The sequence below is a fragment of the Neoarthrinium moseri genome (assembly GCF_022829205.1).
Source record: "Neoarthrinium moseri strain CBS 164.80 chromosome Unknown scaffold1_Wmoseri_CBS_16480, whole genome shotgun sequence".
Classification (NCBI taxonomy): Eukaryota; Fungi; Ascomycota; class Sordariomycetes; order Amphisphaeriales; family Apiosporaceae; genus Neoarthrinium; species Neoarthrinium moseri.
This window is the reverse complement of record NW_026055115.1, coordinates 1,205,891-1,431,189: the sequence shown is the minus strand read 5'-3', so window position 1 is coordinate 1,431,189 and position 225,299 is coordinate 1,205,891. Positions and strand designations below refer to the sequence as shown.

Here is a 225,299-nt window from a genome sequence, read left to right as displayed (position 1 = left end):
CCTCCAGTGCTCTTCCCATTTTGCCGCCCGCGTAAGCCATGCGCGTTTGGCGTATTGGCACAAAAGGCACAGATGTACACGCTCGGCACTGCCTTGCGGCTGATATTCGTACACTTGCCGTGCAGCCAATGTTCACACGATTCGCTGTCGCATAGTTAGCATACGGCCAAAAGCTGCCTTGATCCCGGGAAGGGTTTAGTTTCTTACCACTGGACCATGAAGCCATCGCTGTTGCGTGGGCTCTCAGTACGTTGGCATACGCAGCGGATTGACTCCTCTCTGCTGGTGGACGGGGTTGGAACAGTGGCTTCCGTGAAAGAGCCCGGGGAAATTGTGGATGCAGAGCTGCGCGCGGATGGCGGCGCAAAGCGCTGGCTGGTATTCAAGGCGCGTTTTTGGCGGTCCTGTACCACCTTGCGCAGTTCGCTGGATGCATCACCGCGGCTGCCAGCAGGCTCGTTTACCTCGGTCTCTGCCTCGCTCTCATTGTCCATGACAGCCGAACTTGGCTCATTGTAGTAAATGCCTAGGCTGCTGGTGCTCTGTTCGCTTATACTCCTTCGTGAGAACTGTAAAGGATTTGAGGTCGTCGGTTTATTCGGGTCCGGGAGTGCGAAAGATGTGTTCCTGCTGGGAATAATTATGGGCTCGTCGTCTGAAGACGAATCGTCGTCTTCTTCAGACGACCAGTTCTTGCTTCTGCTCAAGTTTTCCTTTCTGCTCCGCACCGCTTTTGGCGTCTTGTCCTCATCACTGTCAAGGGCCACACTCGTCGTCTCGGCACGAGCTCGGCCTCGCGAATCAATAGTGAACTTCACTGACGTTCGGATTCTGGGTGTAACACTCTCGGGTATCGATGTTAAGCTTGAGAGCCGGTGGTGATTTTTCAACGGCGAAATTCTCCCGCTGGACCGCGAGGCCTGAGAAGGTGGCCGGCTTGAACCTCCTTGCTGCGAGACAGGTCTGGCCGCCGGTGCAAGCGCGGGAAGTGATGCCCTGTGCACTGGTTTCCGGCCGCGATTGTCGCTGAGGCTCCGTGACAGACCGGGTCTCCCAGTAGACTTGATGGGCGAGCTTATCGCTGCCCTTTCTGGCCTCTTCGACAAGCTGATCTCTTTGGTGCTGGCTACGCGCCTTATATCAGATCGCTGGGGCGGGGCCGCAGGTAGCTGCGGCGGTTCTGGCTGGGACATTGGCTGCAACAAAGGAGCTTGTGCCATGGGATCATAAGTAGCCGGCTCCATATTGGACGATGGCGGCCGCGTGAACAACAGCCCAGGATCAACACCCCCCACATGGTTCATCATGCCGAAAGGGTCCCCTATAGGGGCAACAAACGAGGTTCCATACATTGAGATGTCTTGATTGTCGGCTTCTGGGTTCGGCACCATAGGTTTCGGCGCCAAGGGTCTCTCCCTCCTCGGGGGATTGTTCCCTTCCTGGTTCGGTTGTGGGATGATGCCGGTCTCCTGGAACATTTCATTCGATCTGCGCCAGTCCAACGAGTTCATTGCCCGATGTCCAGGGTTCTGAAACATATTCGCAGCGACATTGTGAAAGTCGATGTCCATTCCAGCCATGCTAGCATCATCCCAGAAAACCGGCGCAGTGGGCGGCGCCGACATGGGATAACCAAACATGTCGGTCGGCGTGGTCACAAAGTTCGGCATCATGTTCGGGTTCTGCTGCGGCGTGCCCACCACAAACTCCGGCGGGTACCCATGTTCATTGTGCATGGTGGTCATCTGCAGCTTGGGCGCTAGCTTTCTCGTCCCTTTGCGGGCGGATGGAGGAGGTGTTGCTGTCTGGCCCTGGCTTTCTTCCGAGCCTTCCTGTCTACACTTTTTGTATGGCCGGTCTTGAGCGTCAAATGAAGCGGGTCTGTCCTCCTGGCTGCGGCTTGTCGCCAGAGGCCCCGGCGAGGACTGCAGCCTCTGGGATGGGCAGACAGGCGGTAAGGGAAGGTTCGGACTCGGCGAGAAGTGATTAACATGAGCCGCTATCTCGAAGGCGATGTTCTCGGCAGACGAGCGTCTCTTGTGGCCCGCCGACTGTGGATATGGGCTCGGAACCGAAAAGTCTACGAAGGGGCCCTGCGAACCGCGAAGGTTGCCCGGGGTCGAGTTGAAGACCGAGTATTCCTCTGCAAACCTGGGTGTGCCGCTCGAGAATCCTTCGAAGGATCCCTGCTTGTTCCTCGGCGTCTGGAAGACTGGACTCGGAAAAATGGCAGACGTCGGCGTCTGGATTGGGGTCGGAGGTTGAGCGTTTGGATCACCAAAGCTGTTATGGCGCCGTGAATGTTAGCAACAGGCAACGCTATATTGGTGGAGCTAGAGGGGGCCTCTTGCCTGGAAATCGGTGGATCTCCACTCATAGCAAAGTTCCTAATATACCTCGTCTCCCGGGCAAGATCATGGCACTTTGCGAAATAAGTCGGCTGCTACGACGGGATCTGACCTTTGGGAATGTACCGACCCCAAAGTAGGAGCGCCGTTTGGCAAACAGCGAGGCAAGTCAAACAGGAGTCGGGACAGGCAGCGGGCGGCAAAGGAAGGAAGGGCAACGCTGGCTCTCGGGACGGCTTCTAGGTGTATCGTACGGGCAGCTGATTGGTCGGTCTGGTATCTAGCTGGTGGCTGGTGGTCGGGCTCTCCAACGAAGTTATAGCATTACAGGAGGTAGTCATCCGAGGTCGTCAATCGTCAAAGTTGAAAAGAGCGGAGGTTGTGAGGGACACTGTATCGGCGGCTCGACGTTAGCTCGGCTCGTGCTTTCAGTTCTCGAGGCACGGATGGCATTGAGCAAAATACCCTGGAGTAGTTTATGTAGCAGTGGGCTGGGTAGTGGGTAGATTTAAGGTTCTCCCGGTGCGCTGCACAACACGCGCCACCCACTCAGGAACACACTTGACAATGGACACAATGCACGGGGCGCAGAGGCCGAGGAGCTGAGGTCGTCTCGTATCGTCTCGTTAGCGGTCAAGCTGCTGGAGCCGGCCCTCTAGCCCTCTTGACACACTACGTAGCACTCGATATATGCCGACTTGGCGAGTGGCCGAGGGACGGACGGACGTTAAGACGTTGGACGGCTGTAGGTGCTAGGGCTAGCCGGTAAATCCAGGAAGGTCTGTGCTGCTTGGGCAGACAGCCAGTCGCCTGGAGATGCTCGGTTGGCTCCCACACAGCGTAAGTTAGTGAGGTGCCGGCCTTGACCTGCCACGGGGAGGCAGTGCTCCGGAGAGGGGACAAGCGGAGGAAGAGCGGTTCGCGTCCTCTGGGGCAGCCTTCGGACTGGAAGCTGGTCCCGGATGTGTGATGGTGATGATGATGATGATTCGGTACCTCTCTGGGGGCGGAGAGGGGAAGTTGTCCTGGCGGAGACGACCAGGCTGCCAGGCTGACTGACAAGGTAAAGGTCGACTACGGCGCCTAGAAATCCATGCGTTCTGGGAAGGACAGGACGGGACAGTTCAGAATTGGACAGGCATCCAGACTGGCACAGACTGGCAATGCTCACCAGAGCAAGGATAACCTGCAATGCCGGTCCAGGTTCCCGATTACAGACAATCGGGGGCCCATGAGGCACGTGAGATCCTTGGAGAATTATCCCAAACGAGACGTAGGTACTGTAATTAGATACAAGGCTTCAAGCGGCAGCCCACAGCGCGCAGTGAAATAGCTCGAGCTACTGTTCCTGAATGTATGATAGTGAGCAATTATTCCCCGACCGACCAGGCGACTGCGAGACGGGTTTAGCGCAACCAGTTGCTAAGAGAGACACCCGTGGACATCAATCGTCTCGTAGCTGGGCGCGAGTGCGAACGGCCGCTTGGCGCTATCATCTCGATCTGGCACCCGCACCACTGTACCATGGTACTGTACCTTTGTGTGCCTGAAAATTAACCCAGACACGCAGGCCGTGGTCCACGGACCTGCATGGGGGAGGAACACTCAAGCGAGCGAGCTACTGTGCTGACCCCAAGCCTCCGAGGTGCCCGCCGCGGACGTCGAGAGAAGCCATTGGGCACACGGGCTTGCGGACAGGAGTGGACTGGGAACCCCAATGCAGGAGCAAATTGCACGGCGGAAACGACAGGCAGTGAATTGTCGACTTTCTTTTGCCGTGACATCAAAGCTTGGGGGATCGATGCAACCGGTCGGACTGGAGTTAGCTTCGCTGATCCGGCCTTTGCCAACAAAGATCCAGATACAGCCGACCGTAGCCCAAGTGTGTCCAAGGCCAAGACCCAAGGTGAAGGGGTGAAGCTTGCTGGTGTTTGACCCAACTATGAGTCAAAGGTCGATGGCTCCACAGCGAACGACTGGATGAACCTGGCAGCCGTGCCTGGATAGGCTGTAACCAACCAAGTTGCCAACTACGGAGTGCGTCCATCCAAGTTAGCCTGCAGCAACAGCCGCATAGTGGCACCAGCTGGGAACTACCAACATGATTATCAGAGGGCCATGTCACAGAGTTGTACGGCATTTCCGGTAAAACCTCACGATCACGAGGGGCCTTTGCTTGTGATTATCTACGGATTATCGCAAGGATTCATTGTGTTTAAAAATCAAGTCCGGACTAGCAGTCCAGTGGTGGACTGGTGGATGTCTTGTGAAGAGTCGGCAGAATCGGCTTCCCATCCTTTGACTAATTAGTCGACGCTCTTAACTTCTGGTCTGGATTTACGGAGCCAGGCTGCAGACATCCCAATCGTCCACCCCCACATCACGTATGGGAATCTGGGATGCTAATCCTGATTCCATAGGAGCCCGCCAACCCGCGAGCTGAACCTTGTGGCGGCCGCACCCCGTTCAGCCACTCATCGGCCGCACGCTGGCCAGAGGTACGTATTAATTCCTAGTTGGCTCAGCTTGGTTGCAGTCGTCAGCATCGCTCGTCATAGGCCGGGCTCGTCGTAAGTCTATGCCATGGTGTGCAACAAGCGCCGGTGTAGTATGGGATTATGCGCAGGTCGATTATGGGCCAAGGACTCGACCCCCCTGCATGAACGCCAACTGCAGCCGAGGGGCTTGTGGTGCATATTCCATTAAACTACAAAAGATGATATGGGGGTGTTACCAGAATCCAGTCAGTGCCCAGGTGGTGTCTATTGTGTCAAAGAAGGGATAATGCCAGCCCAGATCCATCTAGACGGATGCCTCTACGGAACTCGGCTTTCCAGGGGTTGAGGCTGACACCACGAGTCTTGTTCAGGCTACTGGGGCTTGCAGTCGCAGTGCTCACTAGAGGCGTGGGTTTGCTGCACCTCATCAGACGACTGGCTGCTCCCGCATGAGGATCTGAGCAACCCATAGATCTGTCTCATATTCCAGCATTGCAGATTTCTATACATCACACTTGGGCGTTGATCCGAATGTAATAGCCCCGGCAGAGATCGCAAAAGCAAGAACCGATCGCTGCAAGGGCATTAGGAGCAGCATATGACGGGGTGGTCTCTGCAGCTGACTATATATGCACAACTAGGTAATAGTGTTCCACGGCCGCAGGTCAACAGGTATTTGATTGTTGGTGTGACGAGATGAGTCTGCGCATCGGACAAGCCCGCAGGCAAGCTACATATGATGCTGCCGCTGTAGATTTCCTAGTCTTCTCGAAGGTCCATTCGTTCTCGTCAGCACTGGAGAGCCGCCGGGCCTTGGGCTGTGCATCATGAACTTGCTGATCACATATGCAAGTGCTTGAGTGAAGCCCTGAGTGGAATCTTGTTGGTGCCGCTGGTGCTGGCGCCAGCGCTGACGCTGATACCTGTACGATGGGACACTCTCGTCGGCTCCTCAAACACCACCAAGCACAACCTGAATCAGACTACAAACGTAACCATTGGTAATGATGCACAATTGAGACGACTCTACTGGGAGGGCTGGATGTCGAGACGGTGTCTGATGTGGTGGATCGACTGGCAACCAGCGCTCGACACCAACAGGCTCCCCTCGCTCGACTTCTGTCTGATTGGCCAGGCGGTGCTGAGAGACGCCTGTACCTAGTTGGAACTTAGAGCTTAGAGGGGAGTTTGACCAGTTTACTGGGTGGCCCGAATCCCCCACTACCCAGACTTCCTCCACAGTTTTTTTGCGGCTCGTCGAAATTCCGCTGTCTGCCAGTGCTGGAGAGCCGCAAAACGTGGGCGGTACCTGTCTAAAGCCTAGCCAAAGTCAATTGTGTGACCATTGAATCTTCTGGGCCCTTTCAGCTTTCTTCTTCTCGGCTTGCATGCCTTGGTTTGTGGCCACTTGTCAAGCGCTGTCAGCCCGCAGGGCCACTTTTCGCCGCTTTTCTCTTACGTCTGCATCTAGACTTAGGGAGCTTTGTACACTACATCATCTACGGCTCAAGAACGGCCCCCAAAGCAGCCACAACCAGGTCCCCTGATGCGAGACTTAGCCATTGAACCCTTGGGTGCCGTTCGAATCGCCCTTCGGCAAGGAAGTATTTGGGTAGAAGAAAGCCGTTGTGTCAATCATGTCGGTTTGTCAATGCATAAACGTGGAAATTGAATGTTTCCTCACTGGGAAATGTCCAGATTAATTGTACCTTTATCCCGGGGACCCTGTCTGCCCGCCCGCTTGGGGATCTGGGGATCATGGGCACATAACCTGGAAGGTGATGCCCTGTCGCTTTGCCGTCTGTACCCCGAGAGCTGACGGGGAGCTGCCAGCACTCCCATTGGTCTAGCTAGGCCGCCGGTATCCGGATTTGGCAGTGCCTTCCGGGCCACTGACAACCAGTAGTTGCTCCCGATCAATGAGACCGGCATCTAAGACCTAGAAGTGTCACTTATGCCTCTCTCTTGCTATATAGAACTGCCAGGCTCAATCTCCATTCTGCGGCCCCTTTCCGGCTCGACTATGTAGCCCGGACTGAAGTCTAAAGTGCGGTCGGTAGTGTTGAAGGGGCTGCCGAGACTTACTAAATAGTGCAACAGGTCTAAGACGTGGAATGCTCCGTTACCTTATCAATAGCATCAAATCATATTCATGTCTCTGTTGCGTTTCACTCTAGCAATTCAACCCCTGAGCCGGGAGCCAACTTCACCCCTATTCGTAGTCATCTGTTTGAATTGACGATCTGGCAAAGCTGGCCGGGAACGGTGGGCATTATCCTGCTGCGAGGCAAGAATGAAAAGCCCGTCGACTTGGATTTTTCGGCAGCCCAGGTTCAACATGCGTTGAAGGGCAAAACACCCAAGACCACCTACGTGGCCAACACGGTCCTCAGCTATGCTACCGGTGTCACAATCTTAGGCCCTATAGTCATAGCTTTGTAGCAAAATTAACCAGTAACTTGACATCTCAAGCCTTTCGCAAACATGATTTCGAGGGCCGTTCTACATACAGTCTACATCAGTGGTGCCTTTCCCCTTCCAGGCTGTGCGGTGGGCAAGTGGCAAGGTCTTAGGTCGAGCCACCGCCCTTTAGTTACGATTCATGTGGCTATGGAAAGATCATTTTTGTGGCAATGAGCAGATCAAATCAAGTCATATCACCATGGGAGAAGCCCTCGCAAGGTGCGAAATAGGTCCTGATCGCTTGCTGGAACTGGCCATCCCGATGACATGATCCATTCTCGTCTGAGCCTATAGGAGCAGTAAGGTGTTGTGGATGAAACTTGCACAATCCTGTAGAATTACGATGTTGCAAAGTCGGATGAATTCACTTTTTCCAGTCGTGTCCGAAGCAGTTAACACTCATGCACTTGAAAGGGGTAGCATGGGGGCACACCTCTTACCCTAACTACTCATTCTTGGTTTTCACATCACGGCCCGCTCACTTACAACGTGTCCATTCATGTTGCCATTCTGTTGAATTTCTGGGCAAGCAATATGCCACCCTGTCGCCATCATGGCAGCGATGCTGTGAGTCATCAATAATGCAGATCTGCAATGCCACTTCGGGGTGTGTCTCGACGTGTGATTGCTGAAGCAGGTTTCGCCATGCAACTTGAGCCTTGCGGCGGTATTTGGCTTCGACGTTATATGTGATTTATTAGATGTGATTCATCAGGTGATATTCCAAAGCGACTATGCGAGCAGACTTTAACATAAATATGTGAGACCTGCCCTCCGGGCGATGCCCCCTATCCAGGTGTATCAATTGCGGTGCTAATGCAATTGGTCAGTATGGCTACCATGCCGGGTTCGGATTAATTATTACTGCCAACTAGTGCACTTGTAATATTCGCAATCACATATCTAGCATCGTCAGATATACAGTAGACTGGTCGGCCTAAGCCCCCAGACGCCTTGAGCGACGGTTGCAGGTTGCCACGAACGCCATACAAATATTTGTGGGACAGACAGGCACAGCTCTATGACGTTTTTAGTAATGATGAAGAGAGATCTATCTTATAGTTGAATCGATTCTAATACACCAATGCGACGGTGCTCGGGCAAGTGTTTCGAACTCTGTGGACAGTAGTCTTGACGGCGAAGAGGGGGCTAACCGCTACAGTCAAGCTCAATGTGAAATAACCGATCGGAAACCAAGCATTCGCTCATATGGTACTGAATGATATCATGCTCGATGCATAGTTCCTTTGTGCCCTGGTCTGAGGAAGCCAACTTATCGATTTGCGGCCTGCCACTGCACATCAGGGATGCAGACTCCTCGGATGGGTTGCGGGGTAACCTCTGTTACCGGGAAGATGCATTCTTAGTCATGATTCTATGACATCTCATTCGAAAACCTAAGATACCGTCATGAACGATGGTATATACCCCGCAAACCATCACGCATGAAGATGCGGGGGGGTTGGTTGTGAAGGGCGGAGGGATTGTCCACCTGCATCAGTATATATATGGCGATGAACGCTGCACGGCCAGCCTTGAAGACTTGTCGTGTACTGGTTGTTGAAGCTCCATGAGTGCCTCATGATTTTAGCTCAGTTTCGCAAAGGCACAATTTCAGGCTGCTAGAAAAACCCTGAGCTCACTGACGCCGGAATCAATATGGCCGCCTCAACGGTCAAGCTTGCGTTGTTACTGCTAGCACACAATGTCATTGGTCAAGTGCATGACTATTCTCAATATGTAAACCCATTGATGGGAGGCTCAGGGCCATTCGATGGTTTGGCATGCAAGTGTTCCCCTAGCCACGGTACAATTGATCACTGTACTTACCTGCGTAACCTAGTTGGAGGAGGCGACATCTTCGTCGGCGGCGCTTTACCGTTTGGAGTCGCAAAGGTTGGCATAGATACATATGAGCAGAATGTTTCTTATTCCACCCTTAATGGCGGATGGACGCCTAAAGGCGCAGTAACTGCGATTAGCATGATGCATGGTATGCGGGTTCTAGATTATCATTTCTCCTCCTTGACTTATTCCTTAGGTTGGCTCAAGCCGAAAATGCCTTGAATAGTAGATGCTGACACTCAGGTTGTTGCGAAGAAAGCGGGACAGGAGGTTTCCCTAAATATGGCATCATTGCGCAAATGCCCCTGACCACGATTGACCCGCCGGTCAATATCCTCGATAACAGGACTTACTGGCAAAACCGTACCGGAGACGATACAGCAAAAGTTGGTTATTTCAAGACAGAGTTGGAGAATGGGATCACAGTCGAGATCTCAGGCGCTCGGCACTCGGGCATCATTCAATACTCATTCCCGGATGGAGCGAAGCATATTCTCGTGGATGTGTCACACTACCTACCCAGTGAAACAGGTGGCTACAGTAATCAAGTGTTTCTTGGAGGAGAAATCAGCATCAACGGTTCCACGTATACCGGATTTGGGACTTACGGTGGTGGGTGGAACGAGGGAGCACCTTACACAGTTTACTTTTGTGGCGAGTTTGACACGGAGCCAAATCAAGCCAGGACTTTCCGTGGAAGAAACACAGATCCAATGACGAGGTACCACACTTTCAGCAATGAGCCTATTGGACAAGCTACTTTCGGATCTGATGGCTCAAATCAAGAAACCTCGGGGCCGCTTAATGATCGCATTGGTGCGGTCTTCACGTGGGATTCGGCGGCTACTTCGCAAGTGAGATCAAGGGTCGGCGTCTCTTTCATCTCTGCAGAAAAAGCTTGCAAATTCAAGGACGACGAGGTCAAATCTTGGAAGCTTGAAGATACGGTAGATGCCGCTGTTGAGGAATGGAACAAGGATGTCCTCAGCCGTATCCAAGTGCCCACGGACGACACGGTAAACAGCACCAATCTAGTTTTGTTATACTCATCCCTCTACTTTATGCACCTGATGCCTTCAGACAGGACTGGTGAGAACCCTCTGTGGGACTCCGGAGAGCCCTCATGGGATGATTTCTACACTTTATGGGACACCTTCAGGTGCACAGTGAGCCTTCATCACTTGATTCAGCCCGAGGCGTATGAAAGCCAGATACGGTCTCTCATCGACATATGGAGATACGAGGGATATATGCCCGATGGCCGTTCGGGCAACTGGAACGGGTTGGTCCAAGGCGGCAGTAACGCTGACAATGTCCTTGCCGACGCTTATATCAAAGGCCTGCGTGGAGCTATCAACTGGACTGATGGTTATCTAGCCATGAAGAAGAATGCCGAAGTGACGCCATACAATACTTACAGTCTCGACGATGAGACGGCAAGCGTCAAGGAAGGCCGAGGTGCATTGGATGACTGGATCAACCTAGGCTACGTATCTCTAGACAATTCGCGCTGCATATCGAGGACCGTCGAGTATTCGCTGAACGACTACGCACTGAGCGTTGTCGCTGCTGGAGAAGCACCAGAGGACGTCCAAAAGTATTTGAACAGATCAGCAGGATGGCAGAGGAGCTGGAATCACGATGTGACCAGTCGTAACTTCAGCGGCTTCTTGACTCCCAGGTTCTCAGACGGATCGTGGAATGCGACAGATTACAATCCTGGCCTCTGCGGTGGGTGTGAATGGACTTCCATTTCTTACGAAGGGACACCGTGGGAGTATTCGTTCACTGTCCCACACGACATGCAAACTCTGATTCAGTTTATGGGAGGGGAAGCGGAGTTTGAGAGGAGATTAGACTACATTGTGAGTCGTCCTAGATCCGAGCGAGGATGACTGATGGCTGATTCTCCCAAAGTTCCAACCCAATACGAGTGAACAAGATCTATCTGCCAATGGCGCTGGGATCACTACTATCATGAATATTGGGTAAGTTTATAAGCGCTTAACACTTGACCACCAGAGACTAACTCTGCCAGCAATGAGCCAGACTTTGCGACTCCTTACTTATACAACTACCTCAATAAGCAGTACAAGTCCGTCAACCAGTCCCGCGCTTTAGCTAACCAGAACTTCCATGATGCATTGTATGGCGTCCCTGGAAACAGCGATGCAGGAGCTCTGAACTCGTGGCTTATCTGGCAAATGCTCGGCTTATACCCTATTGTGACCCAGCCCGTCTATCTCCTGGAGTCGCCGTGGTTTAGTGACATCAACATCACCATCAACGGCAATCAGACACTAAGGGTTACGAGTAGTGGTGACCATGCTACATTGGGTCAACAAGGGTATTACGTGCAGTCGGTCAAAATTAATGGGCAAGTTTGGGACAAAAATTGGTTCAATCATGAGGATGTCATGGTGAACGGAGGTACTATAGAGTTTACCGTTGGCGAAGAGCCAACAACTTGGGAGTCAGGCGATGTCCCTCCAAGCCCAGGGCACTTCGAACTGTGACGCTCTGCCCACACTCCCACTTGATAGTCAACTGAGTCCCGATCTATGGATTATCAAGACCAGTTGCCCAACATTGCTCAAATGAAATGATGTCGTAGCTGTGACGCAAGTAAGAACGTTGTAGGACGCATGCGTCCCTCAAGGCGACAGGCGTCGAAGAGGGCTCGACTGCAGTCCAGATATGCTGCAACTCAAATGAGCCACTCATGTCACCATAGTAACATCCTATCTTGCCTGCGGCTTTCAAGGCATTCACACGTTTACCAGTAACTGCTGTCAGTAGCGTCGTCACAACCTGCTGGAGCAGGACCATGACAGGGAGCAATCAGGCCATTCTCCATCGTGTAGATATATGGCTACTTTGAGTAAATTCCATACATCAGGTTCATGACCTTCCTTCATTGGCAAAGATTGAGTAACGGCAAATGGCTCGCGTATTATTTCGGCTCGACCTTTCATGAAGATACAAGCGGGTTTCAACTGATCAGGCGAAACTTCGCTTCTTGCGATGTGATTCGTTTACCATCTGAAACGCGATCGATCCTTTCGCTGACTTGCAGATGGCCAATCGCTCCCCTCAAATCCATGACCTAGGTAATCAATGTCACGTCTGAGCAAGGAAAAGAGGTTCCGACGCAGCCACGAATCGAAGTCTTGGTGCATGCAGGTCACCTACTGACAGTCTACCCAAGTTCCAGTGGGCTTTGCTGTCCACACACCCTTGGGATATAACCACAGGCAGCGCACGTATAGGTTATGCCCGGTCTTCCAATCTACCCTGGCCAAGATCTCCCAATGCGACCAGTACTGACCGTTACCCAGCAGCTTGTTCAGCGGCATTTATCATGATGCGCGCGGTTGTTGCCCGAAAGCTTATTACTATGATCTGAATGCCGTGGGCCGGGTCGTTATTTTTGGCTCCTGCGACAGACCACCCTGGCGATTGATCGCCGACCGGCAGACAAAGTCTAGACCCATTGGGGCTCCATGGCAGTAGGAGGCGTCATCATCTCAACACTGCGTCCGCTCTGACGTCTTCCTATAACCCCATCACGTATGCAGATAACACAAGGATCTCGAGGCAGAAAGTTTGCCCGTGGAGTTGGAAAGTGGTTCGTTTTGAAAGTGGACAGGTACCCTCCCCTAACACCTAACAAAGTTTCCCTATAGAGTGATCAGACTTATGTCTATCTTTAAACACCACCCAGAGATCCCACTCAGACGCAGTGGTGCCGAGGGAGGGCCTCGACTGACCACCCCCCACCCGACAGCCGCGGCCATGCAAGCACTTCCGGCCGATGCCCCTGGCGGCGAACAGGGGGGGCAGCCCCGGATTGACTGCTAACGGCCCTTCTGAATGCCTGCCTACCCCAATCAGTATGCAACGTCCGTCCACGCAAGGCACACACGCCAGCTACGGCACCCAGATGTGCACCTAGGTCCTCTCCCCTTCAATGCGCGCCTTGGAAGCAGTGGGCTGCGCGACTCGAGCGTTGCAACTATAATCTCCACAGACGCTCAGCTGGCGGTGCGAAGATTCATGCATGCGAGAGCAGGCCCAAGTGTGGCTTATACCCATGCCCGAGTACGGCTCGCTTCTCGGCTGCTCATGATCTACGGTAACTGTACCTGGGCTGATCTTATCGCATACCCCTGAGGCGCAGTCCGCCGCCGGGGGATGCTGACCGGGTACCTGACTTGCTGCTGGGTTATGGTCCCCCGTCTGCATATCTGTCAAATCGCGAGTGACGATTCATGCGCGGTAGAGATCTCAGTAAGCGGCTCTAGATTTTGTTTCGATCGGCATGAGGCTCACACGATGCTATCTATATCTCGGAAAATTCGGTGTTAGTTCCCAGGGTCTTTGTGGCCATAGTCTGATTTGGGGACCTTGGGTTGTAAGCTAGCTAGCTGTGGTGTTTTGAGCGTGGATGTTCGCGATAGGGTATCAAATCGCCAAGTCGAGTGATCACTGATATCAACTGAAAATTCATTCGTCGTCATCTAGCTAATGCTGAGCTACGGATATATACTGTGTCTCGAACACATCGTCGCAAACTTCATAACACCATCCCAGTCCTCAACAGGACCTTCGCCTGGAGTTTGTGATATCCCAAAATTCCAAAGAGCCATTGAAATGGCTGTCGTGCAATGTTCCTCCTCTTCGTACCCCAGCGTAACCCCAGCTCCATCAAGGGGTATCAGGTATTTAGCTATCTACGATTAGGAACGTGCCACGTTGATTCATGACAACGGCAAACAAAAGACGTAAGGAAATAATGCTGAATAAGAGCAGTCTCCACCGAATAGTATCAGTGGGAGTGTTTGACTTTTTTTTCTTTTTCTTTTTGTGTGTTTGTGGCGGCGAAGCCATCCTGCAACCAGGACGTCCTCACCACCAGGCTTTGCGCGTTCGAGAAACCTTCTCCGAATCGCCTGCTGGGCTGGTGGCATATTTTCACCTCTCCTATCCACTTCCAGAGGGTCTCGAACGAGAGTATGTGCGGGCGAGCCAGTGTGTGGTGAGTGGAGAAATTCGCCAGAATGCTTGTTGTCCAACAACCTGACTCCGATACCAGTCTATAGTCCAGCCCCGGCCATGTGCAGAGTATCCAAAGGAAATGATTTCGTAACGTATCCAAATTTTGAACGTAGCAACGAGGTTGCTTGGTATCGTAACAGAGTGAAGCCAGAAAGATGTCTAGATCATGTTGGTAAGACCATCCAGAGGGGTGCCGACCTTCATTGGGGATGACTGCTGTGTTTGCAGCGGTTGCGGCGTTGCCAAGGAGGGCACAGGCATTGGGGTTGGCGTTGTTGCCATTTGTACCGTCTCCGTTGGTGTTATCTCTGGAGTTACGGGTTGTTGCACCTCAACCTTGGGCCTTGCCATCTGGGACGCTGCTAGAGCCCTCGAGTGGCTGCTCTCGCGACGTCTTTTGGGCGCATCCTTGATCTTGGGATGTGTGTGGCACTGCCATGGGGTTAGTCTCCGAATTCCCTACGGCAGCTAAGAGAATTCTTACCTTGTACGCGTGTCTGAACCAAGTGGTCCCCTTTTTCTTGCTGCTTACTAGCGCGATCCAGTCATTGCAGCTCCCGCAGAGGCCTTCCCAAACATCTGGGTTTCCATCCATGCGTCTCGTTTCTTGAGGTTCTTGGAAGGGGTTGCCGGTGGCCGCACTGATGCCATGGGTGAAACTCTTGTCGTACCAGAAGGCCGAATTTTTCAAAACAAGCCACCGGCCCGGTTTGCAGATTCCACACCACCCTTCTCTCTTGTTGCCATGGCCGCGAACCCACCTGGGTGTGTATAGGTCTCCATCGAAACGCAATTCTTGTTCATGGGGCACCATATCCGGGTCTTCGGGGTTCATGTCCTCCGGAGGGGGTGGTATTTGCTCCTCATGAAGAGCCGCATACAGATCCGGTGGGTCGGAAAGATCCGTGTAATGACCATGTAAGGAGTGCGGGTCGGCATTGCTCTGAAGCATTCTGAATAGCCCGTGTGACATCAACGGGGGCGGGTTCTCAAAATGGTGCATCTCCGGATGGAATCCTTGTGATGGCAATTGCGAAGGCAATTGCGACGGCAATAGCATACTGTTTCGGAATGCTGGAGGGTGTGAGACTAAGAATGGATGCTGCTGTACTGCCTGAAGGTTACCGAAATTGAGAGGCAACGGGTTATTGGGCATAGTCGGCGATGAGTGCCTAGATGTCATTCGGGCGCCAAAGGGGTCATGAGTGTGGTGGTAGACGAAGGGTGATGGTCTGCGGTTGGGTGTCGTGCCGTATGAACCTGTAGACCATCTCTTGTTCCTTGCGCTGCTGTCAACATTGTATGGCGCTGATCGCATTCCAGGGCGAGGAGAAGGCGATGCCCCACGGCCTCGACTTTGGGTGCGAACCAACTCAGAGCGGCTCTGAGGCGTCATCCGCGGAGACGCAACTGGCGATAGCTGGGTGGAGGACATCATTGAGTTCCTGTTAGACGTAGGCGGGTAATCCGAGGTGAAAGAGGGTGCTTCAGACATTGCGGCAGAGAACTCCTCATAGGAAGGCATATCAGAAAGGTTGCCAGAAGTCGACATGGTGAAGGATGATCCAGACATGCGACGGTGAGTGAGGCCACCCTCGAAGTTTAGTCCACCTTCGTTCTCCATCCCGTGCGTTGCGTATCGTAGATCCAGGATGGGGATGGCTTCATCTGTCGTCAAAGCCTGGCCGATGTGCATCTCTGTATCCAGTCCATGTGCCTCCAGGTTATCCTCGCATGGCTTCATTCCCCACGGGTCTGCCTCGGAGGTCAGCACTGTGCCAGCCATGCTCCAGAACGACTCACTGCTTTCCATAGTGGTGACAGGATAGAAGTCTTGATGCATCGAGACAGGCCGAGACATGGTGTCGCTTGGAGTGTTTTGCATCGTCAGCGCGCCGGAGTCCCAAGTAGGCAATGTGCCATATTCCTCTCCGACGCAGTACGAGAAGCCTTCATGAATAGTGGCCGGCCGCGGTCGCATTCCTTGAGATGTCGGCGTTGTCCATAAGCCCGTCGGCGCACTCATGCCCTCCGTCTTTGCTGGCATCTCACTTCCATTCATTGTGATGAGGGGAGTAGGACGTGGCGGCGGTACGTCTCTCCTGAATTTGTTGTTGGGGTTGAAGGTGAAGGCAGGTGTTTGTATCTGGTGCCGCCTAGGAGGATGTGAGCCTTGTGTGAAGAAGATATAGCATCTAGATTAAGCATACAGATGTGCCTGATTTGAGTCCATGGCTATGGACTTTGACAAGGGAGTGAACGTGGTTTAATCTATTATGTACCGAAGGCTGAGGGAGGGAGTGGCAGTTAGCATTGACTGGGGACAGGACCGAGGGACTGGCGTCGTTCATAGTAGAGGGAACCACTGTGGGATCCACACGGGCCACGAATCCAACACCAGTCAGGGAATAACCCCATCGAGAGAGTGGACTTACAAGGTAATAATAGCATGGGATATGACTGTTTCAGAGCACAGTCGTTAATATCCCCGTCGAGCTCGACAGGCGTTGTGCCGGTAAGGAATGCGTAGATTTTCTCTAGTTCTGTATATCAATAATGACTGCGGGGGTGCCTCGGATCAAGGATTGGAAAGAGCGTCTGGTCCAGTGGATTACAGGAAAAAAGGACAGGTCTGCTCTGGAGCTGTGCGAGTGAGGTTGGAAAAGGAGTGTGGTGAGTGTTGACCGGAGGAGAACAACTCTTTACGGTAGGTCTGGCAAAGCACAGATAGACCGGCGCGTCCGTGTGGGAAGAGAACCAGCTCCGAGTATTATAGACCAGAGGGGGGGATAACAAAGTAGGTTCAAGAACAGGGAAAAAAGGAGCGACTAGTAATCGAACAGTGGACAATGGCGTACAGGGTGGGCAAGGCGGAAGAGGAGCGAAAGGCAAGATAGAGGAGGGGCAGTGCAGAACCCCGGAGGTATAAAAGAAGTACTCAGTGGAAATCAGCATCATCCATGGCCAGGGCAATCAATTCAGCACGGCCAGGCTGGTTCAGGTTCGGAACGTCGGTAGGAGCTAAGCCGGATTCCCTGATACAAACCTGGCCATGTCTGCGAAGTGGGAGGAGAGAATGGGTGTGCGAGAATTTGCTTGGCGTGCTGAAAAGAGACGGGCACTACGACAGGGACCAGGAGTTCTGCAAGGATTTCCAGTACAGGGTTCATCAAAAGGTTACATCTAGCTGTCGATGATGTGGTGCCAGAGGGCGAATGGTACGGGGCAGCGACGGGACGGGCAAAAGAATGGAGTCCTTTGGAGGTTTCCTCACCCATATAGAATTACCAGGGACTGCCCCAGTTAGAACGACAGGGTAAGGGGCTGCACCGGATTGGGAAGACGGGTACAAGGGGAGCAGCCCCAATTCGAGGTTACCATGTGGGCATCCTCTAGCGAAAGAATAGGAAAAGTTGCGTTTGTCCTTCACACGGCACTTGCAAGAGGATGAGGAGCCGCGTCTGTCTATCTGAAAGTGACAAGAGGGCAGTGCCCGAGCCTCGAAACCGTCGAACTTCCAGAGTAGCTGGTAGCGTGGAAGTGGCTTGTCTCACGTCGTTACCGACCATGTGGGAGGGACCCAGACCTAGGCCAACTGCAGTAGCTGGCGGAGAAGATGGCGAGAAGACAGCGCACCAAGCTCGCCGACCAATTTGAAAAGACCCCCTCCAAGGGCCAGTCCCGTATCTGTTCTGTTGTCCTGAACCGCCTAGCGAACTCACGGACCAGACGAGTGTTTCCTGCGATCGTATGACACAACCACGACACGACGCCGGCCGGATACGTCGATCTGGAGAACGTCAGGTTTCCAGCGCGACATTGATCCTGGTGCTCGTCTACGGGGCTGACTAGGAGCGACCGCCTTATTACCTTAGGGGATCCAGGACCCCGGCGGGCCAGCCTAGAGAGCACGCTAGTCCCGACTGAAGCCGGATTCAACGGCGCAACCATCAACGCACTCGCGTCTTTATCGCGATTGGGGACCGACATTGCCTTCCGTACGTTGTTCGCAAACCAGAGCACTTTACAGTTCGCTGCAGACAGCAGCCTGGAGAGAGTCGCCATGGATTCTGGGGTGCCCCTCTGTCTTGTCACCGCCAGACCGGCGCAGCAGAAAACCAACGGAGGGTGATCATGGATCGCTGTGTTTGGTTACAAACGTCTCGAACATCGTGCTGTAACTCTATTTGGAGCTCCATACCCTCAGCTGCAGCAGTGGTGCAGGGTCGCTACCCAGAAAGGTCTGCACAGAGAGCCCCACCGGCAGATGGACGTATGTACCATAGTAGTTCAAACCCCAAGATCTTGGTTGGGAGCAGATCACCAATGAGCTACGGGGGACGGGATGTTGCAAGCAAGATCTTAGGAAAGTGAAGGACGTACGCATTCGGTCACTCACAGCCTCGCCCTCGTCCTTTACTGGAGACGAGAGATAGAAACCCTGTGAACGTAGTCATCAGTGCAAGAGGCTGAGCATCCGTTGGCTGTTGCAGGTCGGCGATGAGATGGCACCTGCTTGCCTGGGTCCCTGGGGGAAAAGTGTGTTCCAGGGGACCGATGTCACTTAGCCGTAACAGAATTCTCTGGATGGAGTTCACAACCAGCCCTTAGAGATTATGAGGGCCAATGGCGGGGCAGAGTCTGGGTGAGGTGAGGAGGAGTACAGTGGTAGACTACCAGAAGCAAAAAGCTGCATCCATCCCTATGGGTTGCGCTCCGAGTTCGAATCGCCAGCGGGCGCTGATAGGAATGTCGACAAGGTGGTGGAGGGTATATGCGATCGCCTGCGGCCGGCAGCGACAGCAGCTACAGTAGGCTACTGCAATAGCACACGACAGCGAAGCGTGCCCCTCGTCGTATAGGAAGATGAGGATGCCCAGAAGCCCGTCGTGGTCGTTGACGGACGCGTTTGAGGTTGGCGTTGAAGGTTGGGCGGGGTCAGGGCTGATTGGCTGGTGCGGGGCCAGCATGCAGGGGCTCGCTGTCTCAACCTCCAACTTCTGAAACGCGCTGATCCCTGTCCCCCTCACCTCAGCCCTCAGGGCCCAGACGTCCGTTGAATCGCTGGCAGCCTGCTGAGCCGTGATCCAATGTGATGTGAGCACTGAGCAGCGTTCGCAACCTATTGTTGTCAACCTTGCCCATCTTACTTACCCTGCCGGCTGCCTCTCGGGCGACGTGGTGTTGTTATCCACACTGCACAGCAACCTCGATCCATCGCAAAGTAAGCCTTCTCTTCTCCATTGCTGCTGACTGCTGCTGGGCCTGCCCCGTAGGGTGTTTGGGCGTGTCACAGACATGCTACGACGGACTTCCGGCTGGCGATCAGGTCAAACGTCGGATCGTATGGCTCTGATTTCCTGGCGAGGATACAGATGGAGAGAGCCTCTTGTGTCCAAGCCTCCACCCCGATGACACCGTATCATCGCCATAATCGGATTTGGAAGCTGTCTCCCATACTCCGTCTCGGGACCTCAAGCGAGAAAACGCCATTGTTTCTTTGGGCTTTCCATGCAGCGGACGCCATCACTAGTGTGTTTGCACAATGTGACCGTGTTACGCCATCCCCCTCGCGTCCACGGACCAGGGCCTATGAATAATCGATCGTGATAGTATCGTCTAGAACGTGTTGTAGGTGGGGATGCGCGAGACAACTGGCAGTTTTGCCGCTTCTTGGAAAGGAAGCCCTGGCCCGCTCGCGGCACTGCACCCGCTCGACCGTAATAGAAGTCTCTGATATAGGGTGAGGATCATGGCCTCACTCACACTTCGGGCCCATCGGGCTGGGCTGGACTGGGGCGATATCGATAACGTTTAGTGCGGGACGTGCATCCTCCAGCTTGTCTTGCTTCTAGTTATAGATTCCGCGGTCTGGTATAGGTGTTGGTATAGGCCAGCTGGGTGTAGACAAAACGCGGAATAAGGTGGCTCTTGTGCATATGGTATCTATCGCTCAGCTGAGCCACACGTTAGACTTGCAAATATAGACACACTCTCCGATGACACCGTGTCGAAGTAGTGCGGTGTTCACACTGCTTTTACTAAGTATTCAGCCCGCATAGTCGGTTGCAATGTACCTGCAGCCGACGAACGGCTTACACTGGGTAGCCATTAAGTCAGATGTTAATGTGTGACATGGCGCATATCTCACGCTCCTACTTCCACATCGAGCCGTGGTATCGGTCCACGATGCGCGTAGCGAGGTACACGCATTGGCAAGTCGGAATTCACGAGGAAAACGGACTCGTATAGTGCTATGACGTCCAGAAGATCCGGCCGCCTTGGATTCTAGCGACCTTCGAGGCCGCCACTACCGGATCATGCTTGGTAGCGTCGGAGATTAAGCTGGGCTTAGTCTTCTCTCCCACTTCGGCTCTTGGTGTTAGACTGCAAAATCTGGCAGCGCTCAGACCCTTATCCTCGCACGATCAACAAGAGGGTCGCACTGGACTATGGCGTGTAACCTAGATCTTTTTCTAGCGGGCTTCGATGACTTGTTCTGTGGAGTCCGCTGGCCCTCGCCTTCCCCGGAGCCAGCCGGGATGTGCCCAGGAGAACGCATAACAACGCCGACTCCTTTGGGAAATTAATCAATGCCCTCGCCTTTTTACCCGCAGACCGCAGACCTTATTTCGGCTCTTATGAAGATCTTGGGCCAATGATGACGCGATGCCGTCCCCCAGGAACAGGACACATCGGGCAGAGTTGCGCTGCCTCAGCCAACCGCAACGCCGTGGCTCGGCTGCAGAGCGAGCTGGGCCTGCACGAAGCACACGGCCGACAAGACAAGCCAAGTCGGACTTACGCACTCACACGCACTTGTGCAGGTAACAAAGTTGAATCGAATCACTCCAGAGGCTGCGTGTAAGGCACCATCTTTTTGTTTTATCTGATGTCGGCATGTTTGATGTTTAACACACCTATGGGAAACTCATCTGTGATAGGCCGAGGCTTCCTGCGGCATGCAGCATGGCCCATCTGCCTTCAGAAATAGCACCGCTTGCCGTGAAAAGGAACAATTACTTCTGGGGCTGTCCTATCGCATCTTTCTTTCCAGCAACTGACGGCCGAGTTGGAGGGGATCCATCCTGCCGGCGCGACAAGGGCAGCTCAGAAGACCTAAGCTGACCACGGAAGGCCACGAAATCCCAAACTCTCGCAAGTCACCTGGAAGTACCATCTATTCCTTGTTGATCTTCTTCCATATCTCTGTCTCTGCTGCGGCGAGCTTCTCACCTGTGGCTTGGGCCCACTTCTTTGCAGAATTCCAGACCCCTTCATCCGCGTCGCTGAGCTGGTCGGAGTCGTTCCGCAGTACGGCGGACCTCTGGTATTTGTCGAGCTCCGAGGCATTCACATTTTGTTGATATCCGGGGGGATGCTGCAAGCTTTCGGCTTGACCAAGGCCGTGACCTGTGCCTAGCCCAGTGAATGCCGATGAGGGAGCCGCGGCCGTAGACGTGCCAGTCTGTTGGGCCGGGTAAGCCATGGTTGGTGGCGGTATCGACATCTGCTGGGGGTAGGGCATTGTTGCAGCCTGGGGAGCAGACGTCGTTGGCGGAGGCACGAACCTCTCGCCAGCCTTTGGGGGTGGAGGAAGGTGAGTCCCTGTCGCTTTGGGCACAGCTCCCGGCTGGGGTGGTGGGGGACCTTCGTCTCTCCTCAGATCCTGCGTGGGAGTTGGCTGTAAAGGCGCGACGTGTGCGTGAGCTGTTGTTGTGGCCGCGGGGAGCGCGGGCGCAGCTCCAGGCTGAGCCTGAGGGTATGCTACTTGTGGCCTCGTCGGCGTTGCCGTGACGGCAGCCGGAGCTACTGCACGTTTACCAGAGTCCAGCGCATCTTCAGAAGCTGTTTGGGGGGTGACTCCTGAAGGCTTAGAAGCGATTGGACTGTCAGCGTATACAGGAATCGGCGCCATCTTCAGTGATAACAGCGAAGCTCGGTTTGTAAAGAATCTCAGGCAGTCAGTGCTTGTCCCAAAGCCAAGCCAACAAATACAACTATTTGGTTCGTTCGGTTACAGAGCTTCAAAGTGAATTTATGGCCTGAGACTGGTCGAGGAATGTTGAACGAGCTCCGTGGCCACAACTAATTGACCAGGTAGACACGACGTCATTGGCTGTCAGGTGACTTGGTTTTTCGGCTAAGAGGTGGAAAAGCAACCGTACCCCAGCTACGACGAGGTTCCTACGATACAAGCGACAAAGGTTCAATAGAAGAAGTTACTAAGGCAGTTTATTTCATAATGTTCCAGCATGTGAAACCTTTGCTACTCGCATTTCATGGTGATGGTCATCGCACTCCTGTAGCGTGAACAGCTCTGATGAATACAAAACAAAGTGGCCACACTACAAGCTTATGATAACCCTTCAATAAAGCTCGCAGCTGTCATCAATCCCGCGAATGAGTAGCAGCCCATGAGTCCATCTGTGTTCATTTCAGTCGGAAGTGACCGAAAAGTCGCTCTCATGGGCTTCATCTGGGTCTCGGAACACAGCGATCTCGATCTTTCCTTCCAATGTAGAACTAAAGTAACTCGATAATCGGGCCTCGTCCTCTGGACTAAATTTCCAGTTGCCTATTTGATTGAGGATATCAACGCTGATACCTTTATGTAGATTTGGGTCCAGACGACGAGCGAAAGCCTGGAGACCATCGTACGTAAAGACCGAGAAGGCGTTGATAAGCAGGACTTTGAGGTGCCGCAGAGCACTGAGCGAATCCAGGATCTGATCGTCTATCCAGTCGCCACCAAAACTCAGCTCCGTCAACTCAGGTAATGCCGTAACAATCAAGCGAAGATCGATGGTCCGCACAATGGCTTTGGTCAAGTTGAGGGTTTTGAGGTTCCGCAGTTTGCAGATTGACTGGGTCAAGGGGGGACTTTCGTGGATGATCGGTCCAAGTCCATCGGGTGTATCATGCAGCCCACCTATAGTAAGATTCTCCAAGGTCTCTTGACGAGCTAGGGCTTCCCAGGCAGCGGAGTCTAGTTCCCCATGAGAGCTGAATCCCTGAAGGCTCAAGGTGGACAGCCTTGTAGATGGCATGCTGAGCACCTCCTTGGTGATGGGTAGGGCATCTTTAATATTGCTGAGGTTCAGCTCTCTGAGATTTGTGCAATTCTGGATCCACGTTGTGATCTCTTTCAAGAGTTCTTCACTCAACACCTTCAAGTCAGCTGGGTCGTCTCTTCTGTTCTCGATCTGCAGGATTTCAAGCGTTGTGCAGCCCGCCAGCACGTTGAGGCATCTCATTGCTTCTGATGACAGGCTACCAAGTTTCAACGTTTTCAAAGAGTCAGAATGGGCGTTTAGAGCCGTCAAGGTTAGCTCCCCTATATGATTCATGCTAATAATTTCGAATTGCTCCAGAGTATTTGGTCGCAGGGCTCGAAGGAAGCTAGCCATGTCCTGGTCTGCATGGCCACCAGCGCAGGAGAGGCAGTTTATCTCGGAAAAGTTGGGACAGTGCTCGTATATGGCACTGGCAGCCTGCGCTGTCAAGACCGAGCCGTCTTGCAATTGGAGCGAGACAAGCGAGGGCAGGCGGGTAAGCCAGGTCGACAAGATCTGTTCTGGAATCGTGATGCCTTCAAGGTGAACCAACGCTACCGAGGTCTTGGACTGATCAGCCATTTGTTTGATGCGTTGTGTGAAAAAGTCGCCGCATTTGATCATCGTTTTCGAGAAGTCAATGAATGGCATGGCTTGATTCCTCGTCGGCCTTTTGGGTTTCTGATTGTCACGGAGTACGAGGAACTGCTCCATGTTTTCCTGAGGGTCAAACAGCCAAGGCCGAATTGTGGTGTCGCGCGAAATGTCCTCTAGTAAAGATCCATAGCTGCCCAATGACAGAGATTGGATGTAGGTGCAGTAGGGGAATGCCGTCTGGCCAAGGCTCGATAGAAGAATAGACTTCCAGAGTCTGGCCAGTTTGACCTTGTCGTAGGACTCTGACACGACCACTGGGGATGATTCATGAATGCTACCTGGCATCAGTCAAAGAGCACGGCTGTAGTGATGCGCAGGTGTTCCTGACCTGTATAGTTGTTCGAGGGCAATGCTTGCCACTCGCCTGCTTACAAGAGAACATCGGAAGAGTGTCGAAAAATCGAGGCGCAAAGCAAGCTCCTTACACAAGAGAAGGAGGATCTCTTGAGGGAGCGGACTGTGAGCCATGGTCATTTGTGCGGGAAAGACTCGGATCTGTGATTCGATTCTCCGATGAGGATGACGGACGTTCACTTCCTCAGTGCACTGAAAGGTCGCTCTAGAAGCCGGATGGCATAGGGAGTTGGCGGTCTTGACGTGAGCAGATGCGTAGTTTATTGATGCAACGGAATTGATGTCATCTAGAAATGCCTCTGCCCGCGCACTGTACAGTGGCGCTGCAGCCTGCTTGAGTCGTACAGTAAGTCTAGCGTAATTAGCACTACGAAGCTACCCCGCGACGCGCTTCGCCAAAGACGCGACTGATACTTTGTACACTGCCAGGCTACAGTACCTACCGCCATTTGCTCCGCCCTGGAGAAAGCCTGGGACAGGCTATCGTATCAGACACAAGCTAAACCAAAGTCATCACTTCGGAAAGCTGTCAAGTGTGCCCCTTTGGATCGCCTGAAGTCACTCAAGAGGGTTTTCACCGTTGGTTCAGAGTCATGATGCAATATCAACCAACAAGCCCACCATGCCCCTACTCAAATTCACCTTGAGCGAGGAGGGTGTCAGCGCTCTGCGCGAAGCTCTGGCCTGCCTCAATAAGTTCAGCGAGGAAGTGTCTCTCGAAGCTACGAAGGATAAAGTATGTCCTATCTTCTGCGCAACACTCCGCTGTCTCTGCGCCTTGTTGCTGACTTTGCTGCCTCTAGCTGGTTTTTACCGCGTTGAACTCATCCAAGTCTGCTTATGCGTGCTTCTCCTTCACCACCAATCGTTTCTTTTCTCGATATCAATTCGAAGGCGCAGCACAAAACAGAAGCAAGTTCTTCTGTAAGTTGTACAACAGGGTATGGCCCTTAGATACGGAGCAGTCGTCGCACCTCCTAATGTGACGCAGGCCCTTCTATCCCTCTTCCGTGCTCGTAGCGGAGATCCTTTCCACGAGCATGAGAAGGACACTACCATTGAGCGTTGTGATGTCGCCGTTGAAGATGAAGCTGGGAAGAACAGCAGATTCATTGTCAAGATTATCTGCAGAAATGGTAATGACGACTACTGGCAGCAACATGCATCGGCGGCTAAACAGACACAGGAATGACCACGAAATATCGACTGCCTTTCGAGGTCAGTCCGCCGACTCATGCAAAGTTCAACAAAGTCGAGGCCACGAACAAGTGGACCATGGCATCTCGTACTTTGCGCCAGCTGATGGACCATTTTGGGCCGGGGATCGAATTCCTTGATATCCACTCTGAAGACGACCAAACCGTTAATTTTACATGCTTCACCGAGAAGGTAGCCCAAGGCGATGGTGAGCTCTTATGTTCCCGATTCCCTGCAGCAAGCTTACGTATCTTTCTACAAGAGGTGCTCAAGAAGCCCCTTCATACTTCGATCGCTATAGAGCGCGATGAATTCGAGGCTTTCGAAGTCGCGGAAGAGAATTTGCACATCGTCATCAGTGTTAAAGACTTCCGAGCTATTACACAACATGCAGCTCCCCTCTCAAGCGGGATCACTGCAGTGTACTCCACAGCCTCTCGGCCGATGCAACTGAGTTATGAAGGTGATGGCCTCAAATGCGAATTTCTCCTCATGACTGTCGGTGGCGAGCGCGGAGACTCTGGCCAGAAAGCAAAAAAGGCAAGAGCGAATGCCAAGGGTCCGCGGCCAAACCAACTCGAGGCTGCTACTAGTAGAGCGACCTCACGGGCTCTTACCCCGGCTCAAGATGCTGCTCCGGCAGGACGGAGTTCCACACGACCAGATCCTGTCCCATCATTACGCCCACCGGTAACTAGGCTGTCTCAAAGGCCCCCTCCGCCTACCTTTGAAGACGATTCACTGTTTGTCCCGCAAGACAATGATAACCAGTGGGATCCAGTCAATCTCAACGAAGATGAAGAAGAGGAGAATGCTAGGCTGGAATGGAACGCAAGTGCTCCGCAGGTAATAACTCGTACACACATAGCCTCCGAAAGCGGCCCCATGGACTAACTTCCCCTTAGACCTCCACTGCACCAAATATGAGATCAGTCATGGCTCAGCAAGCCGCCTCTCATGGCGGCTTTGCGGGTGATGAACCAGACCAGACCCCAGCTCCATCAGATTTCGAGCCCACTCAGCGTATCTCGCAGGTCCGGAAATATGGTCTGTTTGGAGATTGAAGACCCACACAAAGCGCGATAGCCGGTTGACAGTCGCCATATACCGGTCCCCGTACTTCCAACCATCGATTCAGGTCATCAAGGAAATGGGGAGAGGTCAGGGCAAAAATTCGGCGCTATAGATGTATGCCCTCTGCTTGCACGTATATCCAGCTAGTCGCACAACCCGCTCCGATGGCGGTGACTTGGGAACCATCAGGCAGATTCGTAGACGAAGCAATGGTATTCCAACGCCCTTTGACATCGCCAGCTTTCCCATCCGTTTGCGGCCCGCAATTGCCATGTTCGCCCCATCCCCAGGTGATTACTTCATCAGATTCGGTAATAGCAAGAACGTGCTCGCTGCCTGCTTGAACGCTCTTGAGTTTCGGCAGGCCCGGCGGTGGCAGCTGACCGTGGTCGTCGCGGCCCCATGCAATGAGTATGCCATCAGATTTGAGAGCGTATACACTTCCCCAACTCCCTGTGATTGAGACCCACCCAGGCACAGCTTTGAGCGCATTGGATTTCAAACCCCATTTGTCTGGACCGAGTACTGCGACCTTGCCCTCCTTTTCTTCGCCGATAAGAACTGTTGAATGCTGGCCACAAACAGTACTGATAACCCTGAAATCGACCTCACTGCCGAGTCCGATCTTTTGCGGCGCAAGATGTATGACTGGAGCTGATGGCCCGCCATCATCGAGATTGACAAGCTGGCCAAGCTGCCCTTTTCTGCCATTTCCCCATCCGTAAATCTCGCCAGTATCTAGAACGGCTACCATGTGCGCCAGCCCCGCTTCAAGATGAACGACTTCAGTGCCTGGAGGTGGAAAATTGGGGATAAGCCTCGGTTCCACGATCCCCTTCGCCTCGAAACCGAGCTGTCCTTGCTCTCCGGTGCCACAGCTGTACAGCAACGTGGCTTTCCCGTCTTCGTCTTTCAGTGCAAATGTAGAGCTCTCCCAGGTGCAAGCCACGGCCGCGATGGGGCCAAGGGACTCAGTTTCCGACAAGATGAGCTCTTCGAATTGCGCATTGTCGGCGGTGCTGATGGTCGTGATACCGCAGGCTCCTTTAGACGAATCTCCGCTCCAGTAGGCTTTGCCTGAGTCTGTGAGAACGATAGTATGATTCCCTCCCGCCGCAACCTTCACGATCGGGTCCGAGGGGGGCTCGCAGTGGAAGACCACGGGCTTAGGCACTGATACGTCTTCTTTGTGCCCTAGCCCTAACTGCCCCGATCCATTGGATCCAAGAGCAAAGAGGCCGGACATGACTGGCACGTTGCTGGGCGGTCTTGATCTTGAATTTCGACCGTCAGTTTGGCTTTGCAGTGACAGCTTGGCTTATGCGTGACGACGGCACATTACTATATCCGGTGATGTAAGTCAAGCAAGGCCAGGGTACCTCCGCCTATGTACCCTGAGGTCCGGAATGATCCCGAGGCTCCACATTTCTTCCGGTGCCCCACCCTCCTGAGAGCTCAAAACTCTGCGCGCCTGTCATGGTCCAGATATTTTGTTTCTTTCACCTCGCACAATCAAGTCGCAGTCGCACTTCAACGCTCGACTTCTCCCGCTGACCTGCTCTGGTTTCCCTGGATCGGTCGCTGAAGAATGAGGTGGCTTCTCGTATCTTGAGCAGTCAAGTGACGAGCGGGACTCAGCCGCACACGAACTAACTCCAGGCGTTCATATTCAGTACTCGTTCCGAACCATGGCCGCGCCCTCCAGCAAAGTCCCTCCTGAGATGGAGGGCTTCGTGGTAGGCATCATTGGCATGGGTGAGATGGGGAAGATGTATGCTCAGAGGCTCAGCGACGCTGGCTGGAGGTAATAATTGCCAATGCCGCCCTGGAATGGGTGCTTGTTTCCGCGCTCGAGCCTCTGGGAAGTTCTTTTGGTAAGTCGTCAATCTTCACTTCACACGTCCACTCCCTACACCTGCAAATGATGACTTGAGTGCATTTGGCTCGAGCATGGCTTGTGATTAGCTGGATCGGCCATTCTGGTCCCCAGCCGGTCGCTTGCTTTCCATGATGTTAATTCTCAGCTACCTTAATTTTTTTCTGTCTGAATGCAAACCCTCACACACACGTTTGATGACTCGACATTCTTGGCATGTCGCTAACCATCTCTCGATAGACTGATCCCGATTGCGAACAGAATCAACGGCTGCGATAGAGAGGAGAATTTTGAGAGTTTGAAGCAAGAGTTTGCCAGCAGGGTATATATCTGTAGTTACCATCCAGCATCTCAGAAGCAGATACTGAGAGTCTGTCCAGAATAATGTCCAAATTTTCCGTAATGGCCACTTCGTGTCCCGCGCAAGCGACTACATCATCTACAGCGTCGAGGCTGCCAATATTGATCGTATTGTGTCCTTGTATGGCCCTTGTAAGCCTGGACCTCGCCCGGCCGGCTTTCTGTGTGTGGCTGACCCATTTAATGTCAGCTACCAAGATGGGCGCAATTGTAGGCGGTCAAACGTCGTGCAAGAAGCCCGAGATCGACGCTTTCGAGAGATACCTGCCGGCCGATGTCGACATTGTGTCGTGCCATTCTTTGCACGGTCCCGGTGTGGATCCCAGGGACCAGCCTCTGGTACGAGATCTACTCAGCCAGACTCCTCGCGCAGCCACTAACTAGAGACCGAAAAGGTATTGATCAAGCATCGAGCATCTGATGCTTCCTTTCGTAAAGTGGAGACGGCCCTGAGTTGCCTCAATAGTCGTTATGTTTACCTCACCGCACACGAACACGACCACATCACGGCCGATACCCAGGCCGTGACCCATGCTGCCTTTCTCTCAATGGGTAAAGCCTGGAACAGCATGCAGGAGTATCCGTGGGAGACAGCACGCTACATCGGCGGCATCGAAAATGTCAAGATCAACCTGATGTTGCGCATATACAACCAGAAATGGCATGTCTATGCGGGTCTTGCAATCCTCAACCCAGAGGCTAGAGTGCAAATCGAACAGTATGCCAAGAGCACCACCGAGCTGTACAAGCTGATGCTCGGAGGCCATGCTGAGGAGCTCAGAGCACGCGTCTATGCTGCCAAAGAGCGAGTCTTCGGCGGCGGCGCAGGTGGCAAATATCGGTGGAAGGACGAGCCGCTCCTTGATGATGAGGTCCTGGACCAATTCAGCCTCGGTAAGAAGCCTGAGCTGCTACTCCCCAACAACCATCTCTCTCTCCTCGCCATGGTTGACTGTTGGTCTGCGCTTGGCATCGTGCCCTACGATCACATGATATGCTCGACGCCCCTCTTCCGGCTGTGGCTGGGTGTCACCGAGTCCATCTTCCGCAACTCAGAGAGGCTTGATGAGGCTTTGCGAGTAGCCATCGAGGATAATACCTTCCGCAGCGATGATCTCGAGTTTACGTTCGCAGCCAGGGGCTGGGCTGAGTGTGTGAGCTTAGGGCACTTTGAGACGTGGAAAGAGAGGTTCTTGGTCACCCAGCGATTCTTTGAGCCAAGGTTTGCGGGTGCTATCGAGGTGGGTAACGAGATGTTGAAGGTACTGGCGAGGAGGCGCAAGGGAAGCGTCACCTCTTCGCCTCAGGCAAAATGAACAGGGGCTTGGAGTTATATATGCCTATGTTCAATCATTGGCTGAAAGAACATCGAATTTAACGGATGTAACTCGTGATATTCTTCTCATGCAAGCTCAAAGGTGTTGAAGTTGAATATTATGCAACTTTTTCCCTGTCAACCAAATGACTTTGACTTACGGAAACATGCTCACAAATTTGATCAAGATATGGCATCCGTAGCAAAGCCGAGGGATTCGCGGCAACCCCAGCGCATTGAGCGAATATTGAAGTTGAGTACAAGAAGAAACTCCCTCCTTGTCGTACACCATGATTGCTTTCTCGAAGTCAATGTGTGACGGCGGACATAGGGGAAAACTGCACAAGTGAGGTCTACTGGTATGTGTATCCTCACAGCATTCGAAATATCGACCTAAATCTATGCCTCTAGGTTGAATGAAGTGTTTCTTCAATGCCTAGTAGGCCGATTTACTCTGCTTCTTTGGCCCTTTCCATCCCATGTGTCGTGCTGCACTTCCAATGTAGGCATCTCGATCCTTTCACCCTCACCAAGCTCCAGAGGTGCTGTTGATGCTGATGCTTCCGCGACATGGCCTTGTCCATCCATCTCGTGAAGAGAGTAAGGGTGATGCCAGTTTCTGTAATGTGCCATATTTCCGCCAGCCAGCGCTGGGTGTTGCTGAATAGGGGGTGTCTTGGCACTTTTCAGTATTCCAAAGAAGCTATTCTTGCTGGTTTGATCCGCACGCAGTCCAGTAGTTACATTTCGATTCTTCCTACGCATATGTTTCCAGACGATGCAGGCAGCTCCAAGGGCAACAACGAATGCGATACCTGCTCCAACGCTGATACCAATGACGGCACCGGTAGCCAGGTCGGATGTACTCGAGGGGTTTTCCGATGCCGACACTGTGGCTGTCGCTGTTCCACAAGTTGCAGATGCTGTATTAGCTGATATGTGACACACGGATTAGCGCTACAGCCTCCTGTAATTGCCACTCTTTGCTTACAAGGAGCAAGTCGATGAGCACAGTCATACACCATGTTGCATGTCGTGTTACCGTAGGTATAGTATTGTGGAGAAAATTGTTGCCAGCATCGAAACCCGCCGTTGTTTGAGTCGAAACCATTGCTACCAGTTCCAGCGAATGCTCCGTCGGCCACTTTGGGTCCGATCTTCGCAACGAACTGAGTGTTCGTGTCTGTGAAGAGGGCCGTCGTCGTGGAACACACCCAGAGCGCGGTCTGACCAGATGTCGTCACGACGGTTGCCACATCCTGTGGTGTATTTCCGCCTGTGGTTGGAAAGTAAGCGATCTGCGATGACAACACGTTATTGCCGTCTCTGCAATCAGCCAAGACAACATGCTCCGACATGTTCACCACCTCAAGCTGAAAGTTTCAGCCTTGGGTAGTATGGACTACCCAGACCACAATGGACGTGTACGCGTTAACAAGCCTGATTGCGTCTAAGCAGATGGGACATCCCAATATCTGAGAAGTACGTCGCAAAAAGAGAGAAAGACTATGAAACTTTGTCAGCAAACTGGTAAAAGCGCAAATTTTTCCAATCATGAGACCCGACACATGGACCGATAGCCAGCCAAGCTGAAAAGATGTGTTAGAGATAACAACCTGGCGCAAAATTTGGGGGCTTTGTGAAGCCAATCAAACAACAGAGGAAAGGGAACATGCATGTCCTGGCGACGAGGCTGTGCGGATATTGCCGTTGATCTTCTTGGGGGTTGCGAGGAGAAACCCCAAAAATAGATTTGATTTGTTGCTTCCAGCCACCTTGTGCTTATTGACACATACCCATTAAAATGTATGCTTACAACAGCAATGCTCTCATTTTCTGGGACCTTTTTCTTGGGGAAGTGCGTGTGGAAGGGGATGCAATGCGATTACCATTCAATGCCCAGAACTTATGGGTACATATTGCTTGTATCGGTAGCAGATTTAGGGTATCGCCAAATCAGGGCGAGGATACTATCCAGTTTGTCTAACACGTGTGTATCTAGCAGCTTTGGCCTCTGGCAGCTAGCTGTAACGGCGGAGAGGCAGAGGCTTTGTTCTACCCATGAACACGCCTTTGCTTGCCATGAAAGGGAATAATCTGTATGGGTGATGTCGTGAACAACAACCGTATTATGATGTAGATCTCTGGCGAGGGCCTGCTCGCCAGATTTGTTTGTGCATTGTGCAGTGGGAGCCTGTACATCAGACTCTAAGGCTCACTGATTGCCAGTAAGAAAGGCTAGGGTTCTATGCGTCTGGTTTCTTGAGTAACAACTTTTTCAAAGGGTTTTATACGCGTTAATCCATAAATTATCCACCGTCTACACCTTTGCACGGCGAGTTGGTGGAAAAGAGTTGTACGTTGCACTTTAGAACCACTTTGAACCCAATATATCCACATGATGCCTTTGATCGATGTTCCCCGAGTGGACCTGTATGTCTACCGAATAGAACTTTGTCTCGCTGTCTCTAATCACCAACTCATCTTGCAGTGCATGAATGTGCAACCAACCTCTCGGTCGATGTTTCAATACACATTCGACTGTGCCTCCACATGCAAGGGGAAGACAAGAGCGCAAGTTCTGTTGGACTTGGAAATCGCCATTCGTCATTGCTCTGAACAGACCTCTTGAAAACAGCTCATGCTCGTCCGCGTAATTCTCGTTTGAAGTTGGTAGCAAATCACACCATTTCCCATAGAAGCCGAGACCTATAATAAGTCGGAAGTGTGCAGGCCCTATTCGAAGGTGAACCAGCAGATTGCCTTGATTCGTGATGACCTGGTTGTAGGAACGGGTTGCTCCGATGGATCCAGTCAAGAAAACGGTAGCAAATGTTTGAGATCCTGGATGTAACCAACGCAAAGGTTCATCTCTTGGCTTCATGCGGAGATACACCGTGCGAAATTGGAGTGTAATGGATCGTGGTGCAACGAAATGTACACCCGTGCCGCCGAGGGGACGGTAGAACTGGCCTTTTGCGCCGCTTGAGTTGATATCGTCGTTCTCGTGCAGCACTAAACACACCATCTCACCCTTGGGCTGCTTGATACAGTACAAGAAGGCTAGGTGTGCCTCTCGCTGTAAATCATCGACCGGAGACATACTAATTATGAAAGGAAGGGTTATCCGTAGCCCCCTCGCTGTTATACGTGGAGGTTCAAAGTCACCTGGTAGTGAAGTGAACTGCAGGGATGGGCGGCCACGCCATTGAAAGTCCTCTGCTCTGGGGTTTGACGGATTCCAGTCAATCGGTTCGAGTTGATTGTAGTTCCAAACTCCCGCCTGTAGGCTTCTCTTGTCATTCCGGTAGTCCCAGGCCGACTTGGCAAGAATACCTGTAGGATCTCTTCCCATATCTCCTTGCATCCTTGGTCGGCTTCTCCAGGCCAACAATGTGTAGTCTTCCGAAGTTTTGAATATCTCATCTTGTAGTCGCTGAAAGGACTTTCTGCCTTCGCCATACAACAACGGCATGTTGACCTCGAAAATCCCCAAGAGGCTGTAGGCTAAATCCTCTTCTCTGGTAGTGGTTCTGTTGGCTGCCCAGGACATTCGAAGTGCCACTGTGTAGTAGCTTGGCTTGAGGCTGTTTCGAAGCGCATCACTATCGATTCCAGTGATGGCGGAAATTGTGTCCCGAAGGTCACTTTTCGTTCCAAGTTCATTCCAATGCTGATCATAGAACTCAACAGAGTCAGGAGCCAGTAGCTCCTGCAAAGTCCAGCCTCTGGTAAACCATCGAGAATTCTCTATTTTGCTGCCCTCGTCGACGTCCTCTAGGTAGGCATAGCAAACATCGGCCGATTTATACCACTGAAACATCGAATTGATGGCTTCCGATAGCTCAGCACTGCTGGTCTTGTCAATACAGCAAGTATCAACCCACGCCCAATCGTACCCATTCTGGCGGGCAACTTCACAGAAACTAATTATCTTCTGGTACCCGCTCCTCCCAAGCAGGTTGTGATTGTTTTGCCGAAGCTCTAGGAACGAAATCTCGTCCTCATCTGAGCCCCACGTGTGCGACAAGATCGCGTACTCAGGCAGCTCTGAGCCAAACACCTTGAGGGTTAGAGATTGGGTGTTCAGAAGTCGCATTCTGTCGCATTCTGTTCGCTTGAAACCGAAAGATCTAGACAAGGGCAGGCGAAGGTTATAGTCAAATGCCTGACTCAGGTTGGGTTGATCAATTTGTTTGTGAGGAGGTACTAGTGTCAGCTGAACTACTGAGAGGGGCTAAAAGGATAACTCGTCCTGCAAAGGTATGCACTAAACCCAGTCCATCGAAACGCCCAAATGCATGGCAAAGTCTGCCAACTACCTCCTTTCGTTCACCTGGGACAAGACTACGGCGCTCATTTGAATCCTTCTGGGCAGAGATATATTCACAAATTTTCTTCCTCGAAAGTTTTGTTGCTATTTTTTCATTTCTGGATAACAGCTACCTTAAAGTCTTGCATAAGCCCATATAGATGCTGAGGTGTTGCCATAGAGGGAATTCAAAGTCGAGCTTTTCAGAACCAAGGACAGAAAGCATCATGCCATATATGACGTTTAAACATTATTTCACCTAACAAGGTTTGAAAACTGTGCATGATGAACCTTATTTCAGAATTGCGAGATATTCATGTGGCGGTCTCTTTGAAGAGCTCATCCAGCATCCAGTATAGCATCTCAAGTAAGGAGGGTTTGTAGTCATCACCACCGGCGAAGTTGCCACCAGCGGAGCCCGTATCAAAATCTGTCCTCCCGCTTCCTGAGACCTCATCGAAGACCTTGAAATCAATTCCTTGCCTCTGCCCGAAGAACTGCTCTACTACCTGATCTCTGCGTTTGGCAAAGTCTGTAGGTAACGTCTCCTCTCCCGACTCGTAAACCAGAAAAAGCATCTCCACTAGCGCCTCAAAGTCCGCCCTCCTCAATTCGTACCTCTGCAATGGCACACGACATAACCCTTCCTCCTGTATCATACCCTTCGCTAGTCCCAGGAGATTTTCCCTTCTTACAGTATTTTCCTCCCAATCAGGCAGTAGTTGACACATGAAATCCACCACATCGTGGAAAAGCTCGTCTCCGATCTCATCCCGATTTGTCAGCGCATTGTCCGGGCAGGACACCTCGTCTGAAATACCGCTGTAAAATCTCCTTGCGCGCAGGGCAGCGTCCGCCTGCCACACTTTCTCCTCATACCCTTGCGGATCCGACTTTAGCTGGACTGCTAGGCCCTGGAACAGTAACCGCCTGTGGTCTCCTGCTGTGCGTGTGCGTGTGTGACCCCCACCATAGCCGCCAACGGTTCGTCTTGCTCGATCTTTGTGCGCAATGAGAACGGCCCGAACAAGACCGTTGCGGCTAAGGTGTGCATTTTCACCTTTTTGTTCTGTTGCCAGCTCTGGCATAAAGGGGTATCGCGACAGGTAAACGAGCATGCGGAAGAGTACGGGAGCAGCCTTTTTGAGGATAGGCGGGCCACTGGGTGCAGGGTAGAAAGAGGTGAGGAGGCTTTCAAATGAGGCTTCGGATATGACAGGGTCGCCGTTCTGGACAACGCAGTATTTGTCGATGCGCGCGAGTTTGGCGGGCGTAATTTGCAAGTCATTTCTTGCGACCTCGTCGAGACGTGCGACAAAGCGCGCGGCCGAGAGCTCATTTTCTGCCGCCCACTTGTCGAGATACGTCTCCGGTGGGTACCACATTTTCCCCATGGCGTGGTGAAGGAAAGCGTTGGAGCGTAGTTGAAAGATTCACAATTTGGACTTGCGAGGAAGTGGTCTGTTCAGTGATGGCTCTGTTTTCCTCCAGGACAAGGCGGCAGAATGGCCATGTTATAACCATGAGCTTTCTGTCGGTGTCGTGGCGGGAATAGCCTTGTTACGTAACACTGCCCGGCCTACAGCCACGGTAGGAGTTCGCCGGACAGAAATAGAAATCAATGATGTCTTCACCAAACCTGATCAAAATCCAGAACAAATCATCAAATTGAAATTACGCTTTCATACTTCTGGTGATCAACCAAGCAATTTCCAACACTAAAATAAAAAGAAATACCGTGGCATTTGTGCACCAACTGGGTGAGACTCGCTGGTGTCAATGATCGACGAGTCCCTTCCGAGCTAAGCCACTCAGCCGTCAGCCTGTATTTCATCGCACTCGCGCAGCAAATACTATCAGGATGCTTACATAACGCAATTGAAGTTTGGAAAGGTACACCGATCGATGATCTACTCCAGCTGCGCGCAGCGGATTCTGTTTCACTGCACCGTTCCTGGAATAGAATATGAGTAAGCACGAGGCGTAGATGCTCTGTTGATCTCTCCTCTACGACAAAATCGGGCGACTCTATCGTATACGGCACAGACAAGAACTGATCGACGACTTGTTCTCAGAATGGTTTCTCCATGCAGTATGAGGCTTATACTCATGGGTTCTCAACTTTGTTCAACACCATGTTACGAGGCCGCTCATGCTATCCCGTATTACAGGCGACGATCTGGCTTCCTTCTTGAGGCTGTCCTGATCCTTTGGTGTTCATCATCAGTCGTTGATGGGCATGATGAGACTAAGATCTATTGTTGAAGTCGATTGAAACAGACATGATTGCGCAATGATTGAAATCCCATACTTCTCGTAGCTTTTCTATATATACCAAGGACGTCGTCACGCAATATGGCACTCTGTCCTCACCCACTTCAACTAGCAATTAACTGTTTTCTATCACTATTTACGGTTCCATCACATTTATATCAGTCCTGATTATCAATCCGCAAAGGTTTTATTACTTTCTAAGATGCAGATCATTAAGCCCCTTTTCGCGCTCTTCTGTGCGCACCTCGCCATCGCATCCCCCATTACTACCAATGGGCATCCCTCTGTTGAGCTCACTGAGCGCGCCCCTCCTCCACCAAGCGATGCTCTCAAGAAGTGGAACGATGAGAAAGGCGTTCCTGGAAACGCGCTGACGGAGGGCTTGCATATTTTCAAAGCCAAGTACCCACGTGATGAGGTCAAAGACCAAGGTCTGTCAGATCTTATCAAAGAGGCACGTAACTTCTTGGATGCAAACCACTATGTCCTGGTGTCCGTCGAGGTCAAGCAAAAGGAGCGAGGCCCGCCCAAGAAGAAGGAGAAGTATCTCGATGTCGGCGACGTCAAGTTCTTCGACATCGCCGTCGATAAGGACGGCAAGGTCAAGTCGAACAAGGAGGGCGCAACCTATAATTTTGCCAAGGCCGAAGAAGATAAGGTTGAGCACCAGTACCTGAAGAAACTGGGTGGCAAGGTTAAAAGCTTCACTGGGATCACCCCCGTTGGTATGTTTGTGCATAAAAGCACCACCATACTGGAAGGACAGAATTGCTAACACTTATGCGCTACAGGCAAGGAGTATGTTTCACAGCACGAAACATATGACCCTAAGACGAACAACTGCATGACATTTGTGGATGAGGTCGCCAAGGATCTCAACTGAGCGCCTAACACGAGACGGCAAGGGGGTAACTTAGCCTTGCTGACCTATACATGATTTCTTGGCCTTAAAATCATTTAGAAGTGATAGACGTCAGCTTGGAGATGACAGCACTCTAGGAGCTTACGCAGAGACTTAAGGTAGCCACTGGTCTCGACCAGTATTCCAATATATCATGGTCTTCGCATCTACAATATCCTGAATATCCTTTTACTTTATAGGCTCTGTATCGCTGAAAATTTCCCATTTTAGGCAAGTTCCTTAGTATTAAGTATCCTACAACCGTAAGATGTGTTGCCGCCATGAGCTAAATTAGTGCAGTAAACGTTTGCTTGCAATGATACTCTTGTCGTCTCTCTGACCATAGCTTCACTGAACCTCGCAGCTCTCACTGTTTTGAAATTGCCTCTTCTGCTACTCACTCCACTGTTATGATCACAATGAGCTGTTTCACTCATAGCTCGAGAGGGAAGATGGTATTCAGAAGGTTTCTGGTGTTCCCGTCCACTTATCACCCCAATTGGACCTATTCTAGTAACGGTCTAATACATCCTCCGTATCACCCCTGCCGCCACAGATCCAATATCCATTGTGCGCATCGTCATTTGTTTCCCCCATTGATATGCGAACTGTCTGTAGGCTGGCCGAGGGACTTCCAGAACCTACCACGTATACCACCGGACCACTCAGCCCTCAAATCCTTACCCAGTAAGGTGTTGTATTTGACGCTTAGAACATACCATGAACCGTGTTGGATTGCCGCATTGAACTGCATATCTACCCCGGGGCGTAGCGCGTATAGCATATTCTCTACGGGCCCCAGGAAAAGGGTTTCAACCTCGGAGATGTCATCGTGCCTTACCCACTTCTGCCCAGACGGACTCGGCCACCACTGGAACGAGATGTAAAGCTTACTCAAGTGCGGGAATGTGTTTGGAAGGGTTGCACAGAGTACATGCAGCGGAGAGTCTTGCATTTCGGGGTCATTCCATAGTGGTGTGACGTCCTCGACATGCCCCCGTTTCGGGGTCATGGTGTGAGTCTAGACAGCTAAAGTACCCATGCACGGGCCATCTTTACCCATTTTATCCATGGGTGAATATGGATAGAAATTTTATCGTGGATATTTTTATAATATAAAAGAAAAGGTCACGGGAGTAGTAAAAATTGTCACGATATAGGAGATATATAGAGGAGCGGAACAACATTAATCCGGGGGATCACCCCCTATATAGCAGGCTCATCAGCCCATTTCTTTTGTAGCTCCTCAAGGATCAACTCAAGTCAATTCCCATGCTCTCGCGCGCGTTTAAGTGTGACAAAAATTGCCTTTGAAAAGTATGGCCTCTTGTGCACTTAAAAAGGTCTATCAATGTTTGTGGGGCACTCACAGGTGGTTACTCCTACCCTTGGGCCTTATGGAAACGCGGCTTGTTACCATGACCTAGCAAGGACTCTGCCAGCGTTTGCATCCGATTACTAGTTCAGACTACTGGTACATCTATCCACTTGAGCTAAGGATATCTTTCTACTTCAAGGGCCAACTCCAGGGGAGCCTTAGTTGTCATTGTCTTGTGCCTTGGAAACTGTGGAATAACCGCCCCTACGCGCCCCTAGGGCTAACTCAAGCTTGTTTGAGCAGTCGCTCCTGATCCGATAATCCAGCGTTCTCGAGTTTAGCATGGGCGTGCTCCGTTTCGTCAAGATAAACATCCTCGTCCTTGCCATCGTAGACAATGTCTCTTCTGATAAACGCCCGGATGTGACTGCCGAACACACATAACCAAGTGCAGACGAGCAGTATTGTCATAATAGTTCCAACCCACTTGATTCCTGGGCTTTCCAGCGCTTTACCGATGTTTAGGACGGCAATTGTGAACCCAACATTAGGGAACACAAAAGCCCACCAGTTGAGTCGGAAGGTCATATGTTTTCTGGCTGCAAGGCAGGCAACGACGGCGATAGCAAAAAACCAAAGACTGAGCGACCATATGAATACGCTGACCATTGTTGCTATGGCGCGAAAGATCTGCATAGTGAGCTCAGCGTTGCCGAAGTAGTCGTATGTTGTCGGGAAGTTGTTTGCCATGCCGATGATTGCCAGGCTTGTAAATGAGGGAGGCCCGACTGCAATGAACATTCCAGCCCTCGAGTTAGGAGATGGGAATCCCCATTGGATCATGCGCCGGACATAGCTGGCGTACATAATCATGGATACGAGCATCCCCAGTCCCTGAGCAGTCAACCCAGCAACGATCATGGGTACGGCTTGCGATGGTGGCTGGAGAGATGCACCTGTGGCAGCAAGGGTCCCGGACAACATGTAAGGGAAGATTGGCAAGTCCCAAGCCGGAGTCATATCCCTGATCTTCAACGCCGGCAGCGTGAACAGAAGAGCATACTGGCCAACGGCAATCAAGAAAGTGATGGCGAAGTATATCCAGAATAAGACTCGATAGACAGTGACCAGCCAGGGTCCGCAGGCCGGGATTCCATACCGAGCGATGCCAGCGATTATGGAAGCCAGGCTCAAGGTTGATGTTCCCAGGAAAAGACCTTCGGTAGGGTGGGTAATCGACGCCTTCAGGGTTCCAGGAAACATGCAAAAGCGACAGACGATGGCTGCCGTAACCATGGTGAAAATGAAGAGGTCAAAGATGTAAACCACCTTTCCGATCGTTTGCAGTCCATCAAATTTGTACGCCTGTGTCTGCTCTGACAGCAGAAGCGCCACGCCGCCGGTCGCCATGGGAAACGTGTAGTTTGCCCATGTCCAATGCTTGAGTCTGTTCAGGATTCTGCCGGGATCACTGTGTTGCTGAGAATGTCCATTACGGTCAACGGCCCTCTGGCCTGCACCGCCGTTCTGTGCCGCGCTGTCCATGACTCTGGCGCGTGCTGTCACTCCGGCCCAACAGCATAAGCTGCACAAATTGACCCCTCTTGCTCAAACAGTCTTTCAGAGGCCCCTTCGGCACGGAATCTAGAGTGAAACGTCAACCACGAAGACAGAGTGGGAATCCAGTGTGAAACTCTCGGAAACGCATGAAATGTCGTCGGGTATACTCGCAACTCGCTTTTTAAAGTTGATTGCTGCATGCACTGCAGCTTACTCATCCACTCTGCGGGGCCATTCGTGATACGATGAGGCTCGAAAATCTACCCATGACGTGAAGATCACAAACTCTGTTTTGGAACCAAGACTAAAGACCCGATAACTCCCTGTGGCCATCCGACATGTTCCACGTTTGAGACTCACCATGGCCATGGCCATACCGTGTTCGGAGTGATGAGTCTAGTCTCGGGCCGACTGCTGGGATTGCTTGTTTGCCTCTTGGACCCAGGCATAGTGCTGATGCTTCCGGTGAACACCAGGCGAGGAGCTACCGGGGACGAAGAATCTGACGAGGTTTTTCAATGTGGAAGCTTTACATATACCACACAATCCGTATGGTTTGTTGGGTTTCCTCGCCGAGCGCGCAAAGGCTTGGCGCACAATTGGGCGGTCAGGGATGACGTCACACCTCATGGTAACCTGGATGTGCGAGTAATTCCAAGGAATGCCACTGAAGAGTGCAAGCTCTTCAACTCTCGGGTCATCGTTGAAATAAAAGATAATTCGCAGGATGTCAATTGCTACCTTACGAATGGAATGCATTCAGTTTCAATATCAGCCCTGTGTTATATAGTTCGGACCGCCTGAAGTAAAGAGCCTCGACGCAGGAACACCAGCAGCTATGCGAGCCTCGGTTTCCACTTTGATCTGTGCATATGCACTCTGTTTCGCGCCGACCCGTGCCACGCTACCCTCGAAGCGCGGACTGGCATACACCGGCAGCGATGACCAAGCAGACACGAGACTACTGCTCTCAGCCCAGTCTCCTATATCTTGGTACTACACATGGTCGCTCTACCAAGCACAATCAGCCAATGACTCCGTCGCCTTCTTGCCGTTGATACATAACACTGACGACGCATCAAACTCGGATCTTACTACCATCCTTGACCGACTACCAAGCTCATCAACCCACCTGCTCACCTTCAACGAACCCGATGGCACCACCGATTCGGGCGGCAGCTCAATCGAGCCCGAGGACGCCGCGAAGTCTTACTTGAACCACATCGCACCCCTGAGATCATCTGATTCCCGGCAGTGGAACATCAGCCACCCGAGTGTGACCGGGTCGGGCCAGGGTCTGAACTGGTTGCAGCGATTCAACTCGTCGTGCTACGAACTCGATGACGCCGGATGCCCAATGGATTTCGTGGCCGTGCATTGGTATGGAGACTTCGCCGGGCTTGCGTCCTGGCTAGGGACGTTGCATGAGTTCTACACTGAAAACTCGACCACGAACGCCGACCTCAAATTCTGGATCACGGAGATGGCGCTACCGCAGCAGGACGAAGATGCCACCGTCGCCATGATGAATCAGAGTCTCGCGTATCTGGACGACCTAGACTACGTGGAGGGCTACGCTTGGTTTGGTGCCTTCAGATCAGACAGCGCCAACGAGTGGACAGGCGACGCTGTGTCTTTGTTTGATGATCACGGTGGCCTGACCGAGCTCGGATCCTTGTATCTTGGCGGTGAGCAGAACGGCTTTGCAGAGGGGACTAAGGGAGAGGGAAATTCTGCCGCGGTTCCGAGCACGTCTATGTCTACTTGCTCTTTGATATTGACTGGCCTGGCTATGACCTTATTGCTCTGGTGAAGTTAAGGATCTGAAGTATGGAGTCAGCTGGTCTGATTATGATGAAAGATTGAACGAATCATGATGGGATCAACATTGCTCATAGAACATTACAGTATCGATGTATATAGTCTTCACATAACTGAACATAAAGTCAACGGTTCTCCGAAATTATAGCAGACATGGAAGCCCCCAAACCACACGGTACTAGGCAATGTAGTGGGGAAGCAAGGGGTGTTTACACCTGATTGGCTCTGACGCCAAAAGGACAATACATGAGTAATACAGGGGTATATATTGGTGAAGATTGAGGAGACTTGAACATGTCAGCTCTTAGCGTGCATCGGAGTCGTATATAGCCCAGTCTGGCTCAGGTGAACATTCCGAGAATCTTCCCTCGTGCTAATTGTCTCCTTGACGAATACTCCCATCATGGCGTTCACTTATCTCACTTTCGCCACGGCGGCCTTTGCAATTCTTTCCGTCCTGCTAATCGCAGCACGCATCCAGGACTATGTCTCACTGAAGCATATACCCGGCCCATCAGCGGCGCGTTGGACTGACTTGTGGAGTAAGTAGTACATCAACCACTAAGGTACCCTGGTCATGCCTACTCCTCTACCCGATAACGACAGCAGGCTGGCATCAAGGCAACTCAAATCCAAATCAGGCAGGGCGGAAACCCGAAATTAAACAGCTAGTGATTGATTCTGCAGTGATCCGAGCGCAGCTCAGCGGACGGATGCAGCTGATACTCAGAGAACAAGACCTGCGATACGGCGGTAAGATGCTGCTACCTCAACAAGTTGGAATGGTCACTCATAATGACGCAGGAAAACTATTAAGAATCGCTCCGAAATGGGTTGTATGTAATGACCCCGCAGAGATTCGTAAGATATGGGGTGTCCGCACGCAATGGCAGCGACCCGACTGGTACCGTGGCCTGAGAGTCGACCCGTACCGGGACAACTCTTTCAGCACCATTGACGATCAGAGACACGAGACGCTGAGGTCCAAGATTGCACCGGGATACGCAGGCAAGGATGTTGATAAACTGCAGGAGCTTGTTGACGAGCAGGTAGCGGAGCTGATCAATCTTCTCGAGTCGAGGTACTTGTCTTCGAAGGAAGAGTTCAAGCCAGTCGACTTTGCCAGCAAGGTCCCTTTCTTCACCCTCGACGTCATCTCTTCGCTCGCATTTGGGAAGCCGTTTGGCCATCTTAAAGCGGATGCGGACATATTCCGCTGGTTGGAGATGGTGGAGAAGACGGTACCTTTCATGCTGACCGTGGCCCTGATGCCCTGGGTGCTTGACATATTGCAGTCAAAGCGGATGCGGTCATTTTTGCCTGACGCGAGGAACATCCAAGGTATCGGGACCGTCATGCACATAGGTCACAGCGTGGTTGCAGAAAGATACCAGGCCCATGCGCCAGTCCAAAGAGATATGATCGGATCTTTCATCGCTCATGGACTCAGTCAGGAAGACTGTGAAGGCGAATCTCTCGTCCAGATCCTCGCCGGATCTGATACCTCAGCCACCGCTATCCGCAGCACAATATTATTCCTCATGACCAACCCGTTGGCTTATCACCGCTTCCAAGAGGAGATCGACGAAGCAGTTGCCAATGGTAAGATTTCGTCGCCCATCACCAATGCTGAAGCCCAAAACTTCGCCTATCTTCAAGCGGTGATCCGTGAGGGACTCCGTCTATGGCCACCGGCAAGCGGACTACTACCCAAGATGTCTAAGAAGGATGAAGTGGTGTGCGGCGTGTCCATCCCGGCTGGGACACACGTGGCGTGGAATCCGTGGTCAGTCATGCGAGACCGCGAGGTTTTCGGTCAAGACGCAGAACTGTTCCGCCCAGAGAGATGGTTGGATGCCCCCGAAGAGCAGGGGCGGCTGATGGACTTGACCATCATGATGGCGTTCAAAGGCGGAAGTAAATGGGAATGCCTGGGGAAGAACATAGCTTTCCTGGAATTGAACAAGATCTACGTCGAAGTAAGTTCATAACACCGAAGTCCGCGCATGTTTTTATGTTGGTCTTCTGACCCGTTTACGAAGCTGTTGCGGCGATTCGATTTCACTCTGATTGACCCGACAAACCCGTGGAAGGTGTGGAATGCGGCTGTTAGCATCCAGACGGATATGTTCGTCAAGATTACCCGGCGTGCAGCTCGGTCCTAGTACTGCTTGAGAGAGTGGTAAGGATAAAGTTAGAAATTGTGGTGTTTGTTCAAGTCTAGGGTGTGTTGGCAATCCAATCGTATCCTGCTGCCCTGTAATTCGATGTTTGCAATTGGTAAAGGAAGAGGGACAGCAATGGCCAGTGGCTGGACAATGACCATGACATTGTCGTCTCACTCAAGACAACTACATGAATTCTTATTTGGAAAGCCTCCCGAGACAATCGCCCTGTCAAACACTGAGCACGAGGGCTTGTCGCCCATGTGGACGTTCATAATGTAAGGTTTGTGGGTTGTCGGCCAACCTCACTGGACCCATAACATGCACTACAATCACGCAAGGGGCGATGCAATGGAGTGCTGAGGATTCGGTAGCCATTGAAGCTCTTCTGAGTCAGGATTTCCTGAGCATTGACGTGGGGGACAGACATTCCTTGACCCAACTGAATTCGCAAAACCTGGCAGTGCTCAGCTGAGCTTCAGTGACTCTTTTAATTGCCCAATTGAATCGCTACTGCGCGGAGACGCACTGCTGCTTGTAGGCTGCTTGGTTCTGCCTCGGGGGCGCTGCGCCACTGGGCTCGGGTCTCGTGAGTCACTCCACTAGGCGAGCCAATTAGGGTGAGTATTGAGAACCCGGGTAAGAGCTTACCTCGATGACTCCTACGGATGGGACACGGATCCAATCAACAGTATAAGGAGATCTAGGCATCAAAGGTCTTATAAAGCATCTCTTCATCGAAATTCTAGTACCTGCACTTGGCCTCCACACACCGGTACACTCACACAATCGAGCGTCCTGCGCATTGGAGCCTATACATCCTACTTGCCTTCGCCCTTGTTTTCATAAATCTGTCTTCATCCTCAACCGCATATAACAGCATAGAAACGCCCATCATGGATGTCAATCTAGAGAATCCAGAAACGCAACTAGGCGTTAATGGCCGGCAACTAAGAAGGCTCAGTCGACGCTTGAGGCCTGCCACAGCTCGAGGTCTCAGGAACGGCTTGAACTCCTCTTTGTATTCTCAGTACACTGGGTGCTGGAAATATTCCCAGCACGCCCAGGCAAAGATAAACGCACGTGTCAACCGTAGCAACCGACAGAGAAAGGCGGCAAACGATTCTTGCAGATGGGCCATCGACAATGAAGATGGCGCCTCGCTGGCGCGCAGCAACTTGTGGCTGCCCAGCGACGGTAGCCGGCAGAAGCCCCAGTTAAAACGCCAAGAAGCCTTCCGAGTGCCTGAGATGGTCTTCGTTTCAGATGTCATTGAGAATGACTCTGACTTATATCGTCTAGGTCTCCTGTACGACGATGAACATGCACGAGGTTCTGGCTTCGACCTCAACGCCATCGTCCACTCTGACCCTGTTTACGCTATCCGACCGGCCAAACGCACACGTAAGAGCCGATGCAATCAATGTACCAGTGGCGGCAACTTTGACAAGTCACTTTGGCTCGATCTTCCCTTCGACGAAGACCTTTCGCTCGCGGAGCTTCTATCAGCCGAATTTGGCGGAACTTCAGCGGCGATCAATGAGCCAACTCCAATTCAAGACCGTCAGGTTGACCTTGCCCTACCCACGCCTTTACATATCATCTACGAGCTCACTGAGAGCTCGACACACTCGTTAGCTGCGCGTCCAGCGCGACGTCATGTTCTTGATACTGATTCTTGTTCCGACGAGGAGGACTGCGATGGTTGGAATGTTGTTCCGCTTTTACATCGAGAGGATTCCGGTCTAACTGCTCTGACCGATGACAGTGAGGACAATCCCGACGCTGCCACCACCGAAGCCTGGATAATGTTGGGTGAGACTTGAAGCAAGTCCGAATATGAGGTCCCCGAATGCCCTTGGATCTCGACAGCGATGGACAGCCAACAAAGCTGCCCGGACTGGTCCTCTATATCCCTGCCCAGGCTCAGGCGTGCGGGCAATCATGATATCTTGAGACCATTCGGAGTCGAGAAGGAAGGGGATGAAGGTGACGAGATAGCTGTGTGCTCGCGACACTGGTTGCTTGAGCTCGCCATCCCGTCGCGAATGGGGAAATGCCCGCAGATCTGCATCATCTGGCGCCTGAAGCCTTTAAGATACCTGGGCATCTGCTTCTGAATGATACCCAAGGCTTGATATCCTTCCTATGGTTTTTGAATTCGCCCTATTTCCTTTATTTTGGTAGAAACACGTTATTTCTAGCGTTAGTACAAAATTTCTTGGTGAATCCAGTTTGCCTTTTGTGTCCAGGTGTGAGAACAGGTGTGGGAACAGGTGTGGTTGGTTCTATTGTGCCGGTGGGGCCATTTTCAGACCCCGGCGATTTGCCCACAAGGCGGGCTTTGCGCACCGAGCTCGGTGGTTCAGAACGCTCATAATCCAGCCATTATAACTTTGCAATCAGGACTGCTCGCGTGGAGCTGGTTGGTAGGCGTCCAAACCGCGTTCGATCTCGGGCGGCCTCCGCTGGGCGTGACAGGGCGGTCCGCGCTCTTGTCAAGCATCATCTCAGTTGACAGAGTAATCGGCGCAGTTCTGACCGTCTGCTCCACGGCCGGCTTCTTCCTGGCGGCATCGCCCTTATCGGGCGAGCGGCACCGCTTGTTCTTGGGCGCATCAACTTCCATGGGCGTTGAACTGTCCATTCTGAATGCTGCTTCTGCCTGAGGGGAAGTGATGTTGAGATCACAGAAGGGCGGGATGAGTGTTGAAAGAAGGGAAGAGAGGGATGAGGCGTCGCGCTGGGGTTGATTCTTCGACTGACTCGAATCGGGTCATCCGAGGCGGGGAAGCTTAACAGCCCTTCTGTAACAATCTGGAAACTGGCCAAACCGCGCCGTTTCCGGCCGGGGTGGATCACGAGCTCGTGTGGGGCCCCGCAGCCACTGTTGTGCCAATTGAGAGTGGTCTATGTGCTTTGTCTCAGGTTGATACATGCGCCGTGTTCTGCAGCATCTCATTGGTATGCACAGTCCAATCGTACATCACGTGAACGAGGCGACGAGGATACACATAGATGCGGTCCTATACTTGTCACGAATCCCGCGCCGTAAAGACATCGAAAGTTCAAGTTTCATATGGTAGTCCAGTCAAGCAATGGCTAGCTGGGAGGAGACCTCCAAGCCTGACCCCTGGAGCTAATAGATGCCAAATGCTACGTACAGCATACCTCAGCCTCTGCTACCCTACCGGAATTTGATCCAGAGTTTGATCAAGTGGTTCTCCTTAATCGGAATTATGGATGCATACAGTATATATAGCGCATCAGAAAAGGAGCTCGCCCAACGGATTTCTTGTCGCAACAGAGGTATCACTCTACTTGGTTCCCTTTTGTTTGCGGAAGGACAATGGATAGCTGTCTATTAGCAGTCATTGGCGGTTCTTACAAAGAAACCAATCGGTGAGGATGCATAACAAAGGTCAGAGGGAGCAGTCGTCAAGGAGCTATGTAATTAATCTGAGGTCTTGGAAAATCCAAGGGTGAAGCGTGTGCTCTTTGGCTGCACTTGGAAACTCTGACCATGTCACAGACACGTATCCTGCCGATGTATCCGCCGACGGATCGTATAGGAGACGATCAGAAACGTGAAAGATGGTCGTCGCAAGTGAAACAGGTAGTGTGGTCCCAGAATTATCCACAAAGGCGCAAACCTATCCTTACTAACTATTGGATTGAGGATGAGCTGAAGAACCGTGGTCTCGTTGGCGATAGCACACCACCAGCTGTAGCTAGTCAAATCCTCGAAGAAAGGCGAAGCCTGACGGACGGGGAACGATTGATCATGAGAAGGCTGACTGAAGTCGAAAACGATAACTCCCGGCTGAAAACGATGTACAACCAGGTCAGCAACGGTCTGATGACTTTGCGAGGATGGTTTGATGGATCGACCAAGGAACGACCTCGAAATGCGGCATCACAGAGGCTGGATCGCATACGAAGGGAACTCGATGCCCTGACAAGTGAATATCGAGCCCGCCATCCGGATTATACAGGTCTTGAAAGGGTTTCATCGCCAGAGAGTCCTTATAGTCGAGCACTTCATCACTTACGACGGCCGGATTCTCAGGTGCATCGAGGCGTGAGAGGAATGAACAAGGAAGTTGACGCGCTGATCGCGACCTGTAAATCATGCGAGCATCAAGACATACTCGTGGATTGGACCTATGTACAGAGACTATTCTTCTTGGCTGTATATACTCTCGTGGTGTTGGTCATTTTGCTCAACCTCGGGTTCGAGCTAGACTTGATTGATTAGTCATGTTATTACATTTGCCTGGTTGTATTAATCCAGCCTCTCACTCGCAAAGTCCATCAAGTATGAAGTAAACTGCTCCATTCCAAATGTTTCAGAACATTATGCATATTCTTAAACACGGTGGTTGAAAAGTCGTCGGTATCTTTGCTATGGAAGTCTCAAGGGTTATTGAAGCTCCGACGGTGAACCTCCAAGGACTTCCTAGGATGTTGTTTGGAATTTCTTCAAAGAGAGCAGATCACAGTTTATAGAACCAGCACCATCAATGTGTACTCTATGCTTGTAGCTCACTTCACTCTGCGCTAGTATTCTGCTCGATTCTTAATGTGACAGATAATTTAGAATGTGATGCAGAGAATATTGGCAATATATGCGTGTCATTGTTGAGATACATCGCTAGACCTTTGGACTTGAAATCGGATTCAACGTAGGAACCCAGTGATTGGATTCACTCACACGGCTAGCAGCATATAGTCAGCAGACTTTCTTTGCCTCTCATATAGCGTTCATACTACTATATTCACACATAGAGTGGAACATCACTGCTTCAAGTGCTTGAAACTGGTGCTATCAGTGTCATGAGAGTTCTGGAAGTAGAAAACGGGACGATCACTTGAGGTCGGTAGCGGCCTGAGGCACGTCATGCCCTGTAGGATGCTGTTCTGAAAGCAGGAGTAGTCGATGTGAGGCCAGCAGCTCCGAATCCATCTTGAGAGTATCTATGGGTTAATTTCGCGTGAAATTATCTTTGTGCCCTGTCGAAAAATCCAAGGGAGCGAAAAGCTTGGTGAATCACACGGCCGGGGCGCGGAGGTCAAGTCAACAAATGCCGGTGTTGAGACACAGAATCCTATACTGCCAAGACGGACTTGTTACCATATAAACGAGCAGTATAGTGTTATAAGATTGGTCAGTGTCAGAAGCTTCTCCTTTGAGTATTCGATTCTTCAAGGTTGCAACACCTGGCAGACCTTGTATATATGTAACTGCCGCGCGGCATGGAGAACTTGGTCCTTGCATGTGGCAATACCAGCGGAGTTTTGACCCCCACAGTTCAATGATGTGTGCTCGGTGCAACGAAAGATAGATGCCGTCCTTATGGAACCGAGATACAGTTGCTTTCGGCTGTGAGAGAAGCCTCATAATGACCAACACGGGCATGTGGGGCCGGTTTGACAGCGGCAGTCGGTCGGTCTGGTCCACAGCATAACTCGGATTCACACCTGAATAAGCTCAAGAGTCGGTAGATACTGAATAGAGGAGACTCCGGGCGTGCTTGGTTGGCAGTTGCATTCAATGTTATAGTAGCGTTCGTGCTGACTATGTCTACATCATCAAAAAACATTGACGAGCGTCGTAAGCCTATAGATCATGGCGAGCTAGAGCTATCAACACGGCAGAGCTCCTTCGTTACACTCAATGTGTTGCTGTACGGAGCTTCGTACTGGCTTCAGTGAATGCCAAGAGGCGTAGATATCTTCGGTAGATTAGAGTGGAACGGTAGCATACCCAGGAGGACCAGATATCAACATGGTCCAGCGCTATAGCGAGTAGTCTTCGTATCAATATGACCCCCCCATCTTCACCGGGTTTTGCATTAGTGTGCGAAGTTGCAGCAATGTCATCCTGGAGATCTTTACGGGCTTTGCTTGATTATGCGAAGTAAGATCAAGCCGCAAGCAACACCGCGTTCGCGCCACCGAGCGACATGGTTATCGACGTTTGTCTGCCTCATCGACGGAAATTCTACCCAAACAATAGTCTTGGCTGCATTTTCTGAGGTGGCACGGCAGCTCTCTGGGATGCGACAGCATTGCAGAGTCCATCTAGCCTGATGCGAGTTTCCGTTCTGCACTGCCGATGGCAACTCTATTTCCACGGGGGAGACCTGCGGTGAAGGCATGGGCGGGTCTGATGTCAGCTCCTGCGAGCTATTCCAATACTGTTACCGACGGTGATAGAGCCCGTCATGCTGCTCTATCACTTTTCGAACCCTGGCGGAACCACGAGCAACAAGTGAAACCGTGAGACTTGAGTGGGCGGCGGTGGTCCTTCAATTGAGATCTTCGCAATTGACTTGCCCAAAACGGCACCTCCCGTTACCTGGACTCTAATCAGAGCGAAATCCGGTGTTACGGGTCCCTGTCGATCTTTGGACTTCAGACTCCGATCTAGCAGCAATCTACCCGTGGCCGACCCTGGCCTTCCTCTTTCACATGAAACTCGGGACGATGAGGAAACGAAGCGGCTGCTGCTCTGCCACATTCGGGGAGCATCCCGTGTCTGGTGCATACAAGTTATCAGTTGGTCGCATCTACTGCAACCTAATCGTCTCTATATGCCGGGATCCTGATGACGATCAGCTCCACCGTGTAAGTTAGCGACTCCAGGCTAGGACTCAGAGCGACGACCGGCGCCTAACTTAGCTCCACGGGTATCTACCAGGACGATAAGCACCATTGAGTGGGCCTTGCCTCTGATGTTGCGGCTGAAAGGCAAAAACGGCAAACCTTGGTGCATCTTCGCATGGGACGCCAGGACGGCCAATGAAACGTCGGGCTGTTTCCTGCGATATCTTGAGCTTAATTGCAACCTTACCCGCATACTCTGTTTTGACGCAAGGCTCGAAACTGGCGACACGGGCTGGCAGGCGAAGTCAGTCCTCGGGGTAATGACAGAGGCCAAGCCCTCAATCGTCGCATCGAGGCGCACTTGGGCGCAAAGACATCTTGAACATTGGTGGAATCACGGGCACATAAGCAGCCAGCAGCGATGCGGGCAACATTATTTGCATCAGCAGCGAAGGAAACACGGTAAAGGATGCCGGCGGACGGGGTGGTCGGCCCTCGTGTTAGCAGTAATATCAAGTGCAGGAAAACCAGTGCACGGTACAGCCGTGCAGTAGAGTGTAGTGCAGCGCAGTGCATATGCCCAGGAATTGATGCACCGCGACGTTGAGCTTATTATTGAATCAGCCACTAATCCCAGCCACTTGCGCACCCGAAATCGTTTACGGTCGCCGAGCCTCTTGGCACGACATCGGACATGTTCAGGGCAGATACTCGCGACCCCGTCCACAAAACCACGACCCACGACCCACGACCCACGGTATCCGTTGGCGCCCCGGTTCTCGTCAAATGCCGGCGCCAGTTGAGTGTGACTGCTGATTACGACGGAGATTGACCAGCTATGGATACCCACGTAGGTACCCAAGACCCCGGGACGAACCGCGCCTGCCAGTCCAGCGGACCTGAGAAGCCCTCCGAGCCCTCCCAGATGCACAGCATCACTTGTGGTCTTGGCGGAGGAGGGATGCAACGTCTCTCATGTGACGGGCGAACAGCCGCTGGCCTGCAGACACAGGCCTAATTATAACTGCGATTGCCTGCATCCCTACGTCACTGGCTGCTAGGTGGCGCGTGGCTTGATGCTGTGAAACCGAATGCGCAAGAACAACATTCTTCTCTCTCTCCCGTCCTTGTCCTCGCCAAACTGACAGCTGGGCGCGCTGGGTTGGCACGTACATACTTGCTGTGCAACCACCCGGTGACAAGAGATCAATCCCACGTGGGTGGGCCAATCTGTCTGTCTCCATCTAACCTGGTAATTCTATACCCATATTTTGTATGCCAAGTCCTGCCCAAACAAGTCGACGCAGCGCTTGCGACATCGAACCTGAACCAATCATCCTCGATCCTGAGGAGCAGCTATCAAGATGAACAGATTTGGTTTGCTGCTGGCTCACTCAGACCGATATTTGCGTGCATCACGTATGTCAAGGACTGATGTACGTGAGAATTGCGCTGCCGGAACTGGAAGGTGGAGTGATTCAGGTTCCTGGATCGTCGGCGATAATGCACCTACCCCTGGCCATGCTCTTGCCCAGATTCTTGCCAACAGCATCTACAGTGCTTAAGTGAGCTCGCAAATCGATCTGCAGGAAAACGAGCCCCAGAGACACAGATGCCACCGAGGAGGCCGAACCATTCAGCTGCAGTGGATGGCATGTGTCCCGCGTATCAAGGTCGACGCTGCCCACCTCGACACGGTGCGACTCCACGTTCAAAGTCGTCAGGAATGTAAGCGGCCATGAATACCAGGTAACAACGGGGCAGCACGAGGTGGAAAACGTGCAGTTCTGAGGTTGCATCGCGCAGCCACCAATCGAATGCCTTGCCTGGTGTCGGATCAGTAAGTTTGTCTATTGGGTTCGACCTTCTCGACGAGGCCAAGACCCGATAGTCGGTCGTTGCGGTATCAAACCGGCCATGATGCCCCCTATTACCCCCAAAAGAATACATTCTAGTTAGATCATGAATCTAACGCTCCCGATGCGACTGACGATCAGAGCAATGTTTGACCGTAACGGAAGGAGAAGCAACCATGCAGTGTAGTAGTCGTCCGATAAGTATTCGGAGAATATTCTCGACGGACTGGGCTCCGTTCGGGACGACCTGGTCAAGTCTTTACGAGAGAACCCGGCAGCTTTGGAAGTACAAGCCGAGATACAGCCTAGTCGCCATGAAGCATATGCAGCGGGATATAATCCCACCCATGCAGATCGTTATTAATGAGTCTGGCAGATGGTGTCGTGGTATAGACTACATATATGAGGCAAGCCGTGAGACCTTACCTCGCTTGTGTACCAGCCTGATCTTCCATCGCCAAGTGACCAAGACAATATCCGCCGGATATCCCTGCTACTGAAGAGACAGTTGCGGTGACTCAACCCTGGCGTTGAACATGTCTTCTTCTACTTTGGATGACGGCATGTCCATCGTGGGACATCTGCCCAACCTACAGACACCAGCAATCTACTCAAGCTCGGTGAAAGACTTCATTACACATTCTCAGCTTAGACAATACGTCGAGAGTTTCCGTCTTCCATCGACTCATCCTTCGAAAAAGGAGATCGTAGCTGTTGCGCTACCCAATGGGCCCCTTCTCGCGGCCACCATCATTGCCGTATCGACTTACTATGTCGCGGCCCCGGTCAACCCTAGCGTTGGCGTTGAGCAGTTTAAGGCAGATGTCATCCAGGCCGGCGCCACGATTGTCTTAACCACCCATGAGGACTCAAATAAGTTGGGACTGGGGGACTCGTGGGTAGTAGATGCAGGAATCACGGTCTGCCTGGCTCGGCTGGAGCCAGACATGACAATCACAGTTACTGATCACACCGGGGGCAGTTTGGTGGGACTAGCTACCGTCAAACCAAGCACTCCCCGGGACACAGCTATCCAATTGTTCACAAGTGGCACATCTGGAAACAAGAAGCTAGTGCCAATATCAATAGGAGCTGTCTTAAGTGGAGCCCAGATGGTTATCAAGTCTTGGGGCTTGACTGCAGATGAGACGTGCCTAAATATGATGCCTCTTCACCATGTGTGAGTTTACCTACCCTCCCAAACAAGACCATCCTCTTTAACACCACACAGTGGGGGCTTACTACGTAACGTCTTCGCTCCCATCTTTGCAGGTGGCTCAACGATATGTTGCCCAGCATTTGATCCAGGGTTGTTCTGGGACCTCGTCGACCAAGAGCTTCCAACATGGTACTACGCATCGCCCACGATGCACTCCTTAATCCTTAGTGAAGGCCTGCACCGACAGTTCGATATGAAGAAGAGTCGAATCCGGTTGATTTGCAATGCTGCTGGCGGCTTATTACCTGCTCTTGCCTGTCAACTGCGAGACACTTTCAACTGTACCGTACTGCCAAGTTATGGAATGACAGAGTGGGTGATAGAACCACCTTCAGACCGATTCTAGCTATTCAAGCTAATTGCGATACAGATGTATGCCAATCTCGACGCCACCTCTAAACTACAAGTTGGATCGCGAAGGCACGTCTGGGATTTCTGTCGGCCCAGAACTCTGCATCCTTGACGGCGCTGGAAAGGCCGCGTTTCCTAATATCATTGGCCACATTAGCGTACGTGGGTCTCCTGTCTTCGAAGGCTATCTGAGACCGGATGGTACCTTAGACAAGTCTTCTTTCACCGAGGAGGGATGGTTTGACACAGGAGACTTGGGCTATATGGACACAGATGGGTACCTTTACATTACAGGTCGGTCCAAGGAAGTCATCAACCGTGGCGGTGAGATCATTTCACCCTTCGAGGTCGAGAATGCGATTATATCTGCCGCTGGCGACCCCGACAGCCCCATCTACGGGAGAGTCACCCAGGCGTTAGCCTTTGGGCTCTCTCATGATGTGCTTCAAGAAGTAGTCGGCATTGTGTTAGTCACGCCAAATGACGAGCCGCGAGTTGATGTTCGCCTTCTGCACCAGAGTCTCAGATCGCTGCTCCAGCAAGCCAAGTGGCCAGCGCTCATTGTTTACATGGAAGATGTCCCAAAGAGAAACAACAAGGTATTGCGTACAAATCTAGCGAAGCGCCTAGGTTTACCAGAGCAGACAGGATCTACACCATTCCTTGAGAAGCACTGGGAAGCTGTGTGTCCGCCGGTGGACACAGCCTTGGCAACCCCCATCGACGCTACCGTGTGCGCTCTAGACATCTCTCAATTACAAGAAGCCGCCAGCCAGATCACGCCGACTACTATCGAGACTTATGTCGACATATCTCCTGTCGACGGGCGACCTGAGATGTTCCTTGCACCAAGGCCTACTACTGAGGTTTCGAGGGAGTCTGGCACTGGCGCCGGCGCAGAACTCAAACAACTTCTCCCAGCTCGGACTCACAACTACAACATTCCCGAGAGGATACAGTACCTAGATCAGCCGATCCCATTGTGCGGATGCGGTACTGTTGATAAGGAGAAGCTACGCGCAATGAGCGTCGAACAGCTCAACAGCGCAGAGAACGCCCTAGCTGCGAGTCTCGAAGAGGCTGTTCTCCATATTATTGCCAAGGTACTATCAAGGAGTCCTACTGAAATCGAAGTCACTGCAGACTTCTTCGCCATTGGTGGAGACTCAATTCTAGCCGGCCGATTGTTGTCCATGCTGAGGAGCGAGTACAAAGTCTCGCTGCCCATTGAGTTCATCTTCAACCATGGGTCAGCTCGCGACATAGCCAAGGAGCTGGAGGCAGAAGGTGCTTCGCTGGACGATTCCGATGGAAGCACTACGTTTGACGAGAAAGATTTTAACCTGACAGGCAAACAGTACAGCTCGACCAACTTGTTCCTGATGTTCCTTCAGCTTGTACCGATGATGATTCTATACCCCATGCGTCGCGCGCTTCAATGGACAGTGTTTCTGGTTGCTCTGAGTTCTACTTTAACCTGGCAAACGAACGAGTCAGTATGGGGCCGTCTACTCGTTCTTATTCTCAGCATCGCCTTCTCGAAAATTGTCATCGGTCTGGTTTCCCCTTGGTTCGGCATTGCAGCAAAATGGGTGATCATTGGGAAATACAGGACAGGCTACTATCCCATGTGGGGACCTTACCACACCCGGTGGTGGCTGGTTCAAAAGATTATTGATATTACTGGCATGGGATTCTTTGGCTCTACCAACTGGTCCAAGTGCTTGTACTACCGGATGATGGGAGCCAAGATTGGGAAGAATGTTACTATCAACGGCGCCCGCACTGGCGAGTGGGACCTCCTCGAAATTGGAGATGGCGCCGTCCTCGAACACTGTACTCTTCGACCATTCGCTGGTGAGAGAAACACGACGATGTATCTTGGTCCGATCACCATTGGTCGTAATGCTGTCGTCAACAAGTCCTCCATCGTTGCGCCCGGGTGTATCGTCCCCAACAATGCTTGCATTGGACCCAACTCGTCCGCATGGGAACTGGAGGACGCCGACGAGAGCTTTCGCGACCTCCCATCATCAAACATCCCTGGCTCTCACTGGGTACTGACTCTGTTCGCTACTGTCCCCCTATCCTTCTTTAGCCACGTCATTTCCCTGATCCCATGGGCACTCGGTCTGTTGGGTCTAGTCATGGCTCAACCGATCGAGACTCTGAATCCCGTCCGCAGCGTCATCCACTGGTTTGCATCTGGAGGAAGAGTTGGGTATCATTACCTAGCTCTGGTTCTTAGGTCCACGCTCAGTCCGTTCTTCATCTTCGCCTTTGCGGTTTCTATGAGACTATTCTTGGATGTCTGGTTCGGGAGGCTGTCCCCAGGACCAGCTGTCACCCGCAGCAACATCGATCGATGGCGAATGGCTCTCATGAAAACTTTGATGCCAGTCTCAAAGCTTCACGGCATGACTGAAATACTCGGTCAGCACTACGAAGGAACCTCTATCGCCGTCCGTTTACTAGGAGGAAAAGTCGGCAAGCGTGTTTACTGGCCCGGCACAGGCCCATCAATTGGAGACTATCATTTAATTGACATTGGCGACGACGTTGTCTTTGGTTCTCGATCGCATCTTGTCACTTCCGATGGTATCAGCTCGGAGAAGGTCAAGATCGGCGATAATGCCATGATTGCCGACCGTGTCTGCCTTCTTCCTGCCGTCACGATTGGCAATGGTACGGTAATGGGTTCCGGTGCCTTGACCAGACGTGGAAAGTCCTACGAAGATAACAGCACCTGGGTAGGCTCCAGAGGAGGGGATTCCATCCACCTCTCCCGCCCAAGGCCAAAGCACGTGGATTCCGAAAAGTCGGATACATACCAGGGTAAAGAACAGAAGGTTGCCCAGGTGGATGTTCAGGAACTTTCCAGTGGCGTAAGCTCAAGTTCGTCGTCTACACTTGGGCCAACGTCACCGACAGTTTTATCTCCGAAGGCAAGCAGTCAACAGTTGGCAATGGGCACAGTAAAATCATTTCCATTATCAGAGAAATCAAGCCGACAGGTGTTGTTTACCCAAGAAGCACTACAGCCCCAGGAGGAACTGACGCTGAGTCCCTTTGGTCGAGCTTTCTACCTCAAAAAAGCCCCTTACAAGGTCTTTGGACAAGGCGTCATCTTCTTGTATTCTGCTCTGATCACAGCATTTACAGCAGCGTACTGGAACGTTGCTTTCATCCTCTCTATTCAAATTGTCTACTGGATCAGATTTGACCACCTACTCGGCAGAGGCTTCTGGAGTGACGCACTCCACGTCTGGGGCTTCATGACGGCAGCTATTGCCATTATAACTTCAACTCTAGCCGTTGTGGCACTTGGCTTGGTCATCACGGCGAAGTGGGTTCTACTTGGACACCGGAAGCCAGGTAACTATGACTGGGACAAGAGTAGCTATTGCCAGAGGTGGCAGCTGTTTCTCAGCATTGAGAGGCTTCGACGTCACTGCTACCGTGGGCATGGTATTCTCGGGATGCTAACAGGCACGCACTGGATCGTCATGTACTTCCGAGCACTGGGCGCACGCATCGGCAAGGACTGTGCGCTGTTTGTGAATGGCGCGCCGAGTTTGATGTTCACTGAACCTGATCTTCTGACCATGGGGGACAGAGTAGTGGTAGACGACGCTAGTCTCGTTGGGCACATTAACAGTAGGGGCACTTTCGACTTGAACGAACTTCACGTTGGTGACAGGTGTGTGTTGAGGACTGGGAGCAGACTCCTCTCGGGAGCTAGCATGCAGAATGACAGTTGTCTTCTGGAACACACCCTAGTGATGGGTGGCGATGTCGTGGATGAGCGAACGACACTGCAGGGTTGGCCAGCGCGGGTGTTCAAGGGCGACACTGCTGGTCACACCCGGGCGTAATTTGGATTGTATGTCCTGAAGTCTTGGAATATAATAGAGTAATCAGAGTCTGCACTGTATGTACGTATGAAACCACTAGACTCGTAAGCGACTATTCGCACTTTGACATTCACTGGGCCATGACTGCTTAATGGTATGTGTAACTGCTCATGGTCCGCCTTCGACAGAGCCGGATAAGAGCCGGAGGACAACATCTACTAGATGTTTAGCACTATCTCATAAAATACACTGTTACTTTGGGTTGTTTACTGCAAGCTTTTCAACTCCATATCCTTGCAGCTTGGGATCTGCCACTGCTAGCTCGTGTCGTGTCCCATCATAGAACATTCCGGATGGTTCAGAGAGCTCGCTAGTCCAGAGAAAGGAGGGCGCGGGCTCCTGAGCATTAGAAGGAGGGATCGTGACGTCGGCAAGAAATGCCGCCAGTGAGGGCTCTCGCCGCGGACGGAGAGCATCGGCTTTAGCACCGTAAGCGGTGTACCAATTGTTGTTCTCGTACAGTCTGGTTAGGTCGCGGCCCTCAGCGAGCCAGGCGTATTGCGCAAGGTATTTTTGCAAAGCCGCGCACCGTGCGTGATCCAACCCCTCCAAGTTGGTGTGCGCTGGGTTGTCCGTCGTGACCAGAAGGTCGTCAACGTTGGGGAGCCGGGAGGCATCTATATTCTGATTCAAATAGTGCTTTGATAGGGATGGCTTGCAGAATGAGTTTAGTCGTTATGGAGGAGGTTAGCCGTTCAATAGCGGCAGTCAAAAAAAGCATGTAGGCGCATGCTTGCGCTCAAGTAGGTTATGGTCTATAACTAATTATTGTCGACTATGGGTTCTGCATGCACAGAACGACTCGATTGGGAGGTTTGGACTGTGTACTGTAGCTGTACCCCACCCGAGCTCCCCCCACCCCCCAGATTCAGGAACCTTAGTTAAAGTGGGCCCGCCAAGCCTCTGGAAACTTCCAGCTGCGACGACCAGCATCGCGAACCTCGATGTTGCTTCGAGGGACGACAAGTGACGCAAAGTCGCATCAACGTGCAATGAGGAATATTGTAGAAACGCCTGATTATGATAATTGCGCATCACTGCTTTGCAGCCACGATGTGTATATAATGAGCGTCGGTCATCTCAGTCATGATACAATTTCCATACCACAAGATCAACAGAACACGCAAGCAAAGTTACGAACATAGTCTCCTTCATATACGCAACTCCAAAAACACATCCAAAACACGCAACAACACAAACAACATGTCTGTCTTTGCACCAAGATTCTACAATGAGCCCAGCTTCAACGGGCTATTCCGGCTGCTTGACGACTTCGACAAGTACTCCTCTCAATCGTCCACAGACGACAGAGTAGGCCGTCGTCAGCATCTACCAACATTCACTCCCAAATTCGACCTGAAGGAAACCGAGACGACTTACGAGCTTCACGGCGATCTTCCAGGCATCAACAAGGACGACGTGCACCTTGAGTTCACCAACGACCACACACTGCGCATCTCCGGCAAGGTGGAGCGGTCTTACACCAGTGGGGACGAAGAGACTTCCAATCCCAAAGAGGGAGTAGTCGCTACGGAGGAGAAGGAGAAACCCACTGAGGTCGCCAAGACATCCGACGCAGACAAGCAAGTGTCTGCAACTCCCAAGACCAAGTACTGGGTGTCCGAGCGTAGCATTGGCGAATTCTCACGCTCGTTCAGCTTCCCCACTCATGTCAACCCTGAGGCCATCTCGGCCAAGTTGGAGCATGGTGTTCTGAACGTGGTCGTCCCGAAGGCCAACAAGCCTGAAGGCCGACGCATTGCAATCCAGTAAACTAAGGGGGTGTGGGCTCTAGTCAGTTAATGGCGCAAATCCATGACGGGAATGAATTCGCTCATTGATATCCAGTCCGGGTTTATAAGGGAAATCTTGTTAGGGGTCGGCTGATACAGCTGATTACTGTGGTGGGAGTTCTTCTTTCCTTTGTGTCACGGCAGTGCATTAGGTTTACAGAAGGTTCGGTGAGACACCGAACAGTGTCCGCTATATAATCCCTATCTTGTCCCTTCTCTCAGAAAGGGGACAAGATTCAGTCTCTTCATGAATTGAACCATACATTTGGACTTCTGATTATACCTGACCTCACAATCCCTTTAACACTTTCCTCTATAGGTTTAGGTTTACAATAATAGGATTTACAACAGAGCCTTAACTCATTCATCGTGCCGTGATAAGTCTTGTAATCAAATACTTTAACGTTGTCTTGTCTATTATATTTATAAGATTACATTCCAAATTCAATGATGAAATCTGTGAGCGGCGTAAGACTATGTTAAAGATTATCGTAAGTACGTAGTAATTTTTTGTTAGACTTCCGGTTCCACCGCTTCTATTACTTTCGGCCTTAGCTACGGAAATTGACTCAGCTATCAGACTATACACATGTCGTTCGTGTCACTTACGTCCAACCACGGCGACTAGTGTATTGCCTACTTGATGGTCTGGAACTTCGACCAAGACAGTGCCGCCTCGGATATCATATGTCTGAGACATGACTCCAATGAATATATAGATGTGGCTCGGCTTTGGCGGCCCAGTGGATGAGTCCCTCGGATATTTTGAGTATACCGCTCATTATTGGTGGCGGCGTTGTACAGCAAGCGCGTGTGGTAAAGAAACACACAAGTGGCAGATTGGACAGCACCTCAGCAGATGCGATCAGGAACAGGGTCATGGAGATCATGATAAATCACATGTCAAGAAAGCAGCGTAAGGCATGGACTGAAAGCCTATTGAGATGTTTAGCTACAGACGATCGCAGGATGAGATTCATCGAGGCGCGAAGGACAACATCGGGCAGGAACGCCTTGTTTCCTGGCACAGCATCAACAGACGAGTTGGCGCCGGATGGCACCATTTGGTTAACAATCAAAGCATTCCTCCCCATTTCCGCATATATTAACACCCCATGAGATATGTCAGTGAAGGACATTAAACTCCCACCACCAGCGCAAGGAGTACGCTATTGGTTGCCAGAACGGATTGTAATGCGGTGTGGGTCGTCGGCGTTGAAGCGGGTATCCAATTGTGGAGATGGAACAGCTGCGTTGCTTCCGCCTAGTGTTACCTACATGATTACCCAAGCACCCATAACTCGCAGTCTCCAGCATAATACATATCTGACGATGGATGTCTCAGGCATCTTGTCTCAAGAGGGTGTGCTAGATGCCGTCTTCCTCTTCGTAGCCGATCATCTGCTCCCTTGACAGTTTGCACACCAGCCGTGCCTCGGGGTCAAACCTTTCATCTTCTGACACAAAGGTGAACTGTTCCTTCCATAACTCCCATCTTTCTCGACTCCACATATCTCGTGGCCCGGACACCTTTTCGACCTTCTTACACTGCTGATACACAAAGAGACCCTCACCAGGCCACATGACCCACTGCGCAGCTGCCACCGCACAACCCGCAAGTCTGTTGGGTCCGCCAACCTTGCGCTGTTCCAGGTCGACATAATTCCGACTCGATGGTACGATGTCACCGAGCGCAGAGAGAAAGCTGCAGTCGATAAGGCCTAGAGCAGTGATGCGCGCGATGGCGGATTGGAAGTTCCGCCAGCGGTATCGAGTTTCGCTACCAAGCGTCTCGATATCAGAGTATGGGTAAGAATAGGCTAGGCGCATTGATCAGCGAGAGGAAGCAAGTCGACGAATGTGGAAAGCATACTGTCTGCTTCTCTGCGGAAATGTTCGGCCAAGGCCATCCAATTTCCCCCAAACGGCCAAAGCGTCATCAGATAATCCCTGCTACTGGGGTCCTCGGATGGGATGCCGTCAGGCACCTGGTGTTCGGGCAGCGCTCTGAGTGCCTCGAGGAACTGGACGATTGCATCCTGTCCAGGGTGAAACGGCGGAAATGCGGTGGACAGCCTGGCGATAGTCGGAAAGACCATCTCGATTTTCCCGCTGGCGTTGGGAGCTATCACTCGCATGGTCATACCGCTCTCTTCTTCTTCAGCAGTCAAGCTTCTGGGGTCGACCCGCTGCTCTAGCCATTTTAGACGATTGTTGGCACCTTCAACAATCCAGTGGTCGAAGCCGGTGGCTGCTTGGCTTGGGGTCACTGTTCCATTAACCAAGCTCTGCAGTTTCTGTTTGTAGGCAATATCTTCCTCGTCCTCATCGTCTATGAACAATTGCAGGTCGAAGACCTTGACATTCATGTCATTGCTGCTCATTCTAGATGTGATCTTCAATGTATTTCGGCGTATTTTAAAGGCTAGAGTGTATTTGTAAAAAGACTGAATTCACCGACAAGGTATGGACGTCAAGCGATGACCAAGGGTTCGGTCGAGACATTTAACAGCGAAAAGGGGGATTTGATGCCCAAAATCTCTTCTCTGGCCGCAGACAGGCCGGCCGCTCCCACACAAGGCGTTGCTGATGATCAAATTTGACGCAGCGTGAGGAATTCATGATCGACCGTTACTGAGGAGCTGCATCTTCGAAATAGAAACTGAGCTGTACCTTTCATGACGTCATATTTAACCGGTGGCTGACACAGTTGAAGTTGACGTATGGGATGATAGTTTGCAACACCGCTAGACTCTCGTCATATCCTCCCCCTTATATGACTATGACGGTCTCCGGCCCAAAGCGTATTTTGCCACTGCGCCTGAGTAGCCCCATCGAAGAGAGCCGTACCATGAGTAAGATGGGCGGCTAGGAGGATTTCGTATACGTTGTGGACGCACATGATATGTAACTAAGGACTATGACGCATTCTTACTTGTATTAAAGGTTCTCTCTTTCCTTTTCATTTTTCTCCCTTTTGTATAAAAGGATTTGGATTTCCAGGATGAGCTGCAAATAAGTTGGTTTCTCAAATTGCGGTTACTGTTGCCGAGTCTCCTAGCAGGACCGAGCGTGAATGCCACGCCTCTGTTGCATTCCAGCATCCTGGCGTATCAAGTCATATGACATGTTCATTGTGTCGGCCCACGACATTCCGTCTTCATGTTGTCTCGCAATGTAATCGCAGCATCTTGAAAGATTATCAAGCGATGTCGAATAGCCCTCGTCTACCTGTGCCTTATCCCCTAGGGTGAGGAGGAGCCTATGCCGCTGCTCAGCTGAGGAGCACTCACAGAAGGCGGCTGTCTTGACCACTACCTCCTCGTACGACCAGCCGTACTCCACTCGATAACCTCTGGCTTCTGGTGAATCGCTGGCCATTGGAAGCAGCGAGTAAATTCGGTCGTGTTTAACGCTACATTCGCTGGCTCCGTAGGCCTCTAACAAGTCCAATAAGCTCTTGTTGGCTTTCCAGCTGAAGTAGTTCATTGCAGAACTAATATGCCGTTTGAGATCAGATATGTCCGGCTCTTGATCAATTCCCGAAGGAAGAGACTCTAGCACATGAGAAAGTTGTCCTGCAGGTATCATGGTTTGACCACAGATCAAGTTGACTCGCTTTGCAAAGTGCAGTTCCTGTCGGATCCATCCCCGTTTCCAGTAAGGCCTGGATGCTATGTCTTCGACCGCGCGAACACACTCCATTGGCAGTTTGTCGCTCTGCCCAATCCAAAGAGATGTATATAAGCCGTCAAGGTCAAAGATTGCTGGGCTGAAGGACTTGAATAAAGGCTCCAACTTGTGGTTTGCGGGACCTAACCAAGCGAAAACAGCGTCTGCGCCAGCGTATATGCGGCCCATGACAGATATTTGGTTATTTCTCTCTTGGATGTTTCCTTGATCTATGCATAACGCATCAACCCACAACAACATATATCCAAGTTCGTTTTGCTGCATGTTTACAATGGCCCGCAAGGCTTCCTGTAGATTCTCAGATATCTGAACAGAGTACCCATTGATACGGATACGTGATCTGGTTGACGGGCGTTCGCTTCCCCACGTATAGGATAGAGCGTAGTACTGGATAGGTGCTAGTTTTAGCCGTTCGAACGTATATGATTCCATAGTGCATTCTAGACATCTTCTTGTGTTCTCCCTGTGCACAGATTCACGGGGCTTGCGAGTTTGAAATTTCAAAAGGCGGATGTTGGTCCTGACGGGATATAATGGTTTATAGAGTTGTTGCGGTGAAGGGTGCTGATTCGAGGTCTTCGACTGTACGGCTGACTTCCAAGATGCTCGAAGCTCGCGGAGATGATTGCGTAGCCCTTCTAGCTTTGCCCTGAACTCCGAAACTGATGAGAAGATTGTTTGCGGTGGCATCTGTTACAAGCATCATTAGTGCTGGTGAAAACCAAGCCAGAGAATTGTTTAGCCGCATAGCTAATATACTTGCGCTGAGTGGCTCTAAAATCCAAGAATACTAGGCACACCTAGTGTAGTCCCGTTGGGTGGCAGAAACACACTTGAGCCTCCTCTTATTAGTGGGCATTTGCTACTTTACACAAGAGTAACTGCTGGTCGATTCTGCGAAACGTTAAACGGCTTCTCTCTCGTCAGATTTGCTTGGTTGGGCTAATTGTGAATCGCATGGGGGTCGCCGCCAAGATAAAGACCATCTTAGACTTTGCGAAGAGGCAGCTGAAGAGGCGCAGTGTCAGAGCCGTGGAGGCTGTGCCCCTCAACCAACCCGCTAACCGTTGTCGGATTAATGAAACAAAAAGCAAATTTGGTCATGGCGCACCAGTATCCAATGCAAATGCCACAAGCCTGCGAACCCTCACAGAACACACCGAGACGTCTAGCTAGCCGCTGTAGTCTTCGAAGTCTTTCCAAATAAAATTAACCGGTTCTCTTCATTACTCCGCATTATATGGGTAATTAGATGACGTACTCATTTACTCGCAGTAACGTCCTTGGTATCATATGCATTGCTGCTTCGAGTGAACAACTCCTCCCAAAAATCAATGGACCAGCTTGTGTGATCCGTCTAAACAGAGATGCCTGTACCACCCTGACAAAATGAAATATTATCCTTCAATGAGTGATATCCCTTTACAAAATAGAATCTTTGCGTTGATGCATTTCCTGTCTGCTGTTGAACAGCTTCTGTCTTGAGGCGAAAGTCGTATCCTGAAAACCCGCCGCCATCTCCATCCGTCTTCTCTTTGAGTTTGTTGGTGTTGTAATTGGATAACCAGCATTACTACTCGTGAACGAATATGAGCGACCGCTGGATGAAGGAGTTGGGGGTAAAGAGCCGTCGTATGACAATGTCGGCGAGTGGCCGTAGCTGGGCCTGACGTATATGGGCCCGGTTGGTTCGATCTCCTGGCTCTCGATGTGTGACCAAGTGAGTCTTGGTTCCGGTTCCGGTTCCGGTTCCGCGCGAGCCTCTTCTATCGCAAGTTGGTACTGGTTGATGCGGCTCTCTAATTCCTTGAACCTCTCCTCCAAGGCACCCGTCAACTCCCTCAACTTCTCGTTTCCTGGCAGATTCTTCACCTGCTTCTGCAACCTCTCAATGGCGTCGACTCCACGGCTCGCATCATGCGATAACAGTGTAACTTGACCGTCAGTCGCGCTGAGGTTATCCTCCACCGCCTCCATGCGCTGGCTAAGTGCTTTGGTCCTGCTGTCGATGACGCGCGCGCTGTCATCCACGGCCTCGATCCTCTGACTTGACGCCCTTGTCTTGGCGTCTAGTGCTTGGAGCGATCCCTCAACTGTCTCGAGTCTCTGGCCCAATGACCTGCTGGTGATATGTGTGGCTTCCTGGTCTAGCTGCTTGCCGTCAAGGATGCGCACCCCGTCTTCAAGGATCTCCATTCGCTGATTGATGGCGTTGTGTAAGCTATCAATAGCCTCCTGGTCCATCTTGATTTTGGACTCAAGCGCCTCGAGTCTCTGGTTGACACGCCGCCTGATGGCGTCCTCGATCTCTGCGATGCGGTGATCTAGAGTCTGCTGGAAGGCTTCTTCGATAGCCGCGATCCGACTATCTAGCATCTGCTGAGAGGTCTCTTCGATTGCCGAGATCCGGCCATCTAGAGTCTGTTGGGACGTCTCTTGGATATCTTTGATTCGGCGATCCAGAGTCTGCTGGAACTTCTCCTCGGTGGCTTTGATCTGCTCACCGAGAGTCTTCTGCACCGCAGCGATAATCGCCTCATCCTGTCGCTGCTTGGTCGCAGCGAGTCGCGTGGCTGTCGACTTGGCGCGCGCATTGCTGCGCACGAGGTAGAGTATGAGCAGCGTGCTCAAGATGACGGCACCGATGGTGGCCGCGGTGGCCCAAGGGACCGAAGCACTCGGCAGCTCGGGCGGCACCGGCACAGCCGTGTTGCCTCGCGGCGGCGGCGCCGGGGCCTTCACCTTCTCCTTTGGGGAAGCCGGTGAAAGAAGGCTTTCCCAGTTCACAAACGCCGACATAACCAAACTTACCTGGGAATAACAACCTGCTTGGGGATATAACAGAGCGCATGAACGAGGAATTGCCAACAAGGCGCGTGGCTGGTCACGAAATTTGTGAGTTCACGGTGGGGCTGCGTTACATTTGGACCCGTCTGTCACCGCCAGATTGCCAGCACACCAGATGAACGGTGGGTCTGTGCAGGGTGCCGCGCGACCATTTCGCGTCATGACCGCCAGTTGGGGTATTCGAGTCTCGCGAGGGCGGTGTGATGCTGGCCTTCGAAACGTACAGAAAAGGGTAGCTTTGGCTTCTCACAGAGTTGCAAATCACTCATGAAGTTCCAGCGCCGAGTATAGCATGGTAATTATATGGTTGAGTCTGAGCGACTTAATGCGCCATCAAAGCTTATTGGACTATTGACTCAGGCGACGCAGGTCTGGCTGCACAGGATCACCCCTGAAAGCCCGGCCGTTACCAGTCAATGGTGGCGTCGATCACCGTTGAAACGTGCGCCTTCGTTCTTGAGGTATTGAACTCTGCATATAGTGACAGTAAATTGCTTGCATTACTCAGGGAATCATGTCCGCCTATTTCATCCAGCCGAGAAAGCTCCAGCCTTACAGAGATCCCGCGAAGTGTGTAGAGTCGCTAGGCTACGCATACTGGTCAAGATAGGTACAAAGACAGGGAGCACAGCAACCGATAATGAATTTCTATAAAGCGCCTAGCCATTGGCAGAGCCTCGATCTGCGACGATGCATTCTTTCTTTTACCGAGCCCATGCGGTACACGCTGTTTGAAACACCCAGAGCTGTATAGTAACATGAGATGAGTTTCGCGCACGCTTTGCAAATGTAAATCGCGCGAACCCGCGCCCGTAGGGGCAAAAAGAAGACGGAGGCAGACAAGTTCGGCAAGATAACAGTTCAGAGTCACACGGCAAAAATGTAATTGCACTAGCCGCGAATCGAACGCGGGGCCCATCGATGGCAACGATGGATTTTACCACTAAACCACTAGTGCTTAGATGAAAAGTTCGCGCTTAACTTGCACTAAGTTGTTTAGTCAATAGTTACTCCAAATCCCGACTGACGCCAAGATTTACTTTTGGTGACTTCGTTCTAGTAAACTCCTGCCGCATTTTCTGTCCCCTTTATCCTTGGAACATCTGAAACATACATGAAAAATTGGGTCACGCATTCAAAATGTCGTTGCCAGATGTTTCAGCAATTCGGATTACCTCTCGGTTCGCAGAATGGCTGGAGATGTTGAACAGAAGTGGCCAAACAACTCTAAGTAATAGAAATACTAGGGATGTAACTACTCATGGGAGTCCCATTTGGTGTCAAGATACGCATCATCTCAATGTATTACCATTTAAACTATGTCTATGTATAGGTGCACTATTTGGCATACACACTGTTGAACTTGTTGTTTTCCAGATCTGACTGTGAGATCTCGGCTGTAGCCTCCGGCTATTATCTTCATCGACGAATTTTATCATATAATTCTATGTTCTCCATGATGCGCTCTTTAACTATGTGTTAGAAAGACAAAGTTGTGCCCATACTCTAGTAGCTGATGCCCACCATCAGTCAAAGTCTTCTGACTGTGACACCCCTTTCGTGCATACGTTCCAGTATGTACCTCGAGGCTGCTGGAGCTTCGATGCACGTACCGCGAGGCAAGCACTTGGATAAATGCCTACGTAAACGATTGCGATTGAAGCGCACGTCTAGCTCGGTTATGGGTACTGTGCAGGCCATTAGGCACTTACAATTCTCCTTAAGTACTAGTTGCATCAAATTCAGGTAATATTAAGAGATTGGTCGGATGGAGAGAAAGCACGATTCAGAGTAGGAAACACAAGAGCTAATGATGGCTATCAGAATATGATCTACAAAGTTGTCAACAACTCGATAGAGCTGTGAAGGTTACTCAGTCGGTTGGTTGGCAGTGAAGCCCCTTACAAGGTTTGACTTACCATTGGATACTGAAATTAACAACCTTGGGTAAACAGAATGTTACACTTCATTTGCAAAGTCTCTCTGCACTACACTTCTCATGTCCTGCTACGGGCATCACGAGGAAATGCAGGACTTGAGTAACCATTTGTACAAATTGATCCAACACCGCCTTGAAAGGCAATTGGCGTCAAACGAACTCGATTTCCTTGTGCATCCTTTCACGACTATCGCTGGCAATATTTTTTTTCTTGCGAATGCCCATCGTATTACAGGCAAGAAATTCCTGGGCCCAAAAAACTGTACACAAGCTGTCCTGAGACTCGGAACAATCCGAGATAAAGAGACTCCAATAGCGCGCCACAGAAGGCTGTCTAAAACACAACGGTATTAGCTCAACACGACCGGCCAGCATTTTCTTTGGGCCAGTGATCAAATCATAAAGCCTGAGTCTTGTCTAATAGTTGTATCAAACTTCGATACTAGTCCGCCCATGCGCGACACGGCGTCGACCAGGCCAACAATGCAGGCAGACGTATTAGAAAATCGGACACAGCGAAACCGGCTAACAGCTTGTGGTGTGGGGAACGGCCGATTTCGCTGTGTCCTGTTTTCTAATACGTCTTCCTGCAATGGTCCACGATTTGGACGTGGCCATTGTGTAAGATGGTCAATCCACGATTATTCCTGGCTATTTGGCTACGGCTGAAACGCATCTCCAAACCATGATGTAGGCAAGGTGTTGGTGCTCCATGGCGTGCGCCTTGGCTGCCAAGGGATATTGAGGAATGGTTACCAGAGTACGGCACAACTATATAAAACCAGAAGAGCCTACCGAGGCTGCCCATTCCGGAGCAATCGCTCTTTCACAGTTCTTGGTGTGCTCTCATGGGCTTCCGTCCACAAAAACTATCGAGATGAAATGCGACAGGGCTCTGCAATGCATATTGGGCGGTTGGGGATACCTTAATGCCACGTTAACGTGAGTTCACCCTCTACATCCAAATTTCACTAGTCTCATGGCCAACACCAGTAATACCACTTCCGGCGCAATCATCCCCGAGTGGCACAGCATCTATCCCTCAGGCGGCTCGGTCTACGCTCCCTCCGGTCATATATCCTTCGTCATCACCGCCAATGACACGACTCAGCCCGAGTTTCGCCCCAAAACCGTCTCCCTGCCCGCGCAGCCCTCAGACTCTCAGGCGGACTGGGCCACCGTTGCGCAGCATAGTCTTGGCGTCTTTGGAACTTTCCAATTCTCGAACGTTTCCTGCAGTGGTAGTGGCAAGGGCAAAGAAAAGGATTGCAAGGGAAACAAAGGAGATCATGGCAATGAGAGCGGTCCTTCAGGAACTCTGACTGTCAACATTACGTCCGCTACGCTTCCCAGCGATATTGGGTATCAATATGTCAACACCTTCAAGTTCACAGATGATTGCAATAAGCATGTTCTTGTAGCTGATTTCGGTGGGGGCTTGGTGCAGACGGTTTGGTTTTACCGTCTCCCCCAGTTCGATGTCTTTGCTTAAGCTAAATAATTTAGCACAAGAAATTTTCAAAGACTATGATTGATCTGTGGTGTCCTTGTTGTCATTACTAAGGTTTTGAGACCTCTCAAATATATAAGACGTGGCCACCTATATTTTCCTTTACCACGATGGCGCCATCGAGTTACTTGAATATTCGAGAGAGATCGGAAATTTGAGTTCAATTACAATCAAGTTCGCGAAACCACACAAATAAGTCCATGCCAACCCGTCTATACTAAGGAAGTAAAAAGAAACGCAAGTTCGAAATTTACTAGTCTTGCAATATCCCTTTACTTGGTAGTATGGTGAGCCACGTATTCGACCTCCATCATACTCTCGTAACCCTGCTTAGTTTGATCGTTGGGGTTGCCAGGCTGCGAGTAAGAAGGTCAGCACCAGGTTGTAGAGATAGATGATTTGAGCTGTTTTCAGTTCAGGGGAGGTAAACTAACCCAACCTCCGCCAACGGCCACGTTGAGGATGAAGTAAAGAGGCGAGTGACACAAGACGCCCCAAGCCTGCTCATCGTTGATGCGGGAACCACTGATCTGGTGGAACTGCTTCCCGTCCATAAACCATGTGATGGTCTCGTCTCGCCACGAACCGTGGCTGCGGTCCCAGACCATTCGCCAAACATGCCAGCCTTGGTTAGGGATTTCGATGTGGCCTTGGATACCGTTCGGCTCATTGAAAATGCCACCTGGATACGTACCTCCACTACACATACATTAGAACAGAATTATTAATTCCCTTTCCGAGCAGTATGAACGGATTCGATGCAGTTGTTATTCGATAGAAAAAGGAATTGAAAGACTTTATAGAGCAGTATTCTTTCGGAATGGTTCAGGTAGGGGGGAGACAGCTTCAGATATACATACTGTACAGTACCGTAGCCGGTCAGCTTTCCGTTGACCGTCTCTAGGATGTCTAGCTCGCCACATGCGGGCCAACTGCCTCCGTGGCGCAACTTGTCGCCTAAAATCCAGAAGGCGGGCCAAATGCCCTGTTTATTGGCGATGGCGGCGGAGCCAAATCGGATCTTGGCCTCGGCCAACGTCTTGCCGCCCGCAACAGGCGTAAACGTGTAGTGCGACTCGATCCGTCCCGAGCTCCAGCCGTGAGGAGCGCTCCCATCTTTCCATGGCACGAGCTGTAGAGTACCCCCACCGCTGCGCTGGATGTTCTTCGAGTTTTTCTTGTACGTCTCTTGTTCGTTGTTCACATTGAGGTAACGATCGATGATTTCCCACTTGCTCTCGTCTGGGAGCATACCCGAGTTTCCAGCGAAGGCGTCAGACCACTTGATGTGGTAGCCTGGAATGCTAGGTGGGTTGACCATGTTCGCGTTGGAAAGATTGAAAGATAAAATTGGAGGAATTCTATGAAGTGAAGCGATCTATGTCTACAGAGCAGAAGACAAGGAGGACAATGACGGACCCAATATAGCCTTATATATAGATAGCCTGGTGAAATACATCTCCCATCACGCTCTGATAGTAGCAAACTGAACACCTGACCTGGTCTTGAGGAGGCTGAAGCACTCCTGCATAAGCTGCCGTAAGATGGTGGAACTATTCCGTCCTGATTTATTGCGAAAAGGCTATGTATGTTTACCAAATCGACCTGCTAGGCCGGTTTGGGCATACAGGGTGGGACTACATTGTTGGATCTAGTCTATAACAGCTTGGCGCACTAGGAAGCTTATGCAAGGGGCCATCACACCGGCTATCCAATGCTTAAATTGATGACGGGAGCTTCCGCGCTATTTGAGCTCACTGCCCGGCTCTGAGACTGCAGTGTATCTCGTGACGCTATGGCGTAAGCTGACTGAGGGCGGTTCGCGTCAGCTGTCAATAGTTTTAAGAGCTGCAGAGCCTTCTCACGAGCACGTGCAAGAAAAGCTTAGCCATGAGTAAGCAGGCTAACTTAGTTAAAATCAACAGCAATACAGTAGCTTTGAACACGTCCGGATGGCCGGTCTAGCTTCGCGCGATATTCCGCAATTGTTTGAACGGCTTCGGAGCGGCCTTTTTCAGAGCAACAGGGAGATCCGCCTTGCAGTCGTGTCATGTTCCTCTGACCAAGTGTGGTTCGTATCGGGTGACTTCAGAGATGAAGGTAGGTTCTCATACATCCATATGTCACTTATGACTTGGAATAGGACTGTTTTGCTCTGAACACTATAAGGTGTTCCCTCCAATCCATGTGTCTCAGCCAAATCAAACCCATGACCAGCTGTGTATACCACTAGAGAGGCCAGTTTTACTGAAGCCTATAAATGTTGGATTTTGCCTACTACTTAGTCAAGTTCCACACTGGCACAGAAGAACGCCTTGATTCTGCCAAGAGGTTTTGATACATATTTGTGAAAGTGGAGCAAAATGGTTCGACATTCATGGCCTCCGCGCTCGAAAGGGAGGCACTCGTCACCCTTGTTGTGGTCTAAGTCTATCTCATAAAGTAAAGTAAAGCCCGAACACTCAAGTACTATGCTCTACTGCGACCTTCCATGTGCGTCTGCCCTTCTCATCACGGTTCCCCTCCAGAGTTGCTGTCTGGTTTTCGCCTGCAACCTTGACTGATCTTTCATCGCCAACAGGTAATATGATAGTGAGACCATCGTTGGCCCAAAGCGGTTCAAAGTCGCCCTCCTTTTTGCAAATCACCTTCACTTCAATATCATTATCCGACACACGGTATGAGACGTTGACCATAAAAAGGTCTGCCTTGTGCGCAGGGCTCACGCCGTCATCTTCTAGCCAGTCACTGGTGAACCAGTTTCCGGGACCTGAAGAACCTTTTGCGCTATCAATGTTGCTGGGCAGCCCAGGGTGATGGGGAGCCGGAGGAGGGAATATCTCAACCCCACGCCAGTCATCCTTGGCCATATTTGGGAACTCTGGGTCGTTCTCCGCCCGACAAGTCGTTGGTATGCATTTGCCTACGGGAATGGCAGACCCTATACGAGCTAACACCGGGATCGAAGTATGCCAAGTAGATGAGATCTCATGCCACTTGCCGGATTGAAGATACTGATGTGGAGCTGACAAATTCAGGAACCCAGGGTCCGTGGCGTGCCCAGGCAAGTAGACCTTTGCAGAGCTCACTCCTGGCTCATAAACGCCGGCTATAAGTAGCGCATCACCAAACCAATACTGCGTGTCGCCTTTGAGTATTTCTTTTGACCAGACGTTGGAGTCAGATTCATAACCCCAGCCGGTCCAGCGCTGAGGTGGAATAGCCTCACGATGAGACTTGAGCATTTGTGAGTATGTGTAGGGGACGAGCTCGTAGCGTCGTTTTATGGCAGTTCGAATAATAGGGTTTACCGATGGGTATTGCCAGGGCTCAATCACGTCGCCAATCAGGTTGTCGTCCGGATTCGTCTTGTAGCAATTGATGACAAAGCGAGGCGAATGAATTCCAAGTTGAATCCATCGAACGAGATGCTCAGGGGTTGGCTGAGGGCCTTCAAACCCGCCAATATCATGACCATAACACTACAAACTTTAGATTCTATAAGGTTGGATTCGGAGCCATGTATTCAGACGTACCTGAAGAAGAGAGAACCCGGCGTTGAGGGCTAAGGCATTGGCCCCTTTCATGCCCTCCCAGCTTGTGACATTGTCACCGCTCCATGAACTGGCACAGTACTTCATTGTGCCGGCAGTAGCACTCCGAGTAAGTACAAAAGGACGAGCATCCGGTTCAGCTTCGACTGTCGCATCATGAGAACTCTTCCCGTTGAGTTCTGTGTTCATAGCTCGACCCCAAAGGCCAATATCTCGACGGCTCAACCCTTCAGGGACCACAACTTTCTCTAGTGCGCATTGCCAATCATCGCTCGGCATATTATACTCATTGTTGTCGTTCCACATGGCATCGATCCCTACGTTTTTGAGATCTTGGACTCCTTTGTACCACCAGTCATATCCAGCAGCCGATGTAAAGTCTATATGACTGCCTTCCCCACTCTCACCACCACCGGCACTCCACAGTCTGGCGACTGCGGTCGCTTTGGTGGCCGGATCCGTGAAAAATGCCCCATTTTCCTGCAATTCCCGGTAGTTGGGATGATTCGCCAAAACGTAAGGCTTGACATTGGCTAGAAGACGTACTCCGTGCTGATGGCACTCTCTGGTGAAAGCTCGTGGATCAGGAAATCTGTGCCGGTTCCATGTCATCACGTTTCTGGTCTTGGGCTCAGTCTCGGCTACAGTGTAGCCCGAGCTCATTTGGAAAGCCGAACACGGCATGTCGTGTTTTTCGCAGTTCTTGATAAAGTTCAAAATGCTGTCGCAAGCCCGTGGCGAGTCTTCCATACTGTATTTCATACCGCCACCGACATAGCCCATCATATACCGTGGTACCAAGAGTGGAAACCCGACGAGTTCCGCATACGATCGGACGACCTCAGCAACGGTACTCCCTACAATGAGATACTCCTCGAGACCTCCATGAGCTTGTCGGTACACCTTGTAGTGTCCCCACATGCCATCAATCTCGGATCCTACTGCCCAACTTCCTCGAGCATGGGAGGTCGAGAAAATCCCGATGCAGCCTTCAGAAGTAACGTTGATCAGAAGGGGGATGTGTTTGTAAAGTGGATCAGTACGATATGCGTCATAACCAAAAGTGTCCGAGGCAGTTATGAGGAACCCACGTCCGCCCAAGTCCATGGGAGCAGCTTTCTCACCAAGGCCGACATGAAGGGTGTCCTTCTTGTAGGCTGTGTAGTGAGCAACTCCTGTAGAATCGGTAGCATAAGAGCGGAAAGGCAAGTCTTTATGGATAGCCGTCGGCGAACCATCGAGGAAAACAGAAACTAAAGGTGCTCCCGACCATTCAACCACAACCTTGACCTTTCCGAGGGTAATACTACGTGAACACCCATCATTCCCCCCAGTGACGGAAGGCGTTATGCCGTCGAATTTGGGACATGGCCGCACCGCACTTGGGAATGGCGGCAATGGGTGCTCGGGCGTCGAGAAGGTTGTGCGAAAAACGTTACTTCGAAGAGCTTCAAAGCTCCAAGAGGAGGGGAGTCTTGTGAGTTCTTTCGCCGCAAACGATTGCAGGAAGATGGAGGTTTCCACACGCTCGTTAACAGTTTCCGGCGTTTCCTTCAGCTTGTATTGCTGAGGCACATATTCAGTCTGGTGTAACATTTTTGCAGGTATTGCACAGAATCACAGAGATTTGCGAAATAAAACGGATAGCTCTCCACAAGCGTGCGGGCAGTTGTAGGATGAACTGATATTTCAGTACGGTCCATATGCCCGTGGTTGACAGTTCCCATACACGTATCGTGAGGGGCATCGGGGTCCTCGATCGGCTGACCAGACCAAACCTCGTCTCCATGTGGAGACATATCGGAGCGGGGACGGACTTCATCCCGCGGGATGAAGCTTCACGAGCAGAGTCATCACATCGATTTTCCATACAGGGGCTGTTGAAGCACCCCCAAGCGCAGCTTTCTCCACAGTGTCGGGGTCTAGTCCGGTGGAGTCTGGGGAACCATTACTGTACCCCAACTTGTCTAGGCCGTAGCCGGACTCTGAGCAAGCAAGCTGCTCGCTACGGAGGCATAAGTGGGTCATCATCTTTCGGAAATATCGATAGCATTTTATTATGAATCAGGTGCAACGATAATTCAGACTCTCCGAAGAAATGCGCTACCGGATATTGGTCTGCGAGAGCCTAGCAGGCAACCACTGTGTTCTGGCAAACCGGCTGTGGGTAGTGCATGCTAGCATCTGGTTGGGGTACCCCCCTCATTGAGGCTCCAGCAACAGCCAATCATTCCGGCATGACCTTACTGCAATGTACCTGACTCGACGGGAGTCCATGCATTGCAGGGTCCTAGTATCCATCAGTGAATACACAGCCGATGGCAGGTACCCTAGAGATTGTGTGCAGAGTAATTGCCAAGTCGATGAGTTGTACCTGCAAGGGGGCTGGCTGCAGTTCACGCGCTTTTGACACATAACACCAGATAATCCCGTTCCTGAGGGGCTTCTTTCATAATACTCTTACATGAATGCAAGCGAGCCCCTAAGTGATTACACAAGGGCAGGGCTTTGTGCAAACTGCACAACAAATAGTAATGTTCGATCAAATCACAATGCCTAAAGAAACAATGCAGCCTGATACTGTTTAGACCTTTCGGTCTGAGATGCTTGCCAAGGCTCTGTGCGGCTGATGCAGGTTGTGGTTATACGCAGCATCTAGCCCATTAGATCGATCTTGTAAGTCGATCACGCAAAGCTAAACAATCCAACATCGACCAACTGGCATAGCGTACCATACCCAGTATTAAGGCATTTGAACAGCCCTGAGATAGCGAATGTTAGTCGAGACTTACGAGTACTATAGTGGACCTATATACTACGGTCACCTTCCATGATAGAACCTGTTTTATCTCAGGGAATGTGATGATCTAGATCTGGCATATATTACACCTTGAGGCCTTCACTAAATCCACAAAGGCTATTTGCTTCGCATGTTGCACTCTAGAAGAGGGCGGGCAGGCTACTGCCGTCATACCTCATTTTTGGGTTCAGGACTACTTGAAGGGCGTACAGATAGTGAACAATTCCATTAGCCCGAAACTGCATTAACGATCTCCTGGGAATGTGGCAAGGTAGCATCGTAAAACATGACTGAAGGTAAGCCCTACCAATAACCTTGGTTAAGGCTTATGTCATGTCTAAAAAGGAGGGGATTCGAGCGGAGACAGTCTCAACCTAGTTGATGCTGCATTGGGCGAAGTATTAAGCAAGACAAAGTTCCGGGCCAGTGGAATAATGGCGACCGACGAGGTGCACCGTAAGCGGTGCAGTGAGACAGGCAATAGCAAGCGGTCGAGCGCTTGAGAGAGAAGCGACAAAAGCCCGAGGTTTCCTAGAGCGATTCGCTGATAATGAAAGAGCTTCTGCTGTCCAAAATAGAACCTAGTCTCCTTCATATCTCTTTTCGGTGACGAAATAGCCGTTAGGAGAGATGACGAGCCCATGAAGATGATCTGACATTCTTCGATTCAAAACTCATTGACCCACTTGCGCTCAGTTTGCTTCCAATAGGCGTCACGACAAGGCGTGGTAAGACTCCCTTGCATGGCATTGGATATAACTGCTCCCTCGCTGTGCGCGCATCAGCCAGGAGGCACTGGAGCGGGGATCGGTCTTACAACCGAAGCCTGGTTTTCTACTCTTCGCCACCGTCGAAAACCACCGCAAAGAGTATTCTCATCATGCTGTCGCCATCTGATCTACAGAACAGTGAAAACGCTGTCAAAACCTCACGCATGGCCATGTCGTCCATGACTCTTCCCCCAGAGCCAGTCAATGTTACCGGGCGGCAGCGCGATCTGCTCCCTACCATGGTTGATCAACTGGCTTGCGACAGTCCGGACGTCGTTTATGGGCTATGGCCAATAATGCCTACATCGTATGAGGCCGGCTTCCGTGCCGTGACCTACCGGCAACTAGCCAACGTTGTGAACGGCTTGGCATGGTGGCTTGTGGAGAATCTCGGGCCCGGACAAGCCGGCGAGGCGTTGGCTTATGTCGGCCCCAATGATGTTCGGCTCTCTGCGCTGTTATTAGCGGCCGTCAAGGCTGGGTATACGGTAGTGCACGCCACATTGCAGTGGAATTGCCCACGCTAACGGAATCGACGACAGCTTTTCCTGGCCTCACCACGCAACAGTCCCGCTGCCCATCAGGCATTGTTTGATTCGCTCAAATGTAAAACTCTGGTAACACCAGAGCCAATACCGTCGCCGGCACTCGCAATCATTGAGGCCGTTAGGCCACGCCATCTGAAAGCTCCTGGTATTGAAGAACTGCTTGGATCATCGTATCTTCCATTTCAATATGCAAAGACGTTGGATGAGGGCCTACACGACCCTGTCATGATCATGTGAGGATCTGCAGCTACTAGAAAACTTTTTTCGCGTTTATATCTAATGCAAAAACCATAGACATACATCTGGATCGACAGGCTTACCAAAACCGTTGATCTGGACCCACGAGACAGTACTGAGACATCAGAATGCCTCTGGAAGCCGAGCCGTGGAGGGGATTCCCTCACTAGAGAAGCTTTACCTTGGCAAGCGGGTGATGGTAACAGTGCCACCGTTTCATGTAAGGCCGTCCAACGTGACAGAGGAAAACTTACAGCGAACCAACTAACCTTGATGATCAGGGCGCCGGTCTTGGCCAATTCCTTCTGTATGCCATCCCATTCGGTAACACGGTCATCGCTCCAGCGGCTACAGCGATCGTCACCGCACAGGGCCTTGTGGATGCTCTCCAACGAATACCGGCCGATTTGGCTTTATTGGTGCCGTCAGTGGTGGTTGAGTTGGCTCAGAACCCTCACCTTCTTGATTATTGCGCTAAGCATCTTGAACTCATCGTCTATATTGGAGGCGACCTGCCGCAAGCTATAGGAGACGTTGTCGCAGCCAAGATGCCGCTGCGGTGCCAGTGGGGGGCGTCGGAGGTTGGAATGCCTCAGCAATTGATACCTACAGAGCTGGATCCTCGAACTGACTGGCGCTACATTCGCTTCCATCCTTGTACAGGTGCTACATTTGAGGAGGTTGCAGATGGCACTTATGAGCTGGTAATCCGGCGTGATCGGGCGCTTACTGGTACGCAAACAACGTTTACTATTCGAGGCAAAGAACACCTAGATTCTTATCGCACTCAGGATCTGTTTGCTCCACATCCGACCGTGCCGGATACGTGGTCATGGAAGGCCCGGGCCGATGATATCATTGTCTTCCTGAACGGAGAGAAGACGAATCCTGTCTCCATGGAGCAGCACATTGTGTCCAACAACCCCGAACTCGGAGGTGTCATTGTCATTGGAGCCCAGCGGTTCCAAGCTGCACTTCTCATTGAACCTGTTGATAGCAACTTGACCACGGCCGAACAGGCCTCTTTGATCGAGCGCGTATGGCCCAGCGTAGAGGAGGCTAACCGAGTTGCTCCCGCGCATGCGCGAGTTGAGAAGTCGTTGATCTTCGTCACAAGCCCGGAACGACCTCTGATTCGTGCTGGCAAAGGGACACTGCAAAGAGCTGCCAGTCTTGCCTTATATAAAGCCGAGATTGACAAGGTATATCTGGAGACGGAAGATGTTCAGGTAGAGCTGGGAGATAGTATAACATTTGAAGCACTTGACAATGCTGAGGTTGTCGCGCAGCATATTAGGGAGTGTGTCACTGTCGTTACGCACTGGCCTTCCCCTGACGATTCCGCCAACTTCTTTGAGCGGGGGATGGATTCGCTACAGGCACTACAAATAACTCGAACCTTACGGCGAGGATTCGGTCGACCCGACCTTGGGTTATCCACAGTCTACCAGAACCCTACAGTATCTCAACTAGCGACAGCCATCCTTTCGACTCATTCTGACGTTCAGACCGACCGGGACATTATGGAGCCACTACTGGCTACGTATACTAACCTAATTCATCAACTCCCAGTGCTAAAGAACGATGTACCCAAGAGACAGTCCGCGGATGTCCTCCTAACAGGCTCCACTGGTGCCCTTGGTACTTTTATTCTAAAGGCGTTGCTCGAACGCAAGGGCATTGGGCATATCTACTGCTTAAATCGTGGTTCAGATGGGGGAATTTCGGCTCAAGTCGACAGGTTCACTGCCCATAAGCTTGCGACAAGTGATTTTCAGGATCGTGTCACTTTTCTTCAAACAGACCTGGCGCACCCTAAACTTGCGCTCGACGAGAACATGTATGACAGGCTGCGCACTCGAGTTGGGTTCATAATCCATAACGCCTGGCCCGTCAACTTCAATCTCAACCTTGCAGCATTCCGACCGCAACTGGCCGGTGTGGTAAACATTTTCTCCCTCGCGGCGGCCGCGACCCATTCAACAAGAGTCCTATTCATATCCACGGTTGGTACTATGGCTGGACGGCCAGGTGATGTCGGGCCTGCGCCAGAAACCATCTTAACGTCTTTCGATACGCCGCATGCCAGTGGCTATACCCGAAGCAAATACCTGTCAGAGCTCCTCTGCGATGCCGCGAGCAATCAATTGAGAATCCCTACCAGCATTGTTCGCGTAGGCCAGGTGGCTGGCTCAGTGAAGTATCCTGGTATTTGGAACCCCAAAGAGTGGTTCCCGAGCCTTGTCATTAGCTCTGTGCACCTCGGCTGCTTACCGGAGAATTTGGGGACTTTCTCTAACATCGACTGGGTGCCATCGGACATGCTGTCTGATGTACTGGTGGACCTAGCAGTGCGACCTGCAGAGAACCTGGCGGAGATTGTTGGCACTAAAGTGTTCAACCTGCGCAATCCGTATGTCTTAGCCTGGGATAAGCTTATCCCAACCGTACAGGATGTCATCCAGACACATCTAGAAAGCAAGCTCGACGTTGTGGCACCCTCGTTATGGCTGGACCGACTGCAGAAGGCTTCTGAGAAAGACAGTCAAGATCCTGCCGTCTCTGTAACTGTCAATCCAGCTATCAGACTCTTAAGCTTCTACAGAGACGGTTTGTGGGCTGACAGAGTGGAGATGAAGCCAATGTCTGTGGAACATACCTTGGCTGCGAGCTCAACGCTTCGTAGTCTGACAGCCGTGCAGCCTGACTGGATTCGCAAATGGATTCAAGAGTGGCTTTTGGGTCTATAGCTACCGTCTTTAATCAAGCCACAGTGTGTAAACTTGATATCAAGAAGACTGGTATGGTCAGTGGTAATAAGAACTCGGAGAAAGCACTCTGTTTGCTTTTCGTGATTTCGTAAACTTCTCAAGACAATCTGATATGGAGGACCCAAAGACCACTGTAAATAACGAATGAGGCTGGAGGAAGGCGCGCAGGAGAACAGGTCCTTATGTACCCTGTGTGACATTCAAAGATTTGTAGCTCCCTCACAAAATTATTCTGGGCAGGTGTATACCAAGCAAAAGCTCCCTCCTCCCGGTGGGCCTTGTCCCTCAGCTCCACCGCTTACATACAATTGAGTATCACCCGTGAGTCCAGCGACAAGGCCACCAACTGCAGCTCTAGCATGTCGAGTGCTCAGGATATCGCTGTCCGTGTTCATGGTGTGACGTTTACCCCTGATCTCCCCTGTCGGATCCGCCTCGGCTTTCACAAACACTTGCAAGACCTGGCCTTGGTCACGGTTCACCTCCCCCAGGGCCTCCACAACCGCTCTGCCGTCAATGGCGTCTTCCATGAATGTGGATGTCGCCCTCAACCGGCCTGGCTCAGGCGACGATGCCAACACTAGGATGTGGCAATCTTCCAGCTCTGCCCCTGAGCTGCAACTGGCAGCCGCGCTCCACGTGGTGCCCGACTCAATGGCAGCGTCGACTTCGCCCTCTGCCACTTCTCCCAATGCAACAGCCACGCCAACGGCACTCGCATATCGTGACTTGGCCATGGACTGGTACGTGTCTGATGTTGGAGGTGTCTTCCCTGCGGCACGTATCTCCTGGAGCTTGTTCGTTGTGAGGAGTGGACACTTGACCAAAACTAAATGTATCGCGTTTTTAGACGATTCTAGTTCTTCCACAAGCCGAGATACCGTACCGGCAACTTCACGGGCGTGGTCGGCAGTCCCGATCTCATGAGGATCCAGCTTTCGGGTCCGGCCAACGGTAGCGAGCAGACCCGTATTGGCGCCCCCGTGCTCCTTCACGAGAAAGGTGACATGCGGGCTGATAACGCCCTCTGTGCCTCCGGAGAACACCGTGACGGAGTCCTTGGGCAACATCGGCTCCCAGACCATCGCGCTCAGCGTACGGGAGAAGTCGTTGACACACCCATTGCCTATGCGCCGCGTTAGTGCTGGACCACACTGTCATGGCCAGGGAATGAACCTTCCGATTTGCCAATCAGTGCGAGAACCTGGGACGGGTCGTAGCCAGCCCTCAAAAGCCCTTGGATGGGCGTTACATCGGCGGGCGACGATACCCCAAACTTGAGAATGTTGACGGACGGCATGATGTCATCAGCTGGACATCCCAAAACTATAGTACAGACCTGAGCCAAGCAGCTTCTTGACAATTAACAGAACCCAGGCTGCTGCATAAGAAAAGAATTTTCTGTCGAACGTAGCCTGTAGGCTAATTTGAGTTTGCTCATCATGGAGTGCACTCAAGTAGGCATCCAAGCGAGGAAACGGTAAGCCGGTGTCAGTCACGCCCCGCTTATCCGTTGTCGCTGCCCGGTTTTTGACTTGGAGTCCTAGGGTGGAGTATAGATACGCAAAGATGATGATCCTCTAAGTGTGTATCACTGATAAGCTTTATTTCGAGACAAATGGACCAAATGCAATTTCTAGAATAGACCCCCTATACATTAAAGTTGATTGAGTATTTGGCATCATCTCTGCTTCCTAAATTGTTGGACTGGGAAAAGAAGAATGCATCCAGATGTTTCCAGAATGATCAGTCAACGGAATTATAGTTTCAATACAACATCAAGAGGGTATGACCATCATAATCTTTCTTGACACTAATGCAGCCACATCGTCTACAACCTTTTTACGGTAGCAGGTTTCGGATATAACGTGACTGGATACTATGCCTTGAGCATGCGCGGACAGTGCACTGGCATTATTGGATCACGGAAGGAAGACGAAGCAGTTGAACAGATTTTGACCAACCAGTATGCAAGCAGAGCTTGTTCTACATTTACCCAGAGGTTCTCCTCAACACTGATATCGCATACTGAGAACACGGCCAAGTATCATGCCTCCGTCTCCCGACTAGAGGCCAGTTGTCCCGAATACTGTTCCTATCTACGATTCGGGTTTGCTCTCCCGTTTGTATCTGCCTCATGCCTACTGACGAGAGATATGACCTAATACACATGTCCATGCATGTAGAGGTGAAGGTCGTCAACATGAGACGCAAGGACAGAAAGAAAAGGGAGGGGGGAGGAAATGAAAAAGGAATGATTACCATGAAGAAGCGTGCTTATACTAGCCATACGATCTCTGGTGCCTTCTCTGTACGGAACTTGGAGCCCCCCGTTACTACATATATCATGCGTATGATTACTAATAGTTATACGCAGGTTGTCTCAATTATATATCATTCTGAATGCACCTTCGGAATATGATAACTTAGATAAAACACCAATGGCTTCGTACATCAGCTCTTCAGACTGGAGTGACGACAAAGTTATCTACGCCCACCGTGAGGGAAACTACAAAACCAGGCGTACAAGAGAGGGCCAGGGTGAACACATCGGCAAACCCGGCCACAAAGTGGTGTACGTTACATAGTCCTGTGGTGCCGCCGTTATCTTCGAATCCAGGATTTTGGACAACATTGGTAGCTGTAGGGCTGTGTTGAATTTTAGCTACCTGAAGCGCTAATCACCGCCAGAGAATTAGGCCAGACTGTACCTTGTGGATGTGGTAGTGCTTGAGGTCATCGTACTGCTGACAACGGTGGTCGAAGTCGTGGAGGTGGAGGTTGAGTTGGTTTCAGATGAACTGGACGCAGTAGAGCTGGTCGAGGTAGTTTCGGTTGGACCGGAGGTGGCGGAGCTGGTAGAGCTGGTAGATGTGGAGGTCGTAGAGTTCACGTTAGAGGTGATGGTTGCCGAGGTCGAGCTTGAGGTCAGGGTAACCGTTGTGGTTGAGGGTACAATACTGCTCGCGGACTTTGGGGGTTGAGTTGGGTAGATAGTCGAGGTTGACGTCGAGGCCGCGGTGCTGCTTGAAGACTTGGGATGCTTGGTTGAGTACACGGCCGGACTGGCTGCACTGCTGTGTTCCGAGGTCGAGACTACGATGCTGCTCGAGGAGACGGGCTTGATGCTGCTGGAACTTGGTGCGGTGTTGTAGGGTGGTGGCAAGCTGGTTGGGAGAACGTTGTAAGCCGTTTCGCCGTGGGCATGATATGAACATGGTTTGTCGACGACGAGCGCAAACCAGAGAGATATAGCGCAGCAATAGGGAGTCTCGGAGATGGGAGTTCATAGAGAGGCACAGAACACCACAAGAGACAGAAGAGAAATGAAAGGGGGATCGCGATTAAAGAGAATACTTCAAAATGGTACAATTCCAGGCCCTACTTTTTGTAATATTCATCTTCAGAATTCCATACATTTTTCTTAGACAAGCTGTTGTTTAAGGCTCCCAAGGGCATTACACCGTAACAGAAACGCAATTTCAGCACGTATCAGCCTGTTTCTACAAGTGCGTGAAAGTCTTACCTGCAGATTGTAAACTGACTCCTGCTGTATATCCTGAGGCTTCAATCTAACAAGTAAGTAGCCTAGCAGCGGATACGACTTGGGAGCGTCGGTCTCACGGTTCTGGTTGACAAAATCCACACGAAGGCACCATTCACCCGTTTCGCTATACATGCTAGACGTGGGGCCAGTATGCTGTGACACTACGCGGATGCTGATGGACAGGAGATATCGGGATTGCTTAAGGAGTTGGGATACCGCGACTCGAAGGCGCATGGGCCTTTGGAGGCTGGTGCTTGAATGGCAATTATAGAACGATACCTGGAAGGTATAATGACCGGATGTGCGCAAAGATGGGCGCATTGAGTCACGGTCGCCCGGGAAAACGCATTTGAGAACGGAAGATGGTCGTAGCAGTGCTACGTGCCTTGCTCCAAGCCATGAAGTCAGAAGCCTCCAGCATCATTTACATAAGCCAAGCGATACTTGGTCGTTGTCCAACCCTGATACCTGAGAGTGGTAGGCGCTGCCCCTGTGGCCAAATCCAGACACCCAGTACATGATTGGTCACACCAATGGCGATCACCAGTACGGGCCGCAGACGCTGATCAACGTACAATATGACAAATTTTTATGCTAGACTTCTGGCGAAGCGAGTCTCTGATGCTCTTATTATATACCAAGAAAAGCTAGAGTCGGAACTGAGGAGAGCCCAGCAAGGTCAGGTCGTATCCTATTTCCGTGGGACGGCCGTTGCTGTCTCACCCTTGGCATACGAAGCGCCCATAACCGGCTTGACGGCCATCCCCAATCGACGATGTTGCCGTTTGGCCCTATATCTCACCACCTGACCTCTAAAACGGGCATCTCTACCGTCGTCCGACATGCCGTTATTTGGCGGTGGTCTCTATCGTACATGGATAGGTGTATGTGCGCCATTCGGCCTGACGCATGAATACAAGTAAAATACATGGTTGTGTCGTGAGAAAGGCGTATTTAGAAGCCCATGTTCTTGAGGAACATGGCTATGCCATCCCTTCGGTGTCCCTGGAACGAGGGTTAGAGTGTGCGCCTCGGAAAGACAAGATACAATATCCCGGGATTCACGTGGCCTACCTTGATCTCGATGTGGCCCGTCACATTGTTCACCCGAACCTCCTTGGCGGGCAGACTCAGGGCCTCGGCGACGTCGTGTCTTAGGGCCTGCAGGTTGCCCTCTCCCTTCTTCAGCAGCGTCTTCTTCATGGTGCCACCGCGCAGTCTCTTCTCGTAGATTCCAAAGTTGTTCAACCTGTTGCGGCCGACGAAGTAGGGCAATTGGCTGGGCGACCTCGCCGGCGCTTCGGGCGTCTGCGGGATGGCGCTGGGGGTCTGTTGCGCGGTTGACGGTTCTGAGGCAGAGGCAGAGGCGGCCTCGGTGGTCAGGGTCCGCAGGGCCACGGGGCTCATGCGATAGGTCGGTGTTGCGGTCCGCAGGGCATTCGCTGCCCGCAGCGGCCGGAGGGTCCTCGAGAACATGTTGGGCGGGCGAAGGAGCAGTGTTTCCCAGGCTGGAACGAACTTGTTGGAACCCGTTGCTTTGGAGTCGCGAACCGTTCGAGCTTCGGAAACTTTTTTGGAGCCCTGTCGCCAATGGCCTGTCCGATTTGCAGTTGGAGCTGCAGCCTTGGCCTGGGCTGTCTGGGGGGGGGCTAGTACTGGACAGAGCCGAACACCTGCTGCAGGGGGGTGTTCCAGGAGTCTTGTTCCAGGGATGGGAGCCAGTGATTGTGGTCGGTGCCACTAATGATCCGGCACCGACGGCCTATGAACAGTGGATTTTACTTACCTGCGGACCTGAGCTCACTAAAAAAACGAACCACTCACTGGCCGACGGGCGGTCCCTAGTTAACTCGTTCCCACGGCAAATTCTCGGGCAACCCTTCTCCCCCCCAGCGGCCTGATTCTGGGAGCGAGGTCCACAACCCGCGCCTCAACTTTCTCGTGGGCAAAGCGATTGTGTGCAAATTCGGTGACTGCCCCGCCATCGCCATCGCCATCGCCATCGCCATCGCCATCGCCGTCGAACCTGAGCCAGCCTCAACCACACACACACATACACACACACACCCCCAGACCCGATCTCGACCATCTCTCGTCACCCCGATCGCGACAACATGGCCGAATACGATCTGCTGCCCAAGCTCGTGGGCCACCTGGACCGCCACCTCATCTTCCCCCTGGTCGAGTTCGCCGCCAACCAGGTCCCCGAGGACGATGACGCCAAGAACCTCGAGTTCACCCGCGTCAAGTATGAGCTACTCAAGACCACCAACATGACCGACTTCATCGGCAGCCTCAAGGCCGAGCTCGACGGCCTGGACGAGGCCCCCGCCGAGTTCAACGACAAGCGCCAGAAGGTCCTGTCGCGCCTCGAGCAGTTCGAGGACGAGACCAGCAAGATCACCGACCTGCTGGGCCGCGAGGAGGTCGTCAACAACCTGCGCAGCGACAAGGTTGCCAACTTGGAGTTCCTGAAGAAGGAGCACGACGTACGTCTTTTCTCTCGATTGCCTTCGTCTTCTGCTTGCTTCTAGTCTGCTTGCATCTCGGCATATTCCAGATCCTAGGCACATCTCTTCCTCCAAAAAAAATCACCCTTGCTTACCAGTCCCCCCAATAGGTTACTATCGAGAACGTCAATGCGCTCTACGACTTTGGCAACTTCCAGTACAGCTGCGGAAACTACGCCGCCGCCTCGGAGCTGCTGTACCAGTTCCGTGTGCTGTCCACCGACAACGACAAGGTTGCCGCCGCCACCTGGGGAAAGCTGGCCTCTGAGATCCTCACCACCAACTGGAAGGAGGCCGTCGAGGAGCTGCAGAAGGTCAAGGAGAGCATCGACGGAAAGCTGTTCAACAACCCCCTCGCACAGCTCAACAACCGGACGTGGCTCATCCACTGGGCCTTGTTCCCCCTCTTCAACGACGACTCCACGCGCGACCAGCTGCTGGACCTCTTCTTCAGCCCCCCCTTCATCAACACCATCCAGACCAGCTGCCCCTGGATCCTGAGATATCTCGCCGCTTCCGTTATCACCGGCCGCGGCCGCACGAGGAGCACCGGCCAGTACCAGAAGCAGCTCAAGGACATTGTGCGCATTGTCAAGCAGGAGGCCTACGAGTACACGGACCCCGTCACCGACTTTGTCCGCGCTCTCTACATCGACTTTGACTTCGAGGAGGCACAGCGCCAGCTGTCGCTGGCCGAGGAGATCCTCAAGTCCGATTTCTTCCTGATCTCGACTGCCGAGGCCTTCGTGGACGCAGCCAGACACCTGATCTCGGAAAGCTACTGCAAGATCCACGCCCGCATCGACATTAAGGATTTGAGTGCACGTCTGGGTCTGGGCCAGGACGAGGGCGAGAAGTGGATCGTCAACCTCATCAGAGACACCCGCGTCGACGCCAAGATCGACTACAAGGAGGGCACCGTGGTCATGAACCACCCGCCGAGCAGCGTCTACCAGCAGGTGATTGAGCGGACCAAGGGCGCCTTCTTCCGGACTCAGGTACTGAGTGCAGCCGTAGCCCGATAGAGCGGGCCGGCGAGAAGGGCACCATTCAGCTGAGCCTGAAGAGGGTGGGGGCCCGTGGGACAGTGATTCACGAGGAAGTAGTGAGGCATGCATGCGCGGCGTTATAGGGCGTCTGGTATCGGCCAAAAACCAAATAGGCGGATAGACTTGCTTGCTTGACTTGTATGGATAATAGCATTTTGCTTCGAGGCTAACGAGGTTCAAAACATCTTCTGGCACCGGCGACAATCGCTGGCTCTCTTTCTCGTTCTGTCTCTGTGTTTGTTCTTGATCGCATCTAAACCGTGGGCCGCTTTCGCCGTTGCATCCGCGGCGGAGGTTGACGAATCATGGTGCCAAGAGACTCTCGTTACACACTGTTACAACCCCGGTTACAACCCCGTTGGGCTCGTCAGGCCACTTTGGCGTTGTGCGAGAGCCGCTGCCGTCCGGTTGGCGTGACGTAGAGATCGGCGACCCCACCAAACCGTCAACACGACGTGACTCTGCTGATCACTGGGACCCTGCATTTCCACCCAGCCAGCCAGCTTGCCAGCCAGCCATCCGCTGCCCATAACTTCAGGATGGCCCTGCAAACGCAGTCCACAAAAGCAACCTGGAAAAAAAGCCTCTCTCCTCCCTCCCCCTTGCCCGATTGCCCATCTCCCGACCATCACCAAACCATGACCGCCGGCGCCCGCGTCCGCCACAGGTAGCACCGCAGGTCTGGCTTGTCTGCATTCCAATGTGACCGCCGAGCCCCATCACCATGGCGGACATTCAAGGCCCATCCACGCCCCTCGGCGGCGGCCCACCCAGCCCGCTGCTCGACCCGTTGACTGCCCTGGGCCTGCTGCCGCCGCCCGGCTTCACCTCCGTCGCCATCCCGCTGCCTCGCGGCTCGCTGTACCTGAGACCGCTCGACACCCCCCGGACAACGCCGTCGTCGTCGTCGTCGAGCCCCGCTGCCGCCGCCGCCTTCATCACCGCCTCGCCCTCTTCCATACGCCCTGCCGCCAGGGCCAGCCGCCGCCTCCCGGCGCCTTCGAAACCCGAACCGAACGGGGCCTACACGCTCCTGATCGTGGATGACAACCCGATTCAGCGAAAGGTAAACTTGTCGCAGACCCAACATCGGCTTTTTTTCTTGAGTGTTCATAAATGTATACTTATACCCGTGATGCTAACCTCAATGTACTCTTTCACAGATCGTAAGCAAGATCTGCGAGCGATGGGGCCAGCCGTACGAGCTGGCCGAGAACGGCCAGCAGGCCGTTGACATGTACAAGCGGAACCCTGAGCGGTACCGATGCATCCTCATGGGTGAGTGCCTCTCCTCTACGTGCCAACTCCGTCGTTTTCGCGGCGTATAGAAAACGGACAGTGTCGAAATACTTAAATTTTGTGTTACGATTTGCGAAGCTAACATACACCGCAGACCTTGTCATGCCCGTGCTGGACGGCTTCGAGGCCACGAAGCAGATCCGGGCTTTTGAGGAGGAGTCGTGGAACGAGGCGACATCGTCATCATCCTTCCTATCGCCGTCGTCGTCATCGTCCTCCTCTCTGTACTACACGCCCTCCTTCCTCGCCTCCACAAGGCGGACCGCCGCTACGGCACCCGATGGCGCGCGGGCGCCGCCGCCCGAGCCGGTGCGGCGCGCCGTCATCATCGCGCTGGTGCCGGGCTACGCCATCACGGGGCTGCGGCAGCGCATCGCCGACACGGGGTTCGACCTGAGCCTCAGCCACCCGCTGCACCTGGGCACGCTGTCCAACATGCTGTTCAGCGGGCCCGAGGCCAACGTCGTCAGCCTGTACGGCGGCGTCGACGCCCGCCGCCTGCGCGAGGCCGGCTACCCGCTGCAGCCCGGCCTGCGCAAGCCCAGCACCATCGGCCAGCTCGAGGTCGGCGAGGTCCTGGGCATGGCGGTCGTCTAGTACGATAACGCCCCTATTTTTCGTTGCCTCCTCCTCCGTAACCTCAAAACTCCTAGGGGTCCCAAAAAAAATCTCTTGGCCCATTGCTGATCAGTCGAGTGTTTCAGCAGCAGTAACGATGGATGGTAGAAAGCGGATTGGCACAGAAGCCAGATTTACGAAGTTGAGGGCGGTTATGGATAGGAGCGTTTGTATGATAGACTGTGTATGAGTAGAGAATCTTGGGTTGTTATATCATTGGGGGGCACAGCGTGGCATTTCCTGGCGCATTCGGCTTTGGGGTTTTCACGGTTAGACATCAGGACTGAATTATCTGCAGATTGCCATTCTCAATTTCGGCATCGAATATTCCCTCTGAAGCCAGAGACGGCACGCCCTCCCTTGTGAAGACGCATTTCTCCATGCGGAATAATGCCTGTACCAATACGCCCACCATTCCTTGTATCCTACAGTAATAAACAACTCACGTAACGTACCGTTCTCGGTTACGTACGCGTTTCCAGCGTCCTTTTTCTCAAGGTTCAGACCTCTCAATGACCGCCTGACAGCAGAAACCTTCTCACGTTCCTCAACCTTGCTTGTTTCAAATAATGTCCGACCTCCAGGTGTAGTCACTGCATGGCTTCTTCGTGTCAGTGATCAAGCCGGTCTCCGGGTCAATCTTGGGGCCCAGTGTGACAGCCTGTCGCTTGCCCTGCTTGAGATGAAAATAGGCCTTGGACGCCAGTCCCCAGGGCTCCAAGAAGTAAAAGGGGCCATTGATAGTGGCTCCACCGTCGCACTCAGCCCGAGTATCATGGCCTATACTTCCGCCGAAAAATGGGTGCCCAGTGTCGAAAACCTTGGGGCCTTGCACATGTGACCTCCATTCCTTGCTATTACTGCAGTTGCCGGACCCTAGATCTTTCCAGGTGGTGAACATGACGCCTCGTTTGAACGGTCCAGTCCTCTCCAGGGACCGAACCTCCATGTCGGTAAAACAAGTTGAACAAGTATGCGTCAGCCCATGGCAATGGTCAACACCCAAGCCAACTCCAAGAATTCTCTCGACGATTTCGCAAGTTTTTTCTTCCGGTACTAAGGGGGAGTCGTCGAAGCATTGGTTCGTGTGACCATGATAATCCTTCGCATCGCACTCATTCAAACAAGCTCTATGGGGGTATACCCATTCCTCCTCGTTTGGCCATTCACAGATGGCATGCAGAAATCTCTGACAAGACCAATGTTGGCAGATAGGGTCGAAACCATGGATCAGTTGTTCGAATCTGGCCGACTGGCGATAGTCTTTGCAGGCTCGATCCAGCTCCCAGGAGGCGCGCGACGAAATGGAGTCCGTGAACCAGTACTGACGTGTTTTCAGAAACAGTTTCCCTCCTCGAACAATGCATTTGTGCTCTATTTGTAGAAAGAAACCGGCTGTCTGCAAGGTCCTTGTCGTGTTCATCTGCGAGAGCAAGTGGTCGTAACTCTGGCCCGATTTCTTCTTTTCCATCACCGCGTCCACCATGTTCGCAGTCACTCGCCTCGGAAGGTGGTGGCCTGTGTACGCTGGCATAGCACAGGAATACAGTCTCGACTTGGTCATCAACGACTTTAGGGGGTCGTGCAACTTGTTGCACATTCCGCAGTGAGTAAATCCATCATACCGAGGCTCGCGTTGCAGTATCTGTAGAAACGTATCGCGCTGATGATCATCCTTGCCAATCTTTTGTAGGAACTCCGAGAGCCGACACATCATGGCAGAGTTCGCCAGAGCAAGTGAGGCAATCGACGAAAGTGGCAAGAGGTCTAATACGCATAAAAGGGTGTCAAGTGGCAATCTTTCAATCTCAGACTTGCCAACTCCCAATAGCTTAGGGACGGAAAACTTTCGCCGAGGCAGTTTTCGCGCTGCTGGCAAAGCCCAAACATGTCGGCTTTTGTGAACTGGCTTGTTGTGGAGCGCGTCGCGTCCAAGGTAATTTCGCCAAGATCCGGAGGCTCGCCATGATAATCTTGAGGAAGACACCAGAAGAGGGTCTGGGTCTTCGTCGTTGGGCTGTGAGACCTGTATCTCCTGCAGTGGCAAACGTAGGCGTCTGCCCACCTCTTTGATTTTATCTCTGCCACTCTCCTTGCGGTAAGGAACGTTCGGCCGATATGCTACTCGGTCCGACTTAAGCTTGTGTGCAGGTTGATGTATGGGCTCTCTTTGCTCGAAGGCGTCTCCGTTCGGGTTCTCATGAATCGGGCTACCCATCGAGTCGGGGTGGGAGTTGGACGGTGGTGATGCAGTGGTATCTTCAAAGATATCAGCAGATGACAGGACATTGAATACGAGTTGAACACACCACCTCCTTGATTGCCTTGATGCGGCTCAATACTCGAAAAGGCGTCGATGAAGCTTCCGGCAGGGGATTTCTTATGACTTTCCCTGCTCCGATGAGCAATGAGATCACCACATCCAGTGGTTGCAGAATCAGGAGTGCCGCACATGGCAATGACTCCGGTGGCTACCCAAGATGAAGCGCCTTGTGCGAGTAGACTTCCCGATAGGACGGTCGATTGAGATGGTTGCAGAAAGGGATACGTATTCATCGCACGCGTTCGAGATATCAAGTGTGACTGAGGTTCCGAGCCCCTAGTCGAAAGGCACCAATGTAAAGCTGAAGCGTCACGTCACTGCGAAATGATGCAGGTCGCCTGGTGACCAGCTCACGAACAGCCGCCGAAAGACGAGCGACGGGCATAGAGGTCCTCAGAAGAATGAAATGAAAACTTGTTGATCCGGCGTCGAGCAAACGCGTAGCAGCTCTTGGGGTGGCAACCCCCGGGGGGGAAATATTATGGCCTCCGCAGGGTGGTTATGCCATTTCGCCAGACTACGTCAAACCAGGTCACCAATGGAATAACCACCCTGGCTCCAGTTGGACTCCTTCGAAGACCCCTTGGGAATCTTTCTCAACCTCCATAAGTCGGCATAAGTGAGATACCTCTACCAGCCAGCATCGCATGGCTAATACAATCGCTGCTGCATGTCCGCTTCATGTTCAACCCACGGAGAAGCCCGCATCACATTACAGTGCTCTAATCAGCCTCTATCCTCTTGTTGAAAAAAGGTCACAGCCAGTGCTCACGCGAAAGCAAGCGCTGCTCCTTGATAGGACCAACACAGGCTGTCACGGTGCGTTTTGCTGGATATTGGCCACAGCGCATTGCCGCCACAACAAGTGTGAAGCCCTTCGAGCTGCGAGGTTACGCTGGAGAGTGGACATCATTTTCCGGCTAGAGCTTACTCTGTTCTCAATGGGCTGCAGGTTGAGATGATTTCCAAACGGTATCTGCAGTCCGACTTCTCGGCTCCAGCAGTCGATTCTTCTCCAGGTGCCTCTAGTTTCGCTAGGAGCTGCATCGGCGGATGGTGTCAAGATAGGAGCGGTTCTGGGAGCTCTGATGGTCGAGGCCGCGGTAGGCTCTCGTATCCGAGGGGCGTTTGACTTGGTTGGCCTTCTGATAATCCTGTGTGTGCCCAGTGATAGTGGTGGCGGCCGATACTGGCGCAGTCTTGGGGCACACATCTAGACATACGAGCTCCGGACAGGTTCGAGTTCTTAATTGCCTAGATGCTTCCATCTCCCTGGTACCTGCGAGGCTCTGCGAGAGTCTTTGTCCTTTCCCCAGCATGTTATGGCCACAAGTGGGCAGCTCGTGTCATTCTGTTTAATACCAGTGGTAATACTGTCAAATTAATCAATTCTTAACTGATACCAAGCTCTACACCTAAAAGAGAGTCACGGTAGCTAGCCTTAATACCTCTGCACTTTTTGAACGTGTTACCGGCGCAGGCATCATGGATCAAAGGGGCTCGTACTCTAGCTCAGTGGTGGTCAAGTGCTGTGGAAATGAAGCTGGTTACATACTTTCCGAAAGGCTGGTCCTCTCCTCGAATATCTCCGTCGTCTATTCCTTCCCAGTGCAAGACGAATAGCGCTGTGTTGCTTCACGGCTTCCCGACGAGTGAACTCAGAAGGGGGTTGGAGATGAGCGGGTAAAGGACTAGACTAAGCTCAGCGCTGAGCGATAACACACGACTCATCCGGTGGAGGTCGGACTGTATTAATAATCCGGAATATGGAGACGTTGGAGCTTTCAGCCAGGGCGAAGCTATCGTCAAGCCACTGTGATAAGTGACGTGTAGGAGGAGGGACATGGAGGCGAGAAGCCAGTGTCAGCTGGGTGTCTCCAATCTCCTGGAGCCATCTGTAGATCGATCTAGCCTCTGTCGATGGACTGATTCAGATACAGTAGACGAAATGGCCTGGTGGAGAATGGGCACGGGAAACTTGAATCAAGGTAGATAAGACGCTCCAAGGGTCCACTACCCCGGTTACCCCAGAGTCTGCTTACGTGCCAATAATGCAACTTATCGCGGTAGCTATCGTATGGCCCCCTAAGCGGCAGAGATCTTGGCCAATAGCAGAGCGCCTTGGTGCGCGGGCCGCTCACTCACGAGCCACTAACCCTATGTACCGTAGCACAAACCTTACTCTAACTCGGCTAACCTCCAGGGAGTATAGGCCGGTCAGTTGTAGATAACGCCAGGGATAGAGACACAATGACCAGAGACTATAATATGCGTGCACAACTCCAGCACCATATTCTTACCTCACCAGGCCTCCATCGCAAAAACCAGTGGAAAGCAAGTTAACAATGGCGACCACGGAGAAGTCGACGGCCGCCTATGGCCACGATACCATTGACCCTGCCCGCGCAAGCAGCCCTAGCATCAACGCCCCGAGCGAGAAGGTGGCCGAGACGCGCGAGGTCTTCAAGACGACCGAGGATGGCGTCGACTTCCGGACCGTCAGCTGGCAGCTCGCCACGGTCATCTTCCTCAAGATCAACTTTGCCATGAGCATCCTGGCCGTGCCCGGAGCTCTTGGTACACTGGGCGCTATCGGCGGTTCGCTGTCCATCGTGGCTTGGGAGGCTTTGAATACTTGTAAGTAATCTCCAAGTCATTGTGTCTATCAATAAAACATCTGCTGAGTACATATATCCACAGACACCGCGATCCTTATCGGTGACTTCCGTAGTCGTCACCCCGAGTGCCACAGTAAGTACATGGCCTCCTGTAGCCGTGTCCTGTTGCCCCTGTCGCTAAACCGACGATAGCTCTCGCCGATGCCTGCCACATTCTATGGGGTCCCCTGGGCCGTGAGATCTGCGGAGTCATGATCCTCGTTGCACAGATCCTCGTCACGGCCGCCGGCATCGTTTCGGTGTCGACGGCGTTCAACGCGCTCTCGAACCACAGCACCTGCACCGTGACCTTCGCCTTCATATCCGCGGTGCTGATCACGGGCTTCTCGGCCGTGCGCACCTTCGCGCGGCTGGGCTGGCTGACCTGGCTGGGCTTCGTCACCTTCTTCATCGCCGTCTTCGTCTTCGTCGTGGCCGTGACGCAGCAGGACCGGCCGGCGGCGGCGCCGCCGACGGGCGACTTCGAGCTGGGCTGGACCGCGCTCGCCTACCCGACCTTCGCCGCCGGCATGACGGCATCGGCCAACATCTTCCTGTGCGGCAGCGGCTCCTTCATGTACCTCCCCATCATCTCCGAGATGCGCCGGCCTCAGGACTACCGCAAGGCGGCCCTGTGGACTGGCCTGTTGGTCGGCGCCATGTATCTGACCTTCTCGCTGGTCATCTACCGCTACTGCGGGCAGTGGTTGACCACGCCGGCGTTTGGAAGCGCTGGGTCCTTGTTCAAGAAGATTGCATACGGTATCGCACTTCCTGGGCTGGTCATCGGTAACGGCATCTACCAGCATGTGGCTGCTAAGTACCTGTTTGTGAGAGTCCTCAGGGACTCGAAGCATCTGCAGGAGGGAACTGTGGTGCACTGGAGTACGTGGATCGGTATCAATGTTGTCCTGGGTGCCTTGTCGTTCATCATCTCGCAAGCCGTGCCGATCCTAGACTACCTACTCGGTCTCACTGGGTCCCTGTTCTCAGCACCGTTCTGCCTCATTTTCCCGGCGCTGTTCTGGATGCATGACTTTAAGGGGTACAAGACACTGTCGGGCAAGAACAAGGCTCTATGGTGGCTACACGCAGTGATTATCCTAATTGGCCTCTTCATGGTGGTCGGCGGCACGTAAGTACATCTGGATCCTTTGCCCCTTCAACGATGCTAACAGGGTTTAGGTATGGCGTTGCTCTGTCGATTCGGAACGCCTTCGCCACAGGCCTGATCTCCAAGGTGTTTGACTGCGCCGATAACTCTGGATATATATCTTAGGTCATGGCATTGAGGGCGTGGCTTGGAATACAAGTCCAACTAGGACGAAGCGTGTGCAAAAAACTATGAATACAGTGTTAGGTATCCATGTTCACAACCTATCCGCGACAGTGAATCAGGGCGCTTGGGTGCATGCATTAGCCCTCTGGCGATTTCGTAGCAGATTAAATCAACCTAAAACGCGTGATCATTCCTCATTCCAGTCATTCGTGGACTCTTGATACATGTTTCTCATACGCACCGCCCGCTAGCTCTTGTACAGCACGTGCCCAGTCTCCCTATCCGGTCTCGCGGCCAGTCAACCAGACCTTGCCTTTGAGTTCTTCGACGATGCTACCCCTCAACCAGCCCTCACTGTTCCAGGTCGTGTCCTCTAGGACTTGGTTACCACCACCTCCAGTCTTTTTTGCTTTCCACTCATACCACTCAAAAAGCCCCCTGATGCCGAGTAGATCATCCCTTCCCCCATGGTCGAGCCCTGCTTCAAGTGCCAGTCTGGCATCAACCACGCTGCTTTTGCTATGACTCACGTCCGGTCCACCAACTCCACTGTCTAAAACCACACTCCGTTCGGTATGAGTCAGGCGGTTAAGGCTCGGTGCAGAATCAAACAACCATTCCAATGGTTGCGTCGCGTCTTCTGCAGGTGCATTGGAAGAATCTTCGCGACCGAGTGCCAACATTGTAGCCGAGAATGGACTGCCGCCCACCGGCCGCCTGCGTAGATACAAGACTTGGTTGCTCACGAACTTCTCCAGGAGCTTACCCCCCTCCGGACCAGTAAAGACTAGGTCGAGGTTCCAGAATTCGGGGCTGTCAGTGCGGACGCTGGAGATGTCACTGAGAGGGGGCAAAAGGCAAGGTGTGGTTCTAGCCTCCTCGGGCCGGCCATCTTGAAACCTGATAGTGACCGGTACGCTGACAGGGGCATTCGTGGCAACGTCCTTGGTAACCAAGCAACGGGGGTCAGTGGCCAGAACCCAGAAATGGCGGAAGGCTTGCAGATGACTCTTATTATCCTGCACTTGATCCGGGAAAACGGGATAAAAAGCAACTAACAGCGACGCGATCGCGATATTGGAAGTGCTGAAAGTCTGCGTCCCGCAACCAAGAGACAATACGCCAATAGCCATATGCGTCGCCATGTGCGAGCCATACGTTGTTTCGGTGTCATTTCGACCATGAAGAGAACGAAGTATCCGCAGGACTTTAAGATCACCAGTTCCAGCCATCACAGCCGCAGTGGAGAGTGCAACCACGTCAAGACACATTCGTGCCGTGACGTGTACAGTCCGATCATCGAAATTTGCCTTGGGCGATGCAGCACGACAGTAGCCGTAGAAGCGCTGGAGATATACCAGCAACAAATCGCGGACGCGTAGGTCGCCAGAACCCGCGTAACGCAAGGCAACAGCATAACACAGCCCGGCAAGTATGGTGAGGAAGGGCAGGTGAGTGGAATTGAGCTGGCCACGGGATGGGTTGTCAAAGGGCTGTGTTGGGGGGTTGACACGGGAGTGGTAACGAGCAGGAAGATTCTTACGGATCCAATGATGGGTCGGCTTGATTTCGGACCATAATATGAGATGTTTAGCCACAGTTCGCAGCAACAGTATGTCGGGCCTGATGTAGTCGAATTGCAAGAGGGCGTCGGGAACATCGATCTTTCGAGCTACTATATGATCTTCGGATTTCATATAGATCAGGGCAATTGCCATAACAGCGGCGGCGCTGGATCTGTCCAAGATGTGGACCAACTCAACCTTCTTACTCGACGATGCCAGTGTTAAGAGTTGCTCGGTGATTCGCATATCGTGTAGGCCCTTCAGGTCTGTGCCCTTCCCAAGATTGATGAATCCAAGGGCAAAGCCTGCGGCGAGTCTATAGCACTCACTTCGAAGTGGCTCTTCCTCATCTTCGGTTTCGACATGCTTGATCTCAGACATCATGATCTCGCTCATTCGGCGATGTTGGCTGTTGCAATATAGCAAGCCAATGCCCATAATTCCAGTCGTCTGCGTCAGAGGAGATAAATTCAATTCTGCTGCACCTCGTGGCAGCATCCGAGTGACATGTACCGACAAAAGGCGTGTGATTAAGGAGTCCATTGTGCCGATGTACGAAGCGGCCAGCCCAAGAAGGAGCCCAATCGACGTCATTGTATGTTTTGGTGTCAGATACTTGAAAGCTACCCATTTAGCAATGCCCTTCAGGTGACCGTTGAGACCAAGGGCAAGTAAGAACCCTGCGTGCCGATTGTTGAGATCGTTGCCGGGTTTGTTGTATAAAATCCAGGACGTATCAATGCCCTTGGCCTGGCGAGATATTGACAGGCCTGCAGCAACGCCAGAGTGAAAGAAGGCCCACGCAATCTTCTCTTCCGAAAAGAGAGATTTGTCAACGCCAACGGTGACATTGGTTGGTCGGACTGTGCAATTTAGCACAAAGCCATTGATGTGAAATTTCTGAGTCAGAAGGGGAAAGCGCAAGCCATAATTCATGATGCCCCTGCCTGCAGGAATCGACAGCGTGTTGGTAGCGAGGCGGGTCACCAGCTCCTTCTGCTGTTCCAGGTAGAACGGCTCGGACCAGTCAGACTGATGTTCTAAGCGCACAAGTCTTGGCTTCGTCGTGTTGAGCATAAGCCTGATCTCTTCTAAACGACGATCTTCTTTGAATATTGCTCGGATGACTGCTTGCTTGTCGCTCTCTGCTATGTCATCAGCAGGTGAGTCGTTGAAATCCATGATATTCTGGCATAGAGAATTGAAGTCCCAAGTTGCAAGGTGCGATGACATCTACTATGAATCAGTAAAAGAACACGTGTGCCAACGTTGAGAATACATACCGCTAGGTTTGAGGACCGTAGATGAGACTCGTCTGCGGGCGACAAAACCGAGTCGACATCACTCCGATCCACAAGTTGAAGCAAGCTGCTGGGCCATGCTGGCGGCGGCCGTGCTTGGCACTGAGATATCGCATCTTGTAATGGAACGAGTATGGCCTCCGGCAAGGACTCCAGAGTCACAGGTGTAATGCCGCTTTCATACATAGCCTCAACAAAGTCCACGGGCGATTTAGGCTTCGTTCTGAGGCATTCAAACAGACGCCCGAAAATCTTGATACGAGGTAAAACATTCCCGGATGCAGTAGTCAGAATAACAGGCATGTCAAGCGGTCCGCTTTCGAGAACCAGACCGGCTTGTAGCCATTCGAAAACACTCCAAAGCGCTGGTTCTGCCGGTTTTGGCGACAGATGGCGCTGCAACGTATTGGCTTGTGAGTCTGCAAAGTCCAAAGGCATGTCAAGTTCGTAATTGTGAGTCCACTGATGCCAGTCTAGCCATTTCGTAATTTGGAGCACGAGAATTGCCAGGTCGACTGATGCCGGCGAACTGAGATGCTGTGCCGTTATGTCGAGTTTCTGCTCCTCTAGTAAGAGATGTAATGCAACCATAATGTCTTGCGCTTGCTTCATGCGACTCTGCTCCGTGTGGCTCTGAGCCGTGGGTAAGTATCCGGCCTGACCACAAGCTGCATCGCCCATCGTCGAAGCCATGAAACTTTGGGCGTGCCTTATATGGGATACTAGGAAACCTATTTCTTCTTGTCTCCCTTGGCTCGGCTGGAACAGATTCGCTGTTAATTCTTCTTCTTCCATAACCCATTGCCATGGACGTCCGGCCATCCAAGATGGATGGGTTGCAGAGTTTGGAGTCTCGAAGACGTTCATCGTATCCCAATCATTGAAATCAACGTATGCGCCGCTACTTGATCTAAGAAGGCTCCGGTTTCTCCGATGAGTCGGCGAGGAGTATGTATCTGGAGATGCCGAAGGTACATGCGTGTCTAGGGCAAGGAAAATTGTGAAGAGCTGAATTGCCATAGCGGACCACTCAATGTCAGCAACCTCAACATGCTCCTGGCGTATCCATGCCACCACGTGCCACCAGCCAGCTAGCAAAACATCACCCACAGCCGGCGGCAAGATTGCCCGAAAGGCATCAAAGATCTTTGTCACTTGTGGTCGGGTGGGCTTTAGCTGAATGCGAACTTGATGGACTTGCTGGCTTTCTCCATCGAAGATGCTGACGACTCCATTCAGTTTGGGATGGCACAGAGCCGCAAGCTCTCCGACGACGGGAGTTATGGCCCTCCCTATTCCCACTTCTCGTACAAGAAGGCTTCCCCGATCGTCCAGGCCTCGCGTGTTTGAAAGCAGGAGCTTTGAAGGAAGGTTGATAGATGTAAGTTCGCTCCAAGGCGCCTGCAGGCTAAGCTCGCGGGTACCGTCAACTGACTCCGATAGCACAAGGATCATTGCCACGTTGCCATCAACGAGCTTACAGGAATCAATGACGTTATGTGCCTTCCGTAATTGCCCAAACGTGACAACGGTGTTTGACCCAGGACTGGACGAGGGCTTGATGCTTGTCTGCAGATGGAGTATCAAAAGCTGGAGACGCTTTTCCATCGAGTCTTGTATACCAATGACGACTTGATGGCGATTTCGCTCATCCACAACAGACTGTGGCCCTGGAAGGCAGAAGACTTTGCATTGTGACCGTGCTGGCGTCTTGGAGAGGGAATACCGTACATTGCTGTTGTCCACGGAAATACTGTGAATCTTGGTGAACAGTATCTCTTGAGTGAGGCCGTCGAAATCGTGATCATCCAAGCCCATGCTATGGAACCCTTCGAAATCGCCCCCAGCGCGCAGTTCTTCCAAAAGATTGTCCACGGGCGCCTCGAGAAAACTGCCCAGGGAGCTGGCACCTGGTGGGGCTGCATTAAAGCTGCCAGCAAAAGCAGCACTAGTTCGAGCCCGAGAACTTCCATGGGAGGTATCTCTACGCCCAGCAGGATGATTCGTTACTTGAGGTTGATCGCCAAATGCCGTCCGATCCTGTGAGGCCGATAAGTCCGCTCTTGCAAGCATCGAGCTTACCCTGCGGGAGGTTCTTCTTCCGGAGCCGGAATCTTGATCTAGCCCAAGTGAGGACTCTAGAGTTTCAAGAGCCTTGTCGGCCTTCTCTTGTTTCTCACTTTTGCGAGACCGTTTCCCTGGTAAGCTGGTTCCGAATGTTTCCTTGAAATTTGGCTGGAGGGGAGAGGTAACGCCACTAGGTGCCAGGCCAGGTTGCATAGAACTCCGACGCCGGTCTCCTTTCTTTTTAGATGCCTTCGGAGGTCGGAAGGGGTCTTCTCTCTTGAGGTACGCTATCTTCCAGACAGTGTACATGCTGGTTTCCCTGTTGATCGTAACGGCAACGACCAGTGGTTCGTAGGACATGTTCGCGTCGGACTGGAGACTCGGCATCTCTTCGATGTGGAGGATCTCTTCGGCACGGTCGAGGAAACTTGGCGACTTCTTGGAACTCTGCCTCCTTTTCTTCTTAGGTTTCCCATCGGAGTGGGTGACTACCAAGCCAAGCTCGAGCAGGGGGTCGGTCAACGATATAAGGCGCGGCCAGTGGGAGTCATCCTTCTCGTTCGGGACTTCCCACACATTGTCGAGCGCTTGGTTCAACCTCAAGGGCAGTGCCTTGGGTCTGCCAAGTGTCTCGGTCGAAAAGGTCGAGTGCTGTGAGGTTCGAACGGAGACGGGAGACGTCTGAGGCGAGATGAACGAGTTGGGAGGCACGCGGGGAAACTTCAAGCTGGCCGAATAGCCCACATCATTCCTCTGCTTGCGCTGTATGATGACGCCTTGCGGGCCAGCAACGGCCGCCTCGACCTCAAAGGGCATGTGGACGACGTGGCTGGTCCCATCGAGGAAGTAGATGTGTGCCTGGGTCTTGAGGAAGACGACCAGGGCCTTGGACAGTATCCGCCCGTCCTGCGAGAGCTTCGACTGGGAGCCGTGTCGGGGGCTGTGCTGCGACGACTGCACGGAGCTCGGAAAGTAGGTCAACAGTGCTTGGGTTACGGGCTCCTTCTCCAGCTTGAAGCCAAAACATTTGCGGAAGACGTTGCCTCTGGACCATACGACGGCATGTGCGGTCACGAGGAGCTCGTCCTCGCCGGTGTCGTCGCCCTCGTGGTTCACGAAGGTCTCCAGGGTGTAGCCGGCGCTGGGTGCGTTCTCGTCGACCAGCTGCTCCTGGATGGCATACTGCAATGCCGTGGGCTGGTGCAGCCCTAGGGATGTCACCGCAGCCATGTTCTCTGGGTAAGCTCCATTGAAGCACCGACGGGCTTCGACGTCTGCTCTGGGGTGATTGGGGCTGGCTGGAAGTCGGTTGAGCTCAGGTCGGCATGTTTACATACGCTGTCATGGTCGGTGTCGGGTTCTTTCCACTCCACTACAAGGCCAAGACGCGTGCGCCCAAGGAATACGCGACTTCCACTATCACCTGGAATTTAATGAGGGGCACGTCCAAAAATGCCCACGGTACGTAGCCTGCCTTCCGTACTGTGTCTTGGTACTATGTATACTCCTGTAGCACATGCCCCGAGCCCCAGAAATAATGGTAATATTGCCTTGATTGCGCTTTTTCGACCCTGTCGAGGAGTCATGGGAGGCTTCTACTGACACAGTAGACTCAAGATTGGAAACACGGCAAAAGAGTGCACGCGTACCGAGTAGTTCGAGGCTTGTCAATCTATCCAGACGAGAATGGCCTGCCTGAGGATCTAGTCACGACTGCGTCTACAGTGTATAGTTCCCAAGAGACGCACGGTGCGGTCAGTTGAGCTGCTGACGTAGCTCCGAGCTAGGCGGCGCATTGGGAGCCGCGGTCCCAACGGCCAGGGATAGCTTGCCTACCGACATCACATCCAGGGCTGCCAATTGCCTGGGTAGCTCAGTGAACGCTTTCGCAGCAGCCGCCGACGCCAGTCCTCTGCAAAGTCCTCTCCTAGACACAGCCCGCCCATGATCATGCCAGTTCCCAGCTGGTATTCCCTATCATGACGGAAGACTCGCCCGAATCGGGCGCCGAGAGGGCTCGCGGAGATGGAGACACCGACTCGGGCCCGGAGCTTGTCAATGTCGAGCCGCGGCCTGACGAGTCCGAGGAGAGCGACGACAGCGGCGAGGGCGACGCCATAGCAGAGGGCGACGAGTCTGAAGACGATGACGAGACCGACGACGAGGAGGATGAGCCCAAGCTCAAGTACGCACGCCTCACGCAGCATCTCAGCTCCGTGTACCGCAATGGCGACATGACCAGCGCTTTTATTGTCGCCGGTGACAAGATGATCGTCGGGACGCATGGCGGCAACATTGTAAGCATTTCGAAGTCGCACCGCCTATCCTCCTGTTTTCCTCCCGTGCTTTTGTTGTCATTATGTGCGAAAGCTGATAGCCTTTAAAATAGCACGTCACACAGCTACCCACGTTCCAGTCTCTTCGAGTCTACCATGCGCACTCAGCCTCGGCAACGAGCCTTTCGATATCTCCTTACCCCCCACCACTGCCGCCCACGACGCTCAAGTCTGAAGTGGCAACCAGGGCCATATCTTTGTCCATGAACCAGCGACCTGCCTCGAGGCAATCGCAGAAGCCTACAGCGGGCACTACTCAGCGCAAGCCACGCGAGCCAGATCCGTTGCCAAACATCCCATCAAACAATATCTTTATCGGCACCTCGTCCATGGATGGAAATGTCTGTGTGCAATCGCTCCTAGATGTGAAGGACGTGTCCCTGCGTAATTTCGCTCGCCCTGTCCAGGCCGTTGCCCTGTCTCCTGATTATAAGAATGACAGGACGTACCTGTCGGGTGGACAGGCAGGGAGCCTTGTCTTGACCGTCAGTCCCCCTCAGGGTCGAAGCACGTCAACTATCGTGAGCACAACTGCCGCGGCGTCGGGCTGGCTTGGCAGCATGGGTTTGGGTGCCAACACTGGGAAGGACACTGTCCTCCACACTGGAGAAGGCATCATCAGTACCATCAAATGGTCGCTGTCAGGGAAGTATGTCGTGTGGTTGAATGAGCACGGCATCAAGATCATGCGATCAAACCTCCATCTCGAGTCGGCCAACGCAGAGGATGCCTGGAAACGCATAGGTCACATTGACAGGCCACAGACGGACGAGTGGGAAGAGATGGCCGGCGTATGGAAAGGGCGGGCGGAGTGGATCGACGAACAGGCCGTTGAGACGGACGAAGAAGGCGCAGCTCCCGAGCCTATGTCAGCTCCGTCGCCCGCCGCCGCCAAGCTGAAGCATCTCTCGACGAAAAGCGAGAGAAAGTTTGAGAGATTACTAATAGGCTGGGGCGGCACCATATGGATTATCCACGTGCATCCAGGAGGTGTTGGGGTGGGACGGAACGCGGGCGAGAAATTGATCGGCAAAGCGGAGATCGCAAAGAAGTAAGTTGGCACCTCATCAGGAAGCAGGAGCTCCTTGAGCGCTAATATGATCAGGCTTCGGATGGATTGCATTATTTCCGGCATTTCGTTATATACCCAGAGTTTGCTTCTTGTTTTAGCATATTGTAAGCCGGATAATGACGAGGACGAGGACGACGATATCAAGAAACACGTCAAAGGGCACAAGTCGAAGCTATCGACAACTTCAACGGGCAGTGAGCCTTCGGGAGGCATACGGCGGCGTCAGAATGCTCTGGCACCAGAGCTGCGGTTAATTGACCTGGATTCCCAGGTCGAAATCGACAAGGACAGCTTAACCCTCAGCCGTTTTGAACGGCTGTCCTCCAACGACTATCATCTTGCAGTCTTGCCTGCGAACAATGCGGCGTCAGTCGTCGAATCAAGAGGTGTCTTGGAAGCAATGGCTGGTTTCGGTACAGAGGTTTGGAATGCCGCGATAAACCCCAAATCTCTGTTCAGCTCGGGAGCAAGTATCAAGAGCAAAGACAGCAATGATGCTGCATCAAGTACCAAGGTCGGTAGCACGTCCGGCAGCGTCCGTGTACCCCCGCGATCTACACCCCAAACCGTACATCCCAACCTGGTCAAACCTGGAGCCAAGATTTTCATTCACAGCCCATACGACTGCATTTTAGCCACCAAAAGAGACCTTGGTGATCATCTGGCATGGCTATTGGAGCAACATCGTTATGAGGACGCTTGGGCTCTCCTCAATGAGCATCCTGAGATTGTGGCCTCCCCTCCCGATAGGCTTTCTGAAGTACTTCCTGCAACACCAAGCAAATCACAGCATAGCAGTGACGGTTTCTATGAAGACTCTGCTTCGATCATCGAGGGCCAGCACCGCCCTCCACACTCCTCGGCCGAAATAGAGAAACAGCGAATCGGAGAGTTGTGGATTCAGGAGCTAGTTGAAGCTGACGATTGGGATCGTGCCGGCAAGATCGCATCTCAGGTGCTCAACACGCCTAGTAGCTGGGAGAAGTGGGTATATACATTTGCAGGCGCCAAAAAGTTCGATCAAATCGTCAGCTTCGTTCCTTCAGAGCCAATGCACCCGCCAATCCCAGGGACTGTTTACGAAATCCTACTTGGTCACTACCTTCAAACAGACAAGCCGAGGTTCAAGGACCTGCTAGACCGCTGGGATGTGGAGCTTTTTGATATTCACACCATCGCCACTGCGCTCGAGGACCAATTAAAGTACCGCGATGTCCGGGAGGACAGCATCGAAGATGGCGAGAAAGGCAGGGACTGGCGAATCGTAATGGAGTCACTTGCCCAACTCAACGAATCGAACGGCAAGTTTAGAGATGCCCTGAGATGTTACATCAAACTTCAGGATGCGGACGCAGCAATGCGTTTGATAAGAGACAACCACTTGGCCGATGCCGTTACGGATGATGTTCCAAGCTTCATTGCGCTTAGGGTGCCAGAGGCCGAGCTGAACAAGATGTCGATCCCTGAGCTAGATGAAGCAACTTCGGAGGCCATCACGCTCCTTGTGGAGGAAGCACAACGAGGGCTCATCAAACCCGAGATTGTCATACGCCAACTCGAAAAGAAGGAGCTCAGCCTCTACTTGTACTTCTACTTGCGCGGACTGTGGAGGGCATATCGCGAACGAGAAGGCGACGACTCAATCTGCCTTATCGACGAGTCCGCGGATCTGGCAGTCCGAATGTTCGCAATGTTTGACCAAGATCTGCTGATGGACTTGCTCAAAGTCTCGACAAGCTATACTTTTGAAAAGGCAGTGCAGGAGTGCGAAAGTCACAACTACGTTCCTGAACTCGTATATCTGTATTCAGTCACTGGGCAGATGAAGCGAGCATTATATCTCATCATCGACAGACTTGGCGATGTGTCGCAAGCCATCTCTTTTGCAAAAGAGCAGGATGACCCAGATTTGTGGGAAGATTTACTTAATTACAGTATGGACAAGCCACGGTTCATCCGCGGGCTACTGGAAGAAGTCGGCACGGCCATCAACCCAATAACTCTTATCAGGCGCATTCCGGAAGGACTAGAGATCCCTGGCCTGAGAGAGGGCTTAAAGCATATCATGAAGGAGCATGAGATTCAATACAGCATTTCCTCCGGCGTGGCACGCGTCCTTCGCTCTGAAGTTGCTGCAGCACAGAATATGCTACGGATGGGCCAGAGGAAAGGTGTCAAGTTTGAGGTTGCCGTAAAAGCAGCAGATCACGTCGACGTCGAGGTCAAGGAGGTGCCCACTATTACCACAATTGCGAAGTCGCAGTCTGGGAAAACAACTGGGGCCAATACGCCGACGGAGCCGGATGTTGTGGATCCAGCTACGGAGCACGTCGTGACCGGCGGCTCCAAATTACAACAGCCGGATCACGACCACCGTGCCCCACAGCCGGGTCACTGCGCTAAGTGTCATGAACCGTTCACGGATTGGGAGACAGAGACACTCGTCGGCTTTGCCTGCGGTCATGTGTTCCACGTGAGCCACTTGTTACAATATCTTGACCCGGGGCAAGAGCCCGATCCGAGTATCGTAGGCTATGGGAATGGAGACGATAGAACCAGAGGTGGTCGCTTCATAGGGAGCAAAGTTACCCATGCAAGGTTGTTGAGGGACAAGGTCGCAGCCGGATGTCCCGTCTGCCGTAGGAAGAGGGAGGTAGTCGAAGGGAGCAGTCTGGGGTAGCTTTATTTCACAGTTCGCGACCGCACATAGCTTTGCTCTTCGTGGTGCCCCCAATTGTATACGTATTGGAATATGTAGGATATTCAAAGGTCTAGTCACTAAATATCAGAATCAAAGCGGGAAAGCCGACATTTCGAGATGCCTTGTGAGGGTCATCTTGTGAGGATTGAATGTCATTCAGGACCCCTTGAGCTCGCTCAACATACGAGATCATAAGATGGCCGGACAGATGCGGTCATTGCGCAAGTGCAAACCTTCTAGGTAACTCCCGGTAAAGCGGTCACAGCAATCCGAGCTCTCCAAGCCAGAGCAATGTAAAGAAACTGCCCCTTTGCTAGACCTTGGGGACTAGCAGGCAAAGACTCTGGCAGATCAGCCTTCGGTTGGCCTCTTGAAAACAATATGCTCTCGTTTATCTGTGAGTTTCTCCTCCCTTGAATTCCCCAGATCGACGTTCCTGGCATTCCCTTGGTGTAACCTGCCCTATTTCGCACCCAGCCCTGCCACATTAGCCAAAGTTGGGGGACGTTCGACATCTCCGCATTGTCTGATGTCATGCAAAGGTTGGATGAGCCAGCCCGAAAGCTTCCATGAGCATCCCCTCTCTCCCCGCACTTTGAGTGACAGCTCTCGTCGATTTCCAATCTCTCGCTTCCAATTGATCGAAGCTCTGCAAACAAAATACACAAGCACGAAGCTCGCGAGACAGATGCTGGCTTCTAGTCGAGCTGCTCGCTGAGTCTAGACACAATGTCGAACCCGGATCTCGACCGTCACTCCCTCCTCGGAGGCCGTACGGTTCAGTTCAATGTCTCAACTTCGACACCCTATTACTCCGATGCCCCATCTTCTGCTCCTGGGCCCCTAGAGACCAGGCTCCCAGGCCATGAAAACTCGGTGCCGCACTACCACGAAGCTTGGCACCGCGAGCTCTTCGATGTTGGCATTTTCAAGGACACTATCTTGCCCAGTCTCACGCTGCACGCCCCTCTGGCCTTGGTGGCATACGGCATTGGCCGAGCTACCGATAGCGTCGAGGCCAAAGACTGGCTTTGGCCCACCGCGCCTATAGCCAATGCCTGGTGGTCGGCTGTGGGCCGCAAGGTCAGGCGAGGCCTCACCTTCGGACAGGCTATGAGCCTGCTCTCGCGTCCCGAGCGCCTACTTCTCACCGGAGTGACCCTATGGGGCGGGCGCTTGCTCTACCGCAGGTCCACCCGTTCTCTTGCTCGTCGCAAGGCGGGCAAGGGAACCGACGACCCACGTTATGAGGAGCTCAAGCAGGACCCCAACTTCTGGAACACAGCTCTCTTCACCGTCTTCATTCCAGAGGCCTTGTTGCAGACTGTCATCACCCTTCCGTTCACAGCGCCGTTCCATCACCAGGGCAAGGTGATCTCAGGATACCACCCGCTCATCCAGGGGATTGCCGTCGGAATTTTCAGCGCCGGTCTTGCGCTGGAGATTATTGCCGATTCCCAGCTGACGACTTACAAGGAGACGGTCCAGGATGAGAAGGCAATCTGCAAGGAAGGAGTATGGTCTCTTGTCCGCCACCCCAAGTAAGTATTTTCTCACATCCGTTTCAAAACGAGAATATGTATCATTGATCAATCTACAGTTATCTCGGAGATGCTCTTGTCCATTTCTCCTTCCCGCTGTTGCTGTATGGGTCTGATCTCCTGGCCCCTATCGAGATCCTAGGCAGCATTGCCAACTACATCTTCCTTCGCTACATCAGCGGGGCTAAGAAGACCGAGGCTCACCAAGAGCGACGATATTCGCAGTCGAGTCTCGAGAAGCACGCCGACTTCCAGAAGTTCAAGGCGAGCCACAACTCAATCTGGCCGAGGTCAGATATGTTGACAAACAAGTGGCTTTGGACGGTCATTGGTATTGGTGCCGCCGGTGCGGCCGTTGAGCAGGTTATCAACCAACTGATCTAATTTATGGGCTTCTTAGCAACGTCACGGATCGGTCCTCTGACCACCCCACTCAGACCTTGAGACACGTGAATAGTACATGTTTCGTCGGAAAGGGAGCGTTTATTGGACCATCAATCCTCTCCTTACGTGTGCACGAGTTGCAATTGTGAGATGGTACCTAGCTCTGGAGTGAGGACACTGATAATTTAGGCGTCGACTTAGTTGGATGTCGCTTATATCAGATATCTATACTGCATTAAGATCAATTGAAGCATCGTATCAAAGTGGCAACGGAGGCTTTATGCACTACAAGTTGATTCAGTGTGCCCAAGCATAATTATATGACACAAGGTTCCTGATCATGACATCTGCATAGGAAATACCTAGAAGTGACTGCTACTCTTTGTACTTCTGGTCCCTAAACCCAGCAAGAACCTCAACCGTGCCGTCTCCGCTCTCCGCCCACCGCTTCTTGGCGATCTCAGGGTTTAGCTGGAGCGTCTGCTTCGCCTTGACCCATTCCGCCATGGTGACCAGCTTATCAAACCGGGGCTTGACACCCGCCTTCTCCAGCACGGGCGAGTCCGTGATGGGGACCAACACCGTGTCGTTGTGCGGGCGTGCAAAGTACAGCAGCCCCGTGCGCTTGTACTGGCGCTGGTCCTCGGGCGGCGCAACGACGCGGTGCACCGAGCTCTTCAGCCACCCGCCCGTCAGATGCGAGATGGTGTCGGCCAGGTTAACGGTGATGGTCCCGGGCTCCGCCTTGACCCAGGTCCAGTTGCCGTCCTCGCCGAGGATCTGGAGCCCGGCGACCGGCTGCCGGAACAGCAGCGTCACGGTGCCGAGGTCCGTGTGCCCGCCCGTGGTCCCGTACTTGCTGTCGGCCCACTCCTCCTCGGTCCGCGGGTAGTAGAGCATATATCGGAAGTGGTCCTCGCTCTTCGTCTCGTACGTGTGTTGCTTGACCAAGTACTCTTCGTCGGGCAGCTGGAGGACGATTGCGAAGAGACGCAGAAGAGGCAACACGACGTTGGAATGCAACGCGCGGTGGAATACCTCGATCTCCGGGAGGTGTGCTTTGATCAGGTCCGGGTGGTCATACTTGCCCTCGAAGTCCTTGGTGAACTTGGCAATGTTATACATCTCAACATTGTCCTTGGCTTTGACTTGCAGATAGCGGCCCGGCCTGCGCCAGCCGTTATAATCCGCCTCGGCGTAGTTGACCTCGAACTTCTCCTTCTCCTCGGTCGGGAGTTCAAAAAAGTTCTTGGCCAGGGTGAACTGCTGGTCCACCTGCTCCTGGGACAGGCCAAAGTTCTTGACGTAGAAGAAGCCCACGTGGTGCACGGCGTGCTCGAGCTGTTTCGCCAGCCGCTCCTTTCCGCCGGGGCGGGCATAGTCTTCTAGATCCAGGGTGACCAACTCGGACCAAGGTACGTCGGCTTTGGTCTCTGGCGGGTGTTCATAGGGGTTGAGTTTGTCAAACCCGTATCTAGTTGGGTCCGCGGCCGCGCTCAACGTTTCAGTTACAGTACTCGACATTATAACAGATAGTTCTCTCAATGCTAGTTCCTCGTGATCCCCTTGGCGGTATGCCAATGCCTTCGTGCAAAAAGGAGACGAGATTCTCTTTAAGACCTCAGGGGTGAGATTTGATTTGTAAGTGTATAGGGTGGGGAAGGATTCTGTCACACTGACCCCCAATGTCGCCATCCGGTCCAGTTGCCATTTTAGTGATTTCAGTAGCTCCTAGTCTATTTCTCAGTCCTCTCCGCTATCATAGTAAGCTTCAATACAGAGGCCCCGGGTGTAGTTCGTTCCTGCTACATTGATACTACTAGTAGCAACCACTGGCATTCCCTTGCGGCAACAAAGTATTCAAGCCTCGCCTCTTACCACAGGCAACTACTTCTACATCGTGAATTTTTTTTATTTACGCATCCAGTCGAACAAATACCACGAGTTCATTGCAGTCTTGGAGATGCTTGTTCAAGACTTTCTCCGAGGCTGTGGTAGTTGCACTTGGCCCAGTAGCATAAGTTCATATTCGCCAGCCCTGCAAGTGCACATTCAACATCTTCTCCGAGGCTGTGGTAGTTGCACTTGGCCCAGTAGCATAAGTTCATATTCGCCAGCCCTGCAAGTGCACATTCAACATCTTCTCCGAGGGCGCAGTAATTTGGCTTGGCCCAGAAGCATAGGTTTGTATTCGCCAGCCCTGCAAGTGCACGTTCAGCATCTTCTCCGAGGGCGCAGTAATTTGGCTTGGCCCAGAAGCATAGGTTTGTATTCGTGAGCCCTGGAGATGCTTGTTTCAGACTTTCTCCGACCCCCAAACCGGGGACCTGCAGGGCGGTGTTAGAGATGACTTGTTTTAGGTAAACTAAAAAATACTCACATTGACCAAGTTGGGCCACCGTGTCGATGTTAACCATTGCAGGTGCGTAAGCTTGATGGCAGTACCCGTAGCGCCGGTGACACCCGACTTGACTGCGCCTGAGGCGTAAATGGAGGCGGAGGCGGCAGCACTGGAGACGGCGTTGTGGTGGCGACTTTGGGCGCAGGTAAAGGATCTGTCTTGATCGAGCCCCGTGAGAAGAATTGAGAGGGATCAGACGAAAATGCAGGATATCGCTGTCTACATTTTCGTCCATTGTCTCCCTCTTTGTATCAAATGACTCTTCCTCTTGGATGTTATTAACGTTTGTAGTTGGCAGCGTATGCTGTTCAGTTTGGGAGAGACAACGAATGAACACAAAGAGAAGCTGAAGATAAATGAAGTGAGCTAATGGTTCTGCTTTAGGATAGAAAGTGATGAAGAGTGTGGAAGGAACATCAAGCCAAGTGCGTAAAGGAAGAGACATTAAATAGTAATCCAGCTCTTCGTTCCAAGGCGCTGGCGATTGTTTCTGCACGTTATATTCTTGTATATCCAATCCGACGATTGTTCCGATTGTCTCGCCGATTGTCCCGATTTTCCCGATTTTCCACATCCCCTCCGTTCACAGAACCGATAGTTCTCGACAATCGTGTGCAATTCACCTCCCATGTTACGGGGAAGTATTGAATCACCACTGTCGTCTTACACGTGTCAGGCGTTTGAAGGAAGCCCCCCACGCATGAGGTTGTCGCTCCAATTCCACTTTGCTATAGTGGATTGCAATTCCCATCATCACCTTCGTGCACTTTCTTCGAATGCAGAGGTGAAAGATCAATTATAATCCAATAAGATTGAGATATGTCAGATATTGTTAGTCAGGTGGCTACAATATCTCAGAACTGTTTTATATCCCGTTCTTCGCACATATTCTTGGCTCGAGGACGATAGCCAAGTCGAGGCATGTGCATTTTCTCGAGCTCGGTCATCCCATCTCTGTTGTACCTTACCTCTTCGTCGTCATCATCGTTGTCATCCTCCTCTTCGTTGAACTCTGTTTCCCCTCTTTCTGCCATTTCAAGTCGCTCTTGGCGCGCCCTTTGACGTTTCTCAACCCTCAACTCCTGCTGAACCTCTTCTTCAATCTTCAGGGCGTTGACTTGCGCCTTTAATTTCCGCTGGGCAGTCTCGCTCATATTACGGTCATGTGGTAAGGCGGCCCTCCAAGGCGCAGCGTTGGGAAGTGCCATGGAATGCTCTGCGGTGGCCACAGAGACCCAGAGGCCTGGCTGTGCCTGTACCATCTGCTCGCCAATGTAACTGTCGATCAGATCTCGTATCTCAGCACTGGACTCCTCGTCCTGGGAAGCGGGGCCGTCGACCTGGACAATCGCCATTGAAGACGCTTCCAGATCGTCAAAAGGAATGAGTCGCTCTTTAATGCAGTACTTCTCGCCAGCTCGTTTGCACCGCCGGCAGACCAGAACACCTTCGCTTGCTAAGCTGTACTCACATGGCATATTCTTGTACTTGCAGCGAAAACAGCATGAGAGCGTCTCCTTGACTTGTTCTCTTCCAGCCAGCCAAGTGATCAACTTTGCCCTCTTGGCCTTGGCAGTCTTGTTCTCAGCCTGCTGCTCGTTATACGAGTCCCCTATCGAATACTCATCTCTTGATGGGACTGACTTGAAGTCTTTTCCAAGTGCTTGTCGAATTCTTCGAGCTCCTGCACCCCACTCCTTGGTGGCTTCATTAGCGGTACATTCTTGAGGCTTTGACATGTCACTCATCTCTTCTGATAGATGTTAGTATGGGTTTTCAGCAAAGAAGGCTGTCCTTGGGTATATATCTTGTTAGGTCGCAGGACTTCGCGTACAGTCTCTCTGATTGTGATTACATTTTCTCTTGAAGATCAAGTGAACCATCTTTATAGTACCGAACCTGGAATGAGGATAAACAAAGAGTGCCCCATCGACTAAGATTTTGTGTTGCATGTATTACAATGGCCTTTCACAATTAACAAAGATGGATATAATTTTTGTACAATACGACATCTAGAAAGGTGTGCCAAGCGAGAAACCAATACATGCCTCTGTAGTGATGAGCTCAGTACCTTCCCCCTTATCTTGCTTATAGGCGCCCCCGGAGGCAGCTCCGCATCAATCAGATTGCCAGTTAAACCGTACTGGAGCGGTCCAACACTCCCATCTCCTGATGCATATGAACGTCCGGTCTCTCGAGTGGCGTGTTGTTCTACGTCTTCACTATATCGGCTTGGCTTTATGCGTGTGCCACGAACGCAACATTGCATATATCACAATCTGAAACAGAAGCTGTGCAGCTATTTACTTGAAAAGTTGGCTCAATGGCGTCTCGTGTAGTACGTGCGGTTGCCATCATCGACGCGGCATGAGGGAGCGGACATCGAAATATACCAGTCTACGAGATCAATGTACGACATGAGCCCCGCAAGGGCGGGTAGCTGTTATGAAGTGTTCAGTCAGGATATGACGAAAAGGATCCAGATCATGGTCGACCAAAACAACAACAGCTGATTACTTTGTCCTCCTGGTGCGTATGCATTCCGTTGACCCAGAGCTAGCCCCGTCCAATGCCGTCCCGCATGTGGTCAGTTGAAGCCACCAGCTGTGGCAGCTGCCAGTAGCCAATCAGAGCCGGTGATTTCTGCCGCACCCCAGCGACTGACCGCCCTGCTAGGGCAAGACCCTCAGCCCGACATTCTGCCACCATAGGTTATGATCAAAAGAGCTTGGAGCTCTCCCCTCCTCCGTCACTCATCACCAACAACACTCATCTCGAACAATTTGGTAAGTTGCGCCCGCCGAACCCCAGGAAAAGCCCCCAATGGCCCTCGCACGCCCCTGCGCGTCCTGTGCTGTAGATTTGCACAGCGCGGGCTGAGTTTTCCTCCGCTCGCAGCTGCTCGCATGATCAAACGGCACAGCTCCCATCCGCACAACCCACGTCATTATCGGTCTCCGCCGCTGACTTTGCCCGGCTTACAGACAATCGTTCAAGATGAGAGCGAAGTGGAGAAAGAAGCGCGTTAGACGTCTCAAGCGTAAGAGAAGAAAGATGAGAGCTCGCAGGTACGTTGCTACATGAATCCCGACCACGATCGTATGACGTAGGTACTAATACGTCCTCCCCTCTGCAGCAAGTAAACGCCTCGCCCTGCTCGATCACAGTCGTCTTTCAGTGAGCACACGATAGTGGCCACGCCACATTTGTCATGAGATCTTCTCACACCACCCGCCCACGATCTTTCTGCGGAGCAACAATCTACTACGTCTCGACGAAGGGAAGCAACGATGGAATCACGGTCAGGGAATGGAGGTCTGGGATACTAGTCTCGTGATGAATTGAGCCCACATTGGAGGACGGTCTGGTCAATACCCCGTCGAGTGGAACATTTGGAGGTGTCTACAGCGCACAGCCCCCAAGAAGCATGACTGCTGGGACAGCAACTACGCATCGGAACCGGTTAACGGGATACTTTGCTGAGCAGTCAATTGACAGTTTCTGCTTCTACCTTTTGGCCTCCCGTGATTCGCGTGAACTCGCATTATTTTTTGGTGCTCTTGGATTTGGTGGACTATGACGAAATGTGTGAAACCCCGCCCGCCCTTGAGCTGAAGCTCTCTCCACTCTATTCCAAGCTTCTGCAGCCTAACTTGCTATGAAGACGCCCAGCTGTGTCTGTGTGCTGAGCGCCATACGATGTGGACTCTGAATTCACTTGCAGAAAAATACTCTCCCAATCAGATTCTCGGTTTATTCATCACCACCTCGTTGGATGGTCATCAATCATCAACATCCCTCTTGAAATTTACCGAGGGATCTCGCCTCTTTGCAACAGCTGTGCCTAGGTCCATATTGGATGAGCCTGAGCTGAAGCTCGCTCTTACAGGGCTAGAGCGGAGGGGCAGGGCGCTAGACTCACCGCCCACCATCCAGCACCCTGTCAGCCGCCTGTGGGGCCTTGTACCTGGCAGAAAAAAAAAGTTCGAGACAGCGGGCGACCGTGGTGTAGTCTGGGTGATTGGTGTGAGGCATTGGCGACGTGAAGCTTGACATCGCGGAACCGCCTGCAGATTGAACTGTCGACATAAAACATGGCGGGAGACGGCAGCGAAAAGAAGAGAAAGAGGGCCGAGGATGGCTCCTCCAAGTCCAGAAAGAAGGTCAACATTCAGACACCGGCGCCCTCGCAACCCCAGACCATCAAGGTCGCGTCCGTCAAGTCGGTTCGAACGTGCCCGCCGGTGATAGGTAAGGACGGCTCGTCTACAGCATCTACATGTGGCCTCACTCACGCCTCAATGCAGCTACATCGCCTGGCCTGTCTTTGCCCGAGTCCGTTCAGTTCCAGGTCTACTCGAAGCTCGAACCATCAAACGCGAAGCGAAGCAAGAAGTCTGCGCCGCCGCCTGCCAGTCTGGCACTACACTCCTCCTCGCACAGGACCCTAGACTACACAGTAAAGGAAGATGGGCCGGCTGCCCGGGAATCCCACCTGAAGCACTACATCGGTGTGTTCGACCCCAAGACGGGCCAGTTGTCTGTCATGGAGGCCAAGAAGATGGCCGTGAGGGGTGTCGTTCGTTCACAGAAGCCACCTGAGGACAGCCCAGCCGACCGAGCTCTCTCAAAGGTATTTTTATTTCCATCCCAGCCTTGGAGGAGGTCCATTCGCTTACTTTGACAGACCATGATGGAGCTACGAAACGACTTGGGCGAGGCGTTCGGAACGAAGAAGGCACGGAAGGCCATTGCTGCGATCACGGAGAACGCAATTGCCCCCGAAAAGGCCATTGCCGATGCGGGCGGAAGCCCCCGAAAGCTCGACGCTTCTGCGCACGCCATGATGCAGTCGATAGAAGAGGTCACCCAGAGCATGGCCACCAGAGAGGAACTACAGGCCGCTGTCGACCAAGCCAAGCCCGTACCGCCGGGAAATTTCGACGCTACAGAGATCCAGGACGTTTACAGGCCTGAGCAGATGATTGGCACCGATATCCTAAGCTCCATTCCCATCAAGGACTGGCAAGACTCGGCAAAGAAACAGGTGCCTCTTGCTCTTCCCTACCAGTTCATCTCGATGAACATGTATGCGATCGCCTCAGGGCCCCAATCAGTTCAACGACTAAGGGTACTCCGCTACCTAAACTACCTGGTGATATTCCTCAAGAGCGCCAAGCCAGGCAGGGAAAGAGGCGTTCTGCGAGTCCCACAGAAGAGTTCATTACATGAGAAGATGGAGGGCGCACCCACACCGGTCGTGGAGAGCATACGGAGGAAATTCTCTCACAATGGTGAGATGAGAAAGCATCACAAGGACCTCCTGATGACGTATTGCTGCGCCCTGGCAGCCATTTTGATGAATTACGAGTTTGAGACCAGCGCGTTGCGGCAGGACCTGGGCCTGGATGAGAAACAGTTTGCGCAGTACTGGCGCGAGATTGGAGGAAAGCTGGCCCACCCTGCTGGCAAGACCAAGGGCACCAAGATGCAAGTTGCCAAGCTTGCCCTGCCTCTAGAGTTCCCCCAGGTCAGATTTGTTTCACGTCGGAAATAAGCGCCTCATGGCTTCGTTGTCTACGATCTGGGACTGACGCGTTCCATTGTGTGCTCTTGCTTATATGATAGCATTGCAGTGTCACTTGATCGTACTGCAGACAAGGAGGCATGGCAAAACACCAATACACACCCTCACAAGCAATCTCGTATTCTGAACTTTGTGAAAATAATCTTGGCACCGGCCACCACTGCCGTGTGTATCAGTATCAGTAGTAACCCGGGCACTCTGCATTTGTAATATGCGCTTCCGGCGCTTAATTGTATTGTATAGTATACACCGGACATACCGTGGTCGTCGGTCATGGAATGACTTCGCTTGTTTTCCCTTGTGCCACTGAAGATAGAGCAAGCATCATGTTTCGTCAGCCCATTGACAACCCTCGGCCATGTAATCTAATCCCACAGCCCAAAATTTATACAAGTCCCCAGCCAAGACGCCTTGCGGACCCCCTAAAATATCGAACTCCAAAATTCACAGCCTCGCGCTCTCGCTGGCCCCCAGCGCACCGCTCATCATGTACTCTCCCTCGCCCTTGCCCTGCCCGCTGGGCCGCGGCGCATGCAGCAGCACCATCTCGCGGCCGCCGCCGGTGCCCCACCACGCGACGCCGACGGCGGAGCGCTCGACGTCCATCTCGCCGCTGACGAGCACGTCCCAGAAGCGCTTGCGGGCGACCTCGCGCATGCCGGGGTCGGCGACGCCGTTCATGGCCTCGGCGGTGCGGCTGAGCCACTCCTCGACGATGGGCAGCGGCAGGAACGGCAGCGTGTCGACGAGGGCCAGGACCAGGGTGGTCTGCTCCGACATGGGCGGCTGGTCGGCGGCCGCCGGCCGCTGCGAGGCCAGGGGCGACGCCGACGGCGGGACCGGCTCGGGCGGGAGCGAGAGCGCGCCCGCGGACAGCGAGCGGAAGTGCACCATCTCCAGCAGCGTCTCCGAGAGGTGCGGGTGCGTGGCCGAGATGGGGAAGGGCGGCGAGACGATCTGCATGACCGTCTTGAAGGCGAGGCGGAACTGCCGCGGTGAGATCCGCGACGGGAACGACCCCAGCAGCGTGTCGATGTAGAAGGGGATCAGGGCCACGGTGAGGTCCGCGTGCTGGGGGCACGACATGACGGACAGGATGGCCGAGTGCGAGGCCTCAAAGAGGGGCCGCGTGTACGAGATCTGGGGCGCGGAGTGTGCAGTTGCGGCGTTCGTGAGGGACAGATGTGACGTGGCCGGGGTGAGGATCAGGGACTCGGCAGCCGGTGTCGGGAGCGAGAGAGGCAGGTGCTCGGCCAGGTTGAGGTAGAACAGCGTAAGCGCCTGGTCGAGCACTGTGGCCGGGGGAGCGTTCGCCTGTGGCGTTGCGGGCTGTGTTTCTTGCAAGAAGGAGACACAAGCATCCGGGTAGCGGGTGATGATGTCAATCGATGTGAGATAGGTGAAGGTGTAGACCTGGAAGGTGTCGGCCCCCTGCCGCGATGATATAAAGTAGAGGTTGCGGAGTGTGCGAAGTGTTCTTGAGGCCACCAACGGGGCGGTAGCATCGTTCTTGAGATAGGGGTCTAGGAGACAGCGTCCGACAATGGGTTGGAGCGTCCCCACGACAGTATACATGACTTTCTTAAGGAGCTGCCATAACATATTCCACGGGCCTTGAAGCATTTCAGGGGGCAGGACCGTGGCTTCTGCTGAGATGTCTATATCCGAGAATGGGCACTGCTTCCAGTTCTCCAGCAAATCGGCTGAGAACGCCAGCAACTTGTCCTGGGCCTGCAGCACAAGCCTGGAGTCTGTCGCATTCTCCAGTGCGAATGCTGCGAGGCGTGACAAAGGACCCATGTTCTGAGTCAGAGGCCGCGACATGAGTCTTTGGACCTCGGCGAACGAGTCTGGTGAGTTCCGGTAGAATGCCTCGTGCCCGGCGACGTGGCCTGCCGATATCATACGCAGAAACTCGCCCCCGTGGAAGCCCTCCGGACCCGTCATCGCCTGCAATGCTGCCGGGATGAGAAGATCGCAGTTCAGTGACCGCTTGTTCCAGTCAGACAGAATTGGCAGCGCGTAGGTTAAAGCCAGTATAACGCCATCGCGGCCAAACTCATTTGTCTGTATCGGATCTTGTAATGCCAGGTTCGCCGCCGTCACTACCGCCTGCTCTAGTGTCGATCTCAGCCCGGAAGACAAGGCCCTCCTCTCGTCGCTCTCCATCCCCACTAAAATGCCGGTGAGAACCAACAGGTGCTTCCATCTGGGTGAGCGTTCATCTGCGCCCTTGGCCACGGCGCGCGCCCACTCCTCGGGGCGGAGTGCGCTGCCCACGGGCTTCTGTCCCCAAGACAGCTTGGCATTGTCCTGCTCGTTCTGCACCAGGTGCCTGGCCCCGGTGTTGTAGATGCTGATGATGCGAAGACACGTCCTCAGGCCGTCGGGGAGCTCCCATATCGCACGCGACGTCAGAAGGTGCGAGGTCAGCAGCGAGATGTTCAGCGGGTTGTTGAGGTTCGACAGCAGGGTCGTGGTCGTCCCAAAGATCTTGTCCGTCTGGGCGGGATCGTGCGGCTCCTGGTATGCGCGCAGGGCCGCTGTCAGCAGCCTGTCAACCGACATGTTGTCGAACCGTCCCCATCTATTCCGAGAAGGAGCAAATGCAAAGGCAAAGGTCACTGTTGGCTTTCCCGTCGTCAATGGGAAGCTGGGTGCTGTACGGCAGCTCTCGGTTGGAGCTTGGGCTGGGGTGTCGGCGCTGGGCTGGGCCCACAATTTGCCGAGGCACGGCGTCTATTCAGCAGCTACCCTGGCGCAGTCACGGCTCTCGTCCTGCATCCCCTAACAACTCCCCATCCTCCGAAGCTCCACTCACGTGCAAGCAGCCAGCGCGTCTCCCGAGACGGCGGGCGAATGCGCATCGAATGGGCCAGACTGTGTAAGTCATGAAAGGCGAGCTCCTATACCATCACGGCATTGCTAAGACGGCACAGGTCGACCGCGAATGCTGGGGCCTGTGACCCAGTCCGCCCTTCCTTCCCGTCCCTCTACTGGCCCGCGGACAGCTGCAACCATGCCATCTACTACCTTTGGGACTCCTGGCGCTTCACCTTGCTGTGGACTCTGATCCTGTATGCCATCTTCCACATGGGCGCCGCAGCCATCGCTCTGGGCGTGCAGGTCGGGAAGCACCGCTCGACCTGGAAGTACCTGTGGACGGTGCCCATCATCTACGCCATCACGGCTGCGCTTGAGGCGGCCTTTGCGGGAAGCATCGTTGGGGTCCTGTCAGTAGTCCACAGCTTGCAGGGCCTGTGAGCAATTGCTAATCTATGTTGCAGTGTTGGTGCTGTCTACTTCAACGGAAAGCTCCACATGTCTACCTGGATACCCTTCATCTGGGGATGGATAAATGTCCTCGTGCTCATCGTCTCATCATTCACGATCCAGGGCGGTCTATGAAATCCTTTTCACGGCAGTGCGGCTCGTCATTCCTCATGTCGACGACACAGAACCAGGCGTAGCCTCTGCTTCTGCTGAAGGCGCGACGCTTTTCACGACCCTCGCTGGATTGCCCACCGCAACGGAGTAAGGCGGAATGTCCTTGGTCACAACACTTCCGGCCCCAATGGTTGAGCCTTGCCCTATGGTAACCCCGGGAAGAACAATGGAATTCCCTCCGAACCAGCAGTCCTCGCCAATTGTAATGGGCGCACCGGTTTCTGGGCCCTTGTTGCCGTTCCGAAGCTTGGGATCCGTTGGGTGTGTACCGGAGTAGAAGGAACAGTTTGGTCCGATCAGGGTACGAGCACCCACAGTGATGAGGCAAGTATCGATCCAGGTACTGTTGCTGTTGATGTACACATTGTCCCCGAACCTGACACGTAAGTCACGTGTGTACTGACATGTTTCACAGGCGCGACCTACTTGACGTTGCGTCCGTAATCCATCCTGATGGGAGCATCGCACCAGATGTGCTCACCGAGGAGATCTTCGTCATCTTCAGAGGTTTGAGCCGGTGGAGGCAAAGGGGTTTTGTCGTCTTGTATCCTGGCAAGATACGACGGAGATTAGTTACTCAACAGCGGCACTGGAACGACAGAGGTCCTCACAGTTGGAAGAGTTCGACAAGTATACGACGCGGGACATCTCCGGCCCTGTTATAAGCGTCACAGGCCAAGCGGCAGCGCTTGCGATCGGCAATAAGGTCGGGGGTGAAGGCATGGTAAAGCTCCCCATTCCTCATGCGACGCTTGTTCTCCTCAAGATCTATAGAGCGGAGCGGGTCCATGCTGTATCTGGGTCAAATCAATCGAACGTGCAAACACACCTAAATTGAGTTCAATTATCTGTAGCTGTCTCAGATCTATGCGAGAGGAGAGAGAGATCCAGGACTGCCGAACAAACAGGTTCCCCACTGGCCCCGCGTTTCCTGACCCCCGAGGCAGCAACTAGCCTTGCCAGCCGTCAATTTGTACGTGCAAACTCGACGCTTTGACACCGCTGAATACTTCAAACGCCTTCATACTACTTGCTTGGATAACCATTGTCCAGTATGGCGGTTGACTGATTGTGCATCTCTCATGGTGCCCGGTTGATAGCCCGAACGCCAATTTGCATATCCCTCTTTGACGACCTGCAGGGGGTTTTGCGTGCCGTTTGCGGCCCCGCCGACGCGGCTGAGATCTGATTTAGCGCCGTCCATGGATCTCCCAGCGGATCCGCGCACCGAAACCCTCCGCCATAGACAAGGCTGTGGGCCTCTGTCCAACCTCCACCAGTCGACAAACCAGACAAGAGAAAGAAACCACTTCGGCCATGACAGCAGCAGGCAACGGGTGAAAGAACACACGGACCTCCTTGCTCTTTGTCACGGGTTTGTGCACATGATACTTGAGGTGACAAGAGTCATCAGACAACACAATGGCCTCCCCGCCGGATAGGTAAGTCAGTCTCGCTGTCCACTACAAGATGTGTCTGCTGCCAGTCTCGCGCGATACTGTCTCTCCCACGCTCTCTCCAAGCCAGACGATCACCTGGTCACGCTCCGCCTGTTGATATGGCTGCATCACCGGCCTCTACACCCCCCGCCCCACCCAGATCCTCCCCCGAAGCCTCTCCCAGAGCTCTGCCCAAGGACGAGCCCCCGGCGGGTTTCCACTATCTAGTGAACGACGAGGTCCCCTCGACTCCGAAATGGAAGTCGTCCTTTGCCCTCGCGGACAAGCTCGAGGAGGACAAGGCCTGGGCCAGTGGTACCTTGCCCGCCGGCAAGAATGACGACCCCAACAAGCGTCCTATGTGGGCCAACAAGAGAAAGGAGCGGCGCATTTCCCTTCAGTTGCCCACGATACGTCACGAACCTGCGGAAAAGGATGCTGACGATTTGCTTCCGATTGCCAGTCCCATGAGCGCGCGGCCCTCGCCAGACAAGCTGTATTTCCCGGGCCGAGCCAAGTCGCTCGAGGGCATCGCACTCCGAGCCTTTTGCCTGGGCATCACCCTCAGCTTGTCCGCGGTTGCTGTGGCTTCTATTCTCGTCTTCTCCTCCTCTCCGCTATGGCGAGTGCCCTTCTTCTTCGCCGCGCTTTCCGTCTTCCACTTTCTCGAGTTCTGGACCACCGCAAAGTACAACACGCAGGAGGCCAAGGTTGAGTCGTTCCTCCTGACCTCGAACTGGCCAATGTACTTCATTGCGCACACGTCCGCAACGGTGGAGTGCTTCTTTACGAACTTGATCTGGCCGAACCGCTCGTGGGCACCTCTGTACACGGGCAACATCCTGCTTCTCATTGGCCTCATACTTGTTTTTATTGGACAGTTCGTCCGCGCCACGGCCATGTCCCAGCTGGGGACCAATTTTAACCACATAGTCCAGGAGAAGCGGAGAACGGGCCATGAACTGGTTACTACAGGCCTATATGGAGTCATGCGACACCCATCCTACTTTGGTTTCTTCTACTGGGGAATCGGAACTCAGTTGGTGCTCGGAAACCCGATATGCTTTGTTGGCTACCTCGTCGTGCTCTGGAAGTTCTTCTCCCAGAGGATCAGGGCAGAGGAGGCCTATATGATCCGCTTCTTTGGGGAAGACTACAACGAGTACAAAAAACACGTATCCACGATGATACCATTCATCCGTTAAGGCCCAGTTGGGTGTCATACAGAATCAGAGGGGAAAAGGCGTCTGATGGATTGTTCACCGGGAGGGATCGCAACCTCAGTAGTATCTGAAGTCGCCCAGTCTTTGGGGCCATGATGATTGTACAAATAAAAGCCAAGGGAATACATAGCAATTTCAGACACGGTACAGCAAGAATTTGTCCAATCACACCGTGTCTACACGGCTGCATGTCGCGAGGCAAACTGGTATGCATGCTTGGTCAGCAATGGTGGGAATAACGGCGCTGGATCCTTCTGCCATGCTGAAAGACTACAGCAACATGACAGGTCTTGTCCCTCTCGATCATGCGTTAGGTTCTTAAGTTTCAGCCCCGGAATAGGAAGGGGGCCAAAAAAAAATACCAGACGCGTAGCGCCGACCATGCAAGCCTAATTCAGCTCAATGTTACGAGGCTACCGACAGTTTCCACGACTTCTTCACCACATACGTCAAGCGAGATCCTGCCTTCCTATTACTGCTAAGGTTGAGCTGAGCTCTTCAGATAGAATGCGTAGGAATACATGTAGCCTTGGCCTCCTTCTGATCTGGGATCTCCGCTCCCCGATCAAAGTAGCGAGGGTCATCTTTAAACCACATCCGCTTCGAAGCCAACTAACACAATGGTAATCCGACCGGTTCCATTGGTGACGAGACTGCTCCTCACCGCAGTCTACCCCGTGCTGCTTTCATCTCTGGCCACAGCTCAGACCTGCTACCACCTTGACGGTTCCACGGCCGATGGTTCGCAGAATGGGCCATGTAACTTCAATGCCACCGGCGAGACGGGGTCGCACACCTCATGTTGCAGCTTCAAGAACGGAGACGCTCGCTTGGTTTCGAGACTGTGTCTCGATACTGCTTCCGTGCAGTCGTCGCATCTCCTGTGGTCGTCCGGCTGTACCAACTCAACGTTCCAGGACGCTGCGTGCCCTAAACTCTGTACAGGTGGTACGCCTAGTGCTATTTGCTACATCTTCGGGAAACAGTGTCCTTAATTGACATTGGGGGGCTCGGTCGATTCCCCTTTAGGGGTCACCGTGGTCACACAACATGTTACAAAATTCACTTGGATGATTAACACGATTAACACGGTCTCAAGGTCGCTTCAAAAACGCCTACCTCCAGCCTTGCAACGACACAGCCTTCTGCTGCAACGAGCTCGACGACGATGGTACATCCGGCCGTGTCAACGACACCCAATGCTTCTCTGCGGCTTTCACTCTCGGCAAGCAGCAAATAGGCACCGTGATCCGACATCTGAGGCCGACCGCGACGGCATCGTCTTCGACTTCCGGCAAAGTAGTTCCTACTAGCAGTGCAAGCAATGGCAGCCCCCCAGCCAACGAGATCTGCCAGCCTGGCGCATCCTACACGCCTAGTAGCGGCGTCATCGCCGGCCTGACTGTGGAGGGTGCGGTGCTGCTGTCACGCTCGCGGTCCTTGCGTTCGCTTTCGCCAAGAACAGGAAGTTGCGCAGAGAGATGTACCTGGCAACAGCAGACTCCTTCATCTGCTTACCCGCAAACATCAAGGAGCTATGGAGAACCAATCGTTATGCACCAGCAGCAATTCTTGTACCGCCCGAAGCCGGTGGAGATGGGGTCAGACATCGCAGCACAGGAGCTTGAGACCGCGCCTAGGCCAGCTTAGATGCGTCCAGCACCGTGCATGATTGCAGCATGCGCCTAGGAGAGTTATGTTGGCGCGGACCAACGCAAGGGATATCTCGCAACGGCAAGGGCGGAGAATATGGATTTATGGTCCCAACAGCACCAAGTGCTACTACAAGTTAGAGCTCGTAGGCGGATAGGCTGCAACTTCACTGTGCGAGGTGGTCCTAGCATCCAATTACATATAGTAAAACCTATGGACGGTCCAAGGCATTCAACGCATATCTTCGCATATCTTCGCAGCTCCATGTCATCGAAGTCAATCAATGGAGACGTTTGCCTAAGTGCAGGGGGAAACCACAGACGGTTCGCAATTGGTGACCAACGAATGAGACGACGGCCGGCTGCGGTAAGCGGGAGCCACCCCTCAGGCAACTCAGGACTGCAAACTCCATGGTCAAAATCGGTATTAAAATCTATCTGGTCTCCGGTATCCTTCAATGTGACTGTATCAGCTTTGAAAGAACCGTAGCCACCAACCCAGCAACCGTAAATTTCTTGCAATTCAACCAGGCCTCGTTACAACTGTCGTACGCCGCCGCCCCTAGCCCCTCCAAATGCCTGGCCGTACGTGGAAGACACCACAGCTCGTTCAATGGCATTCGCTCAAGTCATGGAGGCCTTGCAGCAGGCATTGCCTGACAGGACGCTTCCCACAACAACGCTTGGGGGCCATGACCAGAGTCAGAACGTGAAGAATTACACTGTTCAGCCGACCAGTAGTGAAGAGGTTTCCAGGTTTATAAAAGTTATCAAGCCACTCGTTCTCAAAGGCAAAACAACCTTCGCCATTCGGGATGGGGGTGTCTTTTCACCTCCAGGGGACAAAGAAGCCAGGAACGATACCATCATTCTGGACCTCAGTCAAATGACTGGCGTCAGTCTTAGACCGGATGGGATCGCCGCAATTGGAGCCGGCGAGCGCTGGGACAACGTCCTGGAGAATCTTGGAAAGTCGAATGTCAGTACTACCAGTTGGCGCAATGGCGGAAGAGGTATCGGGAAACTTGCCTTAGAAGCAGGTCTTTCATTCTTCTCGTCAAATAGGGGCTTCGTCTCTGACAATGTGGCCAACTACGAGGTCGTCTTGGCTTCCGAAGACATTGTCCATGCCAATGCCAAGGACAACCCCGACTTATGGGCTTCTTTGAAAGGTGGATCAAACAATTTCGGGATCGTAACACGATACGATATGGAAACATTTCCACAAGGACCAATGTGGGGTGGCTACGTCTACTATTATCCCCCCAAGCTTCCCCGATCAGATTGATGCTATGGTCAAAGAAATCCAAAGTCCAGATGCAAGTAATGATATTCATATCATGCTCAGCACCGCATACTCTGCTCAGATGGGACAGACTGTATGTGTGCACCGGATCTACCACATAGGGGGTTTAGAAGGACCGTCCAACTTGGGTCCTTTCACAACAGTTACTCCGCAAATCGACGGTCTCGGCTCTTTAAATCTCATCAGCGTTAAGGATGCTGCAGACTCAAGCAATTCGGATCTAAGGTAATATTCCATTGGTTATACATGGTTCATTGTATGTCAATTAACATATCTTTAGACGTGCCCATATGGACACCCCAGTCAAGGCACACACCGCAACTCTCCAGGCAGCCACAGAGATCTTTACATTGTTTCTCGAGCCAATCAAGTCCATCAAAGACAGTAGTCTCGTTGCCTCTATTGTATTTGAGCCCTTGCCTGTGTCGCTCATTCAGGCCTCGATCACTAAAAATACCACCAGACTAGCTCATGAAGCAGAGTGTTGACCGAGAAGTATAAAGGATACGTGGATCTATAACAACCCCAGGCGGTGAAACCTTGCCATAGTACTGAAGGATACCAGGACGATGCGAGACTGGAGTTGAGATTGAGACTGTGAGTAGGTAAATAATAGATAGTCTCAGAGAGCGCTCGCGAGGCTGGCGCGGCCCGCTTTGTACCAGCAGCCAAGAAATTACAGGGCGATGGAGCACAGATATTTCAATTTTGCTTTTGAAATCAGCGTACAGAATGGAGATGCAGGACATCTAATCTCCGAGCTGCAGAAGATCGCTGGCAGCACCCAGGCATCAATTTGCCTGATTCAGCACCAATATACTGTGTAGGTGTGGAATTCTCGACTATATCAAATATACGCAGTCAGCCCCTCGCCACAAACAGTTTGTGTAACCACGTTAAAGGCGAGAGCAACCACACTACACAATATAACGTGACATGTGCTGGAGGTGGTAGTTTTACCAGACTTGATCTTGGATATAAGCGATTATGCCAGGGCGAAGGCAGGACGTGTCGTCAAAGGCCTGAGGCAACAATTAGGTCCGGAATAGCACTGGCATCTTCAAGGTAGTTTGCTCCAGATGCTAAAGCTGTCCGCTATTGGTGAGACTATCCACCTAGTTAGAAATGCTACTCGCTCAAGTACACGTATGATTTCCAAATTTGCCTTCGAAGCCAGGCTGTCGGTAACATGGCGTGGGCCCTTAGTACTTGAGCGCTTAGGTCCTATGAATGCTGATGCACAAAAGCTTGAACGTGAAAATAGTTCACCACAGGCGGTAATGGCTTCATGTACGTAACGTTGGTTGGGTGGGTTGTAATTATCCAAGCTCGTCGCTGTTCCTTTCCGGACTGCTGCACCTTGATATTCTCGGCAGGCTGCAGCCTGGTGGGAGGCCTTTGCCAAGACTATACCGCATGCGTCCCAATTGTTCAGCTCAGCCCACTCGTTGCCATCTGCAACCCAAAAGGCCAAGAAAGCGGCGTGCAATTCCTCCGACGTGGCAGCGGCTATAGCCCCAATGTCCCTGCGGGACCTATTGCGTCGTGCAACGTCATATTGGATAGGGTTATGATAGACATCGGTGTCGGACATCATGTACGGCAGTTGTATAGTATCCGACTGAGGTCCGTGAGCCGCTAGCTCGCTATTCTGACGGTTGAGAAGCGGCAGAAGCGACGGCGGCAGGACCACGACAGCCCGGCCGGCCCAGAGGCTGGGCAGGATGAAAGGCAAGTTCTGCGCCTTACAGAATTTAGTGTAGCCTTCAGTCGCCCTCGGCTGTCGATGTGAGGGAACGGATTATGGCCCAGGTCCTTGACAGAACATCGCGCTGACCTACACCGATAGCATCGAGTGTTTGCCACAGTCTTGCTTGAGATTGGTCTGGTGTATAACCAGGTAAGAAACGCAGCGCTGCCAGAGTGAGTAGTATGACTGCGCTGCAGGCCAGCCAAGGAGCTTGGTCTATCCAAGCCATGTTGTGGTGGAATGTGACGTTGATTGCAGAACAGAGAGCGCAGATGCCGAAGGCGAGAATTTCATCGATTGCTCGAGGATTCTGGTTGTCTTGGCGAGGTAACGAATTTCCAGATGAAGGCTCACTCCACTATTCATGTATAGGACTTTCCTTCGATTGCAGCAATGCTCCTCATCACTGGTGTTCCTAGTCCTACCTCATCCACTTTCTGCATGGCCAAGGTGATAGAATTGGGGCTGGACCATTCGAGTTACGCAATCACAAGCATCATATAATCTGCAATGCAACACCATCATTACCAACATGGTCGTCGGAGGAATTACCTCTCCAACATTCAAAGAGCTACTTGCACCACAGTGCAAATTATCTCATCACACGCCGGGTTCCTATGCGCTTATCGCTAGGGAACCCGTTTTTGCAGGCACATGCTCAAGGGGTACCTCAGAAAGATCACTGTCAATCCTAAGTCCATTTATGGTCTGACTCACCAGGGACTGTCTCCCAACCCTCCTCCCTGAAAGGAGTGCCCAGATGCTTAGCCCTCAATACCAAGAAATCAATACTGGCAGGGCCCACAAGACTTGAAGCCGTTGTTATGCAAAGATTCTCTCAATATATTAGCAGCTTACTGCCCATAACCTGATGAAGACATGTAGATGGCGTGAAATGACCCAGTCTAGAAAATTCCAAAATGAACGCCGCACTCGAACAGATCAAGCAATTGGCCAGCCAGGCGGGCGATTCAGCTCGGCAGCCTTTGATTCTTGCTTTGAGGAAAGTAATTAACTCGTTGGAGGCACCCGAGGAGATGCTTCAGCGAGTTGGAAGTCAAGTAGGGCAACCGAATCCTTCTTTCCTTGGTTTTACAAGTCTTCCGCTTGGAGTCGCGGTCTACTGCTGAAACTTGATTATAGCACTTGGATAGCGCGGCAACCGTAATAGGAATCGATTTGGGACTGTTTGTCTTACTGGTGGAAGCAGAATCCCCACTGACAGTGGATGAGCTCGCACAGAAGACCAAGGCCGAGGAGGCTCTGCTAGGTGAGTGAGCCAGGCAAGGAATCGGCTCTCGGGCGTGCGCAAATCAGTAGTATTCTGACAAAATACACGTACAGGAAGGCTTTTGCGGTACCTTACATCCATTGGTATGGTCGATGAGGTTTCCAGAGATCAGTTCAAAGCCAATCTTGCCACGAAGAACATGACAGCCAAAGTCAGCGAAGCGGGCCTTCGTCACTAGTATGTCATCACTTGCGGTAATGGCACTCGTTCCGCGAAGCATCGCCTAACTTAGACTCGCCCACAGCTTTTACACCGTCTGTCCAGAGTTCCAGGCTCTGCCATCGTTCTTGAAGAAAACAGGGTACCGGAATCCGCAAGATGAAAATCACACTGCATGGCACGATGCTTTCAACACTGATAAACATCCATTTGCTTGGTTCGGAGAGCACCCAGAGAATATGGCATACTTCAATGAGTACATGGCCTCACGAAGATTACCAGAAAAGTCGTGGTTGAATGTGTATCCTGTGGAAGGGGAGTGCGCCGGCTGGACTGCTGACAAACCCCTGTACGTCAACATTGGCGGCAATATCGGCCACCAATGTGCAGAGTTCAAGGAAAAGTACCCTCATATTCCTGGACGAGTTATACTACAGGATCTACCGTATTCTATTGACAACGCCCTACTGACACCAGGGGTGGAGAATTTGGTCCACAACTTCTTTGAACCCCAGCCCATCAAAGGTACGTCACGCTCCTGAATGCAAGATGTCGAGAATGAATGATCCACGGACCGAATCTGACCATCCTTCACAACACAGACGCCAAGTTCTATTTTCTCCGCCGCGTTCTCCACAACCATCCAGACCACAGAGTCAAGCAGATCCTGGAACACACCAAGTCGGCAATGACAAGTGAATCGGTGCTCCTTATCGACGAGGTGACGCTGCCTGAGACAGGTGTAAGATTCGACGCTGCAAACGACGATTTGACCATGATGGCAGTGTTTGCAAGCGCGGAGCGCTCTGAAAGACACTGGTCCGGTCTCTTCGCCGAAGTAGGCCTTCGACTAGTCAAGACCTATATATACAACGCGCCCGTCTATGAATGCGTTATGGATGTCCGTCTAGCATAAAAGAAAGGAATTATCGGGGGCAGTGGGCCAGGCATACTTTTATTACGATCACAAACCTACGTTTCAGTCCATTCCTAGTGCCTAGATCGGGTGTGCGCCCTCTTCATGTGATTGCTCTACCCGCCTTTCTTTCAAGTCCCTATCATGGCACATCCACCGTTTCACATTTACGCCGGTAAGGGGTTTTGAACTTGATTATGGCCACAACATACTCAAGTGAAGAGCTCTTGCCGTAACATCCACCCAACTAATGCAGGTTCTTCAGTTGTGGGCACGGCCTATAATTACAACCCAATGAACCCCTGACTTGCATGACGACTCACATGGTGTCAAGCACTAACCCGTGTTGGAGGGATGGAAAGATCCATCCATATCATGCAAGAATCCGCTTGTTATAGTTAGATGACAAATTGATGACATTCCTCTGGGCCGTAAGAGCAAGATTCGTGGGTTGCACCTCTTCGAACGTGAAAGTCAGCGAATCACTCAAAACCTGTATTTCTCAACTTAGATAAGCGTGCAGCCAGAGATCGGCTCCTCAGGCCTGTTGAGTTGGAAAGTTCTATTTACAACCATGAGCAGTATTTCATCTTCCGGCTTGTAAATCAAAAACGTGTCAGGCAGTCAACCAAGTGCTCGTCTAGTGGCCAGGCGGGGGGTTCGATGTTTCGATGTATCACTTCATGCCGTCTCAGATCCGAAGGTGACTTCAAGTATTCCGAGAAATATGATTGCAATCACGAAAGGCCACTGTCTACATGGGCAATGTCCTGCCCCGCGTCCGCCAACCCTCCGACAGGAGACTGTCGAGAAGTGGCAAATATAGGTGGGACCGGAAGTAATAAGATCGACAGCTCACGACCAATATGTTGCTATCACCGAAGGGCTCCAAGTCACACTACAATTTAGTATTTTGACCTGCTAATTCTGGATGGTATGGCAGTCGGAATACGTTAACACACAAATTTGCTCTGCTCCAAAAACATTGGATGGTATTGCAAACATACCTCATAGTTGCCTTATTAATTACCTGTCGTTTCGTACCCAGGTGCTTGTACCTCACTGAAAGTCCCCATCAACCAAATAACGACCTCGGCAACAATGAGAGTGGTCATAATTAGGGATTACCCATCCAAACCATTACGCAAGGGATAGTAACTGTTAGACGGCTCCTGAAAAGGCTGATGTGGTACCGTAAACCCGGCTCTCCAGGCCCTTCTTGGAAGTAGGCAAGGTACTTATATGGGCGAGTACCTTTATATGTAGTCTGCATATGCAGCGTAGCATGGCGCTCAATGGCGGCCAAGTAAGTACGAAGCATATCCAGCTACGTACATGTATATATATATAGATAAACAAGAACCCAAGGTATAATATAACCTACATGGGTAGGTACATGCAGTCAAACCTAAGCAGGGTCATACAATTTGAGTGTATTGAATAGTAAACAAAAAGATAAGGATTCTCCCTGCCTGTTTGTAGGGTTGAGGAGAGACGCAGACAAAAGGTTACATCTTTTTGGATGAGACCTTCTAAGCATTCGGTCTCAGCTGTCCGATTAGTAGAATCGTCACGTATGTTAGTGATAACCTAGGGAGGCGATATTTAATAACGGCAAGTACGAAGAATCCGGCGATAGGCAGCACCGAAGCCGCCAATGCAGTAACCAAACACACTACGGAAAATTGGACTTTGTACGGCGATAAATTGCGCCTTTACTATCGTCTTAATTGGAGATTCATGTGTTTACCACTTTTATAAGTCCTCAAAGGTGCTTAGTCGAGTCTGCGATCATGTCTTTCGCACGTCAATGTGAAGATAACAATCCGTCCATGACAGGGGTGCTTAGATATGCGACTACAAAGTCTCGGAACTGGTTCTCCTGGGCCTCCCTACCAATTCTAACTAATGAGTATATGCAGGCACAGATACACGGGGTAATATATAAACCAAAAAAATATAAAAAAATTTACAGCTTTTGTTGCATACGAAAAAAAAACATACAACACCAGGTATTCGCTGGTGGTCACCCACCCAACTACTAATCTAGCAGTCACCAGTTTATCTATGGGAGAGCGGACGGGATCCCGAGTTCTCTAGTGCTTATGGTCGTATGTGCTTGCAAGTTGAAGAAATAGTGTAAATATAGTATGCGAAACGTACGGGTAGAATCCTTATCGAGACGATAATAATCCATGTTGCGAGCCAAGTTGCGTAACTTTATATTACAATATTCGACAGGATAGTACTACACTTTTACCTGTCACGGCCTCGCAGGCCACAAAAGGCAATGCTCATGTATAGGGTGCAAAATTGATGTAATACTAAGCTACAGATCCACTACAAACGGGCGCGAGATCCGCGCTTTTTGCACATCCTATTAAAAGTGGGACATAATGCGACCACACCTACTAGTACCAATATTCGCCTGACGGCTTACCGTCACAATTCCACCGCAGTGCATTCACTTGGGTCCCACTAAGCAAAAGTTGATTCCCTTTAGATACTATTCATATATACTGGGATCTGTTGCTCAAATCATGGGATGTGTTTTCAGGAAGCCAGCCATGCGAAATGGTCGGATGATGTCGAGACCGCCAGATATGCGCCTTGAGCTTTGCAAGACATCTTGGTTACTGTGGAAGTATCACTGAATCATTTATATAGTTCACATAACTGCATGTTGAGATTGAAGAGTTCGTGCGAATGCGAGCCCGGAACCGCAGTAGGGGAAAACATAAGCCCACAGTCATTGGTTCACCAATCTCAATGTCCGCCAAGAGGTGAGCAGGATCAATGGGACTAGCAAGGCTGTCATGTTGATCATTGAATTTACGCGACATCCGTCCGCCGACTGAAAAGTGATAGATCTCTAGAACTAAGCTCTGGAGAGGCGGATAACTAGGGCGTTATGGACATCAAAGCCAGACCGTCGGACGGTAAGTGGTAGATGAATGAGGACCTCGGGGACAATTCAACCTCCATTTGATCATCCGAAGCCTCGAAGAGACGAGTTGATGCCGGTGCTTGGGGCTTTGCGGTCTATCAAAACGAACATCTGTTGGGTCAGGGAAGGGGCGGAATCAATCTTGCCGATGTCATTGATGGGGAGGCGGCATAGGTGCTACAGCCCACGTCTTTGATCAGCATAACGTGCTCAGATAATATAGACTTTGGGTTTCTCCTTCTTCAGGGGACTTGCGTTTGCATATATGACGTAGGAGCTAAGTTTTCCGGCTGGGGTATTGATCAATATCCATCATGACTATATTTTATATTCCCTACCTGTATACATGCGGTTTGTGACTTGAACATCGTGGATCAAGCCAATCTATGTAATTGCAGCAGGTATTGAGCAAGATTGATCGGAAAGTTCGCCAGCTCAAGAGGTCTCCCTTATGGCGAAGATGGACGCTCATATTAATTATCTGCGACTATGAATTATGCGGATCTCGAGTAGTCCGCGACCGCAGTTCATACTTAGACTGCACACGCCCTTTCGGCTTGGCATTTTCCTTCTCACTAACGAGCTCATCGAAACACTCCAAGTCGTAGTTTATGTCAGCTAGTATCCGATCTTCAAACCGCAATTTTGTCCAAAGACTTAAATGGGGTGCCGTGATCGCGATACTAAAGTCAAAGAGGCGCCCACCCAGATAGTTCTCTTCCCTGATGTCCATGTTGTAAATCCCTAGATTATTTAGCTGTTCAATTTTCTTTCTCATAACTGGGAATTTTTTCCTAGCAAATGGAGTTTGAAACCGAATATAGCTTTTGACAATAGCTCTTAAACGCTGCCCCTCGTCCCCCTTTCCACGGTTCCAGTCATTAATACCGAATTGTTTTTCAATGCGACGCTCCACGATATCTGGTAACAATGCGTATCCATAACACCGGACAGCGAGTTCGTCATCTTTTCTCTTGTTTGTAAGCCTCCCAAACGCGCGGCACTCGGCGTAGAATGGATCCAACTGGTGCCTTATCATTTTGTCTTTGTTCTTTAACAGATGCTCTCCGAAAGGGACAAAGGGGCGAAGCTCCTCCAAGCTGAAAAAATTGAACTTCATGATATTAGCAAACATATTTGAATCATATATCCTCGGATCTAAGTAGCTTACAACTTTCAAAGCATATATTTGGTCTTCCAGAGATATGTGGAAAACCCTGCTATGGGGTACATCACCAGTGCTGCAGTCTCTTTCGGGAGATAGCTGGCGCAGAAATTTGATATCTTCAATTTTCCCAGGAAACGCAAAGAGCTTTGGGCCTTTGCAATCTGGCAAAGGGCCAGAATTTGAAGAACCAGACATCTTAAGACTATTGATAGTTCCACTCCACACATCGTTTCGAACACCCTGCCGAGATTGCATCCATTTGTACCCCGATTCTCACGAAACCGGTGTAAGACTTCCCCTCCACACTGGAAAGCTTCCTCAATAGGGTGCGGCATGCATATCGGCTCTGAATTTCACGGAACAACGATGCGGGGCTTTTGGCGGATATAGTGGCCAGGATCGGCCCGCATCGAATGATGAAAAGCTGGGCAGGCGGGCAAATATTGACAGCCTTTCCGTGTCCCGTAGATTTTTGAGCTGCATGCAACCACACCGGCATGATGGAAGAGTCTGTGAATGGCTGAAATCGATCAGCTGCCTTCGGCGACGGCCTCGATTCGTCTATAGCAAATGCAGATGGGACTGCTTCGGCAATTATGCTGTACAGTCTAGAAGCGAACCTAGGCGCACCGCTCACCGGTTATTCACTCTCATGATGGCATGGGCCTCAGCCTGATATATCGTTAGTATTGATAAGATGAAAGAAAAGTATTAAAAAATTAAACGAAATTAAAACCTCCCAGAATTGGTTCGAAGTGTTTTGTGTCGTACACGTTTGAAGTTAGGCTTCCTCCAAAAAAATGGCGACCACCTTTCTTGAATATCTGACACAACCCAATCCCCAAACGACTGTACTTAGCAAAGCCGGATCCAGCACCAAGACTGGAATTAACTATGGTCCTGATAAGTGTATTAAATGGGAAGACATCACGTGGGAAAACCTGGAAGCGACCTTCAAGAATATCCTGAAGCAACCGATGCGTAAGCCCCGTGTCGCTGATGCGAGCGAGGTGCCTCCGGAGAAAATGGAGATATTTCGAGAAGGGTCAGTGACCCAGCTGGCTGTTGCGTGGAATGAGCCAGTCCTACGCCACGTATTCCAAGGCACCCATGATGCCTTAGGAAGACCAAAGCATGCGAGTGCTTTTCGTCGAGGAAGGATCCATCTCGAGATGAACACAGGTCGGGGCAACGTGAAGAATCCAAAAGGGAGAGACCAGGAGCCGGACTGGTGCGTTTATCAAAAGGTGCCAGGGCTCGAGCCCTTCTATCCGAACATTGTTCCAGGGGATTCCAAGCCAGCGAAGAAGTGGAAATCAGCATGGGTTAATTCTAAAAAGCCAGTTCAAAGGAGAAAGGCAGATTACGTCATAAGACAGATGACCAAGTACATGTGGGAAGCCAAGACGAGGTATGGTTTCATTATCAGCGAAGAAGAGCTGGTCCCCGTGAGGCTTTCTGTCTTCCCGAGAGAGAATATTGCAGGCACGGGAGTTGAGATGCTAAACAAATCCTTTGAGAACGTGGATGATGAGCAGGAGGAAGGTGTTAGTGATGATGACGCAGACCAGATATCCAATGCGCCATCTAATGCGTCCTTCGGCGAAAGCAGGCGCAAAACGGGGCTGCAAGTTGAGTACTCTGGCATTCCATGGACCGCGAGTGGCGAAAATATCCTTACAATGAATCTCGCACTTTGGTGGCTTCCTGTACTCGCAGTGCAGGGACACACCATTAAACAGTCAGGCACCTACACATCGCTAGGGAAACGCACGCGAGGGGACAGTCCCGTGTTTCAATTGGATCAAGCCGAGCTTGATATGCTGGACAAAGCGTTCGGTGAAGCTTCGCATCCCCGAAAGCGAAAGGCTGAGGAGGCGGAGGAGGAAGAGGAGATCGAGAGCGACTCTTCTGCCTCAAATCTCTCATCAACCACTGACGAGCAGCGTCCCGCGAGACTTCACAGCTCCAGGAGAGGACGCTCACGTCTTAAGGCTGGGTCCACTTCACGGCTTGATCAGCATACATCGAAACGACGAGTTGGGAAGCAGTCACCTAGCTTTGAATACCCAGCCCAACGCGCACTACGGCGATCCAGGCGGAGACGGAGACCATCTCAATCTGGACCAGAAATTGAAGAGAGCTCTCAGGGTACAGAAGGAATCAATCATTCCTTCTGTCTACACGAGTAACTTTGGAGTTCTAGGCTTGATTAACATAATCACCTTAATCAACATAGGGCCGAGCCATACTCAATGGCTAGCCGTGAAAATGCAACCAATTCGTCGCGTTTTGAAATCGGTGGGATATAGACATCGCTTGGGGTCTGGGTCAGAGGGGAAATTGGTGGGTTGGTCATTTACAGCAGCGCAAATTGGTCTCGTCCTTAGGTTGCGTTCGAGATATACATCTAGTAGCATCGTGAAGCAACGGAATGAAGGCTCCGTCTTAGCGAGTGGCTTCCTGGCCTGACAAAATTATTGGCATGGTTGTGTCTACAAATACACCAGTTAACCTTCACACGGAGGGTTTTGAAGCCCCCTTCCCCCCTTTTTAAACCCGACACCCGGGTAGCCGCAGATGCCCAGTTGCCTTGTATCGCACATCGCTGGCGCGCTTCGTGACCGGTCGGGTCATGAATCCTGGTGCGCAGGAAAGCACTCTGTCCTAAGTGTTATGGAGAGACAGTTTGCCGCGGATGAGCACAATTTTCGAGACGTGGCAATGCTAATACAATCCGTGGTGCCGCTTGGCAGACTGAAGCAAACCGTCCAGACATTATAAGGGGATCACGTCACGAAAGAAACATATCTTGAGCGGGTGAGTTGAGGTGATTGATGCTTCGTATTGGATATACTACTACCTTGGCCCTCCAAGCCCTAAGGTATCATCACCTAGACAGGCCACATGTGGTTGTGTGGCCTGGAACACTGCTCCTTGTGGTTTCACTGAATTCGCACGACAACGCCTGACACTGACACTGCCGGGCCATCCTAGTGGGCTTCGTCCCTCATTGCTCCGTCACATCGTTAACAGTACATACATATGCTGCGCAAGCGAAGTCATCAAATCTGAAGCTTCGTCTTGCGCTGCGCCCATATCATACACTATAAGCCTGAGAGTGCGCTGCTTCTGCCTTGACTCCATCAGTAGGGTCGTCGGCTGTTCGAAGGCTGCTTGGATTTCGGTACCAAGCCGTATCCACATCATGAACATGTCGATGTGGATCTGTAAGGGAATTTCGAGATGATGCGTTGCAGTCTCGTATATAATGTCTTTCAACCGCCAGGTTCCCCTGCAGATGAGGGGGAACTACTGCCTTTGTCACGTCTGAACAACTTCAGCGCGTTCATTCTGAACCGGCTTGGTTTCTTCTTCAACGACTTCTCCGAGCTTGGCGATCTGTCAGGCGACCCAGTCAACTTGAGCGTGCTTCCGTTTGAATGTTCTTCATTCGAGTTGACGGATTCCATTGGCGGTAACGGTGGGGCTAGATGGTTGCCCTCCGGGGCCGTAATGGTGGTGACCGGAACACTAGATGGCCGCTCCAAGGATTCCTGGCTGATGATACTAGTGCCCTGCGTGCTGGGAGAAAGCGGCATCTTGCCGGTGGTAGCACTGGTAGCCTGAGATGCCCAATCACCTGAGTAGGGCACAGAATTGCTGCCCTCGGTCGTTTCGCTACAGCGCTGCTTGCCGTTGTGGCCAATGACGCGGTTTTCGCCATCGTCAAGGTTGAAAGGGTCGCTGGCAGCAAATGCTGCTACATGATCGAACTCGTCAGTTGTGCCATTGATCTCCTTGTATTCGCAGGGTGTATTGGGAATGTGCTGAGGTTGGTCAGGCGGTGAGGAGCCCGCCTTTTTCATTTCGGCGTGGTGTTCCGGGATGCTCTGTACCGGAGCCTCCAACGTTTTGTTGGACGAAGAATCCCGCGAGCTAGAAGGGTCAATGACGGCCATGCTCATGAACAGTTCGATGATACCCTTTCTTGGAGGGTCAACCTATCGGAGGTATCTTTCACTCTCTAATCGAAGCATCCACATCTGGGGAACAATAGATCATTGGAGTCTGGGGACCAGACCGGACCGATTGAGCGGCACTCTTATCTATCTGGTGGTATCTTGACGTGGCGCTTCATGGTGTCACTGCAGAAGCCCATAAGTCTCATGACTTCTCTATCACGAGATCAAATTCATCATGTTGTACCGACGTGTGGAAAAAGACGAGCACATATTTGGGCTTCAAATGTTGCTCTGTGTGTAAGCAAGTACTACCCCCGGTAGCATCGTCTTCGGTCAGACATACCATTCGGATCCGAAGTTGCGGAGAATCAGGAGCGATTAATCCGGAACAGAGTCTAAGAGATATTTTGAGGTCTCTGAAGTTCCAGCCCCGTGACTGCTGGAGCTTCTACAGCAGGTTTCGCAGGAAGATTTGGAAGACAGGAGAACTTTCAAGCAGAGATATCACGAAGCCGGTAACCAGAGGGAAATAGCCCTCTTAGTCAGCGACTCAGCCTTTGATTAATAAGACGTGCCGTTTCAAGCATGTGTTAGTGTATTGGAAGCGCATTGGCGATCTCAACAACTCTATAGAGGCTGATTTATGTTCACCAAGGCTCCCCTACCATCCCCTCAAACACGGAAAAGGGGCGCCTCTACCGTTTTGACTGTAATGATGCCACCCGATACCACGTGTACTTGGACGTTTTAAAACTTGATCAGCCATTTCACTATCAGACCCAACTCCAGCCATCATCGTCGCGCGACAGCTGATAATATTCGGTCGCGTGCCCGTGGGACTGGGGGTTTTACTCGCCGAATCCTTGCTGGCTGCCACATTCTCCACAACTTCTAAATCGATACCAACACTCAGATATGAGTAATGAAAATCTGAACTGAGGGTAACCCATGTCGACGAAGATGCATACTGTATTATATCGAGCGTTGGAGTAACTGTCTTGTCTCGCTACCATTGGACATGTTCATGCGTACAACAGGCTAATTACTCCTCCACTACTCTATTAACACATCGCTTTATGCGATAGTTCGCTGATCCCATATTTACGACTATGAACCGGCTTCCAGTAGCTTCAAGAAGGGGGTTCCTATCCTACCGAGCACCATTATCATGACCCGCTGGGATCCTCCTAATATCCCTGGACAATCGAAGTAGATCGTGACTCCACCGAGTATTGAGGAGTATCAAAGATGCTAGATTATGGTGTTCAATGCCATTTCTGCTGTTCTTCTCAACCCGGTTTGTGATAAGCGGGCTTCTATTCAATAACTCAGTGTACTGACTGGCAGCGTGATAAGTCTCGAGATATTCGAACAACTGAGGTTGAGCATACAGGAGCAGCACGTCTGCTTCAGCATAGCATCAATCATGCATTCATGGATGGGATTTGGAAATTCTCCTACCGATGAAGGTAAAGTCAACATAGCCCGCGGACAGAGGACGCTCTGGGCTTGCGCGCCCCAAACCCGTAATGACTAATCCTGAGCAAATACTTTCTGTTACTGCGAAGGCATGAAAGTGATGATGAGGATATTGGAATATCATGATATTTCTACATGGACAACTCAGACAGATAGGAAAAGTCTTTTTGATATCTAAAATCTCAATTTGAAGGTATCTATACAAGAGATGATCACACTTCCGTGTGTGTCTGACGACTCGGAAGTGTGCGGTAGGTGACTCAGCCTCCAGTCTCAAAGATGCGTCAGCACTGAGCACTACCAACTGGGAGGTACTGTTGCCTCGCGTGAGATGGCTCATCGTGTTGATTGGAGAGGAAGCCCAGCGACACTTTCCATTCACTCCGAAGGGTTCCTGTCAATGATAACAGCGGCATCATGACCTGACTATGAGAGAGGTCCGCCTGTGCCACGATTCTAGCCTGAACCCTTCATGAAGGGGGAGCTTCTCTACAGAGCCGATTTGTACCATAAGCGGACCGGGAGTGGCTTCATTAGTCCGTTAGCAAGTCCTTTTGGCGGACGACAAGCATAAATGAGCAAGTTCATTATCCCGCTGTCGTTGACTGCTTCGATGGAAATTGACGAGAAACGAAACAGCCTCAGTATAAAAGGATAAGACAGAGTTGGTTGGCATATCCACCTTTACCTGCTAATCGCTTCAGCCATATCACTTCTCATATTGACCATGGTACGTCACTGTCTTTACCTGTGTTGATTGGGGTATACGATGTCATTTCACCTGTCGTTCAGGCCATGGCCCCAGCTGAGTTCATATGACCGCCAGGTCACCTTTATAAGAGACTGCGCTTCCCGGTACGGCACCTGTCTCTGCAAGCGGTTCGAATGGCCTCTACGCCTTGCTGTGTCCTTTCTGAATCAGTCCATCATCACGAACTTTGCCAGAGTCATCCATTGGCGACCATGCGGATAATAACGGTTCACAGGCGGGCTTAAGCCGGAAGCAGGGTCATGTCGTGGGCTGCCGTGAGAAAATCGCTTAGAGCCTATCTTGATTTGACTTGATATAGCCGAATCATATCAACAGAGGTTGAAATACATGGAATTCAGCCGGATCAAATACTTCTTTTCCGCGGAGGTTTGGATTGATAGGATGCTGTTAAGGCGGGTCAAGTAGCGGTAGCAAAGGTGACCCTAACTGCGTTATCTAGAGCACGTACACATTTGCCAGTGATTGCGCCGATGGACTAAGATGCATCGCTGCTGACCAAGTTCCTGCCCAAAGACGACGTTTCAGGTAAGACTTGTGGATCAGGCTCGATGATGCGCTCCGGGGCGTGACACGGCCAACCGATCATGGCGGCTCGTTCTTACTAACGGTCATCACACGGCAGGCCCAGGAAACGATGATAGTGGACTGAATGAAATATTGACGAGTGAAATGGACATGTGGAGCTATGCTGTGGCAACGACAATGACTTACTATACCAAAACGTTGACCCACTTCACTCTAAGCCAGTAACAGTTGCGAACGCGACTGTCAGGGTATTGGAGTAAGCGCAGCCATCTGACGTACAGCATTACTGCATGCCTACGTACAATAGGAGTTTTACAGTACCAGCTGCATCATACGTCTATAGTTTACCCGGAGTGACCAGGTTCGACATTAACAATAAGCAAAGGTCTCTCCATTCCCATCTTACATCATACAGGTACCCGCAATTCAGTTGATCTTCAAATGCCGTTCATCCGGCAGCTTGAAACGCGCACACGGGGGGTCATGGTGGGAGAACTCTCACTTGAGCTTGTTTAGATGTCTCATACACATTTTGAATCTTCATCTTGCCGCGCTGGTGCTAGTGGCGTTGGTTGTGGGTGTCATCGGAGGCGTCCCCCTCCGTGCCACAGTACTCCGGGCATACTTAACTGTGAGAGGCAGCTGGCGAGACGTTGCGAGGACCTACGAGAGTCTAGGGTGGAATGCGTGGGCAATTTAAGTCTAATCTCAGTGGCCAATGCACGAGGAAAACGGGACGGACTGAGGGCTGAGCATCTCGTCGTCCCCCTTGTCAGTTAATTGGAATTCCCCATCAACACTACAAGGCAGGGGGGTTTCGCGCATCCGCGATCGACGCCAAGGAATCCCATCACCCGGCCTCAGCCAGTCACAGCAGCACTCAGCCCCCCTGCAGCAACGCATCTTGTATTGAATCCGGGCCAGGACTGCGGTACAGAGAGCAGATATGCGGTGGCGCATATCTCAGTGGTTACGTCAATACAGCCTACAAGCGGCGGGCACTAGCGCAATCAATACCCCTTCGTGTAGAGGAGTGAATTAAGGCGAGTTGAGGTCCACATGGTGGCCGATGCCCCAGCTGTGCCAATGCTATGCCACGCTCAGCCACGCTCTGGGCGCCAGGGACGGGCAAAGGCGATCACGGTTTCGCACTCGTTTTGATATTGGCTTTGTCCGATCTTTTGATTGGGGCACAATTAATCCTCGTATCGGGTTCAATGGGGTCTCCTCGCCGTAGTTAGCTGGCGCTGACTTGCAAGTTGCATCTTTTCTTGGCTCGCATGTGGACTTCGCCCTACCAGGCGCCCGTGAATCTTTTTTTAATGCATGGCTGAGCCAAGGGTCTGGAAAGGGGGTTGATGAAACACGGCGATCGCTACCTGAATGATGAACAAAAAGATCCCCTTGAACGACCGCACTTCCGCGCCGGCAATTACGCACAGTTACTACTTTCCCTTGTTTCTTTATTCATTGTTCACGAGATCCCGACACCAGCTGGTCGTCATTTTCGCTGTAGTTCCTTGATCGTTTCCGTTACGGCTGGTCGTGCTGGTTGTCATTGTTTCCGGAGCTGGTTGCGATCATTGTGATCGCCTGTCTTCTGTCGCCGGGGCGCTAAATCGATTTCTTACGACATGAAGGATCCCGAGATGGCAAAAAACGATGAGCCGTCAGGCCCGTATAGGGACTTGGAGCAGCCCACAGACTACCGACCGATAGATTGGAAGAAGGTCTTTTTGACGCCCAAATACATTCGTACGTTGCCGGACAGTGCACATCTTGGTCGGTCGCGGAGCCCCCAGCTAACCAGCCCCACCAGCGTGGCATATTCTATGGATAGTAATAACGATTATCACCATTTTGATCACTGTCTATCATGACAAGGTCGTTGAGGTGAGTATACCTAGGGCGCTGGAGCTAGCCTTCCTTATGACTGTCATTCTCACGCGCTACACCAGATATTACGTCCGTTTTCCGAGAAGGTCAGAGACATCCCGGCTGGCTGGATCATTCCCGTTGTGATCCTGGTGATCATCTCTTTTCCACCTCTGTTCGGCCATGAGATCATTGGCCTGCTTTGTGGCGTCGTGTACGGTCTATGGATTGGCTTCTTGATTGTCGCAGCGGGCACTTTCATCGGAGAAGGTACGCAACAGCACTAACCATGGTCGATTTGTTCTGACATAAGGTCCGCAGTGGGAACATGGTTTGCCTTCAGGAAACTCCTTAGAAGTAAAGCAGAAAAGATGGAGAGAACCAACCTCAACTATGCCTCTCTGGCTAGAGTCACTAGAGACGGCGGGTTTTGGGTAGGCTATTTTATGCCACGATCCACCAACGTCAACCGCTAACCGTATACTAGATTGTCTTTGTGATCCGCTTCTCAGTCGTCCCATCGCATTTCTCTACCGCCGTCTTTTCGACTTGCGACGTCAAATTCTGGCATTTCGCCGTTGCAACATTTTTAACCCTACCGAAGCAGATCTTCATTGTATACTTGGGTGTCCTGCTTGTCGCTCAGAACGAGGACAACAAGATAGAGACGATTGTACTATGCATCACGTTTGCGATTACCGTCGTCATGGGAGTCTACATCTGGATGAAGATGAAGAAGGCCAAGGCGATTCTATTGGCTGAACAAGAGGCCAGGAAGGCGAATTACAGCATGGAACGATTGGGGCAAACCGCGTCCGCAAGTACCACCAACCTGAGACCCAACGCCACTGTCTCCGGCATGAACGCGAGCCAGGCCTCGATGTGGACGAGCGATGACGATACCAGGCAGGACGTGCCGCTCGGGCACGGAATAGAGTCGCGACAAGAAGTAGGGGTTGCTCTGGGTTATCCGTCGGATTCGAGGCCAGGGGTAGGGCCCTACGAAGCGGTGGAATCTAGGCCTGGAGTGTCGCGATACAATACGACAGATTCGGTACCGTCGTACAATACGGTGGACCCGGCATATTCGAGTCGGTATCAGCCAGCGCAGACAAGCCAGGGAGCTGCCACACCGTGGAAGATGGAGCAGAAGCCGTACTACCAGCGGCCATCGAGGCAAGAGCCGGCATCATATTTACCAACGGATCAGGCGCAAACGGGCAGGGAATGGGTATAGATCGAATGGCTGGGTCTGAATTTTCGCATAGGCGCCCGGAGTTTTGTACTCGTCCAGAGTATTGTGTATTATCTCAATCTGCCAGACTGGCATTCCAATTTGACTCCGATGATAGGAGCCATAATGAAGAAGTTGCAGGCCGGAAGGGCTTGCCGGAATTACGGACCTTAGAAAACTTGTCGTCTCTCCTGCCTAGGTTGCGTGTGGCTTAGATCTGGGACTGCATATCCGGATCGCCCCCGAGGTAGTGAATTGGGGAGAAATGCAAACTGGTGTCAAATTCAAAATTGTATCTAAAAGCAACTCGCAGAGATTTCTCACAAAAGAAAAGGGCGAGATTTGTGGCTACCGCCAGGTAGCAGAACCTAACACAGTGCTCTAGTAGTAGGAGATATCCTTCTTTAAACCTGTCCGCTTCTTCACGCAAGCTACCGCCTTAAGCATCAAACCTGGAACTAAATAGATATACGGTGCAAGAACTATGCACCCAATCACATATTCCATTACGGAAAAAGTCTCTTGTCCTGACTCCTTAGTCTTTTATTTAGGGCATGCGCAAGTCCAACGCGAAAGAGCGCGGGCCCCTTGAGCCGGGTCGCCCAACTCCATGCAATGCAGAAAGCTCTTCGTACCTCTGTTGCAGGTAATTGATCGAAGACTGTAAGCCACTTCAGTTCGCGGTTAGACCCCGTATACATCCTCACCCTAACAATCATTCAGACTGTCGTCAGCCGGCACATACTTCCGAACCAACAAAAGCATGCTTTCGAAAGCTCTGGGATGAGGTCAGCAATAACCGCTGGAGCATCTTCTCCTACGGGGCACTCACGACTTCCTTGATTCCCTTGCTGTCGAGCCCTTGCAGCACGCCGAATGCATGAAGTTTGTCTTGGCACTATACAGGATAATCCTATCATCCCACTCGTCCGCAGGCTCGCTCTCCCTGAAGTGTTTCCGATATTCTAGACGGAAACGCTCCGCGTTCATCTGATACCCTTGAGCGCGCCAGATGCCCAATTCCATTTCATTGTGAGCGTAGTAGGCCGCGCAGTCAAAAATTCACGGATCGCCAGTGTCGGCATCGACGCCTATGTTGCCCTCCCACAGGTCTCCGTGGATCAGCGTAGGCTTCACCGTCCTGCCTTCAGATTCCAAGACCCCAATGAGACGCGGTATGAGGTGGGACTGTACTCTCGAGTGCACCAATGCGAGTTCTGGCCAGACGCCGTTGGTCTCGGCGTCTTGCCGATAGGCCTCGGCGAGAAGCTTGGAGAAAAACGAAGTCCAACTGCTGTCAGGAGCGATGGCTTGGAGCCGCGCGCCGTCGTAGGTCTGGACGTGGAAACCAAATTTGCCATCCGGCGACTCGCTTCTCTCATGCAAGGCCGCCAGACGGGCACCAAGCTTTGCGGCATCCGGAAGCCCAGGAATGAAGTTCTTGAATTCTATCAAGAGGAAGTAGGTAGCTGGACTTGCCACTTCAAGCTTTCCCTGAGCGATTGGTCTGGGGACCATCTCGGGCGAAAGTCTGTGCAACTCTGCCATACCAATGAACTCTCCTTTTAGTTGGTGCCTTCCAAGATCTCCAGCAACATACTAAGAAGATTAATGCGATAGCCTCTACAACTAGCTGCGCAGAATATTGGAGACACACTTTGAGAAGATAGGCAACCGGCTTATGGTTTTGATCAAGTGCGTTAATTTTGGCAGTGAAAGACCACGCAGAATGACCATAGCTATGTGCTGATGCTGAGGTGGTCCCCGAAGGTAGAGCTATTGCCAAGATCAATATATGGCATGGCAAAGTGACTAACACCTGTTCTTGTCATTGTGACGTGCACGTACCTTTCAAGACAGCACCGTCCAATGGTAAGTTGCCTCCAAGAGAATCACTCAGAGAGCTCAATTGCTGTTTTAGCTCATCCTGCAATTTCAAAGCCATATTACTAACGGCGTTGTAGGTGGTAGACGTAGGATGATGGGGAAGTGAGTTGGAAGTGGAAGAGCTGGTCCGATATAACTCATCTTGAAAGGCACAATCTCTCTGGGATACGGTGTCATACCAGATATAACCACTCCTGCAGATAGGGGACTGTATGTTGGTATATTCAATCTGGGGTAAGCTCCCAGCCTGACAACGAAAAATCATCGCCGTATTAATGCAAAAACGCCCAGACCCAACGTCGCCCCGCCCTTGGGACCAGTCATTGGTGGCGTCATTGCAGACCGGCTTGGATGGCATTGGATTTTCTGGTTTTTGGCCATTCTAGGAGGCTTTTGTCTTCTACTCGTTCTTGTTGCCTTGCCAGAGACGGCTAGAAACATAGTAGGTAATGGGAGTATTCAAGCAACTGGACTGAACCGGGACTTCCTGCATATATTATCTGCAAAGAGATCTAAAGCGACGGAGACGAAGATTGCGAAGGCAACCTCAAAATTCTCCTGTCCAAACCCTCTAGCTTGTCTAAAGCTCTTTGTTCACCCCGAGATCTTGAATGTGCTGCTTTGTAATGGTATATATTACGCAACTTATTGTAGTGTTCAAGCATCGCTCTCAACCTTGTTTATAGAAGTTTACGGATACGGCGAACTGGAATCAGGGCTCATTTATATGCCATTCGGGTTTGGCTGTCTGATGAGCACATACCTATGGGGTACAGTTTCCTTCTCAGACTCCTTTGCGGACTTACTGATGCAAGGTAGGGAAGCTTTTGAATTCTGAGTTTGCAAGGATAGCCAGGAGACATGGCTTGGACACGGACAAGACTCCACATGCTTTAAAAGATGACTTCCCCTTGGGAGAGGCAAGGCTATCTAGTGCACTCTGGCTTGTTATGGTAACTGCGATAGCAGTCACTGGCTATGGTTGGGCTATCCACTATCGTACAGTGAGGATCCCCACCCACGGGGTGGCTGGTTTTGGCTCACGCGATGTAGCATGTCTCGGTGGCATTGATACTTCAGACAATCATTGGCTTTGTTACAACAGGCATGTTCGTGGTAAGCTTTCGCTTTGGCTATCTGTTGGTACGCTTGCTCATGAAGCCTCAGGCGCTGGGGACGCTACTTACGGACCTAAATCCTGATCGCTCGTCTACTGCAGCAGCTTCAGCAAATATTGTAAGGTGCGCGCTTGCTGGAGCGTCACTTGCCGCGCTCCAAGTGGTTATCGACGGTATCGGTATAGGTTGGTGTTTCACCATTTTTGGCATATCAAGTGGCATGTGCGGACCTCTGCTGCTTCTCGAGATTCGAAGAGGAGAACGATGGAGAAAAGGCAGAAAGGCGTGAGGCGTTCACTCCCTCACTACGCTGTGAATCGGGGCGTCAAAGCCAATTCAATTGAACCTGAGCAATAGACTCGGGTTGGTCCACGTTCGAAAGTTGGAATACCTTGACATTATAAATTCTGACTGTTGGTGACTACCTTCCGTGGTTACCATTCTGAACCAATTCATGTCGCTATCACTGAGACGCCCCCGTCCCGAGAGCATATTATTTGACAAAAGACGTTCTCACTTCTCGTGGCCGTGGCAATGCAATCTATTCGCGCGCGCTGCCCACTATCAAAGTCGAGAAGCGCGACTAAGCCTTCACCATTACCAAGGCAAACATCTAAGTGGCGTAGCATCTGGGAAGTCAGGATGATTGGGGTCGGGTTGTCCACCAAAGCTTCTAAAGCAGGGTTGGAGTCTTCATTGATGCGTTTCAGGCTCCTGGAGGGGCTTAGGTTCCATATAGTCATATGTTTCTCGGTCTAGCAAACTGTACATCGATACAGGAATATAGGATCATTGCGGGCAACACGAGCGTTAGAAGTAATCACCTGGATCTGCAAAAAGCATGATAAAGGAGACTTATTTAGATCACAGCTTTCGCCTCCAAGTCACGCGCTCCACGAGAAGGAGACCTTCCCAGTAGCTCTCACAATCCGTCTCATTTCATGACTGCGCTAACCACCATCCTCCATACTGAGTTGCCCATGCCCATAGTCTCATCTCGAAATGCACTCGGCACCGAAAACGCCGGCGCTCGCGCTGCCTAAGCCGCCGAACGCAGCCAGGCCCCAGGCCAGGGCGGCGCTCTCCCAGTCCAGATCATCCGGGGGGAGGACATCGCCCTCGACGACGTCGCGAGCCTCGGCGGGCGACGGCTCGTACGCCTTCTCCTCCTCGGCCACGTTCTTCCTCGGACGGCCGCGTCGTCGCGTCGGCGTGGGCGTAGACACCTCCTCGCTGGCGCCGCTCGAACTGGCTATGCTGGCGACCCTGCTCTTCGGACGTCCGCGACGGCGCAGCGTCATGCCTAGCTCGGGCTCCGGGGACTCCGTGGCCTCTGGCTCGGACTTGATGGCAGGTTGTGGAGTAGGCGAGGCTTCGTGGGTGGTGACGGGAACGCCCGGCTTCCCGTAGAAGGGCACAGTAGACATGAAGATGTTGCCAACGTCGCTCGCCCTGACCGCGGCCCAGAGACCCAAACTCACGGTACATAAGAGCGCGTCCCTGCCGACGGCTGCAACGACCGGGTGATCAGCCGTAGAGCCAAGAACCTTGCCCAGGGCGGTGGTGCTCTGCTCCCATACAGAACGCTCCTCGACGTCCCATGGCAAGAAACGACTATGCCGATGGTAATGTGAATCGGGCGTGCTGTAACTCAAACCGAGGAAGCTGGCTTTGGCATGCAAGACGAAGCTTACCACCGAAAGAACCCGGAAGAGGGTTGTGAATGAGCTGTAGGCGTTATGGGGGTGAGGGTGTACCGTGCCCCAGGTAGCGGGTACAACTTTGGGTAGCAGGACTGGTAGAAACGTGGAGGCGCGGGCGATCAGCGCAACAACGGCAAATGATGGTGTCTCGGCGGCATAGGGCAAGACGAACACAGCGGCGAAGTTTATGAGTACTGCGCCTAAGAATATCGCAGGGTGCGGGCACCAGTTGAGCGGTTTGGGGGCAGGTGTTAGTGTACTCTTGATACGAGACCAGGCCGAGGCAGGGACAGGGACAACAGGGAGCTCGAGTTCGTCATCTCCAGAAGTGATGGGAGCCGGCGTAAGGAGGAGTGCCAGATAGAAGAGGTTCTGCGCAAATGACAGGTTGACCAGATGGGCCAGGGCCAGGAAGGCTGTGAGCAAGGGAATCCGTCGGCGACGCCCTTCGATAGCCAGCAGGATACTCCATGACAAAGTGGAGAGGTCAACCTGCTGGCTCCACCAGAAGCGTCGAGCCTTCTCGGCCACGATCTCTAGGGCATCGTAGTAAACCGGCGTGTCACTTAACCATCTTGCCAGATACAGCTGGCTGGAGTTCTGAGTACCGGGAAAGAAACCCTTTTCTCCGATAAATCTATACAGCATGTGAGTAAAGGAGCCAACCAAGGAAGAGCCAGGCCACGGCCTTCATACCGTTGCGGGAGATCAAATCCACCGTCATCAGCCCATGCTTTATAGGACAAGGTGGCGTAGACAATGGACGAGTAGGTAGCAAACACCAGTGACGCGGCAGCGAGGCCCAAGAAAATGGGCGCGAGCTTGACACGGCGTTCGAGGCGCTTGCGGGTATCCTGCGACGGCGATAAGGACTTATATGATGTGTATAAGCTCGCGGCCACGGCATATGTCAGATAGACGGCTAGACCAATGTGGGTTGTGGACAGAGCTAATGGGATGTAGCTGGCGGGCGGAAAGTCAAGACAGTTAGCGTCCAACTCGTGCTGGATCCCGGGACTAATTGGGCGACGAACCTGGGCGGGTGCTCAATAGGCACGGGCGCCATGGTGAAAGCCGGCAGGTTTTCGTGGCACTCCGAATGAGAAGAAAGTATGCAATGTCGACCCGCTTGAAGCTGTCACGGAGTAGAAACCGGGAGCAGGAAACAAGCCGCGGGCCGGTCACGTACTGGAGCGCGTCAAACAGGCCAACCGCCAGAGATGCAGCAATGACGTGCCCAGGTGCCCAGGGCCCAGGGCCCAGGTGGGCTGTTGACTCTCCTCCCTCTCAACCTCTCAGGCCTCTCTCCGTCTCCCTGGGCAAAGCCAGATAGCGTCGCAGCCCGCCTTACCGGCCTGCCAATAGCAACCCTCAGCGGACGATTCCCTGCTGAAACACAGCGCTAGTGCCGCTGGCTGGGCTAGAGGGGACATGGGGGCTAAGTTAACTTACCTAGTCCCCTGATAGAGCCAGCGAACCCCAGCATCCATGCCGCTCCGAATCTTGACAAGTCGCAACTTGGAGGCTTTCCCCTTTGGTACATATCGCGAACTTTCCGGCGCGCATTCTGTCTCGACGATATTCGCACAGGTGAACGGCGTAGGAAGAAACGAATCAAGATGTACCACCTCGCAAAGGGCCTCTACCGGCTCGCGACGTCCAAGGAAGGTCCGTCGCCCTCCCTCCGGCCCCTCTCTTCCCCCGGCTTTTGGATCCCGACCCGCTGACCAGAGACCCGAACAGAGTACTCCGTGATCCTCCTGGGCCTCGACAACGCCGGCAAGACCACCTTCCACGAGCAGGCCAAGTCGCTGTTCCTGCCGGAGCGCCCGGACCCCAAGCTGAAGACGGTGCCGACCGTCGGCCAGAACGTCTCGACCCTGACCCTGCCCGACATGTACCTCAAGATCTGGGACGTCGGCGGCCAGCTGTCGCTGCGCAAGTTGTGGCAGAGCTACTACTCGTCGTGCCACGCCATCATCTTCATCATCGACAGCACCGACATCGGGGACGGCCTGCTGCCACTGGGCGCCCTGTCGGCCTCGGACCCCGCCGGCGCCGGTGGTGGTGGTGCGGGTGAAAGCGGCGGCGGCGGCGGCAGCTCCGCCAAGGAGGCAACCGAGGGCCGGCTGGACGAGTGCCGGCTGGTGCTCGAGGACGTGCTGCAGAACAGCGAGGCCGAGGGCGTGCCGGTGCTGATCCTGGCCAACAAGCAGGACCGCGAGGACTGCGTCGAGGTGGTGCGCATCAAGGAGGGCCTGGTCAAGAAGGTGTTCGAGGGCGAGAAGGCGAGCAGCGTGCGGGACTCGCGCGTGCTGCCCGTCTCGGCCCTCACCGGCACCGGCGTGAGGGAGGCTGTCGACTGGGTACGGAGCCGCGTCAAGTGGAATAAGGAGTCTAGGCCCCCAGTCATGCGGTAGGCGCTGAGCAGACTCCAGGCGCAGAGACGGAGAAAAGGGGATCATGTGTTGAGTCGGAGCGACTGCATTTCTAGCGGCATGGTGGCGGCGTTTGGCATGGGTTTCGGGTATACGGGCGTCATGACGACGATAGATGGACTGATCTTGAGGAGTTGGGAACTAGGGAGTCTTCCTCGGGTGGTGGGTATCACATTTTTTCTTCTTTACACAATTCGCGTCTATGACGGCGCTATCACTACCTCGCATTCTCGGCAGACAGCTCGGCTAGAAGTCCTCGCTTGTTCCTCCTCTTCGAGTCCTCGGCCAGCTTCTGATCCAAAAGGGTCGACAACTCCTTGACCTTTTGCAAGGCGATGCTGGCGCACTGCACCAACGATACGGCGTCGACCGGCGTGCCACCAAGCTTGGCGACTTGGCAGATCTCGCCATGCTTGTTCAGACTGATGGTGCAGCTGCTCACTTTCAGCTGCTCTTCTAGGAGGGTCGTGTCCACCAGTGTCATCTCGCCCTCGTCGCCGTAGAAGCTGAAGGTGATGCACAGCGGCGTGTGCAGCCAGCTGAGCGGCACGGGCTCTCGCTCTGCGGGTGTGTATATCGTGAGGGTCTCTCCCTCCATGCTTGTGTCGGGTTTCCTGAAGTGGCGTAGAGCGGCGACGACGGCGAGGCAAGACGCGTCCATCAGGTTGCCGTCGTGCGACAGGACGTGCAGGTCGACTCGTATGGACCAGACCTTCTGGCCAGCAATCAGGCATAACGACTCGGTATCCAGTGCATTCGACCGCCGCACCGTCTTCTCCAGTAATCTTGACAGTAGCACCTCTTGTTCGGTAGGTCTGTTGACCTCGAAAGCCGGCGAGGCCATGGGGCTGAGCTCGGTGGTGATGGTGAAGATGCCGTCGAACGGACGGTCGGGGTAGGGGACTGTGACTTCGGCGGAGACCTTGGCAAGTATCCTAGATTGTGTCGTATTAGTAGGGTCCCCAATTGGGTCATCCTCGACCTGCTCGCTGCAGCATACCTCGTCTTGCCCAAAGTGACGTCTGCGACTCCATACTGGTCCCCGAACTGGAGGTCCAGTTGGCGGAACTGCTCAAACTTGCGGCCGTCTAGGCGGTGGCCATCCTGCAAGGCCTGGAGGAAGAAGGCCTTCTCGTTGAGCGACGGCTCGGCCTCGCGCGGCATGGTCGATCAGGTGGAGGGAGGAAAACAGAGGGAAGAAGAAGAAGAACAAGATCTAGCCGCCGTCCTGCTCTCGTCACATTGCTCTCCGGCACGTGGTAGGTGGGATAGGCACTGCACCGTACCCGTACTGTTTCTTATGGCGGGGCGCCTCGCGAATTTGGGAGCTCCCGGCCGCTGCAGTCAAAATTATTGGGGTTTCTGCCGGGCGGTGAGGTCCCCTGTAGGCTGGGCCGGTCGCGCTAGGAACGCCGGCCTCAGTGTGTGTTCCAGGAACTAGACTAGTTAGTTACCAGAATTGGTACAGTAGCCTCACCAAACTCCAGCACTTCTTATCCAACCATCCGTCAGCAGCCTCTCATTCCACCAGCCTCTCCGGCCCACCGAGTCTCCCTCCCGGCGTTCCTCACCACCTACGCCGGACCACTGCAACCTGTCATCCGGAATCGCCGCGTTTGCAGCTTCTCACCTGTTGTCAGTTCAGCGGGAAAGACTCCATCATGACTACAGCACATAGGCCTACCTTTGATCCCGCCCGGGGCAAAGACGCCCTCCGTGGCCCGGCCTACCACCAACGCCTTCTTCCCGCCCACACCCAACTCAAGTTCAGACAGCCCGGCCAAGGCGGCGATGCCGACGCCGACGAGCCCCGCGACCTGCGCGCCGAGCTGCTGGCTGCCGAAGCTGCCCACTTCGCCAAGAAGAACGGCACGCCCCTGCCCGAGCCCAGCAGCGAGGCCGAGTCTGGAGGCGCCACCTCAAAGCGGCCTCTGGAGCTCACGTCGCAGGCCGACGGCGAGGAGGACCCTGAAGCCAAGCGTCGGCGCATATTAGAGGAGACGCGGGATATAGACGCGGACTCGGAGGAGGACGACGATGATGGCAGCGACGACGACAGCGACGATGATAGTGATGACGACGAGGCAGAGCTGCAGCGCGAGCTGGAGAGGATCAGGGCCGAGAGGGCGGCAAAGCGGCAGAAGGAGGAGGAGGAGAAAGCCGCCATGGAGCAGGAGGAGCGGGAGCGGGACATCGCCCTCGGAAATCCGCTGCTGAACAAGCAGAACTTCAACATGAAGCGCCGGTGGGACGACGACGTGGTTTTCAAGAACCAGGCGAGGGGCACGGAAGAAAAGGGGAAGAAGAAGGAGTTTGTGAACGTAAGTCTTTCTCGCGGCTTCCGGCCATCTCGTGTTTGGATTGAGTACTGACCCGTACGAACAGGATCTGCTGCGCTCCGACTTCCACAAACGATTCATGGGCAAATACGTCAGATAGAGGCATTGCGAAGCATCGTCGAGAGATACCCCTTCATACATAATTTGTATGCTTTACAACACAGAGATTTCGGCGATACATTCAAAGAATCCGCTTCACTTCCCCTCTGGACCTGAGCACGCCAACCTTCTGGTCAATGAACTTCTTTTCATCTGGCTGAATGACAGAGACGTAGTACTCGTCTTTGAAAGCGGCAGCCATCTGCTCAAACGATTTCACCTCCAATAGCGCGCACCCATCGTACCCTGACAGTGGAGACGCCGCCTTCGATTCTGGACCAATCGGAGCCGCACTGCTGTTGAGCGCGGGCTGGCAGTGTACCTATGGACTCTCAGCAACTTGAAGGCCTCATCAAACGTTTGTCATGGCTGAGGGGTGATGAAGAGGGAGTTGGGGCCTGACTACCGCAGAAGGGCAGGGGGCTCAGACCTGCGTGTAACCCACGAAACCATGCTTCTCCGCCCATGGTCTCACGAGTGGTCCATGGACTGTTTCCCAATGCGTGTAGAATTGCTCGGGCGTCAAGTCTGCTTTGCGTTTGATGAAGGCTACGCTCATGAGCGTTTGGTCATCTGCGGAAGCTCTGGTCGATTCGGACATGGTGTTGTAGTTTCGAATATAATCAATACGAAAATGATGTAACAAATATTACCTGACAACTCGTGATTGCCCATTGCCCTCAATGGATGATATATGCAAACAGTATGGAGCGGACTTGCACAGTCGCTCAGGGGAGTCCCCACGCTACCGGAAAAGCGCTGCCAGACGTTTCCCCTTCATGGGCAAGCAGCATAGTCTACAAGTACAGCACTATTACCGCCAACCTTGCTACCAACTTGCGGACAGCAAACTAGTTCATTGATGCCTTTGTAGATACAACATGCCAGTTGGGGTATAATAGGTCATTCGTACCTAGGGGATCCAGAATATCCCTGGTCCATCCAATCCTGCCAGCGGCTTTTGAGTCGATCATTGGGCCTTCTTATCGGCCTGTCTCGCCGCCCCGTTGCGCATCTGAAATCCCTCCAGCCCTGCCTTGACGCCGTCCAGACTCCTCATTGCCGTGGTAATGGTCGTCACACTATCATACAGTAAGACTGTGCACCAAGCGTCAGCTCGTCATCCCACGTTTCAGGAAGGAAGAAGGCAGATTCGCATCTGCGAAACAGAGAGGAGAAGGGCTTCAGAAAGACAGAAGGAGGGCCCGCAGAAGAAGACTTACACGCTGGGACGACGACCCAGGGAAAGTTGAAGCCCACGTAGTAGCCCCAGAAGTACAGCGGTTCGGGGCGGCTGTGGGCGCGGCCCGTGAAGTACGTCTCGACGAGACTGGTCGAGTAGTACAGCGCCACGCCGTACAGGTGTGCCATGCAGGCGACGATGCGTAGCGGGTGCCGGAGTGGCGACGACTTCGCGGCCGTGGTGGCAGCGCAGAGCAGGCAGAGCGGGCCCCAGATGAACTGTGTCGTTCTTTAGTTTTGGAGCTACATTGGTGGAAAGACGGCGCCGAGTCTGTCTATGACCCGGGGGAGGCGGGAAGGGAGAGCCGCAGCAAGGAGAGTCAAGAGTTGGCGGCACGGAATGACTTACCACGGTGATGCTCTCGACGCTCAGCATGAATGGGTCCGACGTCAGGTACCGCGAGTCCGAGAGCGCGTACTCCTTCCACAACTGCGCGAACAGATTCTGCGAGGACGCAACGGTTGTGTGGTTGAAGACAAAGTAACCTGTGAGGTGTCATGTCAGCGAAACGATCTCAAGGACACAGATAACACATGCTGCGTAGATATCCGGGGCGGCAAGTGACATAAACCCTTGCCCAAAACTGACTTACCCTCGAAGAAGCAGTGTAGCGATCCACCTATACTCGCCACGTGTTAGATAATCTCATACCATTTTTCCACGGGGCAGCGTCGCGGATGGGAGGAATTAGCCATCTGGCTTCGCCTTCACTTACACAAAACAAACCAGCACAAGACGGCGAGCTGTGCGCGGGTCAGGTTGGGGTTCCAGCGCCGGGCAAGCACGCACGCGGCCAGCAGCACGCCGCCCAGCATGCTGCCGAGCGAGACCATGAGCACGGGCACGGGCGCCGTGTTTGCCACGTAGTGCGGGATCTCGACGCCGAGCGGGTAGTACGGATGCGCCGGCGCCGGCGGCGCTGCCATGATCTTGCCGTGCATGGCTGGACGCGACCCAGCTACTGGGTCGCCGGGAAGGGTGGGATGGAGAGAATAGTGTGGGGGTGTCGGGGGAGTGCTGATGAGCTACTCAAGCGGTTGGTCTCATTGTCTTCAATTGCGCGTACGGCTCGACTATACTCGAATCAGGGGCGTAGTCGTGTAATGTCTTGGGTTTTCCGATTGGCAGGGAGCTGGTCCCTCCCAGACGGGTGCGCTCCACTTTTAGTTACCCCAGATTGGGAAATGAAGCTCCCGCGGTCGTAGCCGGCACGGCTCCGGTCGTGCTGATAAGTTATACCGCCACCTTACCTGTATCAACTTGGATGTAACAACAACAGAATCTCAAAGCTTCCAAGATCGGACTGAAGGAAATTACTGCCTGAGCCCGTGTGTATCCAATGTATGGGGCTATCATGACACTTTTGTGATTGATATGCGAAAAAGTGGTATACCCTTTGCAAGTCCGTTACGCCAAGTCCACCCAAGTAGTTCATTTCGCCAAGTCCTTTCGCGACCTCAAATCGATTCAGACTTCTGTCTCCCAACAAGACGCTGACGACTATAACCCTACGTGGGCCCTAAAGGAGGGACCAAAAGACTTGGCTCGATTGTCCAGTCAAAATCATCCATGAAGCTCCAATCAATACTCGCCAGAGGGTCGGTTCCGGCAAAGATAGCAGGGGTCTCGCCTCCCTCGCCTGGCGGCGGTTGACTCTTGCTTCGCATATCCATATCTTGCTTCCACCTCTTAAGACAGTCAAAAGTAACGCTAGCCCCTAGGCGATGAGAGAAGGTTGCCGAGATCGGTTCCTCGTGCGATTTGTGAAGCTGACTAAAAGCCCACATGGACTCGAGGAGGTTGCCGAGCCGGGTAGGCAAGTCGCCGTCCTGGATGACTGCTTGCCTGCAAACCTTGATGGAATCCAGTGCTGCGCTCTCTGCTTGCTTCAGGTCGAGGAAATCCATGTAGGACGAACGAAGGACCTTGTAAATGATACACGTGGCACAAAGTACAGATCGAAAATAGAAATGCGGCATGTGGTACAGGAATCTGTGCGAACGCTCAAGCTCCAGTGCAACGGATATCACTTTCTGGGCTGTTGTATAGGTCCGTAGCACGTTTCGTTTCAGTGCTTCAGGGTTGTACCCCGGAAGAGGTAGAAGGTAGAAGGTCTGAATCTCAAGCTGCACCAGAAGGGCGTTGAACCGATCCAAGTCATCTGTGAGTTGGTGTTAACGACTCGTCGCATCGAAAGACGCGTGCCACATACCTGCTCGCTCAGAGCATATCAATCCTCGAATAGTATCGAACTCCTCCTCAAGGTGTCGGACAACGTGGGAAGAAACTCCTCTGGTCTCCTCTAGACACGATGCCATAGTTCTACTGACCCTATTGGCAAATTTTTGGCACTCAAGAAGAACGCGGAAGCTGGAAGGAACCTGAAATGGTGTCTTGCCATCAATGACATTCTGAACTGTTTGGTTGAATAAGCCACCGGTAGGTGGCAGTCCCATGTATGTAGAAACTCTTGGATATCGTTAAAAGGTGTACATTGTACCGTGTAAGCATGATGGGCATACCTTTGGGTAATGATATTGTATCCTGCCCAGGTGTAATGGGCTTCTTCATCGCGGAAGTGATTTTGAAACATCCCGATACTATACTCCGGATGCGAGCCCTTCCCGGAGTGGATGCCTAGAAGCAGGGCCGCGTTTGTGGTTGCTCCGGTGAACATGGACGTTGGGTCGTTGAGAAATCGAATGTCGGGGAACACCCAGGTACACACCAGTATTAGTGCATTGATGGAATGTATCGATAGCGGTAAGCTGCATATCGTCGAAAACAACTCTTTCCGAACTGCTTCCATCAGAAAGGAGAGCAGTTGTGAGTTACGCGCGTAACGACGGCATGCTATCATGATTATCGTCCAGAAAAGGACGCTTCCAGACTCGTAGCACTTGTTTGGATCGCGATGCCGTACGACAGGCATGTAGGGGTGGAAGCACTCAAAATACCTATGAATCGGTCAGAACATATGCTAGGAACGAAGATAAAGCAGCAAATGAGCTCCCACTTCTGAAAGTAATAGTCAATGTCTTCTCCCGAGAAAGGCTGCGAGCCTAGGGCTCTAGGAAGACTTGGCTCCACAGCTGCATCGATGAAAGTCGTCAATGGAGTCTGTATAGCAGACACAGTCGGCGGGTTGCTATTAGAAGACAGACTCGGCCTGGTGATATCTGGCGATGGCATGCCAAGACGTGGTATACCGACATCCCTTAATGGAGTTGAACTCGGCTGAGACAGCTGGGCCGAGCGGTCGCCAACACTCTGTTTGATAGATTGGATTTCTTGCGCCAGTTCATCTAGTTTACTAATGCAACTTTTAGACAGAGAACCAACAACACATTAGACATGACTGACCTCTTCCGACTGACTCTCTTGTGTGTCCTGTCGACCAAACATGGCAGGGTGAGTTTGGTGCAACGCTGACAAGGTCGCCCAGGGTGTTGGCTAGGGTTACAGCGGACCTGCGGCATAATACAAATGAGTTATTCTCTCATGAAGGGCCTTTTGGTTTTTGACGTTTAAAGCACAAGTGTAGAACCCACCTTGGCGTCTCGGCAAGAGGTACAAGCCGTGTTTCGTTTGATGCGGGTGCCACCCGACGCCATGGACTCGGCGTCCGGCATTGCGGCAATACTTCTGCCGCGGGAGGTGCAGCGGACGCCACTCAAAGTTCTGCGATTCGGAGTATGTGACACAAGACCCCCAGAATTAGGTGACTGGACTGTGCGCTTCGCGTCACGTATACCGCTTCACCGGTCAACTTCTGGAGGGAAGCGCGAAAGGTTGGATGTTCTCGGAGCCGGATCGGCGGATGGGGAGGAGGTTACCCACCCGAGTTGGCCCAAGCGCCTCGGGGTTACCATCGGCTGGCGGAGTGGAAATAAGCATAATCCAACCCTCATTACAAGTCTTCGTGGGGAGTGTTCAATCATTAGATGGATCTACATAAAACTTAAAACAATGAAGTAGGGTTGCTCATACGAGCTACTTGTGGTTCCTAGGTTGCTGATACCACTGCACATTCCCGAATACCAAAGACCTTACGTATATGCTTTACAGGAAGTCCATAGAGCATGCTAACATATTGCCGCCACCCTAGCAGGCTGAAGAGCCTGCATTGTTGCGTGTGGTCGTGTATCTCAGAGCACAGGTATATACGCTGAAAAGGAAGTCACTGCCAGTCGGGTCTTCTAGGTTTTTTTCGCATCAACGGACTCATATTCCCTAGATTGCCTGAATATGTATCTTGCTTCATGGGAAGTATTCATTTCAATAAGGCGAGCACTAAACCAACAATTTCGATGTTTTCACTATGAATGCGTAAGCAGGGTCATGATGCAGGAAAACTTGGAGTGTCTCTTTCTTGTTCTCAGGACGATTGACGGCGACCAGAGCTGTAGCCTAGTAGATCTTGTTGCCAGCAAAAGCGCCTGTCTTCCAGACAACACAAATCTCAAGATATAGGCTCGATCTCAACCTACATGTTTGACCTCGCGTTTCACTAGCAAGGGCCTAGATGCGAGACTTCCGAACCACGAGATATTCCACTCACTTCCGGTCAACTTCAACCCAAGGTAGGCACACGTCCAAACTTGGTGCAAATCCCGGCCCTTCGTTCAGCAAGAAACGCTTGGTCTAGACGCAACTTGCCTGATTCGCAACGCGTCATCGGATCCTCCTAGGATTCTAATGACCAAGTGCCTTGTTTCTCCCCAGGCTTTGGCGCCTGGAATCCTGGAGGCGGCATGGTGGCGAATTGCTCCGTCCCAGGGACATCTGCCATCCAGTTCTCCCGACTGGCGCAGAAGAGCTCGTACTTGGGCTTCAGGTCCTCTTTGTCGCCGTCGAGTATGCCTGTAGGCAGCGCGACGGAGCCCGGGAAACTCAGGCTCGCGTTCCTCACCCGCGAACCGCAGATTCCGCACTAGTCTGCCGTTAGCTGTCGGTTCATCCAGGTCGGACAGGTGGAGACGCGTATGAAGGGAGTTCTTGGTATGTGACGAAAGTTGGGGGCGGAGGTTGGAGATGGGGGGCAGGAGGACGCAAGGGGTAAAGCAAGGGGGAGGGGGGAGGAAAGGGGGGGAAGTAAAGGGAGGAAAGACTCACGAATGCCCGCTCAAGCACTCTCCCAGATTCCGGAGAGCCATCGTTGTAGGTTTTCAAGGCGTCTGGCGGGTTGGCCGTGTAAGTGACATCCTATATATGTCAAAGGCCCGTTAGCAAACCTCGATCTCCATATGCAAGTCGCGTTGGGTGTGAGCCACAAAATTGAGGACGGACGGACGTACTTCAGAGCGGTAAGCGGCTATGGAGACGACCGTGGAGCCCGAGGCCTTCTTGCACGAGGTGCAATGGCACAGGTTCGTAAAGATCGGCTCGCCCGTGATGCGGACCTGGATGGCGCCGCATAGGCAGGAGCCCGTCCGCTCGTTTGTGGAGGTAGCCATTGAGTGCTGAGGCAACAGTATAGGTTCGAAAATGTGATACCACAGAAGACGAACAAGAAGAAGCGTTGCTATGAAGTTCTTCCCTTGAATTGGACGGTTCGGGCACTGGTTGATGCTTCCAATGCTGATATATAAGGCCTGTTATAAGATGGAAGAGACATCCATGGATGTGAGGGGGTTATTAGTGGGGAGCCAGCTGTAGCCAAGCGAATCGGAGGCACTTCAAAGGACCAGAAAGTTCCAGCACCAACTGACCTGTGTTGCTGTGATGCGAATTGATGCAGGTGAGATCCTTGGAGAGGAAAGGAAACAGCCAACCAATGCTATGTGTAAGCCGACGTGGTACATATACAAGCGCCCTGACGTCGGGCCTTGCTAAGCGGACAAGTGCTTACCACAGTGTTATAGCTGTTTAAGTGGGCCCGTATGATCATTGTCCCGATCAGAAACACTTGTCCCCACGATGCCGTCGGTGATAGGCCAGCCAGCTTCAAATATCCTTGCTCTAATGGGTTGTTGCTGCTGGCCTTTGGTGAGCAACTCGGGCTTGAGCCCATTGGATGCGACGATTGTGCTGGTACTCTTCAATGTTCTGGCCGGGCCTTTGCACAGATTGGCTCCGGATTAAAGCAACTCTAGCATGACCACGGCTTCCCCAGGGTGAACTCTTGACCGACGTCACGATTTCTCGTAGTTGCGATGGCCTTGAACTTGGCTACAATTCTTGGCTATAATTGAGTACCTGGGTAGTAATGTCCATCCAAGAGGTCACCGCCACTTTCTTGTCATGTTCCCGTCTATACTTGATGTTGAACGAATTACGCTTATTACGGGTATCTTAATGTTGGCATGAATCTAGCTTACATTGCAGCCCTCCCCAAATGCACCAAATGCCTCTCTTGGCCATGAAGTATTCTTAACGATAAAGCAGATTGCCCAACCACAGCACTAGTACTATCACCAAGATCTTCCGGCGGACGCCCTTGGTGTCACTGTGGCCAGCGTCTCCCTGCTGGTGGGCCGTCGCCTCCGTGGTGTTTTGTGAAGAGGACCGAGCCGAGTTTGGCCGCTGATGACCATCTCTATTATCGCTCCCCTCATCGTCTGGCCTTGTCGACTTATCATTCATCTCTGCAGAGCTCTCGACGGCTCTACAGCGCCCAGTCGTGCGCTTCGTACCAGCTAGCCATTGAGTCAAGGTCTCTGTAGCGTTTCGTGTTTGTGCACTGACGCAGATGAACACTGCTGTGAGCAGCACCGTCTCGAGAACTCTCAGTGGCAAAGCCCAAGTTGCTGAACTACCGAACCGGTCCCAAAGTCCAATCCTCAATCTCGATGTTGCATCACTTCCCAGCCACATGTGGTACTGAAAAACGTAGGTCTCGAGAGAGATTCTGCCTAAAGCTGCAGGCAACCCTAGGTACGTTTTGCGTAGCTTATGGTGCGAGTTCCGCAGGATGGCGAAAGACAAAATGGGGATCCATGACATGTATGGGTGCCCAATGTTGTACTGTACCTTGTCATTGAGAGTAGCTTGAGTCACAATGATATAGAAAAAGATGAAGGCAGCTGCGACGGTGCTGGTGACCATCTTAAGAGGGTTTCCAAGTGAGTCTGGAAACGCGAGCACATAGAGTAAAGGATCGACAGCGCTTTCTTGGTGGGACTGCGACAACGATGCAGTTGCGAAATCGAATGTTCGACGTGTTCGAATAGTTGCTGTTCTGTGGACCAGGCTTGCGGTCGCCATTCCGAAGAACCCGATAAGGCGCTCCAGCCCGAGCCTAAAGCGTGCTTCGCTAGAGTCCCATGACATGCGGAACACCACACGACAGAGAGTGCTGACCCCGGCGACGGGTTGAGGTATCAGTATAATGCAGCTCGTGATAATGGCTGCTACCATGATCTTGACCAAGAGCAGCAGCGGACTCTGATTGAGACTTCTGTAGACGCGGAGTGTGGACCAGGTCACCAGGTAATAGAAGCTGACGACGGGTGCGAAATAGTAAAAGTTGTAGTCGGTCATCATAACATACGGAAGTACAGCGCTCAGAAGGTTGAGGCGGAAAATGACGACAGCTACTCTTCGTAGTGAAAAGTCTTCTGTTTTGAGAAGGTACAGGGTGTGGCCGTACGCTGACAGGAAGATGTAAGCTGAAACAAGCAACCTGACGACTTTATACACCCAGAGTGTTTGAGACGCATAGTTGTAATGATACATGAGGATCAAGGCTTGCATCCATCCTTTCCATTCGTCACATTGCTCACGCGGCAGAAATCTTTGGTCGTGATCTGTCGTGAACCTACCAATAGGTCTCGTCGTGACCTGGGCGCAGTCACCTAGGCCAGCGTTGGCGGAGTTTCGCCGTGACAGAAGACTGACCAGCAGGAAGACTGCACAGACCGCAAGAAAGGATCCTTCTTCATAGTGGCGCTCTACTTTCTGGATCAAGTGACTGCGGTCGAGGCCCCAACATAACGCAAACACAACAGCAAGGAATCGCGCTGCACTCAAAACATCATTTGAAGGCAGCATACCCTGCAGAAATACCAACCTCGTCCGGCCGTTGGTCCATCGCAACATAGATGGCCCGACGAACGGCAACGAGAGAAATAACATGAACTGAAGTGAGTTCCGCTGAGGGTATCTCATGCAGCATGTTTGCTTATGTGGGTATTCATGGCCGACTCCGGAGTTGCAGCGGGCGTTTAGAAGAATGTCGATTTTCCTCTCTCCGACACCCTCGACGACATGGATTCCAGTGTCTTCGAACGCGTCGCGTCCATCAAGGGTCATCCTACTATAAGCCCACAACACGTGGGATTGCTCGTCCCAAGATAGCATCTCCAGGTAGTTGTTCATCTTATTGATCTTCTCGCGGGTCATTGTAGCAGCCCTATCCTTTGAGAGAGACTCGTACCAAGGAGTTTGGATAGGGGCAAGAAAGATCTGATTGGGAGCCAGGTCGTAGTTTCTTGTCAGGTTAGCAGTCGGGGATACCAAAGTGCTGTCAACCCTTGATTGCAAGTGGGCTCGGACATTGTCGATGCCGCGCTTGAAGATGTCGAAATAATCGTCCTCTCCGTGTCGAGCGGCCCATAATCCAGGAGAACCCAGGACTACGAGCGCAGCGGACTCCTCGCTTTTCGTCCGAACGGTGCCAATGTCTGCGACACTCTCTTGTATGCGAAATCTCCTCAGTTCCGTTTCGAGGTGGGACGTATTCAGCCACGGGTCCCAGATGAATTCCAACTGTACTCCCTCAGCCTCGAAGTGAAGGTTTTCATGCTTGGTGTTGTCCACCAAAACGTCCAGCAGGGCAACGTGGGCTTTCTCGTGGTCCAGCCTGGTGGCGGCAGCCCAGTAAATCTGACGCACTGTTGAGTCGCCTGCAAAGACAACCCGGCGGCCACCAAGACAATGACTGACTTCGTCTCTGGAGTATTCACTCATTCGGCAACCGGTGGGCTCCCATTTCTGAAATTTTTGCTGCAGATCTGCGTTCCTGGGTGAAGCAGGCCAGTCGCCGTCATGCAATAGTGCTCGGCATTTATATGGGTCATGTTGACCTATCACACGTTTACTTAGCCAAAGAAGTTTACGAACATTTGCTGAAATTATATTGAAAACATACCACGGGCTAGATACTGAAACCATGTGGCAAGTAACAACACTATACATGCAATGTTTGTGCACGCATTGAGAGCTCTCGATGGAGAGACTGTGAGGTCAAGCAGGTCGACTAGCGTTCTTGGCCTGCGCGACATGGGGGTCCTCTGTAGATCCGGAGCCTCAGCTGGTCGCCTTGCGGAATGGAGATGGCCAGGCACCATAAGCTCCTTTTGATGAAGCGAAAGAGCGCAAGAAAGAAGGAGGGTAGGCTCAAGTGGTCGCCCAGGATCTCGACCGGCAAAAAAAAGACAAATCTCAAAACACAGACAACCAGAGTGACAAAGGTGGAAGAGGAAAAAAAGAAGCGAGAGAAGCCGAGAGAGAGAACATGTCTTGCTTGCTCCATTGTATCCGCCCTACGAAGGGCCCGAAAAGATGTGGATCTTCATCAGTCCTTCCCTTGAGGTGGTCCCTCCTTGCCAAGAAACGATAGCTGCGACCCAGATGGCAGACATCATCCGTAATACGAAGCACAAAAGGTTGCTTTTCGAAAGGAAGGGGCCCCCAGTTCAACAACCAGCATGTGTGAGGCTCAGATGTTACCGTGGTTGAGAGGTCATCATCTGCCGCTTCCACTTTGTTCTCGTTGTTCTGTCACGCGAGCACTTGCGTCGTTCATATTGCAGATCTTGCACGGATCATGAGAGGTGGACGGTATGGCAAAGCCGTACGTACGGCCATTGCCATGTCCACCTGCAGTTGCAATGTCAAAGTCCGCAAGACGCAAGTCTCTGCATCTACCATCGGAGAGCCAGCTCAGTGAGTCTGGGGGCATGGCAATGCAAGCCTCCTTGTGCCCCGTCAGCCAACTTTGAACGGACAGCCCAGCCCTATGTGAGCTGCGATCCGAGTTACCGTGCTGTACTCCCCTGCGCAGCGAGGCTACCGACCCGCGTTTCCGTGCTAAGCGGGACCAGGCGGCGGGGCGGCCATATGCCAGCCCCGTAGCTTATCCGCCCATTGGCCAGCCGCAAAACGACGGCTGGAAGGAAAACCACACACGCAAAATTTCTCCTGCGCGACGACCGCGTTCCTCTCCCGTTCACACAAACCACACCACCGGTAACTGCTTACCTTGCGTGACCAACGCCGGGGACGAGCCATGCCCCCTTTTCTTTCCTTCGCAAACTATACCGAGACACCTGTAAGCACAGGCGCACCGCTTCAGTGGCAGAAAACGCCTGCGATCATGGAAAAGGGACAGGCCGGCTACAGCGGCAAGTGTTTGGCGCTCACTGCCAAGAACCCTTGGGACACCGCCAGACGCAGCCATCGAGCCTCTTTGTTCCAGCCTTCAAAGGTAAGGATGCCGGAAACCCGGCGAAGCGTCAATGCAACGTAGATGTCGTGATCTTGGACGACTTTATTGGCTGTAGGTTTTGCTTTCCTTTTGCGATATATATAAATGTCTTTTGCCATGCTCGGTCAGCTCTCGATTACCACACGACTGATCTTGAGCCGGATACACACTTGTGTACGAGACAAGAGCGACTTCTACAACGTTCTTTGAGTGCGGGACCTCCTTGGCTTCGGCGTCGAGGATCTCGCAATTTATCAGTTGTAACATGCAGTCATGCTGGGCCTTCTTTCAGCGTGTCACCTCGAGAGTACTATTTCCACACATATCAAGATACTTGTACCAATTTGTACTTATTCAAGACTTCTAGCGATGGGCTTTGATCATCTGATGTGATTCCCTCCCTTTAAACAAATTCATGGTTATCCCTTGACCGAACCCGATTGCTCCGTAATCAAAGACATGTATTTACACCACAGTGTGTACCCCAGACAACTCCGCCTCGACGCTTAAGCGTACCATTCACCACCGATCCATCGGTTGAAGAAGTCCAGGGAGCCCTCGGGCTGGTTGAAAGGCACCATGTGTCCGGCCTGGTAGATGCGCATGAAGGTGAAGTTTCCGCTGGACTTGACCTCACCGTACTTCTTGTCGCCGACCTCGAGAGAGGTCATCTTGGCGTCGTTGTACTTCTCCTTGCCGGGCCACACCAGCTCCTCAGCCCAGGCCTGGTTGCCGAGCCAGTTGCAGATGTAGTCGGCATCACCAGCGTAGATGAGGACAGGGATCTTCTTGAGGATGTCGGGAACGAGGAGGTGGAAGGGCTTGGACCAGTCACCGTTGAAGAGGAAGGCTCGGTTCACATCAGTGTTGCAGCTCTCGTAGTCGTAGACCTCGGCGCCAACAGCAGCGATAACCTCGGGCTTGTTGAGGTACTCGGCGATCCACGCGGTCTGGGTGTAGCACAGGTTGGCCTGGTCCTTGCACTTCTCACGGATGTCGTAGACGTTGTAGCCCGACTGCTGGAAAGGTCCAATCATGGCGTTGTTACAGTAGATGGCGCTAGGGACACAGGTCCAGGCGCTCTGGGAGTCGTAGCAGCCTTGGATCAGGGACTGGCAGCGAGGGAGCGAGTTATCCATGGACTGGCACTGGCTCTCGTCGAGGATGGGTCCGTAGTTGCTGCCGTCATCGCCGCAGGCCATGGGGCGGTACTGAGCGTACTGGGTCTTGGGGTCGGTCAAGCCGTTACCAATCGCAATACTCTGCAGGTTGATGTTGCGGTTCTTGTGCGAGAGGATCTCGGAGGCAAAGACCGGGATGTAGTGACCAGCATACGACTCACCCGAGATGTGGAAGGGTTGCTCAGCATACTCTGGGAAGTTGTGGAAGAACAGGGTGAGGAGGGCGTAGATATCCTTGCTGGCGGCCACAGTGTTGGAGACAGAGCTGCCGCTGTACGAGTAACCGGTGTTGACGGGCTGGTCAATGAAGATGACCGAGGCGTTGCTGTTCCACGAGTAATCGTTGTACACCAGCTTCAACTTGGAGTCGACGCTGGAGGGGCCAAGCTCCATGAAGAGACCCATCATGGAGGAGCAGCCGGGCCCGCCGTTCAGCCATAGGACGACGGGGTCGTTCTTGGGGTCGTTACGGGACTCGAAGAACCCTGGAGAAGCACCAAAGTCAGTGAACGAACGGAGAACGGGTATGGAGCAGTCGTTGGGTTCAGCTTACAGTAGAACAAGTGCTTGTCGTTGGCCTCGTCGTCGAGGTATCCACTGTACTGCTTGACCTTGTCGACGCCGAGGGCCGAAGGGTCGACCTTCTTGGCGCGCAGGTTGTAGGCCTCGAGCGAGCCGTCGACCTTGCGGTGCTTCTCGCCGTTGGTCTCGGTCCAGATGCTCTGGACGTCAGCGCCCTTGACGATGTGGTCCCAGTGGCTGTCGGGCTTGCGCGTGTGGGCCTTGGGGCGCGAGATGAGGTTCTGGGCCTTCTCCATAAAGCCGGGCACCAGGAGCTGCATCTCGTCCCAGAGACCCTTGGCCTCGGTGGGGATCTTGCCCAAGGTCTGCTCGATCTTGTCGAGGATGGACTCGGAGGAGTCAAAGATGGGCTTGACGGTGTCCTTGACACCGCCCAGGACGTGCTGCTCATGCTGGGCGACGGCAACCGAGGCGGCGCCTAGCAGCAGCGTTGACGCCGCTACTCTCATGGTGGCGATGATAAGACACAGAGATAGATAGATAGTTAGAGAGTGATCTCACAAAGCAACAACGGCAGGCAGTCAACCCAGATGAACGAGTCGATGGATCTGGGGTTGACACGAGGCAAGAGAATGGGGTTGTTGATGACAGCAGAGAGGGATGGAGATGATGGAGGAACGAAGAGAGCAGAGCTCCGGGGTAGGCAAGGCACATGAGCGCTTGAAACGACCTTGAGGGAGCTCGGGATGGACCTGACCTGACAACCGGGGGGTCGGTGCAGATGGTGCCTGGCACAAGTCGCGCCTTAACAGCAGCACCAGCACGGCTGGGGGGGCTCTTGCTAGCCGAGTACCTGCCCGATACGTGCTCGAAGGCGCAAGCTCCACCTGGGCCAGCGCCAGCGCACCGATACTGGCAGGACTGGAGCGTGGAGGGGGGTGCCAAGTCGCTGATAAGCGTCATAGGCGGCCCTTGTCGGTTCCCAGCTGGCGTCTGATGACTCGCCCCGGAATCTTCAAGCGTCCCTGCTAACCCGAGTCACGGGGGCGCTCAACGTTCGCTTGGGCCAATCTCATCCGCCTCGTTCCTTGCATCTGAACTGAGTTGCGCTCTGGGGTTATCCGACGATAAAAATTGTTAATCACAAACCATAGTGGATGATTCACTTGGTACAGAAACAGTCATCGAGCTCGCACCCTGTCGAAGTGGCACACAGAAGCTCCCATCTTTCCGGGTTGGTCCTGATTGTCCGATGGAAGAAGGCGCTGCACCCAGGTCAAAAGTACGCACGGTAGGTACCTCCCCGCTGGTAGCGCCAGTCTGTCTGTCCGTCTGTCTGTCTGTCTCTCTGTCCCGCACTTGGCCGGGTTCTGGTGCTGCTGCTCTGCTGCCCCACGTCACGGTGGAACAAAAGATTTCGTAGGATTACTGGAACATCTGAGTACGGACGAGAGTCGCCAGAGCCAGCACTTTGCACAAACTTTTTTTTTCCTTCTCCCTCTCTATCTCTTCTTATTTCTGTGTGATTGATTTCCTGCATGATACCCGGCCCACCATGTCGCGCCAGATCAACCAGCCCAGCAACCAGATCAAGCTGACCAACGTGTCGCTGGTGCGCCTCAAGAAGGGCAAGAAGCGCTTCGAGATCGCCTGCTACAAGAACAAGGTGCTCGAGTGGCGCCAGGGCATCGAGACGGACCTGGACGAGGTCCTGCAGATCCCCAACGTCTTCCTCAACGTCAGCAAGGGCCAGACGGCCCCCAAGGAGGACCTGGCCAAGGCCTTTGGCAAGGACAAGCCCGTCGACGACATCATCCTCGAGATCCTCAACAAGGGCGAGATCCAGGTGGGGGAGAAGGAGCGGGCCGCCCAGCTCGAGCGCGTGCACAATGAGGTCGTCAGCATCGTCGCCAGCAAGCTCGTCGACCCGCGGACGAAGCGCGTCTACACCACGGGCATGATCGACAAGGCGCTCGACATGCTGAGCTCGCAGGCGCACCAGGGCCAGGGCGACAAGAGCGCCGCCGGCAGCGGAGCCGGCACCCCGGCCACGGGCGAGGACGCCGAGGCGAAGCCCCGGGCCAAGGAGCACACCTGGACGGGCGTCGTCACCACCAAGAGCGCAAAGAGCCAGGCCCTGGACGCCATGAAGGCCTTGATCTCCAGCCAGCCCATCCCGGTCTCGAGGGCACGCATGAGGCTCCGCATCACATGCACGACCAACGTCCTGAAGCAGGCCGTCAAGGCGCCCAAGGCGGCCGAGGGAGACGGCGACCAGAAGGCAGCCCCGGGGACGGTGAAGGACAAGATTCTGAGCTACATCGAGCAGGTTGAGACACAGGATGTCCTGGGCTCCGAGTGGGAGGTGGTTGGCTTCGTGGAACCGGGCGCCTTTAAGCCTCTGTCGGATTTCTTGGGCAACGAGACGAGAGGTCAGGGAAGAGTCGAGGTTTTGGACATGGCTGTCACACACGAAGATTGAGAGACTTTTGGCTTGATATACCCCAGCATACCCGAGACCCTTTCAGCGCAATGACTCGGGACAATCATGATTTACGACAGCCGACGTAGGGAAAATTTAGGTGGTTTAGCATAAGCGGAATAGACAAAATCACACGAGGCACAGATGGGCACCAGAAAGGTCAGGAAGTGCCAATATTGTTCTCATTTAGCTCTTAGAAGACCATTATTCCTTAACGTCATTTCACCATCACATGGAAACATGGGAGGAGCATGGATGCATGGGATGGCGGCAGAGACCTGGTCAGAAAGATGATGCCTCTTCATTCTTTTTTTTAGAGTACATCCATGATGATCCGTAAACCCCGTGTCAAAAGCAATCAATGATGATGACGATTGTCCATGATGCTGTGTAATTCCATGTCCAGCCTTCACGCCAATCCCTTCGCAATGAATGACCAGAGCCAATGAAACCACCCGTCCGATGCCGCAACAAGTTTAACCACCCTTCTTCTTGGAGACACCGACAGTCCTGCCGCGACGACCAGTGGTCTTGGTGTGCTGGCCACGGACACGGAGACCCCAGTAGTGACGGAGACCACGGTGGGCGCGGATCTTCTTCAGGCGCTCGAGGTCATCACGGAGCTTCGAGTCGACACCGTTGGCGAGGACCTGCAAGTCCTTGCCGTCGACAATGTCGCGCTGTCGGTTGAGGAACCAGGTGGGGATCTTGTACTGGGTAGGGTTCTGGATGATGGTGACGATACGCTCAAGCTCTTCCGAGGTGAGCTCACCGGCGCTGCAGGGAGAGTTCTCGTTAGTCCTCCTGTGTCCGTTCATAGTCCTTCGCATCCGCTCTGGGGGTCTGTTCATGCATACCGCTTGTTCAAGTCGACATCGGCCTTCTTGCAGACCAAGTTGGAGTAACGACGACCGACACCCTTGATTCTGGTCAAGGCGTACATAACCTTCTCCTCGCCCTTGACGTTCGTGTTGAGGAGACGCAAGATCTATCAAGAAAAAACCCCCGGTTAGCTGCATGTCCGTCTCGTGGTCTGCCGCGGTTCTGGCCCAAGTGCCACGCAGAGGCAGAGCGAGAGATGGATCATAGATCACAGATCCAAGATCGAGCATCAATCACGGATCGCGGGGGTGTCCATCGCCAGCCAGCCATTTCGGGGTCCGCCGAGAAACGAGTTGCTGGCGATGCGCGGGCGTCAAGTGTGGATGGGGGGAAACGCAGGGCGCACTTACGAACTGGAAGTTCGTCTTCTCTCCCGAAACCAAAGACATGGTGGGCAACTGTTGACTTGATGTTGCCTGTGATGTCTTTCCCGTGGATCGTGAGGTTCAAGTCGAAGGAAGGAAAATTGGCTGGATATTTTCTGCAAGGTGGGACTTTTGATTAGGGTTGCGTGCGAAAATAGGTAAGCGCCCCTTGGGTTGTGCGTGGTCTGTGCTCCCTCACCACGTGACCTGGCCGCTCTGGCTCTTTGGATCCTCCGGCCTTGACTGGCTCCAATTGGTCCCAACTGGCTCCGCCCTCCGCAGCCCGTTTGTGTGCCGGGGGTCTTCCGGGTCCAGCAATTTTTTCTCCCTTTTAGTGCTTTGGCTGGCTGCATTCCACCAACGTCTCGCGATTCAGTGTCCCAACGACACATACCACACACATAACACACCACCATGCGATGGCAGAAAGCTCGCCCAGCCTCTCCCTTCCTTCTTGAGAAAGGGACTGGCCGTTTGGTCCTATCCATTATCTGGCACTAGCTAAAGAAAGAACATGCTTCTCGCTCGCATGAAAATGCCCGGTTCGGTAGGCTCAGCATGTCTGTCGGTGTCTGGTATACAGTTCCGGCAGCAGACTCCTGCCTTCGAGCTTGCCTGGAGATGTCGAATGTCGGAATTGTCTCTTACCTTGGATGGTACCCCGAACACAACCGACGGTTTGTAACGCAGCTCCTTCTGCTATCTTCGATTCGACAGAGCTTCGAAACGCCTTCGAAAACTCCACACACCCCTCCCCTTCGCGATGAAAGTTCATCATACGTCACCCCCATGAAGAGGAAGACACGGAAACTTGCCTATGATGAACATTTTATTTATTCACTCGACGAGGTTATACCCTCATGAGAGCACACACACTGAAAATTCTGAGGCTCGAGCACGTACTGTGCTCTAATAGTAGTATTCTTCATATGGTCATCGACCGCCTAGGTAGCGCATACAAGCAAACATCTTTGACAAGGTACATGATGCGCAATATCATAACCACCATATACATTCGTGCAAGTCAGATAGCATTTCCACCAAGATACGTACGGTGTCTGAGCGACTAAGCAACGACGTTTCTGCATTGTTGCCAACAAAGCTGTGACTGTAGATTGGTACAAGAAAGTCTGCAATACATCGAGGTACCCCATTTCCGGCTGATGTGTTTACAACTCTAGGAAATGAGCCATATGCCTTGTATCATGATCGCCCTGAATAGCTGCCACGGGAAACAAGCGGAGTTTCTCTCGTTGGGCCGCGGTGATCCTTCTTGGTCTCGGATACATCAGGTAATGCAGAAATTCGTGTAGGAGCACGCGATTCAGTTCGTGTCCGGCAATTTGAATTGTGTAAGGAAGATGTACCCGGTTGTGTAAAGATCCGCAAGTGCCACGTCTGTTGCTCGCAAATTCCTAGCGCAGCACCGGTCCATATTTGCGCGCCATTCTCAACAGGAATATCTATGATACTACTGCGAGTGTCTTCGGAGGATTTGGTTATTGGTGAGGTATTGACATCTATTGGTCGTGGCAGCGTAGTGAATCGGTTCACAACAGCCTGGATAGGAATTTTGGACATTGGCACCCCGCGATAGGAGGTATTTGACAAGCTCAAGATCCTGTCGGAAGACAGCAATTGACAGCGGAGTTAGCAGAGAATATTTGTATCTCTCATGGATGTTGCGAGCCAATCCTTGCCGTCTCAGCATGAAATACCTGTTGACATAGGTCCCATGGTCTAGCATTGCTGCAACCAAAGATAGGTCGCCATGGTCACACGCCAACATCATGGCACTACCACTGCTTCGAGTGTTGAGCCGAATCAGTTGACGGCGACTGATCATCGTGAAACTACGGCAGGACAGCAATAGACCCTTCGCGTCTGCCTGACTCTTGATTTGCTCAACGATTCTCGGGAGAAGCTCGTTGGGTAGGTGGAGTATGTTCAGCTTTGAGCCCTGAGAGTTGACTTGCATCGTCGAATCATTCATTCTGCCAATAATAGCCCAGTCCCTTATGGCGGGTTATGGTGATTTGTTTGAGAGGCTTGAGCGAACTTATTGGAGACCCCGTGTGCAGCGTGGTTCTCCTGAAATATCAGACTGAAAGGAACAAGGTCAGGTCGAGAGCCACAGTGACTAGATGAAACCATAGATGTAGTAGTGAGAAGTAAAGAGGCTTGAGTGATGGGGGATTGAACCAATGCGAAGATTGCAAGGTATAATGCCTACAAACCTCAATGATTTCGGTAAAGTGCAGCATCGAAAAGGGCGCTTTATACTGGAAAATAGGAGATTAAGCCCATATGGGTTCAGGCAACATGTGCTAGACGAGAGAATTCCGGCACCTTGGTGTTTGAGGAGTGACATACTTCAAGGCTTCAAGGTTTACATGGAGACTTCCACTTCATGGTGGATCAGTCAGCAATTACAAGGATATTATATAGCATAACTGAGGCTACTACACCTCCATCTATTCTTTTGACTGTAGGGGCAAGCAACTTTTGTTCATGAGGAACAGGTCATGAGAATTTGCAGATTAGTCTCGTCAATGGTCACACCTTCAAGCCAGCACACAGACCTGGTATAGATCTTTGGATAGCTGGGCATGGGGAGCAAGTAGGGACATATTATATGCTGATTTAACATTGCGGCGTTGATAGGTATGAACGGCGGCCACGCAGATACTTCACTCGGCTGTGAAGGTGCGATGAAAGCCCAGGGGACACTTAGCATTCACTACTGGTAGTACTGGATCCCCAAGTTCTCATGTCTTAAGTTCTCCAACTTAGGCACCAAAGTAAATACTATATTGAGAGAGGCAAGATATTCTTTGAAAACAGCCGCCAAGTGTCAGCTGCTAGCTGCCCCCATCTGAGTTATCAAGATTTCTGACTTGTCTTACCCGATGACTGCGTATGTCTGGACTGCCCCCAAGTTGAAAGTTCTCTTGTAAGTCGGACCATTTGGATCATACGTCATAGTAGGGACACTGGTCGTGACGATTTCCGTCGGAAGCTTTGTCGTTAAAGAGCAGGATGGCAGTGTGAGAGTCGACCATGGCGAACAAGTTGGGAAGCACGTGCCATACGTCTGTCCGCACACATGGACCTGTTCGATGCACATCTGCGCGCCGAAGGGGCAGTCGGTGAATTTGCCTTCTATTGGCCCGAAGATGATGGCTCCCAAGTAGCAGTGATGGTTGAGGAAGGTGTCGAAGTGCTAGGGCACGTGGGCTTGCTGAAGGTTGGCCACGGCCGACAATCTGGAAAGCAGCCGCCATACGTCTTCCCACACTCATTGACATAGTCAGCGCAGACGGTGCGTGTACTACAGTCTTCAGTTGTGGCTGTAGCCGTAATCGTAGGTGTCGGGTCAGCTGTCAAAGTGCTAGGGCAAGGGGGCTTGCTGAAGGTCGGCCACGGTTTACAGTCTGGAAAGCAACCGCCGTACGTTTTTCCACACTCATTGACATAGTCGGCGCAAACGGTTCGTGTGCTACAGTCTTCGGTGGTAGTTGACACAGATACCGGGCCGACTGTCAAAGTACTGGGGCAAGGAGGCTTGCTGAAGGTTGGCCAGGGTTTGCAGTCCGGGAAACAGCCGCCGTACCAGATGCCACACTCATTGACATAATCGGCGCAAACAGTGCGTGTGCTACAGTCATCTATCGTGGGTGTAGGAGTGGCAGCGGGGTAACACGGTGGTGGCGTTGGGCTAAGCGAGGGCTGACATCCGTCGTAGCAAGCACTATACTTTTGGCCGCGTTTGTTGATGCTGTCTACGCAGATTGTGTGAGGACAGGGCTTTTCTTCAAAAGCAGGGGCAGCAAGTGCCGGAGCAATAAGTACAAACGCAGAAATGGCGTTAAATCGCATTGCGTATTTCTTTAGTAGTTGATGTTGTGGGGCACTATTTCTCTCGACAACATGGTAAAGCTCCGGGTGGAGTATCTGGGGTTTTTATAGTGATTCCCACTCCCGGCCACGGAGGACGGCAGCCTATGTGTCACGGCATCTTGAGCTATACGAGACGCCAAGCCTTGGCAACCAAGTAATGCGTTTTACACGAACTCGGGGCTGAGAAAGCTGTAGGGGAGAGGCTGAGCTAAACCATTCTTGACAACTCAGCTGGCTCAGAAGCGAGTGTTTGGATGCTCGTTATTTGTGTGAATGCCATGCTGCGTTACAGACCGGGTCGCAAGTAGCCTAAAGCTGAAGGATCAGACTATATGGGCCTGTTCTTAAACGCAGGTCTTGGACAACGGATGCATCTGAAGGCAGGTGAGACTTACAAGTTGTGTTACTGAATGGAGCAAGAGGGGAAAGTGCCACCACATGCCTTGAATTTAGCCAGTCGTATTTCAAAGAGGTTGGGTGGTTATAAGCGAAAGCTACCACGGCTGATTGCCTGTTACAAACCGCACCCAGAAAACCACGTGGAGGGCGGGCACTCAACATGTGGCTTGCCAACCTCTCCACCGCCGTCTTGCCTTGTCCCAATTCTCACCTGACCGGTCAGCATAGTGCTTCAATTATGACCATTCTGTCTGAACCAACTCATCTCATGCGACACAAAGCTAGATGGTGCATTAATGGCAACGGTGGTGAGCAGTTTCGGAGCGTGTAGTATAAGATATTCAATCACCGCTATCCTAAAATAAACCCAACGAGATTCCGTCAAGACCACTGCCGGAAGAAGTGGAACAGAACAGTTGGAAAATTATCTTTTCAGCTACAAGTAACCTCGGAGCCGGAGACTACGGGATAATGCACACACACCATAAAGCTTGAAGTGCTTACCCCCTAATCCAAACAAGTCACTCAGTGTGTGACAGGATGCGAAAACATTCAGAGGCTTCATATTATTCAAGAAAGTGTTGGGTCGGAAGTTCCCACTGAAAGCAATCATATTGGGGACCGGACCTTCATGGCAACGGTCAAAGTTTCACATCAAGTGCTTAGAGAGCATTATTGCTACATCAGAAGAGCTTGCAGATGAATCCTTGTTACTGCAGACCAATTATCAAAACCGCCGCGAACCCTGTCCGTTGTGACACCGCCAATTTCAACTGCTGCATACATAGGTAGGTAAATAATGGCCTGACCAACGGACTTCAAAGTCCAAGCTGCCGTCGAGACCTGCCAGACCTTATCAGTTTAGTTTATTTCACCTCCTTAAAATCTCTACCTTAGGGGTTAATTATCGCTTCAACCGCCTCATTCATCGAAAATGACTTCCCTTCTTCTGGCTAGAGATGGTGCATCTTCCTGAGCGATGACGAAGACTGGTTTTAGCTGGGGCATTCGGCTGAGAGTACCCTTGATCCAAGGATCTTCAGCGTCCCAGAACCGTATGGACGCACTTTGATTCGGGTCCTGCAACTTGTACGATGTCTCCGTATCTTTGTGCTTCATGCTGTAGTGTATGTTGAGCCAGGATCGCTCGTTGGCGGCGATGACTGAGTCCCACCACTTGAGGCCTCGCTCAGGCAAAGAAGCAAACTGCTGTGAGATATTCTCAAGCAAGCTGACTGTTTCGCTACACTCGTCGCGCAATGGCGATAGAACTCTGCAGATCTCATCATGGTCTCGAAGGTCAATCTCAATGTGATTAAGTCCTTCGAATAGAGCCTTCGCAACTGACGTGGCCGGTTTGACAGTGAGGATATGACCATAGAAAGGCTAAAAGATGGCCATTGGGGAAGATAGACAGCATTGGACCAGAACCGTGTCAATATGTTTGGATGTAGGGTGCCTCGAAGCGATATACTCGAAAATTGGATATAGCCTCCCACGCTGCTGCCGTTCTTCTAGCCCAATGGGATACTTCATGTGGAGTATCCTTCTTGCGAGCTTGCACAATGGCAGGAAGTTTATAATTCCCTCACGGTACGGTCGGCAAAGGCTCTGGTCCATCGCACAGTCAGGCACAGGATCGCGGGACGGATTGTACCAGAAGCAGTACCGATTGTGAAGAAACCGAATGATATCTAAAGCGCTTGAATAAAATCCACACTTCAGAGCTCCCGTGACGCAGAAATGTCCTGAGGCAAGAGCTACTCTGCGCGATTCTCCGTTGGTGTGTAGAATGGCAGGCGGCTTTGGCAATGGACCTGCCAAGTTGATGACAGATTGCTGTTGCATAGCGTGGAGCTCCCATATTGTGAGCCGGAGCTCTAATGGGAGCTGGCTAAATAAGGGAAATGAATCCATCTCTCAAGGCTCCATTCATTCCTCGTTTCGAGGTATCAGTGTGAAGGACGCTGTCGTGAGGTTGAGTTGACGGGTGACGGGATGGTAGAGGATATGGGCTGTGATGTGAGGCACAAAAGTGAAGAAGGTGCGTTGATCATCCGAATGCGGTGAGGTTCAGAGTGCGAGATGTCCACGCAGATCCTCCTCACTTGGTACTTGATGGCGTTGGATGTGAGATTGGCAGTGAGCCTTGGTAGGAACGATCGACAATTGACTGATGATGCGATATTGCTCTTCCCATTCATCTCACCGCCGAGAATTTGGAATTGTGGTGTGCTCTTTATGTTTTCGGACCACGGTAGTGATTGTGTGTTTGATGTGTGGTGACGATACGAGTGTGGTGAAAAACTGCAACTTAGGTTGGGCACCACGCCTTCTGGCGTTTGCAGGTAGGGCAAACGTCTCGAACTCAGAAGCTATATTTGTGGATGGAAAAGGCCGGGGCGAATGGCAAGTTCGGTAAACCTGCTAGATCGATAACCCCGGGGAACTGACGATCGAGGGCCAAAGTAGGTGTGAAGGTTAGGGCTGGAGCCAAAACTGTGGCAGGTGTCCTTGCGAGCAGCTAAAAGGTGTATTTCATATGATTCCAGATGTCATGGTAGTATCAGTAAATTTGTTCTTGCTGTATCGACCGCCAAACGGTTGGTTCATGTCTCGTTTCGGTGTCCCTCCCCATCCGCCTCCTTCACGAGCTATCACACGCTTACATGCAGTCTTTTTCCAAGTCTGGTACAAGTCCTATGTGATTCGCGTGTTCTGAAACTCATATGAGCTCTAGACACTTGCACCACCAGGGAGAAAATTAACTGCAGAATGATATTCAAAGGAGATGTTTACTGCCGATACCTCAAGATCGGCCAGCTGGTAAAGATATACGACCTCTGTGTTGCTGTTCACTGCAAAACCCCCAGGGAAGTTCCTGACCACGATGTTACCGCGTGTTTGCCGTAAGACCTGGCTTCACGTATCCAAATTCTACACCGCGCTCTGGCCTTACTCTTTACCATACCACCATCGCCGGTGACAGCACATTTTCAGCACGCAGTTTTGCGCCATGCGTTTTCTACGACCATGGTTTCTTGCATCTATCCTCGATTGAATGATCAGTCCAAGTGATCTCTCAAGATAGGCCTTAGCAAATCAGGGTCTTGGCCGCCAAATTTTCAATTTTCAAGGTCTCTCGGCGCCTACGAAAACCTAGGTAGCTCGATGTGGTGTAGAAGAGAAGTCTCAAGCTCTGATCTAGCAAGTGATGTCGACTGGTGTGACTTTAGCATCATGTGCTTCACCCTCTTGGGACGTTTATTTGTTGAATAGCTGACCCATTCTCGACCGTCCACGCTGCGGATGCCGGGACTGAAATTGGCATAATGGCAGATCGAGACCACGACGGCATTTCTGTTCAATCCAACACAACAAACATACTCTCTCCTTAGAACATCTGGAGCCAGAGGTTCTAGCCACAGGTTTGACGACGTTGAGCGTTCCAGTGTCCAATCCACTCATGCTGCCAAGCTTGCATACTCAATCACCAGTATTCGTCTTTGGTGCACCTTGATCAGATCTGAAATATGCTTAAGAGGGAGTCCCACAGCACCCAAGACCTCTTCATGGATATTCGCTGTTGGTGGCTAGGCTAAGTTGGCGTGATATCTTGCCGATCGTGAACCAATGGTGTACTGAATCTTCCGGGGCGATCGAGCAACATAGGAGCCAGGCATCAATAGACATATTCCTTCGATGGATCAAAATAAGTGCGAACACCCGATTTGACTCTATGCTTGAAGGCATTGTCAATCTCTGCGGTCCACAACGGGTGCCACCATAAAGATGAACATCCGCGCATTTTGGATCGTAATATCCCCGTGATTAGCGGGTTCAGTGTTCACACCCTTTTTCAATTCCATGTCACATCGTTCGTCGCCGCAAATGAGCGTAGCTGTGTTCTTCCTGGGGTCAATCCTAAGACCTGTGCCTTGACCCGAAGGATTCCCGATCCAATAAGGAGTATTCAATAACTCAGGATCCGTAGTCGTCACAGATTCTTCAACGGCGACCTTTATCTCTCCTGTTCTTATTAGTTGAGAAAGATGTATTCCAGAGTTAGCCCTCTGTAAAAGGCGGAATCTGGGCTGGAGTTGAAAAAGCACAAGTGAAGTATCGTCTCGAAACTCGCACTTCTTGTCCGCCATTTCAGCACCGCCCTTGTGTGGATCATCGGGGATATAGGCGCCTATGACTATCCTTAAAGTCGCCGCAGATGCGTCACTAGTGAACAACACGACGTGTGCCGATGAATGGTGGGAGAGGCACTGTGTCAAACGACTCAGTGCCATATCTTCTGGACCTGGCGAGATGTGTACCTCCTCTAAAGTGATTCTTGTGTCTTGTTCGTATTTTATCTGCCGGTTTCCATTTTCGATCGTGATGCAGGGTGCAAAGAGTGAAGTAGCTCCATCAGGATGAGTTGACATCGTTCTGGGCACTTGGGACGATCTTGCCTTATCAGTTGCTTCTAAAGGTTGGAACAAAACTGCCCATAGCTGGTGGAACCGCAACCGAAGGTTAGGCTACAATATATCAGCGCGAACCGCTCTTTGGGGCTTTGAAACAAGAATAGACTCACCATCAGGTCTACTGCTCTGAGAAGCCACTCCGACGATATGGTCTGTTGGCTCTCATTCGCTGCCAAACTATTGACCATGGCCTCCGTCAACCTTTCATCTTCCGGACCGGCTTCCAGTATATCGCCGAGATGATAGAAAAAGCCCCATATCTCCTTCTCCAACCTCAGTCGCAGCAACAGGCTCACCAAGGTCGATACCTCATCCCGTGTCGCTGCTCTCCGCCCTACAACAGACCGCTCAGCGAACAGCCTCCGCGCCACAGGCTCAAGCTTCGCCGGCGAGGGCATTGCGTGCATGAATTGAGGTCCGACCATGACCAAAACATCCATCGTATCGCTCAAGGAGGACGTCATGCCAGTCTGCTGCTTCGACGGGTCCGTCCCGGTTGTAGTCTCTGGCGCTGCAATGCTTCTGAAGATTCGTTCGAAGCCGGCCCTGCGAAAGAAGGCAGCATCGTTTTGCCAGAACCAGTCGAGCTCGCGGGTGCCGAGGAGACAGTCGCCTTGGCAGACGGTGAGCAGAACTGCCCGTTGAAAGGCATCGAAGTCGACGTGCGTGCTGGATCCCACGAGGGAATGGGTGATAGGCGTAGAAATGGAAGCTTAGCCAGAGAAGCTGGATCGCGGCGTCGGACATTGCTCCGACAGAATGCCTGCTTCGGACATGTTTCCTGAAGCTTTCATCGTTCCAGTCTGCTGTTTTGTGAGAAGGTGTTTCATCTAACCAAAAGGCGACAGTTACATTTCTGTTGTGATGAGCCTTCGTAGCAGAACTTGTCAAATGTGGCTTGTAGAAGTTCCTGCTCCCTCCACCCTCCTAGCTGAGGAGAGAGAACCCGTCCTAGGTCGGCAGACACTGAGTCTTTCCTGATGTTAGATAGTTCGAGCGAACGGCTGGTGCGGCAGGTCACCTACCACAGGTGGCCTCATCGAGATATTTGCTCACCGATCGGTTTTCAGCCCCGAGAGCAATGTTATTCACGTACTTCAGCAATGATGAGAACATGGTCGGACTTGAGGTATGGATGTGACATTGGTGGATGTTATTGACCTTGGCTCTGGCCTAGCCCGAAGAGGGAAGCGGCAATTACCTTTCGCAGGGCGAAACGCAATTAAAAGGAGTTCCGCATACCCTGCAGGATAGTCGGTGTTGATTACTGTAGGGGTTGATCGTGTGTTGGAGGGAATGGAGAGTTGATCCCGGAGGCCGTCAGTGGGGAGGCTGCCTAGCACCTAGGGAGTTGATGCCACAGTTCTCCACTCGGAAAACTCGGGACTATCGGTTGAGTATAAGACTGGAAGACCGACAATCGCTTTCAGAGAACTGTCAACAACTTTAGTCGTACGCACAGATGCATTTGGACTACTTCACTACATGACACCCCATGACTTGAGTGTCAGAGTAGATTTGCACAAGTAAAGAATTACTTCTCAGAAGATTCTTTCTGGGTCACCACTGAATACGAATAGCTGTTTGCCGGGACTCAGCGTCTCGTCACTTGATGACATGACCACTTGCTTGCATGTCTTTCACATCGGACAAGAACATTGACGATCGCAGTGCAAGATAGAAATCGTAACGCCATGCATTTCTTCCGTCAGTCTATCAGAATCTCACATCAACACCGGTTGCCCAGATCGATCTGGGCCATGCCATTGTAAATGCCGCCGAAGTGCTGCTCCCCCAACCCCTTGAATCCGCTTTTTCATGTCATGCCGTAATTCTACATGATTCGTCGTCTCAAGTATCATAGTCACGAGCGGCTTGTTCCAAAACCCACCCGGGTTTGGTCTATCTCTAAGTGCGTGCCCTCGTATGTGCACAACTGAGGGTTGCCCCCTCCATCAACCTGGCTCACAACCCCATCTCTAGTTGCGAAGACCCTGCTCAGGCTGAATTTCGTCGTCCGACATGATCACCGATGCTTACGTCGATCATATCTACATCCGACAACGGCGTGGAAGCCCGTTTCATGAATGGAGGTCGAACTGTCGGTGAGCTTTCGACCCTGTCAGAAGTCATGCTAGGTGTCACTGAAGGGTTCGTAATGGACGACCTGAGAAGACTGGAAGCCTCCTACGCTAGCTTCTTCCCATCGTCGTCGAGATGAATTTCTGCTGCCTCTTCAGAGCGTTGGTCCTGCTCGCCTTCTGCTGGGACCTCATGGACCCCATCCTTGGCGTCCCAAACACGTGTCATTTCATCCCTCGAGAATCCTCCACTGTAGTCAGGTGGAGGAAGCTCTTCGTAAGGAGGTGGATTGGGTCCCGGAGCTGCTGGGAGCTCAATGTGGCTAACGCCAGGGATGTTATCCATTTCCGTATCGGCATCTTGAGGTCCAAATACTTCGTCTCCAGAAGAATCGTGCTGAGCTTCATCCGTTGCCGCGCCTGAGGCGGCTGGGCTGCCAGGGGCTCCGTCGCCGTTCATGTTCTGGATCATGTCGAAGCTCCATGTAGGTCCCATAACCGAATTACTGTTACCAGGGTTCTCTGTCACATCGATTCCTTCATCCTCTTCGATGCTCTGCCGAACGGGGTCGATCAAGCGCTGGACTCCGTCATCACTCTTGGTCTCATAACCGTTGGAACCATGCACTCTACCACCATGAGTTCCGACTTGGCGCTGGCGAGTAGCTCCTGCTCCTTCCGGGAATGCGCTCGACGACCCAACTGGGGAGGAGCCCTCGTCGAGACGCCGTCCTTCCCCCGCATCGGTCAATTCCTCGTCTGAAGCAGGGTTGTCATAGGCATCGATGATCTCCTTGAAGCGCGGCCCACCCAGGGGAACGTCAGAGCGGCGTCGGTAAAAGAGTAAGTAGGCCGATGTGTCAACAATTCTATCGGTGTTCGCCTTGGAAACGGAGGAGTCTGAGGTGTTCAATTAGTTATCATACAAGCCACGGTCATTGAGATCCACTTACCATTGTAGGAGTACCACTGGTTGTCGACGAAGTTCTTGGCGTGTGCCGTGTAGTGGCCACCTCCCAAGCCTCCCCAGTGGCAGTCGACTCCGATCAGATCATAGACTTCCGTCTTACCATCCTCCTTCTGGAGCACGCGCTCGGTGAGGTCTAAGCCCTCAATGGGAAAATCAACCAGAACTTCTAGCTTGTCTCTGCGCCAGCCGCTAGAGCTGAATCTCTTCAGATGCACAACCAAGACGTCAGGTGTCTTCCATAGGTCGAACTTTTTCGATGCACGCTGGTGCTGCTTGCAACGAGGGCAGTACCACGTGTCATTCTCTGATAGCACCTCTTCGCGCTCAAACTCGTCCAGACAGTTTTCCAACGAAATGCCGTGCTTCTTTCGCCTGTTACGAGCCTCTCGTGCTCTTTCCAGCTCTGCGTCTTTGAGAGTCTGGCAATCTTTGAAAGTTCCCATTTCTCCATCGAACAGGGCGTTGAAGGCATCTTCAACCCAGTCAACGACGATACCTTCTCTCAGGCGAATGAGAGGGCCACCATCAGCGCCGGAGTCCTCTGTGTCAGCTGGTGAGCGAGCGTCGAGCAAATCTTGATGAGCTTGTTGCTTGCGACTCAGTGCAGCTGCCTGACGCTGGAGTCGTTTCGAGCCCTTCTTACCATATTTCTTGTGGGCCTTCATCTTTTTCTGTCCATTATTAGGTTTGGTATTCGGCTTGTTCTTGGGCCTGTGCGGGATCTGTGGTTGTGTCAGTGACTTCATGCGATCGCGTCGCTGGACTGCGACTTGGAGAAAACCCCTATTTGTCCATCTGCTGGTGATTGCAGGGTGTCGGCGTACCTTGACGACTGGCGGGCCGTCCTCCTCTTCGCTCTCCGCGTTCATCCTCGTTGGTGGTGTTTCGGAACTGCGGCGAGGAACCTCGTCCGAGCTGTCCTCATCATTCGATGCTGTCCCGTTCGTCCCACTGTCGCCGGCATCATCTGATGCGGTTGGTTCCGGTGCTCTGGAGGATAGCTTGGGGTACTCCGTCGTCTCGTGGGCTGCGTTCATCCCATTAGCAAGGAGGGAGCCGCTCTCTGAAAAGTAGCTCAGTTCAAAGAGGTTCTGCAGATCCGCCGGTAGATACTCCTTGGAATCCACCCAAGCAGGCACGGCGTCGTTGAAACGATATTTAGCAGGCCTACGACATGTTAGTAGTATTCTCAATGTCACGACTATGTGATCACTTACGCTTGCTGAGTCGATGTCTCCTGGGAAGATTTTGTTTCGGAGGCATCTTTCATAGTCACGTCGACAATATCGTCCTCGCCCTCTACGGATTGCGCCACAACCTTGCCATCGTTGGAACTATCAGAGCCAGCAGTCGCGAAATCTGTGGAGTCTGACGCATCAGATTCCTCTTGCCGGGCAAAGACCTCGTGCTTCGTGAAGGTTGCTACTTTTTGCAGGATCTTTCGGCGTATGACATCCTCATCTCGTGACTGTTTCGGTGTTAGTTACACGGACATGATTTCCAGGTGATTATGCATTACCTCTTCGGGATTCACAATGATGAAGTGAGGTACCAGGGCAAATTGTTGGCGTGGCTGGCCATAACCAGCCTTGATTGTGGCGCGGTGGATGACTGGGACAAGCATGGCATCGAGTACCTCTGCACCAGGATCTTCAGCCTCATCGAGAAGAGAGCGTCGACCCTTAGAGGCGGCGTGCTCGAGCTTCTTAGACTCGGGCGAGTTCCAGTTTGTGGGCACGGCTTCAACCTCGTAAAAGCAGGCATTATCACTACTGCCAATTTCCTCAGAGGCGCAAGCTCCGTTGGGGTATTGCTTGTAGAACTTGCACTTCCACTCCTCGGCACCGTGGAGTCTCTCGACAGGGACAGCCGTCCGAGTGCTAATGAATTCCTTGAGCTGTTTGATAGACGATGACTTGTTCAACTCTACTCTGATGTCCACCGGCTTGTCGTTCAAGGGGAAGAACTTAATGGTATGCGCCCACTTGTTTTCGATTGGCAACGGCAAACTAAGACTGTTGAACGGATCGAACGTGATGCTGACTTTGGCGCAGTTGGGGTCGGGGCATACTAGTGTTGACTTGTAGAGGCCAGTGAACAGATCGGCGATGACCGAGTCATCTCTTTGCTTCGTGATGTCCCAAACCTTTTCAGCCATTTCACGAATGGCCTCGGGGTCATTGATCATCTCATCTGTAGAGTCTGGTTTTTCAATGTATGGCTTCTTCTTCACGCGACTGAGGTCCTCTTGTAGACCATCCAAGAGAAAGCCGACGAACTCCTGGGAATCCTGCTGGCCGTAGCCCGAGAACGCGGGCGCATAGCGTCCAAGCGTGCTTTTGAAGTGCTTAGGGGTGACTGAATTGGGCGGAGGGTCCTTGTAGATATCTCTCAGGAGATAGGCGTAGGCTGCGGCTACATCACCGTTGTGAGCCAGAACGTTGTCCTTGTTGACCTCGCCTTCCCACTCTCCCGATAAGAAATACTTGGTAAGCTCCTCCACGCTGCGGACGCATTGTAGAGCCGAGTTCATGTAGCATGTATTCCCGAGGTTACCCAGTCCTACACAGCCGATCTGTCTCCCGGATTTCTGTGCGCGACCCCGGGTGAGTGGTCCAGATGGTGCAGGGCTGGTTCTGCCGCTTCTGTTGTTGCGATTTACAGCAAGACTAGTAGAGCTCGCACGAGCAACAGGGAGATTCTGTGAGGCCTTCGACGCGGAAAAGTTAGACACAAAGTCGGTGCCATCAATGTGCTCGTCAAGCACAATTGCCTGATCGGTAGACAGTGCCAGCTTGCCCAGGTCCATGTGGCCGTTGTACTTGTCGTCCACCGTGACATCTCGGAATTCGACCTTCTCTCGATCAGCGGGATCGTCCAGCTCACGGAAAGTAGCAACATCAAGCAACAAATGCGGCCAAGAGTCTTGCGGGTTGCTCGGGTCAGAAGCCGGGGGCGATGCCGGAGGCGTCGGGGCCGCACTGGCATCGGCACTACCACTTGGGCCAATGGTGGGGAGCTTTCGTGGTATTCTCCATACCCGAACCTTCCTCGTCCTGTCGATGTTGGTGTGATATTTGCAGTGGAGGAGGAAGTTCTTCCATAGGCAGGTCCGACTGCGTGCCAAACGGACTGGCGGTGGTTGCTGGCTCTTGATGATCTGCTTGATCGGGATGGGACTGTTCGGTGACCATAACCTATGGATAGTGAAGACAGGTGGGTGTAGCTCGAGTTGAACGTTCGGGTCGAACTCGTTGTCGCTGGTCGCGTGGGCCGTCCGACGAATGGGTATCTGCCCCGCAGCGAGACCGGGCCATTGCATGACAAGCTCCCAGGCCGTGGGAGGGAAGGCGTTGTAGTGTTCAGGGCCAATGCCTGGCTTCAGCCGTACAAACTTCTTCTTGTGTAGATCTGTAGTTGAGAGGGCGCTAGGATCGTCCAGGACTTCCCAGATGATATCGGAGTTGTCCACCGGCCGGATGGACGCTGCATCCGGCGCCTCCTTTGCGTTCTTGCCGTTCCCAGTGACTGATTCCACCCATTTTCTCGACACAATGAATGCCTCATCGCCGTCCTCGAGACGCCGGCCCTCGAACTCTTCGCAAAAGGTCCTTATAGACTTGATGTGGGCCTCGATGGACTCTGGTGGACTCATAGCCCCTTGGGCACCATCGACCTGAGTTTCCGCCGTCTCGCTGGGTGATACCTCCATTACGGCGTCCGAGGCGGCTGCCTCTGATGCCGGTGCCGGTGCCGGTGCCGTGACCATGTCGACGTCCTCGCTTGCGCCGGCCTCGGCCTCGGCCTCGGGGTCCATGCTCGACGCCCTCCGCTTCAATGGTGACGAGGCACGCTCTGGAAAATCGGCAGCACCGCCCATAATGGTGCGGTGGTAGCTGGGCTTTGCGACGTACAGCGACGAGCTGGTCGGACTGTCCCCGCCCTGGTCCTGGATGGACAAGTCGGCGACGCCGGCGGGGGAGCTCGCGGCCGAGTTGGCGTAGTCGGGGTGGGAGGTGAGGGCGCTGGTGCCGGCGTGCAGCAGTCTCGGCGGGACGCCCGACGCGGGGGACGAGGGTTCCAAGGTGGACGAGGTGAAGCTGAAGTTTGGGTTGTCGTCGACCTCCAGCGAGGGTAGGGGGTCGTCCGGGGAGTGGGTTTCTCGTGGGGAGCGCCTCGACGTAGCGATCTTCCGTTTCTTTTGGGAAGACGTTTTGGCGACGAGCTGCAAACGCAGCTCTGGGGGAGTACGTGTCAAAATGCGGATGCTGGTCTAGCAATGTGAGGGTTCCGTCCTGGTGCTTCCTCACGTTTCTGACATGGAGGGCCAAGAAACAAAAGAGAAGATCGTGGAGGGTGGTCTGTCCAGCCCGTCAGTCAGTCAGTCAGTCGGGTCGCTCAATTCGGCTTGTCGGTCAGTGCAGTTGCGGTTGGCCGTAAGGTGAGGGCAGCGCAGGGCAGCGCAGGGCAGGGGGAGCTTAGCGGCGTAGAAACTCGCCGATGGTGGGGGATTAGGCTTGTCAGATGGGCAGAGACGGGGGGCCTTTGGGGCTCTGCCTCAACTTACCTAGCACCGCTCTGCTACCACTGCTCACTAACTGGCCTGTACCTTTTCGCTACTGGACCCGAAACCAGGACGCGTGACAAACTCCGACACAGACGCACCCGTGGACGGCTTTTGGTGACGTTTCTACGCCGTTGCCTAGTGCTGAATGTTTGACCTCGTCGGCTGCGTCTTCACCAGCGGTATCAGCGCGAGATTGCAATGGTCCAAGGTCGAACCAGGCGAGCAAGCTGCGGTGAGTAGTGATTTTTTTTTTTCTGTCTTCCTGATGATGTCGATCAGGTCTTCCTTGGATGGTGGCACAAAAATTGCATGCCGCCGCCTCTCGCCAAAAATAGCGGCTTGGGTCGGTGAACCGTGCGCTTCCTGTGGTTCAGCCAGTCAAAGCGGCAGCAGATGTCCCCTTCCGTCCTTGCTGACTACCTTACATATACATGTGTGATCTTTTTTTCTTCCTCCCAAATCGTGATTGCTGGATGCGGTGCACCAACGGGTCCCACCGGATTGCTGTTGTTATACTGCTGCGCAGTGGATGCACTCTACTCTGACGACTATACCTTCCTGGTCCATGCTTTCCACCCATTTGTCACCTATGCAAATGACTTACCAAAGAAACATCTGCTCAGAGTCATTGACTGTGGAAAGCGTACAGCCTTTGTGCCACACGCCCGCTAGAGGCAACAAGCCCCCGGCCGGCTTCTCACGTTTAGAGTTCATAGGGCCTTCACGTCATGAACCCCGTCTGTGGGGCCCCTTGAAAAATCTCTTTCAATAATACAGGGGGAAGGCAGCACCCGAGAGCATGCAGGTGTGTACCAAGTTCCAAGGTTTACATTTGGTCCGTCTGACTGCCTTGATAATGCAACACAACGGCAGACATGTATGTGTGTGTCAAAGCTCAGCATTCTTTTACACAGCATGTGGGACTGCATCCAGGCATATCAGAAAGCAGCCAGTTTTATTGTCTTCATCCACAAGAACACCTTGCCCAGTAGATTTACCTCGAATAGTCTTGAACGTTGACTACTCATGTGTGAAACATGTCCAATCATATCAAAACTACACTACTATCAGCCAAGTGCTCATGGAAAGCTAGAAAGCAGGCATGCGTAGAACAATGTGAGACCGATTGCTCCGTACTGCTTCTGTCTCTATCCTGCACGTTCACTAAACAGTTGAGAGAACTGCTGCTCTTAGTATAACAGTTTCACAAACCGGGGGTGTAACCGAGCCAGATACTTGCAAGAACTTCTATTCAACGCCTCACAGTCCTGCTCTATCTAAGGCTGATGGGTTCGGTCTAGAGGGTGCGTACTGCGTCTGGTCTAGCATATTCCGGGTGGGTTTCCAGTTCTCTCGTCCCTAGGGCATTTTCTCATGATTTCTCCCTCTGACCGTTGACGATTCATCATCTTTCCCTGTCGCTGCATTTCCGTTGCCTCGTCTCTCGTTCGAGTACCGCTAGTAACAACCTAAAAGTCGTAATTCAACAACCCACGCGTTTGAAAACAATGCCCCGGGGGTAAAATATGCTCATGTCTCTCCCTATCTGCCAACGCCAACGCCAACGCCAACGCCATGCGCAGACCATGAGATTACGTCGAGGTAGAAATTGGATGTGTGGCGCCCGGAACTCCTCACAGCTTCGCGTCCGAGTCTTCGAACTCGCTCAGTTCTTTGAACGGGCGGGCTCCCGCGCTCGCCACCAGTCTTGACTTGAAAACCCTGACGTCCTCGACGATGTAGGGTTCGGTACCGTTTCCTGGGACCTGCTGGATCTCACCGTCCGTTACGGCGGCATCCTTCGTTTTGTCGCTGACGCCCTGCGCGATGAGGTAAACTACGAGTTTGGCCCGCGCCGGCGAGGTAGGGGCGACATATGTAGTGTAGAACTCGATCATGTCAGACTTAGTCAGAAGCTTCACAGCCGCTGCATCTTCTTGTGCTATATCATGTGTTAGTCCGCTTCGCTCATGGCTTCCGACTGCCGTGATAATAAAACTTACAGGCTTCAAAGTCGTAGTACTCGCTAGACACTTGGGCCCAGTGTCTGCCTGTCTCTTGGTCCAAGTTCTTCAGCTTCTCCAGCCGCTTGACGATGACGCTCCTCTTGTGGCTTTCGAAATCGGCATCAGTCATGTTCGAGAGCGTTTCCAGCTGCTGAGTCAGGAATGAGTCGATCCGAGACTCCAGGTACTCGGAAGTTCTTTCGCTTTGAATGATGAATCGGAAACCATAAGTGGTCGAGCAACCGCGCAGCCCACTGAAGATGATGTACCCAAGCTGCTCCTTGGTGCGGAGTTGGTCAAATGCAGGTTCGTGGATGATCTGATCGAGCAACTGCGTTTTCGCCCGGATCATGCGGTCTCCCTTGCTCCCAATGTGGAGGTAGTACTCAATGCAATGATTGACGTTCGCAGGGTCCCTCAAGGTCTTCTTGTACAAGAAGTTGGAGCCAGGAGGGAATATCATCGATCGGAGGATAGGCAGTTGATCCTTCGGAAGCACCCTAGGCTTGAGGATCTTCTCGACCATCGAGGTCAGCTTCAGCGCATCTTCCTTATAGAGATTGCCGTGCACATATGCCTCAATATGCATCTGGGACATCAATTGTTTGTGGAAGTGCCGAACGTCGTCGGCAGTAATGCTAGGGAGCTCAGCCTCCAGTTGATCCACGACGTAGTCGTGCTCGGCAGTAAGCCAAGAAACGTAGTCGCCAATCTGTGTGAAAGGCTGTTGCAGCTCCCAGTTGCGATAACCTCGGGTTAGCCGCTCTTTGATGATGTCGAAACGCTCGTCCTTAACGTCGAGATCTCGCATGGTAAGAAGTACCTGCTCCAACAGAACTGGTAGCTTGTCATTGTACCCGGCAACCTCCACAAACAGTCCACGAGAGTCGAGCGTAACGTTATACTGCAACCCAGCAAGCTCGGCGTCGTAGGAGTACTCTTCTAATGCATCCCGAACGAGATCGGTGAACAGCTTCGCCTTGACCGAGTTTTCGGCCGAAGCATATATCACCGGGTTCTTGCAGCTGACGATCAAGTTTGCTTTGGGGACCCAGAAAGTGTCGTCTTTCTTGAACCACGTCCGCGCGAGGTCGTCATTTCGAAGCAACCTAGGTGCCGTTGCCGGTTCCTTTACGTCCTTTTTGTCAACCTCCAGTTTAGTAGGGATAAACTGGTTCTTGTGAGGGAGATGCAGCGCCGGATCTTTGACGGCACCCTTCGCTGCTTCCGAGATCTCGGCCAGGAAATCATCTGGGATCTTCTCGGCCTTGTACTCGGTGCCGTACCACTTTTCCTTCTGATCCCAGTCGCCGGGGAAGTCCTGGGAGATAATGGTCATCCGGAAGTTGTCCGGGCGCAGGTGCTCAACTCCTTTTGCGATGAGCTTTGGGTCGAACTTGCGCAAGCGGCTTTGCCCACTCAAGAGCCACTCTCTCGGGAGGGGCTTCTGCATGACGGAGCCGATCTTGCTTGTAAACCGACTGGCTGGTGTCTTCTGCTTAAACTTGAAGTCCACATCAGCCATGCCTTTCTGCTCCTCAAAGATCCACTCTTCAGGCGGCGTCTCCCTCAGAAGCGCAACGTATTGAAAGAAGACCTTCACGACTTCCTTGTAGTGCTTCAGACCTTCCTTTGTCAGCCGAACTTGGCAGTCGAAAATACCAGGTGTCCCTGGGCAGATCGGGTAGGCACCAGCACTCAGAGAATTGGCCCATCCTTTGGACTTGATGTACGCCATAATGCTGCCAGGCCCCTCGTGGCCGATTAAGTGACTAATATACCGGCTCGGCTGGGACTCATATTCGTACTCCTCGTCTAGGAAAGGGAAGGACAGATTCAGCTCTCTCGAATCCATCACGGGCTTGGCAAAGACCTGCGTGCTCAGGAGGCTCTTCGGATAAGGTACCTCGGTCTCCCACCTGTTTTGCGGCAGGTCCTTGTTGGGGACCGCGGAGAAGAACTCGACCACCCACTTCTCGAGGAGATCAAGCGGTTCCCTTCCAAGCACACAAAGCTTCATCCTGTTGGCAGAGTAATGCTTTGCGTGGAACTCGATGAACTTGGCACGAACGTCGATCCCCCGCGCCTCGGGTTCCGTCTTCAAAACTTCGAAATTACCTGTCGAGAAGTGGCAATATGGGTGTTTGGGGTTCGAGAGGGCTTTCTCCAATTGGTGCAACCGCCATTGGTCGCTCTGGAGATTCTTCTTGTTTTCGGAATCGACGGCCTTCAACTCGCGATCCAAGGTCGAAGAGAGGAACAGGGGCTCGATGAAGAATTGGGCGAAGCGGTCCAGGGCTCCGTACAACGGCGAAGGATTGGATTCAGACAGGTCGCCGTCATTGGCAGGCTTAGCTCCGACCTCGAAGAAGTAATTGGTCGACGTGGCGCCGGTATACGCATTCGAGTGGCCTGAATGTGATGAAAGATATATGTTATATGCGTTCTCGACTGGGTATTTCTTGGTGCCCATGAACAAGAGCTAGGGGGTACATTTCTGTCAGCAAGGCAGCTCCAAAGCCCCAATTGTCACCTCTCGCAAACACTTACGTGCTCTACAGCATGGGCCATGCCAGGCATGTCGTCCTCGTCGCTGAAGTTGCCCACGTTGACGTCCAGGGCGGCGCTGGCCTTGTCCGTCTCGGCATCGTGGACGAGCAGAGCTTCCAGCTGGTTGGGCAGGCGGATGACACGATAGGACCGATCGTCCAGGGAGGGCTTCTCCAGCTGATCTGTGACCTTCTCGACAGCGGCGCTCTTGTCCCGCGGCATGGTGACGTCGTGCCCGTTCGGGACCTTGGCGGCGGGAGGCATGGTCGTGCGTCTTCGTCTTTCGTCTTGTGGGCTGCAGTCGTACCTCTTCTCAAAAATGAACCCTTTGTTGACGTCGACGAGAGGAGGCCCCGGAGCTTGGAAGTCAGAGACACGAGACAAGACTTGACACAAGAACGCAGGTCGGCGGGCCCCTCTGGTAGGTCTAGGTCAGTCAGGTAGTGGGGGACGACGCCGTACTAGCCAAGCAGCGGCGAACGAATAGTTGGGAGATGCGGCTGTGGATATGCCTGGTAGCTGGCCGTATTGGGGTCTGTGCTGACCACCAGCCTGACCACTGGGGCGTGTGGAGCGCGCTAACTGGGTATCACCAAGGGCCAAGGGCCAAGGGTGAAGGGGATCTCTGGGTCGAGAACCTTAATGAACGTATCCCGCGCGCCGAGGTAGGTGCTGTGCAGCACGGTACAGGACGGTGATTTGCGGCAAGCGAGATCAGATCAGACACCAGTGCGGCTGCGGCTGGGCCAGAGTCCTTGCCACCGAAGCAGCCTTATTAGGTAGTTGTCTTAACGTCCTCCAATCTCGTCCCCGTTTGTCGTCTTGCCGCGATGGAACCCTCGGGACACTCGCTCTGGGGGTTGCTCCAGAGCCAAAGAGAGAAGGCTGATTGCTTTTGGGTGGCTTGGCCTATCGCGTCTCCCTTCAAGGGCTGGTCTGATCAGTATATTGGTGAAGCCCCCATATAGATTCGTCGTCCGCTTGAGAATATCGTCGTATCACACCTCTCGGTCGGATTGCGGGTTGATGATTGCTTATTGCGGACGTCGCACTTCAGGAGAGAGTCGGTGTAGAATCTTCCGATCGTCGGATCTGATTTGTGTAGTATAGAGCAAATGTGACTTTGTGTGACTGTGATAATGAAGAGCGAGCTATCGGAGCATGTACCCACGCCCAGCGTAGCGCTCGGTAAGTGAAGAAGCTTGTAAGACTAGGTATATCCGGCGATGGGGGAACTTATAATACGCCGCTGCTGCCCCTGAAGCAGAAACCGGTGCCTTTTTCGTAGGGAGTCGGGAAGGAAAGCAGCTCTACAGGTTAACAGGGAAATCTTGACTTGAGCTCTTGCTCTCGCATGCGAACCCGTGCTGGGATTAAGTACTAAGCGAAGCTGAGCTGCAGCTCCGACTTCACGGCACTCGAGAGGTGCCCAACCCCAGAAAGCCAGGTCCTCTCTAGACCGACACCTAGGTAGCTTTCTCAGAACCTTGAGGGTGGAGCCAGGGGGTCCAGATTTCGAGAAGCTACGCTGCAACCGCGATCTGCTATAATGCCTTCCTACTAACAACCCTTTGGGAACGTTGAGAAGGAATGTTTCTCTCGGAGCATTAACCAGCAGCAGCCCCATCAATATTGGGACCGGGGATGCAAAGATGAGAGCCGGGGTTTATGATATGTGACTGATGCCTGCCAAGGTTCTGATGTACTATGGTACACGTACGTACCTGTCGAAGCCTAACGGGTGAGTACCACGGGATGGGCGAAATGATCGACTCGGCGTGCGCCGTGCAACCTGCGGCCCGTCTGCGTGGTAACAGAGGCTTGAGACGAGAGCCAGACCCAGCCTAAAGGTAATAAAGCCAGAGATCCCAGTTGAAATCTACCACAGTAGCTTATGAGGTGTTATGGCCAATGCGTGGCATCAAGGCCCTGGCCATTCGAGGCATGTGTCTTGTCTGCTCTTCTCGAATGTGGAGGAACAATTTTCTCTGGCGGTCTGCATGCAACAGGCGCATGCGTGCAGGGGAATAAGCGCCGGTGATATTGGTCCAGGGTCCAGAGTTGAGACGAAAAGTTCAGATGACTGCGACACGTTCAAGGTATCTGGCCGCCGTGTGCAAAAAAAAGGCCAGAAGCAGAGGTCACTCACGTCCGCGGTCCTAATTCTGCAATGATGAAAGAGGCGAGTCAAGCCCGACGTGCAAGTCTGGTAGGAGTGTAGGATTGTGTTTCAAGATGTCGAGCCAAAAAAAAGAACCGAAAAAAAAAAAAAGCACTGCCATCGTCCTGAGGTGCTACGGCGTGACACGTGCGCAATCCTCCTTGATCAGGAATATCATGTCTATGCGGTGCGACTTCAACACCTGTCCTGTGGTTCGTGGATTTGCATCAGCTCCAAATCACGTCCGCTGTCGGGATGGCATGTTTAACTTTCGGCTCTGAAGACTGACCACACAGTCCGTAGAAGAGGTCAAATCTCTGGCTTAGTAAGAGGAGAATCTGTCAGTCACTGTACCGCTCCAAGTTACGACGGATCTTGTGACGGTGCCAAGTGCTGCATTGTCATCTATCCGCATCATTTTATGCGGGGCCGGGTTGGAAACGATGCTGACCTGAGTCACGGACTAACTAGTGTACCGTATAATAGTCCTCGGCATCTCGCGCGGCGCTGGTGTGTATAAGGTACTGTAGGTTGTATACGGAGTTGGGTTGGGGGCGCCCTTGTAAAAGTCAGGGTTCTTTCCAGCCCACATGAATCGCGAGAGGCGACGCAGGATGCACGGCATTGTCGTTTGTCGGCATCAGGATGGGCTCTTCTTTCCCGAAAGACCTCGGGACATTCGTGGTCCTGGACCTCCGTGGAGAAAGCTCTCTGATGTCGGGGATCTCTGGTCCGGTACTGTCAAGGTAAGGGAAGTCTCGCGGGGGCTGGATTTGCCTCACTGCCATAGTACTGTAAGTTAGGTACCTAGTTAAGGCATTGCCCAGCCGTCAGTCAGTTACCCAGTGTGGTGGTGGTGGGCCAATGGCCTTCGGCGTGTGAGGCACGCTACTCGACGCGCAACGCCCGTAATAGAAGTGCAACTATTGATACAGAGTTCTTGAGCATTCCATTGGCATGCAAGGCCGGCAGCAGACCTGCGCCGAAATCACTTACCGTCTCCACAACATCTGGAAACAGAAGGGCCCAGGACCATGAAACCCACGACACGGCTTCCGCTCAAGCCCCATTGCCTGACGCCGCCCCACCATGACTATAGGGAATCAATAGTGCAGGGCTCCGTAGCTTGCCTGACCAGAACTTTGGATCGCCCCAAGTCCCGTCCGTTTGGCTGAGGCAGAAGCGTATTCGGGAAGCATGCCTTCGAGTCGTGTCTGATTAGTTCTCAGGTTTCATCACATCCCGTCGTCCCCCACCATCCTCGTCCATTGCATACAACATACATGAACTATGGGTCGCAGCCGCAGCCGCTGCGGCAGGTGTTGCCCGATTCACGACTCTCCACTGACACGAGACATCCCAACTGGGCTGGTTCTTCGGGCAGATCAATCCGATTTCGTCAGTGCAGCTGGCCTCAAGGGTGCTTGTGCAGAACGCCTCCATATGCTCGCTACAGCCCTGACTAGGTAGTTCCAGTGACTGTCAGAAGAAGACAAAATCTTCACAGAGCTGACGACAAGCTCCCAGAGTGGTCCCGGATATAGCTAGATGCTGACGAAAACGCACTGATCCACTTAATGCGCTCCGATCCAAGTATAGTACTATACTAGCAGGGTAGCAAATAATTGACAGGGATTACACCAGCTCGGTCAACAGCCATCACTGCGAAAGGGGACGGTACCGTGCCTTGCCCTTGTCAGACTGCAGGGACCGTGAGTCCGGTACGCCGGATCACTTCTATCGACTGCGACCTTCGCAATCACAATGCCAACCAATATGCAGCCATATATCCTGTGGGTATTCAAAAGTTGGTTCCATGGCTTCGTTGCAAAGCATCGTGACGTAGATGGGAAGCATGATTCAATATCCAGGACTAGAAGGTTGCATCGTCCTAGTGCCGGATACTGAAGTATGGGGATCCTTGCCGTGAGCTCTACAGAGACTGGAACGGCATCACTAGAGTACCTTTGTGCCTCCTTTCGTCAGAAAGTCTTGACCGAGCTGTGGGGGTCAATCATAGCAGCCTCCCATTGCTAATAGCGAGTCGGGAATTCATAACAAGGCCCTTGCACTTATGGAAGTTAAGGCGTGATATTCCTGGCCAGTTTCATCAGAAACATTGTGTTTGATGGAACACGCTGTCATAAATGATAGATGTGTGGCCAATGATGGTACCAGCTTCAATATGGACAAGTCGAGAACGGCAGACCGTAAGGGATCGTCGTTTCACTGGATCATAATCGCAACTGGCCAAGATAATAGATGCGCGGGTAACAGCATAAACAAAGCAGTGTCATTGCAGATGGACGAGTGGCATATTGTACCGTTGGGTACAGTGCGACAGGCAGACAGCTTAGGTTCGGCTACCAACCTGTCCGCAAGATGCGAACCTGCCAGTCCCTTGTGGTAGTCTTTCAGATTGCATGGCATGGCTAATTTGCCAGATACTTGAAAGGAACCTGCGTCGGGATTCCTGGCAATTCGGTTGAGATCCGGGCGGACGGAAACGGCCGGCTTTTGAGACCTGCTGTACAGGGGATTGCAGTGAGGTTCCATCATCCGCTGCGTTGGAAATGCGAAACAACCCTGGTTCTGCCCTTTTCCCGGGGTATAGGAGGCGCGGGACGGCAACTCTCCCGCGTCCAGAGCGAGGTGGTGACTGGGGCTCACGGGCTGCATGCATTGAAACGATTCTCTCCCGTTCTGCCTATGGTTGTATTGGCTATGATATAAGTCAAGAGTTCCTCTTCGCTACCTCTCGCTCAGGAGGTTTCACTACGACTATGGAGCCGGAGGCATTCGCAAATTGGAAGCCACAGAGATTCAAGTTAGACCAGCGCCGGGCGCGGCTCGAGTAAAATCAAATTTCACGAGTGTGCCCCAGGCTAGGAGGAACCTTCCCTAGGAGGCAATGGCCCTTTGAGCCTGATTTCGTTGCCGATCCGCGCAGTTGCCGGATGGGGTTGGAGTCGTTCTTGACGACAAGGTCCCTTGAGACATATTGCGGGATGGGATACGGACAACCCTACTTCTCATGCTACAGTCGGCGGCAGCTCAAAGGCTTATGGAAAATCCTGGTATGAGTGGGTTTGAGATTCCTGCCGTGTCCTCGTTTAGGATCCCCTCAAGAACGGGTAGCGAGCACTTTGGCAGGAAGATCGGTGTATCAACAGAGCCGAGCCTTTCAGCCGGGAGTTCACCGAGAGCGTTGTTTGGGCCTCTTGCAGTCAGCAGCTTTGTGACCGGTCTCGCCGCAATTGTGACATGCAAAGGAGAAAGACCCAGCCTGCCGCGGGGGAGGACGTCCTCCGGATGACAGCGACATCGACATCGAGCCGCCTCCTGAGGATATTGATGACAAGCCGCCCGCGGCCTGGGGCCTTGCCTTATTGAGCTTGATTTCCTTTTTCCTTCTCTTTTCGGCAAATTCTTTTGCTTTGGCTATCTCGGCGCTTCGTCTGCTGTTTAACGAGCTTGTCCGTGCATGATCCCGTTTCCCCTGTGACGATCGAGAGTCACGGCCTTCATCTGCGGATGTGCTTGCATCGGATGAATCAGAGTCAGAGGAGTCGTCGTCGTCGTCGGAATCATTTGCTTCAATGGCGCCCTGTGATAGTGTGAGCGCACGCACCCGACGGAATGGCAATAATAGGCGAGGCGACAATGGCAAGTGTAACATACCTTCTTCTTACCCATGTTGTAACGGCGGATCGGTTGGACTCGGCCAAGCGGGTCTTCATCTGAGCTTGCCCGGTCCTCCGAAGCATCAGGAGCATCGATCTGGGCATATCCCACCTGGACTATCTGCAGCGGCCTCTGAGCTTGGCTGCCCGAGCTCGACGTATTCTCGCTCACGTTGAGAACCCATCTGGCATCGCCGAGCTCCGCGGCATGCTTGACGAGAGCTTCCTCGCGTTTCCGTTCGCCCTCTTCGAGAGCAGCCTGAATGGCCTTCTGGTCCACCAGAGATTGCACCTCAAGCTGCTCGTCCTTGGTGGTGGTGGGGGTCGCGTGGGATATCTTGCGGCGCTTCGAGGAAGACTCGTCTGACTTTGGAGTGCTAGGACTAGAGGCTGGCGACGAAGTTGAGGCGGCTGCTCGTTGCATGAATTTCATAGTTAGCAGTCTAGAGGACATGCCCTTCGGGGGCGTCTGGGCCGCCATCTTTGCTAGAGATCCCAGAGCACGTAGCTGTCGCGAAGAAGAAGCAATACGCGATGTGACTGTGACAAAGGGTGTGGCAGAGGGGGATGTATGTGGTGAGACGTGCAACAACCCTGCAATGGGTTCTTATGTGGGCAGGTCGCCGGTCGCAGGCCGCAGCTGTCTAGGAGATAATCTAAAGCTGAGCTCGGAAGGTATCCCGTGTTGAACACAGCGGCGCGGATCCTGGATGAAGGCGTCGACGTCAACGTGGGGGGTCGCGACGGGAGACTGCGACAGCGCCAGGCTCACGAATGCACTCGCGCGCAGGTCCAGACTTCCCCTCCAGGGCTGGCAGCGTTGCTGGTTGTCGTGGTGTTTATCTTGGAGCCGCAGCTTTCAATTGCATGCCTCCATCAAACTTCCAAGGCCCCGTGGTGTCTGTACAGTGACTTGCAGTACCTACAGTACATGCCCAACTTACATACAAGATCCCAGTGCTGGGCCGATAAAGAAAAATGCAAGTTATGCGATAAGGAACAAAGTTTATCCCGGAGCTCTGGTCTGGCCCGAGCTTCGACGTCCGTCACCACCGGATACACCTCAATCCAGCCAGTTTGACGTCGTCAATCGGGCCAAACACGTTCGAGACGGGTCAATTCATCGCCACAACACAGACCGGACATGATGCTCCCACGGCTAGCCGCCAGAACGGCATTGCGCCTGCCGCAGCGCGCCGGCGTTGCCCAGAGGGCCTTCGCGACTTCGGTGCCCCGATCCGTCGAGGCCAAGGAGGCCATCCTGCACCACAAGGCCGAGACGACCCCCGAGGCCAAGAGCGAGGAGGACTCTCTGGGTCTTGCCGAAAACGAAGAGAGAGGACTACAGCAGGCGCCGAACCGCACCGGCATCTGGTCGAGAAGTCAACGGCCACGAGCCAAGGCCATGGCCGGTCCTCGCTTCGAGCAGACCGACTTCGACCTCCAGGTCAGCCAGCACGCACGGTCCGCGATGGGTATTTCTACGGGCTAACCAGGACTATAGCCACAATCGCAAGCCGCCATTGAGCTCATTCACAAGCAACCCGTTCGATGGACACATGACAAGGTCGTCGCATGCGACGGCGGCGGCGGCCCGGCCGGTCACCCCAGGATCTTCATCAACACCGACAAGGCCGAGATTGCAGTCTGCGGCTACTGCGGTCTTCCATTTGTACGTTTTCCCGGGCAAGGTTGCGGGTTCTTGGTCGTTTTCAAAGCACAAGAACCCGCTGATATGGGGTACAGTCAGCTAACTATTATCAGGCCAATGAGCACCACCGCGAACACCTCGAGTCATTACCGCAGACGTCCTACCCCCTCGCATAGATCCACGGCTTACGCTGTGTAAAACCCCACCGAAGGTCGAGGCATATGGTCTCGGGAGGAGACGTTGACGTGCATAGACGTGCGAATGATTCTGTACATAAGAGCGACCAAAGTACCTGCCCTGGGCAATTCCCAGTTCCACAGGTGATGATGAGCCAGTAAAGGTTGTGTGTCTAATAGACCAAAAAAAATCATATCCATCCGCTTTGCCTCAGCAATGTGCCATTGTCAAGCAACATTCCAGCCCATTCATCCCATTCCTTCATGGATGCACCCCCGCCGTGCGTGGAGAAGGCCCGATACTCCCACCTGCAGAAGCTCCAGATAGCCCCACCATCTATGTAATCGCCAATAGCCCACACCTCATTGCACGACTATCGCCATGCCGTCATCAGCAGCAGCTTCGGCAAACTACAGCTTCTGCAGTGTCCTCTTCCTGACCCTGTTCATCGTGTGCCTATTTCCCGGGCTCTTCAACTATATTATCACGCTTCCCTTCTCCTTCCTGTTCGCGTCCTCCAGCTCGCCGACCCCGCCATCGCAGCCCACCCACACACCAACCATGTCGTGGTCCCAGAAGCAGTTCACGCTGCCCCCCAAGTCGAGAGGGTCCTACCTCATCACCGACCATGTAGTGCAGTCGCTCCCGGAGATCAAGCAGTACAAAGTAAGCGCGCACATGCGGGGCCCGTTTTCGGCATCCTCGCCGTGAGTTCTAGGCGCAGTGTGGTGGTGGTGGTGCTAACCCGGGCGCAACTCTCCAGGTCGGCCTCCTCAACCTGTTCGTGCAGCACACGTCGTGCGCGCTGAGCCTCAACGAGAACTGGGACGACGACGTCCGCGCCGACATGAGCGACGCGCTCGACCGCATCGCCCCCGAGGCCGGCCCCAAGGGCCAGGACCTGTACCGCCACAGCGCCGAGGGCCCCGACGACATGCCCGCGCACATCAAGAGCGCGCTGATCGGAGCCAGCGTCACGGTGCCGATCAAGGACGGGAAGCTGGTGAGTGGACCCGACCGAACATTACAGCTGTGAGCTGGAGCGGGAACAATGGGAACGCTGACAATTCTTGCACTCCAAACAGGCAACCGGTACGTGGCAAGGAATCTGGTATCTGGAGTTCCGGGCGATGAAGCACACGAGACGGGTAGTCGCTACAATTCAGGGAGAAAAAGCATGAAGCAAGCTCAGGTGGCAGTGCGATCGGAGAGGCAGAGATGTTAGCAAGGGTTCAGATACACGGGCCGACGTGGATCATGCAGATCCATCAGAAGTCAAAGCAGCAGCGTGGTTAGATATTTGGTGCATTGTTCATTCGGTATCCGGAGCCCTGAGACTTGAGCCGCGTGCTGAGCGTCTAATCACTCAAATGCGACGCGGCTCTAGAATGACCAGCAGAGATCATCTATACAATCTCTCCGATGTGACCTTGAAACTTTGGGCTGGCTTGACTTGTACTCTATCATCACATCTGGCTTTGATCCTAACAGCTTCCATATCTCAAACCAGCGCCCGGGTGCGCGGCTCTCTACCTGTCGCCGATGGCCAGGCTTGTTGGGCGAGCATCCCTTCACCTCCAATAATTCCGTCGGGAGCTTGGCCTACCCTCTGTCGACATTTGAGTAAAAAGCCTTGTATACTCTTTAGTCAGAGTGCTGCCGCTCTCATATGCGCATCTCATGGCTTGAGGCTCTTGCTCGGGGAGAATGATCGTGTCCCGTATGTCCCTTAGCTACCCTCGCCGTCCTTGACGTCTCGCATGTCCTCATCGCCGCCAGCAAGCACCTTTGTCTGCGGCACGAAGCCCTCGGGTCCCGTGCCAGGCGTCGCTGCGACCACCTCGCCGTTGTCGTCGACAAACTCAAAGTTGTACCGGCTCAGTAGATGAGGAATGGCCGATAGTTGCGGACCGTATCGTGCAGTGTTGTCGTAGAGCTCGAAAAGGGGGACGGCGAGAAGCTTCATATTCTTGGGGACGCTCAACACCTCTGCAGGTGTCACTGTCAGCACAGATTCATTCACACACCAGCTGGGGCCAAGAGGGGACACGTACTAGACTCCGGTAATTCGATGAAATAGAGCTTCTTGCACTCCTTTGGGCGGGTGACGTGCGCCGGGATGAAGGGGTACATGAACGTCTCGAAGTTCGGCCGCCACCACTGTGCCAGACAGTCCCCGACCTGCCAGTTGCCGGGCTCCACGCCCTCCCCTAACCTGCCGACGGGGGCCAGCCTCTCGTCCAGCCGCGACTTGAAGCCCTCGACCTCGTCGTCCTCGGGCCGCAGGTAGTCTCCGGGCAGCTTGAAGAAGGCGTTTGCGATCTGGAGCATGAGGATGTGGGGGTGGTTGTGCTCGTGGCAGACGAGGATGCCCTCGCAGGTCCGCCGCATGCCATGCTCGTGGTAGTGCTCCTCCAGGCGCTTCAAACGGGCTATCACCGACGGGTCCTCCTCCGGTTGCGTCTCTTTAACGCCAAACGTGTAGTTGGAGAGCGGGTATAATCGGATCGTCTTCGGCTGGTTCGCGTTGAACTCGAGGGGGATGATGGGCGGCTGCCCCGACTTGAGCGCAGTCGCTGTGACCGTCGACATGCTGGTCGGTCTGGAGCGCGGCGAACCAGAGGTGCGGACTGCGCAGTTTTGTACGTGTCTTCCGCGACAAGCTTAATTAAGGTGCCAATAGAAATGCACCGCTTCTCTACGCCACGTATTGTCCTGGTCTCAAGTAGCCTCCGAACAGTGAACGTATTGACCGACTGCAGCTGGGGAAATAGCAGGCTGGGTAACCGTGACTAGAGCTACAATGAAGCTACAGACAGCTTGTCGGCCCGGGCCCCAGCCGATTGGGCAGGCGGTGAAGACATATCAGCCAATCGTATAACATGAAGAGGACTTCACCATACATAACAGAGAAAATGCGTTTCACGTGCTCATCATGCTACTAAGGCTCATTCATAAGGGTTACCAATGTCCTCATAGTCTGTCGAATTTGATCAGCAATGCTGGCAAAGCCTCGGGTAGCATACTCGAATGGTGAAAGTGATTTGCATCTGATGAAGGCAATGTAGACTCTTCAACTTCCAAAGAATGCCCAACGCAGACGCACCACTGTAGATAACGCACATACCCTCTTGAGATGAACGTAAATTTCAACACGCAGCCGGCTTGCCTGAAATCTATTGTCCAGCCGCACTTACCCTGGTAGGAGGCTATCAATGAACTGAGATTTATCACGATAACAGCCAGCATGTATCTACAACTAGCTCCCCCAACGACATCAACAGACCACGGGTTGCCTTCCCTTCTACCTATAGTCAGCACTCTCTCCCTCATCGGTTCCCTCTTGTGAATTATCCTTCCCCATTGTTGTTCTCGAGGTGAGGCGAACTCAGGATAAACCATCATCAGACCTTCTTGTATCTTCAGCAACGCAAATCTCTCAACAACTCCCTCGTCATCGTCATCGATTTCCTACACCCCGCCCACCTGCATTGGTGATACCCAGCGTTACTTCTCTCAAGACTTAATTCATTACATCGCTGCCAGCCCTCATTCCTACAAACGCAACCATTTCCATGACACCAGGCCACCTACTTTGTTGGACCTTGTGACCTCCAATCCTCGAACGCTGCAGCAAGGAGGCGTCGCCTAGGTTGAAATACATTTGCGCCTGCCGAATTTGTGGTTTCCCAACTTCTCATTGTTAGCTATTGGGATTTTCTCTCTCTCCTCGTTGAACGGGTTGATATCATTGTTTCCCCAAAGCTCAGGTCAGCTTCAATTCGTTCCTGCAGTATTCCCAACTTCCTGCCTCAGTTCATATTCTAAGTACTGCTTCAGGACCTCACTTGAGGACAACTCTTTCCGCTCAGTTCTTCGGCATCTTTTTTCCGTCCCAGATCATACTTTCATCACTACTCCTGAAGCCACCGTTAGTTCGTTGATCAACACACAAGTTATCACGAAGCTGTCCGTAAGGGATCATGGCGACCATGAGCCAAATTCCTGAGAAGTCCGGCCAACCTGCTTCCCAGCACGCCGCGCCTCTTGAACATCACACTAAACAACCAAACTCAGAGGCTGGTGAGAGAGTGGTGGTACTCCGTGACTCCCAGAATGTACTCGAGCCTACCACACTCGATGCCACTGCCAGGGTCAAGTCTGAGCCCATGTCGCCTCAACGTGAGCCTCGGCCGACCCTCGAGGCTATTGATGACTCTCGGGTCGAGTTCCCAAGCCTCCATCGAGCGCTTGATGAGAGCAAGGTAGAAACACTTGAGAATATCTTTCAAGTTGCTCAAGGCGTTCTCGACAAGTTGCAAAAGTCACTCGGTAAGACGACCGACAACACTGATGCCAAACGTATTCTTGACCTCATCGAGGATCTCAAGACCAAAGCTGTGGCATCCCAAACTTTGGTGTGCCTTATGGGCGATACAGGCGGCGGCAAGAGTACCATAATCAATGGCCTCCTAGGCAAGAAGAAGGTGGTTCCTACAAGTTGCATGCGAGCATGTACTGCTTGCCCTACCGAGATCTCCTACAACAATACCAATGGCCCCGACTGGGCAGAAGTAGAGTTCATCAGTGTGGAAGAATGGCTTGCTGAACTTCGATGCCTTTTCAACGATGTACTCAACGGGGACGGTGAGGTTCACAGTAACAGCACAAACCAAGAGACCGAGGCGGGAGTCGCGTGGGCAAAGATCACTACCATATATCCACACATGACGAGAGATCTGCTAGCGCAGACTACTGAGAAGACTCTTGCAAAGGACCGTACTCTTGGAGAATTTTTGGGTACCACCAAGAAGGTTATCCCATCAAAGTCCGACCTTCTGTATAAGGAGGTTCAACGATTCATTGACAGTAAGGAGAAGATATCGAACAAGGAGACATCGATTGCGACTACAGCTCCGGGCCCCTCGGAGCTGTGGCCGCTCATCAAAGTGGTGAGGCTTTACGTCAAAGCCGACGTTCTGTCAACGGGGTTGACTCTGGCAGACTTGGTGAGCCTTCCACGTTGTTTTCTATTTGTATCTTCCGCTGAATGGTTTATAGCCTGGTGTCGGGGACTCCAATGCAGCTCGAGCCTCAGTTGCCAGCAAGTACGTCGAGAAATGTAACAGCATCTGGATCGTCGCCCCGATTGTTAGAGCCGTAGACAACAAGACGGCTCAACACTTACTTGGCGAATCCTTCAAGATGCAGCTCAAGTTCGATGGTCATATCTCCAATGTGTCTTTCATCTGTTCTCAGACAGATGACATCGTGGTAGGGGAAGCTGTGGATAGTCTCAACCTCGCGAAAGAGTACGCAGGGCATCTTGCCCTAGAAGAGAGGACTGCGGCGGAGAATACAAACAGAAAAACCGAACTTGATCGCATAACTGAGACACAAAATGAATTTGAGGCCGAAGCAACCCAAGTCCAGAATGACTTGAATTGCTGGAACAAACTCGCTCTGAAAAATGCCAAAGGCATTAAGGTTTTTGCCCCTGTTACAAAGCGCAAGCTTCAGAGTCAACAGTCACAAGTACCCAAAAAGCGAAGATTCCGCCGCGTCTTCGTGGAAAGTGACGACGAAGACAAACAAAGAGAAGAGTCTACAGCGAATGCACAGCAAGAGGCCCTGACACATGAGCAAATCACCTTGAAGATCAATCAGTTCGAAAGCCAGCTGAAGGACCTTAGCGATCGTCTGGGGGACCTCTACTCCCAAGAGGAATGTATCGAGAAAGCGATAGGTGACGCGGAGGGGCACCGCCAGCGGTCAAAGGTCAGCATTATGTCCTCGTGCATCCAACGCCGGAACGCGTATTCAAGTACTGCAATCCAAGCACATTTCGCTTTAGGAGTACAGAAGTAAGTCATTCGTCCCAAGCCTAGAGCTATCCTCATACCAACATTTGTGCAATACGTTAACTATGGCTACTTCAAGGCTCGACCAGGAGACGGCTATCAAGAAGGATGATGAATCATTTGACCCAGACCATCAAGAGCGCGACTATCAGCAGATTGCTCAGTCTCTCCCTGTCTTCTGTGTTAGCAGCCAAGCTTATCAAGTGAAGAAAGGCACCGCCAAGATCGACCGCAACTTTGATGCCTTCCATGACCTGAAAATGACCGGAATGCCTCAGCTTCATGTCCATGCGAAGAAACTTACTGAAGCAGGCAGGATTAGTGACTGCAGAAAATTTCTCAATGGCTTCCTCCAAATTTTGCAATCTCTACAGATATTGACAGGTACACAGAGTTTGGAGCTGGTACTTTCGCCCAATGAGCAAGCTGATGAGGTCAAGAAGCTCTTACGGGATCTCGGCGGTCTTAAACTTGTAAGATATCTTTTGCTGGGGACCTCTTTCATCTGCCATCTGTTAATGAATCCTAGACTCTCGATGAGGCGGCCAAGAAGAGCTCGGAAGACTGCAAGCATATCTTCAAGAAGAAATTATTCAAGCAAATCCACAAAGCCAACGACAGGGCAATCGATGAGGCGCCCCGTATTGTAACCGGATGGGTTGCGCCCACAGAGCAGGGTGGTTATTACCACAGCACATTAAAGGCTACGCTCACTCGCCAGTACGTCTACTCTGGTGCCATGGGTTCGTTTTTCTAATACGAGATACAGGGGACATTTCAAACGCAAGGCTAGCACAATCGACTTGAACGAAGGTAATTGAAATTGCATGTGATCTACAGACTTCGGAGAATGGTAGCTTACAGCCTACATAGAACTCATTACCGGATTGGAGCGAGAGTTGGCAACTCCCTGGGAAGATATATTCTCCAGATACACACCAGAAATCCTCAAGCTCTTCTCCCAGAGTTGTAGAGAGGCCTTGGAAGAGTTCCACCAGCAGCTCAAAGCTCGGCTTCGACATACGGGTGCGGCATCCACTATCGATATCCTCCACACCCAGCTCCAGACCTATAATCAAGGCATCAACGACAAACTTCATGACTTTGAGCAGAGAATTCAAGAATGGCAGCGAGATCTCAGTCGCCAATTCATGCCCGGAGTCAAACGCGTCATGACATCAGTCTATGATGATTGTGCGGAGGAGCAAGGTATTTGTTCAACACTCCGATATGCTACTCTTACAATTTTTAACACTCGTGAAGGCCGTGGAAGCTTCAAACGCATATCTAAGAAACTGATCGATTTCGCCAATTCGGATTTTCGAGTTTTCGACAAGTCGATTCCGTCCATCCAGAGCAAGCTAAGCAGAATGTGCACAATTCACAAGGAGACCCTGCTCGAGGAGATCAATTTGATGATCAACAACATGACTGCAGACTACACCAATGGCATCCAGAAACGTGGCGATGCAGGCCTGCCGCAAGTCGTTCGCCGAGAGGTCATGGAGGTTCTTTCGGGCGTTAACCGTGAGATGGACAGAGGCATTCCTGATGAGACACCGAATGGACTGGATGTCAACATGGTCGACGCTTAGATGCCATGCCATTATACGAAACTGACATCGCGGTCACTCTGGGTTTCCAGACAAACTCTTTCTTGCAACTTGGCTGTGAAATCTCAGGCATCATGATGATGACCGGGCGTCTCGAATGGTTTCTGCTTTTGCATTAATAGTTCTGGTATGAGGCTATGAATTATGGCGGTGACTTGCCATCGGTGGCCAGTTTGCACTGAAAATCCGGGTCCGGTACGGTACTCGCAAGACAGTTGACATCTTGAATTCAACTTGCACAAGACAATACGGCAATCAGAAAGTTCGTTTAGCTAGCTACTCATAGACGACAATTGCGCTGCGTTTCCCTCGTAGGGACACCTCTTCACCATGCAAAGAGCCAATGCTGAAACATTTGTTTATTTCCTGGTTTTCCCAAGGTTGTGTTTGCAACCAGTGACTAGTATGCAACTGACGCGGACTTGAAATGCTATGATGAAGCTACTCTAGTTTGTTCCCAGAAAATACCAAAACCCATGCCGTAATGAAAGAGGACAGAACCAATGATTGGGTTTGTGTATCAAGTGCTCCTATTCACTAGCCTAGTTCGCCTCTCAGGCAGCGGGAAGAAGGGATTCAATATGGCCGGCGGGTACCTGCTTAACGGGGCTGAACAGTATTCTCCTCGGTCTCGGGAATATGGCTAGCCGTCTCGGATATCGAAGCGAGACTAGCATCGATTCGAGTGTCATAAACGAAGATTTGCTATTTTGAAACACCGCCAGTACTGAAGATCAGTGATCTAATTTGTGCGGAGCTATGATGGAAACTATCACATAGAGCTGTCATTACGAGTCGATTATGGCAATGCCAGTAATAAGTGAATTGCCTGTAGTGACATGATAGATCATTGGATCTCACAGGAATTTCTGGCCATAGGCTTTCAACATAGATGCAATGGGAGTAGCATTACTCGAGGCACATCTATTGTGTTCCTGGTCCATGAGAATGTGCATGTCGAGACAAACATATTTTGACGTAATAAGGCTGCCTCTTCATTACTGTTTATCCTACCTTACTCTCTCCTTGCATGCTGGTTTCAAAGCCAACAGTGCCTGGCAAGTTTGGAGGACTACGTAACACAAAAGTTCACTTCAACGCCCACCGGAGCCTTCGATCCGAAGGCTGTGTTTTCACCCGCCGTTTGGACATCAATGGCTTGCTTCTGTGCCTGACCCGCGATTCTCGGCCAGCCAGCTTGAGGTACGTAATATCAAGTCGTTGCGATGTACGTGGAATATTGGTTCTCAGCCGAGGCATCTCGACCACTCCCCACGCGTTATTCATCTGATATAAGCTGCGCTGAAGCAGCTACCCGTGTCCCAAGCTCCCAGAAGGGCCAGCTGCATGAGACAGTCTCGACAGTTTTCCGCTGACGTCTCTCCTGTGTGGAGGGGGGGTCGGAGGTGTGGATGAGTGGAGTGGGAGCGTGGAAGGGAGGGAGGTAGCGAGAGTGGGTGTTCCCGATCTGTGCAGCGGAACGCTGAGCAAGGAGGCTGGCTGGAAGGATGGAGGGCGGGACGGGCCATCCTTTCACGCTCCCGCTGGGCGCACACACCCGCGCCACAGCAGCGGCAAGCAACATGACTTGGGAACGGAGGTGTGGAAGATCTGAACTTGGGGTGAGAGGAAACGCAACCGGCCCCGACCCGCATCCCAAAATTGACACATGCCAAAACCCGCGTGGCTCCCATGCACGACAAGGGGAGGACTCGTAAGAGCTCCTGCTGTGCGACGGTTCGCATACGAGCCGCTGTACATGTATGTGTGCTCCTGATGCGGCGACGGGAAAACTGACACCTCACATGGTGCTGCGCAACATCCGTGACATGGTCCGGAATGAACAGATCTTGCCCGACTAGCCCGATCACTTGTGACCTCAGGATAAGGGCACAGGTGTACGCATACATCAGGAGCCAGAAGATCGCCCAGGCGTAGTGGAATGAGGTGGTCAGAGACGCGAAGGTAGTTTTGGAAAACATGCTGCACAAAGAGGCGCTGGTGCTAAGGATTGACCGCCAACTGTAACTGCATCCCAAGGGGACACCATCAACTCTACCAGAATGCAGTAACGATGATAAAATATTCACTGCATACGTCGCCGCTTAGTAGAGACATCAATCTATGATCCAGTGTACAGCTATCAATTCGAGCCTTTACTGCTCTCGCCAACCTTTTTTGAAGAGCCGTTAGCGATAATGACACCCTTTTTAGCAGGCCTTTCCTTCTTGTCGCTGCCTGAACCAGAGCTCTGTGCATTTTCATTCTTCTCCTTTTCTTCCCGTTGGTGCTTGCTGTAATGCCGGCCTCGGGTATCCTCATTCCTTGAGACACCCTCTTTCGTGTAATCAACCTCGAGAGTCTTACCATCAACCTTGTACTTGTGGAGCTTCTTAACAGCTTTAGCAGCTTTCTCCTCGCTGTTGAAAGTGACCGTAGCGTAACCTCTGCTACTACCATTGCTAGATGGAACATTGATTGCACTGATCTGATTTGAGTTGATTCCACACTTGCTTTGGAGCAGCTCCATAACCCGTTCTCGCTGAGTCCATGATGTCAAATTTTTGATGAGTATCTTTCGCCGTTCGGTTGCAACCAGTTCGCCGCTGTGGGCCCTTCGGTGTCTTGTTGCTTTCGCCCCGGGGCCCGCGGTGTACGTAGACGTAGAGTAGTTGTCATAGTAATTACTGGATTGTGCGTAGTTGTTGCTGTCGTAGTAATCACTGGACTGTGCGTAGTGTTGGGAATACGGATAGTTTGATTCCCAAGTGTAAGGTCGCGCAGCCGTTGACATGATTGTTGTAGCGTCTACGTAGCCGTTTTCGTACGCTGGATATGAGCCATTGGACTCGGAGTAATCATAGGCTGCGGCCATTGGCAATGGGTGTACTCCATATTCCGTAGCTGGGCTAGACATGATCGAGCCGGGCGCCGCAGATGACCACTAGACGCATCAGTTCGGAGAATTATTCGCAGCTATAGGGTATACCATCGTACCTGGCTGTAGTCCGATACAGTAGGGGACATCATGGAGGGAGAGTGGCTCGAATACTGCGTCACCTGCGGTGTCGTTCTAGGGGTCCGAGGTGACCGGGGTGAGGGCATACGCATGTCGGTAGGACCGACCAGTCTCTTAATGGGAATCTCTTGGTGGGCATTCCTGCCATCCGCGAATGTTGGTCTTCCATTGAATGGTACGGTGCTCAATAAATCTTGAATCCTGTTAACGTTATGCCTGCGCCGCACTAGGTCGAAATCTCCTTACGTAGAGCTGCTTTGTAGTTTTCATGGCCGCGAACACAGACCCAGGCTGTGGTGCTCTCGTTGAAGATTTCAACCCTCTCAACAGCAGAGCACACTGTGCGGACGTGATCTTTCAAATGCTGCCACGATGTTTGCCAAGGCAACTGCGATAGATTGAGATCAGTCTTGCGTTGGCAGGAAGCGCTGGCGCTAGAATTTATACCTACATTCGAAAGGAGAATGTAATACAGACCTGTCTCGTTGCCAGGTCGTACATTCACTTGGATTGTGTTGTTGATGGGGACTTGGTTGGCAAGAGTATCAGTCGCCATCGTCATCGGGCGACTGCAGTAAAGGAGTAAAAGATTGACAGTGGAGCAAGGAGCACCCTTGGTCACAGGTCGTGCGAAACGAGAAAAGATGGAATGATCGATCGATGTCTTTTATATTCTGGTGGCACGAGAGTGCACTGTATTGGGGTCGAAATGAGTAGAGCAGAATTCTTCAGCAAGCTATCCACAGTTCGCTGCAGAGGAGCTTCAAACATGTGCTCCCACGTTCATGCAGTAAAAACGTGAATGTAATTGCTCGTATGCGTGCGTAACGGAAGTCCCCTGCGACCCTAGGAATAAAACGACCAGTCGCCAATCAGGGGAAACCCGTCGAAGGGCAATGCTTGTTCTGGCCTGTGTCTGGCGAGATGGAGTATGCTGTTGAATGACTAGGCGCAATCTCTTACCCGATCATCCAATGGTACTCGAGCCCGCCTTGGTGGCAGCGTCATGGGCTGCATAGTCTGATCAAAAGCAACAAGGTGACAATGTACAATGTCTTTGAGATGCCCAGCCATGGCGGCGGTAACAAACAACGGTCCACACCCATGCCAGGGTTCAGCATCAAAGGGCAGGTGGTGGCATTGCCAGATACAACCAACGGGCCGAGTTGGGATCTTTTGTCAGTCGGTAACGAATGAAAGGCACTGAATGACTGTGTTATGGTAACGAGCACATTAGACGAGATGAATAGTAATAGTCCAAGCGTTAGTTGACCCTTATGCAACATGACCCGGCGCTTAGCTATTGTGGGGTTGCCCGGGGTCTTGCCAGTTCCGCGTTGCGTGTTTCCCGGTAGCTGGTATCATGGCCAGGCTGCGGCTCTCCTCGGTAGAACAGTGGCTGGATCGACCAGACCGTGACCGACTATGCAGCAGTGGGGGCTACTTGATCTGGAACGTGTTTTGGGGGTCGCGCCCCCAACGTCTCTCAAAGTGATGCAGCTGATGGACTGGCTTCATGTGGTAGTACGAACAATCTGCAGACAAGGGGCGTCGAGCAGCCATGGCGTCCTCTCACAGAATCGCCCCCAAGCCTCAATGGGCCGCGTGTTGGGCTAGCCATTCGAAACGCTGTTGGCATGCTATAAGAAAGGCGCAAGTAGGGATGAACGAACCATGACGGATGGCCATCCGACCGATGCAGCTATAGGTAGACGGCCCCAATCGGTATAGGTGCAGTTGAACATGCTTGTTGGTAACTTGACCAAAATCCAAACAGGGATCAAGCAAACAATTGCCCACCCACCAGAACCGTTGCACTTCTGACAATGGAACCCTCTCCGTCAATGGTAGCAGATTTGCGAGGATGGTGGCGCCTGCGGGTTGTTGGTGCCCCCCCTGCTCCCGTTTTGATGCCACCCCCGCTGCCGCCTTTGGCACGTCTATCGCCCGCAACCGCGCTCAATTGGGGGCGGCAGAAAACGGGATCCACAATTGTAAGTCGCAAAGTTGGCGAGATTTGTGGACGTGTACCCAAGGCTGTTGGCAAGCTGCAATGTTGCTGTACGGAGAGTGGACCACGGAATCACTTGAGCGAGACACATAGGCAGGGGATGCAATCCATACAAGGTTTTGTGACGAGAAGCATTGCATTGCAGGCCGGATGCGAAGTGGTTTCTTCCCCGGAAAGCTACCCTGGAGACTTGAACCGCGGAGCTGGGTCGCTTTGTTGACTGGTCAGTTCTCTCGTGCAGCATGCAGCAACACGAACAAGTCAGGCGGGGAATGCGGCCTACTCGATGCCATTTTTCTTGAAATGAAATGTGTCATCGAGTTCGCCGACACCCAGGTCGCTGCTCTCGTCGCTTTCTTCAGCGGAACCGGGCATGATGTCCAGCGGTGATTCTGTGGGTTGGTTCATATTGATGGACGGCGTTGGTTGGTGCTCCTGCCATGGAAGTGCTTCTTCGTCAGTATCAGCTAGAGATCCAAGTAGACAATTTTTGCCATCTGCAAAGAACAGTGATGCAGGCTCTCTGTTGGACTTGAGCCAGAAAACAGACGACTTCCCGCCAGTCTTGCGATCCGGCAACAGTGACCGAAAGTCCATTGTTTGGGGGCCACCGCTTAAAGGATCCCAAATGAATATGACGCCATTGTAGTTGTTCCCTTCGCATTTGACGAACAAAAGTTCCGATTGCACTGGGTGCCATTCGACTCTGGAGATCTCGGAATGAAACATGAGGACTGCACGCAATTCTACTACCGACACATCCCAGATCCACAGCGTGCTTGGCGCGTCGTCTAGGATGACTGCGACTAGGGCTGCAGAACAGTCGAATAAGATTGTGTGAGGACCTGACTTGAGCTCCGATGTACCGCCTGGGGCTCGGCCTGGCGGTGACACTGGCTGAGAAGCTTGAACGAAGGGGAACGTGGCTACGTCTCCTTTCGAGGCGCTATCAATTTGCTCCTGCCAAATCTGCTGCAATTTAGTGTCATAAAACTCGATCTACTGGTATGGACATGGACTCACCTGGACCGTATCCTTCGGCTCGAGGACGGTAGGATGATGGAGCAGCAACTGCTGGGTTGTAATCGATGTGTGTAACACAGATATGCATCTGCTGAAGTCGCCAATCGCCATGTACTGACTATCCGCGCTGAAGGCCACGAGCTTCACACCCGCACCCAATCGATCCTGCACCTCGCCTGATGCATGCTGAAGTGGACCACACCAGTCCCTATATTTATGGCCATCTGGCGTGAAAAACAAAACCTTGTGGCCCTGTGAGGCAGATTCCCACACAGCCAACCATTTACCGTCCGGGGTCCATGAAAGGCCCTGCGCATCAATAACATCCGGGTTCCAGGATCTTTGGACCTCCCTCGAGTCCGGGGAATGAATACTGATGGTATCTCTTCCCGAGGTTCTTGTAAGCAATGCAAGGTGGTGGGTGCGTCGCCGAAATGAGAATCCCCGAGCTGCAGATACAGTCGTGTGAAACTTTGGGTTGCTTATCTCGACAACCTTGGACGTTGTGAGATTGAAAATTGAAAGCTTGATGCCATGGGCCGAGCAAATGCAAGCCTCCCTGTCAGTAGCTCCAAAGTCGATAAAAGTTGATCTGGCAGTTGATGAAGAAGGGCTGCGGATGGTAGCATGAAAGTTTGCATCTGCAGCAGAGAATACATGGATCTCATGAGCAGAAGCAAGCAAGATCCTCTCTGACGACGGCGACCAGACGAATGTGGTCACATTTCCGGCGAAGGCTGTGGACAGCTTGATACTTCGGAAAACATTCAGGGACTCAACCTCTCTGATGACGACACTGGAGGGACGGAGCGTTGCAATCCACCGTCCGTCTGGACTCGGAAGGCAGTGAGGCGAGGCTGGTTTGGTTCATCAATGTCAATATGATTCTCGTTTATTCGGGGCACACCAAGTAGAGTAAAGCAAAGAGACAAGATGGTTGGGAAGCCGCAAAAGTAGGAAGGGGGATCTGCGTACACTTTAAGACCGGGGAAAAGCGCATGGTGTGTGAGATCAAGTCACCTCTGTGTGGTGCAAGGCCTTGCGTAGGTGAAGGATCTCGTGCGATTGATGACAGAGCTCGTTGAAACCGGTGTAGAGCTCGGCGCGTGGCGGCAGTCTCCCTGACGAGCACTGGGCCTCGCTGCCACGTCGCTGGATCTTGGATCGTCAGCGCCCTCAAAAGCAAGACAAGTGTGAGACCCACAACCTCTCTGTTAGTTTCGCGTAGAAGTTGCTCTCATTCAAAGTGAGTGCTAGGTGGTGTGGAAGTTTGTTGCGGCTGTTGTGTTTGTTGATGGCTTCCTGTCAAGGCTTTCGCGACCTGGGAAACACGATTGCGACACAGAACACCTAAAGAGTGCACAGTCTAATAGGTAAGTACTCACAGGCTCCGCTGATACTATCGAAATCACCAAGGTATACCCCGTAGGATATTGAAGCACTCGGAAGCGGAAGACTTCTGATTTGACATTAGATCTTTTGGTCTGGTAGGTTCAAATTTGATTTTACGCGATTACAACACGGCAAGTGGGCTTTGTTTGGCTGCAGTGATGTTGCCGCCTGGAGCTCCCTGACGGCGGCTGCATTGTAGCAAGCGCAATGGAAATAAAGAGACTTCCAGTCGTTATCAACAGCTTGATATTTCCCATGAACACCAATACATTTTACACAGTTTTAGTCAGTTTCTTCCATAAGCATGGCCAACCCTTTGGGCATCGGGCCTGTCCAGACCGGAGCCCGGCGGCCGGACATATCCTGCTGACTCATTGGGGTACCGATGTTCTCCGCGCCTTTCGTCCAACGGTCTTAATTTGTGGCGAATAAGCGGTTGTGCATTCATCCTCCTGCCACATTCATCTCTTCCAACAGCTGGACAGACGTGATCCTAGAGGAGAACGACAGCACTTGGCCGGAATCATGTTATATCTTCGCTGAATCCCGTTGCTCGTCAATCCCACTCAGATGGCATCCGTCGTCTCGCCTAAAGCGGGCCGCCCGGCCTGGGCTAGAGCCCAAGCTGCCGTGTCCCGATTATGTTATATGCCACGGCGAAAGGTTTCCTCAACCGCTGCGGCATCCACAACGCTGTCTTCGCCTCTGGAGGAGACGCCCTATCCGGCCGCCCAAGTTACCAAACGACCGGCGCGGCGTGATCTTCTCAAGGAGGCAAAACCGTTCTCAGATTTCCTGACGGACAACTACCACCGACAGCATGATTACCTGCGCATATCTCTTACGGAGAGGTGCAACCTCCGGTGTGTCTATTGTATGCCTGAGGAAGGCGTGCCGCTGTCTCCTCCACGAGAGCTGTTGACAACGCCCGAGATCATCATGCTGTCGTCTGTTTTCGTCTCTCAAGGCGTAAACAAGATTCGACTTACCGGAGGTGAGCCGACCGTCCGGAGAGATATCCTACCTTTGATGCAGCAGATCGGGGCCCTAAGATCTCACGGCCTCCGTGAGCTGTGCCTCACAACAAATGGTCTGGCTCTTCACAGGAAGCTTGAGGCCATGGTTGAAGCCGGGCTCACCGGAGTCAATCTAAGTCTCGATACCCTTGACCCTTGGCAGTTCCAGATCATGACCCGGCGGAAAGGTTTCGATGCAGTTATGAAGAGCATTGATAGGGTTCTCGAGCTCAATCGCCATGGAGCAGGCATCAAGCTCAAAATCAACTGCGTCGTGATGAGAGGTGTCAATGACAGGGAGATCATCCCCTTCATCGAGATGACGCGTGAGCAGAATATCGAGGTAAGGTTCATCGAGTACATGCCCTTCGATGGGAACAAATGGAATCAAGGGAAGATGTTCAGCTATTCGGAGATGCTGGACCTTATTCGAGAAACGTACCCCAACCTGGAAAAGGTGCAGGATCACAAGAATGATACGAGTAAGACCTGGAGAGTCCCTGGCTTCGTTGGCAGAATCGGATTCATTACAAGCATGACCCACAACTTCTGCGGTACTTGTAACCGCCTACGAATCACCAGTGATGGGAACCTTAAGGTTTGCTTGTTTGGCAATGCCGAAGTGTCGCTCCGAGATATTCTAAGGAAATCCAACAACGGCGAGCCCATTGAACAGGAGGCGTATGAGGCGATGAGAAAGATCGAGATGGACAGGCTACAAGGTTTGACTGGTACCTCAAAACCTCTTGGACTGCCTCCCGGGGAACAAGAACTCTTGGATGTAATTGGTATGGCTGTGAAGCGGAAGAAGGAGAAGCATGCCGGTATAGGGGAACTCGAGCACATGAAGAACCGGCCGATGATCTTGATAGGTGGGTGAACACTTTTGTCATCCACATCTCATCCCCCGGGGAAAAACATAAGAGGGCTTCCAATATACCATGCAACCCTCAAGCAACACTGGTATTACATCGGATTGCCGCCGCTATAAGGATACCTTCCAGCTAAACTGCCATGCTAGATGGAACTGGATCAACACCGACCGCCACGTCTCAGCTCTCTCTATCCAGGGTGACAGCATCCTCCACAGGAACAATGAGAGGCGTTCCCGTTCACCTTCTCCGGCCTGCATTCCAACATTCGCAACTGCGACTTTTCTCTACTACGCGCCGGGCCTTTGACAGATCCAAAGATTCCAAACCCAAACTTACTCACGTCTCATCCTCTGGCTCTGCCCATATGGTCGACATCGCGTCCAAGCAGCCTACATCGCGCACGGCACAGGCAGTCTGCAGTGTGCTCTTCACTTCGCCTCTTCCAACATCGCTCATCCGTGAGAATGCGTTCAAGAAGGGCGACGTACTGGGCGTTGCGCGGATTGCCGGGATCATGGCCGCCAAGCGAACGTCAGACCTGATCCCTCTATGTCACCCCATCGCCATCTCAAAGGTTGCGGTTGATCTCACAATTGTAGACCCTGAGAGAAAGCCAGAGGACGAGAATTCAATTGCAGGGGGCAGGATCGACATTCGGGCCACGGTTTCTTGCGACGGCAAGACTGGTGTTGAAATGGAAGCTTTGACGGCTGCATCAACGGCAGCACTCACTGTGTATGACATGTGCAAAGCTGTGGACAAGGGGATGGTGGTCGAAGGGCTACGGGTGGTGTTGAAAGAGGGAGGCAAGAGCGGGCGGTGGGTTGAGGGTATGCAAAAGGAGGACAAGGGAACATAGGTCGTGGACTACGATACGGCGAAAAGGCCATGTCGTGATGCCCCTGAGTTTATGAGTGACCCTGCTCTCAGGGCCAATGGTGATCGCGAGCATGAGACTATATTTTGTACTTGTCCTTGTAGCAAGGAAAACCATGTGTTTTTAGCAAGACCCTGAGAGGTTGGATATCTTCCGACGCGGCTGGAGTATAATCATGTGTAGTAGAGCATGTCTACCAAGGTACATGCGACATCTAATCATACGTGTACAAGCTACGACCAGAGTAGATGAAATTGTCGTCCTCGAAAAGGAAAACTGCATACTTTGACACAGAATGCGTCTTGAACTGAGCAGTATACTCTTTACCCTTGCATCTCCTCGAACGGGAAACATGACTTAAGGACTCCGTCGCATACTGTTGTTGTCGCTGATTGCTTCTCGAGACTTCCGACTGCGAAGATCTCACCTCATATGAACCAGTGTCATCATTCCTCCGGAGACGCATCCGCCAGCTCCCTTGCTGCAAGCATCGATGCCTGCGACAGCCATCACCGTTGGTCATCTCGGGTCGAATTTACGTTGGGATCAGCTCGGAAGGACAGCCGTAGCGCAGATCTGGGGTCAGAGCCATCGAGATTCATATGCTCTCCCCATGTTTTCTTCACCAGACTCTCAAGCTCTCTGGCCTTACGGGCGAGCTGGTCGAGATTAGTTGCACAGAAGGAGTCGCGGAGCCAAGGGATGCAGACAGCCTTAGCTACTAGCTACCGCACCTAGCTGAGCAAGCCGCAGCAGATCGCGACGTCAGGGACCCCATAGATAAAACTGGCTTATCACTTACATCGCGATTGCCTGCCTGCCCCTCCAGCCCCTCCTCAGATGCAGCTTCCCCCAAGTCCCAACCGCGCTGCCGCTGCTAAGGGGAAGGATTGAGCCTAACAGAAAGGTCCGGCTCCAATCCTCACATGATTCACGGCCACTGCCCGTCAGCCTGCATGTTGGCATGCCCCGAAGGGCCAAAGGGAGATCGTCGCCAGAGGGGAGCTCTGAGTAAGTTTTGTCGCGCAGCTGTCAAGAGCCCCCCCCAACTTTGCCTGAATAGAGTTGTTGCTGCCGAGAGCAAAAAAAAAAAACAATCCGTGGCACGGATGGGTGTTGGCGGATGCCTGTGGGCATGGCGACGCTGGACACTCTCTGGCCTGTCTGGATGCTACGCAGTCGCGCGCTGTGTCAGCCGAAGCTCTCTTGTCTACCATGGTATCTACTGCACCACCATTGACTGTCCGGCAGTGACTTCATGTTGCCTGGCTTGTCCTGTCTTGTGCTCGGGGGGGAGCCCGTCGCTGTCTGGCCCCCAGCGGTCCGCTAATGCGCCTCGCGCCGGATAGCCCGAATATGAATTGGATTTGCCGCGCGCTGGTTGGACGGAGGCGGTCCTGCCAGAGCGGCGTAGAGTTCCGCGCGAACACTGGATGGGATTACCGCATTGGGCACCGAGCTCACATGCCGCCAATCATGACAGAGCGATAAGAGCCTGCAGGCAGTCCCACTAATTACCAGAGCTAGTCACGCTAGCCTTGGACCCTGAATGAAGGGATGGCTGCGAAGCCGGGATAGCCCTGCGATGACGGCCTGGCCACCGCCGGCACAACAGAACGGCTGCGCAACCTCGCCTCGTGAGCCGCCGGGGAGAACTGCTTCTCGAAGAGAAAACCGTGTTCTAACTGCAGCACGATCCGGGGGTCCCATTCAGACGAGGGTCGAAATCGAGGCGGTAAGTCAACGTTGCGGCACATGGCCCCGGTGGGTAAGTACGTTGATCAGCTCGGCGGGAGGTAACGCGGCAGCGGGCGGGCCTATAACAGCGTCGGAATTGTTGTGGTATGGCTTCCCGCTTAGTATGCAGCACTCAAAAATAAACCTTCGCTTAACACCAAGCTGCGGCTCTTATCTACACGATCTGAGTTCGTCTACCGTCATAGCTGCGAGAGAAGCACCTCATGTCATTGGAGAAGAACAAAGTATGCCGCCTACAAGATGTCGTGTCGACCATCACTATTTCCAAACTCCCAGTGTGCAGCACCGGAAGCCAAGGCGGTAAGCAGATATGAGGTTAAATTGGCACGTGAGAACGAAGGGTGTACGGACCGCCTCGCAGAAATTCGGGGCTTCCTACTGGTGGACCGCCAGACCCGGGTTTTTCTGTGTGGGTGGTCTGGGGGGAGAGTTTCCTGAGGACGTGCACACGCTGCACGGTGTGCCACGTAAACAGGAACGTATACTCCGGGGTCAACCTGTCCAGCAGGGCCGAAGCCATCGTGAGGTTGCCTCTGCGAGGAAGCCGGCACGGGCTATGGAGTAGATAATCTTATCAATGACGTTGGGCGCAACATCCTGGCACGCCTGGCACGACTATTTGACCGAGTTAGACCTACGAGGGAAGGCCATGAATCGTAGCTACGAGCAAACCCATTTTTTGGCGCTGCTAAAAGGCGACGTTTGCGCGGGACGAGACCCTCTACCGAGGCCTTGGGAGCGACTGTGGAGCGGCCCCAGGTGTTTTGATGACAAACAAGATCCATCCTTTCGGGCCATGAGTAACGACTATTTGGGGGGCGCGGCGCCCAGGCCTCGGGCGAGGCTCGCGAGATAGGTTTGCCGTATCACTCCAGCTAATTGATGATCAGAGGGGCGCCCGCGGTGCAACGGGCGGCGGTATTATAGACTCGAGCGCATCGTGAGTGCGGACAAGGGCGACTGTGTGGCGCCGGCGTGTTGCTGTCCACTACCATCTCTGACACAGCAACTCGGCACTCCGCATTGTCCCGCCGCTAGGCGCTGCCCCTCGCTGCAGCTGCGCGAAAGACGGGCCACGATGTTACAGTATGGATGGAGCGATGAATGAATGGCTGAAAGGCTCTCGTCGCCGCTGCAGATTGCAAACACGCGGGGCGGGGGGGAAGTTGGCTGGTGCAGTAAGGGGGGTAAGTATGGCCGTACGGCGCCGCCCGGTCTCGATCGTCTCTGGCGACAGCGCTTCTGTTACTCCTCATTGATGGACGGGCTGGCAGGCTGTGATACAAGGAGTAATCAAAAGTATATTGGTGATCCGCGGTGAGAAACGTGCCAAATTCCCCTATACGGCTCTAGGAGGCTCGCTAGAGATGTCGAAACCTTGAGGCCTGACGTAGAGTCGCGATGAGGCGCTCGAGGTCGCAAACCCCTACCTACCGGGCCCTCACCGACAGCCGATGGCGCCAGCAGCTACAGGGCACGGCCGGTCTTTGTCTGGACGCACCTCTAACGGCAAGACCAGTCGAGTCCAGGATTCGACGGGTATGCAGCGAATCACTTTGCACCAGCCGGACAATGATAGTACGACTATGCAGACGAAGGCTGTGTCCCACGGTTAAAAAGTCATGAATGCCTGGACGTGGTCGAGAATCAGAGGTACCTTGGATCACCATCGCCATCGGGTTTAGCGTTCCGCTGGTCAGAAGAAGCAACAGGTGACGGGGTGGAATGCTTCCGACGTCGCTTGTCGCCCTTTCTCCTGCTCTTGCAGGGCCTGTATCTACTATGTAGGTCGAGATGCCTCCTTGCCAGCTTGCCGTCTTACGCGACTCCCACCACATGGGGTTACATAGATGCAAGGCGAATCTTGGGCCCGAAATAATGATTTTCGCGCATCTTTTTGATTCGGCTAGCCCTGGTCCCATAAACGTTCTCTGCCGATGAGGTGCAGATTTGATCCGGCTCTAGCCTCTCGCGCCTCTCAGGTTTGGCTACCTTATGGATACAGTTTTGTTAGCTAGGCCGCAGCAATCTTGGAGTACAGTGCCCGCATGGGACTGTTGCATTCACATGCATTGGTTGAAGAGAAGCATATACTATACGGGCCCATCGTTCCAATCAACAAAACTCTCTTATGAGTGATCCAGCAGCCAGTGACGAAGACCCCAGCATCAATGCTTATCCGGGTGGAGCGCGCGCTACTCAATCTCGCTGGAGTCTACAGTACGTCCACACACGTACGGTAGGGGTGCCGAGGTGTGTCTGATGGAGGTCGGCTATGGACATTGGACACGCTCGGGACCAAGACACATGCCTTCTTGGCAAGCAAGCCACCGTGACGATTGTCTGGAGATCATAAGCCATGCTCCTGAGGGACTGGGCGGTAGTACGTCTCGGAGCTTCATGCTGTGCGTACCTGACAGTACAGTGACAGTGAACAGTGACAGTGGCACACAGATAATAACCAGTATTCAACACACGTCCTCCACGGGTGTTCCGTTACGTGGTGCGTACGACCAGACAGCTCGGAGGGAGTGCGAAGCGAGTAGTTACTCCGTAATAGTGTCGACCAGGGACACCCTTACACGCCAGAAGTCGAAGCTTGAAGTCGGTGTGGGACTCACGCGAGTCAACCCTTGTCTCGACCTGTCCCATCTTATCTCGCACATCGTAGTGGCTGAAGGTTTCCATAGCGTTACCCAGGCCGGCCAGGGAGCCAGGGAGCTGCTCGCGTGCATGGGCAGGATGGGCTCGAGTCCGATTCAGGGTCCCGCCTCCCATCGCCATTCGCCGCCCGGGCCAGCGAGATGCTGGGCAACCAATGGCGGCGACCAGATTTCCGACAATACCCATCTCCACCCTGGGACCACCCACTTGGAGTCTTGGACTTACTGAGGTTGATCGCTCGCTCTGGGGCGGCCAGAGTACCGGAGTACCAGAGTACCAGAGTACCAGAGTACCTGGCCCACAGGCTCGTTATGTACCGTAGCCTTCGCTCCCGAGTACTACCTGCTGCTTCACCCAGCTCGCCCATCATCCAACTTATCCCGTCCGACCTCTCCCTCACTCACACCCGCGAACACACTTCCACCCTGATAATACATAACACATTCCTGCCGCCGACTATGCAAGCCGTCGTGTAATTCACACTCCAGACCTTGCATGTAGCACACGAGAGTGGGCGCGTAACAAACAGCAACGCGACAAAGCGCACTTCCTTATCGCTCGCCGTCCTCCACACTCATCGCTGAACCGGCGGGGGGTGTCGCACGACCACGCAACGCAACGCACCGCACCGTACCCGACAGGACGGTACAACAAGGACTGAGCACCCACTCGCTCCCCGGTTGAGACAAACAAACAGAGGGGAGACTCGTCACATCCCGGCTACTCTTCGACCCGCGACCTCGAGCACCACGGGAGGAAAGGAGAACAGGCGACCACCGACGGGTCTCGACGAGGACAATATGGCAACCGACTTCATAATGCCCCGGCTGCCAGACCAGCAGCAGCCCTACGGCGCTCACTTCTACCCGCACCTCGCCCAGCAGACGACCCAGTACACGCCGCAAGTCCACAGCAACGGGCCATCGCCGGCGCATTCGCGGTCGCATTCGCAGACCCAGACCCAGGCCCAGACTCAGGCCCAGACACAATCCCAGCCACAGTCACAGTCACAATCGCCAACCCAGTCACAGCACCAGCAGCCGCTGGGGACCAACAGCCGCCAGATCTCGCCCCTCAGCACCTCCAACACGCCATCGCCGACCTCTCCCAAGTCCTACCACGGCCGACAACTGCGCCCGCTGTACATCCCTGCCGTGCTGCGGCCGACAGACTACCCTTCCAAGAAGACGCCCACCACCAAGAAGAGCGACGACCAGGACGATGATAGCCTCAAGGCCAGCAGCAGCTGGTCGAGTCTCACCGGTCTGGGTGCCTTTGGTCGGCTAAGCCGGCGCTCGACAGGCGACAGTGGCAAATGCGTCGACGGCGACTGGAACCTGGACCACTTCCCTAAGCCCACCGCAGAACCTACCCGCGAACACTGGAAGGTGAGTCCTCATCATTATGTTCCTGTATCTCTTCTGCAGTATTCCTCGTCGTGTCCCAAGGAGCATGTTTTTCCTTTTCACAGCACCAGTCGCTAACATTCTTCGTCCGCTAATAGCCTGACACCGAGTCCGCCATTTGCGATGAGCCGTCCTGCATGCGCCACTTCAACTACTGGACGCGCCGACACCACTGCCGCAAATGCGGCAACATCTTCTGCGACACCCACTCTGCGTTCGACGTGCCGTTGGACCAGGATGCAAACTACAATCCCAGAGGCACCGTCAGCCGCGCTTGCTCCCACTGCCACACCGAGTTCCAGTTCTGGCGCAGCCGAACCAACAGCCAGGCATCCAGCGACGACTCTTCGACCCGCGGTGCGCAGACTGCACCCGCGAGCCCCGTCGGGACCAGCACACCCACTGCTGCCAAGAAAGGTCAAGCAGAGGTAGCGGCCAGTGTCCCTAGGGATTGGAACTGGAGCACCTTCTAGACACGACCGATTTGAGGCTAAGCCCTCGTACCACAACACACACTCACTCTTGAGATGTTCCTCCCCACGGGGAGACGCCAGCATCTCAACGGGACGACGCTCCGCTCCTAGAGATAGGAATGACAGCAGCTCCCATCTCAACACGACGTCACGGCCTGAGAATGAACCAACTATTATAGAATAGAGATCGCGGAGGGATAGACAGAAACGGACGGAGGCAGCTTTAGACCCGCGTCTGCGTGACGCGACATCTAAACCTGCATCATGAGAGCATCGGTCTGTTTCACAACTTTCGCATTTCGCGACGATACCCAAGGTTGCTTTGCCGCGGAGGAAGAATGACGGGTACCTCCTCATCACCATTTGGACGAGCCGCGAGCCGCAGAGTGATAAGAAAGACCTAAGCAATGCAGGCACGTGAAAGCCAGGTCCGAGGAGAGATGACCATGGACAACCTTTCTCGATGCAACTGAGCGGATACTATAGACTGGCATATGAAGCGAACGGAGCAGCATTTTGATTTTCCCTCCCTGATTTAGGAGATACCTGGCTGAGGGGCATAGATCTGGAACTGGCGTTTAGGGATTCTTTTTTGCCGCATGGGCGGGCACACTTCTCTGTACGCTCGAGTACGAGAGGCCGGCCTTCTAGCGCTCTTAATGATGAGATAGTCCAGGACCGACAGCAGCGCTGTTGGATACCCTGAGCGTCCATAGCGGATACCACAGGATGAACATACTTGATATAATTCTGACCCAACCGAAAGTTCTGTCTCACATGACTGTGATATCCTGCAATACCTGCCTCGAGTATCTGTCGAAATATATCATAGCAGGCTTTGATACGGCCAAACGAACAACATTGTCGCCGACAGCTCCTGGTGCTTCTGAGGTCTTGCTCGGAAGACGAGAATACAGAGCAGCAAAAAATGCCTTCCCTAGGCTCGGGCGGACATGGCCTTGAGCCTGTGCGCCCCCTCCCAGTATCCCCCAGGACCGGGACTGCAATCTCTATTGGCTTCGACAACCAACACCTTGGCCCAAGGTGCAACCACGCGGGCAATACTGGGGTGGCCGCAGCCGCCCATACGGCAACCAAGGGCTGGAGACCTGCTCAGTCTTGCTTGGAGTACCGTTGCCCATAACGGGGTGACCACAGCGTCCTGGCGATGATGGCCCAAGGCCACGTTGTTTGAGCGCTGAGCCCGAGCTCCGGGACTTGGGATCTCTTCACAAGAAGCCCACGCCGAGGTAAGTTGAGGCTACGCAGATGGGCACGGTAAACTAGCGGGGGAAAGCTGAGGAAGAGAGAGCGAAGAGGCGCTGAGTCTTTGAGGCGACAAGGTAATCTGGATCTCGGATCTGATCTGCTATCTGAAGGTGCACTCACGGTTCTGGCCCACCCGGTGTCAGGGGGTCCAACCCCATATGACGTCTGACGATGCGAGCTAGAGGTTCGTCCTCAGAGAGGTCGTTGAGGGATCTGGAACCTCGTGCCAGTGCAGCTATCCAGTCTTTCGATTTCCGGTACCAAATACTTACATATGGCCTGGGCATGAGCTGTGAGCATGGCCATGTAAGTTCAATACAAACCACATGGGCACAGATGGTGGTGACTTGTTATACGTTCTTGATTTGCCGGGTCTTCTGTTATATACGCGGCGCCATGCCCTGGATCCCTGCTATGTACACGAACCCACCAACCCTATACCTGAAAGTGTCTCAGCGCGCCCCCTACTTGAGGTGCAGATCC

The 225,299-nt window shown here is 52.6% G+C and overlaps 78 protein-coding genes across 78 annotated transcripts; 33 read left to right on the top strand and 45 right to left on the bottom strand.

Annotated features, from left to right (window-relative positions):
• Positions 1-203: 203 nt before the first annotated feature.
• JN550_000453 (uncharacterized protein) lies at positions 204-2,689 on the bottom strand (the record flags this gene model as incomplete). The annotated part of the gene is made up of 3 exons (XM_049316075.1): positions 204-2,283; positions 2,479-2,608; positions 2,677-2,689. 3 exons carry the CDS (start codon positions 2,687-2,689, stop codon positions 204-206), a joined length of 2,223 nt encoding a protein of 740 aa, XP_049177742.1.
• Positions 2,690-8,968: 6,279 nt separating this feature from the next.
• Positions 8,969-11,670, top strand: JN550_000452 (uncharacterized protein; the record flags this gene model as incomplete). Its single annotated transcript, XM_049316064.1, has 4 exons — positions 8,969-9,302; positions 9,410-11,019; positions 11,072-11,142; positions 11,193-11,670. 4 exons carry the CDS (start codon positions 8,969-8,971, stop codon positions 11,668-11,670), a joined length of 2,493 nt encoding a protein of 830 aa, XP_049177741.1.
• A 2,701-nt stretch (positions 11,671-14,371) lies between these two features.
• Positions 14,372-16,274, bottom strand: JN550_000451 (uncharacterized protein; the record flags this gene model as incomplete). The annotated part of the gene is made up of 2 exons (XM_049316053.1): positions 14,372-14,644; positions 14,697-16,274. 2 exons carry the CDS (start codon positions 16,272-16,274, stop codon positions 14,372-14,374), a joined length of 1,851 nt encoding a protein of 616 aa, XP_049177740.1.
• A 5,118-nt stretch (positions 16,275-21,392) lies between these two features.
• On the bottom strand, positions 21,393-22,130 carry JN550_000450 (uncharacterized protein; the record flags this gene model as incomplete). Its single annotated transcript, XM_049316042.1, has 1 exon — positions 21,393-22,130. One exon carries the CDS (start codon positions 22,128-22,130, stop codon positions 21,393-21,395), a length of 738 nt encoding a protein of 245 aa, XP_049177739.1.
• Positions 22,131-22,650: 520 nt separating this feature from the next.
• Positions 22,651-24,393, bottom strand: JN550_000449 (uncharacterized protein; the record flags this gene model as incomplete). Its single annotated transcript, XM_049316031.1, has 3 exons — positions 22,651-24,203; positions 24,254-24,289; positions 24,351-24,393. 3 exons carry the CDS (start codon positions 24,391-24,393, stop codon positions 22,651-22,653), a joined length of 1,632 nt encoding a protein of 543 aa, XP_049177738.1.
• Positions 24,394-24,901: 508 nt separating this feature from the next.
• On the top strand, positions 24,902-26,540 carry JN550_000448 (uncharacterized protein; the record flags this gene model as incomplete). The annotated part of the gene is made up of 5 exons (XM_049316020.1): positions 24,902-25,015; positions 25,083-25,203; positions 25,245-25,415; positions 25,466-26,322; positions 26,382-26,540. 5 exons carry the CDS (start codon positions 24,902-24,904, stop codon positions 26,538-26,540), a joined length of 1,422 nt encoding a protein of 473 aa, XP_049177737.1.
• A 116-nt stretch (positions 26,541-26,656) lies between these two features.
• Positions 26,657-27,796, bottom strand: JN550_000447 (uncharacterized protein; the record flags this gene model as incomplete). Its single annotated transcript, XM_049316009.1, has 1 exon — positions 26,657-27,796. The coding sequence occupies one exon, from the start codon at positions 27,794-27,796 to the stop codon at positions 26,657-26,659; it is 1,140 nt and encodes a 379-aa protein (XP_049177736.1).
• Positions 27,797-28,238: 442 nt separating this feature from the next.
• On the top strand, positions 28,239-30,102 carry JN550_000446 (uncharacterized protein; the record flags this gene model as incomplete). Its single annotated transcript, XM_049315998.1, has 5 exons — positions 28,239-28,354; positions 28,667-28,748; positions 28,807-28,918; positions 28,977-29,125; positions 29,182-30,102. The coding sequence occupies 5 exons, from the start codon at positions 28,239-28,241 to the stop codon at positions 30,100-30,102; spliced, it is 1,380 nt and encodes a 459-aa protein (XP_049177735.1).
• Positions 30,103-30,530: 428 nt separating this feature from the next.
• Positions 30,531-31,459, bottom strand: JN550_000445 (uncharacterized protein; the record flags this gene model as incomplete). The annotated part of the gene is made up of 2 exons (XM_049315986.1): positions 30,531-31,033; positions 31,093-31,459. The coding sequence occupies 2 exons, from the start codon at positions 31,457-31,459 to the stop codon at positions 30,531-30,533; spliced, it is 870 nt and encodes a 289-aa protein (XP_049177734.1).
• Positions 31,460-32,469: 1,010 nt separating this feature from the next.
• JN550_000444 (uncharacterized protein) lies at positions 32,470-34,200 on the bottom strand (the record flags this gene model as incomplete). Its single annotated transcript, XM_049315975.1, has 1 exon — positions 32,470-34,200. One exon carries the CDS (start codon positions 34,198-34,200, stop codon positions 32,470-32,472), a length of 1,731 nt encoding a protein of 576 aa, XP_049177733.1.
• Positions 34,201-34,727: 527 nt separating this feature from the next.
• Positions 34,728-35,807, bottom strand: JN550_000443 (uncharacterized protein; the record flags this gene model as incomplete). The annotated part of the gene is made up of 1 exon (XM_049315965.1): positions 34,728-35,807. One exon carries the CDS (start codon positions 35,805-35,807, stop codon positions 34,728-34,730), a length of 1,080 nt encoding a protein of 359 aa, XP_049177732.1.
• A 1,082-nt stretch (positions 35,808-36,889) lies between these two features.
• Positions 36,890-37,570, top strand: JN550_000442 (uncharacterized protein; the record flags this gene model as incomplete). Its single annotated transcript, XM_049315954.1, has 2 exons — positions 36,890-37,412; positions 37,479-37,570. 2 exons carry the CDS (start codon positions 36,890-36,892, stop codon positions 37,568-37,570), a joined length of 615 nt encoding a protein of 204 aa, XP_049177731.1.
• A 1,621-nt stretch (positions 37,571-39,191) lies between these two features.
• JN550_000441 (uncharacterized protein) lies at positions 39,192-40,451 on the bottom strand (the record flags this gene model as incomplete). The annotated part of the gene is made up of 1 exon (XM_049315943.1): positions 39,192-40,451. One exon carries the CDS (start codon positions 40,449-40,451, stop codon positions 39,192-39,194), a length of 1,260 nt encoding a protein of 419 aa, XP_049177730.1.
• Positions 40,452-41,304: 853 nt separating this feature from the next.
• JN550_000440 (uncharacterized protein) lies at positions 41,305-42,279 on the top strand (the record flags this gene model as incomplete). Its single annotated transcript, XM_049315932.1, has 1 exon — positions 41,305-42,279. One exon carries the CDS (start codon positions 41,305-41,307, stop codon positions 42,277-42,279), a length of 975 nt encoding a protein of 324 aa, XP_049177729.1.
• Positions 42,280-42,690: 411 nt separating this feature from the next.
• JN550_000439 (uncharacterized protein) lies at positions 42,691-44,452 on the top strand (the record flags this gene model as incomplete). The annotated part of the gene is made up of 4 exons (XM_049315921.1): positions 42,691-42,829; positions 42,975-43,040; positions 43,092-44,266; positions 44,330-44,452. The coding sequence occupies 4 exons, from the start codon at positions 42,691-42,693 to the stop codon at positions 44,450-44,452; spliced, it is 1,503 nt and encodes a 500-aa protein (XP_049177728.1).
• An 896-nt stretch (positions 44,453-45,348) lies between these two features.
• JN550_000438 (uncharacterized protein) lies at positions 45,349-46,278 on the top strand (the record flags this gene model as incomplete). Its single annotated transcript, XM_049315910.1, has 1 exon — positions 45,349-46,278. One exon carries the CDS (start codon positions 45,349-45,351, stop codon positions 46,276-46,278), a length of 930 nt encoding a protein of 309 aa, XP_049177727.1.
• Positions 46,279-46,826: 548 nt separating this feature from the next.
• Positions 46,827-47,099, bottom strand: JN550_000437 (uncharacterized protein; the record flags this gene model as incomplete). The annotated part of the gene is made up of 1 exon (XM_049315899.1): positions 46,827-47,099. The coding sequence occupies one exon, from the start codon at positions 47,097-47,099 to the stop codon at positions 46,827-46,829; it is 273 nt and encodes a 90-aa protein (XP_049177726.1).
• Positions 47,100-47,975: 876 nt separating this feature from the next.
• JN550_000436 (uncharacterized protein) lies at positions 47,976-48,710 on the top strand (the record flags this gene model as incomplete). The annotated part of the gene is made up of 1 exon (XM_049315888.1): positions 47,976-48,710. One exon carries the CDS (start codon positions 47,976-47,978, stop codon positions 48,708-48,710), a length of 735 nt encoding a protein of 244 aa, XP_049177725.1.
• Positions 48,711-53,453: 4,743 nt separating this feature from the next.
• Positions 53,454-58,362, top strand: JN550_000435 (uncharacterized protein; the record flags this gene model as incomplete). The annotated part of the gene is made up of 3 exons (XM_049315876.1): positions 53,454-54,097; positions 54,149-54,448; positions 54,507-58,362. 3 exons carry the CDS (start codon positions 53,454-53,456, stop codon positions 58,360-58,362), a joined length of 4,800 nt encoding a protein of 1,599 aa, XP_049177724.1.
• Positions 58,363-58,593: 231 nt separating this feature from the next.
• On the bottom strand, positions 58,594-59,334 carry JN550_000434 (uncharacterized protein; the record flags this gene model as incomplete). Its single annotated transcript, XM_049315865.1, has 2 exons — positions 58,594-59,055; positions 59,278-59,334. 2 exons carry the CDS (start codon positions 59,332-59,334, stop codon positions 58,594-58,596), a joined length of 519 nt encoding a protein of 172 aa, XP_049177723.1.
• A 270-nt stretch (positions 59,335-59,604) lies between these two features.
• JN550_000433 (uncharacterized protein) lies at positions 59,605-60,174 on the top strand (the record flags this gene model as incomplete). Its single annotated transcript, XM_049315854.1, has 1 exon — positions 59,605-60,174. One exon carries the CDS (start codon positions 59,605-59,607, stop codon positions 60,172-60,174), a length of 570 nt encoding a protein of 189 aa, XP_049177722.1.
• Positions 60,175-61,562: 1,388 nt separating this feature from the next.
• Positions 61,563-62,578, bottom strand: JN550_000432 (uncharacterized protein; the record flags this gene model as incomplete). Its single annotated transcript, XM_049315843.1, has 2 exons — positions 61,563-62,014; positions 62,068-62,578. The coding sequence occupies 2 exons, from the start codon at positions 62,576-62,578 to the stop codon at positions 61,563-61,565; spliced, it is 963 nt and encodes a 320-aa protein (XP_049177721.1).
• A 673-nt stretch (positions 62,579-63,251) lies between these two features.
• Positions 63,252-64,055, bottom strand: JN550_000431 (uncharacterized protein; the record flags this gene model as incomplete). Its single annotated transcript, XM_049315832.1, has 1 exon — positions 63,252-64,055. The coding sequence occupies one exon, from the start codon at positions 64,053-64,055 to the stop codon at positions 63,252-63,254; it is 804 nt and encodes a 267-aa protein (XP_049177720.1).
• A 1,254-nt stretch (positions 64,056-65,309) lies between these two features.
• On the bottom strand, positions 65,310-66,686 carry JN550_000430 (uncharacterized protein; the record flags this gene model as incomplete). Its single annotated transcript, XM_049315821.1, has 1 exon — positions 65,310-66,686. The coding sequence occupies one exon, from the start codon at positions 66,684-66,686 to the stop codon at positions 65,310-65,312; it is 1,377 nt and encodes a 458-aa protein (XP_049177719.1).
• A 2,864-nt stretch (positions 66,687-69,550) lies between these two features.
• On the top strand, positions 69,551-70,165 carry JN550_000429 (uncharacterized protein; the record flags this gene model as incomplete). The annotated part of the gene is made up of 2 exons (XM_049315810.1): positions 69,551-69,615; positions 69,667-70,165. The coding sequence occupies 2 exons, from the start codon at positions 69,551-69,553 to the stop codon at positions 70,163-70,165; spliced, it is 564 nt and encodes a 187-aa protein (XP_049177718.1).
• Positions 70,166-70,455: 290 nt separating this feature from the next.
• JN550_000428 (uncharacterized protein) lies at positions 70,456-71,504 on the bottom strand (the record flags this gene model as incomplete). Its single annotated transcript, XM_049315799.1, has 3 exons — positions 70,456-70,539; positions 70,618-70,882; positions 71,044-71,504. 3 exons carry the CDS (start codon positions 71,502-71,504, stop codon positions 70,456-70,458), a joined length of 810 nt encoding a protein of 269 aa, XP_049177717.1.
• Positions 71,505-72,645: 1,141 nt separating this feature from the next.
• On the bottom strand, positions 72,646-75,333 carry JN550_000427 (uncharacterized protein; the record flags this gene model as incomplete). Its single annotated transcript, XM_049315788.1, has 2 exons — positions 72,646-73,665; positions 73,720-75,333. The coding sequence occupies 2 exons, from the start codon at positions 75,331-75,333 to the stop codon at positions 72,646-72,648; spliced, it is 2,634 nt and encodes an 877-aa protein (XP_049177716.1).
• A 2,084-nt stretch (positions 75,334-77,417) lies between these two features.
• Positions 77,418-80,842, top strand: JN550_000426 (uncharacterized protein; the record flags this gene model as incomplete). Its single annotated transcript, XM_049315777.1, has 4 exons — positions 77,418-77,795; positions 77,850-78,088; positions 78,150-78,312; positions 78,374-80,842. 4 exons carry the CDS (start codon positions 77,418-77,420, stop codon positions 80,840-80,842), a joined length of 3,249 nt encoding a protein of 1,082 aa, XP_049177715.1.
• A 248-nt stretch (positions 80,843-81,090) lies between these two features.
• Positions 81,091-82,163, bottom strand: JN550_000425 (uncharacterized protein; the record flags this gene model as incomplete). The annotated part of the gene is made up of 3 exons (XM_049315765.1): positions 81,091-81,692; positions 81,750-81,989; positions 82,040-82,163. 3 exons carry the CDS (start codon positions 82,161-82,163, stop codon positions 81,091-81,093), a joined length of 966 nt encoding a protein of 321 aa, XP_049177714.1.
• A 1,162-nt stretch (positions 82,164-83,325) lies between these two features.
• Positions 83,326-84,081, bottom strand: JN550_000424 (uncharacterized protein; the record flags this gene model as incomplete). Its single annotated transcript, XM_049315754.1, has 3 exons — positions 83,326-83,512; positions 83,575-83,718; positions 83,825-84,081. The coding sequence occupies 3 exons, from the start codon at positions 84,079-84,081 to the stop codon at positions 83,326-83,328; spliced, it is 588 nt and encodes a 195-aa protein (XP_049177713.1).
• A 1,283-nt stretch (positions 84,082-85,364) lies between these two features.
• Positions 85,365-85,886, bottom strand: JN550_000423 (uncharacterized protein; the record flags this gene model as incomplete). The annotated part of the gene is made up of 2 exons (XM_049315743.1): positions 85,365-85,415; positions 85,485-85,886. The coding sequence occupies 2 exons, from the start codon at positions 85,884-85,886 to the stop codon at positions 85,365-85,367; spliced, it is 453 nt and encodes a 150-aa protein (XP_049177712.1).
• Positions 85,887-86,524: 638 nt separating this feature from the next.
• Positions 86,525-87,945, top strand: JN550_000422 (uncharacterized protein; the record flags this gene model as incomplete). The annotated part of the gene is made up of 2 exons (XM_049315732.1): positions 86,525-86,899; positions 87,031-87,945. The coding sequence occupies 2 exons, from the start codon at positions 86,525-86,527 to the stop codon at positions 87,943-87,945; spliced, it is 1,290 nt and encodes a 429-aa protein (XP_049177711.1).
• A 748-nt stretch (positions 87,946-88,693) lies between these two features.
• On the top strand, positions 88,694-89,865 carry JN550_000421 (uncharacterized protein; the record flags this gene model as incomplete). The annotated part of the gene is made up of 3 exons (XM_049315722.1): positions 88,694-89,035; positions 89,133-89,247; positions 89,363-89,865. The coding sequence occupies 3 exons, from the start codon at positions 88,694-88,696 to the stop codon at positions 89,863-89,865; spliced, it is 960 nt and encodes a 319-aa protein (XP_049177710.1).
• Positions 89,866-90,448: 583 nt separating this feature from the next.
• On the bottom strand, positions 90,449-90,835 carry JN550_000420 (uncharacterized protein; the record flags this gene model as incomplete). The annotated part of the gene is made up of 1 exon (XM_049315711.1): positions 90,449-90,835. One exon carries the CDS (start codon positions 90,833-90,835, stop codon positions 90,449-90,451), a length of 387 nt encoding a protein of 128 aa, XP_049177709.1.
• Positions 90,836-94,554: 3,719 nt separating this feature from the next.
• On the top strand, positions 94,555-96,145 carry JN550_000419 (uncharacterized protein; the record flags this gene model as incomplete). Its single annotated transcript, XM_049315700.1, has 4 exons — positions 94,555-94,846; positions 94,910-94,960; positions 95,020-96,001; positions 96,052-96,145. 4 exons carry the CDS (start codon positions 94,555-94,557, stop codon positions 96,143-96,145), a joined length of 1,419 nt encoding a protein of 472 aa, XP_049177708.1.
• A 278-nt stretch (positions 96,146-96,423) lies between these two features.
• JN550_000418 (uncharacterized protein) lies at positions 96,424-102,308 on the bottom strand (the record flags this gene model as incomplete). The annotated part of the gene is made up of 2 exons (XM_049315689.1): positions 96,424-98,943; positions 98,994-102,308. The coding sequence occupies 2 exons, from the start codon at positions 102,306-102,308 to the stop codon at positions 96,424-96,426; spliced, it is 5,835 nt and encodes a 1,944-aa protein (XP_049177707.1).
• A 749-nt stretch (positions 102,309-103,057) lies between these two features.
• JN550_000417 (uncharacterized protein) lies at positions 103,058-107,166 on the top strand (the record flags this gene model as incomplete). The annotated part of the gene is made up of 3 exons (XM_049315678.1): positions 103,058-103,375; positions 103,468-104,465; positions 104,520-107,166. 3 exons carry the CDS (start codon positions 103,058-103,060, stop codon positions 107,164-107,166), a joined length of 3,963 nt encoding a protein of 1,320 aa, XP_049177706.1.
• Positions 107,167-107,916: 750 nt separating this feature from the next.
• Positions 107,917-109,112, top strand: JN550_000416 (uncharacterized protein; the record flags this gene model as incomplete). The annotated part of the gene is made up of 2 exons (XM_049315667.1): positions 107,917-108,728; positions 108,788-109,112. 2 exons carry the CDS (start codon positions 107,917-107,919, stop codon positions 109,110-109,112), a joined length of 1,137 nt encoding a protein of 378 aa, XP_049177705.1.
• Positions 109,113-109,487: 375 nt separating this feature from the next.
• JN550_000415 (uncharacterized protein) lies at positions 109,488-110,636 on the bottom strand (the record flags this gene model as incomplete). The annotated part of the gene is made up of 1 exon (XM_049315655.1): positions 109,488-110,636. The coding sequence occupies one exon, from the start codon at positions 110,634-110,636 to the stop codon at positions 109,488-109,490; it is 1,149 nt and encodes a 382-aa protein (XP_049177704.1).
• Positions 110,637-112,367: 1,731 nt separating this feature from the next.
• On the bottom strand, positions 112,368-113,261 carry JN550_000414 (uncharacterized protein; the record flags this gene model as incomplete). Its single annotated transcript, XM_049315644.1, has 1 exon — positions 112,368-113,261. The coding sequence occupies one exon, from the start codon at positions 113,259-113,261 to the stop codon at positions 112,368-112,370; it is 894 nt and encodes a 297-aa protein (XP_049177703.1).
• A 2,346-nt stretch (positions 113,262-115,607) lies between these two features.
• On the top strand, positions 115,608-117,070 carry JN550_000413 (uncharacterized protein; the record flags this gene model as incomplete). Its single annotated transcript, XM_049315633.1, has 3 exons — positions 115,608-115,764; positions 115,821-116,146; positions 116,201-117,070. 3 exons carry the CDS (start codon positions 115,608-115,610, stop codon positions 117,068-117,070), a joined length of 1,353 nt encoding a protein of 450 aa, XP_049177702.1.
• A 474-nt stretch (positions 117,071-117,544) lies between these two features.
• Positions 117,545-119,668, bottom strand: JN550_000412 (uncharacterized protein; the record flags this gene model as incomplete). The annotated part of the gene is made up of 1 exon (XM_049315622.1): positions 117,545-119,668. The coding sequence occupies one exon, from the start codon at positions 119,666-119,668 to the stop codon at positions 117,545-117,547; it is 2,124 nt and encodes a 707-aa protein (XP_049177701.1).
• Positions 119,669-119,970: 302 nt separating this feature from the next.
• On the top strand, positions 119,971-120,508 carry JN550_000411 (uncharacterized protein; the record flags this gene model as incomplete). Its single annotated transcript, XM_049315611.1, has 3 exons — positions 119,971-119,984; positions 120,040-120,333; positions 120,388-120,508. The coding sequence occupies 3 exons, from the start codon at positions 119,971-119,973 to the stop codon at positions 120,506-120,508; spliced, it is 429 nt and encodes a 142-aa protein (XP_049177700.1).
• Positions 120,509-120,541: 33 nt separating this feature from the next.
• JN550_000410 (uncharacterized protein) lies at positions 120,542-121,337 on the bottom strand (the record flags this gene model as incomplete). The annotated part of the gene is made up of 3 exons (XM_049315601.1): positions 120,542-120,923; positions 120,974-121,096; positions 121,159-121,337. 3 exons carry the CDS (start codon positions 121,335-121,337, stop codon positions 120,542-120,544), a joined length of 684 nt encoding a protein of 227 aa, XP_049177699.1.
• A 768-nt stretch (positions 121,338-122,105) lies between these two features.
• On the top strand, positions 122,106-123,191 carry JN550_000409 (uncharacterized protein; the record flags this gene model as incomplete). Its single annotated transcript, XM_049315590.1, has 1 exon — positions 122,106-123,191. One exon carries the CDS (start codon positions 122,106-122,108, stop codon positions 123,189-123,191), a length of 1,086 nt encoding a protein of 361 aa, XP_049177698.1.
• Positions 123,192-123,829: 638 nt separating this feature from the next.
• Positions 123,830-124,859, top strand: JN550_000408 (uncharacterized protein; the record flags this gene model as incomplete). Its single annotated transcript, XM_049315579.1, has 2 exons — positions 123,830-124,157; positions 124,309-124,859. The coding sequence occupies 2 exons, from the start codon at positions 123,830-123,832 to the stop codon at positions 124,857-124,859; spliced, it is 879 nt and encodes a 292-aa protein (XP_049177697.1).
• Positions 124,860-125,492: 633 nt separating this feature from the next.
• On the top strand, positions 125,493-126,149 carry JN550_000407 (uncharacterized protein; the record flags this gene model as incomplete). The annotated part of the gene is made up of 1 exon (XM_049315568.1): positions 125,493-126,149. The coding sequence occupies one exon, from the start codon at positions 125,493-125,495 to the stop codon at positions 126,147-126,149; it is 657 nt and encodes a 218-aa protein (XP_049177696.1).
• A 1,146-nt stretch (positions 126,150-127,295) lies between these two features.
• JN550_000406 (uncharacterized protein) lies at positions 127,296-128,146 on the bottom strand (the record flags this gene model as incomplete). The annotated part of the gene is made up of 3 exons (XM_049315557.1): positions 127,296-127,391; positions 127,462-127,947; positions 128,009-128,146. 3 exons carry the CDS (start codon positions 128,144-128,146, stop codon positions 127,296-127,298), a joined length of 720 nt encoding a protein of 239 aa, XP_049177695.1.
• A 691-nt stretch (positions 128,147-128,837) lies between these two features.
• On the top strand, positions 128,838-130,283 carry JN550_000405 (uncharacterized protein; the record flags this gene model as incomplete). Its single annotated transcript, XM_049315545.1, has 5 exons — positions 128,838-128,978; positions 129,061-129,187; positions 129,262-129,385; positions 129,453-129,892; positions 129,970-130,283. The coding sequence occupies 5 exons, from the start codon at positions 128,838-128,840 to the stop codon at positions 130,281-130,283; spliced, it is 1,146 nt and encodes a 381-aa protein (XP_049177694.1).
• A 4,915-nt stretch (positions 130,284-135,198) lies between these two features.
• Positions 135,199-136,590, top strand: JN550_000404 (uncharacterized protein; the record flags this gene model as incomplete). The annotated part of the gene is made up of 1 exon (XM_049315534.1): positions 135,199-136,590. The coding sequence occupies one exon, from the start codon at positions 135,199-135,201 to the stop codon at positions 136,588-136,590; it is 1,392 nt and encodes a 463-aa protein (XP_049177693.1).
• A 1,086-nt stretch (positions 136,591-137,676) lies between these two features.
• Positions 137,677-138,360, bottom strand: JN550_000403 (uncharacterized protein; the record flags this gene model as incomplete). The annotated part of the gene is made up of 1 exon (XM_049315523.1): positions 137,677-138,360. One exon carries the CDS (start codon positions 138,358-138,360, stop codon positions 137,677-137,679), a length of 684 nt encoding a protein of 227 aa, XP_049177692.1.
• Positions 138,361-142,773: 4,413 nt separating this feature from the next.
• JN550_000402 (uncharacterized protein) lies at positions 142,774-144,251 on the top strand (the record flags this gene model as incomplete). Its single annotated transcript, XM_049315512.1, has 5 exons — positions 142,774-142,894; positions 142,959-143,032; positions 143,098-143,284; positions 143,336-143,448; positions 143,502-144,251. 5 exons carry the CDS (start codon positions 142,774-142,776, stop codon positions 144,249-144,251), a joined length of 1,245 nt encoding a protein of 414 aa, XP_049177691.1.
• A 1,059-nt stretch (positions 144,252-145,310) lies between these two features.
• Positions 145,311-146,193, bottom strand: JN550_000401 (uncharacterized protein; the record flags this gene model as incomplete). The annotated part of the gene is made up of 3 exons (XM_049315501.1): positions 145,311-145,847; positions 145,906-146,024; positions 146,097-146,193. 3 exons carry the CDS (start codon positions 146,191-146,193, stop codon positions 145,311-145,313), a joined length of 753 nt encoding a protein of 250 aa, XP_049177690.1.
• A 2,052-nt stretch (positions 146,194-148,245) lies between these two features.
• JN550_000400 (uncharacterized protein) lies at positions 148,246-150,022 on the bottom strand (the record flags this gene model as incomplete). Its single annotated transcript, XM_049315490.1, has 3 exons — positions 148,246-149,593; positions 149,653-149,919; positions 149,991-150,022. The coding sequence occupies 3 exons, from the start codon at positions 150,020-150,022 to the stop codon at positions 148,246-148,248; spliced, it is 1,647 nt and encodes a 548-aa protein (XP_049177689.1).
• Positions 150,023-150,575: 553 nt separating this feature from the next.
• Positions 150,576-151,376, top strand: JN550_000399 (uncharacterized protein; the record flags this gene model as incomplete). Its single annotated transcript, XM_049315479.1, has 2 exons — positions 150,576-150,624; positions 150,700-151,376. 2 exons carry the CDS (start codon positions 150,576-150,578, stop codon positions 151,374-151,376), a joined length of 726 nt encoding a protein of 241 aa, XP_049177688.1.
• Positions 151,377-151,611: 235 nt separating this feature from the next.
• JN550_000398 (uncharacterized protein) lies at positions 151,612-152,558 on the bottom strand (the record flags this gene model as incomplete). The annotated part of the gene is made up of 2 exons (XM_049315468.1): positions 151,612-152,329; positions 152,395-152,558. The coding sequence occupies 2 exons, from the start codon at positions 152,556-152,558 to the stop codon at positions 151,612-151,614; spliced, it is 882 nt and encodes a 293-aa protein (XP_049177687.1).
• A 497-nt stretch (positions 152,559-153,055) lies between these two features.
• Positions 153,056-153,833, top strand: JN550_000397 (uncharacterized protein; the record flags this gene model as incomplete). The annotated part of the gene is made up of 2 exons (XM_049315457.1): positions 153,056-153,715; positions 153,780-153,833. 2 exons carry the CDS (start codon positions 153,056-153,058, stop codon positions 153,831-153,833), a joined length of 714 nt encoding a protein of 237 aa, XP_049177686.1.
• An 81-nt stretch (positions 153,834-153,914) lies between these two features.
• Positions 153,915-154,433, bottom strand: JN550_000396 (uncharacterized protein; the record flags this gene model as incomplete). Its single annotated transcript, XM_049315446.1, has 2 exons — positions 153,915-154,154; positions 154,263-154,433. The coding sequence occupies 2 exons, from the start codon at positions 154,431-154,433 to the stop codon at positions 153,915-153,917; spliced, it is 411 nt and encodes a 136-aa protein (XP_049177685.1).
• A 369-nt stretch (positions 154,434-154,802) lies between these two features.
• On the bottom strand, positions 154,803-156,016 carry JN550_000395 (uncharacterized protein; the record flags this gene model as incomplete). Its single annotated transcript, XM_049315433.1, has 5 exons — positions 154,803-154,930; positions 155,056-155,293; positions 155,424-155,560; positions 155,668-155,694; positions 155,791-156,016. The coding sequence occupies 5 exons, from the start codon at positions 156,014-156,016 to the stop codon at positions 154,803-154,805; spliced, it is 756 nt and encodes a 251-aa protein (XP_049177684.1).
• Positions 156,017-156,583: 567 nt separating this feature from the next.
• Positions 156,584-158,707, bottom strand: JN550_000394 (uncharacterized protein; the record flags this gene model as incomplete). Its single annotated transcript, XM_049315422.1, has 5 exons — positions 156,584-157,236; positions 157,288-157,544; positions 157,598-158,032; positions 158,092-158,345; positions 158,627-158,707. 5 exons carry the CDS (start codon positions 158,705-158,707, stop codon positions 156,584-156,586), a joined length of 1,680 nt encoding a protein of 559 aa, XP_049177683.1.
• A 1,055-nt stretch (positions 158,708-159,762) lies between these two features.
• On the bottom strand, positions 159,763-160,531 carry JN550_000393 (uncharacterized protein; the record flags this gene model as incomplete). The annotated part of the gene is made up of 3 exons (XM_049315411.1): positions 159,763-160,008; positions 160,191-160,280; positions 160,373-160,531. The coding sequence occupies 3 exons, from the start codon at positions 160,529-160,531 to the stop codon at positions 159,763-159,765; spliced, it is 495 nt and encodes a 164-aa protein (XP_049177682.1).
• Positions 160,532-161,447: 916 nt separating this feature from the next.
• JN550_000392 (uncharacterized protein) lies at positions 161,448-163,985 on the bottom strand (the record flags this gene model as incomplete). Its single annotated transcript, XM_049315400.1, has 1 exon — positions 161,448-163,985. The coding sequence occupies one exon, from the start codon at positions 163,983-163,985 to the stop codon at positions 161,448-161,450; it is 2,538 nt and encodes an 845-aa protein (XP_049177681.1).
• A 2,025-nt stretch (positions 163,986-166,010) lies between these two features.
• Positions 166,011-167,716, bottom strand: JN550_000391 (uncharacterized protein; the record flags this gene model as incomplete). Its single annotated transcript, XM_049315389.1, has 2 exons — positions 166,011-167,170; positions 167,239-167,716. The coding sequence occupies 2 exons, from the start codon at positions 167,714-167,716 to the stop codon at positions 166,011-166,013; spliced, it is 1,638 nt and encodes a 545-aa protein (XP_049177680.1).
• Positions 167,717-168,762: 1,046 nt separating this feature from the next.
• JN550_000390 (uncharacterized protein) lies at positions 168,763-169,689 on the top strand (the record flags this gene model as incomplete). The annotated part of the gene is made up of 1 exon (XM_049315378.1): positions 168,763-169,689. The coding sequence occupies one exon, from the start codon at positions 168,763-168,765 to the stop codon at positions 169,687-169,689; it is 927 nt and encodes a 308-aa protein (XP_049177679.1).
• Positions 169,690-170,165: 476 nt separating this feature from the next.
• On the bottom strand, positions 170,166-170,960 carry JN550_000389 (uncharacterized protein; the record flags this gene model as incomplete). Its single annotated transcript, XM_049315367.1, has 3 exons — positions 170,166-170,466; positions 170,547-170,677; positions 170,922-170,960. 3 exons carry the CDS (start codon positions 170,958-170,960, stop codon positions 170,166-170,168), a joined length of 471 nt encoding a protein of 156 aa, XP_049177678.1.
• A 5,196-nt stretch (positions 170,961-176,156) lies between these two features.
• On the bottom strand, positions 176,157-176,771 carry JN550_000388 (uncharacterized protein; the record flags this gene model as incomplete). Its single annotated transcript, XM_049315356.1, has 2 exons — positions 176,157-176,621; positions 176,667-176,771. 2 exons carry the CDS (start codon positions 176,769-176,771, stop codon positions 176,157-176,159), a joined length of 570 nt encoding a protein of 189 aa, XP_049177677.1.
• A 2,219-nt stretch (positions 176,772-178,990) lies between these two features.
• JN550_000387 (uncharacterized protein) lies at positions 178,991-180,829 on the bottom strand (the record flags this gene model as incomplete). Its single annotated transcript, XM_049315345.1, has 5 exons — positions 178,991-179,767; positions 179,824-180,326; positions 180,394-180,516; positions 180,566-180,679; positions 180,739-180,829. The coding sequence occupies 5 exons, from the start codon at positions 180,827-180,829 to the stop codon at positions 178,991-178,993; spliced, it is 1,608 nt and encodes a 535-aa protein (XP_049177676.1).
• Positions 180,830-181,900: 1,071 nt separating this feature from the next.
• On the bottom strand, positions 181,901-188,045 carry JN550_000386 (uncharacterized protein; the record flags this gene model as incomplete). The annotated part of the gene is made up of 7 exons (XM_049315334.1): positions 181,901-182,694; positions 182,748-183,486; positions 183,589-183,931; positions 183,982-184,232; positions 184,284-187,032; positions 187,430-187,558; positions 187,936-188,045. The coding sequence occupies 7 exons, from the start codon at positions 188,043-188,045 to the stop codon at positions 181,901-181,903; spliced, it is 5,115 nt and encodes a 1,704-aa protein (XP_049177675.1).
• Positions 188,046-188,965: 920 nt separating this feature from the next.
• JN550_000385 (uncharacterized protein) lies at positions 188,966-192,151 on the bottom strand (the record flags this gene model as incomplete). The annotated part of the gene is made up of 3 exons (XM_049315322.1): positions 188,966-189,273; positions 189,335-191,819; positions 191,888-192,151. The coding sequence occupies 3 exons, from the start codon at positions 192,149-192,151 to the stop codon at positions 188,966-188,968; spliced, it is 3,057 nt and encodes a 1,018-aa protein (XP_049177674.1).
• A 5,093-nt stretch (positions 192,152-197,244) lies between these two features.
• JN550_000384 (uncharacterized protein) lies at positions 197,245-198,212 on the bottom strand (the record flags this gene model as incomplete). The annotated part of the gene is made up of 2 exons (XM_049315312.1): positions 197,245-197,655; positions 197,730-198,212. 2 exons carry the CDS (start codon positions 198,210-198,212, stop codon positions 197,245-197,247), a joined length of 894 nt encoding a protein of 297 aa, XP_049177673.1.
• Positions 198,213-198,878: 666 nt separating this feature from the next.
• On the top strand, positions 198,879-199,558 carry JN550_000383 (uncharacterized protein; the record flags this gene model as incomplete). The annotated part of the gene is made up of 3 exons (XM_049315301.1): positions 198,879-199,178; positions 199,236-199,403; positions 199,496-199,558. The coding sequence occupies 3 exons, from the start codon at positions 198,879-198,881 to the stop codon at positions 199,556-199,558; spliced, it is 531 nt and encodes a 176-aa protein (XP_049177672.1).
• Positions 199,559-199,940: 382 nt separating this feature from the next.
• On the top strand, positions 199,941-200,693 carry JN550_000382 (uncharacterized protein; the record flags this gene model as incomplete). The annotated part of the gene is made up of 3 exons (XM_049315290.1): positions 199,941-200,225; positions 200,278-200,591; positions 200,645-200,693. The coding sequence occupies 3 exons, from the start codon at positions 199,941-199,943 to the stop codon at positions 200,691-200,693; spliced, it is 648 nt and encodes a 215-aa protein (XP_049177671.1).
• Positions 200,694-201,288: 595 nt separating this feature from the next.
• On the bottom strand, positions 201,289-202,151 carry JN550_000381 (uncharacterized protein; the record flags this gene model as incomplete). The annotated part of the gene is made up of 2 exons (XM_049315279.1): positions 201,289-201,548; positions 201,614-202,151. The coding sequence occupies 2 exons, from the start codon at positions 202,149-202,151 to the stop codon at positions 201,289-201,291; spliced, it is 798 nt and encodes a 265-aa protein (XP_049177670.1).
• A 1,400-nt stretch (positions 202,152-203,551) lies between these two features.
• On the top strand, positions 203,552-207,015 carry JN550_000380 (uncharacterized protein; the record flags this gene model as incomplete). Its single annotated transcript, XM_049315268.1, has 7 exons — positions 203,552-204,568; positions 204,621-205,423; positions 205,500-205,893; positions 205,950-206,140; positions 206,190-206,233; positions 206,294-206,629; positions 206,684-207,015. 7 exons carry the CDS (start codon positions 203,552-203,554, stop codon positions 207,013-207,015), a joined length of 3,117 nt encoding a protein of 1,038 aa, XP_049177669.1.
• A 2,161-nt stretch (positions 207,016-209,176) lies between these two features.
• On the bottom strand, positions 209,177-210,608 carry JN550_000379 (uncharacterized protein; the record flags this gene model as incomplete). The annotated part of the gene is made up of 4 exons (XM_049315257.1): positions 209,177-209,977; positions 210,031-210,245; positions 210,299-210,440; positions 210,504-210,608. The coding sequence occupies 4 exons, from the start codon at positions 210,606-210,608 to the stop codon at positions 209,177-209,179; spliced, it is 1,263 nt and encodes a 420-aa protein (XP_049177668.1).
• A 1,734-nt stretch (positions 210,609-212,342) lies between these two features.
• On the bottom strand, positions 212,343-214,086 carry JN550_000378 (uncharacterized protein; the record flags this gene model as incomplete). Its single annotated transcript, XM_049315246.1, has 3 exons — positions 212,343-213,032; positions 213,087-213,943; positions 214,062-214,086. 3 exons carry the CDS (start codon positions 214,084-214,086, stop codon positions 212,343-212,345), a joined length of 1,572 nt encoding a protein of 523 aa, XP_049177667.1.
• A 962-nt stretch (positions 214,087-215,048) lies between these two features.
• On the top strand, positions 215,049-217,228 carry JN550_000377 (uncharacterized protein; the record flags this gene model as incomplete). The annotated part of the gene is made up of 2 exons (XM_049315235.1): positions 215,049-216,366; positions 216,516-217,228. 2 exons carry the CDS (start codon positions 215,049-215,051, stop codon positions 217,226-217,228), a joined length of 2,031 nt encoding a protein of 676 aa, XP_049177666.1.
• Positions 217,229-222,468: 5,240 nt separating this feature from the next.
• On the top strand, positions 222,469-223,547 carry JN550_000376 (uncharacterized protein; the record flags this gene model as incomplete). The annotated part of the gene is made up of 2 exons (XM_049315224.1): positions 222,469-223,056; positions 223,173-223,547. 2 exons carry the CDS (start codon positions 222,469-222,471, stop codon positions 223,545-223,547), a joined length of 963 nt encoding a protein of 320 aa, XP_049177665.1.
• Positions 223,548-225,299: the final 1,752 nt, after the last annotated feature.